We start from the raw sequence: 288,358 nt of genomic DNA on the forward strand, positions 1-288,358 counted from the left end.
TGAGCGTTGGAGAAATGCCGGAGATAAGTAACCAGGATCTGATTGGTACGCTCCACTTGGCCGTTGGACTGTGGATGATAGGCCGAAGAAAAATCAAGCGAAATGTTCAATGACTTACAGAGAGATCTCCAGAAACGAGCAGTGAACTGAACTCCCCGGTCAGAAACAATGTGTTGTGGAAGACCATGAATGCGAAAAATATGTTGAACAAAAATCTTCGCCAGTTCAGGAGCCGAAGGCAGACCAGGAAGAGCAATGAAATGTGCCATTTTAGAAAAACGGTCCACAACCACGAGGATGACGGTACAACCACAGGAACGAGGCAGATCAGTTAAGAAATCCATTGCGATATGTTGCCACAGAGCGGTAGGCACTGGGAGAGGAAGAAGCAGCCCGGAAGGAAGCCGCCTGGGTACTTTGTTCTTGGCACAGGAAGGACAAGAGACCACAAAAGCTTGGACATCCTTCAAAAGAGTCAGCCACCAGTAGTAACGAGATATTAGATCAAGAGTTTTCTTGAAACCGACATGTCCCGCTAGCTTGGAAGCATGTCCCCAGAGTAACACACGTCTCCTGTTCCTCTCAGAAACAAAAGTCTTACCCGGAGGTAAAGAGGTCATAGATACTGGAGCAAGTGTGATGATTTTAGCTGGGTCAATGATGTGCGAGGACTCCTCCTCAGTGTCCACCGACAAGAAGGACCTGGATAGAGCGTCAGCTTTGAAGTTCTTTTCTCCAGGTAGGAAGCGAAGTTCAAAGTCAAATCGGGCAAAGAACAAGGCCCATCTGGCCTGTCGGGGATTCAGTCGGTGCGCTGAACGGATGTATGCCAAATTCTTATGATCCGTAAAGATGACAAAGGGATGTAAGGCTCCTTCCAACAGATATCTCCACTCCTCTAAAGCCAATTTAATGGCCAAAAGTTCTCTGTCGCCAATGGAATAATTTCTTTCAGAAGAAGAGAAAGTCTTGGAGAAGAAACCACAGGGCACAAGACGACCAGTAGAAGACTTCTGAGAAACCACAGCTCCGGCACCGACAGCAGAGGTGTCAACCTCTAGGGAGAAGGGTTTATTAGCTTCAGGGCGATGGAGTAAAGGAGCGGAGGCGAATGCTTCTTTGAGAGAATGAAAAGCCTTTTCAGCCTCTGCTGGCCAAAGACGAGGATTGGCACCCTTCTTTATCAAAGAAGAGATGGAAGCCGACAAGGAGGAGAAATGAGGAATAAATTGCCGATAGTAATTCGCGAATCCTAGAAAACGCTGAATCGCCTTAACCCCAAGCGGACATGGCCAGTTGAGTACGGCAGAAACTTTAGCCGGATCCATACAGACCAGAATCAGAGATGATGAAGTCCAGGAATGGTAGGGACGACTGTTCGAAGGCACACTTCTCAAGTTTAGCATACAGACGATTCTCCCTCAGACGGAGAAGAACTTGCCGCACATGTCTCCTATGAGAAAGCAGATCCGGTGGAAACACAAGGATGTCGTCCAAGTATACCACTACACAGGTGTAAAGTAGGTCCCGAAAAACATCATTCACCAACTCTTGAAAAACTGCAGGAGCATTACATAAGCCGAAAGGCATCACCAAATACTCATAATGACCGTCTCTGGTGTTAAACGCAGTCTTCCATTCATCTCCTGAACGAATTCGGATCAAGTTGTAGGCTCCTCTGAGATCCAGTTTAGTGAAGATTCGTGCTCCACGCAGACGATCAAAAAGTTCTGGGATGAGAGGAAGTGGATACTTGTTTTTAATGGTGATGTTATTGAGGCCACGGTAATCAATGCAGGGACGAAGGGAACCGTCCTTCTTCTTGACGAAGAAAAAACCAGCACCTGCAGGAGAGGAGGACTTCCGTATAAAGCCTCTGGCCAGATTCTCTTGAAGGTATTCAGACATGGCTTGAGTCTCGGAGAGTGACAGAGGATAAATACAACCTCTAGGAGGAGTAGAGCCGGATACAAGATCTATCGGACAGTCGTATGGGCGATGCGGAGGTAAGACCTCTGCTTCCTTTTTGTTGAAAACGTCTGAAAAAGAGTGATAAGCTGCGGGTAGATTCGCTAGTTCCGGAGCCAAGGGAGGGAGACTAGCAGGCTTGACTGGAAGCAGGCATCTGTTTTGACAAAACTGTCCCCAGGATAGGACAACCCCAGTATGCCAATTCAGAGTAGGTTCATGGTTTCTTAGCCAGGGGAGTCCTAAAAGAAATGCATGGGATAAAGACGGTAAAACATAAAATGCCAACTTTTCTCGATGTAAAGCTCTAATTTGAATCTCAATCTCCTCTGTGACAGAAGAAACGACCTCCCGCAAAGGCTGACCGTCGACAGAAGCTATTTGCCTAGGAACCTCCAAGGATCTGACAGGAATCCCAAGCCTCTCGACCAGCTCAAGTTGAACAAAATTCCCAGCCGCACCAGAATCTACATAAGCCTCAAGAGAGAAGCGACTGGAACCATGTGTAAAATGACAGGCAAAATCAAAGGTGGAGAGGAATCATGACTACCTAGGGAGGCCTCTCTTACCTGACCTAGGGGGAGGCGTTTCCCGGCTTCTGGGGACAAGAACGCAGAAGATGAGAAGCGCTGCCACAATAAAAGCATAAGCCCTGTGCAAGTCTCTCCTTCCGGCGTTGTTCGGCAGGCTTGAGGCGATCAACCTGCATAGGCTCAGGGGAAGAAGAGGAAGAAACTGCAGTGGTTTGGGAAAGAGAAGTACCACGTGTAACTGAGGATAAACGAGGAGGTCTCCTCTTTCTGACAACCTCACGAGAACGCTCCTGGAACCGCAAATCAATGCGAGTCGCCAAAGAGATAAGGTCATCTAAAGCAGAAGGAGTATCCCGCCCTGCCAGCTCATCCTTAATGCGGGAAGACAAACCTCGCCAAAATGCTCCCACCAAAGCCTCATTATTCCAACCTAAATCAGAGGACAGCGTCCGGAAACGGATGGCACATTGAGCTACAGAAAGGGTCCCCTGACTAAGGTTGAAAAGGGACTCAGTAGTCGATACCAGACGACCAGGTTCATCAAACACCTTGCGGAAGGTGTCTAAAAAGAGAGTAAGTTGAGAAACCACAGGATCATCTCGCTCCCAAAGAGGGTTCACCCAAGCCAAAGCCTCACCCTCCAAATGGGACACCACAAAAGCCACCTTAGCTCGGTCAGTTGGGTACAGTAGCGGGGATAATTCAAAGTGTAGTTGACACTGGTTAAAAAACCCGCAACATAATTTAGGATCCCCACCATACCAAGGTGGCCTGGCAAGACAGGGTGAGGGCTGTGGAGCGGACGCCTGTACAGGAGCAGAAGCGGCAGTCTTAAGAGAGAGAAGTCGATTATCGACAGAGGCCATAAAATTCAAAATATGGGACTGAGTGTCCCGTTGTTGACTTAACTCTTGCTGAAGAGACGCCAACTGAGTAGCGTTACCAGGGTCGGTAGACTGTAACGTCGCGAGACGAGACTCCATGTTCTTGAGAAAGGACATGATTCTAGTCTGGTTCTCCCGCAAAAAAAGTAACTCCTTTTCAGTGGCAGAGACAACAGCGGGGTCCATGGCCTGGTTATACTGTTGTGCTGTAAGAATCAGGCTGCACTGAGATGTCACCCGAGTGCAGTCCTATTTAAGTGTGACGATTCAAAGAGGGAAAACGGAGAGTGGACCCTCTAGACCGCGACGACGAACCCCTCACGGACGAGCTGACCAGATAGACCACCCCATATACAGGGAGAGTTAGGGGCAGGCCCGTGAGGGACTATCGCCACGGAAGCTGGAGGACCAGGATGGGAGAAGACCAAGAAGAGGACGAGATAGTAGGACCACAGGAAAGGTGAGTACTGCAGAGAAACAGGACTGATGGGTAAAACAGGACTGATGGGTAAACTGCAGCAGTACAGGGACTGGCGGAGGAACTGAGGAAACGCAGAGGCTAGCAGGATACAGGAAAGACAGGATAAACCCAAAGTCAGAGGGAAAACGAACTTCACAGAGACTAAGAGCGGCCAGGAACACCTGAAGGAACAAATGATAACCAGGCACAGAGGGACGGCAGGAAGCAGTTTAAATACCTAAAGGCAGGGTAGCACTTCCGGGTAATAGACCTCCAGAACCATAGAGAGGACAATAAGGAGGATCGACTTCCAGGTACTAGTCCTCCAGAACCATAGAGGAGACAAAGAGGAGCGCCAACAGAAGATCAGAAGTGCACACGCGCAGCACTGAACCTGGTATGCGCGCGCGCACGAGAAGCAGAGGCCGGGAGCGAGCGAGGAGGCGGCAGCAGCGGTATGATAGTAGGCTCCACAATCATGGGGAAGACTTGACAGATGTCCAGAAGGCAGTCATTGACACACTCCACAAGGAAGGTAAGCCACAAAAGGTCTTTGCTAAAGAAGCTGACTGTTCATAGAGTGCTGTATCCAAGCATATTAATGGAAAGTTGAGTGGAAGGAAAAAGTGTGGTAGAAAAAGGTGCACAAGCAACCAGGATAACTGCAGCCTTAAAAGGATTGTTAAGAAAAGGCCATTCAAAAATTTCGGGGAGATTCACAAGAACTGGAATGCTGCTGGAGTCATTGCTTCTAGAGCCAACACACACAGACGTATTCAGAACATGGGCTACAAGTGTCGCATCCCTTGTGTCAAGCCACTCTGACCAATAGACAACACCACAAGTGTTTTACCTGGACCAAAGAGGAAAAGAACTGGACTGTTGCTCAGTGGTCCATGTTGTTGTTTTCAGATGAAAGTAAATATTGCACTTCATTTGGAAATCAAGGTCCCAGAGTCTGCAGGAAGAGTGGAGAGGGACACAATCCAAGCTGTTTGAGGTCTAGTGTGAAGTTTCCACAATCAGTGATGGTTTGGGGAGCCGTGTCATCTGCTGGTGTAGGTCTTCTGTGTTTTATCAAGATCAAAGTCAGTGCTGCCGTCTATAATGAAATTTTAGAGCACTTCATGCTTCCCTCTGCCGACAAGCTTTTTGGAGATGGAAATTTCATTCTCTAGCAGGACTTGGCACCTGTCCACACTGCAATACCTGGTTTAAAAACAACAGTATCACTGTGCTTGTTTGGCCAGCAAACTCAATTGACCTTAACCCCATAGAGAATCTATGGGGTATTGTCAAGAAGAAGATGAGCGACACCAGACCCAACAATACAGATGAGCTGAATCCTGCTAACAAAGCAACCTGGGCTTCCATAACACCTCAGCAGTGCCACAGGCTGATTGCCTCCATACCACGCCGCATTGATGCAGTAATTGATGCAAGAGGACTCCAGACCAAGTATTGAGTGCATTTACTGAACATACATTTCAGTAGGCCAGCATTTTGGATTTTAAAATTATTCATCAAGCTGGTGTTATAAAGTATTCTACTTTACTGAGATAATGACTTTTGGGTTTTCATTGGCTGTAAGCCATAATCATCAACATTAACATAAATAAACACTTGAAATAGATCACTGTTTGTAATGACTCTATCTAATATATGAAATTAACTTTTTGTATTGAAGAACTGAAATTAACTTTTTGATGATATTTTAATTTTGGGAGAAGCAACTGTATGTGTGTAGTGGGACAATGAGTGTGTGAGGGTGGGGATTAGAATGCACTGTGATCTATAGTACTATTTTTGGGTGGGGGCACTATTCTGCGTGTGTGAGGGAGAATCATACTGAGTGTGGGTGTAATGCAATTGGGTTGAATCATGCTGTGCTTGGGTGGGAGCACTAGGGGGCATCATACTTTGTGTGTCGGGGCATCGTACTGTATTTGTGTGGGGCAATGCACTGTGGTAACAAACTGTGATTCGATTGGGTTCACTACGTGTGCATCATTCTGTGTGCGGGGGCACTGTGGAGAGATCATATAGTCTGGGGGGTTACTGTGTGGGGGATCATACTGTGTATAGGTGGGGGTGCTGTGGAGAGGTCATACTCTGTGTGGGGACTCTGTGGGGAGATCATACTGTGTGTGGGGGGGAGTGGCACAGTGGAGGTATTATGCTGTGAGGGTGGGAGCACTGTGGGGGCCATATTGTGCATGTGGGTGGGGTACTATGGAGAGATCTACTGTGTGTGGGGACACGGCGGGGGATCATACTGTTTATGGCGGTCGAGGTACTGTGGAGAGATCATACTGTGTAGGAGGACACTGTAGGGAGGGAGAGCATACTGTGTTTGTGGGTGGGAGAGTGGGGGCACTGTGGGGCTATCATACTATGTGTGGGTGGGAGAGTGGGGGACACTGTTGTGTATCTGGGTCGGCATATTGTGGAGAGATCATACTGTGTAGAACGCCACTGTGGGAGTATGATACTGTGTGTGGGGGTGGGAGGATCATAATGTGTGGGGTGAGAGGGGCACTGTGGGGGTATCATACTGTGCGGGATCATAGTAAGTGGGGACATTTAGGTGGCATCATACTTTGTATGTGGGTGGGAGAGTGGGGGGCACATACGGTGTGTGTGTGTGGGGGGCACTGTGGGGACATACTGTGTGGGTTAGGCCAGGGTCACACTTACGTGTGCAATGCGAGAAACTCGCGCGAATCTCTCTCATCAATATCCGGCACTCGGGACTGAAGCGTTCAGCTGCATGTATTTCTATGCAGCCGCACGCTCCAGTACCGTTTGCCGCCGGCAGTGCCGGGTATTGATGCGAGTTTCTCGCATTGCACATGTAAGTGTGACCCCGGCCTTAGGGTGGGATCACTATAGGAGACATATTGTGAGTGTGTGGGTGGGGGTACTGTGGACAGATCAAATTACAGTGGGGCAAAAAAGTATTTAGTCAGTCAGCAATAGTGCAAGTTCCACCACTTAAAAAGATGAGAGGCGTCTGTAATTTACATCATAGGTAGACCTCAACTATGGGAGACAAACTGAGAAAAAAAAATCCAGAAAATCACATTGTCTGTTTTTTTAATCATTTTATTTGCATATTATGGTGGAAAATAAGTATTTGGTCAGAAACAAAATTTCATCTCAATACTTTGTAATATATCCTTTGTTGGCAATGACAGAGGTCAAACGTTTTCTGTAAGTCTTCACAAGGTTGCCACACACTGTTGTTGGTATGTTGGCCCATTCCTCCATGCAGATCTCCTCTAGAGCAGTGATGTTTTTGGCTTTTCGCTTGGCAACACGGACTTTCAACTCCCTCCAAAGGTTTTCTATAGGGTTGAGATCTGGAGACTGGCTAGGCCACTCCAGGACCTTGAAATGCTTCTTACGAAGCCACTCCTTCGTTGCCCTGGCGGTGTGCTTTGGATCATTGTCATGTTGAAAGACCCAGCCACGTTTCATCTTCAATTCCCTTGCTGATGGAAGGAGGTTTGCACTCAAAATCTCATGATACATGGCCCCATTCATTCTTCCATGTACCAGGATCAGTCGTCCTGGCCCCTTTGCAGAGAAACAGCCCCAAAGCATGATGTTTCCACCACCATGCTTTACAGTAGGTATGGTGTTTGATGGATACAACTCAGTATTCTTTTTCCTCCAAACACGACAAGTTGTGTTTCTACCAAACAGTTCCAGTTTGGTTTCATCAGACCGTAGGACATTCTCCCAAAACTCCTCTGGATCATCCAAATGCTCTCTAGCAAACTTCAGATGGGCCCGGGCATGTACTGGCTTAAGCAGTGGGACACGTCTGGCACTGCAGGATCTGAGTCCATGGTGGCGTAGTGTGTTACTTGTGGTAGGCCTTGTTACATTGGTCCCAGCTCTCTGCAGTTCATTCACTAGGTCCCCCCACGTGGTTCTGGGATTTTTGCTCACCGTTCTTGTGATCATTCTGACCCCACGGGGTGGGATTTTGCGTGGAGCCCCAGATCGAGGGAGATTATCAGTGGTCTTGAATGTCTTCCATTTTCTAATTATTGCTCCCACTGTTGATTTCTTCACTCCAAGTTGGTTGGCTATTGCAGATTCAGTCTTCCCAGCCTGGTGCAGGGCTACAATTTTGTTTCTGGTGTCCTTTGACAGCTCTTTGGTCTTCACCATAGTGGAGTTTGGAGTCAGACTGTTTGAGGGTATGCACAGGTGTCTTTTTATACTGATAACAAGCTTAAACAGGTGCCATTACTACAGGTAATGAGTGGAGGAAAGAGGAGACTCTTAAAGAAGAAGTTACAGGTCTGTGAGAGCCAGAAATCTTGATTGTTTGTTTCTGACCAAATACTTATTTTCCACCATAATATGCAAATAAAATGATAAAAAAAAACAGACAATGTGATTTTCTGGATTTTTTTTTCTCAGTTTGTCTCCCATAGTTGGGGTCTACCGATGATGTAAATTACAGACGCCTCTCATCTTTTTAAGTGGTGGAACTTGCACTATTGCTGACTGACTAAATACTTTTTTGCCCCACTGTATGTAGTGGGATACTGTGTGTGTGTGGGAGAGCACTGTGGGTGATAATATGGTGGGTGTGGGGGGGCAATGTGGGGACATACTGTACGGGTGAGGGTGGGATCACTATGGAGGTCATATTGTGCATGTGGGTGGGGGTACTGTTTACAGATCATACTGTGTAGGGGGATACTGTATGTGTGGGTGAAAGAGTGGTGGACACTGTGGGGGATAATATGGTGGGTGTTTGGGGGCACTGTGGGGACATACTGAATGGGTGAGGGTGGGATCACTATGGAGGACCATTTTGTGTATGTGGGTGGGGGTACTGTGAACAGATCATACTGTATATAGGGACACTGTGTGTGTGTGGGTGGGAGAGCGGGGGGCACTGTGGGAGTATCATACCGTGTGTGGGGTGAGGCGGGCACTGTGGAGGTATCATAATGTGTGGGTGCCAGCACTGTGGGGGATCACATTGTGGGAATACTGGGCAGCTATGCTAGGGGCACTACTTCCCTGTGGGCACACACGGCTAGGTCAGGGGGGCAGCAGCGCATAACAAATTGTCGTGGTGTGATACGAGTCCATGTTCCTGCAGCGCCCCAGAGACCTGGTCGTTGCAGTAATGTCGCTCTGCCACTCAGGGGAGTGATGTTACGTCTGATTGCACAAAAGGAGTTCACCTGACCAGGTATCACAGTCACACACTACATTTCACACTTCAGCCACCAGGGGGAGCAAAAGGTTCTATGCATTAGGCCACTCCTCACACTTGGGTAAAACTGGGGGCTGGATAGGAAGTTAGTCAGAAGCTGACTGGGTTGGATCCAGGCAACATCCTGTGGCAGAGGGTGTTACGGGGGAAGATTCAAGGGGGTCTCTGTCAGGGGTGGGATCCTGACAGTGACCTAGCGAACAGGACAGATTGTTACGGAGCCTCGCCTGCACTCGAATGCGGCGGCATCTTAAGAAAGGAGACGAAGCGAAGTTTATTGTGGAGAAGTGAGAAACGAGATCGCAGCAAAAAGGAGATAAACCAGTAGGAGTCGTGCCCCGAGATCGGCAACATCCTACTGAGGTGCGTAGCCGGTGACCGGAACGCCGAGGAAGTATTGGGCTCCAAGCAGTACTTCAAACAGTGGCAGGACAGTTGATTATAGGTTGGCTGTCTCACCTAAAACACCTAAGCAGACATAGGAGGCAATTATGGGAGAGGGGCGACGCTAGGGTCCCGGAAGAACTCCAGGCCTACCCATCATACGGGTGCGTCCTAGCCATATCATCTGGGGGACGGAGAAAGAACATCAGAACAGATACGAGTTGTGAGAAAGAACATCAGAAACAGACACAACAGTTGTGAGGACTATCCCGTGGTGCTCAGCAGGGAAGGACTACAACACACAGGCGCAAGTAGGAAGGATACTGATTTCCACCTGCAAAGGGAACTCTGGATGTGCCTTCGGACAGGTCCGTCTCAGCCAGCCCTGTTAGCAGTGCTCTGGATTGCAGATCCTGAAGCCTTCAGTAAAGAGGTAAAGAGACTGCAACCCTGTGTCCTTGCAGCGCCCCAGAGTCCTGGTCGTTGCAGTACTGTGGCTCCGCCGCTAAGGGGGGCTATGGTACGTCTGATGGCACTGAAGGAGTTCATCTGACCAGGTATCACATACACCAATACATTTCACAGTCTGGCCTCCAGGGGGAGCTAAGGGTACTATTCATTAGGCCACTCCTCACAGTCTGGTAAAACTGGGGGTTAGGCAGGAAGTTAGAGAGAACGCTGACTGGGTTGGAACCAGGCAACACCTTGTGGCAGAGGGTGTTGTAGGGGAAGATTCGGTAGGGTCCCTGTCAGGGGTGGGATCCTGACAGAGGCCTGGCAAACAGAGAGAAAGCTACGGGACCGCGCCTGCACTTCATAGCGGCGGTGCCCTAAGAAAGGACAAGAAGCGAGATTTATTTTGCTGAGTGAGAAACGAGATCAAGGCAACAGGGAGAAATACCAGTAGGAGTCGTGCTGTTAGACCGAGGCAACATCCTACTGAGGCGTAACTAACCGGTGGCCGGAACGCCAAGGAAGTACAGAGCTCTAAGCATTACTTCAAACCAACGGCAGGACAGAGAGCTATAGGCTGGCTGTCTCACCTACATCACCTACGCAGACATAGGGGGCAACTTGTGGAGAGGGGCGACTCTAGGGTCCCGGAAGATCTCCGAGCCTTCCCGTCATACGGGTGCGTCCTACCATAAGATCTGGGGGACGAGATTAAGAAGAACATCAGAATCGAGTTGTGAGGGAACACGAGAAACAGACACAACAGTTGTGGGGACTATCCCGTAAGCACAGCAGGGGAGGACCACAACACATAAGCGCTAGAAGGAAGGCACAGATTTCCACCTGCGAAGGGAACTTTGGAGGTGCCATCGGACCGGCCGGACTTGCGCAGCCCGGCTAACCGTATTCCGGACTGAGGACCCAGAAGCCTTCAGTAAAGAGGTAAAGAGACTGCAACCTGGTGTCCTCGTTATTTACTGCACCGCACCACCACCACCATCCACACCCTATTATTTGGGCGCCCCTCAGCAGGGTCACGGACCGGGTCTAGCCACCGTGACAACCCCAGAGCAGAGACTCAGAGGCCCGGTACCGGGTACCCCTCGGCCCTGCGGCAGTGGGGGCGCTGCAAACTTGGCGTCACGAACAGGATCTACTTAAGCCTGAAGAATCGGGTCATGTGTGCCTTGGAACTGTGATTTACTGTACTTGGACTGTACTTTATTGCAAAGACTGTGTGCTGCCATTTACCGCCAAAAGTTCCCGCCAAAAGTCGCCGCCATTGCAGCGCCACAGGGAGCGCAGAAGGGCGTGGAGTGGGCGTAGACAAGCTGGAGAGCGCGAAAGACAATGGCCGCCCAGTCTAAATATTTCTGCCCCTTGAGGACGTGTCCGTCAGCAGCCGAGATCTGCCTACTGATCCTCAATGGGGGGCGGAGACAACGAAAACGAAACCGTCCACGAAGGAGAGAGCGGGAAAAGGACGAGGAAGAAGAAGTGAGCCGCGTGGGAGACGCCATGGCCAGCCGCCCGGAGCCGGAGCGTGGGGTCGGAGCAGAGGACTCCCCCAGCTACCCAGAGAGATGCCGCGGCCAGGCATCACCTGTTGGCTCTGACTTCCTGCAGGCCGGAGTGGACGAGCTCACCGACCAACTCCTGCGGACGCAGCTGAGCACTGAGGCCGGGTGGAAGACCTTCATCGGGAGCCTCAGCAGACGCCTGTCGGCGGCCTCGTCTGGTCCGGAGCAAGAGAGAAGTTCCAGCGCTCCGAAGCCAGAAAGCCAGGCCCTGCCGGAAAGCGAGATGCTGCAAGCAGGGATGACAACGTCGCAGCACGAGGCCCTGCAGCCAGCATTCCAGACCCCAGCGGAGGCAGAGCAGACCGGCACCGGAGGGACCGCATCTGAAGCAGGTATGAAGGACGACCCTGCCCTGACGACCAACACCACTCCAGTGACTGCTAGTGCCACAACTGCTGACTCCATTCCAGTGATTGATCTTGCAGCAGCCGCTACCTCTGCTGCAGCAAATGCCCATACTCAAGCTGCGCAGACCTCCATCGCTGCGCATGATTTAACCGTACATGAAAGACGGATTAACGGCGTTTGTCCAGCACTGGGTGTAACCCTGGACCTCACTTTCCCCAGGCCAAGAAGGGTTAAGTGCCAGGTGCAGCCCTGGAAGCCGTCCAACTAAACCTCGGAAACCTGAACATGTAAATAGTTAACTGTTCCTCTGCTGTTTTGCTGCTAAAACCCGTCCAGGGTTAACTCTTAAAGGGATCTCTTTGTTGACCCGGGATCCCTATTGCCTTTTGTTTGGTTTCTATGTTTTGCACAAGTTATCAAAGAACTGCTGAATCATGAACAATGCATGATACAAACTCCTTGTATATAGTTTGCACCTTCTTAAAGGTGCTCTCTACTGGTTTTACATAAAAGACGGACTCTTTGCGAAGATACGGTTCTTGGAACCTGCACTGGAGTCCTTGCTGCATACGGACTTGTGGCTTGAGAAGTTGCACTACCTCATAGAGACTTGGTCCCCTCTTAAAGGGGATGTTCACATCCTGCACTTATGAACAGTGTTGCCTTAAGATGGTTGAATGGCAATAAATAATGTCTTGAAAAGAAAGTATTGATGATGTTGATATGTGAAAGTTAAATGTAACTAACTAGTTGATTGTAAGAAATGTTCAATAATGTTAATAGAAGAATGAGGACAGGAAGTGAACCCGTAGGGGTTAGTGGTGAGTCCTCTTACGAGCCATATAGGGATGGCTCAGTGATCTTAAACTGAAAGAAAAATGATATGTTCTATACTGTGTATAGTAGTGGAAGGACAGTAGGCTCGGGCAGAAAGGAGCGGTCCTGTAACAGAAAGGAGAGGCAGTAGGTCTGGAGCAGTTAGGACAGGCGGTCCTGCAGACTTAAAGTAGGAGAATGCATAAAAGTTAATTAGCCTTATATGTGATATAAGAAGGTCTTTAGTGGATTTAGCGAGTACGTCCTTAAAGGCAAAGTTGGATTGTTGTTCAAAAATTTTGCACTTAGTAGAATACCCGGTTGGGTAAGAAAAGTTATTTAAAAAGTATTTAACCATGTTTGTAACGTTCAAGTGTCCTCACCTCCCATAAAGGGAAGCTCTGTTACAAAGTTGACTTGTACTTGCATTTTCAAAATTGTATGTCTTTTTGCTGACATGTATTGTTTTCTTCCCAGTCCAGGAGTACTGGATTTAACCGGGGGGGGGGGGGGGGAGTGCAGCGCCCCAGAGTCCTGGTCGTTGCAGTACTGTGGCTCCGCCGCTAAGGGGGGCTATGGTACGTCTGATGGCACTGAAGGAGTTCATCTGACCAGGTATCACATACACCAATACATTTCACAGTCTGGCCTCCAGGGGGAGCTAAGGGTACTATTCATTAGGCCACTCCTCACAGTCTGGTAAAACTGGGGGTTAGGCAGGAAGTTAGAGAGAACGCTGACTGGGTTGGAACCAGGCAACACCTTGTGGCAGAGGGTGTTGTAGGGGAAGATTCGGTAGGGTCCCTGTCAGGGGTGGGATCCTGACAGAGGCCTGGCAAACAGAGAGAAAGCTACGGGACCGCGCCTGCACTTCATAGCGGCGGTGCCCTAAGAAAGGACAAGAAGCGAGATTTATTGTGCTGAGTGAGAAACGAGATCAAGGCAACAGGGAGAAATACCAGTAGGAGTCGTGCTGTTAGACCGAGGCAACATCCTACTGAGGCGTAACTAACCAGTGGCCGGAACGCCGAGGAAGTACAGAGCTCTAAGCATTACTTCAAACCAACGGCAGGACAGAGAGCTATAGGCTGGCTGTCTCACCTACATCAACTACGCAGACATAGGGGGCAACTTGTGGAGAGGGGCGACTCTAGGGTCCCGGGAGAGCTCCGAGCCTTCCCGTCATACGGGTGCGTCCTACCATAAGATCTGGGGGACGAGATTAAGAAGAACATCAGAATCGAGTTGTGAGGGAACACGAGAAACAGACACAACAGTTGTGGGGACTATCCCGTAAGCACAGCAGGGGAGGACCACAACACATAAGCGCTAGAAGGAAGGCACAGATTTCCACCTGCGAAGGGAACTCTGGAGGTGCCATCGGACCGGCCGGACTTGCGCAGCCCGGCTAACCGTATTCCGGACTGAGGACCCAGAAGCCTTCAGTAAAGAGGTAAAGAGACTGCAACCTGGTGTCCTCGTTATTTACTGCACCGCACTACCACCACCATCCACACCCTATTACTGTACGCCCCTCAGCAGGGTCACGGACCGGGTCTAGCCACCGTGACAACCCCAGAGCAGAGACTCAGAGGCCCGGTACCGGGTACCCCTCGGCCCTGCGGCAGTGGGGGCGCTGCATCCTCGTTATTCATCGTGACTTACACCACGCACCATCAGCACACCTTTCATTGGACGCCCCTTAGCAGGGTCACGGACCGGGTCTAGCCACCGTGACAACCCCAGGACTGAAACTGAGAGGCCCGGTACCGAGTACCCCGCGGCCCTGCGTCTGGGGGCGCTCCATTCCCGTCTCTCAGAGGTGGCTTATGCCGAGGCTCAGACTGGCCCATGGGGTAACGGGAATCCCCCGGTGGGCCCCTGTGCAAATCTTGGCCCCCAACCCCACTATATGGGCAGTACATGGCATAATTCACTTTATTCACTCTTTACAGAAAACGAAGCATCTCATTCATTATCCAAACTATACAGCTTTGTATTATTATATAGAGAGATAAGTACATTTGTGAATGAGAATAATGTGATATTCTTATGCTTATGCCTCTGAAGATACAGTGGTTGCCGGTGCACTGGGCTCCTACAGCGGGGTCAGCGTTATCCAGCATCTGCTATGAGAAAACCATTCAGTTTGCGGGGATGTCTGTCATCTTCAGCCCCGGCTGTGGAGAGTGAGGGCTGTGAGGGACGATAAACTACAGCGCCGTGATAGGATTCGCAGAATCGCAGGGTAATTCCATCAGTGAGATTAGCCGTCCTCTCAGGCTCAGCCCTGTGTGATTTATGAGAGCTATTAGCATTTGCCTGCAGCATCTATAGCCGCCAAGATGGCGCTGCAGCTCCACTGCCGGAGACAGAGCGGTGCGGGACTGCTCGGCCTCTAGTGGTCGTCACCGCGCACTGCTTATCCCACGCAGGAGCGGCGGCGGCGCTGTTACCAGAGCAGGCGCCTGTGACTGGAGAAGTGCGGGGCTGTGGGAGCGGAACGCTGGGACTGGAGACAATACATCAGCTGGAGGGACGCCGAGCCGCCGTGTCCTGCGGACGGAGATCCGGGGAGGTCGGGACCTGCGCCCCCCGCACTGCAGTCTGGGGATAACTTGGCTGGGTGGTGTCGGGGAGGGGGGGCGAGCAGTGAAGATGAATCGAAGTTTTAGTAAGTCCCAGACTCTGCGCTATGTGGCGAGCAGCGCCGTGGAGGTGAAGAGCAAGGTGAGGCTGCGCCGCTCGTGTACCCGCCCGCTGGCCGGCATTGTCCGGTAATGAATGGAGGGATGGGAGCCGTCCTGTGCCCGCACTCCGACAGCCCTATTGTTTCTGGTCTGGCGGCTCACTGAGGGAATGTGAAGAATTCCTGCTCCAGAGTGCGGGGAACCTCGTGTATGGTCCATATGTGTGATCACTGTGTAACGATCCAGTGTATGGTCCATATGTATGATCTGTATGTAACTATCCAGTGTATGGTCCCTATGTAACTATCCAGTGTATGGTCCCTATGTATGATCTATATGTAACTATCCAGTGTGTGATCCCTATGTATGATCTATATGTAACTATCCAGTGTGTGATCCCTATGTAGCTGTCCAGTGTGTGATCTGTATGTAACTATCCTGTGTATGGTCCATATGTGTAATCTGTATGTAACTATCCTGTGTATTGTCCATATGTATGATCTATATGTAACTATCCAGTGTATGATCCCTATGTATGATCTGTATGTAACTATCCAGTGTGTGATCCCTATGTAACTATCCAGTGTGTGATCCCTATGTAACTATCCAGTGTGTGATCCCTATGTAACTATCCAGTGTGTGATCCCTATGTGTAATCTGTATGTAACTATCCAGTGTATGGTCCCTATGTGTGATGTATATGTAACTATCCAGTGTATGGTCCATATGTATGATCTGTATGTAACCAGTGTATGATCCCTATGTAACTATCCAGTGTGTGATCCCTATGTGTGATCTGTATGTAACTATCCTGTGTATGATCCATATGTGTGATCACTATGTAGCTATCCAGTGTGTGATCCCTATGTGTGATCACTATGTAGCTATCCAGTGTATGGTCCATATGTATGATCTGTATGTAACTATCCAGTGTATGATCCCTATGTGTGATCTGTATGTAACTATCCAGTGTATGATCCCTATGTGTGATCACTATGTAACTATCCAGTGTGTGGTACATATGTAACTATCCAGTGTGTGATTGTCATGTATGATCCCTATGTAACTATCCAGTGTATGATCCCTATGTATAATCCACATGTAATTACCCAGTGTGTGATCCCTATGTGTCATTATCATGTATGATCCTGTTTATCCAGTCCATTGTCTATAACTGTACAATGTACGACCCATGTGTCCATTATATACCTGCTGAGCTCAGGACTTGACTCTTATGTAAATGAGGCGGATTTCCAGATGTGGATGGATTTGCAGCTTTAGTGGTGTTTGGAGTGCTTACGTTGGGTTTGTTTTGCTCTGTGCAGTTTGCTCCCACATATTGGAGATTAGTGATTATTATGTATGGGCTCCTATAGCAGTGTCACTATATGATCTGGGCATGTATCAGACTGTAGAGGAGCTTTGTTACTGCTGGGGTTGATACATTACCTTGATGTGTGTAACCAGAAAGCCTCGCCAGCATTTGGCGGATACATGGCGGGGGCTGCCAATTTTTCTATGGCTACTTTTTGATTTTAACTGTTCTGCAGTCCAAATGAATGCAGCGTTATATACAGGCGTGTGGACCGCAGCTGTCACTACATGGTTAAAATGAATCGGTTGCGCTACAGGAAGTCTCTGTCTTAGAAACCAGCCTTAAAGGCAAATAGAATTTATCGTCCGGTGATATTGATGTGCCTAAATAATGCCCAGCGATGTGCAGGCAATCGCCCCAATTCTGCGCGAGCGATTAGCTTTGGTGTCGCACGGCCATAATTGAGTAATTGGAGTGTATGATTGTGGTTACATTGTGAGCCCTGCCTGTGGACGGTGTGTTTCCTCGGGCTGGAGGGGGCGTTCTTCTGTGGGAATGCCTGGCCTTACAGCACTCACATGTTGGGGTCTGGCAGCGGGGAACTCTGGGCAGGCCGGTGCCTGGGGTAGGCCTCTGTAGCATGCCGGGGCCCCTTACCAGCTCTCCTATGGCTGCTGTGCCAGGAGAGGGAACAGCGTGTTGCCCCCACTCCCACTAGATACATTTTGTGTTTCTTTGTGACTGTAAACCCATTCTTGTGAGCTGGCCTCCGATCATAAAGTGTGATTTTCAGGAGAACGGCCCACACCTCGGTGAGTCAGGAGGTTCAGGGTAGACTCATCACTTAGCTTTCATCTCCGTCCTGTTGGAACTTGCAGCTGGAGCTCTGAGCAGTTTTCTAGGCTCTTGATTTCTTTATTAGTAAGGCAGAGTGATGTTTCCCATCATTAAATCCGTGTGCGTGATGGGACAGGCGTGACATCATGCATAACAAATCGTACTAAGCATGATGTGCTTTCCTGTCATTGATAGATGGAGCCTTCCAGTATAAAACCAGAAGTAACGTCCTCTACGTTTTACCAAAAGGCCTACTGAGTGGTATTGTGCCGCCAACCCCGGCATCCAATGCGCTGGAGGTCCTGCGTTCTTGTAGAAATGCTCTATGGCTCGTGTGTCGCACTAAAGATGGCTGCTGAAAACTTGTGGGGAAAAATAAGGCATTATGTTAATAGGAAGCTTGAGGAGCTTATCCAGGCCCCTGCTTGTGTCAGAACTAGGTCAAACTGTTTCCATAGCTGTTCAGTATATTATATAGCGGCACAATATTCCACCGCAATGTGCCGAGACTGGCGGCAAAGTCTCCGTAACATTCCTGAATATTGCTCCTCCAGATCCCAACTCTGACACGCTCAGATGACTTCCCACCATACAATATTCAGAAGCAGGAGCAAACTTTAGGCCAGGTTCACACCTGAAGGGAATGCTGCAGGATTTCCAGCTGTGCATATGTACAAGTAGAAGTCAGAGGATCCCCCGTAGTAAGCAATTGGATGAGTTCTTACTCACATGCTGCGGAGGTCTTAAGAGTATGTGCACACGTCAAGATTTCTTGCAGAAATTTTCCTGACAAAATCCGGACATTTCTGCCAGAAATCTGCATGCGTTTTTTACGCATTTTTTTTGCTGATTTTTTGCGTTTTATTTCCTGACACGCCAATTTAATGGGAAATCCGCAAAAAATCCGCAAAAATAATGAACATGTTGCTGCTTTTTCCAGAATGCGTTTTTTTTTTTTGTGCAACATGTGTGCAAAAAATGCGGAATGCATTCTAAATGATAGGATGCATAATGTATGCGCGTTTTTTATGCGGTATTATAGCGTTTTTATCGGGGAAATCCGCAAAAATTCCTGAAGAAATCCTGACGTGTGCACATACCCTAAGACGCCATGTTCCAATGTGCCCAGAGCAGGGTTTTGTTATTGTTTTCCTTATTTTCTTCTATTGGTGGAAGAAGTTGATTACAATCTGATACTAGTATTGCAGATTGTGCTGCTGGTCCACAACTAAATCCACCTGTGTCAGATTCACCTTGCATATTCTCCTTAAGGTACCGTCACATTAAGCGACGCTGCAGCGATATAGACAACGATGCCGATCGCTGCAGCGTCGCTGTGTGGTCGCTGGAGAGCTGTCACACAGACAGCTCTCCAGCGACCAACGATGCCGAAGGCCCCGGGTAACCAGGGTAAACATCGGGTTACTAAGCGCAGGGCCGCGCTTAGTAACCCGATGTTTACCCTGGTTACCATTGTAAATGTAAAAAAAAAACCACATACTCACATTCCGGTGCCTGTCGCGTCCCCCGGCGTCCGCTTCCCTGCACTCCTCCTGCATCCTGTGTAAGCACCGCCGGAAAGCAGAGCGGTGACGTCACCGCTGTGCCATGCTTTACGGCCGGCCGGTGCTGACATAGGATGCAGAAGGAGTGCAGGGAAGCGGACGCCGGGGGACGTGACAGGCACCGGAATGTATGTAGTGTTTTTTTTTTTTTTTTACATTTACAATGGTAACCAGGGTAAACATCGGGTTACTAAGCGCGGCCCTGCGCTTAGTAACCCGATGTTTACCCTGGTTACCATTGTAAAACATTGCTGGCATCGTTGCTTTTGCTGTCATACAACGATACACGCCGATCTGACGACCAAATAAAGTTCTGGCCTTCTAGCTCCGACCAGCGATATCACAGCAGGATCCAGATCGCTGCTGCGTGTCAAACACAACGAGATCGCTAACCGGGACGCTGCAACGTCACGGATCGCTATCGTTGTCGTTCTAAAGTCGCTCAGTGTGAAGGTACCTTTAGGTCGTGCGTTTTGTCTGCTGCTTTTTACGCTCATGTTTTCTGCTCCTGTCTTCACCAAAGAACGCAATAACAATCCTCTCTAATTTGCATTTCTGGGGCTTTTTTAATGTGGTGTCCCCCTTTTGTTAGATGCATTTTTGTGCAAATTTGATACATAATTTTTGTGTCTAAAGGGCTTTTATTTTGCATCTAATATATTGAAAAAAAAAAAACACTGGGTTCATCAGCATCTTTAAACACAGTGGCCATGAGTTTTCGTGAATTCACATCCACTTTGTTTGGAAAAGATAAATGCTGCAGGTTTTCTGAACAGCGGAGAAAAAAAAAAATGCAGAATGTACTCTACCGAACGTGTCTTCCTAATCTCCTAGTGCTCATGTGGTGATGCTTGCCTGGTCCTCCGCTGGTACCGTACACTGACTTCCAAGAATGACATGTCATGTCAACATGTGGCCAGTCATCAGAGATATATATATATATATATATATATATATATATATATATATATATATATATATATATATATATATATATATATATATATATATATATATATATATATATATATATATATATATAGTACACACAGTACAAAGTTTGGACACACCTCGTTTAAAGATTTTTCTGTATTTTCATGACTTTGAAAATTGTACATTCACGCTGAAGGCATCAAAACTATGAATTAACACATGTGGAATTATATACTTCATTTCAGTTGTTTCACACTTTTTTGTTATGTCTTATATATTCTAGGTTCTTCAAAGTAGCCACCTTTTGCTATGATGACTGCTTTGCACACTCTTGGCATTCTCTTGGATGAGTTTCAAGAGGTAATCACCGGGAATGGTCTTCCAACAATCTTGAAGGAGTTCCCAGAGATGCTTAGCACTTGTTGTCCCTTTTGCCTTCACTCTGCGGTCCAACTCACCCCAAACCACCTCGATTGGGTTCAGGTCTGGTGAGTGTGGAGGCCAGGTCATCTGGCATAGCACCCCATCACTCTCCTTCTTGGTCAAATAGCCCTTACTCAGCCTGGAGGTGTGTTTGGGGTCATTGTCCTGTTGAAAAATAAATGATGGTCCAACTAAACGCAAACCGGATGGAATAGCCGCTGCAAGATGCTGTGGTAGCCATGCTGGTTCAGTGTGCCTTCAATTTTGAATAAATCCCCAACGGTGTCACCAGCAAAGCACCCCCCACACCATCACACCTCCTCCATGCTTCACGGTGGGAACCAGGCATGTAGAGTCCATCCGTTCACCTTTTCTGCGTTGCACAAAGACACAGTGGTTGGAACCCAAGATCTAAAATTTGGACTCATCAGACCAAAGCACAGATTTCCACTGGTCTAATGTCCATTCCTTGTGTTCTTTAGCCCAAACAAGTCTCTTCCTGCTTGTTGCCTGTCCTTAGCAGTGGTTTCCTAGCAGCCATTTTACCATGAAGGCCTGCTGCACAAAGTCAGTAGTTGTAGAGATGTCTGCTGCTAGAACTCTGTGTGGCATTGACCTGGTCTCTAATCTGAGCTGCTGTTAACCTGTGATTTCTGAGGCTGGTGACTCAGATAAACTTATCCTCAGAAGCAGAGGTGACTCTTGGTCTTCCTTTCCTGGGGCGGTGCTCATGTGAGCCAGTTTCTTTGTAGCGCTTGATGGTTTTTGCCACTGCACTTGAGGACACTTTCAAAGTTTTCCCAATTTTTCGGACTGACTGACCTTCATTTCTTAAAGTAATGATGGCCACTCGTTTTTCTATACTTAGCTGCTTTTTTTCTTGCCATAATACAAATTCTAACAGTCTATTCAGTAGGACTATCAGCTGTGTATCCACCAGACTTCTGCACAACACAACTGATGGTTCCAACCCCATTTCTAAGGCAAGAAATCCCACTTATTAAACCTGACAGGGCACACCTGTGAAGTGAAAACCATCCCCGGTGACTACCTCTTGAAGCTCATCAAGAGAATGCCAAGATTGTGCAAAGCAGTCATCAAAGCAAAAGGTGGCTACTTTGAAGAACCTAGAATATAAGACATAATTTCAGTTGTTTCACACTTTTTTGTTAAGTATATAATTCCACATGTGTTAATTCATAGTTTTGATGCCTTCAGTGTGATTATATATAGTATATATATTTTATTTTTTTCCCTTCAGATGTTTAAGAATCTGCACCCAAATCCCCCTGAGTGTGGAGGATTTATTGTAGTGTATTCTGCAGAAAATCCACCAAGAATTACCTGTGTGAACCTAGCCTTACATTGCTTGCAGATGATTGGAAAATCATAGCTTTTTTTTTTCAGCTCCACAACTGTTCACTGGTTGTGTCTGGTATTGCAACTCAACGTCAGCGAAGTGACTGGAGGTGAGCTGCAGTACTTCTTTATAAAACCGTGGACAAGCATCCACTCTGGTGATCCCAGAGTTTTGGGAGGTTGGGTTTGCAACGCTATAGTTACTTTTTCCAGAATGTCTTGTGTCCTTTGGTCACTTAGTTTCCCAGTTGCTCGTTTATGAATTCTTTGCTGATTTTCCCACCGTTTTGTACACTCTCACGTTCTCATTGTTGTACTTCTTTCATGCTTCCCCTAAATTTAAGCACTGTGGAATATGTTGGCACTATATAAATATTCTTATTATTTTGTTATGTACACAATTAGGTGACATGTCTTTTAACCTCTGTTACAATTACAATATGCATGCAAAACACTTTTAAAGCCCTATTAGTTTCATATAAACTGGGTTTGTTGGATCTGCTGCTGCAGATTCCATAAATAATAATAAAAAACACTAAGGAACTTTGTACACTGAGCCTGCAATGATGTGACCGCTGCTGTCTGTGATTGGCTGCAGCGCTCACATGTGACATATCACTACTGGAAATCTAGATGCAGAGAAGTGTTGCCAAAAGCTACAGGGCACTTCCACATGGGTCTGATCCTCTGCATGTCACAGTAGCAGTAAAAGAAAAAAAGCCATTCTTCAGCATCTCCTCATGCTGGCCAAGTCACATTGAGGCATGTTGACGAATGTTATTTTGCCAGTTTTCTAGCTGAATGTCTTTGATCCTTACAAAGTTTTGGAAAAGGAGACCTGACTGTAGTTTATTGTACCATGTCATACTAACAAAAGTAGTGACAATGAATTATAGGCATGGTCATAGGAAAGGGAAACGTGTGTCTGTTTCAATAGCCGTGCAATCGTCATCATCACAGTGAATACACGTGAGCATGGCAAGTACACTTGTCCAATTGTCTCCTGGATTTGTCAGTCTCATTAATTTGTAGATGTATTGCCTAAACTTCTTCAAGAGCATTTTTGGTCCTAATTAATTTGTGCTTTTTTTTGGTCCCTTTCTTCAAAATGGCACACGTGGGTTGTTGAATTTCACCCAAAATCAAAGATGCAAATTTTTGGGTTCTTTAACATTTTTGTACCTTTTTAGAGAAAAAAAATAAAAATTGATTGCCGACTTTAAAATGTTGCACGTTATTCTTCAACTGTGCAAACAATAAGTTGAACAGATTTTGTACTCCGCTAGGGTCCTGGAGTTACTACTGCCCCGAAAATCTGTGACCTTTAGAAGGGGCATCTGGAAAGCCAAAATCGTGCCCATATTTGTTGGCCAAAGAATAAAAGACCAAAGCAAATAACGGAAAATTGTAAAGGTGCAAATTAAATGATGAATTATTCACATACTTGACTCATTTTCGGTTCAGCAAAATGTGCAAACCCTATGATGAATCAGGGCCTTTAACTTTAACTGATCAACGGTAAAATTGCAACAACATTTTGCTAAAATGTCATCCACTTTGCTGGTAATGTAATATCATGTGGAGTTACCACCTGGGAAATCCGCAGCATACCCACCATCTATGAGCCTGCCCTTATGGTTCCTTCCAAGTTGTATGAAGTCCACAAACGTCTGAGATCCTGTCCTACAGGGCTTGTGCATGTCTCTGATTTCATATGAAAAAAATGGTGTATGATAAACATTTACTCCGCTTCCAGCATGACTTCTGGAGAAAAATACCTTCACGTTATGACTGTATGCTGAATATGACCTCCACTAGAAGCATAGCTTTAAGAGGAAAGTACCTCCACATTGTGGCGCTGTATGATGCCCCGTATCACAGAGTCACCCTCTGTGCCTATGGTTTTGCTGTGATATTATTTTCCAGAAATGTGCCATTCTGCATGGATCGTTCCTTGCTGGATCATTCGCCAATGTTCTGTACGTCTCCTCTGCTCCACACCATTGCTCAAGCACCAGAGCATTTCAGAGGTGCTTTATGAGTAATGTCCTACAAGGTTCACAGTGAAGAAAAACCAGCTGAATGCGTTAATTTTCTCTTAAAGGAACCTTTAAACTATCCCCACATGTGGTATTTTCTTGTAACAATAAGGATTTACTTGAGCTGGCGGAGGAACAGCAGAAAGTCTGGAGGTTGCCCATCCCTAATCTGGAGTATTATGATCTTCTTTATAGTGTAAACATGCTCCATATTGTTCCATTTAAAGATTATCGAGCAGGTTCACATTTATTAACTTGTGCCAAAACTTGTGCATTATTAATGTTACTGTAACAAGTTAGAAAGTATCCTTGTTTGTTGTCCCTAAAACCACTAGATTTTTTTTTATCGCATGCCTGGACCTGTTCTTGTAATATTTGCACATATTGCTGCTTTGAAACTGCACATATTTTTATTTATTTTTATCTACAATCCAACTAAAATCTTCCAGATGTGCAATCCTGAAATCGATTTCCAGATTCACTTTCAGAGACCGGAAAGGTTATACAGCATTTGAAAAAAGTAAAACAAACCGCTCATCCTGATCAGACGTTACTGTGGTCCTCCTGGTGTTCATCCTTTTTTTTTTTCTCCCGGGAAAACGCCTTAGGCTACGTTCACATTTGCGTTGTGCGGTGCAGCGTCGGCGACGCAACGCACAACGCAAATGTAAACGCATGCACAACGCAGCGTTTTGTGACGCATGCGTCCACTTTTGCATGGTTTTTGGCGCAGAAAAAACTGCATCATGCAGCGTCCTCTGAGCCCTGACGCATGCACCACAGTGACGCGTCACAAAACGCAAGTTTTGCGCCCCCCATGTTAAATATAGGGGCGCATAACGCATGCGTCGCCGCGGCTGCGCCTGACGCAACGCTAATGTGAACGTAGCCTTAAAGGGGAATCTGTGATTAGGATCAATCCTCCTAAGCCATCTATATAGGCATGTAGGTCATAGGAAGCTGTATAAAATACCTTGATATCGGATATCTTATTCTAGAGAAATCAACGTTTTTCTTATACAGTCATGGCTGAAAGTATTGGCACCCATGAAATTGTTCCAGGAAATTAAGCATTTCTCCCAGAAAATGATTACACTTATACATGTTTTGTTATACACATGTTTATTTCCTTTGTGTATTGGAACAACACAAAAAAAAGAGAGCAAAAAAGGCAAATTAGACTTTAATTTTACGTACAACCCCAAAAATAGTCCAGACAAAATTGTTGGCACCCTCAACCTAACATTTGATTGCACACCCTTTGTAACAACTGCAATCAATCGCTTCCTATACCCATCAACAAGCTTCTTACAACTCTCAACTGGAATTTTGGACCACTTTTCTTTTGCAAACTGCTCCAGGTCTCTCATATTTGAAGCGTGACTTATCCCAAGAGCAAGTTTAAGATCTCTCCACAGGTGTGCAATGAGTTTTGGATCCGGACTCATTGCTGGCCACTTCATAACTCTCCAGGGCTTTGTTTCTACCTATTTTTGGGTGCTTCTTGAAGTATGTTCGGGTCATTGTCCTGCTGGAGGACCCATGACCTAAGAAGCAAACCCAGTTTTCTGACACTCTGCACTATACTGTGACCCAAAATCCTTTGGTAATTTTCATTTCATTATGCTTTCCAGACAGTCAAGACACCCAGTGCTAGAGACAGCAAAACAACCCCAAAACATCTTTGAACCTCCATCGTATTTGTCGGTACTACCGTATGTTCTTTTGTTTGTAGGCCTCGTTTTGTTTTCATAAGCAGTAGAATGATGTGCTTTACCAAAAAGCTCTGTCTTGGTCTCATCTGTCCACAAGATGTTTTCCAAGAAGGATTTTGGCTTACTCGGGTACATTTTGGCAAACTGCCATCTATCTTTTTTATGTCTGTAAGCAGTGGGGTCCTCCTGGGTTTCTGGTCATAGCAGTTTCATTTCATTCAAATGTTGACTGAGAGTTCGCGCATCCTGAGCCTGCAGGACAGCTTGAATTTCTTTGGAACTTGATTGGGGTGGCCTATACACCATCCAGACTATCCTGCGTTGCAACCTTTCAGCAATTTTTCTCTGCATCCGTGTCCAGGGAGGCTAGCTACAGTGCCATGGGTTGTAAACTTCTTGATTATGTTGCACAACAGGGTCAAAGGAACATCAACATCTCTGGAAATGGACTTATACACTTGGGATTGTTGAACAATTTAGTTCCCCAAGTTCTCAGATCGTTCTCTTCTTTCTCTTCTCCATGCTTAGGCCAGGTTCACATTGCGTTAACAGCAGCCCGTTCAACACATGCGTTAACGGGCTGCTGTTAACGCAAGTGCCGGTATGTCAGCGTGCTAGCGCAGATAGAGCTAGCAGATGCTCTATCTGCGCTAGCAGTGACGGACCCGGAAACTCTGCAGCCCGCGTCCCAGGGTCCGTCACTCAATGACGGCACATCGCTAGCGCACGCCCACAATGGGCGTGCGCTAGCGATGCGTCCGACATTGAACTAAAGGCGGTGTTAACGGACTACGTTACACCGCGTTATGCCGCGGTGTAACGTAGTCCGTCTAACGGATGCCAGAAACGTAATGTGAACCTGGCCTAAGGCTGGCATACACAAAGATTGAGTCAACGTCTCCCCTTCTCATCTGGTTTCAGGTGCGATTTTTCATATTGCCCACACCTACTACTTGCCACAGGTGAGTTTGTTTCAAGCATGTGATGCTCCATCAAAGTTGTTTACCCACAATTTTAGAAAGGAGCCAACAATGTCTGGCCCATTTGGGGGGTTTTGTGTGAAGTTATTTCGAATTTGCCGGGTTTTTTTTGTGGTGTTCCAATACACACAAAGCAAATAATCATGTGCAACTGCAATAATTTTCTGGAATAAACACTGTAGTGTGCCAACACGTTCAGCCATGACCGTATGTAAATGACCTCTTCCAGGCTATGGTGAGGATGCTACCTAGAAGATAACTCTGACTCCAGAGCTAATTTTACATGGAGGGGAGTTATCCGTGTGAGACAAATAACCACAGAACAGGAGAAATTAAATAGCTGGGAGAACCAATCCTTTCTAATATGGAGTGTTTTCTCGGTGGCGTGAATGCTGACAAACACTTTGCAGCCTTTAGGCAGGTAATAAATCTCTGATAGTAATGATATGTCTGAGCTGATTATTTACTGCGGAGCTGAGGAAGGTTAGAATGTGAATGTTTGGCATGACTAGGTGTACGCAGAAAAAAGAATGGTCATAGAAAAAAAGGAATACATCTGCTTATTTTGGATTAGAGGAGATTAAAAAAAAAAAAAAAAGTATATGGGGAGGAGAAAAAATGAACTTATGCTTATTGTCTCTCTCTACTATAGTCTTTTTAGGCCTCATTCAGACTTTTGTGCATCACTGTCTAAGTATGTGTACAGACCTTGGTTCAAGGATATTCTGCAGGTCTCTGACCCGAATTTGATAGCCTGGTGTATGACTCTAAGCCTGATCCTGTCTTATTCGGGTCAGGAGATGTGAGGCCAGTCTATTCACAGCAGCCCATATTCAGACCATGATAGACGTACATCTGAAGGAGTCCTTAGGAAGATGCACAAATGGTAAAAACCTCCTGTAGGTCTCCTTCACACTGGTTTTTTTTTTTTTTGTAAACACTACCATTAAAGGTTTTATCCTAATATATTGCACTCATCATATTACATAGCACTGTGTACTTACAAATGCTTATTTTTATTTTCTACCCAGTAAGTTTAATTTAACTCTATGTAGAAACAGGAAGTCTCTTTTCCCTGCACCAATCATTCCTCTCCAACTTCTGACTCAGCTGGTCCCCTTCCCCCTCCCCTTCCGGCCAGGGACTTTTGCTGGGACTTCAGAGTCATGCAGGGAAAGTCGACCTCCTGTTTCTACATAGGGCTAATTAGGATTCAGCTAGTCTGTTTTTAATCATCTGATGTCATAGAGCTAATGGAAAACTGAAGAATTAACAGGGTAGAAAGACAAAATGAGCAATTGTAAGTACAAAGTGCTATATAATGTGATCGCAGTATATTAAGAGGATAAAAATGTTGATGGGAGGGTTTCTCCTAAATGAAAACCTGTAAATGCAACAGCCGTGAAATCACATTGGAGCCCTGTATGTCTGTACAGGAGTCATGTCAGAGGTGGCTGAAAGGGCAAGTCCAGCCATTTTTAGAAGTCTGGGTGGGTGTGAGAGGCCTGAATATAGGTTAGAAGACCTTTTTCGTGGCATATATGGAGGGTTTTACCCTAATCTAAACTATATGCCTAAGCATCACATCCTTTGTGCTGCTTAAATGCACTTGGGTTTTAAATCAGATATTTATGTGTAGAAATTCCACTCTTCCCCACCTATTAACTGCTTCCATTAATGCAGAAGGTCTTTTGCACTGTATCTTAAACCGTGGCAGCAGGGAATTGCATCCATAATATCCACTAATGAGATGAGCTATTGATGCTGAGGGGTGAGGCCTGGCTCATAGTTCGGGAACCAGTTACTCCCTGGGGTTTTGCCACGAGGGTTTCCAAACTTCTCAAGTTGGTTTCTTAGTTCTTTTGCCAACATTTTTTGTTCTGTTAAGATCTTTCTTGACTGCATCTAATGGTCCTAGATCAAACCAGTCAGCAGCTTGAGACTATTACTCTAGTTTTACCCCATTAAACTTAACAGTTGGCATTGTGCAGTTGCTACAAAGGGTTTCTCCGGTCATGCATTGTACACATTGGTCTGCCAAAAGTTGGAGCGCGATTCCAGAAAATTCCCATATTGACAAAAGTCTAGTGGTTCATTCCTTTTTGACCATTCTAGTCAATAATTTGCTTTTTTTGATGATGTCCTTAGAGTTGTTTATACTCGTATATGTTCTTATTTGGAATAGAAGTCAGTGATGCCTTCAATGGATAGTCCTGCTACAGGAGATTAAGGACTACTTAATATTAATTCTTGGTTGCGGCATTTACTAACTTTTTACTGGCTACAGACATTCTGTGACCTTGAATGGCATACGGCTGAGTTTTTGTTGCTCCGAGACATCGCCACCTCGTAGTTAAAAGCTCTTAAAGTAGAATTAGTTGAGAACAGAAACTTGATTTGTGTGACTTGTTCCTACAGCTTTTTTTATATGGATGATTGTGCAGAAAATGCCTGAGACCTCTAATTAGTAGGGGTGTTTTTCCGACCTGTGGCCATGTTGTGTACAGGTTATAAACTGCTATTAAGGTTTTTGGTCTGAGCTAGGATATCCGAAGTTCCTCTTTAACAACAAGAGCTCGTGAACTAAGGACTACAGCTTTTTCTTCTCAGTAGGCCACAATGTACCGGCTTCAAGAAACTTTTATTTTTTATTTTTTTGCAGTCTATAGCTGAATGTTTGCTTGCACAAAGAAATGTTAAAATCTGAGTTTTTGATCTATTGTCAGAGGTAGACTTGGAGATATTTCAAATGACTTTCAGGCAAATTGTTGTAGCAAAACAGTGGAAAAATCCAGCAGGATATTGGCATATAAATAAAGCGCTATGGGCGTCAGGAAGACCTCATGTAGGCTGCTGAATTAATGTTCTTTGCCTCATAATTTAATAATATAGAGCAGTGCTTCACTCGAAACCCTGATTCAGTCACCTCTAATAGAAATGTAGTGTTTTGGTTTTTTTCTTAGAAAAAGATGATTCAGAATGGTACAGTTTTGAAAATACGTGGAAAACTATATCAACAGCCAATATTTGTGCTGAACATTCAAGCAATTGTAGCGGTACATTCATAATGCATATTTTTGCAGTGGCCAATTTTCGAGCAGAAGATTTTTCACAAAATTTCTTTTCACGAGTTTTGTAAACCTGAAGTGTCTGTCTGATCGTTTTTATTCAGTATTTTCTGGATGTTTTCTAATACATTAAAGCATTAAAGAAAACTTTAATGTTTTTTTTTGCACGTGGAAAAGCCATCTTTAACCTTCCCATTGACTTATATTGTAAACTAGCTGAAGAGCCCGGCGTTGCCTGGGCATAGTAAATATCTGTGGTTAGTTATAGCACCTCACCTCTCTCAATTTCCCATCACGCCTCTCATTTTCCCCCTCACATCTCTCATTTTCCCCCTCACATCTCTCATTTTCCCCCTCACATCTCTCATTTTCCCCCTCACTCCTCTCATTCCCCCCTTACACTTGTCATTTCGACCTCACATCTGTCATTTTCTGATCACTCCACTATTTTCCCTCACTCCTCTCATTTTGCACTCACACCTTTTCATTTTCACCTCACACCTCTCATTTTCTCCTCAGTATATACATATGTCATCTCCCTTATATATAGTATACACCTGTATGTCTCTCCCCTGTATATAGTATATACCTGCTGTATGTCATCTACTTCTGTATATTGTATATACCTATGTGTCATCTCCCCCTGTATATAGTATATACCTGTATGTTATCTCTTCTGTATATAGTATATACCTGTATGTAATCTCCTATATATAGTGTATATACCTGTATGTGATCTCCCCTGTATCTGTATATATATAATTGTCTAAGGGGTACTTCCATCTGTCTGTCTTTCTGTCGGCAACTTCCGTCACGGAAATCCCGCGTCGCTGTTTTGTCTTACCAGCTACCTGTCATGGCTGCCGCGACCAATCAGCGACGGGCACAGTCCGATTAGTCCCTCCCTACTCCCCTGCAGTCAGTGCCCGGCGCCCGCTCCATACTTCCCTTCAGTCACCGCTCATACAGGGTTAACGCCAGCGGTAACGGGCCACGGGTAACGCACTCCGTTAACGCTATTAACCCTGTGTGTCCCCAAGTTTTTACTATTAATGCTGCGTATGCAGCATCAATAGTAAAAAGATCTAAAGTTACAAATAATGATAATAAAAAAAGGTTATTCTCACCCTCCGACGTCACAAGCTGTCCTCGGCAGTGCAAGCGGCAGGTTCCGGTGCCAAGGATGCTATGCGAAAAGGACCTGCCATGACGTCACGGTCATGTGACCGCGACGTCATCACAGGTCCTGCGCTCATACCAACCCTGGGACCGGAAACTGCCGCGTGCACCGCACACAGGCTCCAGGACTTCAAGGGGCCTTTGGAAGGTGAGTATATGTTTATTTTTTTGTCTTTTTTTTAACCACGCAGCGGGCTGTGTAATATACCGCATGGCTGCTATATACTACCTGGCCAATGTTAGATACTATGTGGGCTGTGTTATGTACTGTGTGGGCTGTGCTATATATTACGTGGCCAGTGTTATATACTGCGTGGGCTGTGCTATATATTACGTGGCCAGTGTTATATACTGCGTGGGCTGTGCTATATATTACGTGGCCAGTGTTATATACTGCGTGGGCTGTGCTATATATTACGTGGCCAGTGTTATATACTGCGTGGGCTGTGCTATATATTACGTGGCCAGTGTTCTATACTGCGTGGCCTGTGTTCTATACTGCGTGGCCTGTGTTCTATACTGCGTGGCCTGTGTTCTATACTGCGTGGCCTGTGTTCTATACTGCGTGGCCTGTGTTCTATACTGCGTGGCCTGTGTTCTATACTGCGTGGCCTGTGTTCTATACTGCGTGGCCTGTGTTCTATACTGCGTGGCCTGTGTTCTATACTGCGTGGCCTGTGTTCTATACTGCGTGGCCTGTGTTCTATACTGCGTGGCCTGTGTTCTATACTGCGTGGCCTGTGTTCTATACTGCGTGGCCTGTGTTCTATACTGCGTGGCCTGTGTTCTATACTGCGTGGCCTGTGTTCTATACTGCGTGGCCTGTGTTCTATACTGCGTGGCCTGTGTTCTATACTGCGTGGCCTGTGTTCTATACTGCGTGGCCTGTGTTCTATACTGCGTGGCCTGTATTAACGCATCGAGTATTCTACAATATGTATGTACTGTATGTATGTATATAGCAGCCGCATAGTATATAGCACAGGCCACGTAGTATTTGTCTGCTATATACTACATGGCTCCTATATACTACGTGGCCTGTGCTATGTACTATGTGGCTGCTATATACATACATATTCTAAAATACCCGATGCGTTAGAATCAGGCCACTATCTAGCATAGTATATACCTGTATGTCATCTCCTCCTGTATATAGTATATATCTGTGTCATCTGCTCCTGTATATAGTATATACCTGTGTGTCATCTCCCCTGTATATAGTATGTACCTGTATGTCATCTCCTCCTGTATTAGACCTCGTTCACACGTTATTTGGTCAGTATTTTTACCTCAGTATTTGTAAGCTAAATTGGCAGCCTGATAAATCCCCAGCCAACAGGAAGCCCTCCCCCCTGGCAGTATATATTAGCTCACACATACACATAATAGACAGGTCATGTGACTGACAGCTGCCGTATTTCCTGTATGGTACATTTGTTGCTCTTGTACTTTGTCTGCTTATTAATCAGATTAATAATTAATAATTAATACGAGACTTGTGTGTGTTTTAGGGCGAGTTTCATGTGTCAAGAGTTGTGTGTGTTGAGTTGCGTGTGGCGACATGCGTGTAGCAACTTTTTGTGTGCCGAGTTGCATGTGACAGGTTAGTGTAGCAAGTTGTGTGCAGCAAGTTGTGCGCATGGCGAGTTTTTCGCATGGCGAGTTTTGTGTGGTTCGTTTTGAGTATGTGCAAGTTTTGTGTGAGGCAACTTTTGTGCATGTGGCAATTTTTTTGCATGTGCAAGTTTTGCCTGTGGCGAGTTTTCCATGAGGTGAGTTTTGCACGTGTGGCGAGTTTTGCGTCAGCCTAGTTTTGCATGTGGTGAATTTTGCGCGTGGCGAGTTTTGAGCGGTGACTTTTATGCTTCGACTTTTATGTGGCGAGGTTGGTGTATGTGTGGTGAAATGTGTGCTGAGGGTGGTATATGTGTTCAAGCACGTGGTAGTGTGTGGCGCATTTTGTGTGTGTGTTCATATCCCTGTGTGTGGTGAGTATCCCATGTCGGGGCCCCACCTTAGCAACTGTACGGTATATACTCTTTGGCGCTATTGCTCTCATTCTTTAAGTCCCCCTTGTTCACATCTGGCAGCTGTCAATTTGCCTCCAACACTTTTCCTTTCACATTTTCCCCATTATGTAGATAGGGGCAAAATTGTTTGGTGAAGTGGAAAGCGCAGGGTTAAAATTTCACCTCACAACATAGCCGATGACGCTCTCGGGGTCCAGATATGTGGCTGTAGCTGCCACGGTGCAGATGCCAATCCCAGACGTGGACACACACACACACACACACACACACACACACACACACACACACACACACACACACACACACACACACACACACACACACACACACACACACACACACACACACACACTCTCTCTCACTCACTCAGCTTTATATATTAGATTGAGCTTCTTCCGCTAGAAACATGAATGTCTCGCCTTTTAAATACTTATCGTCTTTGGCAGCCGGAAGCTTTAAAGAGGGGGGGAAAAAGAAAAGAAAAAAACCTGAACATGTGAACAAAAATTCATTTTTACAGAGTAATGAACGGGTCCACTTTTTTTTTCAGTGGAAAAGGATGGTGTGAACATATCAACAGGGTTTGGGTTTGTGTTTTTTTTTTTTTTTTTCCTCCCCACTTTAGAAATCTTTTATTTGTCTGACATTAAAAATGGCCTTGTACATTCAATGTAATAGAGCACTGCCACTATATACATGCGAAAGGCTCTGACATTTTAGATTTTAACATACCGTATCTGACCATTTTGATCCCTCAGGCTTTGGAGCTGAAAGATATCCCCCTCTCCTCCCCTGTCGACACTCGTGTTCCCGGGGCTCACGTCACTGTTGCCACCTTCAGACCTATAAGAAATAGAGAGTAAGTGAGCGGCCAGCCCTGGAGAAGTTTAGGGCTCATGTGAGCACCGGAAACGCATGTAGCGACATCACCGGCATGGCGACTGCTTTGGAGGGGAGTAGAAGTGTTTTTATTTTAACAGGGCTAAACATGGGGAATGAGAAGGGGCTGTCCAAGTAGTGGACATGTTTTTTAATAGACACGCTTTGCCATGATGGGACCCTATCCTGTTTTAGGCACTATGGAGCCCTAAAAGTGGTACATGAATATTGTGTAATATCGTAAAATGGGCTGTACTTTTATTAAATAAAATACAATTAGCTGCTTATTCATTTTAATAAAAAAATTAAGGGGAGTTATCCAGGACTTTTAATAATTTTTTTTTACATATGGTGCAAAGAATTGACAGGCATGTAGACCTTCTTTTCCTCTGCTCTGTCGATGGGGCTTCACTGCAGACGTCTTGCTGATTGACCGCTGGCCAGTTAGGTAACTGGGAGAACAAGGCAAAGAAAAATATCACATCAGCTTACGCTGTCCAGTGTTGTGCAGTCTAATAAGGGGGCGGTGCACGGGCAGAGACCACTGGCCAGCTCAGGAGGGAAAATGATCAGGTGCAAGCAACCCTGCAACTGCCATGGAAAGAACTCTAAAAAGATTATTAGTAACTATTAACCTTTCACAAGGGAAAACAAATTACCGGTAAAAAGAAACATGCTATGCATACGTGTTTCAAGCACTAAGACTCTTAATCATAGGTACTGATAAATAATGTTGTTTTTTTTTTTAGTCCTTTCCATTGCTGTTGCTGGATGTCTCGCGGTAGCTGGGAGTCAGCTGTCAATCAGCATGACATCGGCAGAGACACACTGCCAACAAAGCAGAAGAGCATATGCTGCTCCGTCAATGTGGCCTCAGCGGATGCCGCAGGATCGGTACATGACTACTCTGAGCTGGCAGAACTGGCAGGTAGTCAGCTGCTCCCTGCCCGTAAGTTGTAGTTTTAGAAATGATATTCTCCTCTGCATACGGTGTAGTCATCCTCCTTGCTTTGTGTCGCGGCTCCTGCGCAGGCGTACTGATTTGCCCTGTTGAGGGCAGAGTAAAGTACTGCAGTGCGCGGGCGTTGGGCCTTTCTGAGCTTTCCCTGCGCACTGCAGTACTTTGCTCTGCCCTCAACAGCAAGGAAGAGGACGTCATCGCATGAAGATGGGAAGTGCCGGACCAGGACCTGCAACGCCCACCGGACCGCCCCTGGGGGGGGGGGGGGGAGTATAATCTAACCTCCTTTTCTCATCTTTCAGGATACATTGGGGGCTTATCTATAGCATTACAGAATGCTGTAGATAAGCCACTAATGGCGGTGGCCATAGCTTATATGAGAAAAATGAGGTGACAGATTCCCTTTAGTACCGACTTGGTACAGAAATAATTGGGATGTACTACTAGAGTTCCATTAGGCACTGTTAACTGTTTTCATAACAGGAATAAACCACATTCCATAAAATATTACTTTCGGTTAAAGGGGATGTCTAGTCACATCATGTTGATGACTTAGCCACTGGGTAGGTTTTCTGTGTGTGATTGGTTGGTGTCACATTCGGCACCAGCCCCAATGTCGGTCAGATGTAGTCGCACATAATGGCACTTCAGAATGCAGCTTCGTTCAAGGTGTAGCAGATCAATGGGGTTGTTGGGTGTCCGACCCACACTAATCTCATACTGACAACCTTCCCCTATAGAAGAGTCATTACTCGGTGACCCAACAACCCCTTTAAACATTTAGGGTATGTGCACAAATAAAGTATTTGGCACAGAAATCTCTGCACTATTTCTGCATCTCTTGGCAAGAAAAATGTACATTTTTGCTGCGTTTTTTACTTGCACTTTTGCAGATTTTTTTTGCCCGCTCGTTAATATGTGTGAAATCTGTAGCAAAAATGCTAAAAGAATTGACATGTGGCAGATTTAAATCTGCAAGTCACAAATGAGCAATGTGTGCATGGGACGTCAGGATTCTCATTCACATTGCTGGCATCAGGAGACCATTCAGGATTTATGACAAATCTGCTCTGCAAAAAGTGACCGTGTGCACATAGCCTAATAGTGTAGTAGCTTTTCGTCATAGTCACTGTGAACCAATTGATAATGCTGAGTGTAGGAAATCTGGATGGCATGGTGGATGGCATTACCTGGCTGGATTTACATCCAACTAGGGCAACATCTGCATGGCGTTTGTGTGTTCTCCCCGTGTTTGCTGGGGTTCCCTCCAGGCACTTAGTTTACTTTAAGTCTCTAAATAATTTCCTGATTGTGACTTTGGATTGTGATCCCCATTGGAGACAGTAATGCAGAATTCTGCTGGCGCTATCGATATCAGTGAGCACAATAAATAATGCCGCCGGAATGAAATGCTTTGAAGAGCAGCTGGAGCCGGTCCTCCAAAGTGATATTCTATTTTCTCCTAGCAAATCGAAAGAATTTATGAACTGAAACAGGATTTCCTTCTAATAGTTTGTTCTCAATCCAATCTGTTTAGCAATTAATTTCATGCTTCGTTGAGCGGCCATCCTGCCAGCGAGAAGATGGGGTATACTTTGCATATTGGATACCTATTGACTGCTAATCCATGCAACTCATAAGGCTGCTTTCAGCCAACGTGAAATTTTACTGCAGAACCTGCACCACTATCTAATAGGGTATGTTTCCACAGTCAGGAATGGCAGAGTATTTGCTCAGGATTTGACGCAGGTAAAATCTGCATCTGAGGTCACTGGCAGGTCACCTGCGTTTTTTTATGCGTTTTTTTACATGCGTTTATCACTTGAAATAAAGCTTATTGGCTTCTGGGAAGGGAAAAAAAAGAGACAGTAAACACTGCAGGTTGGATGCTGCGTACATCTGCTGCGTCCATCCCGCAGCGGCCAGAAGTTACAGCATAGTGGATAGCAGAGGTGTATCTAGCGTTTCTGGCACCCGGGGCAAGACTTCATTTTGGCACCCCCCCCCCCAAGGACATATGCCCCCCGTCAGCCCCATCATTGCCCTCCCCTCCCCCCACACACACACCATTCACTTCTCTGCACATTCCCCTGCAGCACGATACACACACACACACACACACACACACACACTCACTCACTCACTCACTCACTCACTCACTCACTCACTCACACGCACACACACACACACGCGCGCGCGCGCGCACACACACACACACACACACGCACACACACACTCTCTCACACACACACACACACACACCTCTCACCTCTCCTCGCGCTCTGCCGCAGCATCTCCATCGCCTTCCTCTCACACAGCCGGCCGCTGAAAGATGACGTCATCCAGCGGCGCGTCTGTGTGAGAGGAAGCAGGAAGACAGATCGCTGGGCAGCGGAGCTGCAGGGATTTCTCCCTGCCCGCCCCAGCCACTCTGCAGGGGCTCCCCTCCCCCTCTGCACACATTGGGAGCCAGCACTCTGCAGCTTCTCTGTGCCGGCTGTCAGCTTGACAGTCGGCTCAGAGAACAGCTGACTCTCAGACCGGGGGTGGCAGAATGCAGCCGCCGGGGGAGACACTGCGGACCGCCGAATTAGGCGGCCCGACTGCGCCCCCCTGCCAGCTGCGCCCGGGGCACATGCCCCGGCTGCCCCCCCCTAGATACGCCACTGGTGGATAGGATTTCATGAAATCCCATCTCCACTATGCGTTCAAAGATGCAGGCGGCAGACCTGTGTATACACACATGCCGCACATGTTTATAGACTACAGCATGTCTATTTACGATGCGGAGACGCTCAGTCCCCCAGCGTAAATTTCCCATAGACTATCATTACATGTGGTAAAAGCGCATCTAATTATTAGTCACATGCGTAATAACTGCAGGACCGCAGCTTACTACGCATGTTTACTAATTTACATATGTTGAATCTTGTTTCACATCCGGAAGTACGTGACGGACCGGTGTCACACTTGGGAGTGTGATGTGAGAAACTTGCACGAATGTCTCGCATCAATACCTGGCGCTGCTGCCAGCACTCGGACCGATGTGTGCGGCTGCATACTAGTACATGCTGCCTCACACTCCGGTGCCGGGTGTTGATGTGAGAGACTCGCATCACACTCGCAAGTGTGATATCGGCCACACAGGAATATGTAATGTCCTTTCCTTTTGTTTTTTTTGTTTAAAAATGGCGTGGGCTCCCATTCAATTTTTTCAAACCAGCAGAGGGAAAGCCAGCAACTGGGGGCCGATGTTTATAGCCTGGGAAGGAGTTAATACCCATGGATCTTCCCAGGCTATGTGTATCAGCCCTCAGCTGTATACTTAGCATTTACTGGCTATTAAAATATGGGGACCCCCCCAAAAAAATGACGTAGGGTCCCCCTATAATTAATAACCAGCAAAGGCTAGGCAGACGGCTGCGGACTGATAGTAATAGCCTAGGAAAGGACCATGGATATTGCCCCCCCGGCTAACAGCAGCTCACAGCCACCCCAGAAATGGTGCATCTCTATGATGCGCCAATTCTGGCACTTAGCCTCGCTCTTCCCACTTGCCCTGTAGTGGTGGCAAGTGGGGTAATAGTTTGGGGGTTATTGTCACCTTTGTATTGTAAGGTGACATCAAGCCCGACTTAGTAATGGACAGGCGTCAATAAGACACCTATGCATTGCTAATCCTATAGTTGTTACTTTATTTTGGCTGTCTTTATTTAACCTGCATTTTAATGAACTAAAACACCACACAGTTTTCCCATCTTTATTGTTCTGCTAATTCCCTGAATCCCTCAATCTCCTGCAAAAAAAATTAAAATAATAAACCAACACAAACACTCCCTGTTCCAACATAGTCTTTAATAATGAGTGTCCCACGACGAGTCCAGCTCTGCTACATCTGGATGCCTGACCTCCAGATGTAGCAGAGCTTGTAGATGACAGCCAGAGATAACTCTCTGGGGGGTCACCTGCACTGCAGTTCTCACAGTCAGCTGATTGTGAGAGCCAGCCTAGTGACCGGAGGGAACCCCGGCGGTCACGTGTACGGCAGTTCTCGTGGTGAGCGCAGTCATTGTGAGAACTGCAGTGGATGCGGACTTCCGGAGGTCACAAGGTAAGGCATTATTTAAATTAGTTTGCATGCGTAGTAAGCTGTGTTTCCGCAGTTATTACGCATGTGACTAATGTTAGTCTATGGGAAATTTACGCTGTGGGGACGGAGTGTCTCTGCATCGTAAATAGACATGCTGCGGTCTGGAAAGATGCACCGCATGTCCGGATACACAGGTATGCCGCCTGTGTCTCTGAACGCATAGTGGAGATGGGATTTCATGAAATTCCCTCCACTATGCTGTAATATCTGGACGTCAAACTCGCAGCGTTTCCTGACCGTACAAACATACCCATAAAGCTCTTAAGTGCTGATTTTGTTAAAGGGGGTCATCCAAGTAAAAAAAACAAAAAAAAAAAAAACCTATTGTCCCTCCAGCTGATCGTTCAGTGGTACTCCATTTTTGTTACATGTGTCGTGCAGGTGATCGCTGTGTTTTATTACTGGCGTCCATGGCTTACTGGCATCCATGGCTCCTCTCTTTGACAGGTAGCACTGATGGAGAATCAATGCTGGATTGTCAGGAGGGGATGGGGGCGTAAGTGAACTTTTTACTTTTATCCGACTTTTGCAGCCTTTTTTTGTGTATTGGTGGTCAATCTCCACGTTTTTAGTATGTATTGCTCTGAATGAATTCTGCTATGAAAATCCACAACTGTGAATGTCACGGTTATTAAAATCCGCCCCGAGCCTTGAATCTGCTGCAGATTTCTTATGCTATGAGCTACTAGTTGTATGTTCACAATGCTATTGACCAAAACTGCTCCCAACCCAGCAAAAAGCTTACCTCTGCCTATATTTTAGGACAATTGAAAAGACAACAGACGTGATATCCTTGTGTGACTTGTTCTGCGAGGTTGTCCGAGTTTTGCAGGTCAAATGAGTTTCATCCAGTGAGCTATGGGTTCGTACAAAGAGAGATTGTTTAGACTAGAAAAAGCGTCCTATAGCATAAGTCATAGAACGTGCCCCTGTTATTTAGATGCCTTTGATTTTTAAACAGTGTTCTCTTAGGCTATGTGCCTTGCAGAAATTTCCTGAGCAAAACCGGACATTTTCTGCAAGAAATCCGCATGCGGTTTTTTTTTTTTTCGCTTTTTTTGCTCTTTTTTTTTTTTTTTTTGCGGATTTTTCCGGAGATTTCCCAATGCAATGATATAGTGGGAAATCTGCAAAAAATCTGCAAAATTAATGAACATGCTGCGTTTTTTACCGTGATGCGTTTTTTTCGCGCATCATGTGCACAAAAATTGCAGAATGCATTCTAAATGATGGGATGCATAATGTATGTGTTTTTTATGCGTTTTTATAGCGAAACATCCGCAACTTGTGCACACAGCCTAAGGCTTCTTTCACACTTCGTCTGCAGTGTCCCATCCTAATGCGTCGATAAAATAGTGATACAACGGAGGGAACGCATCCAGTGTTATGACGGATGCGTCGGCTGAGCTTTTCCGGTGTAGATATGGGACTTGGTATTCAGGGGACACGAGAGATTTTCTCCTGCCTTGAAAAATTCTTCCGGGCATGCTCAGAGGGAAATAACGTGATACGTCACAGGATTCCTGTGTGTGACGGTCAGCGACGGATCCTGCGTCCATAGGCTTCCATTGTAGCCGACAACGGACAGCGCAGGACCTGTCGTTGAGCGATTTTCCGGCGTGCAGAAAAAACTTTCCTCTGAACGTTTTCTCTCCACGACCGACCGCTATTTTCCGACGGATCCAGTGCACGACGGATGAAACAGCCATCCGTCGCTATTACAAGTCTATGGGGAAGATGCAGGATCCTGCAAATTTTTTTGCAGCATCCTGCATTCTCAAAAAACGACGGATTGTGACGGGAGCTGAAAGACGGAAATGTGAAAGAGGCTTAGAGGTCAGGAAGCTTTGGTGTACATCCGAGAGATGGAGCAGGAGCTGCGTACAGGAGAGGCAGGGAGGAATAATAGGACGCCATGATTACTTGAGGTATCTAGACCTCAATATACAGTCGTGACTAATCTACTTGTGGGGAAGTGCATGATCATCGTGTATTCGATGGATAGATTGCAGTGGAAAATGAATGTTTTCTTCTAATATCTATACAGATGATGGTTGTATTGGAATGTGTTCTTTAACACTACTCCAGCATAATTTTTTTTTTTTTTTTTATTGCAGCACTTGAGTAGTGCCAATAACGTAAGTTCTCTGCCCCAACTCTTATACTTGGCAGCTGCCATCTTCATCTATTCTCGGCGCCGCTCTGGTCCTCTTCTGCAGTTTGTGACCTGCCGGATGGCTCCAGTGTTTGTTGGGCGATCCAGAAGTCACTACTCCACGTAAGTCTGAGAGCCAGAACACTCTTCCCATAGGCTTACTTTGAGAGTCTGTGACCATTACCTCTGACTTCCGTTCAAGCAGAAGTTGCGGTCACAATATGGCGCCTCAGGCCTGGAGTGCACCAGGAAGAGCTGTAGACAGTGGCTGGTACATATACTATGGTCAGGGAACCTGGATTAGTAGCACCACTCCAGCGCTAAAATACTAATAAAAAACACTGGAATGGTGCTTTAAAAGGAGTTTGGAATCTTAAAAGTTCATGAAATTGAACATTACTGTGTTACTGTATTTTGTCTTTGTTATTTCGGCTACTAAAGTAATTGTTCTTTTGTACACTAGTATTATTTATACATTACTTACCAGAGATGAGCGAATCATTTTTTAAAGATTTGGATTTGTCAGATTCACCAAATTTTCCCAGGAAATTCAATTTGTGGTGAAGCAAAAGTATTTCCAAGAGTCCAGTTGCTCTGAAAAGCATGTACTGTATGTATGGCGCTATTCCCTTTTCCGCACTCTAAGCTGCACTATTTTAAGGCCAAATTCACATTTTGCAGTTGCTGTCAGTCTATGTGCACACATTCAGGATTTTTTGTGTGTTTGCGTTTTTTCGGCGGTTTTCCGCTGCAAAAACGCTAAAAAAAAAACTTACATTAAGCATCCTATTAGAATGCAATCCGCAACTTTTGTGCACATGTTGCGTTCTTTTCTGCAAAAAAAAAAGCATCACAGAAAAAAATGCAGCATGTTCATTAATTTTGCAGAAAATCTCAGGATTTGCCACTATATAATATAGTAGTGGAAAGCTCTGCAAAAATCCACATAAAAAACGCAAAAAATATGCGGGAAAAAAAGCGATAAAAACGCGAGCGGATTTCTTGCAGAAAGTAAAGTTTTGTTCAGGAAAGTTCTGCAAAGAATCCTGAATGAAAAGAAAATGTTTGACATAATGTGAAATACAAAAAAACACAGCAAAACACAGCATTTTTTAAGGGAAAAAAAAACACAAAGTGGCCACTTGTGAAGGCAGCTTTACATTTTTTGTAGATAGGGTTTTTTTTTTTTTTTTTTGCTTTCTTTCCCTACTTTCATGGATAGCCTGAGCTGTGACATCAACGCACCATCAAGAGTCACTGCTGCGTGTCCTGCTTCTGCTTTGGCTGTGCTATATCATAGCCTGCAGAAATCAGGCGGGACTACCATGGGGATCAAGGTCATGTGATGTTCTTTGGCTGATGGAATATGTAAAATGGCAATTGGGGGATTTGTGCAATGAAAATGGAAAATTGTTTGAATGTACTAAGTTTAGCAAATTCCTACAAATTCAACACAAATTTTGATTTGCCTTGAATCGATTCGCTCTTCTCTACTGCTTGCCCAATTTGTTTTGTTTTGTAACCATTTGATGGAGAGAATAAAGTGGTTTTACACAATCTTGGTATAAAACTATACATGACCATTAAAGCAGTAGTCCCTTCTTAGTCATGCTGCTATATAGCCTACCCTTCTGTATATACCATAAATATGTGATGGATGCGGGCTCCACCTCGGGTATGGCACTTGTCCCCAGAATTGGGTGTCGTGTCTAGTGAGGCCGTGCCTGTCTACTGGATATGTCATAATTGTCGGTGAATACATTTTCAATGGGTCAAGAGGTGTTCTCATTTTAAGACTCCACAGAATATGCCATAAGTGTCTTGATGTAGGTCCCTCACAACTTGGAGCCACATCTGTGTCTAGAGGCCCCAGCCCACCCCGCTTCTCTGGTGCCAAGGGCCGCGGTCAATGGATGCTCTTCCTACTAACTTGCTTGTTAACAAGAACACATTTTACACTACATTAGATAATTGGCAACTAAAGGTTGTGTGCCGTTACTATACCTGAACTCATGGCAGAGGATATTATCATTGGCCAGGATTTATGGAGAGTTCGACCATCAAAACTAACAGAGCGGGACAGAATATTAGTGCCCAGCACTAACACACCTACGCCATTATATTGGCTGTCAGCTCAACAAGCAGATTAATAACCGATGAGATCACACAGGTCTCCTCAGCTGCCAGAAGATCAAATTTTAACTCTCTCCAACTTGATTTTGTCCATTGCTATTCAGCAGTTTGATATTATCGAGAAATTGATTTATTGGTCCTGGGTTCAAATTGCACCAGGGACAATATCTGCAAGGAGTTTGTATGTTCTCCCCATGTTAGCATGGGTTTCCTCCCACACTCCAAAGACATACTGATTGGGGCTCACAATCTAGATCCCCCATGTCTGTAAATCGTTGTGGAATTAATGGCGCTATATAGGTGAGATAAATAAATATATTGTAGGTTAATTACCATATCAAATACACGTTAGAAGACTTAGATTAATTGAAGAATGATGGAAGATAGAAAAGTAAATCCATATTGATGCTCTGTAAAGTGATTTTCCAGTCCACCACCTGACAGCACCATTGGAGGACGTCCTTCTTATCCGCAGTGGGACAGGAACCACAAGTTAAAAGGACCCTCCCCACTCCACCCACCAGTGTTTTTCCTGTCCCACTGCAAGAAGTCCTCCGACGGTGCTGTGCAGATGGTGGGGATCGGGGGGCCCAGCCTTTCCCTTCCCCGCCGCAAGATATCTGCGGCTGATACCTGCCATGGGGGGTCCCTCAGCCTCCCCAGTGTAGCGCTGCTCCTGGGGTCGGGTCCGTTTCCTCCTCGGGGGGCTCTCGGCCCGGGTGCCTGTATGCCGGGAAGTGTGTGCGGCGACCGCTTCCAGCAGCGGCTGGTTCCAGCGTGCGGCCGCGGTTTCCGGGTCCAGCGGCCACGTCACTTACGGTCGTGACGACCGCGTCACTTCCGGTGCGGCCAGCATGGAGGATGACGCCGGCAGCAGCGCCGGCCTCGGTGAGGGGCACAGCGCGGTCACCGCAGCGGCGGTAAGGAGGGCAGGATCAACCAGGTAAAACCTATATAAACTCACCAGGGGGGTCTGTATACCGCCGGCCATCCTGACAAAGGGAGCACTCGGCTATACGTACATACTGTCATCTGCACTAATGGAGGAGACTGCCAGACCTGAGGGGACTGACCAGCTTCAGGGGCACGTGAGTGGGCTATGCAAAGCCATACCACAAAGCTCACCCCTCCCCCTGCTCCCTACTTACAGTGCCCACGTATCTCTATTTTACCCTAGGCTGAGCCTTCCATCCCCACAGCCGAAAGGAAAAAATCGGGGAAAAATAAATGCCCGATATGTTCCACTAAGTTTCCGGAAAACTGGCAGAAACCATTGTGCAAATCGTGCACATCCAAAATTGTGGGTGATGAGCAGACAGCGCTACTATCCAGTATGAGGACCATGATTCGACAGGAGGTTCAGGCTTCTATCTCAAGCTTGAATATTCCCCAGGCTACTCAGTCAGAACCGCAGACTTCACGGAAGAGGCCGAGGGAATCTAGCCCCTCTTCCGAGGGTGAGGTTTCGGAGGATTCTGACCAGGAAGAAAGAGACGGATCTGTGGGCAGAGGGAAGAGATATCTCTTCTCCGCAACAGACACAGATGAGCTTCTTTATGCTGTGCGTAACACCATGCAGCTACAAGATACACCAGAGGAGACCTCGATCCAGGACGAGATGTTTGGCGGATTACATGCCCAGGTGACAAAAGTCTTCCCCGTCAACAACCACATTCGTTCCATGATCCTGGAAGAGTGGCAGGAAGCGGAGAAGAAGCTAGTGATTCCCAGGGACTTTAGACTTCGTCTGCCCTACAACCCTGAAGACATTAAAGTGTGGGATGAAGTTCCCAAGATCGATGTCCCACTAGCAAAGGTGGCGAAGAAGACCTCAATTCCATTTGAGGACTCTTACGCATTAAAAGATCCTATGGATCGTAAAGCAGACGGTTTGCTAAGGAGAACTTGGGAGTCCTCCGCGGCAATAATACGGGCCAATATAGCGGCAACCTCCGTAGCCCGGTCAATGCACTTATGGATTGACGATTTAGAGGATCACCTCAAAGCCAAGACTTCCAGAGAGGTTATCCTTAAGTCATTGCCATTGCTCAAACTCGCAACAGGCTTTATGGCAGATGCTTCTGCCGAATCTGTAAGGTTTGCGGCTAGAAGCGAATCCCTGTCTAATGCGGCCAGAAGAGCCATATGGCTAAAAACCTGGTCGGGGGATCTCCAGTCAAAAAATAAATTGTGTGGAATCCCATTCTCAGGAAATAAAGTATTTGGGCCAATTCTAGACGATATTCTAGAAAAGGCCTCAGATAAAAAGAAGGGTTTCCCTGAGGAGAATACCAAAAAATATCAGCCCTTTCGTAGGTCCCGACCTGGTCAGAGGACAGACTACAAGGGGAAAGGGAAGACTGGGAGGTGGTCTTATCCCAAGGGTGGAAAAGGTAGAGACTCCATCTTCCCTAGTGCAGGTACACCAAAGTCAAATAAATGACATAAAGGTGGGAGGTTGATTACAGAAATTTCTAGGGGGTTGGCAGAAGGTGTCCCAGAATCCTTGGATTCTACAAGTAATTGCACAGGGATACAAATTAGAATTCTCCGGCAGTCCCCCAGAAAGATTTGTAGTAACCCGACCTTGCCCGCTCTCCGACTCCTCCATGTGGACAAACATCCAGGAGCTGTTAGAATTAGAAGCGATTGTGCCAGTTCCCATCTCAGAAAGAGGCGAAGGCCATTATTCCCATTTATTTTCAATAAAGAAACCGTCCGGGGACTCCCGGACGATTATAAATTTAAAACCATTAAACAAATGGGTCCGGTACAAAAGATTCCGGATGGAATCTATAAGATCCACGACGCCTCTAATAGACAAAGACATGGTAATGTGTACCCTAGACCTAAGCAACGCATACTATCATGTCCCGATACACATCTCCTACCAAAAATTCCTGAGGTTTGCCATAATGAACAGTGGGATTGTACATCACTTTCAGTTCAGATGTCTCCCCTTCGGGCTTGCTTCAGCGCCCAGGATCTTTACCAAGCTGATGTCGGAAGTGGTGGCCTATTTGAGGAATCAGAATGTGACCATAGTCCCATACCTGGACGACTTCCTGATAATGGCGAAATCACAGAAACTCCTCAAGATAGACTGCACTTTCACCCTTTCCATCCTACAGGAGCTGGGGTGGATTGTGAACTGGAAAAAGTCCTGCCTGGTCCCAAATTCCAGAATAAAATTTTTGGGGGTGATCTTGGATTCCAATCTAAGAACATCTTTTTTACCAGAAGACAGACAAGAGGCCTTGATCAGGCACATCCATCAATTCAGAAGAAGTACCCCCTCCATAAGAGATGCAATGAGGATACTCTGCTTCATGACAGCATGCATACCCTGTGTGAAATGGAGCCAATTCCACTCGCGGGAGTTGCAAAGAGAAGTCCTAGGATCCTGGAACAGGAAACAGAGTTCCCTAGACAGATGCTTGTGTCTCCGTCGGTGAAGAGATCCCTAACCTGGTGGACCAGACCGAGGAACCTGAGAGAGGGAGTACCGTGGGTACTCGATCCCTGTGTTACGGTTACCACAGACGCCAGTCAATACGGATGGGGCGGTCATATAGGAAGAACATACTACCAGGGAGAATGGACTCCTCAGATTGCGGCAAGATCATCGAATTTCAGAGAGCTGTATGCGATCTGGAAAGTGTTGGGCCAGGTCCAGTCATTGGTCCGAGACAGACACGTGAGAATACTGTCCGACAATGTCACAGCAGTGGCATTTCTGAGACACCAGGGAGGTCCGAGACATCCACCACTGCAACACTTAGCAGACCAGATTTTCAGGTGGGCAGAAAGATCTGTCAAATCCATCTCGGCAGTTCACCTGGAAGGTGCCAAGAATCAACTAGCAGATTTCTTGAGCCGAAAGTCGGTACATCCCGGAGAGTGGGAACTGAACCCGGAAGTATTCAGCGGTCTATGCCAGAAATGGGGCACACCTCAGGTGGACCTCTTTGTCGCCAGGTCAAACGCAAAGGTCACAGCATTTTTTTTTCTCTGAATCCTCTAGATGGAGCCACAGGAGTAGACACCTTGTCTCCGTATTGGGGAGAAGGCCTCCTGTACGCATTTCCGCCTCTTCCTCTGATATCGAAGACACTCAGGAAGATACGAGACGAGAGAGCAACTGTAATCCTGGTGGTTCCTTTTTGGCCGAAAAGAAGCTGGTTTTCTCTACTGTCCAGGATGTCAACAGAAGAACCAGTCTTTCTACCGAACAGGCAGGACCTTCTACTTCAGGGTCCGGTGTTCCACAAGAATCCAGACTCTCTGCACCTATCTGCTTGGATCCTGAACGGCAAACCCTAAGATCCAGAGGCCTGTCAGAAGAGGTCATTACCACACTCCAGGCAAGCAGAAAGCCGGTGACTTCGGCGATTTACAACAAGATCTGGAAGCGGTATTGTTCCTTTCTGGGAAAAGGTCATGTGGATACTTCAAAACCAGATATCCCTAAAATCCTCGATTTCCTGCAACTCGGATTTGACAAGGGCCTTCGGCCTAGTACTCTAAAAGTACAGATTGCAGCACTTAGTGTATTTTTTGATACATCACTAGCCTCCCATCCCTGGATAGCAAGATTTTCCAGGGCCACACAGAGAATGAGGCCACTTGTGAGGAAATCAACTCCTCCTTGGGACCTAAACCTGGTCCTTAACACTTTGTGTAAAACCCCTTACTTACTGTCAGAAGATATGGACATAGCCAATCTCTCCTTTAAAACCGCCTTCCTAATTGCCATCACATCGGCTAAAAGGCTAGGGGAGATGCAGGCTCTTTCTATCCATATCCTACCATAACCTTGACGTTAGGGAGACTGTTCTAAAATACCTGGGGGCGACAGAAAGCTGGAGACGGGACACTAACTTATTTATTCAATACGGTGGTCCAAATAGGGGTTGCAAGGCAGCAAAATCAACCATTGCTAGGTGGGTTAAAAACATGATTAGCCTAGCATATACAAACCAAGGGAAAGATCCCCCGGACACTCTTAGGGCCCACTCAACACGAGCCATTTCTACATCATGGGCAGAGAAGGGGGGTGCCTCAGCTGAGCAAATCTGTAGGGCGGCGACTTGGACTAGTCTTTCTACCTTTGCTAGACACTATAAATTAGATGTCGTATCAGACCAATTAGCCTTTGGTAGAAAAGTCTTACATGCAGTAGTCCCACCCTAGTTAACATCCTTTGGTATTCTCCAATGGTGCTGTCAGGTGGTGGACTGGAAAACAGTAATTAGTTCTTACCGGTAATTGTATTTCCAGGAATCCACCTGACAGCACTACTAGTTCCCTCCCACTGCAAGCTTATACTACTGACTAATGTGATGTAACATTGGTGTGTAATTGTAAATAAACTCTCTTTTTTGCATCCATCCAGATGTGGTACTTAGAAAATCACTGGTGGGTGGAGTGGGGAGGGTCCTTTTAACTTGTGGTTCCTGTCCCACTGCGGATAAGAAGGACGTCCTCCAATGGTGCTGTCAGGTGGATTCCTGGAAATACAATTACCGGTAAGAACTAATTACCGTTTTTTTGTTTCTATCTATAGTGTTCATACATTCCTCCTTCAATGATTTAGATGGGTTGTAGACATCGTCCTGGGGTCGGGTTTGCCTTCATGGCTACTTACTTGAATCTAATTCAAACTTGAAAGGGCAGTAATAGGCTTACACTACAAAACAAATTGATATCCTAGATCCATGCCTGTTATGCATGTAATACAGAAAGCCCTTGCTCTAAGCCTTGCACAATACCATTATGAACAAGCGTGCCTTGAGGCCCCCTCGCCTCCCCACATTTTAGGAGCATGTAGCGCTATTTTTTTTTTGGTAACTTATAACCAGTTTTGCTCAGGTTTCATATACGGTATATGTCAGATTATGTAGGAGAAAAATGCACAAAACTTGTTATAAGCCAACAAAAATGGGGCTACATGCTCTTAAAACGTGTGTGTGTGTGTGTATGTCTATCTATCTCTAGTGGTTAGCACTGCAGCCTTGCAGCGCTGGAGTCCTGGGTCCTAATCCCACCTTGGACAGCATCTGCAAGGAGTTTGTATGTTCTCCCCGTGTTTTCGTGGGTTTCCTCCGGGTACTCCTGTTTCCTCCCACATTCCAAAGACATACTGGTAGGGAATTTAGATTGTGAGCCCCATTGGGGACAGCGATGATAATGTGTGCAAACTGTAAAGCGCTGCGGAATATGTTAGCGATATATAAAAATAAAGATATTATATATAATATTGATGCAGCGGTATGACCATACACAGTGAAACGGCAGGGACCCAAACAAGTTCAAACAAAATGTTCTTTTATTGTGTTACTTCACACAGTCAATATAGTATACGGCTTCTTCATACAGTCCATTAATAATGCATGGCTATATGATGCAGTCAATACACAGGCCGAACTTCCCTTTGTCCAGTTTCCCTGGGTGACCGCACGCCGGTAACAAGTCTCTGTACTCACTCAGCGCACTGCACTCTTTATCCTCTGGAGTGCAGCTGGGTACACATAAGACAGCCCAGGACGCAGGGTGTCAGTCTCTCTGGTTCCATTAGCCTCTGTGATGCTCCACACAGAGAGAGCTCTGCAGACAACTGCCCTGTCTGCTTCCAAGAACACACTGACACACCTCCCCCACTACTACAGGGCTTTTAAATCTTTTAAATCAGTCACTGCTTCACTATACTAATTACAGCCACACCTGTGTCTGTAGTACGGCCTCACTACGCTTCCATGCACATTCTGCAGAGCACATACAGCACCCCATAGCTGTACCAGGGGTCACTGCCTCACTATATATATATATATATATATATATATATATATATATATATATATATATATATATATATATATATATATATATTCGCAGAGGGAGATCACCTTGCCGTGGTTGATGAGCACACATGAATTGGCCAATTTATGCGCTAAGAATCTTCATTTCGTCTATTACTGTAAGTTTTATGGAAAAAAAAAAATTGAAAAAATGTGTGAAAAATATTTGAGAAGTATAATTCATATTGAATATTTGTCTGTGTTTTCACATGGCCTAGATTCATGTACATGTGCTGCCGTTCTTTTTTTATCTATATGATGCAGTTTGCAGCTTGCATGTGTTCACATTAGGAGTGCTGGTTTGTTTGTTTTTTATTTAATTTTTCTCTCTCTCTCTCTCTCTCTCTCTCTCGCGCTCTCTCTCTCTCTCATATAAGGTAAACCTTGCATACTTTTAGATTTGGGTTTTCCCCCTCCCCCATTTGCGGTTATTTAGCATTGAATGAATGTGAGGTCTATTTGATGAACAGTCATCCATCAATTCATAATAGAAGTTGCTAAATGATGAATTTCAGAAGGGATGGGAAGTAGTGATGAGCGACCGGCATGCTCAAACAATGTGTTTGATGACCTGCAGTTGCATGATTCGCGTCTGTTAGACAGCCGCAGGTACGCAAACATATTCGAACACGCCCAATATACTTGAATAACGCATTTTCTGAACATGCTCAGGTGTTATCTGAGCATGTTCGCTCATCAGTATTAGGGATAAAATTGAGAATAATCTTGAGCAGCCATTTTTTTTAAAGGGGTTCCCAGTTTGGCTGTTATCGCGAAGAAAAGTGAAGTATTACACCTACCCAAACCCAGCGCCCTCTCCTCAATGGGAGAGGGACTGTTGCAGCTGCTTTACATTGAGGCTGAGCAAGGAGACCCTCTACCACCCCCCCACCCCGTTGTCCTGAATGTACATATGAAAGGAGATGGTCTTAATTGGATATCTCTTTTATTAAATAAAAAAGCTGAACTTAGGGAAACTTAGTGTCTGACCTAAAAACACTAAACTGATGTCATCCAAATCAACCGATGGAAAAGGCCATTGATCTAATTTGTATGGGGCCTACCACCTTTACCCAACTAGTTGTCAGGGAACCAGTGGCTTTTGGCATCTCTTAATTTTAACTAAACTTTTTAAAGACAACTTGCTGCCAAGGATGACTAGCTGTAGCTTTCTCCACTCTCCCATTTAAAAAAACAAACAAAAAAAAAAACCCACAAGTTCATCGGAGAGCCGACTGTTCATGTTTAAGACCATGTTCACATTATCTGTTTAATTTATCGGACTGGACATGTCTTCCAATTACTACAAGAGCTACCTGCTATTTACATGCTTTAGTCTGGCCTGTAAATCAGACATCGAGGTCCGAGTCAAAAGCAGCCTAGGACATAGGCGAACATTGGGTCTGGACAAAAATAAGTTAGTGTAATTTTACCCTTAAGGGGCATTTACACTGCAACATGATCGTGAACGAGCGTTAAAGCTCATTACAAGATCTTGCCGTCAATGAACAAGTAAAAGCTCATTCATCGGGAAAAAATTACCTTTGTGCTGCATAAAAAAAAAAAATCCCCTTTCTCGGTGTAATGGACTCGCCTTGACGAGAACTATGGCAGCCCATTTGCAGGTCGATCCAGTATAGACTTTTCAGCGTGTATCGTTTGCTTTGGACTACCTGTATAAATAGGCAGCCAAACGATCGCTGTTAAGTTTACTGGTCGGTGGTCTTATCTTTAAAATAGACCTCAAGGGGCATGTAGAAGAGCTACAGTCAGCTGTGTAATGTGCATGGGGTCCTTTAAAACAGGTTCTCAAAGTAATGTATTCCCGCTACACATTAATAGATCTGCCAAGAAGTGCCTAACTTACATATTTTATTTATTATGCTTATATAGTGCCATTAAAGGGAACCTGACAGCTGATACATGCTGTCCAAACTATGGTCAGCATGTATTAGCTCCTGGTTGTGTGATCACAGCCATGTATGTTTTACTCTGAAGTGGTGCTGTTTGAGCGAAACATACTTTTACTCATCGGGGGCCGAGCCGCTCTCTAGTTGTACATGCCGGACCCTGGCAGCTTCTTCCTGCCCACTGACAGTGACTGACAAGCCTATGCCTGCATGCGCGAATACGTAGAGGCCTGCCATTCACTATCAATGGCCGGTGAGAAGCCACCTGGGACCCCCAAGAGCACTGATGCATGCAGCCTGTGGTTTGTGCAGCATGTATCGGCTGACATGTTAACATTAAAAACTGAATCCACCGCACTTTACAGACATTATCGGCACTGTCCCCACTGGGGCTCACAATCTAGATTCCCTATCAGTATGTCTTTGGCGTGTGAGATGAGACCGGAGAACCCGGAGGAAACCCGCACACGGGGATTTGAACCTAGGAACCCCAGCAGTATGGCTACAGTGCTAACAACTGGTGGAGGGGTGCCTATCGACACTTACATAAGGATATTAGCTAAAATAAATAGTTTTTATTTATTTTTTTGTCCCCCATCTACCCCTTTTACCAAGCATGAACCGCTGTGATTTGTTTTAGCTTTCAGCCCTGTGGTGACCTTGTCTTTAGGGACCAGCATTCAATGTAACTTGCAGATGAAGAGATACCGTAAATAATCCAAAGTGAAATTGCATTTTTTTTTTTTTTTTTTTTTGAGGCTCTGAACACACTCTGAGATTTTATTTCTGCAGCTCAGCAAGATTTACCATACATCTCAATTAGTCTGCACTTGATCTTAATGAGCTGTTTTGAAAAAGTTAATTAAATTCACTTTACTGTTTTTAATTGAACAATTTCTTTGCGATATTCTGGTTACTGTGGTGTCCTTTTAAATAACTGTATCAAAGAAACAGCATCTAATGTGTGAAATTGCCTGTATGTGCGAAGGACAATATTAGCAATATATGCCATATGCTTTATTGTAAACTAAGGGGGTGTTCAGGATTGGAGAAGCATGGCTGCTTTCTTCTGCAAGTGTGCCATTCCTATATCCAGGTTCTCTGTGGTATTGCATAGAACTGAAGGAAGCCGTGTGTGCGTGTGTATCAAGCGACTAGAGGATTGTCCCCAGTCCCATTACTGGCAACTCCTTGGATTAGCATATCGGAGCAACTAAAGGTACCGTCACACTAGGCGATATCGCCAGCAATCCGTGACGTTGCAGCGACCTGGATGGCGATATCGCTGTATTTGACACGCAGCAGCGATCTGGATCCCGCTGTGAAATTGCTGGTCGCTGCTAGAAGGTCTGCACATTATTTGGTCGCTAGGTCGCCGTGTATCGCCGTGTTTGACAGCAAAAGCGACGATACCAGCGATATTTTACACTGGTAACCAGGGTAAACATCGGGTTACTAAGCGCAGGGCCGCGCTTAGTAACCCGATGTTTACCCTGGTTACCAGCGTAAAAGTTAAAAAAACAAACAGTACATACTCACCTGCGCGTCCCCCAGCCTCTGCTTCCTGACACTAAAGCGCCGGCCCTAAACTGAAAGTGAAAGCAACAGCGGTGACGTCACCGCTCTGCTGTTAGGGCCGGAGCTCAGTCAGCGTCAGGATGCAGAGGCTGGGGGACGCGCAGGTGAGCATGTACTGTTTGTTTTTTTAACTTTTACGCTGGTAACCAGGGTAAACATCGGGTTACTAAGCGCGGCCCTGCGCTTAGCAACCCGATGTTTACCCTGGTTACCCGGGGACCTCGGCATCGCTGGTCGCTGGAGAGCGGTCTGTGTGACAGCTCTCCAGCGACCACACAGCGACGCTGCAGCGATCGGCATTGCTGTCGCTATCGCTGCAGCGTCGCTTAGTGTGACGGTACCTTAAGACCAACTAGGACTTTCCACTGCAGTAGCTCCTGCAGATGAAATATAGTGTTACATGGTGTCCATTCAGATGAATAGTTGTCCTTCTAATACAAGGACAGCTTGGGTCCACCAAAGCCTATTGCTTGTCTTAATGAGACAACCCTGTTTTAAGTGTTCTTCTTCACTGCTCGTCCGGCTGCTGACCTCATGTGCCAACAACCCACTGATAAATAGACATGCTGCAGTCTGGAAAGATGTGCCGCATGTCCGTCTCCGCAGGGAAGCCGCGGGCATCGGTGAACGCATAGTGGGCATGGGATTTCTTGAAATTCCATTCACAATGCTGTAACATCTGGCCGCTGTGGATGTACGCAGCGTCCAACCCGCAGCGTTTACGGACTGTGGAAACAGACCTAGTCGTAAACTTTAAACTCTTAACTTTTATCATCAATGTTTGTGTCCAAAATTCTGTTTTGAGTAATCTTTATATATCTGAAGGCCGTACAGAGGGAAACATAAGCACCTTGTCCTGCACCTTTTGATTGTGTAGCCAAGAAAGGCATTGTATCACTTCTGATCGTTTATTCCAAATTAGTGAAGAAACCTGAATACAGTTAACCTGATTCTCATAGGATAAGTTCCCATGATGAGTATTTGGTGCTACAGGTTTTCTGCAGCATCAATGCTCCAACTAGCTACTTTAAGCTATTTGTATGTATAAGTAAGGTGTTTATTATAATTAATAATATAGAATACTATTAAAGTTTTAAATAAAACAACTTTGGATATTTGCTGTTTCTTAGCACTGATAAAAGTTTGATAGCCATGTGTAGATTACATGCAATTTTCCTGTGTTTTCACCATAGAAATATATAAGGAGAAAATTGGCAAATTAAAAACACATTTCTTGCAAGAGAGATTGACCTGTGGTGCATTTTCTTTTTCCTTAGTCCATAGCATGTTTATTATGGCAGCGGTAATACAAACAGCACATTGGCCATGAGATGTACAGCGTGCTTTCACACTAGCGTCGGTACGGGGCCGTCGCGCTGCGTCGGCCCGACGTACCGACGCATACTGTGACAAAAATGCCCGACGTGGGCAGCGGAAGCAGTCTTAGGATGCTTCCGCTGCCCCATTGTAAGGTCCGGGGAGGAGGGGGCGGAGTTTTGCCGCGCATGCGCGGTCGAAAATGGCAGTCCCGACGCAGAAAAAAACGTTACATGTAACTTTTTTTGTGGCGGCGGTGCGCCAAAACACGACGCAACCATCGCACGACGGTTGCAACGTGTGGCACTGCATCGCAATGCGTCGGTAATGTTAGTCTATGGGGAAAAAACGCATCCTGCAGACAACTTTGCAGGATGCGGTTTTTCTCCTAAACGACGCATTGCGATGTGCAGCCAAAAACGCTAGTGTGAAAGTAACCTAAGTCCCATCCACTTTGCTGGAACTACAATATACTGAATTTCTTGAACATGAAAATACCCACCAGAAAAATAATGCACCAAATACTCCTTATGGGAACTTGCCCTAAAAGGGTGATTCTCATGACTGCTCTTTAGGAGCATACCGCTACCCACCTTCCTGCTTTTCGGGAGGCATGCTGATCATTCCCAGTTGGAGCCTGCCACCCTAGACTGTGCGCACTCCCATGCTGGAAGCAGGGACAATGTTAACTCTGCACCATCGGGAAAGAACCGGGGCACTGAAGCTGGCCGGATCCCGCCATGTTTTATAGCAACGACATTGTAAGCGTGCGCTCCTAAACCAGCCACCTCTTATTTACTGCTCCTCGCCCTGGTTAGTGCCAGTCCACTAGATATGTTTATGGGAAGAGTATATTTAATAAGGAATAAATTGTGAAGTTAATTGTTTTTTTCAAGCACTTTGTATTTTCTACCTATTTATGTTAATGGGGAAAATGCATTTAAAATCTCATTGTGGCAAAGTGAAATCACTAATCCATATAGGAATGTCTTTTTTTTTTTTTTTGTATGCCCTTTAGATCCTATAATTTAACTCCCATCCCAAGTACCCATATAGAGTATATATAGTCTATCTGCCCTGAACTTGTGATGTTACAAGATGCTAAAATAATGTGCTAAACCATTGGATTCAGCTTGTCAGGATAGTGTCTGTGCTTAGTAATGGGAGCACACAAGGCTCATTGTGCTCTGGAATGGTAACGTTAGTGCAAACTTCCTGTCGAAAGACAACTGTGTATTAGATGATTGTCCATATGAAATATACAGATGTGTCCTTCCCTACCTCTTGGCTAAAGTTATCTCCAGATGAGTGTAGCCAGATGAAGAAGGTTTTCCTTGAACAGGGAAAACCTTTGTTACTCTCGTTACTATGCCTGACAGTTGTACTATTTGTTTTATTGTTTGTTTGTTTGTTTTTTTTTTTTTACCAAAGCTTGAGTTGTACTTTTGCACAAATCTACTTGTACTATATTTTTTACTTCACATGTATTTATTTATTTTTTTTTAATATTTATTCCTTATGTTTTCTTGCTAAAACCTTTTGTGGTTAATGTTTTAAGCAATGAGGGGACAGAGATCAGACAAGGACATCTTAGGGTACCGTCCCACTCTGCAACTTTCCAACGATCACGACCAGCGATACGACCTGGCCGTGATCGTTGGAAAGTCGTTGTGTGGTCGCTGGAGAGCTGTCACACAGACCGCTCTCCAGCGACCAACGATGCCGAGGTCCCCGGGTAACCAGGGTAAACATCAGGTTACTAAGCGCAGGGCCGCGCTTAGTAACCCGATGTTTACCCTGGTTACCATCGTAAATGTAAAAAAACACAAACACATACTCACATTCCGGTGCCCGGCGTCCGCTTCCCTGCACTCCTCCTGCATCCTGTGTAAGCGCGGCCGTAAAGCAGAGCGGTGACGTCACCGCTGTGCTCTGATGTACGGCCGGCCGGGGACGTGACAGGCACCGGAATTTGAGTATGTAGTGTTTTTTTTTTTTTTTTTATACATTTACAATGGTAACCAGGGTAAACATCGGGTTACTAAGCGCGGCCCTGCACTTAGTAACCCGATGTTTACCCTGGTTACCAGTGAAGACATCGCTGCATCGGCGTCACACACGCCGATGCAGCGATGTCAGCGGGAGATCCAGCGACGAAATAAAGTTTCAAACGATCTGCTACGACGTACGATTCTCAGCGGGGTCCCTGATCGCAGTAGCGTGTCAGACACAGCGAGATCGTAACTATATCGCTGGAACGTCACGGATCGTGCCGTCGTAGCAACAAAAGTGCCACTGTGAGACGGTACCCTTAGGGTACCTGCCAGTAGTTTTCTAGTACATTGGGTCTAAGTGGTTGTAACCTTTTTGTTCTTTGTTTGGGTATGCGCATACAGGGTCTTTTAGCTGGCGCACCGTTGGGCTTTTGAGTGAGTTGTTTTTGGAAAACGACGGAGGTCTGTATCCTGAAGCAACTTTGTCTGAATTTTTTCAAAAGTGTCTTTAATCTAGAATATCCAGCATGTATAATGAACAAATAATATATATATATATATATATATATATATATATATATATATATATATATATATATATATATATATATATATATATATATATACCGTATTTTCCGGCGTATAAGACGACTGGGCGTATAAGACGACCCCCCAACTTTACCAGTTAAAATATAAAATCTTCTTAAAAGTCGGGGGTCTTCTTATACACCCTATGTCGTCTTATAGGGCCGGTGAATATGTGCCTTTTGGGGGGGGGGGGGGGGGGAGTGATCCTGATGACGAGGGGGCGTCTCACAGGAAAGTGAGTATCCCCCATTACCTTATCGTAGCGGTGCAGCGTGGGGGTCTCAGTGCTGGGAGTGGCGGCGGCGGCTGCTGTGCTCTGGTGCGGCGGCTGCTGTGCTCTGGTGCGGCGGCTGCTGTGCTCTGGTGCGGCGGCTCCTCTTCTGTGTGGGGCCTCTGTGCTGTGCGGTGGCGGTGGCGGTGGCGGCGGCATATCTTTATCCAGTTGGGGCTCCTCCGGCATCTCCTTAGCCCTGGAGGCCCCGCCGCAACTCCATGAGTGCAATGCAGCGGCCATTTTCCCGGAGGCAGCTCAATAGGTGCGATGCGGTGGCCTCCGGGAAAATGGCCGCTGCTCAGATTCAGATCTCGTCCCGAAATCTCGGGACACGAGATCTGAATCTGAGCAGCGGCCATTTTCCCGGAGGCCACCACATTGCACCGATGGAGTTGCGGCGGGGCCTCCAGGGCTAAGGAGATGCCGGAGGAGCCCCAACTGGATAAAGATACGCCGCTGCCGCCGCCACCTCACAGCACAGAGGCCCCACACAGAAGAGGAGCCGCCGCACCAGAACACAGCAGCCGCCGCCGCTCCCAGCACTGACACCCCCACGCTGCACCGCTAGGATAAGGTAATGGGGATTACTCACTTTCCTGTGAGACGCCCCCTCGTCATCAGGATCACTCCCCCTCCCCACCCACCATATACACCGGCGTACAAGTCGATTCCCGGCGTATAAGACGACCCCCGACTTTTAAGAAGATTTTCGGGGGTTAAAAAGTCGTCTTATACGCCGGAAAATACGGTATATATATACATACATACATACATACATACATACATACATACATACATACACACACACACACACACACACACACACACACACACACACACACACACACACACACACACACACACACACACACTCACCGGCCACTTTATTAGGTACACCTGTCCAACTTCTTGTTAACACTTAATTTCTAATCAGCCAATCACATGGCGGCAACTCAGTGCATTAAGGCATGTAGACATGGTCAAGACAATCTCCTGCAGTTCAAACCGAGCATCAGTATGGGGAAGAAAGGTGATTTGAGTGCCTTTGAACGTGGCATGGTTGTTGGTGCCAGAAGGGCTGGTCTGAGTATTTCAGAAACTGCTGATCTACTGGGATTTTCACGCACAACCATCTCTAGGGTTTACAGAGAATGGTCCGAAAAAGAAAAAAAATCCAGTGAGCGGCAGTTCTGTGGGCGGAAATGCCTTGTTGATGCCAGAGGTCAGAGGAGAATGGGCAGACTGGTTCGAGCTGATAGAAAGGCAACAGTGACTCAAATCGCCACCCGTTACAACCAAGGTAGGCCTAAGAGCATCTCTGAACGCACAGTGCGTCGAACTTTGAGGCAGATGGGCTACAGCAGCAGAAGACCACACCGGGTACCACTCCTTTCAGCTAAGAACAGGAAACTGAGGCTACAATTTGTACAAGCTCATCGAAATTGGACAGTAGAAGATTGGAAAAACGTTGCTTGGTCTGATGAGTCTCGATTTCTGCTGCGACATTCGGATGGTAGGGTCAGAATTTGGCGTAAACAACATGAAAGCATGGATCCATCCTGCCTTGTATGGAGCATCTTTGGGATGTGCAGCCGACAAATCTGCGGCAACTGTGTGATGCCGTCATGTCAATATGGACCAAAATCTCTGAGGAATGCTTCCAGCACCTTGTTGAATCTATGCCACGAAGAATTGAGGCAGTTCTGAAGGCAAAAGGGGGTCCAACCCGTTACTAGCATGGTGTACCTAATAAAGTGGCCGGTGAGTGTACATACACATACACATACACACACACACACACACACACACACACACACACACACACACACACACACACACACACACTGGGGCAAAAAAGTATTTAGTCATTCAGCAATAGTGCAAGTTCCACCACTTAAAAAGATGAGAGGTGTCTGTAATTTACATCATCGGTAGACCTCAACTATGGGAGACAAACTGAGAAAAAAAAATACAGAAAATCACATTGTCTGTTTTTTTTATCATTTTATTTGCATATTCTGGTGGAAAATAAGTATTTGGTCAGAAACAGACAATCAAGATTTCTGGCTCTCACAGACCTGTAACTTCTTCTTTAAGAGTCTCCTCTTTCCTCCACTCATTACCTGTAGTAATGGCACCTGTTTAAACTTATCAGTATAAAAAGACACCTGTGCACACCCTCAAACAGTCTGACTCCAAACTCCACTATGGTGAAGACCAAAGAGCTGTCAAAGGACACCAGAAACAAAATTGTAGCCCTGCACCAGGCTGGGAAGACTGAATCTGCAATAGCCAACCAGCTTGGAGTGAAGAAATCAACAGTGGGAGCAATAATTAGAAAATGGAAGACATTCAAGACCACTGATAATCTCCCTCGATCTGGGGCTCCACGCAAAATCCCACCCCGTGGGGTCAGAATGATCACAAGAACGGTGAGCAAAAATCCCAGAACCACTCGGGGGGACCTAGTGAATGAACTGCAGAGAGCTGGGACCAATGTAACAAGGCCTTCCATAAGTAACACACTACGCCACCATGGACTCAGATCCTGCAGTGCCAGACGTGTCCCACTGCTTAAGCCAGTACATGTCCGGGCCCGTCTGAAGTTTGCTAGAGAGCATTTGGATGATCCAGAGGAGTTTTGGGAGAATGTCCTATGGTCTGATGAAACCAAACTGGAACTGTTTGGTAGAAACACAACTTGTCGTGTTTGGAGGAAAAAGAATACTGAGTTGCATCCATCAAACACCATACCTACTGTAAAGCATGGTGGTGGAAACATCATGCTTTGGGGCTGTTTCTCTGCAAAGGGGCCAGGACGACTGATCCGAGTACATGAAAGAATGAATGGGGCCATGTATCGTGAGATTTTGAGTGCAAACCTCCTTCCATCAGCAAGGGCATTGAAGATGAAACGTGGCTGGGTCTTTCAACATGACAATGATCCAAAGCACACCGCCAGGGCAACAAAGGAGTGGCTTCGTAAGAAGCATTTCAAGGTCCTGGAGTGGCCTTGCCAGTCTCCAGATCTCAACCCTATAGAAAACCTTTGGAGGGAGTTGAAAGTCTGTGTTGCCAAGCGAAAAGCCAAAAACATCACTGCTCTAGAGGAGATCTGCATGGAGGAATGGGCCAACATACCAACAACAGTGTGTGGCAACCTTGTGAAGACTTACAGAAAACGTTTGACCTCTGTCATTGCCAACAAAGGATATATTACAAATAGTGTTGAGCATTCCGATACTGCAAGTATCGGGTATCGGCCGATACTTGCTGTATCGGAATTCCGATACCGAGATCCGATATTTTTGTGATATCGGGTATCGGTATCGAAACAACATTAATGTAAAAATGTGTAAAAGAGAGAATTAAAATAAAAAATATTGCTATACTCACCTCTCCGACGCAGCCTGCACCTTACCGAAGGAAGCGGCAGCGTTCTTTGTTTAAAATTTGCGCTTTTCATTCCTTTACGTGAGTCCCGGCTTGTGATTGGTTGCGTGCCGCCCATGTGACCGGGACGCAACCAATCACAGCAAGCCGTGACGTAATTTCAGGTCCTTCAGGATTTTAAAATTACGTTCCGGCGTTGTGATTGGTTGCGTCGCAGTCACATGGGAGACGCAACCAATCACAGCAAGCCGTGACGTAATTTCAGGTCCTTAAGGATTTTAAAATTACGTCCCGGCTTTGTGATTGGTTGCGTCGCAGTCACATGGGAGACGCAACCAATCACAAGCCGTGACGTCACGGGAGGCTGGACACGCGCGCATTTTAAAATGGGCGCGTGTCCAGCCTCCCGTGACGTCCCGGCTTGTGATTGGTTGCGCCGCGATCAACCAATCACAAGCCGGGAGGCTGGACACGCGCCCATTTTAAAAAGCGCGCGTGTCCAGCCTCCCGTGACGTCACGGCTTGTGATTGGTTAATGGCGGCCATGTTGCCGGGACGCGGACCAATCACAGCAAGCCGTGACGTAATTTCGTCACGGCTTGCTGTGATTGGTCCGCGTCCCGGCAACATGGGCGCCGTGACCAATCATAAGCCGGGACGTCACTGGAGGCTGGACACGCGCGCTTTTTAAAATAGGCGCGTGTCCAGCCTCCCGTGACGTCCCGGCTTGTGATTGGTCCGCGTCCCGGCAACATGGCCGCCATTAACCAATCACAAGCCGTGACGTAATTTCGTCACGGCTTGCTGTGATTGGTCCGCGTCCCGGCAACATGGCCGCCCTGACCAATCACAAGCCGGGACTTCACGTAACCAAGTAAAAGCGCGAATTTTAAACAAACAACGCTGCCGGTTCCCTCGCTGAGGTCCAGGCTGCGTCGGAGAGGTGAGTATAGCGATATTTTTTATTTTAATTCTTTCTTTTACACATTTATATGGATCCCAGGGCCTGAAGGAGAGTTTCCTCTCCTTCAGACCCTGGGAACCATCAGGAATACCGTCCGATACTTGAGTCCCATTGACTTGTATTGGTATCGGGTATTGGTATCGGATTGGATCCGATACTTTGCCGGTATCGGCCGATACTTTCCGATACCGATACTTTCAAGTATCGGACGGTATCGCTCAACACTAATTACAAAGTATTGAGATGAAATTTTGTTTCTGACCAAATACTTATTTTCCACCAGAGTATGCAAATAAAATGATAAAAAAAACAGACAATGTGATTTTCTGTATTTTTTTTTCTCAGTTTGTCTCCCATAGTTGAGGTCTACCTATGATGTAAATTACAGACGCCTCTCATCTTTTTAAGTGGTGGAACTTGCACTATTGCTGACTGACTAAATACTTTTTTGCCCCACTGTGTGTGTATATGTGTGTGTATATGTGTGTGTATGTGTATATATGTGTATATATATATATATATATATATATATATATATATATATATACACATACATACATACATACATACATACATACATACATACATACATACATACATACATACATACATACATACATACATACATACATACATACCGTGTGTATATGTATATGTGTGTATGTGTATATATATATATATATATATATATATATATATATATATATATATATATATATATATATATATATATATATATATATATATATATATATTATATATTTATTTTTTTTTCACTTTTGTTTTTAACCGCTTCAGGGTTTCCGAACTATGAAGAGGTTAAGACTTGACATAAGATACTGCACAGCATTTCGTTCATATATTATGGGATGCTTTTTCCGGTGGATTTCAAGTGGGGGGGCAGTTTTATGTGCTGTGCTTATTCATACAACCTGTCTTGTATAATTTCTATACCAGTATAAATGCAGGTATGAGTTTACCTGCCGTGTTTCTATACTATTGCCTACAGCGCTTCCTATTCTCTCTGCCAATGTGTTTTGCAGACATGTGAGGAGCCTCATTGTGATCGTTTCCATATTTAGGCCATTATATCAGTTCTTTGTACACTCTTTTTTTTTTTTTCCGCTCATACTCATCAGGACAAATACAACACATAGCTTGTGAACGTCTGTTGTGTGCATCTACTAAAATATTTACAGTGGCGTTTTTTCTGTATTTCGTTTAGTTAAAGCTTGGGTCAGTAATGGAGCTTGGCTGCTGACCTTTCTGCAGTGTGTGATTAATCAATATGTCTGGGATAGAGGCCACATGCTGCATGTCCTTCTGGATATTAACCCTTCGTATTTTCATGGAGCAGTGAGATGTAGTATGATTTTGTACCATGGAAATCTACCTGCAAATACAGATCATACCCCAATAACCACTACCTCCATTCGCAGGAAGAGACGAGCCCCCTAATAAAGGTGCCAGCTGAGGCTTTCTTCACATATCCATTGGTAATAGATTAAGTAGTTAAAACCACTGAATCTGCTACAAACTGAGAAAGAATGTGTAGTGGTTAGAAAATAGACCGTTCACTTACGACACAAGAGATGACCATCCTTGATCCGATGATCAGTTCCTCATAGACTTCAGGGTTAAAATAAATATAACTGATCCAGTAGCTGTCCGTTTTTTTGGCCAAACAGTAAGTTGTGTCCTATGTCTTTTGACCCAGCTACAAAACTGATTGCAGTCAATCAACATTAGAAACTATTTCACAAGTTCGTGTTTTCGATTTAGAAGATGCAAAACTGCGATCAGCGTGTTGTAATGGACTTGGTGTTTTTTTTTGCTTTCAGTACGGAGCAGAGTTTAGAAGATTCTCCTTAAATCGATATAAGCCCGGGACGTTTGAGGAATTCTACAACCTTCTCCTTCAGATCCACAACATCTCCAATGTAGATGTTATGCTTGGCTATGCCGACGTCCACGGTGATCTTCTTCCAATTAACAATGATGATAATTTCTGTAAAGCTGTTTCAAGTGCCAACCCGCTGCTCAGGGTATTCATACAGAAGCAAGGTAAGGTGGTCATCCCTATTATTCATGTTGTGGAAGAAAAATATTCCGATTTCTAGGATTTGCTTCCCATTATGGTCAAAGCATTAAAGCTTCATCTTGAGGCACTGTTAAGTGCTAGTGTATAGTGTGCTACTTGTAGATCTGTGTTCAGTGGTGATGTTTTAAAATACTTAAGATTACTCAGAGATACAAACCAAGAGTTTATTTTTATAGCATATACATTAACAGTGAAATTTTAAACTCCCTGGAATCTTACCCGTAAAGTGTATGATCCTAGAAAGTAGTCTTGGTAGCGCAGGGTCTACATCCCAATCCTATGTGCAACATACAGTTGAATATGTTCTCTTAATACCATGGTTTTCATACTTATACATGGCAAAGTATACACTTTTATTTTGATTGAAGAATTGTCTAGTATTAATATCCCTAAATTTGATCATCCTCCACTAGCTACTGTAGAATTAGCTAAACGTTATCAAAAGAAAATACAGAGATCTCTGAAATTGTGATTTATTACTAAAGGGAATCTGTCACAGATCAACCCTCCCAAACTGGCTATAAGGACATGTAGGTCATAGCAAGCTGAATAAAATGATACCGTGATATTTGCGATCTGATGTCTTATTGAAGAGAAATCCAAATTTTTCTTAAATAGTTAAGCTCTATGGGCCGGACATAGCTCGCCCAGAGAGGTCTGCCCCAGAGCCAATTTAAATAAAAGGGCAAGTCACCAGTGTGACATCTTGCTGCAGGACGGTGTATGATTGCTACTAACTGAACTTTGTCTCATTTCAAATACATTTGTCGGTGTTTTCTCATAGTATTCCATCTCAAAGGCAGCCATTGTGGGGGGAGGGTAGTATGGCTGAGCTAACAGCATTGTGACAAGGGATGCAGATGGGCTCCTAATGAGACAAAGTTGGGTTCTGCTGTACTGTTATCATACACTGCTCTGCAGTGAGAATAGGAGAGCAGACTGTCGGTCATTATGTCTCACACTGGTAACGCCCCCTTTCATTTTAAAACAATCTCTGGAGGCAGATTCTTTGGGAGATCTGTGTCCTGCCCATAGATCTTAACAGCTCATTTACATAGAAGAAAAATGTGGATTTGTGGAGATCTCTAGAATAAGACCTCAGATGGCAGATATCAAGGTATCATCTTATTCAGCTTCCTATGACCTACATGCTGGTATGGACGGCTTAGGAGGGTCGATGCTACTGACAGATTCCCTTTTAACATTGTTTTTTTTTTCCAACTTCAGCCCTTCTTACTTTTCATTGATAGGCCAAGCAGACCACAAAAGGGCTCTGTGGGATGGAAAAAATGTTACCCCCTGTTTAAGAGCTGATTTAGGGTATGTGCACACGCTGCGGATTCCATTGCGGAATTTTCCGCAGCGGTTTTGATAAATCCGCAGTGCAAAACTGCTGCGGTTTTTACTGCGGATTTATCGCGGTTTCTATTGCCGTTTCCTCTGCGGGTTTTCACCTGCAGTTTTCTATTGGAGCAGGTGTAAACCCGCAGCGGAATCCGCACAAAGAGTTGACATGCTGCGGAATATAAACCGCTGCGTTTCCGTGCGTTTTTTTCCGCAGCATGTGCACTGCGGATTTTGTTTCCCATAGGTTTACATTGTACTGTAAACTCATGGGAAACCGCTGCGGACCCGCAGCTGCGGAAACGCTGCAATTCCGCAGCAAAATCCGCAGCGTGTGCACATACCCTCACAAAACTGAGGTTGATTCTGAAGGGCTTCTTCAAACCTCGGTATTATTTTCACATGCAAAAAATACTCTGGGTTTTATGAGTTTTTTTTTTTTCTTTATTTGTGTCATGAGTTTTTGATCATCAGTTTGGTCAGTGTGTTTTAGGTTTTGCCATCAGCTGGTCAGAATTTCATCAGGTTTTATCGGAAAAATAAAATAAAACAAACTGCAGGTTTCTCAAGCTTCTGTCAAACAGTCATTGAAAAAATGTGCAGCACACAAATGACATCCAAGTGCTGTCCAATATTGGATATATATATTTTTTTTTTAACGGATCCATAGACTTTATTTTGGCATGCTTGGTCTGACACTCGGATCAATATCAGATAAGTCTCTATTATTTAGGGTGGATCGCTCAGCCTAAGGCAAAAAAATATTTGATGGCAGATTCCTTTTTTTTATGTGGCCCATCAGTTTTTCACGTCCAATTTTTTTCAACTTTATTGGGTGATTGCTGCCAAGCTTACAGAGGACGGTGACTGGTAAAGTGTTCAGCAGATTGTTGGCCAATGGGAAAAATGACAGCGATCAGCTGCTTTTCACGTTTGTTTGTTTTTTTTTTTAATTGTGTTCTATGTATCTCACCCATTGTGTTGGGTAATATTTGCCTGTTTGTTATTACCGTAGTTTATTTTTAGAGGGTCTTGTATGCCGAAATCCAGATTATTCCAAAAGGTGCATTGTTTTTTCCCTATACTTGTACTATAGGACGTAAAAAGCTACTTTTGTGTAGAAATGAAGATTACATTTTATATTCTGCAGCATCCTATACTTAAGTGATTAAGATTAACATCTAGATAACTAGAGGCCATTGCAGGCTTGGCTGACTCACTGACAACTTTGTTTGATTGGACGGGTAAGCCATTAGGTTTTTTTGTTTTTTAAGGAAGCTGAGCAAAAGTCGTTTGAGGATAAGTAATATTGACCTCTGTGATATATTGAAACCGAGCAGCCAACTTTGTAAAGCTCTGGTTCATTGTACTGTGCTCAAAGGTTCACAGATTGACTTTAAGTAGTTTCCAAGACTCTTGTAGTCTTATCACATCTTGTGTGGCAGTTGCACCCATCCCCCAATGTTTCTCTGAGAAGCCCTTTCAGAGTGACCTTCACTGGCCCCTTTACAAGGAACACCAGTAATAAAGTTGACCTATGATGTGCTGTAAAAGCCATGACATGGCATTTAGGTTTACAAGGAATCCAGGAAAATTGGAAGTCTACAGAAGAGTACACCTAGAAATAAGTATGACCTCAAAGGTGATGCTTTTATTTAGGACTTCTTGTAGTAAGGGTGTATTAATGTGTCAGTGGCCATAGCCTTCGGTGCCATTGGACCGATTGTAATTTATAGGGGTAGAGATCTTCATGTCATTAACTGAGGATTATTCTTATTATTCTGTAGAATAAATTAAGCAATGTGTTAACATAACGCTACACTAACCTAAGATGTATGATATGTAGCATCTTTTGTTGTACTTGGGTAAAGATTTTAATTTTTTTTTGCCATTACCCTTTAGGCCCGAATAAATACTCATTGTAGAGAGTGATATGCCAGTGTAAGGAGACTTCTAGGCCACGCAATGCTCCTCTGGGAAATTAAATATGGCAGGGAATTATAGAAAGTTGTCTCTTCAGAGAGGAATAGGGCTTGAACTCGAGTGCCACATAATAAAAGTAGCGATTCTAAAAGTCAAGTCATCATCGACCCTTTAATCAGCCTTCCCATAGGTCGTAGCATAAGTGAAACCAGAATCTCTTTGCAGACACGTGTTCTGGAGTCTTGCCCCTCCTCAGTGCAAAGCATGGGATCTAATTTGGCTAGGTGAGCGACCTCTGACTGTGGTGTAAGGGGCAACGTCTCTCCTTGCGCATTTGTAGCTATTCAAATGTTTTCCCATGTGTAAAAAGAACCTGTCACCAGATCAAAAGTGGCAAGGTTTTGGTTGTCTAGTATTCGCACTGCGTGCCTGAATAAATGTAGTTGTTTTGGGGTTTTGTTTCTTTATTTTTAACATCCGCCATATGGTTCCATAGTTATGGGCCTTTTTATTGCTGCAGTTTTGATAAATTCTGTTTTGTTTTTTTTTCTATTGCATATCTACCAGATCTTTGAATACTGAGCTGTGTATAAACCCACCCACAACATTGATTGACGGCTTTCTGAGTATACTGTGCATAGGCAGAAAGTTGTAAATCAGTGGTGGGGCAGGGTTACACGGAGCTCATGAACGACTACATTGTAGCATGTTCCGTAGATAAAATCACTGTCATCAGTAAGAGATTATCAAAACTATAGTAAGCCGCCCAGTAAGTGACACATCAATGTAGGGGCAGAGATCCGGATTCCATCATGCTTTCAGATTAGGTGGCAACAACCTGGTGACAGATGACAAGAGTAATTTAAATCTAATCCCAGACATTTATGGCATACTGTCAGTATGTGCTGGAACCCCTGAGGTGTTTATTACAGTGAGGATCGACGCGCTCAGTAACCTCCTTAATGAAATACTGCGAGAGGGGGCACAAGACCGCTGCCCCATTCCGCCCAACAGTGTATTATTGCTGAGACATCCCGTCTCACCTACGCGCCACTCCTCTTCTATCTGACATGAAAAATACCTGTCAGTAATCGCACACCGACACGTCTGTGGCCTTAGGTTTAGGGGCCCCAAGAATGGTATTTCATCCCTCCTGTTGCCCCCTGGAGATAGGGTTGTACACCCTTGATCCAAATAGTAGTAATTCTTTTCCTTGACTTTAGTATACTCGGTTTCTAGTAAAGAATCTTGATTCACTGAGCAGACTGACGTTTCCTTAAATCGTTGCCTCTGCGTATATTCAGAGCTGTACTCTTCATAAATGTTATTTAGCATTATTTTTTAATCCATTCTAAATGTGTCATCACTTGTGTCTCCTAAAACGAGACTTGCCCTAGTTCTGTCTCCTCCATGTGAAGTGGAATATGTTTCTGGAAAATAGTTGGCTGAGCGAGGCCGACCGCTTTCCTGCTAAATAAAGCCGCTTTCAGATGCCGCTGTGGCAGGCGGTACCGAAGAATCGAACGTGACCTATGAATCCTGAAGGAACATCTGGAGTAAGTCAGGCACCCGTGTGACAGTATTGTTCCGCACTATGTGAGGTACCGTCTACGTGTGTTACATCACCTCATGTCATAGTCGCCCATGACTTGTGAGAATCTTATAGCACATGCCATATTGTGTCATACCGGACATGGAAAAGAGGTACTGTGCAAAGGGGTAGGGGACCGAAAATCCCACTATGGCAAATTAAAGGGCTCTTATTTTCTGTGGTGGGAAAAATGTTGCCTATGACTTGTTTTTGTACCTGCAAATCATGCCCTTCTTATAGGGTTCCTCTGGTGTTTCGCATTTCCACATAAGCAGGGGAGCAGCACCCATGATGTTATGGCAACAGGTAAATGCAAGAAGGCAGTTCTCCTCCATGCACCAGTCTTAAAATGGGTGAGCAACAGGCGGACATCGGTTCTTGGGGCTCCGGACCAATCCCCTAAAGAGGTTCGTCCATTACTTACATTTATGACCTATCCTGCCAGCACCCATATGTGAACAATGTACAGAGCAGAATTGATCCGCTCTCTAGTACTGCTCCTGATCAGCTATTTATTAACTGACCTGCAGTACCCAGCAGCAACCACTACAATGTTAAACCCTAAGGGTACCGTCACACAGTGCAATTTTGATCGCTACGACGGCACGATTCGTGACGTTCTAGCGATATCGTTACGATCTCGCAGTGTCTGACACGCAGCAGCGATCAGGGACCCTGCTGAGAATCGTACGTCGTAGCAGATCGTTTGAAACTTTCTTTCGTCGCTGGATCTCCCGCTGTCATCGCTGGATCGTTGTGTGTGACAGCGATCCAGCGATGCGTTCGCTGGTAACCAGGGTAAACATCGGGTTACTAAGCGCAGGGCCGCCCTTAGTAACCCGATGTTTACCGTGGTTACCAGCGTAAAAGTAAAAAAAAAAAAAAACGTACATACTCACCATCTGATGTCCGTCAGGTCCCTTGCTGTCCTCTTCCCACTCTGACTGTCTGCCGGCCAGAAAGTGAGAGCAGATCACAGCGGTGACGTCACCGCTGCACTCTGCTCTCACTGTACGGTGGCACTCAGTCAGAGCAGGAAGCAGACGGCAAGGGACCTGACGGACATCAGATGGTGAGTATGTACGGTTTGTTTTTTTTTACTTTTACGCTGGTAACCACGGTAAACATCGGGTTACTAAGCGCGGCCCTGCGCTTAGTAACCCGATGTTTACCCTGGTTACCCAGGGACTTCGGCATCGCTTCAGCGCCGTGATTGCAAAGTGTGACCGCAGTCTACGACGCTGGAGCGATAATCATACGACGCTGCGACGTCACGGATCGTGCCGTCGTAGCGATCAAAATTGCACTGTGTGACGGTACCCTTAGTGGCCGGGCCAAATTTTTAATATCTGACCAGTATCACTTCTTGTGGTAATAACTTTGGAACGCTTCAATATATCTCAGTAATTTTGAGACAATTTTTTCCGTGACACGTTATACTTTATGATAATGGTAAATTTATGTCGATATTTTATAAATAAATGCAGAAAATATCAGAAATGTTATATACACGATGTACAGCTAGGACATATATTATCTCCATAACTCTTTATCGAATTAGGTTTCTAGTATTTACTTAGAAGCTTTGATTCAGCATGACTATATTGTAAGCAAGTCTTTGTCCTGGAGGTTACCTGGCTCAAGGAGTGAATTCTGTCACGAACAGCCTTTTGAGGCTTCACTACCTGCTGAGTCAGGTGCCAGCTTTTTCCTGGAAGCTTTGAGAACGCTGGACAGCCTGCTGTGCCAGGTTTCCTGTCCCTGCTGCACAAAGGAAGGGGGTTTTATAATCCTATGCCAAATAGGATACAAATGCTTGATATGGTATTATCTCCTCAATATTCTTAACACTAAGGTCACAGCAGAAAACCGCCACACAATGTAGGCGATGCGATTGAACACCGACCGGGGACTCCTATGTACAGGCACAGCCATATTTGAGGTGTGTAAGTGCCGTTACACACCAGCAAATGCAAATAGCAGCCCCCAGTGGCTGCAGAAAAATAAACAAACAAAACTATAGTTAAAACAGTTAATTTTGTATTAAAAATTTGTATTAAAAATCATCAATACAGAAATTCCCTTTAAAACCCTTTATAAACATTTATCATTAAACCCAAATCAGATTTCTAATTAGCGTATTATTAAAAGGTAATGTCACCAGTTTTTTGCCATGTAATCTGAGAGAAGGAAGAAGGAAACATCCAGCTCAACGAGATAATGAAAAAACGTGTCGTTCCTTTATTCACTTCAATATATGTGGAGGATAAAACATCAGCAACAACAGAAATAAAAACAGTATCAACGCGTTTCTGGTGACAGAGCACCCTTAGTCATGATATCTGTTATGAGATCCGTCTCATACCTTTATACCAAGATCCGGTGAACACACCGGTGCTGCAGTTGATTAGCAAATTTAACACAGTTGTTAAAAAAGAAAGAGAAACACATGTGCATACAAGGCAAGATATAAGACAGAACAGAAAACACAAAGACAAATAATGTGGCTAGATGGGAATACACAATATTACTTACAAAATTGTAGATTATAAGAGAATAAAAAATTTAATTTTACACAGTTATATGAATATAGTAAATTTTGTCAGAAAAATCTGGCATCAGATATGGGAGCAAGCTTGGTTATAAACAATGTACACATTGTAACCTGGTTGAGCTGGCAAGAGAAAAAAAATAAATAAACGCACCCACAAAAACGCACCCAAAAAAAAAAAAAGGCATCCAAAAAAACACACCAAAAAAAAACGCAGCAATCTGAGAGAAGCATACTATAGGAGCAAAAACCCTGATTCCAGTGATGTCTCACTTACTGGGCTGTGTATTGCGGTGTCAATACGATCAGTCTTTTATCAGCAGATTATCATTAAAGGACAACTTGTTACGTGCTGGGTTGTTCAACCAATCCACAGCACTGATTGTCAGCGCTCTCACTATACAATATACTCTGAAAGCTGTGTAGTGGGCAGGCTTATACACAGGTCAACAATGGAGCTCTGCTGCATATGCAACAAAGGAAATGGGCCATCATAACCACTGCACCCAATAAACTAAGTGATACATTGCTGGAATCAGGGTTTCTGTCCCTACCTCATGGTGCTGTCAGATTGCATAGCAAAAGCTTCTCTACACTTCTCCCTTATTCTATTTCCTATGTGTTTTTCCACTTTACATCCTGTGACGTTTGGTTTGAGAGGAGTCACAGGCAGTTGGGGATGCACTCACTTATTTGCAATGTCCATGATGCCTCTTTAAACAGGACGTCAGGACGATATCCTAGTTCAGTAAAGGTGATCCAGAAGTGATTACATCTTCAAATCGCTCCCGCCGCAGTCAGTCACTGCAGAGGGAGTGACACCAGTGCGGCCTTCTGATGACTTTGTTTGAGGGCAGTGATGAAGGCTGTGAGGTGTTGCTGCTGTCACTCACCCTGCTTCCATCAACGCCTTTAAATGAATAGTCATCAGGAGGCGGCACTGATGTCACTCGCACTGCTTCTATCATCGCCAACTGACTATCGGTTTCAGGGAAAGGGACTGCAGTATTAGAAGCAGCAACTAACGGTCACTTCTTGAGCGCCTATACTAAACCAAGATGTCAGAGGACAGCGGTGACAGTAGCTGTGGTAAAGTGACCACACCAATGATGTCCAGTTTCAGGAGGGATGATAGACACTGCAGAGAAGTGAGTGCAGCCCCAGCCTCCTGTGAATACTCGTTTGAGACTTAAAACTTCATATGAAGTATAAAAAAAAAACCACATAGAAAAATCACAGGTTAGGGAGAAGTGTAGGCAATTTCATAAAAGAATGCCAAATACAAGAGAGGTTAAGGCTTAAAGACCGGTATTTATCAAGGTATTGGATAACCCCTTTAAGGATCTGATTACAACTCATAATTTCAGAACATTTTTTTTTTATTTACTGTATCCTACTTTAGAGGAAATTCAGCATATGGCTGTTTCCTATTATGTAATTATGATTTTTATATATCGTACACTGTGAACACCTTCCTGAGTCTCAATCCGTTCTAGCATTCCAGGGTGGAGAGATATGTAGCATGGTTAGTAGGAGCCAGGTAACAAAGCCATGGTTGGTCTCGATGTGTAGTAGGTGTCTGGCCAAATCTGATATCTCCTCCCTAGGACTGTCCATTAAGGAGTTATGACCCATCTTAGGCTTTGATGTTTTTATCTGCTAGATATAAGTGGAGGGGATTTAGGTCCAGGTGGGTGGCTGGAAGGGACTGACCCATAGCGGTTAAATGCTTGTCTAAAGCGTGGCCTACGACTTTTTTTCTGGGAGGTCACTACATTTCGTGTGGGGAAAGTTAAGGAACAGAGGGGACCACAAGCCTCCCATGTGGCGTCAGTCCTCCCCCACAAGCCAGACCCTTCATCTAACTGGTATTTGACTCTTATATTCTGCATACTTTGTCCTCCCACTATTTGTATTTGCATATCTGACCATTGTATAAGTATAACCATTGTGTATATAGTGTATTGTCTAGTGTGCCCTTAAGGCGATTAAATATATAATTTAACCTTGGGTTTCTGTTTTATCTCGATCCATGAATCCACCCGTCTGTATTCTGTTTAAGTTTCCATGCTACTGAGGTTGGTTTCTGGCCCGGTCCATTAATGGGATCATATCTAACTGGTGGCAGTCCTACTGTGCTGACCAGGTGCTGTTTCACTGGTGCTAGTGAAAGGGGCCCGTGTGGACGGGGTGTCTGTAAAATTGTGCCAAGATGTCCTTGCATGTCCCCAGAGGGTGCGGAGCATCACGTTGGTGCAAGTGAGCGCAGCACGGGATCCTTTGGATGTAATAGTGACATCAGGCGGGGTGGCGAGTTGGGTTTCTGCGTGATCTCCCTGGGAGGAGATTTACACATTAAAAAAAATTATTTATTTTTTTTAAGTGCTCAGCTTTCCGGGCATGCGCGTTGAATCGGGGTGTATGCCCCAGTTTCATATCCTGTGTGCGCATGTTCTGGAGCCGCTGAGCATCAACACTGCTAGCGTGATAGTTGGTGCGCTCACAAACTGTCATGTGGCCACTGACGCCGTTTGGCTCCGGAGCATACGCACATAGGATATGACGCTGGGACATACACTCAGACCCAACGCTCATGCCCGGAAAGCTGAGCATCATTGCCCAAGTGCGGGATCTGCTGGGAGACTACGTGGACGTAGGGAGTAGTGACGGAAGGAATTATAATGCAATGGGCGTGGAAAATTTCAAAATCCATTTTATTAACCGTGACTGAAGTGAGAGCTGCCCACCCCTATGCCTGACACAGAAGCTATGTGGGGCAGTCATCAAGGTATAAAAAAGTGCTTTTCGTGATAAATACCAGGACGTTTTGCTTGAGACAAACATGTTAGTGATGCAATGTGCACCACTAACATGACAATGGGGGAAGTTTAATAGCAATTAGGGTATGTGCACACGTTGCGGATTCTCTGCGGATCCACAGTGTTTTTTGCAGTGCAAGACCTGCAAGTGATTTACAGTACAATGTAAATCAATGAGAAAAAAAAAATGCTATGCACACGTTGCGGAAAATCCGCTGCGGAAACGCTGCTGTTTAAAAGTAGCATGTCACTACTTTTTTGTGAATCTGCAGCGTTTTTGTACCCATTCCATTATAGAAAACCGCAGGGGTAAAAAACGCAGCAAATCTGCAAGAAAACCGCAGCAAAAACGCACAAAAAACGCTGCGGAACCGCACAAAAACCCGCAGGTGCGTTTTCTGCCAGGAGAGGCAGAATCCGCACCAGAAATTCCTAAGCCTAATCCGCAACGTGTGCACATAGCCTTAAGGATGTGACCGGTTCCCTTTTAATGATAGGTGTTTTATAAAGGGCTTTATAGCTATCAGACTACCACTTTAATTGATCCCTTATTAAAATGACCCCAGGCTGCATGACTCCTGATCTATTATTTCTATCTGAGACTGTTTGTTTGGTTCTAGGGACTGATATGTGGAATGGCTATCTCTGTATAGCGATGCTAATGGGACGGGTGATTGAGGTGCCCTGGGCACATGGACCCTGGCTATGCTGTGTGGAGCTTGTGTTGGCAGTGAATAAATGCTAGTGTCGCTTGGTTGTCTTGTGGAAAGAAATCTAATTTTGAGCTTTAGCTGGAACTAGTTCTTGAAACCTTCGTGCTCTTCTTAGTGACTGTTGGTTGCAGTTTTTGGTTTGTGTAACAACTTGTAAGGTTATCCTTCCTTTTATTCAGACATGACTGCAGAAAGCAGGTGGCCAGTAATTGTATCATGCATTGTACAGAAGACGGCATCTTCTAAGTGTCTTTCCTTAGTAAATATTAACATTTTGTGGAATCTGCTGGCCTGCTTGTCTCTGAAAACACACATGCTGTACTGGAAATAGCAGACGCCGACGTCAGCCCGCTACATATGGTCTTTTCATGAGCGCACGCTAGTTCCTGCTGGCTGGGTGTTTCTAAGTATCAGGGTTCTTCCACTCGCACTGGAAATATTGTTTCTTTTCATGTGGACTTCTGTAAAAAACATTGTATGTGCTAATTTATAGTCTGCACCGCATAACGCTATACAATTATATTTGTGCGGGGGGATGGTTGAGATCCTATATAATCTGATACGTTGCTGCTTTATAATACACTAGCTGAAGAGCCCGGCGTTGCCTGGGCATAGTAAATATCTGTGGTTAGTTATAGCACCTCACTTCTCTTATTTTCCCATCACGCCTCTCATTTTCCCCCTCACATCTCTCATTTTCTCCCTCACTCTTCTCATTCCCCCTCACTCCTCTCATTCCCCCCTAACACTTCTCATTTCAACCTCACACCTGTCATTTTCCCTCACTCCTCTCATTTTGCACTCACACCTTTTCATTTTCACCTCACACCCCTCATTTTTACCTCACACCTCTCGTTTTCCCCTCCGTATATACGTTTGTCATCTCCCTTATATATAGTATACACCTGTATGTCATCTCCTGTATATAGTATATACCTGTATGTCATCTCCCATGTATGTATGTATGTATGTATGTGTATGTATGTATATACATACATACATACATACATACATACATACATACATACATACATACATACATACATACATACATACATACACTAGCTGTACTACCCGGCTTCGCCCGGGTTAATGACTGCTGTTAGCAAAATAGAATGTGTTAACAAAAATTTATTCTGCACACAAAAACCACAAAACAAATAGATAGAAATGTAATTATTAAAAGGCAAAAACTAAGCTAATAGAAGAATTTCACAACATATATTAGCTTTGTTATACTGAGAATGTCTTTGGTTAATATAGGCAACAATCAGAGCTCAGATTAATTAACTGTAGCAAAATAGAAGCTGAGCTGTGATTGGTTGCTATTGGCAGCCTGATAAATCCCCAGCCAACAGGAAGCCCTCCCCCCTGGCAGTATATATTAGCTCACACATACACATAATAGACAGGTCATGTGACTGACAGCTGCCGTATTTCCTATATGGTACATTTGTTGCTCTTGTAGTTTGTCTGCTTATTAAACAAATTTTTATTTTTGAAGGACAATACCAGACTTGTGTGTGTTTTAGGGCGAGTTTCGTGTGTCAAGTTGTGTGTGTTGAGTTTTGTGTGGCGACATGCATGTAGCAACATTTTGTGTGTCGAGCTGCATGTGACAGGTTAGTGTAGCAAGTTGTGTGCAGCAAGATTTGTGCATGGCGAGTTTTGCGCGTGGCGAGTTTTATTTGTGGTGCGTTTTGAGTATGTGCAAGTTTTGTGTGAGGCAACTTTTGCATGTGGTGCAACTTTTGTACATGTGGCAATTTTTCTGTGTGTGCAACTTTTGCATGAGGTGAGTTTTCCATGAGGTGAGTTTTGCACGTGTGGCAAGTTTTGCGTGAGCCTAGTTTTGCATATGGCGAGTTTTGCATGTAGCGAGTTTTGCGCGTTTTGAGTGGTGACTTTTGTGTTTCGACTTTTATGTGGCGAGGTTGGTGTGTGTGTGTGGTGAAATGTGTGCTGAGGGTCGTATATGTGTTCAAGCACGTGGTAGTGTGTGGCGCATTTTGTGTTTGTGTTCATATCCCCGTGTGTGGTGAGTATCCCATGTCGGGGCCCCACCTTAGCAACTGTACGGTATATACTCTTTGGCGCCATCGCTCTCATTCTTTAAGTCCTCATTGTTCACATCTGGCAGCAGTCAATTTTCCTCCAACACTTTTCCCTTCACTTTTTCCCCATTATGTAGATAGGGGCAAAATTGTTTGGTGAATTGGAACGCGCGGGGTTAAAATTTCACCTCACAACATAGCCTATGACGCTCTCGGGGTCCAGACGTGTGACTGTGCAAAATTTTGTGGCTGTAGCTGCGACGGTGCAGATGCCAATCCCGGACATACACACATACATACATACACACATTCAGCTTTATATATTAGATATACCTGTATGTAATCTCCTGTATATAGTATATACCTGTGTGTCATCTCACCTATATATAGTATATATCTTTGTGTCATCTCCTCCTGTATATAGTATATACCTGTATGTCATCTCCTCCTATACATGGCATATACCTGTATGTCATCTCCTCCTGTATATACTATTTTCCATGTAGGTAATCTGCACCTGTATATAGTATATACGTGTGTCATCTCCTCCTGTATATAGTATATATCTGTATGTCATCTCCTCCTGTATTAGCCCTCGTTCACACGTTATTTGGTCAGTATTTTTACCTCAGTATTTGTAAGCTAAAATGGCAGCCTGATAAATCCCCAGCCAACAGTAAGCCCACCCCCTGGCAGTATATATTAGCTCACACATACACATAATAGACTGGTCATGTGACTGACTGCTGCCGGATTCCTATATGGTACATTTGTTGCTCTTGTAGTTTGTCTGCTTATTAATCAGATTTTTATTTTTGAAGGATAATACCAGACTTGTGTGTGTTTTAGGGCGAGTTTCGTGTGTCAAGTTGTGTGTGTTGAGTTGCCTGTGGCGACATGCATGTAGCGACTTTTGTGAGATGAGTTTTGTGTGGCGACATGCGTGTAGCAACTTTTTGTGTGTCGAGTTGCATGTGACAGGTTAGTGTAGCAAGTTGTGTGCAGCAAGTTTTGCGCATGGCGAGTTTTGCGCGTGGCGAGTTTTATGTGTGGTGCGTTTTGAGTATGTGCAAGTTTTGTGTGAGGCAACTTTTGTGCATGTGGCAATTTTTCTGTGTGGCAATTTTTCTGCGTGTGCAAGTTTTGCGTGTGGCGAGTTTTCCATGAGGTGAGTTTTGCACATGTGGCGAGTTTTGCATGTGGAGAGTTTTGCGCGTGGCGAGTTTTGAACGGCGACTTTTGTGTTTCTACTTTTATGTGGCGAGGTTGGTGTATGTGTGGTGAAATGTGCGCTGAGGGTGGTATATGTGTTCGAGCACGTGGTAGTGTGTGGCGCATTTTGTGTGTGTGTTCATATCCCCGTGGTGGTGTGGTGATTATCCCATGTTGGGGCCCCACCTTAGCAACTGTACAGTATATACTCTTTGGCGCCATCGCTCTCATTCTTTAAGTCCCCCTTGTTCACATCTGGCAGCTGTTAATTTGCCTCCAACACTTTTCCTTTCATTTTTTCCCCATTATGTAGATGGGGGCAAAATTGTTTGGTGAATTGGAAAGCGCGGGGTTAAAATTTCACCTCACAACATAGCCTATGACGCTCTCGGGGTCCAGACGTGTGACTGTGCAAAATTTTGTGGCTGTAGCTGCGACGGTTCAGATGCCAATCCCGGACATACATACATACACACATACACATATTAAGCTTTATATATTAGATATATATAGATAGATATAGATAGATAGATATATATATTTGTCTAAGGGGTACTTCCGCCTTTCTGTCGGCAACTTCCGTCACGGAAATCCCGCGTCGCTGATTGGTCTCGCCAGCTGCCTGTCATGGCTGCCGCGACCAATCGGCAACGGGCACAGTCCGATTAGTCCCTCCCTACTCCCCTGCAGTCAGTGCCCGGCGCCCACTCCATACTTCCCTCCGGTCACCGCTCACACAGGGTTAATGCCAGCGGTAACGGACCGTATTATGCCGAGGGTAACGCACTCCGTTACCGCTGCTATTAACCCTGTGTCCCCAACTTTTTACTATTGATGCTGCCTATGCAGCATCAATAGTAAAAAGATCTAATGTTAAAAATAATAAAAAAACAAAAAACCTGCTATTCTCACCTTCCGTCGTCCGACGATGCGCTCGCGCCTGCCGCCATCTTCCGTTCCCAGAGATGCATTGCGAAATTACCCAGAAGACTTAGCGGTCTCGCAAGACCGCTAAGTCATCTGGGTAATTTTGCAATGCATCCTGGGAACGGAAGATGGCGGCAGCCGCGCGCGCATCGCCAGAGCTTCGTTGGATCCCGGTGGGTGAGTATATAACTTTTTTATTTTAATTATTTTTTTTTTTTTAACAGGGATATGGTGCCCACACTGCTATATACTGCGTGGGCTGTGTTATATACTGCTTGGGCTGTGTTATATACTGCGTGGGCTGTGTTATATACTGCGTGGGCTGTGTTATATACTGCGTGGGCTGTGTTATATACTGCGTGGGCTGTGTTATATACTGCGTGGGCTGTGTTATATACTGCGTGGGCTGTGTTATATACTGCGTGGGCTGTGTTATATACTGCGTGGGCTGTGTTATATACTGCGTGGGCTGTGTTATATACTGCGTGGGCTGTGTTATATACTGCGTGGGCTGTGTTATATACTGCGTGGGCTGTGTTATATACTGCGTGGGCTGTGTTATATACTGCGTGGGCTGTGTTATATACTGCGTGGGCTGTGTTATATACTGCGTGGCCACTCTTATATTCTGCGTGGCCTGTGTTAACGCATCGGCTATTGTACAATATGTATGTATGTATATAGCAGCCACATAGTATATAGCACAGGCCACGTAGTATTTGTCTGCTATATACTACATGGCTCTTATATACTACGTTGCCTGTGCTATATACTATGTGGCTGCTATATACATACATACATATTCTAGAATACCCGATGCGTTAGAATCGGGCCACCATCTAGTATAGTATATACCTGTATGTCATCTCCCCTGTAAATAGTATATACCTGCTGTATGTCATCTCCTGCTGTATATAGTATATGCCTGTATGTCATCTCTTCTGTATATAGTATATACCTGTGTCATCTCCTCCTATATATAGTATATACCTGTATGTCCTCTCCCCTGTATATAGAAAATACGTGTCATCTGCTCCTGTATATAGTATATACGTGTGTCCTCTCCCCTGTATATAGTATGTACCTGTATGTCATCTCCTCCTGTATTAGACCTCGTTCACACGTTATTTGGTCAGTATTTTTACCTCAGTATTTGTAAGCTAAATTGGCAGCCTGATAAATCCCCAGCCAACAGGAAGCCCTCCCCCCTGGCAGTATATATTAGCTCACACATACACATAATCGACAGGTCATGTGACTGACAGCTGCCGTATTTCCTATATGGTACATTTGTTGCTCTTGTACTTTGTCTGCTTATTAATCAGATTTTTATTTTTGAAGGATACCAGACTTGTGTGTGTTTTAGGGCGAGTTTCATGTGTCAAGTTGTGTGTTGAGTTGCGTGTGGCGACATGCATGTAGCAACTTTGTGTGTCGAGTTGCATGTGACAGGTTAGTGTAGCAAGTTGTGTGCAGCAAGTTTTGCGCATGGCGAGTTTTGTGTGGTGCGTTTTGAGTATGTGCAAGTTTTGTGTGAGGCAACTTTTGCATGTGTTGCAACTTTTGTGCATGTGGCAATTTTTCCACGTGTGCAAGTTTTGCGTGTGGCGAGTTTTGCATGTGGCGAATTTTGCGCGTGGTGAGTTTTGAGCGGTGACTTTTGTGTTTCGACTTTTATCTGGTGAGGTTGGTGTATGTGTGGTGAAATGTGTGCTAAGGGTGGTATATGTGTTCAAGCACATGGTAGTGTGTGGCGCATTTTGTGTGTGTTCATATCCCCGTGTGTGGGGAGTATCCCATGTCGGTGCCCCACCTTAGCAACTGTACAGTATATACTCTTTGGCGCCATCGCTCTCACTCTTTAAGTCCCCCTTGTTCACATCTGGCAGCTGTCAATTTGCCTCCAACACTTTTTCCTTTCACTTTTTCCCCATTAATTGTTTGGTGAATTGGAACGCGCGGGGTTAAAATTTCACCTCACAACATAGCCTATGACGCTCTCGGGGTCCGGACGTGTGACTGTGCAAAATTTTGTGGCAGCTCTTGTTACAAAGTAAGTAGTGTTGTTCATTCTGTACTGGAAAATGTAGTCCTAGGATTTTTTTTTTTACAGTCATAACATAATCTTGTGACCCCATCTAGAGGGGGGGTTGTTGTGTGTTTTTGTTGTTTGTGTTGTGTTTTTTTTTTGTTGTTGTTGTTGTTGTGGTTTGTGTGTGTTTTTTTGTTTTTTTTTTGTCTGTGTATTAAGAGACGGATATGGCACAGGTGCGGTATATCCAATAGATATCTCCATAATGTGGATTCCCCATTGTGGCTGGTGTGCAAACACTGGTGATTGAAGTGTTGCTATAGGTTGCTATGGGGGTTCATATACTTTGGATGGATTTGGAACTTCTGTTTCAATGTATGGACAAGGCTGGTTCATTCTTCGCCTCTTCTCCACTCACTTGTGTTCGTATACAAGTCAGAACACTGGATCACTCTTTCTTGAGGTAGGATCAGGTTATATATCTATGACCTTTTCCCATCAGATGTGTCATATTCTATGATTATGCCATGTTTTTCATGATAACCTGTTAGATTTTTCAAATATTGTTTAAAATCTCTCATGGTAGCAGGTATACAGATGGGTACTTTGGTGCTTACAGAACCCCTGCAGTCGCTCTGTTGAGGCAGTATTTTTCCTACTTGATGGGCCTCTGCTATTGTAAGGCGTGTGCTTGTAGGCCTTTATTAGTGATATTAACTCCCTCCTAAGGCTTGAACTGATGTCTGACCACACCTTGTCTTAAATATAAAAGTTACTGGCTGTGGTTGTCCATCACCTGAACACAGGTGTCATTTTAGTAAAAGAAGTGATGAATACATTTGTGAAGGAGGATTAGCGTTCTATTTCCTTTTAATATCCTGAACCTGTAACGTACAGCCATCAAACTCCTAAGCGTTACTTTATTCATTATTTTAGTAGTGCAGTAATCTTTGAGAGGCCTCATAACCCTTTTTATAATATCTTCTGTGCTGCTCATCCAAGTCATGGACTAATGTAAAAAGTAATGTCATAACTTTTAGTCTTAAAAAAGCAAAAAAAAACCATTTTCTGAGTTAAAGAATATTTGTACTCTGAGGTCATGGATGGGGAGATAACGTTCCCTACGTCTTCTGTCCCAGTTTAAGCAGCAAAACATGAATGTCATTTCTGTAAGTGGAAACTTGCCAGCACCCAATGCTGTGGCCTTTCATATAGTTGAATGGTTTCAGGTGGCGACATCAGAAAAGCTGCAGGAAATGCGATTTTTCTTGCTGCTGTACTTGCCAATTGCCTGCATTCCCTCCTGCTAAGGCCGCACCCTCATATATGAACATGGGATTCAAGGTGGTCATACACACTGGACAAAAGTAGTTTGATAGTTGAGAAACCATTGAATGAATCGTCTGGTTATGACATTCACGTAGCAGTACACATTTTAGTCCATATTGGATATTAGAACGCTGGTGCTTCAGCCAGGCCATACAGGTTCAGTAATACTGGCCAGCAAATGAACAATCTTTTTGGAACTGAAAATTCCCCCCGAAAATGTCAAACATGACTGACTTCACTTTGTGATTACAGTCTGATAAAACAATCGTTCATTGTTAAATTTCATCTGAGTGTTCATAATGGTGGAATCTGGCCACTGAAATCAGCCTGAGTGATCCTTACTTTCCGCTATTCGTAGGTATCTCTCTGATCTTATTTCAAGCATGTAAACTTCTTGCATTTCATTGGTTAGACACCCAACCGCCATCTGTGGGAGCCCTACAACGAAGGGGAAATATAATCTGGTTGGAAAGAGGAGCCTATCACAAACGTAACGCCATTATCAAATTTGAGAAGATATGACGTCCTTGCTTGGATACTCCAGGGTTGCCCGCAAATCTTCTAATTAGAGAGAGATTCCCTTCTACGAATTTTATTTTCCGTTATTCTAGAACTGTTCTGAAAAGTAGTCCTCTGGAACTTTGAGAATAGAAGTTGAGATACTTTATGTATTATTCTATGGAATTTTGTTTTTCCTGTTATTTGAAAGATGGAAAATTTTGAGTTTTTCAATAAAAAAAAAAAAAATCCACCTGGGTATGGACACAGTGGCATCAAACAGAGTGAAATCTTGCCCATTGGCTCCTGATTTTGGCTTTATATTGTGGGCTGTCAGGGCAGTTCTTACACTTTGTCCATGTGCTTTTATCAGTGTGCTTTAGTAGGAATGGGCATGCCTGACAGACTTCAAAATTTTTTTGCGCTTTCTTCATGTCGCTTAGACTTTATTCCGAGTAAACGTGTCTCCTGCCTCCGACGAGTGCTAATGAATGCAGATTTCTTCCTGCGGTACTCTTCCTCTCACTGATGAATTTCCTATACTCTTTACACAGAAGTGGAAATAAAATGTAGAGAGTAAGGCCGGTGTCACACTTGCGAGTGTAATGCGAGAAACTTGCGCATCCAAGTCCTGCGCTGCCGCCGGCACTCGGGACCAGAGTGTTAAGCTGCATAGATATACATGCTGGTCCCAAGTGCAGGCGGTAGTGCCGGGAATTGATGCGAGTTTCTCACATTGCACTTTCAAGTGTGACACCGGCCTAAAGTGTATTCGCACAGAATAGACCTTTTCTCTGCTGTGACACCGGGATGCTGTTAAATTTCCACCGGCTTTTTTTTTTTTTTTTTTGGAATCCCTTCCACAACAATGACGGGTCATTGAACAGCTTTACCTTTTTCCTTCCTCACACAGGAGAAATAAGTTTAGTTTTTATATTACTTGGCAATCATGATCTCTCCTTTTAACATGTGAAAACTAAATCCATTTTTAAGGCCTGTAATGTAGAACTAAAAGACACTAAAGCTTTTATATTCTATTCTATTTTATTTTATTTATTTATTTTTTTTACTTCCTATTAGACCAGTGATGTGAAACTCGAATACATAGAGGGCCAAAATTAAAAGCTTGGACAAAGTCGCTGGTCAACTTTGATATTTATTTTAAAAATGTCTACAATTGAGGAAGATTTTCCTTATCATATATAACTTTGACCTTTTTCATATGGAAGCAAACGTAAATTAGTTGTCCCAAGAACAAAATACATATTAATAGAGCTTAGAATAAAATATTGGAATAATGTGAAAAGCATGTTGTCATGATTCTACCCTTCAATGTGTCAGGGATGCAGTTACTGACAGCTCAGCCGTCCAGTCTGGTGCAGGGGCGTGCTGAAGGTGTCCGTACTTTTGACAGCTTAGTGTCCAGTTTGGTGTAGGGGTGTTCTGAGCGGTCAGTGTTTTGATTGACAGCTCGGCCATCCAATCTGAGACTGGGACATGGTGGCTGTCTCCAGGTGTTCATTGTCTCAGGTGATTGCCAAGCTATTTAGCTGGGCTGTCCGTTTCAGATCTCTGCCAGACATACATTCAGATCTGTGTGGTTTGTCTCTCTGTGCCTTGTTCTGCTTGTGGATGTTTTTGCTGCCTGACCTTGAACCTCTTTCTGACTATCTGTTTTGCCTAGGTCCCTTTTGCTCTAATCAGCTTTCCTCCTGGTATTTTGACCTCGGACCGTTACCGGACTACGCTTTGTCTCTTCCCTCTGTTTGACATACCCTCCTGGCTTTTGACCTCCGACTCCTTGAATTCCCCGATTATGGGTTTGTCCCCGAGAATTGACTGTGTCACACGTGTGGCCCAATGGCCTAATTTTAAATATGTAATAGCAAAGGATGAAAAAACTTAGAATACTAAAGTAGGATGCAAACAAAAGTGCCCCCCAAACACATTATGATATCCCCACAATGAATTCGCCCACAGAACTCTCCACACACACATTATAATGACCCTTACTGTACACCCCCTCCATCAATCCCCCCCCCCACAAAGAATGGTGACCCCCATCACAGTATGATTCTCCAACTGTATTCCCCACACAGCTCTCCATACAGTATAATGGCCACAAAAAGTGCTCCATACAGTATAATGTTCTCACATAGTGCTCCATACAGTATAAAAGGCCCTGCATTAAAAAAAACTCACCCATGCCCAATTCCCTCTTGCTCCTGTCTCTTCATGGTATTTTCAGATCCTGTTCACATGTTGGTATAGCCGGCGCGTTGTAATGGCGTCATCGCGCCAGCTGTGCTGAGACGTCAGACGCAAAGCGTAAATGTTGGAAGAGGGAGCGTCAGCTCACTTTCTCCTACAACATTGCTTTTAACTGTCTCCAGGATGCAGATATAGTTGAAAGTGCTATGCCGGTGTTGCGGACCTAATATATGTGGGGGTGGCTTATCGGGCCAAATATACTCTTCTTGCGGGCCAAAGTTTGATGTGTATTAGACTGTTTGGGTTGCTCATCTATTGAGAAGCATTATGTGCAGAACCTATTTAATTAGAAGACTCCATGTACCATGCACAGCTACACAAATGTGTATGTCACATGAAAAGCAGTGCTAGTACAGTACCCCATGCTGTGCTATTCTTCCCATCAATATTGATGGAAGCACCAACATAAGCCCCATGTAGGCCCTCGACACATACATAAACATTGCAAAAGTGAAAAATTCTTAAATAAGCACTTCCATCAATGTTGTATCATTTGTAATATATTGCAGTCATATTCTATTGCACTGTGTACTTACAATTGCTCATTTTTGCCTTTCTACCCAGTTAAAAGGAATCTATCAGCAGGTTTTTGCTGTGTAAACTGAAAAAAGCCTGAAAGTGGTTAAAACACTGACCTCAAAGAGCTGAGTGGTGTTAATGTGGGCCTTGCTCCCACTTCCATATAAATGGGATGAGTGCAATCGGATAAATTGGCTTACACTTGAACCAATGTTAATCAATGAGGCAGTGCAGATCTGTGTATTTTGTTCTCAGCTGTACTCAGCATGATAAAAAAAATCACAGCATGCTTTCACTACGAAATCAGATGTGTGAGAAAGAACTTGCATGCCATATGGACTATCAGTGGCATTTTACGGGTGCATCATAATTTTGTAGCATAGGAAACAGTAAATGGTCCTGTAAAAAGATTAATGGCTGCAGAGTAGAAAAACGGAATGCATATGGATAGCACACGGATGACAAATGAGAAAAAATCGTCCCACTCTCCTGGATGAGAACGGGACGGATTATTTATTTTACTTAATACACCAGTGGGAGCGAGGCTTTAGACTGAAGCTGCAATCACTTCACTGTCTATATTCTGTGTACATGGAGAGCCTGGTGTGGGCGGGGTTAGCTTACTCAGCTCTGCTGCATTGCTCAATGTAAAAACTCCTGTTGTCAGGATGGCTGCACCCAGTAAATGAAGGGATACATCATTGGATTCAGGGTCTCTGTCTACATCATGCTGATCTCAGATGAGGTAGCAAAAACCTGCTGACAGATTCCCTTTAATTCCTGTTTTTATATAGAGCAAGGAAAAGTGATGAAGTCTCATTTTCCCTGCATATTTTTAATTCCCTTCTTTTCCTCCTGACCCAGCTGCTCCCTCTTCCCTCCTGTCAGGGACTTTTGCAGTGACTTATGACTCACACCTGTTTCTACATGTAGCTTAGAAGGATTCAGCTAGCCAGTTTCTAACCACGTGATGTCATAGACCTAATGGAAGAGAGAATTACCGCTGTAGAAAGGGAAAATGAGAAATTGTGAGTACACAGTGCTATATAATGTGATTGCAATAAATTAAGAGGATAACAAATTTCATGGGAGGATTTCTTCTTTAAATTGTGGCTGCTTTTTTACAGTTTGTCTATACCATTAGGAGAACACTTTTCAGACTAATAGCTCACAAACTAAGGGCTCACTCACACCAGTAATGTTTCTCATACACACAAAAAAAGCAGTAAGAGCTGACTAAAACATTTGTGGGTTTGTTTTTTTTCCACTTTCATTTCTCTGTTGCAGACATGTTAGCTTGCAAAGTTTTTAGGCTATAATTTATCAGACCGACTGGGTGTTACCAAAGACTTTTCTCTAAAGTCATGTACTTTGTCCACTGACTATGACCAGTCAAAAGCAGGAGACGTCATACTGGGTACAAGAAAAAGAATACTCCCTGACCAGATGTTTGCAGCTAATTTGTAGAATAGAGCAGAGCTAAGTGTGATTACAAAAACTTCCAGATTTCCACTCCAGCAGTCGGTGTGTGGGTGATGGCTAATACAGCACAGCTGAGTGTGATTACAAACACGTCCAGATTTCCACTCCAGCAGTCGGTGTGTGGGGGATGGCTAATACAGCACAGCAGAGTGTGATTACGAACACTTCCAGATTTCCACTCCAGCAGTCGGTGTGTGGGAGATGGCTAATACAGCACAGCAGAGTGTGATTACAAACACTTCCAGATTTCCTCTCCAGCAGTCGGTGTGTGGGGGATGGCTAATACAGCACAGCAGAGTGTGATTACAAACACTTCCAGATTTCCTCTCCAGCAGTCGGTGTGTGGGGGATGACTAATACAGCACAGCTGAGTGTGATTACAAGCACTTCCAGATTTCCTCTCCAGCAGTCGGTGTGTGGGGGATGGCTAATACAGCACAGCTGAGTGCGATTACAAACACTTGGATTTTGTCTCCAGCAGTCGGTGTGTGGGGGATGGCTAATACAGCACAGCTGAGTGTGATTACAAACACATCTGCAATCAGGGCTGAGAGGAGGGTGTCTCCTCACCCCTACGATATGATGGTCCCTGCTTATGATTGGTTGAAGTAATGCAGAGGGCAAAGAATTCGCAACACCCCTATAGAAGTATATTTGGTAACCGGGGATGAGCAAAACCCCTGGAGGTTCTGGTTTCAAACTTTTAATGTTTACTGTACCTGAACTTGAACCTCACAGAAATCAATAGGGACCCAAATTTTGGAGCTGGAAAATTTTTTTTTTTTTTCCTCTTTTTCTTTCTTTCCTTTCTCTCTCTCACTCCTGAACTGTAACATGAACTTCCAGGTGAAGTTCGTAGGTCAGCATCGGACTCTAGGTGTCATGAATTTTACAGTTCTGGTTCACTCATCTCTATTGGTAATGCCCATTTGGTCTTATCATAAATGAACAACGCGTGAAAAACTGCTGTCAGTCTGCGTATTAGGGCTCATTCTATCTACTAATTAGATCAATGACTTTATATGCTTGACGATCTATAAACCAAAGAAACTGGTGCTTTATTGCACTACAGTGACAGCAAAGAAGCAAATAGCTTGCGTGCCTAAACCATTCCTAATGAGAATAAAGAAATGGTTAAATTTGTAGGTTGGTTAAAGGAAATACTCTTTAATAAAGGAGATTTAGTAATGCTTTCCAAGTGGCACAATACTAGTCAATTAGTTTCCACATACTCATAATACAAGTGGAAGTAAAACCTCTTTCTGTTGGGGCAGCACCTCTGAACACTGAGCTATTTGCTACATGTGGTATATGTTCACCTCTTTAAAGTTAATGGTGGTGAGAATACATGAGACCTTGCCGAAACCCGGAGGTCAGACACAGACGCTTAGTAATCTTATGTAAAGTCCCTTGCTGATAGCAGGTCACTAGTGAACATGTTTCTGCAGCGGCAGAAAAACACATGGAAGGCTGGTGACCTTTGAAATACAATGCGGACATCATTTTCTTATATTAAAAATAGAATGTGTCACTTTCCTAACATCTTGTGCCCTGGATGTTTCCTTTAGTAGAGTATTACTACGGCTGAGATAATACCAAACGGCCGAGCTTTCTCGAATTCTCATCCTTGCACTGCACGATTTTTTTTTTTTTTCTCCTTCATCCTCTCATCCTCCGCATGCTCCTGTGTTTTGTTTTGTTTTTGGCCCCAATTCTTGATGGGTGTGAGGAGCATCTTTCGTTTGTAAAATCTTCAGCTGAGTTTTAAAGCCTTTGTTTTCCATTAGAGCGATTTCACTTTAGTGAATGATAATACAAATCTAATGGTGTATTACACTGCGGGCCAGCAATGCCGACGGCTTCACCTGTGATGCTGACCACCTCACTGATCACCTCATGATGCTGCTATATGAGGCAGCTTTGGAAGGACAGTCGGACTGAAGCTGTCCGGGATCAGGAGCGAAAGGTGTGCTCCAGCCATGTAGATCAGAACATGCTTTCACTCAGTGGGGTGTTACAAGAAGGGTATGTGTTAAATAATCACTCCCATCAACATTTTTATCCTCCTAATATATTGCACCTTCATATTATATAGCACTTAAAATTGCTCATTTTTTACTTTCTACCCAGCAAATTCTTCTCTTTTCTCTACTTCTATGTGGAAACAGGAAGACTTTTGTCCCTGCATTTATCATCCCCCTCTTCAGCTCCCATCCCAGCTGCTCCCCTTCCGGCCAGGGACTTATGCAGGAAAAGTTGACCTCCTGTTTCTACATAGGGCTAAGAAGGATTCAGCTAGTCTGTTTTTAATCATCTGATGTCATAGACCTAATGGAAAACAGAATAATTAACTGTGTAGAAGGGGAAAATGAGCAATTGTAAGTCCACTGTGCTATATAGTATGATAACTGCAATATGTTAAGAGGATGCAAATTTTGATGGAAGTGCTGCTTATATCTGATATTAAATGACCAGCCCCTAAGCTGTCCATATACATGGAGATTTTTGTTTCCATGATGATGTAACTGTTGGCTTCTTTCCAGTAAAAAAAAAAAGGAAAATTAACCTGACTGTTTGCTCAGAATCCATTCTAAAACAGGTTTGTCAGGCCTACAGTAATAATGAAAGCTGTGATGCTGGTGTGATCAGAATCTTATTTAAATATTGGCTGTATAATGAAATCCAGTTCAGTGCTTAAAGAAAAATTAAAGGGGTAGATGGGAATACCCCTTTAAGCTGAAACCTTTTAAAGTTACATACTGCTGCAAAACTGGCAGCATTCAAGCTGTTTCAGGGTCCCAGGGTGGAGGAAGCTTAGGGTACTGTCACACAGTGCAATTTTGATCGCTACGACGGTACGATTCGTGACGTTCTAGCGATATCGTTACGATATCGCAGTGTCTGACACGCAGCAGCGATCAGGGACCCTGCTGAGAATCGTACGTCGTAGCAGATCGTTTGGAACTTTCTTTCGTCGCTTGATCTCCCGCTGACATCGCTGGATCGTTGTGTGTGACAGCGATCCAGCGATGCGTTCACTTGTAACCAGGGTAAACATCGGGTAACTAAGCGCAGGGCCGCGCTTAGTAACCCGATGTTTACCCTGGTTACCAGCGTAAACGTAAAAAAACCAAACAGTACATACTTACATTCCGGTGTCTGTCCTCCGGCGTCTCAGCTTCTCTGCACTGTGAGCGCCGGCCAGCCAGAAAGCGAGCACAGCGGTGACGTCTGGGTAAACATCGGGTTACTAAGCGCGGCCCTGCGCTTAGTAACCCGATGTTTACCCTGGTTACCCGGGGACTTCGGCATCGCTCCAGCGCCGTGATTGCAACGTGTGACCGCAGTCTACGACGCTGGAGCGATAATCATACGATCGCTGCGACGTCACGGATCGTGCCGTCGTAGCGATCAAAATGGTACTGTGTGACAGTACCCTTAGTCTACCTACTAGGTAAATATTGATATACTTCTTACCATTTCAGGGCTTGATCACACATTGAGTTTTTGCCACGATAAAGCGCAGTGTTCTATAATACCAGCCAAATAAATGAGATTTCTGAAATCTCAGGCGCACACTGCATATTTTTTTCCTTGCAGATTTAAACCTTCAGATATATTTTTCAAACTTGCAGCATGTCAATTCTTTCATCATTTTCCCCATTCAAATGAATGGGAAGAAAACAAGTAATAACTATTCAAAAATTCACTTGAAAAAATTGTATTTTACGCAGTATTTTTCTTGCCAACACTTAGTATTTGCAGCAGATTTTTCTGCTCCAAAAACAGATTGTGTGCACATGGCCTGGCTGTGTCTGGAATGAGGACATTTCAAGTTGTTTGTGGCTTATATCTTTTGCTCCTCCTCCCTTAGAAGCCGTAGTTGTGCAGGTATCGTTAGTGCACACGTGGTAGCACGTGTATTTGTCTAGAGAAATGAAGCCCTTTCTGTCCTATCGCTAGAGAGTGAGATTACTGTACCGTTTTCTTGTTAGGTTGCAGTATTTGCCTTTGTCATAAGTATTTGACTTTTTATGGAAAGGTGTTTTGAGGTCTGTGAGTTTTATGTTCCTGTTCACCCCCCCCAAATGTACAAAGATCTAAAGCAAAACTGAAAGCATGGGCCATTCCGTCACACTGTGGCCATGAACAGACCAATATATCCATGGATGGAACCTAGCCTTCATGACTCGCCTCTATGTGCCCAAAGGCCTCATGTAGTGAGGAAGGGATGGGATCTGGAGTAGGTCTGTTTACTGTGCCCCCAAATACCTATATGACCACTGCAGCCAATCATTGAAATAAGTGATCTTTAACAAGTGAGTCAGTCTTATTTGTTTGCCATTTTTTCACCCTTAGCTTGGACTTTTAATTTTTTTTTGTTTTTAATTTTAATTTTTTTTTTTTTTTTATGAAGCACCAATGAGCGCTTTGGAAATCCTGTATGCCACATCCAGGCTAGATTGCTGTAATGCTGTTTTGGCTGCTGCTATTCCTCTGTTATAAAACTGGTGACTCGAGGCCTAATGCAGAAGCTCCTCGTATGAAGGAGATGAGTGAGTGTTTGAATAGTTTCCAATGGAAGGAGTTTTGGAAAGCGGAGCTGAGCAAAAGTGCTGCTGCAGCAAATATGTCATAAGGAAAAACAATTTGCCATCCAAGAACAACCTTTTCTCCCCATAGAGGAAGTGTTTACTATTTTCAGCTGTAAGATGCTCTGATTTTATTTTATTTTCTCCTTGAATTTTTCATTAAAGGGGCTTTCCAGGCGCATGTATTATTTTTTTTTCTTTTATGCTTTTTCACAGCCTTCGCTATAGCTAAAAATAAGAAAATAAACCATACCTACTTCCTGCATCTCAACTGCTAGCTTCCAGTCTGTGACAAAGCTGCAGTGACGTCACACCTACAGTTCATGGCCGCTGCAGACAATCGCTGAGCTTACTGGTCTTGTGATGTCAACACAATATGTAGACCATGAGACCACATATGACAAACTCTACTTAGATCTTCCCTGGGCGTTATAGAGAGAGGCCTGCATGGAAAGAGAAAGCCAGAACAGGTCCTCTGGGACTAGAGCGTAGAATTGAGGTGGGGTTAAATTGCTCGCTATGAGAAAAACTTTGCTTATGTGTTTTGCCCAGAATGTGCTTCTTCGACACGATGAAAATGAAGGTTTAGAATTCCTTTCACACATGGAGCAAATACAACTTTTAATATAAAACCCTCTGTTGCCAGAGTATCGGTGCTTAAGGAGTTTTCAAGTCTGTAAAATGCGTCCAGTTTCTCCATATGGTAGAAGACGTAGCTCACAGTCGACACCTTGTCTGCATCTCTGGATGTGCGCTGAATATTTAGTGCTGTAACCATGAATTAATTTTTCAGATTCTTCTGTACCTCTGACCGCTGACACTCCAGATGTATCAGAAAGCGAATCGCATACAGTGACGTGCTCTGGGTCTTCCATGTCTCGGTGCTTTCCTTGTCCTACTAGCAGAGCTGAGGACACGTAACGGACCCAGCAGGAGAACAGCTGGAGTGCACATTCTTTGCATACATATTGTATTTGCGGCTGTGTTATATTCTTTGAAGCCAGGCTTTAATATAATGACTGCATAACTTGATAGCAAATGTTGTACACTGTGGTGGAAGCATGAATGAGGGGCTGTTTTCTTGTGTTTCTATCTGTGTAATCTGACCTTTATAGAACAGATGTATTGTTGGTTATGGTACCTGTGAACTTGGAGCTGTTTCGATGATGGTGCTGGTTTTGCTAACCACGGTGGGGTGCTGACGTCTCTCACTTCTGAGTGCTGCTGAGAAACAATGTTCCTGTAGAGACTTATTTATTTATTTTTCTTTACATGTGATATCTGGTAGGGAAGGAGTAAAAAGTGTAGCGTACCTCGGTGTCTTGTCTGGTCCGAATGCAATAATGTGCATGTGAGGCTGCCGGCTTCAGTAATGGATGGCATGAGGTTACATGGTATTCAGGTCACATGAAATTGTTTTCCGGAGTGCAAAGAATTAGTAATTGACAGAACATCAGGACACTACTTGTATTCTGCATGATTTGGGATTGAAACCAACTTTTCAACTGTGGCCTGTTTTCCATATAGTTACAGGAAGTATTGTCGGGATAGAGTTAGAACTTTAAAGCGGTAGTATTAGGAAGACCATCCTTTTTGCTTACTCACTGTCATGACCTCTCGGACCCCTTTTATGAGCATGGATTTATATAGCAGCCATGTATTTAGAGGTCCACTACTATTACATTGATGATCTACCCTAAGGATAGGCCATCAATGTCTGATCAGCCTGGGTCCGACACCCAGCACCCCAGCCGATCAGCTGTTATTGGTGTCTCTTTCCACCGGCTGGAAATACTCGCTTGCAAACAGCTGACCGTTTTCTGATAGCTCCTGCGGCAGGGTACTACACTGACGCCTTCTATTGATTTGAATAGGAGGCGGATGTGCAACACCAAGCCTCAGCCACTGCCAGACGACAAAGCAGCTTGGCAAGTGAGTACTTCAATCTAGCGGCTGCCACTGATAACAGCTGATCAGCGGGGATGCCAGATGTCAGACCCTGGCCAATCAGACATTGATGCACCTGACAACTGACACCTACGAGGGTAAAGTGAAATGGCATATAGGAAATCTAGTAGGATCACACCTAAGCCGTCTATGGGCCTAACAAACAGGCGCTCCATGCATGTGCTGTGACAGGGACACAGCCACGACACATGAAGCTGCACCGCCAGTCAGCCGGCGCGCTCCATGTATCTGGGGTCCCTCTGCAGCTTATTCGGCAAGCGCTATAGCTTGCCGAATAAGCAGGGACCCAAAGAAATTCGCTCAACTCTAGTCTTGATAAACCACAGTGACCATACACCAGCAGATGACATGGCTCCCCAAACCATCACTGATTGTGGAAACTTCACACTAGACCTCAAGCAGCTTGGATTGTGAGCCTCTCCACTCTTCCTCCAGACTCTGGGATCTTGATTTCCAAATGAAATGCAAAATTTACTTTCATCTGATGATAACATCTTGGACCACTGAGCAACAGTCCAGTTCTTTTTCTCCTTGGCCCAGGTAAGAAGCTTCTGGGGTTGTCTATTGGTCATGAGTGGCTTGACACAAGGAATGAGACACTTGTAGCCCATATCCTGGATAAGTCTGTGTGGTGGCTCTTGAGGCAATGACTCCAGCAGCAGTCCACTCCTTGTGAATTTCCTCCAAATTTGTGAATGGCCTTTTCTTAACAATCCTTTCAAGGCTGCGGTTATCCCGGTTGCTTGTGCACCTTTTTCTACCACACTTTATCTTTCCACTCAACTTTCCATTAATATGCTTGGATACAGCACTCTTTGAACAGCCAGCTTCATAAGCAATGACCTTTTGTGGCTTACCCTCCTTGTGGAGTGTGTCAATGACTGCCTTCTGGACATCTGTCAAGTCAGCAGTCTTCCCCATGATTGTGGAGCCTACTGAATCAGACTACGGGACCTTTTTAAATGCATAAGAAGCCTTTGCAGGTGTTTTTTGTTAATTATTCTAATTTATTTAGATGACTTTTGGGTTTTCATTGGCTGTAAGCTATAACCATCAACATTAACAGATATAAACAATTGGAATAGATCACTCTGTAATGACTCTATATAATGAGTTTCACTTTTTGTATTGAAGAACTGAAATTAACTTTGATATTCTAATTTTGTGAAAAATTAGAATAATTTATATAGTAGTCAGATGTGTAGTAGTTTACATAGGTCGGATGTGGTGACAGATTCCCTATAAAGCTAGATACACTCATCTGTGTGAATGTTAAGGCCCCCCATACACATTAGACAAATGTCGGACAAACCTGCAGATGTAGATGGGTTCGGACAACAGCCTAATGTTTATAGTGGGGACTCCGGCAGAACAATTAGTCAAAGCATTGTTCATCCTTCATCCATCTAATGCATCGGAGTCTTAACCATCCAAGAGAGACAGTGTTTTGTTTCTATGGTTTTTTTTTTTTCGTTTTTTTTTTCTCCGCTAACCATGTAGGCTGTCCATCTTTTTTTTTTTTAATCTTTTTCTCTCATCAGTCGACTCTTATCAACATCCGGTAAAAATGTATTGAACAATGAAGTGCAAAGTCATGCTGATAATGGCTGCTACAATGTAGGAACCATAGTAATTAATGCCTCATAATTCAGTTAAATTACACGGCTAAATGCAATGAGAATGTTTGTATCTATAATGTAAAATAGTGAGGTAAAAAAAGTCACGATAAGTCATGTAATTCCTTTAATTTTCTTTTCTGCTTTAGGCTGAATTCAGACAGCTGTCAACACTGTTGGGTTGTTGGAAGTGAGGGGCTCTGTGTGCTTGTCTGTATTTAGGATAGGTTCTGGAGCTAGCGTCTATTGCGTGTACAGTACATATAAAACGAACCAGACTGCATGTTACAAATTGTTTCAGTGGTTCACTCGGAAAATTGCCTGTGTACGCGTGAACAGCAACTTGCACACTAACCTAAAATACGTCCATCTGAGCGAAACCTTCATATAATTCAAGAAAATCTGACTCTGCGCCATGGGCAACTGCTCCTGCCTTTTGTATAAACAGATTGTGTTCCCCATATTTTTTATTTTTTTACATTTTTTTTTTCCTTTGTAGAAGTTGATGTCCCACCTTAAGACCCCATCCTACCCCAAAAATGATGTCCTGGAGCCATCAGTTTGATTGGAGTGCTGGTTGATCATGTGTACCACTCCTCCATTCGTTGTTTATGGACCGCCATAGATGGCTGAATGCTGTACCGACAGTGGGATTCCCCCTCTAAAGGGGAGAACTTGCAATTTTGGTACAGCCCATTTAAAGTGATTGAAAGAATGTGGCTTAGGAGCAGGAAGTATTTAAAAAATTATAATTACCTGTTAAAGTGGATCTGCCATCAGAGCATACAATACAAACTGCACCTGTACTGTGTATGAGGGCACCCAATTCGTCCCCAAGGCAGATAATATACAGTACAGACCAAAAGTTTGGACACAAGATTTTTCTGTATTTTCATGACAATGAAAATTGTAAATTCACACTGAAGGCATCAAAACTATGCATTAACACATGTGGAATTATATACTTAACAAAAAAGTGTGAAACAACTGAAGATATGTCTTATATTCTAGGTTCTTCAAAGTAGCCACCTTTTGCTTTGATGATTGCTTTGCACTCTCTTGGCATTCTCTTGATGAGCTTCAAGAGGTAGTCACCGGGAATGGTCTTCAAACAATCTTGAAGGAGTTCCCAGAGATGCTTAGCACTTGTTGGCCCTTTTGCCTTCACTCTGCAGTCCAGCTTACCCCAAACCATCTCAATTGGGTTCAGGTCTGGTGACTGTGGAGGCCAGGTCATCTGGCGTAGCACCCCATCACTCTCCTTCTTGGTCAAATAGCCCTTACACAGCCTGGAGGTGTGTTTGGGGTCATTGTCCTGTTGAAAAATAAATGATGGTCCAACTAAACGCAAACCGGATGGAATAGCATGCTGCTGCGAGATGCTGTGGTAGCCATGCTGGTTCAATATGCCTTCAATTTTGAATAAATCCCCAACAGTGTCACCAGCAAAGCACCCCCACACCATCACACCTCCTCCTCCATGCTTCACGGTGGGAACCAGGCATGTAGAGTCCATCCGTTCACCTTTTCTGCGTCACACAAAGACACAGTGGTTGGAACCAAAGATCTCAAATTTGGACTCATCAGACCAAAGCACAGATTTCCACTGGTCTAATGTCCATTCCTTGTGTTCTTTAACCCAAACAAGTCTCTTCTGCCTGTTGCTTGTCCTTAGCAGTGGTTTCCTAGCAGCTATTTTACCATGAAGGCCTGCTGCACAAAGTCTCCTCTTAACAGTTGTTGCAGAGATGTGTCTGCTGCTATAACTGTGTGGCATTGACCTGGTCTCTAATCTGAGCTACTGTTAACCTGCGGTTTCTGAGGCTGGTGACTCAGATAAACTTATCCTCAGAAGCAGAGGTGACTCTTGCTCTTCCTTTCCTGGGGAGGTCCTCATGTGAGCCAGTTTTTTTGTAGCGCTTGATGGTTTTTGCAACTGCACTTGGGGACACTTTCAAAGTTTTCCCAATTTTTCAGACTGACTGACTTTCATTTCTTAAAGTAATGATGGCCACTCGTTTTTCTTTACTTAGCTGCTTTTTTCTTGCCATAATACAAATTCTAACAGTCTATTCAGTAGGACTATCAGCTGTGTATCCACCAGACTTCTGTACAACACAACTGATGGTCCCAACCCCATTTATAAGGCAAGAATTCCCTCTTATTAAACCTGACAGGGCACACCTGTGAAGTGAAAACCATTTCCGGTGACTACCTCTTGACGCTCATCAAGAGAATGCCTAGAGTGTGCAAAGCAGTCATCAAAGCAAAAGGTGGCTACTTTGAAGAACCTAGAATATAAGACATATTTTCAGTTGTTTCACACTTAAAGTATATAATTCCACATGTGTTAATTCATAGTTTTGATGCCTTCAGTGTGAATTTACAATTTTCATAGTCATGAAAATACAGACAAATCTTTAAATGAGGTGTGTTCAAACTTTTGGTCTGTACTGTAGGTGGAGGAAGATTGGGCACTTGGATTTCAGCAAGACCAAATCTTACAAAATAAGCTGGGCACAAATATTCCATTCAATGCAATCACAAAAGAACACAGAACTAAATTCAATAAAATATTAATATTTATTTTAATTTGTATTTTTTTACTTTTCTCTGTACTGTAACCTAACACTAGCCACTTCCCTTGATACCCCCACCCCCTTCTATGTGATGCCCTTTCTTCTTGTCTATATTAATACTGATTTTTAACTTATTTTATGTATCCTCTTAAAATGTAGTACCGTAGTTTCATGAATGAACTAGAGCTATAAACCATTTGCTGAATACCAAAAGTGAGACTTGGGCCAGGTTCACATTAGATTTTAGCCTTACTGTAAGTGGCTTTGTAGGGGCTTGCGTCTGGAGCTCTGGAAAACTTGATTCACCTGTATTAACTTGTGGTTGTTGACTGTAATGGTGCACATGGAGTCACTCTATGCTCTGTCGGACAGTCAACCATGTTTTGGTGGCCGTCTCAAATAGACAGTTAGGGTATGTGTCCACGTTCAGGATTGCATCAGGATTTGGTCAGGATTTTTCATCAGTATTTGTAAGCCAAAACCAGGAGTGGGTGATAAATGCAGAAGTGGTGCATATGTTTCTGTTATAGTTTTCCTCTAATTGTTCCACTCCTGGTTTTGGCTTACAAATACTGATGAAAAATCCTGACCAAATCCTGATGCAATCCTGAACGTGGACACATACCCTTACTGCTGAAAATGATGTCCAAAAGAGCACAAAGCCTATTGCCCCATCGTTGTTTACTTCCTGATCCCGTTTCCTGGTCTCCAGATATAAGCCCTGTCAGAGCCTCTAACGATCAACTAAAATGAAGTGTGAATGTAGTCTAATTGCACCTAGTCTATAACAGAATAATTACTTCATTGTGATTATGTACAGACATCCATGTATTCTCTCATCCAAGAGAATCGGGTTGATTGTTAATTACACTGTGACCAAACCCTGATCAGAGTGTGAGTATTCTCTAAAATGAGAAGATGGAGAAAAAAAATGTCTCCATCTTCTCCATTCGGTCAGTCTCCGATTTCATCAGCGTGCAGTCTGATGGTTCCTATAGACTCACTGACTTGCATGGCCAAGTGTGATCCAAATATTGCTTGCAACGTTTTTTTCATCTGGCTGATCCAAGGAAAAAATCTGACATCTGTATGGCCCCACAAAATAATACTGGTCCGATAGCGATCCAATGTTTTGACAGATCGCACTTGGACCGAAAATATAGCTATGTGCATGTGCCCGTAAAGCTATACATTGAAATAAATATGTATGGTTGACCAACAGTCACTCAAACTAGGTCACTTAGATCCTCGAATACTTCCTTAGATTCAAACACAGGGTGGCAAAAGGAGTAAAAAGCCAAATGTTAATCTAGCACAGTGATTGGTGTAGAACAATGGTCCCCACCGATTCTTACCTTTAAAAACCTAATTTAGCTCAGAGATGACTGTGCTACAAATCCATAGAACCCCTTCCTTACACCCATGGTGATGACATGCAGGCTTTCAATACTCCTCCACAATAGTGACACCCCCAGCCCCCCATGACCAGTATGATGACAGACAAATCTTAGCCACAAATCAGAGACCTTTTTTGGCCCCCTCTCTGTAAAGGCAATATACTAACATCTGGCGGTTCTCACCTCGCCTCCCTTCAGTATTCTCTCACCAAGCACTCCCACCACATTATCGCATGCAGCTTCAAGTAAACCTGGCAGTATCCTCCTACCATACCATATATATCTGTCCACCCTCGCAGCCAGTATATGCGCACTTAGATATGATCTTCTGTGCCGGACCACTAACAAGTCACATCTGGCGACCATCCTTTTATGGCGGTTTAGTAGACAGAGGAGCCTCACGCTATAAACCCATGAGCCCGAGTCGCAGGTTGGGGACCTCTGGTGTAGACTGTGCTGATCAGATCTAATGACATGCTGAAAATACCCTCATATTTAGTGAAGTATATTTATTTATGAACTCTTTTCATTTTTCACCTTGTTTTTAAACCTACAGAGAGAGCAAGCCTATACACTGTGACTATACAGATTGCATTGTGGGAAACATTACTTTCCAGGACGTCCCTCCTCACAGCACTATCAGGAGGTTGTCCTTCTTATCCTTGATAGGGACAGGAACACACAAGAGGTTAAGGCCCCTCCTTCCACCACCCTCTGTGTTTTTCTTGTCCCTATCATGGACGGACGCAGAAGAGGATTACCTTCAGCTTCCAGGGATCAGGAGCTCCGGTGCCGGACGCAGGAGGATCGGGCTGGGGTCCTCGTCATCTCTCCCCTTTCTCCTGCTGAAAGTCTGGAGGCCAACACCACGCCGAACAAGGTGTCCTTGAGCCTGGTCCACGGCAGTGGTGGGCACTGGAAAGAGACGCTTCCCCTCCAGAGGGGCTCTCGGCTCGCACGACGCGTCCCGGTGTATTTTCGATGCACACATGAGCAACTTCTGGTTTCAAGAGAGAAACGTGCCCTCTAGCGGCCGGCGTGCATTCCACCGTGGAACACATTTCCAGTCTATTTGAAAAAAAGGGCACCGAATCCTAAAACTAAGCGGGAACCGCCTTTTCTTGATTCAGATGGAAGACAGGTGAGGCAATACTATTTAAGGTATAGCAGGAGGGGAAGCTGATGTTCCAGTCAGCAGGTCAGCCAGCCATGGAAGGACAATCCATTAACCGGTCTAATAGTCCTACTGAAACGCCAGTACAAGTTGAGTTTTTTGGGAGTTTGTGACTCACACTATCAATTATACCCCCATCTAAATAGTGTGGCCATATAACAGAGTGACAGTGTATTCCTTTGTTCCTTTATAGGACAAGGAAACCCCTAGAAGGACTATTGCACCATCTGCACCTAAAAAGAAGGGGAAGAGATGTGCCATGTGTTACACTAAACTACCAGACGCTTATGGGAATCAATTGTGCCCAAAGTGCATCGTTAAAGTGGTCAAAGATGAACACTCCTCTTTTATGACGGATATATAGGAACCATTATAAGGGAGGAGGTTCAGAGTACTGTTTCCGAATTTGTTGCTCCACATCCCTCCCGAGAGGGTCCTAGACCAAAGAGACCACGGTGGGAGATGGAATCCTTCTCTGAAGGAGAGGATTTTTCAAATAACACTAACCCAGAGCAGGAGGAAAGCGAGGGATTTGTGTCAACCCTCCCAGAGGAAAAGAAAAAATACCTTTTCTCTTGGGAAGATACGGACGCTCTATTGTCTGCCGTTAGGAATACTATGGGAGTGGGGGATGACTGTCAACCCCCTTCCTCAGTACAGGATGAAATGTTCGGGTTAAAGGGAACCCGTCACATCCCCCCCACCCCCACCCCAGGCATTTTTAACTAAAAGAGCCACCTTGTGCAGCATTAATGCTGCATTCTGTCAAGGTGGCTCTTTTAGTTCGGGTCCCTGCAAACGCTGAAATAATCGCTTTTATAATTTGTCCCTGATGCCTTGAAATAGACCTGGGGGCATGTCTTTTCCCCCTGGACAGAAACGCCTCCCAGCCGTCACTCAGGGCCTCTGCGCGTTGGGCTCCTCTTCCTTCATTAGCGTCCCCGGCGCCTGCGCTGTAAGGTTTTTTTTCTATTTGGGCATGCACAGTTGCGCTGCCGTTTGAACTTACAGCGCAGGCATCGGGGACGCTAATGAAGGAAGAGGAGGAGGCGCCTGGCGCTGAGGCCCTGAGTGACGGCTGGGAGGCGTTTCTGTCCAGGGGGAAAAGACATGCCCCCAGGTCTAGTTCAAGGTATCGGGGACAAATTATAAAAGTGATTATTGCAGCGTTTGCAGGGACCAGAATTAAAAGAGCCACCTTGACAGAATGCAGCATTAGTGCTGCACAAGGTGGCTCTTTTAGTTACAAACGCCGGTGTGGGGAAGGGGGGGGACAGGTTCCCTTTAAGACGTCTTATGAATAAAGTATTCGCCGTCAATAACCACATTAAAGCTATGATTTCAGAAGAGTGGGAAGGTGTAGAGAAAAACTAACCATCCCAGGAGGTTTTAGATCACGTCTCTCGTTTTGAAAGAGAGGACATTAAACTATGGGAAGAAACCCCGAAAGTAGATATCACAATAGCAAGTGTAGCAAAGAAAACTGCTATCCCTTTTGAAGACTCTTCGTGCATTAAAGGTCCTATGGATAGGAAGGCAGAGGGTCTTCTAAAGAATTCATGGGAGTCCTCTGCTGTAATCAAAACAAATATAGCTTCAACCTTGTTGGCTAGTTCTATGAATATATGGTTGGTGGAGTTGGAGGCCTATTTAAGAAATAAGTCCCCTAGAGAAGTGATCCTGGAATCTATGCCGTTGCTCAGAATGGCGACCGCTTTTATGGCGGATGCCTCAGCGGAATCCATTAGATTCACCACAAGGAACGAAGCTCTGACAAATACAGAAATGCGGGCAATTTGGCTAAAAACCTGGTCAGGGTACTGTAACTCAAAAAATAAATTGTGCTCCATTCCCTTTTCGGGCCTTTGAGTTCTTGGTCCAGTACTGGACAGAGCATCAGATGACAAAAAAGGTTTCCCAAAATAGAAACCTAAAAAGGTTTTGTCCTTTTATAGACCTTATTCCCAGCAGAAACCAGAGTACAGAGGGAAGGGAAAGACCGACAGATGGAGCTACCCGAAAGGCGGTAAGGGAAGAAGTACCCTTTCCGGTTCGACAAGTAGCTCTCGAAGACCATGATGCCAGGATGGTAGGGGGAAGGCTTCGGAATTTTCTTCCAGCTTTGTCAGAAGTGTCCAGAAATCTGTGGATACTGCAGACGGTAGCGGAAGGCTACAGGATCCAATTCATAGAGATATCCCAAGGAAGGTTTCACCTGACAGCTGTCCAGTCTCCCCAGGTTACCAAAAGACTGCGATCAGACGTAGAGAAGTTGATACGTTCAGGTGCAGTGATTCCGGTACCAGAAGCAGAGAGGGGTCTCTGCTACTATTCGGGCCTTTTCTCAATCAAAAAGCCAGGGGGAGATTATAGCACGATAATAAATCTAAAATCTCTAAACAAATGGTTTGCATACAAAAGGTTCAAAATGGAGTCTATAAAATCTACAACCCCATTAATCAAACAAAATATGCGTATTATCATGTACCGATTCATCCCCACAGCCAGCGATATCTGAGATTCGCAGTGATGAAAGGAAGTGTCATTACCTATTCAAATGCCTCCCATTTGGTCTTTCCTCGGCGCCACGCATATTTTCCAAGCTGATGACAGAAGTGATGGCTTTTCTCAGAGAACAGGGAATAGTGATTGTCCAGTATCTGGACGATTTAACTCAAAGCCAGTTTAACCTCAGCCATCTTGTTACTAAACAGCCTAGGTTGGATAATAAACTGAGAAAAGTCAGACTTGGTGCCAAGGAAACAAAAGGTCTTCCTAGGAATTCTCCTGGACTCAGAGAGGCAGTCCTTCCTACTGATGAAAAAGCAGGAGGAACTAAGACAAAGTTTTAACCTTCAAAAGAAGATATCAGGTGTCCATCAGAGAGGCTATGAGAATACTGGGTCTGATGACTGCTTCTATTCCAGGAGTGTATGTAGCATAAATGTTGGTGATCTGTAGGCCATTCTGCACGCTCCTGAGACTGCGAGCAGACCTCAGCCATGTGACTTCTTGAGGTAAGTAGACACTCTTTTGTGATAAGTGGAAAAGTCCCATAATAATAATAAATATTATTATTATTATCTTCTATAGCGCCAACATATTCCGCAGCACTTTACATTTTAGAGGAGACTTGTACAGACAATAGACATTACCGCATAACAATAAACAGATCAAAGCAGATACCAAGAGGAAGCTTAGTCTATGAGGAAAAGGGGAGACACGAGGGGTGGATGGTAACAATGGCTTTCATTGTTCGGACCAGCCATAGTGTAAGAATCGGGTGTTCATGTAATGCTGCATGAACCGGTTATCAGCCTAAGTATGTAACAGTACAGACACAGAGGGCTATTAAATGCATAAAGCATGTGAGAACATGATGCGAGGAACCTGGTTATGTCAAATGTAACAATGAAATTAAACTTCCACAATAAATGGACATACGAAAGGTCTTCAGACTCATGATGTGTGCACACACTGAATAGATGGCCATAAATGTTTGATTTGAGGTAAGATCAAGAGAGAAAGAAACCTGAAAATTTTTTGTGACTACTACGATGGCCACATTGCAGGATGGGAAATGTTGTATATACTTGTTAGCAAGATTGATATAATACAAAATAGATCCAAATGCTTGCCTTTATGTAATGGCGACTGATCGTTATGTCCTATTTTGAAGCATTGGTGGTTCCAGTCGTTGCTTCCTGTAGGTTATAATTGTTTGGCGTGCACAATAACTGCAAGTTTATGTTGTGGAGGGATTATCTATAGCAGACAGCAGTTGGCGCTATGCTGTCAGTGTTTAACTAGTTCAAGACCGGGGCGTCTTACCCCATTCCTGATCAGGCATATTTTCAGGCCTTTTTTGTACAAAGGAATTTTAAGAGCTCTAAAAAAACAAACAACCCTTTACTTATTTGAATAATCTTTGCATTTTTTTAATGGGCACAACGGAGCTCTATAAAATAAATTTTCACATTTTGTTCCCTTTCCGTAACAATAATTTTTCTATTCTATTTTTCTGAGTGCAGTGTGCAGGCGCCAGGAAAGGTCAGAGAGACACGGCGCCTGCGCACTGCAGTACTTTGCTCTGCCCTCAACAGGGCAGACAAAGTACGCCTGTGCCGGAGCCGCAGCGTGAAGACAAGAAGAGGACATCATCGTAAGAAGATGGGAGGCCTCGGACCGGACCGCGAAGCCCATCGGGTCGGACCGCCCGCCCAGGTGAGTATAATATAACCTCTTTCTCATCTTTCAGGATACATCAGGGGCTTATCTACAGCATTCCAGAATGCTGTAGATAAGCCCCTGATGCTGGTGGGCTTAGCTCATTGTCGATTTTGGGGGTGACAGGTTCCCTTTAAGACAAACTAAACCTCATGGCCACACTGGAGAGTTGATCTGGGTCTTTTAGGACCCAGCATCTCATGATTCCTCCTGGCACTCAATGGTGATCGCTGGGTCCGGAGGAGGAAGCACTGTTGGCCCTTTCTATATTGTTTAATATATCTTTTTATTGGAAGTTTATGAAGTATTACAATCAACATACTCAAAAGAAACATTCCGCAGGCAGACTGGGTAGAAAAATTATAATTTCATTAACCAATAATATCCAGTACATTAACATACGGAAGAAGAAATCTAAAATCACATACAAAATAAGAGATCACAAAAAATATTATACAAGATGGGAAGGATCCCACATTTACTAATTTAATCTTCGCCTTCCAATATCCATTTTTTAATACGGAGTTCACCTACTGTAGGTTGTTTTTTAGGTCTTCTAAGCTAGTATGTATACACTGCTTGCTCAGTGCTATGTACACAGCAGTCACAGGCTGATCTGGTAATAAGCCATCTCTGCCTTCTGGGTGGGGAGACTGGCTGTGTATGACAGCTGGCTCTCCGCTCCTGCAGCTGTATGATCCTGTGCAGCTGCTTACTCTAAACTGACATTTTAGAACCTCATCACAGAGTAACAAACGTACCACCCCTATGATTTGACCCTAGTCATTCCGGAAGTAGTTAATACTGTAATGTATGACCACTTTAGAACTTTACTCAGTTCTCTGCCTGTAATCCTCCTTATTGTGATGATGCTGATAACGGTTGCTATATTTTTCCATGATTTTGTTGAAAGCAGAAATTTACAACAATATGGTGTTCAGGAATGTTTCATAAAGAAAGTTGAATTCCATGTAGGATTTTATGGTTTATCATTATGTCTGAGCACTTACTGTTTTCCTACACTGGTTTATTTTGGGATAATTGAAGTCTTACATAAACAGACCATTTTCCTGTGAGAGTAGGGCTGTGGCTACTGAAGTACATCTTGTATGTAATCCTCCACATTCTTGTAAGGGTTTGGGGCCTCAGATCACATTCTTGTTTTCACTTTATTACTTTTTCATCTTGTTTGGCAATAAATACGTGTTTAAATGTGTGTTATTTCAGACTTTAGTCTGATCCCTTGCAGCATTTGGCATTCCAGGGACAGTCATACCTCCTTAGCTTGGGAACACCTGGTCATGAAGAGAGGGTTTGTTGACAAGTGATGCTGCTGAGATATTTTACAGGATAGGACAGTGTTTTCTTGTGGGTTTTTTTTCCCCCTGATCAATGGTGGTTAATAGGAATGCATTTAGGGTTCAAACTTTAGGGCTGTGGAGTCGGTAAGCCAAACCTCCTCCTCCTCAATTTGCCTTTACTCCGACTCCACAGCCCTGGTCACTACTGAGCATGTGCATAAAGTGCAGCACAGATTCATCTCAACTAAAAGCTGAGATCCTTAGATCAGGAACAGAACAGACCTTTATAGGACATTTCATAACTTTCCCAAGTTCTTATGAAAACCTTTACAGCACATCCTGCTGTGAGTTACTGTACCCAATTTATTATATATTTTAGAAGTCGGTCCATTTTATGCCGACTCAGACTCCACCAAAATGGACACCAATTCCCCGACTCTGACTCCAGAGCCCTGCGTTAAAGTATGAATTTTTGGCATATACACCACTTCATGAGTCTAAGCTAGAAAGGCTGGCGGCTCTTCTAATTATTTGGTTTGTTTCCGATACTTTCATTACGAATCGTTGCATAAAAACCGAACATGATACAGGCATCATGGCAAATTTTACTTATAGTTTAAATGTCCTTAAAGGGAGTTTGTCAGCAGGATTTTGCCACCTAATCTGAGAGCAGCATAATGTAGGGGACCTGATTGCAGAGATGTCACTTACTGGGCTATTTGCCATAGATTTTATAATTGACTGCTGATAAAAGTGATTTTATTACTAGAGCTCTGTATAACCTCGACCCCACCACTGATTAGCTTCTTTCTGCCTATGCACAGTGTACAAAGAAAGCTGCCCATCGGTGTTGAGAACGGGGTTATCCAAAGCTCAGTGTTCAGAGAACTGATAGATCTGTAGCAGATAACAGGGTGTTTTTTATCAAAACTACTGCAAGCAGCACAGAAGTGATACTGGAATTGTTGTCGTCTCTGACCCTACATCATCCAGCTCTCAAGGCAGCAAAAACCTGGTGCCATATTCCCTCTGAATGGAAAGTATACTGATGCATGTCTGGCTTCTATGTACCATGAAACCAGAATATGCACTAATTTAACTGCAATCTCTCCAGTTGCCCATTCGGAGTCTGTATCTTGTGTTCTGAGAGGATGTGGGTGAAGGCTAATCTTTTAGGTACGGTTAGCGTCATGTGAAGAGCTTATGTTTGGCATATAAGCCCATAAATACTCATCTGACAGAGGCCCAAAGGACAGTCTTCTGCATTGGGCTGTTGTACAATGTGCTACAGGAATATTACAAGTTTCAGAAGTTCGAGAAGTATAGGACCTGGTCAAGAGATGTCTCTTTTGTGCTTGGCAGTAGTGACCGGAACATGTGCTTCTTGGTTAGTTGTTACATTCAGATGACGCACTCCGATCAGACAATTGATATTGGTATTTAAAATTTCAGAATTTATTTTTGCAGTTAAAGGGGTGATCCACCCTTGACGAAATTTACGGCAAGCCCTGCAGCTGGCCAAATCGTAGGGTCTAATGTACACTGCTTAGAGTTGACTCCACTTTCCAGCGGTCAGAAACGTAACCTCAAGAATGCGATTTTGGATAGTTGCGGTCACATGCAGACTAGAGTCTCAGCCTTTTCTATTATTGAGACGCTGCTGAGACTCTAGTAGGCATGTGATGACCACTGAAACCGGCAAGTGCAGCTGAATTCTAGTCATGTGTGCATTACATATTAAGATGTGGCCAGCTGCAGGTCTGGTTGAAAACTTCCCTTTAACTACAAAAATCAATGAAGTTTTTTTTTTTTTCAATACAAATATCATGTTGTCGGACCTGAATATGATGACTCTTTTTAAACAATGTATAAAAACTGGTTATTTCAGACTTTTTTCTTTACCCTCCACCAGGTATTTTTGCCGTTTTTTTGTATTTGGTATACTTTTAAATTCTGCTTTTCCAGTGTCGATGAATAACTGATGCATCTGTCATCCTTAGCGGTCTGTGTGTTGCTGTTGTGCGTGGTTGTGTTTTTCCCTTTTATTAAGTTGTCCAGAACAAAGTCAGGCTGGTCACTTTGGTCTGTGCTTATCACCAAAGAGCTGCTTGATGTTCTTATCTGTGAGCCAGTGTGGAGATGGCTCCCAGTTATACTGGAGGAATTTACTCATTTTGTTTCTGGGCCTGCTCTGTCTCCGATTTAGTCCATGACACTTTATAGCTTGACATTGTGTTTTTAAAACTGGTTACACACATTACATGTTAATATGCTGAGCTTGCTGATTTTTGGCATGATTATGTGGAATGAGAAGGATCATTCAAGAACAGAACAAAAATAAAACCAACCTGAACTGATTGGGGATTCAGGAGAAGATTGTTTTCTCAGCTACCTAATGTGTAGGGCTAGCTAAAAACTCCAAAAGCTTAAGCCTTGGTCTTCAAAACAGTTCTTACTAATCTTCTAGAGGATGTGCTTTAAGGGCGATATAAACGCTTACCACACCCTGACTCATCCCTCATCTTGGATTTCATTTAGTTGATCCTGTTCTCCAGGTTCTTAAACATTTAACTCCACAGCTGAAATATCTTAAAGAAGGTGGTTGTGTAATTTCAGAAAGACTTGAGTCGTCCTTACATTATTGGCCATTAGACATTCATTTTGCCTGACTGTCCATAATGTGTACTAGTATTCCTCCTTAGGACAAGCCCCTCGGGCATATTTCACTATGTACATTTCCTCCTCTTGATCTGCGACAAGATTGCATGACCCACTGTTTCTTTGTCAAAGGCAGACATTCTGAAAATTAGCTTGCCATAAAGTTTCCCCCTATTGTGACTCTCTGGCTAAGGTTACACAGCGACCTGAAGATCATTGTCGCATTGCAACATTGCATATGATGGTCTGTGCAGTCACTTTGCGACTTGTACCTCAACTCTAACACTACCATAGCAAAAGTTCTAACCCTGTTTGCACTCGACTTTGCCCTCAAACACTTCAATGTAAGTCCTGTTCGCATGATCCTCACTGCTCCAATAGTCGATCAAAAAGGGTTGTTCTAGTAGTGGACAACCCCTTTAATTAATATGTTTGGCTCTGATAACATAATAAAGCCTATACTCGCCTCCTGTGCCAATGCCTTTCCACAATGTCGGCACTCGTTCTCCTCGAGGCTCTCGTGCGGTGTTACGCCGGGCGCCCAATCAGCACTGGCATTATTGTCTCTGCCTTCGGACAAATCAAACATGAGGAGGAAGTCTGGGCTGCAGCTGATCCTTGATTTTTTTTTCATGTTCATTTTGTCCGAAGGCTGCAACAGTAATGCCAGTTCTGATTGGGCATCGGCATCACAACACCGCACTGTAGCCCCAAGGAGAGCGAGTGCTGATACTGCGGGAACGGCACTGGCACGGGAGGCGAGTATAGGCTTTATCAGGGCGAAGCGGGGAGTGTGAGAAGTTGTTTAAGTAGTGGACAACTTCTTTAAGACTAGTGTGCTGCTACTATTAGTGCTGCACTGCTACTATTGTAGTGAATAGAATGGAATGGCCACTAGGCAGTGAATGGAGCTGTGCGGTTTGGCCCCATTCACAGTTTACATCTAGCCGTCACCAAGCTGGTAACCCCTGATAGGTGAGTGTCTAGGGCCTAGCATCCCCAACCGATCTGATATTGATAACCTAAGGATGGTTGGGCAATATTGGAAGCATGAGAACCTCTCTTAAGGATGTTGTTTTTTTTGTTTAGTTTTCTTAAAACCACTTGTAGTTCTTAAATTGAAGCTAAACCAGCAGAATGACAGGTGTCCATCTTGCAGCGCTACATGTTTTGATTACAGCTCAGCCCATCCACATAGCTTTGGTCGTGCACTAAAGCTCATTTCCACAGTATTTGAATGGAAATCTGCATTTTTATGATATTCTAAACCTAATTGAACTTGGTAACAATGTCTACCTCTGGGGCCATGAAGCTTTGTGGTGTTAGTTATGCTGAGCATGCCCTAGATGCATCTCATCTGTAGCCAGGCTGGTTGTGTCTGCAGGGCAGGGCTGTGAGTGCTTTACAGCTGTGTGGGCTGCCTCCGCACTTTTCTCTTCAAGAAGAGCTGCTTCTTGTATAGGCTTGTAGCGGGCTGCCTATGTCCTACAAGTATGTACATCAAGCACTGTGGGATTGAGCTAAATACATTGCAATTAACATGATCCACAGCCAAATCAGAACATTTTTAAAACTCTCTGCTGTAAACATGACAATCCTGTTGGTGACTTCTGAATTATGCAGAGGGCATGAGTTGTTTTGCAAAAATAGAAGTTACAGGCACTAAAGTACCGTAACTGTATGAAAGGCTTTTACATTTCCTTGTATTAAAGGGAACCTGTCACCCCCAAAATGGAAGTTGAGCTAAGCCCACAGGCATCAGGGGCTTATCTACAGCATTCTGGGCACATTTATAAGATTATCTCAGCACAGGAACATTTTATTTAACACATCCAATTGTGAAGCAATTTTGATCTATTAATTAAAAAGTACTTTTTTGTGCGAAAATTCCTTTTTAAGGAAGCGCTCCCTCGAAGTGTGTTATTCAGTAACTGTGTGTATTATATTAACCTACCGCTGCCCTCTCCGGTGTACAGCACCGTTCTTCTCTACTTCTCAGTGATGTCACTGCTATGCAGACTGTCCAGGTCACACAGCGCTCTGTGCGATGCGGAAGTGTCTTTTACAATGTAAGCCTAGGGAGTGTCGGAACGAGGCTCCATAGGCTTGTTGGAACGAGGCTCCATAGGCTTGTCATTGTAAAAGAGACTTCCGGCTCTTACAGTATAGAGCTAGATGCAATTGAAATCACTCCGAAGAGGAGAACAGCACTGGACCCCAGAGAGAGCAGCAGTAGGAGAGTGTACTGTATTAATGCAAGCATTTGATGAGTAAACAAATTAGGAGTGCTTCTTTATTGCTTTTGGATTTCGTCTATTTCCAGAGCATCTTATAGGTGGCATTAGAGGATTTGCATTTTTTTGCAGGAAGGATTTTCTGTCAGTCTATTCGCATTTTTTTTTTTTTTTGACGCAAATCCACACTGAAAAATGGCTGAAAAAGTCTATAGTGTACAGAGTGGTGGGGGATAATGGTAAGGTAATTACACTCTATTAGGATACAGCATTCTCAAAGAGGGTGTAGCAAGTTTGGACTTAACTAGTGATGAGTGAGTGTACTCCTTGCTCGGTTTTTCCAGAGCACGCTCGAGTGACCTCCAAGTGTTTGACTGCTCGGAGATTGTTTTCATCCATCTTGGCAGCTGAATGATTTACAGCCATTAGCCTGCTTGACTACATGTGGGGATTCCCTACCAACCAGGCAACCCCCACATGTACTCAGCCTGGCTAGTAGCTGTAAATCATTCAGCTGCCGCGATGAAAACTAAATCTCCCGAACACTAACAAATACTCGGAGATCACCCGAGCAACGAGCACACTTGCTCATCACTAGACTTAACCCATATCCACGAGATAACAACCCATTTTAAGGGGGATTTCTTATTCTAGCAATATGCCATTCCTCTGCTTTGATATGTGGTCACTTACTGATCGGGAGGGTCCCACTGCCAAGACCACCAAAGGAATATTTCTTTAAAAGGAACATACTTGTATGAACGCAGCAACTGGACTCTGTGATCGCACATGTGTATGTCAGATTCCGAGTATTTACTCTCATTCTGGGGCAAAGTCTGCATGTAAGGTAGTTTTCCTTACTGACGCAAATCATTGCTTCACTGTTTGATCATCCCCCCCCGATACCGTATGGGGAAAATTGTATCCTAAAAGCCCATCGAGACGGGTCATTTTCGTTCCATTAATGAGTGCTCACCGACTATATAGAAGTGGTTGACAAAAACGGTATGGGGGAAGATTTGTGAGTACCATCATTCTGTCCCCAAACATCACATCCACATTCACACTGGGCAATGTACTACCGACAAGGATCCAATCGCCCAGTGAACTCTTGGCGCTGTATTACTAGAATAGCGTTTAGAATCTGATGGTTATTGCCGATGGTCATTAGGAGGTCTCTGGTATTTGTCCTCTCATCCCCTACTTGCAGACTAGGAATAAATAGCTGCTTTTGTGCACAACCGCTAGCAGGTCTCTGATGGGTTCCTCATACTAGTGAGACATTGCTGAGCGCTGGTCACCGAGCTCCTGTGCTGCTGGAGGCTGTGCGGAAAGCCAGCTGGAAACCTGCCTCAGGCCATTCATTGGACTGGGCAGGTGCCGGTGCTGCGGAGTGTGGGAACCCTTCTGCTCTGGCTCACAACATTGTGTCATTTTTCCAAAGCTTTTTCCACTGACTGTTTTTCTAAAAGAGAGAGAGGAGGAAAAAGAAAAGGCAAAACCGGAAATCAGAGCAGCTCCGTTATTCTAGATGGTTCTAAACAGTCTGCACTAAACTGTATTTTGCAAACATAAGTTTAAGATTTTGCACGCACAGCTTTTATGTATATTTTTCAGCATGAAAAAACAGAAAACTGTAGAAATTACACAACTTTCTGGTGTTTTTTTTTTTTTTAACACAGTGCTGATGCATTCTTGTTGCTAAGAATTTGTTTATCTCAATGTGAAAAGAATTGACAAGCTGCATAAAAAGCACTGTAAACTTCAATTTCCGAAATTTCATTCCTTCTGCTGTTACCTTTTTTTTTTTTTTTCCCCGTGCAAAAGTGATCACACATGTTTGCATGTACAATTCAATTACCAGTATTTCATATATGAATCTTGGTCAAATCTGAAAAATCTACAGTTGTAAGAAAATTTGCACTGCATCTTCCAGTACATGAAGGTCCCTTCTTAGGACTTGTTCACAAATAGCATTTTTCTTATGCATTATTTTTTTCATCTGCGTTTTGTTTCCCATTGAGATAAAAATTGTTTAGCACCAATAAAATCATTTAAAAATGCATCAAATACACTCATAATTTCCTCTACAGTTTTCTGGCTATGGCAGAAAAAAATGCATAAAAAATAGTGTGAACATAATCCTTGCCAGGACTTGTCCGTGACCATTTATGTCACAGATAGAAAATCTGTGATATCTTACTACTGTGGGGGGTAGGGCAAACATACTGGTTATATCCAACTGTAAAAAAGGAGTCACAAACTGCACATTGATCAAAAATATCCAAATGTTATCACGCGCAAATCAGAAACAAATTGATTCCCATAGTTTCTTGCATGCATGCTCCTGTGGGAAATTAAATATGCTAATTGCCTCTTCAGAGAGGAAGAGAACTAAAACTCTAGCGCCACCTATTGGAAGTGGTGATCCTAAAAGTCAATATTTGACCATGGGCAGCACGGTGGCTCAGTGGTTAGCACTGCAGCCTTGCAGCACTGGAGTCCTGGGTTCAAATCCCACCAAGGACAACATCTGCAAGGAGTTTGTATGTTCTCCCTGTGTTTGCGTGGGTTTCCTCCGGGTACTCCGGTTTCCTCCAACATTCCAAAGACATATTAATAGGGAATTTAGATTGTGAGCCCCATTTGGGACAGCAAATGATAATGTGTGCAAACCTGTAAAGCGCTGCGGAATATGTTAGCGCTATATAAAAATAGATTTTTTTTTTTTATTATTATTATTTTTTTTATTTTTATTATTATTATTATTATTATTATTATTATTATTATTCACTCTTTAACGAGCCTTGCAATATGATTTGGGATAAAAGCCAAATCAGAATCTCTATTTGCAGACAGTGTTTCGGGGTATTGCCCTTTTTCAGTGCAAAGTATGAGATCTGATTTGTCTATGTGAGAGGCTCTGGACTGGGATCTAAGGGGTAAGGTGTCTCCTTGTGGAGAGTGACGAGTCGGTATTGAATTTTAGGATTGCTACTTCCAATAGGTGGCACTAGAATTCTAGTCTTCTTCCTCTCTGAAAAGACAATTTGCATGTGTAATTTCCGATAGGAGCATTGCATGGCTTGGAAGTCTCCTCACCCTGACATGCCAGGCTTGGCTTGTCACACTCCACAAGGCGAAATGTTACCTCTTAGATCCCAGTCCAAAGCCTCTCACCTAGCCAAATCAGATTTCATGCTCTGCACTGACGAGGGCCAACACTGTTTGCAAATTGATTCATATTGCAAGGCTCGTAAAAGAGTCGATATTGACTTTCCTGATTGCTGCTTCCAATAGGTGGCGCTATAGAGTTCTAGTCCTTGTATGAAGAGGCAATTCGCATAAGACAGTTTCTAGAAATTCCTGCCATTGAGGACCGCTTTCTTCATCTCCTGAATCTCCCAGAATTACAACCCGGTAACTATAGTGCATCCAACAACCAGAGTGGAATACTGTTATAGCAGATGTTCACATCCTCAGTCTAACGCTTCATAGAATCTGCTTACAATAAGCCACGAACATGTTATCATTCCCACACAGTGGAGGTGGGGAGGTAGTAGGTAAAGGCAAAAGTCATGGATGCCAAGGCTGGCATGATGTAAGGAATTGTATTACTCTTGCATCATGTGCTTAGTCAGGGGCATGTACGCTAACTAAAAACATTGCCAAATCCCCTATGTGAATGGAGCAGTATGGAGAATGTACGGCTACATCTGTTTCCTGTCCATAGGAATGGTGGCAAATCCGCTTTACCACTCTATTTACACAGGGGACTTTGGTGCTCCCCTTATTGGGAGAGGTGGGACACCAACAAATGGACGATCCCTGTATGTGTTGCGGCTGTCGAGTAGCCGCGACAAATCGAACATGGTATTAGAGCACACCAAAGATACTCTATTAGGACATGAGCATGCTCAGATAACACCTTATCAGAGCAGGCTTGCTCATCACTACTAGGGACATCTATATTTTCCCATCATATGATTGTAAGAGATTAGTCAGTTTTTCAGGATCCTGTGGTGTAATCTAGAGTCGGCCTTGCTTTTTACTGTATAATAGAAATGTATCGTCCCGGATCTAAATAACGTTTCACAATTGAAGAAGCGATTATAATGGCTTTTGGCTAAATTAGAATGCCCAGCAGATAGAATAATGGACAGATCATTATATTAGTTGCTCAGTCAGCTTTCAGAATTGTAAGCCAATAAATTATTTACCTGAGCTTCTTTAAAATTGCATTATCACTGGGTTGTTAGTTTTTGTAAGGAAATATGAAAGTGTGCGTGGGAGAGAAGCAGCTAATCTGCTTTTATTGTGTAGCTAGGGAAACCAGTAAGGTAGGTATCAGACGGGCATTATTCATGAAGTCTATGTGCTCCAATCTGCTAATGGCACCATGTCCCTCTGATACTGACACACTATAAAGGGGCAGAGAGGTAGAATACTCACCTGCTGCAGCGAAATGATAAACCACGAATGCAAACAAAACTAGAAAATAGCCAGAACTACCAGTAGCAGTAAATGAATAAACAGGCGCAAGTTGTACTTTTTTCTGATTTAAAAAAATGGGGGACAGGGTTCATGGATTTTGGAGGTAAACGCATCCCTAGTGCACAACTCAGTCTAGAAATTGGACAACAGTACTGGTTGGTAGGGGATCAAATACTTATTTCTCACTGCAAAATGCAAAATAAATTTATATAATTTATACAATGTGATTTTCTGGATTTTATTTTTGATATTCTATCTCATGTTAAAATTAACCTACCCTTCAAATTATAGACTGTTCATGTCTTTGTTACAAAATCAGCAAGGGATCAAATACTTATTTTCCCAACTGTCGTTATAATATATTTTTTCTACATTTAAAAAAGAAAAAAAAAAAAGTAAAGTGGACCATTGCAAAAGTTAGGACAGTCTCAGAGATTTGTGTGCTCAGATAACTTTGACCAAAGTTTCAGACCTTAATTTGCCGGTTAGGGTTATCACTTGTTCACCATGATCATTAGGAAAGGCCAGGTGAAAACTCGGCCTTCTCTATCCTTATGAAATAAAACCGTAGCCATGGGTTCTTCTAAGCAACTGTCTAGCATTTTGAAAATGGTGGAGGCCCACAAAGCAGGAGAAGGCTGTAAGAGTATGACAAAGCATTTTCAAGTTACCCTTTAGTTCAAAATGTAATTAAGAAATGGCAGTTAACAGTAACAGTGGAGGTCAAGGTAAGGTCTGGAAGACAAAGCAAAATTTCGGTGAGAGCTGCTTATAGGATAGCTAGAGATGCAAATCAGAACACCCGTTTGACTGCAAAAGATCTTCAAAAATTTAGCAGAGTCTGGACTTGTGGTACATTGTTCTACCGTTCAGTGACACCTGCACAAATATGGTCTTCATGTAAGAGTCATCAGAAGAAAACCTCTCCTGCATCCTGATGATAAAATTCAACATTAGAAGTATGCAAAAGATGACCTAAACAAGCCTGATGCATTTTGGAAACAAGTGCTGTAGAGCAATGAGGTTTAAAATAGAACTCTTTGGCCACAATGATCAAAGGCATGTGTGGAGACAAAAGGGCACAGAATTTCAGGAAAAGAAAATCTCGCCAACCATTAAGCATGGAAAGAAAATCTCGCCAACCATTAAGCATGGAGGTGGATCAATCATGCTTTGGGGTTGTATTGCAGCCAATGGAACGGGAAACATTTCATGGGTAGAGGGAAGAATGGATTCAATGACCTTTCACCAAATTCTTGTTGCGAACATAACAGTCTGTAAAAATCCTGAAGTTAAAAAGAGGATGGCTTCTACAAATAGATAATGGTCCTAAACAAATGTCAAAATCCACAATAGACAACCTCAAACGGCACAAGCTGAAGGTTATACAATGGCCCTCAGTCCCCTCATCTGAACATCATTGAATATCTGTGGCTTGACCTCAAAATAGCAGTGCATGCAGGCTCCTGAGGGGATTTAGCCTCAATTCCCTGACAGCAAGTTGTCTGGCGAAACATATCGGGGAGGCTTAGGATTGCATTTTAATAGCATCAGTGAGATATGTGTATGGTAATACAGCAATATGGGATAGTGTAGGTTGCAGCCACACCAAACTTAATCCTTATACCATAATAATGTGATTGATAAGAATGGGACACTAAATCTAATAGTGACTACAATAATATAAATGAGAGAAGTGTGTATTACACCCAAGTGTCCTGGAACACATACTGATTCATGCAAATTTTTCATTATTCCTTTTAATAGTTAAATAAGTTATATTTTAAATCTTTATATAGGGATTTTTTTTTGCCTTTTGGCGATTTGTGATTGTTATTGACCTACGCTGACTTTGTGGACAGCATTTTTGTGTATAATCCTTTGCATCGGCCCATTTTCTGTTTTGTAATTTTTAAAATGTAAAAGATGGAAAAAATGTTTACAATTTTTGCCTGAAATACAAAGGAAATGTCATCTTTAACTTTAGGCCTTTTAGAGATCATTTCATCTTCAGCTTGCTTAACTGTTCACAATAACAGTCATTTTGACCAGGGCCAAACTTTTGCATGCCACTGTAAATACAGGTGTATCTCACAAAATTAGAATATCATCAAAAAGTTATTTCAGTTATTCAATACAAAAAGTGAAACTCGTATATTATATAGTCATTACAAAGAATGATGTATTTCAAATGTTTATTTCTGTTAGTGTTGATGATTATGGCTTACAGCCAATGAAAACCCAAAAGTCATTATCTCAGTAAATTAGAATACTTTATAACAGCAGCTTGAAAAAATATGATTTTAACATCCGAAATGTATGTTCAGTAAATACACTCCATACTTGGTCAGGGCTCCTTTTGCATTAATTACTGCATGAATGCGGCGTGGCATGGAAACGATCCGTCTGTGGCACTGCTGAGGTGTTATGGAAGCCCAGGTTGCTTTGATAGCAGCCTTCAGCTCGTCTGCATTGTTGGGTCTGTTGTCTCTCATCTTCCTCTTGACAATACCCGATAGATTTTCTATGGGATTAAGGTCAGACGAGTTTGCTGGTCAATCAAGCACAGTGATACTGTTGTTTTTAAACCAGGTGTTGGTACTTTTGGCAGTGTGGACAGGTGCCAAGTCCTGCTGGAGAATTAAATTTCCATCTCCAAAAAGCTTGTCTATAGAGTGAAGCATGAAGTGCCTTAAAATTTCCTGGTAGACGGCTGCACTGACTTTGGTCTTGATAAAACACAGTGGACCTACACCAGCAGATGACATGGCTCCCCAAACCATCACGGATTGTGGAATCTTCACACTAGACCTCAAGCAGCTTGGATTGTGTGCATCTCCACTCTTCCTCCAGACTCTGGGACCTTGATTTCCAAGGTCTAGTGTGAAGTAGCCACAATCAATGATGGTTTCGGAAGCCATCAACATATGCAACTATGTAATATTCATCAGTGCTTTTACAGACATTATCGGCACTGTCCTCATTGAGGCTCACAATCTAAACTTCCCATCAGTATGTCTTTCGAGTGTGGGAGGAAACCGGAGAACCTGGAGGAAACGCATGCAAACACGGGGAGAACACACAAACTCCTTGCAGATGGTGTTCATGGTGGGATTTGACCCCAGCACTGCAAAGCAACAGCGCTAAAAACTGCCACCGTCCTGCCCATTGAGAACCTTGCGTTTTTTTTTTTTGTTTTTTTTTTAAATGTGTGTTCCATATAACACATGTGAACATACGAGGACTGCTCATGCTTTAATCCCTTCCATTCAAGTAGGGGGTATGGGTGTAGTTGGTGGTCTCTGGCTGCTCCTCTCGCTGTTGTTCAACCCCATAAGCTATCAGTTTGTTTGTGAATGTAACAGTTAACCATGCAATCCATGGGCTGTGCCATTTTAATAGCTCATCGGATCCCCATGACGCGATCAGTGTGCTGTTGAGTTGCTGGAGGTCCCCCTATGGCCATGATCTTGGTATTTCGGGGCATCATATGAGATTTTCATTAAATTCCACAATACTGTTGTATTGAACTATATGGAACAAGTTATCAAGCAACTGGTTTTAGTCCCCTTAGGGAGTTAAAAATTTCAAAAAACTTTAAAAAGAAAAATATAAAAGTTAGAACTGGTGCCCCTTCCTCCTGAGCACTCAGTTTGCCAGTTTAAAAATAAAGAAGCAAAATATACACTACTCACAAAAAGTGTGAAATTTCAGGATGAACATAAAATGCACTCTAACCTTCTCTGGTGAACTTAAAGGGAACCTGTCACTCCCAAAATCGAAGGTGAGCTAAGCCAACCAGCATCAGGGGCTTATCTACAGCATTCTGGAATGCTGTAGATTAGCCCCTGATATATCCTGAAAGATGAGAAAAAAGAGGTTAGATTATAATCACCCAGGGGCGGTCCCGCTGCGGTCTGGTCCGATGGGCGTCGCGGTCCGGGGCCTCCCATCTTCTTACGATGACGTCCTCTTCTTTTCTTCACGCTGCTGCTCCGGCACAGGTGTACTTTGTCTGCCCTGTTGAGGGCAGAGCAGAGTACTGCAGTGTGCAGGCGCCAGGTCTCTCTGACCTTTCCTGGTGCCAGCGCACTGCAGTACTTTGCTCTGCCCTCAACAGGGCAGACCAAGTACGCCTGTGCCGGAGCAGAAGACAAAAAGGATGTCATCGTAAGAAGATGGGAGGCCCCGGACCGCGACGCCCATCGTACCGGGACCACCCCTGGGTGAGTATAATCTAACCTCTTTTTCTCATCTTTCAGGATACATCAGGGGGTTATCTACAGCATTCCAGAATGCTGTAGATAAGCCCCTGATGCTGGTGGGCTTAGCTCATCTTCGATTTTGGGGGTGAAAGGTTCCCCTTAATGTGACCTCTTGTAAATTTTTGAATGCACATGTCCAACTGTGCAATGTTTCAGCACCTTTTGCACTACTTGCTGCGCTCTAACGAGCTTAATGGCAAAATTCACAGCAGGTGTTTGATCCATGAATTGCCCAATACATTTTTGGGTTCATTTAAAATTGTTATATAAACTGACCTCCACATCATGCTGTTGATATTTTGACATCATGAGACCAAGACAACACCTAACAAATGATCAACAGTACCTCACCATTGTGAGACTTCAAGCAGGATGTTCTCAGGCAGAAGTGGCCACTGATCTTAGTGTCACAGAGTGTCCTCAGCAGGTTGCAACAGAGACAGGAAGAGTCACAAAAGCAGAGAAGTGGACGACATCCTTTGGCCACATCCCATACCGATGGCTGCTTCATTGTGAACAATGCCCTTTGAAACCATATGTTGGATGCCTCTCACCTCCCTTACTTGTGCCTGGAGTTGTGTGGCTTTCAAGTGTCACGTCAGACCATTCAAAACCTTTTACGTCAGCCTGGTGTGCGTGCTATACGACCTTAGAGGGTATCTGAACACACCAGCAGGCACAGAAGTCATTGCCTTGCAAGGGCTAGTGAGCGCCTATGCTGGACCAGTGGACCCAGTGCTGATCACTGATAAATGTTGATTCACCAACTATGTTGGAGACATCATCGAGGGTCTTATGCTGTCAGCCACTGTTGACACCACACAAGCCTTTTGGTGGTGGTGTAAGCATTGTGGGCTGGTGTGTCTAGTCAATACAGCACTGCCCTACACTTTGAATGGTTCAATGACAAGCCCCTTCTACTTGAATAACATCATTAATCTAGTCATTGTGTCTCTGCATGAACAGAGGCCCAATTTCATCTTCATGAATGACAATGCTCCAACCCAGGTACTGGGGTACCTCTAATGGAGTAGCCTGTACGTTCTCCAGACCTGAGTCCCATGGAAAACATATGGGAGCAGCTGATCCGCTGTCTAGAGGCTCGTAACTCTGTACCCCAGAACTTCAATGATCTGATCGCCGTCCTTCAAGAAGAGTGGGTCGCCATGCCTCAGCAGACAATAACTCCACTTGTGAACAGTATGAAACAATGTTGTCAAGCTGTGTAATTGAGGCTCAAGGCCACATGACAAGTTATTGAGACATTGACATTTTTTTGCTAGGGTATACCCACCACTGCTGTTGGCTTTCGTTTCAATACATTTACAAACTTCAGCTTGTCTTGCAAAAAAATAATCCTGCATATGGCTCTGTTGAAAAAAGGGAAGGAAAAAAACAAAAGCCCTAAAATGAAAAGTTGGTTAGCATTACTGTGGCGGACCATGACTGAGCAAGTATTAACCCCTTCCCGACCTGTGACACAGCGTATCTGTCATGAAAGTCGGTGCCAATCCGACCTGTGATGCATATGGCATATGCTGTGTCACAGAATGATCGTGTCCCTGCAGATCGGGTGAAAGGGATAACTCCAATTTCGCCCGACCTACAGGGACAGGGGGAGTGGTACTTCAGCCCAGGGGGGGTGGCTCCCCCCCCCCCCGTGACTACGATCGCTCTGATTGGCTGTTTCACTTTCAACAGCCAATCAGAGCAATTTGTAATAATTCACCTATGAAAAGTGGTGAAATATTACAATCCAGCCATGGCCGATGCTGCAATATCATCGGCCATGGCTGGAAACCCTGATGTGCCCCCCGCCACCGATCTCCTCCCCAGTCCTCCGTTCTGTCCCGTACTCCCCTCCGTCCTCCTGTCCGCTCCCCCGTCCTCCTGTCCGCTCCCCCGTCCTCCTGTCCGCTCCCCCGTCCTCCTGTCCGCTCCCCCGTCCTCCTGTCCGCTCCCCCGTCCTCCTGTCCGCTCCCCCGTCCTCCTGTCCGCTCCCCCGTCCTCCTGTCCGCCCCCGTGCTCCGATCCCACCCCCTCATACTTGCCGAGCCTCCCGGTGTCCGTCCGTCTTCTCCATGGGCGCCGCCATCTTCCAAAATGGCGGACGCATGCGCAGTGCGCCCGCCGAATCGGCCGGCACATTCGTTCCAGGTACATTTAGGTTTTATCACAGTGATCAAAATTAAAAAAATAGTACCCCCCCTTTATCACCCCTATAGGTAGGGACAATAATAAAATAAAGAATATAGATAGATAATTTTATTTTTTTTCCCCACTAGGGTTAGGGTTAGAATTAGGCTATGTGCACAAGGTGCGGATTTGGCTGCGGATCTGCAGCGGATTGGCCGCTGCGGATTCGTAGCAGTTTTCCATCAGGTTTACAGTACCATGTAAACCTATGGAAAACCAAATCCGCTGTGCTTATGGTGCGGAAAAAAACACGCGGAAACGCTGTGTTGTATTTTCCGCAGCATGTCAATTCTTTGTGCGGATTCCGCAACGTTTTACACCTGTTACTCAATAGGAATCCGCAGGTGAAATCCGCACAAAAAACACTGGAAATCAGCGGTTATTCTGCAGGTAAAACGCAGTGCCTTTTACAAAATGGTGTTGAAAAATCCCACACGAATCCACAATGTGGGCACATAGCCTTAGGGTTAGGGTTGGAATTAGAATTAGGGTTGGAATTAGGGCTAGAGATGGAAATGGGGTTAAGATTAGGGTTATGGTTAGGGGTGTGTTGGGGTTAGGGTTGGGGTTAGGGTTGGGATTAGGGGTGTGTTGGGGTTAGGGTTGTGGTTAGGGGTGTGTTGGGGTTAGGGTTGTGATTAGGCTTATGGCTAGAGTTGGGATTAGGGTTAGGGGTGTGTTGGGGTTAGTGTTGGAGTTAGAATTGATGGGTTTCCACTTTTTAGGCACATCAGGGGTCTCCAAACGCAACATGGTGCCACCATTGATTCCAGCCAATCTTGCGTTCAAAAAGTCAAATGGTGCTCCCTCCCTTCCGAGCCCCGACGTGCGCCCAAACAGTGGTTTACCCCCACATATGGGGTATCAGCATACTCGGGACAAACTGGGCAACAATTATTGGGGTCCAATTTTTCCTGTTACCCTTGCGAAAATGAAAAATTGCCTGCTAAAACATAATTTTTCATTCCTCAAAAATTATTTTTTATTTTCATGGCTCGGCGTTATAAACTTCCTTGGGGGGTCTAGTTAACAAAATGGGGTCACTTGTGGGGGGTTTCTACTGTTTAGGCATATCAGGGGCTCTTCATACGCAACATGACGCCCGCAGACCATTCCATCAAAGTCTGCATTTCAAAAGTCACTACTTCCCTTCCGAGCCCCGACGTGTGCCCAAACAGTGGTTTACCCCCACATATGGGGTATTAGTGTACTCAGGACAAACTGGACAACAACTTTTGGGGTCCAATTTCTCCTGTTACTCTTGTGAAAATAAAAAATTGCGGGCTAAAAAATAATTTGAGGAAAGAAAAATGATTTTTTATTTTCACGGCTCTGCGTTATAAACTTCTGTGAAGCAATTGGTTTAAAGTGGTCACCGCACATCTAGATTAGTTCCATGGGAGGTCTAGTTTCCAAAATAGGGTCACATGTGGGGAGCTCCAATGTTTAGGCACACAGGGGCTCTACAAATGCGACATGGTGTCCGCTAAAGATTGGAGCCAATTTTTCCTTGAAAAAGTCAAATGGCGCTCCTTCCCTTCCGAGCCCTGTCGTGCGCCCAAACAGTGGTCCCCCCCCACATATGGGGGTATCGGCGTACTCAGGACAAATTGTACAATAACTTTTGGGGTCCAGTTTCTCTTTTTACCCTTGGAAAAATAAAAAAAAATTGTTGCTAAAAGATCATTTTTGTGACTAAAAAGTTAAATGTTAATTTTTTCCTTCCATGTTGCTTCTGCTGCTGTGAAGCACCTGAAGGGTTAATAAACTTCTTGAATGTGGTTTTGAGCACCTTGAGGGGTGCAGTTTTTAGAATGGTGTCACTTTTGGATATTTTCAGCCATATAGACCCCTCAAATGACTTCAAATGTGAGGTGGTCCCTAAAAAAATGGTTTTGTAAATTTCGTTGTAAAAATGAGAAATCGCTGGTCAAATTTTAATCCTTATAACTTCCTAGCAAAAAAAAATGTTGTTTCCAAAATTGTGCTGATGTAAAGTAGACATGTGAGTAATGTTATTTATTAACTATTTTGTGTCACCTAACTCTCTCGTTTAACCCCTTTCTGCCATTGGATGTACTATTCCGTCCATGTGGGGTGGGCCCTAATTCCCAAGGACGGAATAGTACGTCCAGCGCGATCGGCCGCGCTCACGGGGAGAGCGCAGCCGATCGCGGCCGGGTATCAGCTGCCTATCGCAGCTGACATCCAGCACTATGTGCCAGGAGCGGTCACGGACCGCCCCCAGCACATTAACCCCCGGCACACCGCGATCAAACATGATCGCGGTGTGTCGGCGGTATAGGGAAGCATCGCGCAGGGAGGGGCTCCCTGCGTGCTTCCCTGAGACCCCCGGAGCAACGCGATGTGATTGCGTTGCTGCGAGGGTCTCTTACCTCCTATCCCTGCAGGCCCCGGATCCAAAATGGCTGCGGGGCTGCATCCGGGTCCTGCAGGGATTACTTCCGGGTGCAGACCAGGCTCTGGTAAGCCTGCAGCACTGGAACTCAGATCGGTGATCTGACAGAGTGCTGTGCAAACTGTCAGATCAGCGATCTGTGATGTCCCCCCCCCCTGGGACAAAGTAAAAAAGTAAAAATAAAAAAAAATCCAAATGTGTAAAAAAATAAAATAAAATAAAAAAAAATAAATTCCTAAATAAAGAAAAAAAAAATACTATTCCCATAAATACATTTCTTTATCTAAATAAAAAAAAATCAAACAATAAAAGTACACATATTTAGTATCGCCGCGTCCATAACGACCCCACCTATTAAACTATATCACTAGTTAACCCCTTCAGTGAACACCGTAAAAAAAAGAGGCAAAAAACGCTTTATTCTCATACCGCCAAACAAAAAGTGGAATAACACGCGATCAAAAAGACCGATATAAATAACCATGGTACCGCTAAAAACGTCATCTTGTCCCGCAAAAAACGAGCCACCATACAGCATCATCAGCGAAAAAATAAAAAAGTTATTGTCCTCAGAAGAAAGCGATGCCAAAATTATTATTTTTTCTATAAAATAGTTTTTATCGTATAAAAGCGCCAAAACATTAAAAAAATGATATAAATGAGGTATCGCTGTAATCGTACTGACCCGAAGAATAAAACTGCTTTATCAATTTTACCAAACGCGGAACGGTATAAACGCCTCCCCCAAAAGAAATTCATGAATAGCTGGTTTTTGGTCATTCTGACTCACAAAAATCGGAATAAAAAGCGATCAAAAAATCTCCCATGCCCGAACATGTTACCAATAAAAACGTCAACTCGTCCCGCAAAAAACAAGACCTCACATGACTCTGTGGACTCAAATATGGAAAAATTATAGCTCTCAAAATGTGGTAACGCAAAGTATATTTTTTGCAATAAAAAGCGTCTTTCAGTGTGTGACGGCTGCCAATCATAAAAATCCGCTAAAAAAACCCGCTATAAAAGTAAATCAAACCCCCCTTCATCACCCGCTTAGTTAGGGAAAAATTAAAAAATTTTAAAAATGTACTTATTTCCATTTTCCCATTAGGGTTAGGGTTGGGGCTAGTGTTAAGGCTACAGTTAGGGTTGGGGCTAAAGTTAGTTTTAGGGTTGGGGCTAAAGTTAGGGTTAGGGTTTGGATTACATTTACGGTTGGGAATAGGGTTAGGGGTATGTCTGGGTTAGAGGTGTGGTTAGGGTTACCGTTGGGATTAGGGTTAGGGGTGTGTTTGGATTAGGGTTTCAGTTATAATTGGGGGGTTTCCACTGTTTAGGCACATCAGGGGCTCTCCAAACGCGACATGGCGTCCGATCTCAATTTCAGCCAATTCTGCGTTGAAAAAGTAAAACCGTGCTCCTTCCCTTCCGAGCTCTCCCGTGCGCCCAAACGGGTTTACCCCAACATATGGGGTATCAGCGTACTCGGAACACATTGGACAACTTTTGGGGTCCAATTTCTCCTGTTACCCTTGGGAAAATACAAAACTGGGGGCTAAAAAATAATTTTTTGGGGAAAATTTTTATTTTTTATTTTTACGGCTCTGCATTATAAACTGTAGTGAAACACTTGGGGGTTCAAAGTTCTCAAAACACAACTAGATAAGTTCCTTGGGGGGTCTAGTTTCCAGTATTGGGTCACTTGTGGGGGGTTTCTACTGTTTAGGTACATTAGGGGCTCTGCAAACGCAATGTGACGCCTGCAGACCAATCCATCTAAGTCTGCATTCCAAATGATGCTCCTTCCCTTCCGAGCTCTGCCATGCGCTCAAACGGTGGTTCCCCCCCACATATCAGGTATCAGCGTACTCAGGACAAATTGGACAACAATATTTAGGGTCCAATTTCTCCTGTTACCCTTGGAAAAATACAAAACTGGGGGCTAAAAAATAATTTTTGTGGAAAAAAAAAATATTTTTTATTTGCACGGCTCTGCGTTATAAACTGTAGTGAAACACTTGGGGGTTCAAAGCTCTCACAACACATCTAGATAAGATCCTTAAGGGGTCTACTTTCCAAAAATGGTGTCACTTGTGGGGGGGTTTCAATGTTTAGGCACATCAGGGGCTCCCCAACGCAACATGGCGTCCCATCTGAATTCCAGCCAATTTTGCATGGAAAAGTCATATGGCGCTCCTTCCCTTCCGAGCTCTGCCATGCGCCCAAACAGTGGTTTACCCCCACATATGGGGTATCGGGGTACTCAGGACAAATTGTACAACAACTTTTGGGGTCCATTTTCTCCTGTTACTCTAAAATAAAACAAATTGGAGCTGAAGTAAATTTTTTGTGAAAAAAAATTAAATGTTCAATTCCAAAAATTCCTGTGAAACACCTGAAGGGTTTAATAAACTTCTTGAATGTGGTTTTGCACACCTTGAGGAGTGCAGTTTTTAGAATGGTGTCACACTTGGTTATTTTCTATTTTTTTCTGTTTAGGTACATTAGGGGCTCTGCAAACGCAATGTGATGCCTGCAGACCATTCCATCTAAGTCTGCATTCCAAATGGCGCTCCATCTCTTCCGAGCCCTCCCATGCACCCAAACGGTGGTTCCCCCCACATATGGGGTATCAGCGTACTCAGGACAAATTGGACAACAACTTTTGGGGTCCAATTTCTCCTGTTACCCTCGGGAAAATACAAAACTGGGGGCGAAAAAATAAATTTTTTTTGTGGGAAAAAATTTTTGTTTTATTTTTAGGGCTCTGCATTATAAACTTCTGTGAAGTACTTGGTGGGTCAAAGTGCTCACCACACCTCTAGATAAGTTCCTTAGGGGGTCTATTTTCCAAAATGATGTCACTTGTGGGGGGTTTCAATGTTTAGGCACATCAGGGGCTCTCCAAACGCAACATGGCGTCCCATCTCAATTCCAGTAAATTTTGCATTGAAAAGTCAAATGGCGCTCCTTCGCTTCCGAGCTCTGTCATGCGCCCAAACAGTGGTTTACCCCCACATATGAGGTATCGGCATACTCAGGACAAATTGTACAACATCTTTTGGGGTCCATTTTCTCCTGTTACCCTTGGTAAAATAAAACAAATTGGAGCTGAAGTAAATTTTGTGTGAAAAAAGTTAAATGTTCATTTTTATTTAAACATTCCAAAAAATCCTGTGAAACACCTGAAGGGTTAATAAACTTCTTGAATGTGGTTTTGAGCACCTCGCACCTTGAGGGGTGCAATTTTTAGAATGGTGTCACACTTGGGTATTTTCTATCATATAGACCCCTCAAAATGACTTCAAATGAGATGTTGTCCCTAAAAAAAAAATGGTGTTGTAAAAATGAGAAATTGCTGGTAAACTTTTAACCCTTATAACTCCCTAACAAAAAAAAATGTTGGTTCCAAAATTGTGCTGATGTAGACATGTGGGAAATGTTACTTATGAAGTATTTTGTGACATATCTCTGTGATTTAATTGCATAAAAATTCAAAGTTGGAAAATTGCGAAATTTTCAAAATTTTCGCCAAATTTCCGTTTTTTTTCACAAATAAATGCAGGTAATATCAAAGAAATTTTACCACTATCATGAAGTACAATATGTCACGAGAAAACAGTGTCAGAATCACCAGGATCCGTTGAAGCGTTCCAGAGTTATAACCTCAAAAAGGGACACTGGTCAGAATTGTAAAAATTGGCATGGTCATTAACGTGCAAACCACCCTTGGGGGTGAAGGGGTTAACAGAATAAAAATTTGAAAATTGCGAAATTTTCAAACTTTTCTCCAAATTTCCATTTTTTTTCACAAATAAACGCAAAAATTATCGACCTAAATTTACCACTAACATGAAGCCCAATATGTCACGAAAAAACAGTCTCAGAACCGCTAGGATCCGTTGAAGCGTTCCGGAATTATTACCTCATAAAGGGGCACTGGTCAGAATTGCAAAAAAACGGCCAGGTCATTAAGGTCAAAATAGACTGGGTCATGAAGGGGTTAATTAAGTGTCTCTTATAGTGCCTCTTAAAATAGCCTATAAAAGTGACATATCCAATATAAAAATAAAAACGACCCCATACTTGTCATTTGGTTGAATCTGGTATTGCAGCTGAACGGATATCTGCATATTTGACTGCAGACTAATGAATCCCTTACAGCGTGTATATGGAACGCTGTAGGGATTCACCCGTGTCGCCGGCCAGAGTAGGTAGGCGCTCCCTTAACCACAAGTACGCAATTTGCATACTCTGGGCACATTCCGACTAGACACTCTCAGACTTGTTCAGTTCACTTGTATTGAACAAGGCCATGTATGTCTAGTCGACACGTGACCGCATGTATTCAAATTGACACTGGAGAATCCTGACTGCTTGTGCACACTGTAAGGAATCAGAAGTCTGGAGTCCCAAAGTGACTGCAGCCTTTCATCAGAAGACAGAAAAACCCCTTTAAATTTGCTGAAAATAAAGAGAATAAACATAAAACGAATGACACCAAATATTGATTTGATTTTCGTTCATTCACTTTGAATTTTGCTAATAGCTGAACACAAACAATTACCACTGCTTTAAAATAGAATTCTTACCTACAGGCATTTTTTCCATACCTGCCTATAATGTTTGCACAGGTAGGTGTGTATAGCTATATCACAAAAATAAGTACACCCATCACATTTTTGTTAATGTTTTTATAGCTATTCATGGCACAACACTCCCTTCCTCAGGGAACTGGCGGCGGCAGAAGTGTGGCGATGCTGAAGCTCAGTGTCGGCGGTGAGCAGTGCGGAGTGCATCATTAGATTCCCTGCGACCATCTTCCTGAAGGCGGTGCGTGCGCGGATTGAGATCTCTTCTGGGCCTCTCGCGCCATTTTCCTGAGGGTGTGGGCTTCAGGAAAATGGCCACCAGAAGTCGTGCTTGCACAGATTGAGATCTCGGCGGCCCTTGACTTCAGGAAAATGGCAGCCGGAGGCCGTGAGTGCGTAGATTGAGATAATTGGTTTCTCGCGGGCCGTTTTCCTGTAGCCGAGGGCCTCCGAGAAACCAATGATGCACTCGGCTTTGCTCACCGTGGACACCGGGCCGCAGCATCGCCACATTTCTGTTTCTGGCATCCTGAGGAAGGGACCCTGCTCCATGCAACGCACTCTGCTCTGCCTCACCGACGGCACTGGATCCGCAGCATCGTACCGCTGGGATACCCCGGGACTGCAGCATTGCCCCACTTCTGCCGCCGCCGGCTTCCTGAGGAAGGGACCATGCCTCCTGTGACCCCGTTCTACCACTGCCGGCCCTCAGGTAAGATACCTTAAATTTGGACGATAAGACAGACACCAATCTTATAAAAAATCTTTTTTTCTCATTTTCCACACCAAAATTTGAGGGGCGTCTTATGGTCCAGTGCATCTTATAGTTCGAAAAATACAGTAGTCAGTGTACAGCTTGTACAACTGTGTAAATTTGGTGTGCCCTCTAAATAACTCAACACACGGCTATTAATGTTTAAACTGCTTGCAACAAAAGTGAGTACACCCTTAATTGAAAATGGCCAAATTTTGCACCTTTAGCTATTTTCCCTCCCTAGTGTCAAGTGAATCAATCTTAGAAGATCTCAGATGTGAATAAGGAGCAGGTATGTTAAATTTGGTGTTATCGCTCTCAGACGCTTTCATACTAGACACTGGCACCTCACAAGAAAGATCTGTCTGAGGATTGTTGCTGTACATAAAGATGGCCTAGGCTATAAGAAGATTGCCAGCACCCTGAAACTGAACTGAAGCTTGGTGGCTAAGATGATATAGCAGGATAAAAAGACAGGTTCCATTCCCAACAGGCCTCGCCATGGTAGACCAAAGAAGTTGAGTGCACATGCTCCGCATCATATTCAGAGTTTATCTTTTCAAAATAGATGCATGAGTGATGCCAGCATTGCTGCAGGGGTTAAAGATGATGCACAAGAAAGCTTGCAAACAGTTTGCTGAAGACAAGCAGACTAAGGACATAAACTATTGGAACCATGCCCTGTGGTCTGATGAGACCAAAATAAACTGATTTGGTTCAGATGGTGTAAAGCGTGTGTGGCAGCAAATAGGTAAGGAGTACAAAGACAAGTGTGTCTTTCCTGCAGTCAAGCATGGTGGTGGGAGTGTCATGGTTTGCGTCTGCATGAGTGCTGCTGGCTGTGGGGAGCTACAGCTCATTGAGGGAACCATGAATACAAACATGTATTGTGACATACTGAAGCAGAGCATGATCCCTCCTCTCTTCGGAATCTGGACCACAGGGCAGTATTCTAACATAACGACCCCAAACACATCCCCAGGACCACCACTGCCTTGCTTTAAAAAAAAAAAAACTGAGGGTGAAGGTGCTGGACTGGCCAAGCATGTCTCCAGACCTAAACCCTATTGAGCATCTGTGGGGCATCTTCAAAGGTAAGATGGAGGAGCAAGCGCAAGGTCTCCAACATCCACCAGCTTTCTGATGTTGTCATGGAGGAGTGGAAGAGGATTCCAGTGGCAAACTGTGAAGCTCCAGTGAACTCCATGCCCAAGAGAGTTAAGGCAGGGCTTAACTCTGGTAGCCACACACAATATTGACACTTTGGGCACAATTTTGCCATTTACACTTAGGGGTGTACTCACTTTTGTTGCCAGCAGTTTAGACATTAATGGCTGTGTTGAGTTATTTAGAGGGCACACCAAATTTTACACTGTTATACAAGCTGTGCACTGACTACCTTACACCTTACATTGTATCAAGGTGTCCTATCATCAGTGTTGTCACCTGAAAAGATATACCGTAATAAAATATTCACAAAAATGTGAGGGGTGTACTCTTATCCTGTTCTGTTTGCTTGACATATACAGTATAAGTCATAAGCTCATAGGTAAATGTAGTATATAATTATGCCTCCCCCGAACTGTAGAAATCGTAAAGATCTGACGCGAAGCTTTAAACATTAGGGCTTGGCTTATAAATTGCTTCTGCTAGACTGTCTGTGTGAGGGCTGATAGTTCCTGATGGTCTAAATAGTACACGGTTTAAAATGACTATGGAGAAGATCTGTCTAATCTTGACACTGCCCAGTCATTTGTTGTTTAAAGGGATGACACATCTGTATTGACCTAACTGCTAAGCTGTCTGCAGAGATTTTCCTTGGATGCAATCATGTCTTTGAAGTGTTTTCCAGAACTGTCAATTAGTGTTTGGTTTCCTAAAGGTACCTTCACATTAAGCGACGCTGCAGCGATAGTGACAACGATGCCGATCGCTGCAGCGTCACTGTTTGATCGCTGGAGAGCTGTCACACAGACCGCTCTCCAGCGACCAACGATGGCGAGGTCCCCGGGTAACCAGGGTAAACATCGGGTTACTAAGCGCAGGGCCGCGCTTAGTAACCCGATGTTTACCCTGGTTACCAGCGTAAAATGTAAAAAAACCAAACAGTACATACTTACATTCGCGTCCCCCGGCGTCCGCTTCCTGCACTGACTGAGCGCCGGCCCTAACAGCAGAGCGGTGACGTCACCGCTGTGCTGTGCTTTCACTTTCACTTTACGGCGCTCAGTCAGTGTGGGAAGCGGACGCCGGGGGACGCGAAGGTGAGTATGTAGTTTTTTTTTTTTTACATTTTACACTGGTAACCAGGGTAGACATCGGGTTACTAAGCGCGGCCCTGCGCTTAGTAACCCGATGTTTACCCTGGTTACCAGTGTAAAACATCGCTGGTATCGTTGCTTTTGGTGTCAAACACGACGATACACGCCGGTCTGACGACCAAATAAAGTTCTGAACTTTAATCAACGACCAGCGATATCACAGCAGGATCCTGATCGCTGCTGCCTGTCAAACACAACGATATCGCTAGCCAGGACGCTGCAACGTCACGGATCGCTAGCGATATCGTTTAGTGTGAAGGTACCTTAAGGAAAGTCTATAAACTAGTGTGTGGTGGTGAACACCTGACCCTCTAAAAACCTGATATTATGTAGAAGAATGTTTATAGAAACGGATCCAGCAAATCATTGGTATTTACTATGTCAGCTTTGCCCTAAAAGAACGTCATAAAAATTGACCCATTGTTTAAATCAGGTTCTTATATTACATGTATGTTTTTAAAATTTTGTGGTTGTTTTTTTTTTTTTTTAATGATTTCTATTAAATCACAAAATTCGTAATCTTGCCATTCTTGGGCTATGTGCCCACGTTGCGGATTCGTGTGCGGATTTTTCCGCACCGTTTTTGCAAAATCCGCAGGTAAAACGCACTGCTTGCCAAATGCTGCGCTCCTGGTACTGACAGCTGGTGTCAGATGTCAGAATCAGCTGACAACCGTTCACAGCCCCCTGTGCGCGGGCGATCGCCATGATATATAATATATATTATATATATCAAGCCACGCCCACTCCACATAGCCACACTCACTCCACACGCAAATCCCCGACCACACGGCCCATGTTGCTGGTGCACACGGGCGGAGACACATTCACCTTGAAAGCCATCCTGCAAAACTCACCGACTGCGACGTCCCAGCCGCTGCGAGCTACAATCAGGGCCGCCGCCATCAGAGTATCAGTGTGCGGCAGACACAGGCCACATCTAGCTCCGTTGTCTAGCATGGAGTTTCTCCTGTCAGGCATGACATCAAGGGAGAGTGAGGAGCCTCATGGATTGCACAGCTGTGCTCATAACAGGAAGTTGCTGTGCACGTGTGAGGGGAAGATGATGAGAGAGAGGAAAAATGGAAATCTGTAGTGTTGAATATATGATGTGAAATGTTTTTCTGTGCAATATAATCATAATTTGGCCAATATAAGAATTGCGGCACTCACCATCCATCTTCAGCTAAAAATTGTCCTTTATTTAGCACTTAAAATCTTCACAGACATATTGCGGCATCGGCAGGAGTACACGAGGGAGCTGGGGAGTGAAAAGGGAGGACGACGGCCGTTTCGCGCTCAAGCGCTTCTACGGGTCCATGTATGTTACAATGGTGATGTCATTTCCTTTTATAGAAACAGACTCACAACATAAATAAAGCAACATTTGTGTCAATTAAAAACAAACCTTAATTACAGACTGCTTTCTATAACGGAGTTAGATAAAGATCGCCATATCTAATTTGTCATTTAATCCTAGGGGACCTTGCACATTCGTTTTTAGGATCCATTTGGCTTCACGCTGCAATAGTAACTTGCCATATTTTTTTGATCCAATTATTTTCCAATCGAGGGAGTCGATTTTTAACTACTAGGTCGCCTATGTTTTTTGAACGCTTATATGCAAATAAAGGGGCAGATGCGGTTAACTTACTGAAATCCGCATCTCTGCAGAACGTGCCAATTTCTTCGTATGGCCGCATGAATTTCCCTATCCATCGGGCTATGTTTAAATGGAAAATAATTGGATCAAAAAAATATCACCACAGGGCAACTTTAAATGTGGGAGCTGTAATTTTTGCCATCTGCATAGTACTGATAACCCCCTTAAACTGGGATCTATAGAGCACTTGGTAAGAGACTTTATAACGTGCAAAAGTAAGTTTATTGTATATGCCATTTTTTGCCCATGTAACCGGTTTTACCGGAAAAATCATAAGACCATTAATGGTCCGGTTCCGAGAACATTTTAATTCAATATCTACCGGGAAGGCGCGAGTGCGTTTTGTAAAGCATATGCAGGAGGCACACTGTGTGGTAATCCTAATCTCTTACGATTTGCCGGTCTTGAGATGGTTAATTTCCCCGAACAAGGGGGTAATCATAGCAAGTTACTATTGCAGCGTGAAGCCAAATGGATCCTAAAAACGAATGCGCAAGGTCCCCTAGGATTAAATGACAAATTAAATATGGCGATCTTTATCTAACTCCGTTATAGAAAGCAGTCTGTAATTAAGGTTTGTTTTTAATTGACACAAATGTTGCTTTATTTATGTTGTGAGTCTGTTTCTATAAAAGGAAATGACATCACCATTGTAACATACATGGACCCGTAGAAGCGCTTGAGCGCGAAACGGCCGTCGTCCTCCCTTTTCACTCCCCAGCTCCCTCGTGTACTCCTGCCGATGCCACAATATGTCTGTGAAGATTTTAAGTGCTAAATAAAGGACAATTTTTAGCTGAAGATGGATGGTGAGTGCTGCAATTCTTTCTTATATTGGCTGAATTTATGATTTCTAAATGTCGCACGCAGAGCACCACCTGATTCTCATTAGAGGCCAATAGCGTCCACTCCAAGCAAGATCACACACTAAATTGTGTCTCAATATACAGCTTTTTCAGTGCCGGTTACACTTCTTCTTCTTTTTCATAATCATAATTTGTTATAACCACAGTTAGTTACTATCCCCGGGCAACGCCGGGCTCTTCAGCTAGTTGTATACTAAAGTTATTAATAAATAGGATCCTAGTGCATAGAACTTGATGCATTAAACCTATGGCAGCGTTTCACACCTGCCAGCATGCTTTCTAATGTCTGCAACTCTGCAGTAGTTACACCAGGAGCAGATGGGAAATTACATCAATCACAATATTTTGTTAATCTTTCTGCCTAGAAAATAATTCCATGAAAAATTGTTTAGAAATTGATTACAAAATGTTTAATGTTGCATAAAATCCCTTAAAGGGATTGTCAGATTGGTCAATAAATGAAAATTAAGCAATTTCACCATTGGACGTATTTTTTTCAGCACTGGAACAATTTTTTTAAAAACGTCTAATGATGCCCTGTATAACCTCCTGTGCACGGTCAGAGAGGCTTAATCTTCTGGTCGGGTTATGCTGTTTGTATTGATCCCACAGAAGTTAGCAAGGAGCGGAAATACTGTACTCTGCTGATGCTGGTGGCAGGGGTTATTCCATGTTTGTGGCTTAAAGGCCCCGTCTCACATAGCGAGATCGCTAGCGAGATCGCTGCTGAGTCACTAGTTTTGTGACGCAACAGCGACCTCAGTAGCGATCTCGCTATGTGTGACACGTACCAGCGACCAGGCCCCTGCTGTGAGATCGCTGGTCGTGTCGGAATGGCCTGGACCTTTTTTTGGTCGTTGAGGTCCCGCTGACATCGCTGAATCGGTGTGTGTGACACCGATCCAGCGATGTCTTCACTGGTAACCAGGGTAAACATCGGGTTACTAAGCGCAGGGCCGCGCTTAGTAACCCGATGTTTACCCTGGTTACCAAAAAAAACAAACATCGGGTTACTAAGCGCGGCCCTGCGCTTAGTAACCCGATGTTTACCCTGGTTACCCGGGTGCTGCAGGGGGACTTCGGCATCGTTGAAGACAGTTTCAACGATGCCGAAGTCGTTCCCCTGATCGTTGGTCGCTGGAGAGAGCTGTCTGTGTGACAGCTCCCCAGCGACCGCACAGCGACTTACCAACGATCACGGCCAGGTCGTATCGCTGGTCGTGATCGTTGGTAAATCGCTATGTGAGACGGGGCCTTTAGTGCTCCCTGCTTATTCCTTTTATTGGAGTAGACCTCCTATGGTTCTTTAGCAAAGGACCTTAGAGCTCATCTCAAGGCTTCATTCCAGAACTGTACAATGAGCTCACTGGCCCAAGCAGGGACGCCACTAGGAATTTAAGGGCCCCATACTGGCGCAATTTTCAGGCCCCCTTGAGACTCCGCCCAGGCTCCACCCCACCTCCGCCTTCACATCTCGAATCTTCCACAGTCCTACTGTCCACTCTTGGAAAAACTCCATCTTTTGCATCATCTCCTCACCAATCTGATATTAACAGTTACCAGCAAACACCAGATCACATACATAGCCAGCAGCTTTTGTTTTGGCCAAAATAATTTTTAAGCCACTACCACGACATGGTAGACTCTTTTGGCCGGGCCCTACTCTACTCTAACCTATTAAACATTTCTTAAAATATCCAATACTCTTTTAAGGTATATCTTTAAGTGAATGAGTCATATATATATATTTTTAGAATGATCATTAATATCACATACAAGGGACAAATACCGTCACACCATGACCAAACCACATATTACCATGGCATAGTGACCGAATACTACCACATGCAGGGAACAAATACCGCCACACCATAACCAGACCACATATTACCATGGCATAGTGATCGAATACTACCACATACTGGGAACAAATACCGCCACACCATGACCAGACCATTACCACCACGTAGTGACCGAATACTACAATACTGATCATTAGAGTCACATAAATAGAGCTAATGGCCTAGGTGTATGACACTTCCATTAAGTCAACATATTTCAAAAAAGAGAGGAAGACGGAAGTAACTGTCATCAGATCTATAAATTTCAAACTTTATTAAGTATTATATAAAAAGACAACAAAACAAAATGAATTCCAAATAATTAAAAAAAAAAAAAAAAAATTTAAAAATGGAGGACACATGCAAAAAACCGCACAAAGACAGCAATGCAGCACATATAAGTATGTGTATACAAAATTCTTCTATATATGCATGGACTGCCTATTACACCAATTAGTTATCCCTGTTGCTGTTAAGGTATATGGTATAGAGATTAGAGGTAGCTTATATATATAGAGCTATCCAAACACTATAGCAGCGCTGCACCACTGTTGTGGAGGTATAATGGTTAAATATAAAGAGATAAAGTGCATAGTGCAATATATCCAGCTATTTGCCACCATATAGCCACCAAGCAGCTGAAAGTGCATCTGCAAAATGAGGGAGCATCCACATAATCAGCAATCCTTAAGCCCCATATACTGATAGTGCATACACAAGAGTTAGACAGATTTTAACATAAAATAAATATAAAGTGACTGTGCTACATAACCTGATTGTGCGGTCCTGAGCCCCAACGCGCGTTTCGCGTTTAGCTTCGTCCGGGGGAATGTATCATTCCCCCGGACGAAGCTAAACGCGAAACGCGCGTTGGGGCTCAGGACCGCACAATCAGGTTATGTAGCACAGTCACTTTATATTTATTTTATGTTAAAATCTGTCTAACTCTTGTGTATGCACTATCAGTATATGGGGCTTAAGGATTGCTGATTATGTGGATGCTCCCTCATTTTGCAGATGCACTTTCAGCTGCTTGGTGGCTATATGGTGGCAAATAGCTGGATATATTGCACTATGCACTTTATCTCTTTATATTTAACCATTATACCTCCACAACAGTGGTGCAGCGCTGCTATAGTGTTTGGATAGCTCTATATATATAAGCTACCTCTAATCTCTATACCATATACCTTAACAGCAACAGGGATAACTAATTAGTGTAATAGGCAGTCCATGCATATATAGAAGAATTTTGTATACACATACTTATATGTGCTGCATTGCTGTCTTTGTGCGGTTTTTTGCATGTGTCCTCCATTTAAATTTTTTTTTTTTTTTTTTTTTTTTTTTTATTATTTGGAATTCATTTTGTTTTGTTGTCTTTTTATATAATACTTAATAAAGTTTGAAATTTATAGATCTGATGACAGTTACTTCCGTCTTCCTCTCTTTTTTGAAATACTGATCATTAATTTAAAAAATATATATATATATATACAATACTAATGTCATTACACACAGGAGCTCTGTATATAGTGTCAGTGTACAGGTAATACAGTGATCACCAGTGACAATATACACAGGAGCTCTGTATATAGTGTCAGTGTACAGGTAACACACTGACTCACCAGTGACATCTCTAGCTGAAGTCCTTTTGGTAAATTCAAAAAAGTTTATTTTTTCTCTCATTAATCTACACTCTGCACTCCATCTTGACTGAAAAAAAAACACAAATATAGTACGGTAATTTTTGCAAATTTATTAAAAAGAAAAACTGAAATATCACATGGTCATAAGTATTCAGACCCTTTGCTCAGTATTGAGTAAAAGCACCCTTTTGAGCTAGTACAGCCATGAGTCTTCTTGGGAATCATGCAATAAGTTTTTCACACCTGGATTTGGAGATCCTCTGCCATTCTTCCTTGCAGATCCTCTCCAGTTCCATCAGGTTGGCTGGTGAACATCCATTTTCAAGTCTCTCCAGAGAGGCTTAATTGGGTTTAGGTCAGGGCTCTGGCTGGGCCAGTCAAGAATTGTCACCGTTGTTCTGAAGCCGCCACTTTGTTATTTTAGTTGTGTTTTTCGGGTAATTGTCTTGTTGTAAGGTGAACCTTCGGCCAAGTTTGAGGTCCAGAGCACTCTGGAAGAGGTATTCATTATTCAGGATATCTCTGTACTTGGGTGCATTCATTTGTCCTTCAATGACAACCAGTCGTCCTGTCCCTGCAGCTGAAAACACCCCCATAGCATAATGCTGCCACCACCATGTTTCGCTGTTAGGATTGTATTGGGCAGGTGATGATCAGTGCCTGGTTTTCTCCACACATACCGCTTAGCATTATCACCAAAAAGGTCTAGCTTCATCTCATCACACCAGAGAATCTTATTTCTCATGGTCTGGGAGTCCTTCATGTGTGTTTTTTTTTTTTTTTCCGCAAATTTTATGCTGGCTTTCATATGTCTTGCACTGAGTAGAGTCTTCCGTCGGGCCACTCTGCCATAAAGGTCCGACTGGTGGAGGGCTGCAGTGATAGTTGACTTTGTGGAACTTTCTCCCATCTCCCTACTGCATCTCTGGAGCTCAGCCACAGTGATCTTGGGGTTCTTCTTTACCTCTCACCAAAGCTCTTCTCCCACGATTGCTCACTTTGGCTGGACTGCCCGGTCTAGGAAGACTTCTGGTGGTCCCAAACTTCTTCCATTTAAGGATTATGGAGGCTACTGTGCTCTTAAGGACCTTGAGTACTGCAGAAAGTCTGTTGTAACCTTGGCCAGATCTGTGCCTTGCCACAATTGTCTCTGAGCTCCTTGGCCAGTTCCTTTGACCCCATGATTCTCTTTTGGTCTGACATGCACTGTGAGCTGTGAGATCTTATATAGACAGGTGTGTGCCTTTCCAAATCAAGTCCTATCAGTTTAATTAAACACAGCTGGACTCCAATGAAGGAGTAGAACCATCTCAAGGATCACAAGGAAATGGACAGCATGTGACTTAAATATATTTGAGTGTCTGAGCAAAGGGTCTGAATACTTATGACCATGTGATATTTCAGTTTTTATTAAATTTGCAAAAAAATCTACATTTCTGTTTTTTGTTTTTTTTGGTTTTTTATCAGTCAAAATGGGGCTCAGAGGGTACATTAATGACAAAACTTTTTTTTTAATTTACCAAATGGCTGCAATGAAACAGTGAAAAATTTAAAGGGGGTATGAATACTTTCCATACCCACTGCTGAATAATGACGTACATCCACCATTAATATATAATTGGTTATTGTGCAATCCACCATTCCAAATAAAATTATAATCCACCACTGTGCCCCCACCAGCTATAAATAGCCATTTTCCCCACCTAATAAATATATACATTAATTAGCCCCTGTACTCTTTCCCCCAATTCATCACCAGTCACTGCATCCTCGGTGCCCCCCACTGCGCCTCCCGCTCCACCGATTCATTATATTTACATGCCCCTTCCGCCCCAATTCATTGTAATGTCTTCTCTCCCATCCCACACTCTATTCATTATCCGCTGCTCTGCCGCCACATTCATTACATCATTTACTCCCACCCTCAAAATTCATCATTTGCTCTCCCACAGGTTCTCATTTGCTCTCCCTATCCTCCACCTTCAATTCAATTGCTGTCCCCCACCCTCAATTCCTCATTTGCAGTCCCCATTCGCCCCTCACTTAATCATTTGCAGTCCCGCGTTCTCCCCCCACTTCATGTGCAGTCTGTCCCCTCCCTCACGTCGTCATTGGCAGCACCCCCTCCATCATTGGCAGCACCCCCTCCATCTTTGGCAGCACCCCATCATCCCCTCCTCACCCATTTAATTCACTTTATTAAAAAAAATAAATAAATAAAAAAAAAAATTTACATACCGTATCTTATAAGCGATTCCCAGCAGGCACAGCTCCTCTTCTGGTCAGTGTCCTCGTGCATGTCGGCGCATACACGCAGATACCTGATCAGAAGTCCGCGGAGGGCAGAGTGTGTCAAGGCTGCATAGCCGTCAAGGTAAGACGGCCGTGCACAGCTCCGAGAAAGCTCCTGGACCCCGACACAGACGTTTCCACCGCAGGCCTGCAGCGGACAGCACATTAGTGCACGATGGGGCCTTGGTGAGCAGAAGCACAAGAGGCAAGGCCTTGCGGGGTCCCCCTGTGTGCCGCTGCTCATCGGGCCCCATACAGCAGTAAGGGCAGTAATGCCCTAAGGGCGTTTTGATGCCATCAGTGTGAATGTACAATTTTCATAGTCATGAAAATACAAAAAAATCTTTAAATGAGGTGTCCAAAGTTTGTCTGCACTGTGTGTATGTGTGTGTGTGTGTGTATATATATATATATATATATATATATATATATATATATATATATATATATATATATATATATATATATATATATATATATATATATATATATATATATATATATATATATATATAATGTTGTTTAGGAATCCCAGTACATACTGGGATATTCTAAGCAAAAGTCATCATGGGCAGAGGCTGCAGTCACTGCAGCATTCCTGCCCCCTCCCTGAAACAAAGCATCATCAATGTCTCTGTTTCAGTGGTGGGGCTAGTGCCAGCACGCAGTGACGGCACACTTTATCTCGGATCCAATCGCCCAACATTGTGCATGGCGATTGTCATTTGCCAGCGAACACCGAGATTGCCAAATTCAATATTAGCGCCCTCTGCTCTTCACGGATGAGAGGCGCTGGGTTCCTTCTGATACATGCCGATGCTAGGCCTTATGTGGCTGAAGTGGCAGCAGTTCCTTCATGATGAAGGCATTGATGCTATTAGCTGGCCTGTCCATTCCCCAGACCTGAATCCAATCGAGCACATCTGGGTCATCATGTCTCGTTCCATCCACCAACACCATGTTGCACCACAGACTGTCCAGAGTTGACTGCTTTAATCCAGGTCTGAAAGGAAATCCCTCAGAACATCTGCCGCCTCATCAAGAGCATGCCCAGGCATTGTAGGGAGGTCATACAGGCACATTGAGGCCACAGACGCTATTGAGCATCATGTCCTTGCCTTGAGGCATTTCTACTGAAGTTGGATCATCCTGTCATTTGATTTTCCACTTTGATTTTTTGTATAATTCCAAATCCAAACCTCCATGGGATATTAATTTTGATTTAAATTGAACTCTTTTAGGTTTTATTGTTCTCAATGCATTCTGCCATGTAGGAAATAAAGATTTGCAACTGGAATATTTCAATCAGTGATATCTAGGATGTGGGATTTTAGTGTTCCCTTTATTTTTTTTTAGCAGTGTAGAAAACTAGTTAGGGAAGGATAGAGAATTTTTAATACAAGTATATTATAAGGGTATGTTTCCACGTTCAGGAAACGCTGCGTTGAGCTGCAGCGTCAAACACGCAGCGTCAAACACGCAGCGTCCAGATGTTACAGCATAGTGGGGGGATTTCATGAAATACCGTCTCCACTATGCATTAAAAGACGCATGCGGCAGACCCGCGAAAACGGACATGCTGCGTGTCTTTCAAGAACGCAGCATGTCCTTACATTGCTGAAAAAACGCAAGGACAATGCAGGTGACCTACCAGTGACCTCAGGTGCAGATTTGGTCAGGATTTTACCTGCATAAAATCCTGACCAAATTCTGATGCAATCCTGAACGTGGACACATACCCTTAAAGTAAGCTCATAGGAGTAAAATTACTTTTGGTCTTTGGACCACCCCTTTAAAATCAGTCAGGGTTAGAAATAGTTGCAATAGGCCTTAAGGTTTATATTTATGGCACTTGCCATGTGAGATAAAATAATGTATAGTTTAAGTCAGACCTGGGCAAAGTGCGGACAGTAGGCCACTTCTGGCCTCAGGCTGTTCCAGTCCGGCCCGTGGACTGAGACAGCCGAGGGGCTGAAAACAGTGGGCCGCAGCGTGCTCAGCCGCCCGCTGTCATTCTCCATCTTCGGCACTTTCCTCCACCAATCTGCATGTGAAACAGCTAACCCGATGACAACATGTCAGCGCTGTACTGCGGTGAGTCAGTGCACTTGAGACCGAAGCAGAGCGCAGTGGGAACGGGGGCAAGGTAAGTATGTGGTGGTTTGTTTGTTTTTTAAATTTGAGTATGGGATATTTGGTTGGACATGTTGAGGCTATTGGGATTTCATCCTGGACATGGGGGAGCCTGTGTGGGGCTCTCATGCTGCACATGGAGGAGCCTGTGTGGAGCTCTCATGCTGGACATAGGGGAGCCTGTGTGGGGCTCACTCTGCACATGGGGGAGCCTGTGTGGGGCTCTCATTCTGCACATGGGGGAGCCTGTGTCGGGCTCTCATGCTGGACATAGGGGAGCCTGTGTCGGGCTCTCATGCTGGACATAGGGGAGCCTGTGTCGGGCTCTCATGCTGGACATAGGGGAGCCTGTGTCGGGCTCTCATGCTGGACATAGGGGAGCCTGTGTCGGGCTCTCATGCTGGACATAGGGGAGCCTGTGTCGGGCTCTCATGCTGGACATAGGGGAGCCTGTGTCGGGCTCTCATGCTGGACATAGGGGAGCCTGTGTCGGGCTCTCATGCTGGACATAGGGGAGCCTGTGTCGGGCTCTCATGCTGGACATAGGGGAGCCTGTGTCGGGCTCTCATGCTGGACATAGGGGAGCCTGTGTCGGGCTCTCATGCTGGACATGGGGGAGCCTGTGTCGGGCTCTCATGCTGGACATAGGGGAGCCTGTGTCGGGCTCTCATGCTGGACATGGGGGAGCCTGTGTCGGGCTCTCATGCTGGACATAGGGGAGCCTGTGTCGGGCTCTCATGCTGGGCATAGGGGAGCCTGTGTCGGGCTCTCATGCTGGACATAGGGGAGCCTGCGTCGGGCTCTCATGCTGGACATAGGGGAGCCTGCGTCGGGCTCTCATGCTGGACATAGGGGAGCCTGTGTCGGGCTCTCATGCTGGACATAGGGGAGCCTGTGTCGGGCTCTCATGCTGGACATAGGGGAGCCTGTGTCGGGCTCTCATGCTGGACATAGGGGAGCCTGTGTCGGGCTCTCATGCTGGACATAGGGGAGCCTGTGTCGGGCTCTCATGCTGGACATAGGGGAGCCTGTGTCGGGCTCTCATGCTGGACATAGGGGAGCCTGTGTCGGGCTCTCATGCTGGACATAGGGGAGCCTGTGTCGGGCTCTCATGCTGGACATAGGGGAGCCTGTGTCGGGCTCTCATGCTGGACATAGGGGAGCCTGTGTCGGGCTCTCATGCTGGACATAGGGGAGCCTGTGTCGGGCTCTCATGCTGGACATAGGGGAGCCTGTGTCGGGCTCTCATGCTGGACATAGGGGAGCCTGTGTCGGGCTCTCATGCTGGACATAGGGGAGCCTGTGTCGGGCTCTCATGCTGGACATAGGGGAGCCTGTGTCGGGCTCTCATGCTGGGCATAGGGGAGCCTGTGTCGGGCTCTCATGCTGGACATAGGGGAGCCTGCGTCGGGCTCTCATGCTGGACATAGGGGAGCCTGTGTCGGGCTCTCATGCTGGACATAGGGGAGCCTGTGTCGGGCTCTCATGCTGGACATAGGGGAGCCTGTGTCGGGCTCTCATGCTGGACATAGGGGAGCCTGTGTCGGGCTCTCATGCTGGACATAGGGGAGCCTGTGTCGGGCTCTCATGCTGGACATAGGGGAGCCTGTGTCGGGCTCTCATGCTGGACATAGGGGAGCCTGTGTCGGGCTCTCATGCTGGACATAGGGGAGCCTGTGTCGGGCTCTCATGCTGGACATAGGGGAGCCTGTGTCGGGCTCTCATGCTGGACATAGGGGAGCCTGTGTCGGGCTCTCATGCTGGACATAGGGGAGCCTGTGTCGGGCTCTCATGCTGGACATGGGGAATTAATGAAAGTTAATATTACTTGTGGACTCTTAGGCTACTTTCACACTAGCGTCGGGCTCGGCCCGTCGCGGTGCGTCGGGCCGAGGTTCCTGACGCTAGCGTTGTCTCTGCCGCACAACGGGGGCAGCGGATGCATTTTTCCAGCGCATCCGCTGCCCCATTGTGAGGTGCGGGTAGGTGGGGGCGGAGTTCTGGCCGTGCATGCGCGGTCGGAAAAAGCGGACCGTCGTGAGCAAAAAACGTTACATGTAGCGTTTTTTGGTCCCGACGGTCCGCCACAATCCGTCGCAATACGTCGCTTAATGTAAGTCTATGGGGAAAAAACGCATCCTGCAAGCACTTTTGCAGGATGCGTTTATTTGCCAAAACGACGCATTGTGGCGGATTGCAATTAACGCTAGTGTGAAAGTAGCCTTACTGTATTTGGTATTGCAGTGTGCACGGCAGTTTTCACTAATAAAATATAACATTTAAACGCCAAAACAACAAAGAAAAATCTAAATAATTGCTCTTTTTATGGTCATTTCGCTTCCCTAGAAAATAAAATTTATAAAAGGTTAGAACGTCATATGGTGATAAACTACAGCTCATAGCAGAAAAAAATATGTTCTGATATAACTATCAACATAAATTAAAGTTTTATAGCTCCTAGATTTAAAAAAAAAAAAATGCGTTTTGTCACCTAGGGGCCGGTATAAACCTGTAACCAGCCCCTATTGGCAGAAGCCTATGAGGGTCGATTTGCCAATAGCAAGCAACATATGGTAATCCTTACAAATTAACTCTGGCGCGACTAAAAAGTGGGGTGCACCTCTGTGCGTCAGACTGGAGTAAGATTTGTAACGTAAGGTATGCCACATCTGGTCACGAATTAGACAATGGGGCGTCACCACACCCTGTCATGCCTCAGTGATTTTTGACATTATCAGTTTTGTTCAGTTCTGGCAAAATGAGAGGAACTAATTTTTGGTGCAACCCTGCAGTGTAAAATTTGCGATTGTTGAAGTTTTTGAAACGTTTCATACTAACATGCAATAGTTGCCTCTTGAGACCCCGGATTGTCATCATGCTTTTTTTTTTTTTTAAATTATCCCTTGTGTCTATGTTTATTAAAGTGATGAATATTGCTAAGGAGCCGATAGAAGTTTGCCTTTCCTTTTATCTGTACAACCCCCTTTTCCAGCTCGCATACAGACTTCATCCCCGTATTAATGTGCTGGCATGGCTGTGTGGATTAGCTAATCCTTGCTGTGGTCTCTTTGTACTAGTGACATGACTGGACCTGACAGATGAACTGATAAAATCTCTGCTAACAATGACATTCTACTCTGTTCTAGTATCCTTTGTAAACTGTACTTTCCCGCCTCTCGTGGCAGGTTTTTCCCAGTTCCTTTGTTTGTTTTTTAGAATTTTACTTTTTTTCATAGTTTATAATATCATTATGTTCTCCTGGCCATGTGTCTACTTACTTTTAAACAGAACCTGTCACTTTTCATAAGTGTGTCACTTTTCCGTGGTGTAAATGTCGCTGTTCTCTTGGTGGTGTTTCCTTATGCCCCTGTGCTGATATGGCCTCTTCTGTCCTGTATATAAATCTAGGCCTCATTTCATCAGTGTTTTTTCCCCAAATACTGGTGTAAAACCCTTTAAGTTGCAGTTTTTTGCAATTCTTGCCATTTTTCTGTCATTTTCGCCTAGCTCTGCCAAAATGGATCAGGGTCTTGTCACAACAGCTTGTCTAATTTCGGAGCAGCCTTGGCACACCTTATACCAGATATCTGATGCCAGTCTATCACTGGAGTAAGATTTGTGGCAAGGTGCACGCCACTTTTCAGATGCGCCAGATTCATTCAGAGCCATTTGTCTTTATTTTGTTTTTTTTTTAACCAACTGGGTGTGTTCTTAAAGAATATTTCCATAGATCAATCAAGGACCATGCCTCGTTGGCTAAAAATACAAAATTTTCATATAGGAAAGAAAGAATGGAGAGCAGCGACCTGTACAGGTAAATATGTTATAGGTAATCACAGGTCCCCTAAGTATTTTCATGATTTTAAATGAAGATGCCTCTCCAGAACCTCACCAATCCGTAAAGGGGGTGTAAAAATAAACACAATGTAATGCTGTCTGCATGGCCCGCCTGGCTTGACCCTTCCTGCGGAGTCAACGTGTTGGTGCAACGATCCGTTGGAAGAGAAGTCTGGCAGGGGAATTGGGCCAGTGTATGGATTGGCAAATCCATACAATTGGGATTAGCAAAAGGGGTACGTGTGGTGTTTTGTTGTTTTTTTTTTTTGTGAAATCCAAACAGGGACGAGGACAATCCCTTTTGAGATTTTCCCACGAGAGGCTTTTAGCAAAGTCTACTTAGGAATAGAAAGCACCCCATGTAGAAACACTTCTCTCCTTTTAGAGAGCAAAATATTCCTACAGTGTGACCTCTCATTACAGCTGGAAATTAGTTTCCCAAAGCTCCCTGCATCTCCCATAACTACAAAGTTGGCAGCGCTTGGGCACACACTGTCCAATGTCGGCAACGTTTTTAAGGTCTCTGCAAGTTACTTGCAATGGGTGAATGCAGTTATTTATGCACTTAAAGCATGGAAACCCTGAGTGTATGGTTGGCCTGCACAGACCAAATAAGAACCTGACGAGCAATGAATTACTAGAGGGAGGTATCCAGTAACACCGAAGGGTAAACTCAGAAGTGGCATGGGTTCATAAGTGGGTGAGAAGTGAAAAATGGTACAGTGGCGTGTAAAAGTTTGGGCACCCCTGGGCAGAATTACTGTTATTGTCAATAGTTAAAGTTTAAGATGAAATGATCTCCAATACGGCTAAGTTAAAGATGACACATATATTTCCTTGGGCTGATGCAAAAGTTTAGGCACCCTGCATGGTTAGTACGTAGTAGCGCCCGCTTTGGAAACTATCGCAGCTTGTAAATGCTTTTTGTAGTCAGCCAAGAGTCTTTCAATTCTTGTTTGAGGGATTTTTATCCATTCTTGGAAAATTCTTCCAGTTCTGTGAGATTCCGGAGTCGTCTTGCATGCACTGCTATTTTGAGGTTTAGCCACAGATTTTCAATGATGTTCAGATGTTTAGCATCTTTATCCATTTGTACAAGCCATCCTTTTTTCAATTTCCGCTTTTTACAGATGGTGTTATGTTTGCATCAAGAATTTGTAAAAATGACATTGAATCCATTCTTCCCTACCTGTGAAATGTTCCCCATGCCATTGGCTGCAACACAAACCCCAAAGCATGATTGAGCCACCCCAATTCTTAACCCCTTCAACCTCCCCAAGACTGTTTGCACCTTCATGAATGACGAGGCCAAATTTTACTATTCTGACCACTGTCACTTTGTGGTTATAACTCTGGAACGCTTCAACGCATCCCACTGATTCTGAGATTGTTGTTTTTTTTCCGAGACATATTGTACTTCATGATAGACGTAAAATGTCCTTGCTATGACTTTAGTTTATTTATGAACAAAAATGAAAATTTGGCGATAATGTTGCAATTTTCCAACTTTTAAGTTTTATGCCCTTAAATCAGTTATTTCATACAAAATAGTAAATAAATAACATTTTACAGATGTCTACTTTAAATTAACACAATTTTTATAAGTTATAAGGGTTAAAAGTTGACCAGCGATTTCTTCTCATTTTCGCAACAAAACTTAAAAAACCTTTTTCTTAGGGACCACATTACATGTGAAGTAACTTTGAGGAGCCTATATGACAGAAAAGACCCAAAAGTGACACCATTCTAAAAACTGCACCCCTCAAGGTGCTCAAAACCACATTCCAGAAGTTTATTGACCTTTCAGGTGCTTCACAGGACTTTTTGGAATTTGGAAGGAAAAAATGAACATTAAGATTTTCTTTTCACAAATTTTACTTTAGACCCAATTTTTATTTTCACAAGGGTAACAGGAGAAATTGAACAACAGATTTTGGGGTCCATTTTTTCCAGAGTATGCTGATATGTGGGAGAAACCACTGTCTGTCTGGGAACATGGCAGGGCTCAGAAGGGAAGAGCGCTATTTAACTTTTTGAATGAAAAATATGCTTGAATAATTAGCAGATGCCATGTCATGTTTGGAGAGCCCCTGATGAGCCTAAACAGTGGAAACCCTCCACAAGTGACACCATTTTGGAAACTAGACCCCTCAGGGAACTGATCTAGATATGTTCTGAGCACCTAAGCTCAGGTGCTTTACAGAAGTATATAACATTGAGCGGCGAAAAATAAATAAAAAATCACATTTTCCACATAAAAACGTTATTTTATGCACAATTTTTTAATTTTTACAAGGATGGCAGGAGAAAATAAACCCCAAGATTTGTGCAGTTTTTTCCTGATTACACCAATATCCCTTATGTGGTCGAAAACTGCTTTCGAGGCACCGTGCTCAGCTCCGAACGGAAGAAGCTCCATATTGGAGTTCACATAGTGCTGGACTGGTTTGAGCACGCCATGTCACATGGGCAGAGCCCCTGAGGTGTGAGAACAGCACAGCAGAACCCCGCCACCCTCATAAGAGACCCCATTTTACAAACTACACCTCTGAATGAATTCACCTAGGGGTGCAGTGATCATATTGACACCAGAGGTGAAGCTTTTATTGGGAACATTTTGCATAACATTTGGGATCACATTTATCTGGCGCTCTACGCTGAGCACTTGCATTGGGGTTTCCCTTTAAATCCGAGTGACGTAATTAAGATGAAATTGCTGAGGGATATATTTACTATAATGAGGCAGCAGAGTTACTATGGACAGTCTGGCCTCTGTTCAGCGATGTCCTTTTTTTCCCCAGAGGTGCACAAAAATGTGGCCGACGGCACTTTTATGCACGCCTAAAAAGACTGACACCGCCAGATCGCAGTTCAGACGGCATCCACAGTGCCTCCATCTGCTTCATTATCGGTAATGTTCCCCCGGGGGTTCCATCTGAATCACATATTTCAGAGATTTACACAGAAATCCCAGTGTACGTGCTCAGTTTAGAGCGCAGGATAAATGATACATTTTTTTTTAATAGTAAAATTTATAAGGCATCTTTTTATTCTTAGGGTCTGTACGTTTAACGGCAACACCACATTTATATTGTTTTTTTGCGCTTTTATACAGTAAAAACATTTTGCAAAATTGTTTTTGCATCACTTTATTTTTTTACGGTGTTCACTAAAGGGATTAACTAGTGGGACAGTTTTATAGCTCAGGTCGTTCCAGATGCGGCAATACCAAGTGTGTACTTTTATTGTTTTTGGGTTTTTTTTCATATTTATGTGTACAATATTTTTTTTTTATTTTGTTTGTTTTTGTTTTTTTGCTTGTTTACTTAGTTCACTTTCTGCAGTCTGATCGCGGTTATAAGGTATATCAATACAGAAGCATACCTTTATAGCCTGTCAGCCCTATAGATACAAGTTAGTTAGATCATGCGCAATGCATGATCTAACTAACTTGCTAGTGCCTGGTGACCCGGATGTACAAGTGTATGGAGCGAGGCCGCGCCCACTGGCCTTGGTTTGTATAACGCATACATATCTTCCTTTCCTGGGTCTGAATATCTTCCATGCGCTGGGGGGGATTCATACGTCTGCAGAGGGACTGCAGACTTGCGGTTTTCACCGGTCTACCCGTTCAACTGTTCACAATAAGTCATTTTGACCAGGGGTGCCCAAACTTTTCCATATCCCTTCATGTATTTGGAATCACCCCCTAATTCTATTCTATCTTGACACCAATAACAGTAAGACCTAATTAGTATTCTGTATTACAAATATGTATTCATTCTATTTTTTCTCCTCTCTTGTAGAAGAAGTTGACTACAACACCTTCGGGTCTGCAACATTGAACAGAAAGAAGAAAAATGCATTGGTGGCATTACGGAATGACAGCCTTCGCCATAAGAAACCACATATCAACATTAGCATGCCTCATGACTTTAGACCAGTCTCCTCCATCATTGATGTGGACATACTCCCTGAGACACATAGACGTGTGAGATTGTACAGGCATGGATGTGAGAAACCTCTGGGATTCTATATTCGTGACGGAACTAGTGTCCGTGTTACCCCTCATGGCTTGGAGAAAGTCCCAGGGATATTCATTTCTAGAATGGTTCCAGGTGGATTGGCGGAGAGCACCGGGCTGCTAGCTGTGAATGATGAGGTTCTAGAAGTCAATGGCATTGAGGTAGCTGGAAAAACTCTTGACCAGGTGACAGATATGATGATTGCCAACAGTCACAATCTAATTATTACTGTTAAACCTGCAAACCAAAGAAACAATGTAATCCGGAGTAGCCGGATGTCTGGCAGCTCTGGGCAATCGACAGACAGCACAGCTAGCCACCACAGCTTGCCATCTGCTCACCTATTACAGAATTTTAACCCTGATGACATGGAGAGTGACGATGATGCTGACATAGTCATTGAAGGTAGCCTTGAGCCACGCAACATTCCCAAATCTCACAGCCTACCTTCCGGCAGCCTTTCTCGAATCAATGGCAGCAGCCTTAGCCACCGACTAGAAAGAGACTTGGCTCTTAACCATTCCGGCCGGGAGAGTAATGGAAGCATCCACAAAATTCTGAGCAGTCTAAAGTCTGACCCGAGGAATAGCTTGGTGATACCTAAGGGTGGTGTCGAGGAGGATGGCACGGTCATTACACTATAAACAATGACTGGTATCAGTCTGTCATGTGATCATTGGCAGCAGGGTACACGTCTTAATGGAGAACTGTCTGGAGCTGACTTTGCCTGTGACTGATGTGGAGCAGTTTGATGGTACATTGCTTCCTAGGTGTCTTTGAGTTTCATGCTAATAATGGAAAGTGATTTGCTTGGATGCTGTTTTGTGCCTGCGTGAAGCCAAATTCTGCCAGCTTCCACTTCTTCACGGGGCACATTACCAAAGCTTCTCTTTTCATAGTGAATCTTCACAAGTAGCAGACAGCTCATTCTATGGTTAATAACTGCAGAGCTTTGTATTGTCAAACAGTAAGTAGAATCAGGTTTTAACAGTCTGAAGCCACTCAGTATTTCTGTGGTACGTTCATCATGTGGTGGTCTGTAACTTTCCTAAAATGCTTGGGTTACAGAACATATAAAATGTAGGTTTCCTTCCAGATCCAGGTTTCTTACATTTTTTTCCACTCTTGGGACAGAAATTAGCACTCCAGCTGTTCGAGAAACTACAACTCCCAGCATTACCTGACATCCACATGTGGTAAGACAGCTGTCGGGGCATGTTGGGATACTAAGTTTCACAGCGTGCCAAAGATTTCAGATCCCTGGTCTAGGAAGTCTTCAATTAGGCAGAAGTGCAAACTGCATCCTTGTTCCTTGGCTCAACGGCTCCACTTGCTGGTCAACTGTGGTAACTCTTAGAAAAAAAAATCATGTTCGAGCTCCATGCACCACATGTGTTCATGCCTTTTTTTTTTTTTTTTCTTTCTGTGAAATATTGTGGTTTGTGAATCATGTTGTGCTGCCCACATCAGATCTTATCTTGTTAACACTATTCCTGAAATGATGGATCGACTCTTGTGCTTCCACTATTTTACAATGTGTTTTCATATACAGTAAATATAAATGCCATATTTGTTACACTGTAAGATTCGGGAAAAGGCCAAAATATGTGTTTTTGAAACAGAGACTGAATTCAAAGATTCCTAGAAATTACACTATTCAACAATGTTACAGTTTTAGTAAAATGATTTCTCAAATTTTTCATTAGAACGGAGAGAAAAAAAACAATGTGTGCGATTCACTTTATAGTAAACAATCCGCAATGGTAACGTCATCTTTTTAATGTTTTTTGTTTTCTTCTTGTTAGGTTTAATTTACCACTAAATATCAAAAAAGTTTCATTTTATTTTTTACTGTCATTACCATAACCCAGAGAATTTGCCTTTAAAATAAATAAATCTGTGGGTAGAAAACAAGGACTAGTCATATACAATACATTCCGGTTTGTTTTGTTTTTGTTTTTCTTTTAATTTAAGGCCTCAAATGTAAATGTATAAATGGATAGCAACCAGTGTTTTTATACATTTGTATTTTAAAAGATGTAAAATAAAGTCAGAACGCTAACTTTTATCAGGCATGATTTGTGTTTATATGTATATAAATCTACATGTGGTGTCTGTTTAAAATAAATGTTAATTACAGAATTGTTGGGTTTCTTAAAAAAAACAACAAAGAAAAACCAATTGCACAGTTTATAATTAGAAATGTCTCCCTCTTCTAGCTTAGGATCTATAAGCTCTTGTAACTACTTACCAAGCGCTGTGCTGGCGAGAATACCTATATGGGCCAGGTTCAGATTATTACGAATGCTAGACGGGACCAGAACTGATGGCTTCATAGGTCCCACCACTATAGAGTGGGGTCAGCCTAGGGACTTGCATTCATAATCTGGTCATAGTTGTGCTAATCAAAAATATCCATATGGGTGCAATTACCCAGGATAATGAGTGATATAGGCCAAAACAATTATATTAAAATTTTATCTTTATTAGAAGAATTATGTATAACAAATATATTTGTTAAACAGGGCTAAAAAGACCACCTTAGAGAGGGAAATGGATGCAGACACAAATAGTACATATGCAAAAAATATATTGTATAGTATAAATGCACTAATTAATGGTGGCAAGGCTATAATGTTAACGAATGATGTACATAAGAATACTGCTGTGATAATACCATTTATATCAAGACAAGAATATCGTCTGCAATATGTATAGGGGTCCAGCAGGATACTAATATACAGTTAGGTCCATATATATTTGGACACAGACAACATTTTTCTAATTTTGGTTATAGACATTACCACAATGAATTTTAAACAAAACTATTCCGATGCAGTTGAAGGTCAGACTTTCAGCTTTCATTTGGGGGTATCCACATTAAAATTGGATGAAGGGTTTAGGAGTTTCAACTCCTTAACATGTGCCACCCTGTTTTTAAAGGGACCAAAAGTAATTGGACAGATTAAATAATTTTAAATAAAATGTTCATTTCTAGTACTTGGTTGAAAACCCTTTGTTGGCAATGACTGCCTGAAGTCTTGAACTCATGGACATCACCAGACGCTGTGTTTCCTCCTTTTTGATGCTCTGCCAGGCCTTCACTGCAGTGGTTTTCAGTTGCTGTTTGTTTGTGGGCCTTTCTGTCTGAAGTTTAGTCTTTAACAAGTGAAATGCATGCTCAATTGGGTTGAGATCAGGTGACTGACTTGGCCATTCAGGAATATTCCACTTCTTTGCTTTAATAAACTCCTGGGTTGCTTTGGCTTTATGTTCTGGGTCATTGTCCATCTGTAGTATGAAACGACGACCAATCAGTTTGGCTGCATTTGGCTGGCTCTGAGCACACAGTATGGCTCTGAATACCTCAGAATTCATTCGGCTGCTTCTGTCCTGTGTCACATCATCAATAAACACTAGTGACCCAGTGCCACTGGCAGCCATGCATGCCCAAGCCATCACACTGACTCCGCCGTGTTTTACAGATGATGTGGTATGCTTTGGATCATGAGCTGCACCAAGCCTTCGCCATACTTTTCTCTTTCCATCATTCTGGTAGAGGTTGATCTTGGTTTCATCTGTCCAAAGAATGTTCTTCCAGAACTGTGCTGGCTTTTTTAGTTGTTTTTTTTAGCAAAGTCCAGTCTATCCTTTTTATTCTTGATGCTTATGAGTGGCTTGCACCGGGCAGTGAACCCTCTGTATTTACTTTCATGCAGTCTTCTCTTTATGGTAGATTTGGATATTGATACGCCGACCTCCTGGAGAGTGCTGTTCACTTGGTTGGCTGTTGTGAAGAGGTTTCTCTTCACCATGGAGATTATTCTGAGATCATCCACCGCTGTTGTCTTACGTGGGCGCTCAGGTCTTTTTGCATTGATGAGTTCACCAGTGCTTTCTTTCTTTCTCAGGATGTACCAAACTGTTGATTTTGCCACTCCTAATATTGTAGCAATTTCTCGGATGTTTTTTTTTCTGTTTTCGCAGCTTAAGGATGGTTTGCTTCACCTGCATGGAGAGCTCCTTTGACCGCATGTTTACTTCACAGCAAAACCTTCCAAATGCAAGCACCACACCTCAAATCAACTCCAGGCCTTTTATCTGCTTAATTTAGAATGACATAACGAAGGGACTGCCCACACCTGTCCATGAAATAGCCTTGGAGTCAATTGTCCAATTACTTTTGGTCCCTTTAAAAACAGGGTGGCACTTGTTAAGGAGCTGAAACTCCTAAACCCTTCATCCAATTTTAATGTGGATACCCTCAAATGAAAGCTGAAAGTCTGAACTTCAACTGCATCTGAATTGTTTTGCTTAAAATTCATTGTGGTAATGTCTATAACCAAAATTAGAAAAATATCGTCTCTGTCCAAATATATATGGACCTAACTGTATGTACAAATATATGCACAAATTATGCACAAATATATTGGCAACAGTAGATGACACACCAAATGTGCGGATAATAATTAATAAATACAAACGGTACCGCACAGTAAGGCAATCCTAAAAAGGGGGAAGCTGAACCTATTCAAGGGGACCAAAAAAACGCTATATATATATATATATATATATATATATATATACACCCCAATGGGCCACATGCACTAAACAGCGGTGTCCCATGAATAGAGTACTAACCAAGGATAAGTCAGCAACCCTGTTGTTGCCTAGAAGTGGAACGTGCTGTCTGTAAAAAGCGCTTCCACTTACCACCAAAAGGTATGTGTCTGGCGTCCTCCCTCCCGCCCAACGGGCACCGTTTCGCTGATCGTAAGACCGGATCCGATTTAAGTATGCCCCAATGTTTCTTTAGAATACCTCTGAGTTCTTCCCACTGATTATTATAATTAGAAATAAATCGCACTGGCTCTCCCCCTTCCATATAGTGTTTCTTAATGGGAGGATGTATCAAATTGGAACGTGTTGTATTGATAGCCCTATTGTAACCTCGCCTAATTGATTTTTTACTGTATCCTCTATTGGAGAATCTCAATGCTAAGTCAACAGCCTGCTTGTCAAAGGCTTCTTCCTGTGAACATATTCTTCGGGCCCGAAGAAATTGGCCAATAGGGATACTTTTGATAGTAGAAGGCGGGTGGGCTGATGAATAATGCAGCAAGGAATTGGTAGACGTGGGTTTCCTGAAAAGATCTGTTGTTAGGGTACCGTCATCAAGAACCCCAATTTGTAAGTCTAAGAAATCTAGATTCCTCCCATGCTTATAAGTTAAATGAATATTCATGGAGTTATCATTCAATTTGTTCATGAGACTATGGAGCTCATCTACTGTCCCCTCCCACAAAAACCATATATCATCGATATAACGCATCCATCCCTGAACCTGATCCATTTCAGGGATGGAGCCGTCCAAGAAAATGTCCCTTTCCCAGGCCCCCATAAACAAGTTGGCATATGAGGGGGCACAAGCAGCCCCCATTGCCGTACCTTGTAATTGTAGATATGTCTGGTTGTTAAACGTAAAGATATTCTCCTCCTGTTTCCAGGTGCGCATGCGTGGGGTCAGATTCCCTATGACTTCCGGGTGTGCCTATATAGTGATCGCGGTGCGCTCCACTGCGTTCCAACTGGCAGTTCCCTGAAGTCACTTTATTAGGAGAACGTAGTCCCGACGCATGCGCCATCAACACTGGAGACACGTCCTATCACATCCCAGCACGGCCTTCTTATACCGCATCGATACCCCTCACCGTACACGCCCCCGGAAGAAGCGATCAGCGAAACGGTGCCCGTTGGGCGGGAGGGAGGACGCCAGACACATACCTTTTGGTGGTAAGTGGAAGCGCTTTTTACAGACAGCACGTTCCACTTCTAGGCAACAACAGGGTTGCTGACTTATCCTTGGTTAGTACTCTATTCATGGGACACCGCTGTTTAGTGCATGTGGCCCATTGGGGTGTATATATATATATATATATATATATATATATATATATATATATATATATATATATATATATATAGCGTTTTTTTGGTCCCCTTGAATAGGTTCAGCTTCCCCCTTTTTAGGATTGCCTTACTGTGCGGTACCGTTTGTATTTATTAATTATTATCCGCACATTTGGTGTGCCATCTACTGTTGCCAATATATTTGTGCATAATTTGTGCATATATTAGTATCCTGCTGGACCCCTATACATATTGCAGACGATATTCTTGTCTTGATATAAGTGGTATTATCACAGCAGTATTCTTATGTACATCATTCGTTAACATTATAGCCTTGCCACCATTAATTAGTGCATTTATACTATACAATATATTTTTTGCATATGTACTATTTGTGTCTGCATCCATTTCCCTCTCTAAGGAGGTCTTTTTAGCCCTGTTTAACAAATATATTTGTTATACATAATTCTTCTAATAAAGATAAAATTTTAATATAATTGTTTTGGCCTATATCACTCATTATCCTGGGTAATTGCACCCATATGGATATTTTTGATTAATCCTATGTTGAGTGTCCTTTTGGGCAATTTATTTTGTGATGGACTATTAGTATTATCATAGTTGTGCTAGTCTGAAAGTGGATCTCATTTCACTGAATTCATGAAATAGATCTTATACCTTATATAATTATATTTCATCCGGATATTAAAATTAGTTTTCTGTGTGTGGTTCTAGTTGGTATTAAGCATACTTCCCTAAAGTTACTTGCTCAATATTCCGGATATTATGATTATTCTTAATCTGCCTGGTGTCTTGGAGTAGCCCTCCAGGATTTGTTTTTAATTCATTCTGTCGCTAGTCTTGCAATGTGTGTAATTCAGCTAATATTTAGGATGGTCCTTTTTCTATATGAAAATTCATGAATTCCTATTCATTTAGGCCACCATGACTTTTTGGGAATGACAAGGCTGTTTCTTTTAAGGAGGGGGAGAACCACCAGAACTAACTGTATGTACTATATTATTGAATTTCTCCACAGTGGGGATGAGGAGGGTCAACATTCTATCACTGTTACAGATGATTATTCTACGACTCACCGTTCAGCATGGAAGTACACTGTATCTAAAGGTACAGAATGTGGGGGAAGCGCTGGTGGGAAAAAAAAATCAAGAAGGTGCCTTTATACATGGGATTTATTGTACTGAATTCATTTATCTCTTGGCAACAAGCACTATACATGTACGGCACTCGTCAAGAGCGAGTGTATGGAGCCGAGCTAGCCCCATTCCTGACAATTGATGGCTGTTATTCAACAATCCTCTGCGGCTAACAGCATTGAGTGCAGCAGAGGATTGTTGAGGAGTGCAGCCCATCCCCCACGTTCCCTCAACACCCTGTGAATTGCTGATGAGTCTATGGGAGCCAGGGGTCTGCTGAAGACTGCCATGCCTGCCGCGACGGTACTCCTATGAATGCCAGCCTGTCTCCCCCCCCCCCCCCCCCCCTTTTTTTTTCAAAGTCATTCTTAAATGTGGCATTACTGCATCTATAAATCTGATTTATCAGATTTTAAGTTAACCTGATTGGTAAACACCATAAAAAGAAACAAATGAAATGCTAGAATTTTTCTGTTGCTGCATCTTCACCCAAAAAAATGCAATAAGAGGCAATGCAAGCTTCGTATTTACTCCAAAGTGGTATACATAAAAACGTCAGATCGGGCCACAAGAAAGACCTCCCAAAGCTCAATCAACCAAGAATGAAAACAGGATCACACAAGCAAAAAATGTTTATTTATTTTATTTTTTTTAAGCTTTGCTATTCCTGTCATTGTACTTACCTGGAGAATCGCATTTATTGGCAGAAAAAATAAGTTATCCCGCCCTTTCTTCAAGAGCCATAAGGACCCCTTTTTGAAAACTTTTCCTGAAAGAACAGTACGTAAGAGTTTAAGAAATCACAATTGGCCAGTCTGAAAATTGTAAGATTAACATTTTTTTCTTTTTAAAAGGAATCTGTCACCACATTTGATCTTTCTACACTATTACGGGAATACAGGTTATAGTATGCTAAAAAGTCCTACCGGTGTGTCCCATATCAGATGTCTTGTGGATAAATCATCTTTGATCACTTTATATAAATGACCTCTTCCAGGTTCTGGGGAGGATGGTGCCTGGAAGATAACGGTCTCCAGAGATGATTATACATGAAGGGGAGTTCCCTGTGGGATGTGTAATGGCCGCGCTCTGCTCTCCTGATATCACTGCTGAGCTGTGTGTGATTATACGGCCGGGGTCAAACTAGCGTATGGCATCGGATGCGATATGCCAATGACCCTCGGCTCGTGCACTGCTGCGAGTGGGAGCCGAGTGTCATGCGTCTGTGCTCCACAGCTGTGGAGGAGGGGAAGAAATGAATGTCACCATCTCCTCCATTGCCGGGGTCAACATATATCACACATTACTCGGATGATATCCGTGTGATGTGCGTTGTCTCACTCGCACCCATAGGCTTATATGGGTGCGAGTGAGGCGAGACTCGGCCGAGTGTCGATGAGAATCCCAGCATGCTGCGATTTCACTCGCACGTTGAAAACGGCTGAGAACAAAAAACGCTGATGTGACCTGCCCCATAAATGAATACTGGTCCGAGTGCTATGCGATGTTTTATCACACAGCACTCGTCCGTATTCATCGCTAGGGTGACCCTGGCCTACCTGACACATCTGCAGGCAGTGTTGGACTGGCCCACCAGAGACCCAGAGAATTCTCCAGTGGGCCCTAGCTGCTTCTTCAGGAGAGTTCATAGTGCAAACCTTGCAGCAGCTATGGGACTCTTGAGTGGGGGAGAGAGGTGGGCCATCAGAATCAAATCCTCTGGTAGGCCTAAGGTTCCTCTCTGCTTCCATCTGAGGCAGGCAAGGTCGTAATATTGTTACAATACTGCAGAGCTCAGACAGCTGCAAAAAAAATGTGATTGCAAGAAGACAAATTTCATTTCTCCTGTTGGGTTAGTTACCGGTACTTGTTTCACACTGGTGACTGCCCCTTCATGGAAAATGACAAAAGACTGACTGGCTCTTCCAAGCTAGTGTGAAATAGATGCTAATCGTCTGTTTTTTTTCCCATTATCCAGAAGCAGTATTGCTAATCATATTTCATATTGACATGATTTAGCACTAGAGTGCAACTTTTTTGTATATGGAGATAGCTGCTCCTAGTATGCACCTGTTCACATTAGCTTGGAAGTGCCAGTCAGTCTTGTCATTGGTATATCAGCTCTCTGACCAAGCAGTCCGCCCTCCAGCATGTGGTGGTTTTTCCTACCTGCCCATAAATTCAGGCATTAAAGAGCGGTATTCACATCTACCCAGAAATTCAGACTTCAGTCTTAGGCTGGAGACACACTAGCGATTTAAAAATCGGTCCGATTTTGATGCAGGAGAGTCGGACGAGTGCAATGCGAGTGTCATGCGTTTTTTTTGTGCGAGTACAATCGAATTCTTCACACCTAGCACCCGATTTACATCCGAATGCAGTGCGATTGCTATCAGACAGCAACACGATTTTAACATGAGCATTTACATAGAGAAATTCTTTGTCATTTACACATCATTTTAAAACAAAATATTCATAAATATATATTAGATTAAAAGCCAGCAAATGGCCACGTACAGTATAGAATAGGTTAGAATATATATATATACACAGAATAGGGGGGTGTATGTACAGTGCATTGCGAAAGTATTCGGCCCCCTGGAACTTTTCATCCTTTTCCCAGTGGCTTATCCAGGGGGCAGCCGGGGCATGTGTCCCGGGCGCAGCCAACAGGGGGGCGCCAGCGGGCCGCCTGATGATGCGGCGGTCCAAGGAGGCTCTTCATCTGCGGCATTCTGCCGCCCCCACACTGGGATAATCACCTACTCCTGCCGGCGCGGTCCCTGCAGGTCTCTGGTTCCCCGGCGCCCCAGCTTCTTCCTGTACTGAGCGGTCACATGGTACCGCTCATTACAGTAATGAATATGCGGCTCCACCTCCCATAGGGGTGGAGCCACATATTCATTACTGTAATGAGCGGTAACGGTGACCTCTCAGTACAGGGAGAAGCTGCAGGACTGCCCCGGGGAAGCAGGGACTGCACCGCGCCAGGAGCAGGTGAGTATAATGGGGAGGGGAGCGCTGCGCGATATACACCTGCTCCTCATTCCGGCATCGCTCCGTCTTCAGCAGTGATGCAGAGGGCTCGGTGACGTGGTTAGTGCGTGCCCTCTGCCTGAACGTCAGTGCTGAAGATGGAGCGGTGCCGGAATGAGGAGCAGGTGAATATTGAAAGTGCCGGGGGCCTGAGCGATGGAGAGGGGAGTATGTTATTTATTTATTTTTTTTAATCGCAGCAATAGCAAATGGGGCAAGTGTCTGTATGGAGCATCTTATGGGGCATAATCAACGTTTCTGCAGCACTATATGGGGCAAATAATATATTTATGGGGCATAATCAACGTTTCTGCAGCACTATATAGGGCAAATATATTTATGGAGTATCTTATGGGGCATAATCAATGTTTCTGCAGCACTATATGGGGCAAATATATTTATGGAGCATCTTATGGGGCCATAATCAACGTTTGTGGAGCACTATATTGGGCAACTGTGTCTATGGAGGATCTTATGGGGCCATTATTAACCTTTATGCAGGATTATATGGGGCTCCTGATTCAATATGGATCTTCAAAAACACTTAACCTTCTGTTGTCTCAATTAATTTTACTTTTATTGGTATCTATTTTATCATAATGGGGATTCAGGAATGTACCTTGGCTTGGTCATACAGTTTCAACAGAGTTAAGGTTCAAATGGGGAGGTTTTGGGGGGGGGGGGGGCGCCAAACTGATCCTTTGCCCCGGGTGCAGGAAAGGCTAGAAACACCTCTGCCTTTTCCCACATATCATGCTTCAAACATAAAGGTACCAAATGTAAATTTTTGGTGAAGAATCAACAAGTGAAACACAATTGTGAAGTTGAACGAAATTTATTGGTTATTTTTACATTTTTGTGCATATTCAAAATCTGAAAAGTGGGGCATGCAATATTATTCGGCCCCTTTACTTTCAGTGTGGCAAACTCACTCCAGAAGTTCATTGAGGATCTCTGAATGATCCAAAGTTGTCCTAAATGCCTAATGATCTAATATATAATTGCCTAGAATACTACTTCCTGCAATTTGTGCCAACTTCCGTGGCTTTGTCCGTAGCTAATGTCCGTAGCTAATGTCCGGAGATAAGTGACGTCACCAGTGTCCTACACCCAGGCAGAGCACAGGGGCCCCAGGCAGAGCACAGGGGCCCCAGGCAGAGCACAGGGGCCCCAGGCAGAGCACAGGGGCCCCAGGCAGAGCACAGGGGCCCCAGGCAGAGCACAGGGGCCCCAGGCAGAACACAGGGGCCCCAGGCAGAACACAGGGGCCCCAGGCAGAACACAGGGGCCCCAGGCAGAACACGGGGCCCCAGGCAGAACATGGGGCCCCAGGCTGAGCACAGGGGCCCCAGGTAGCATATGGGGCCCCAGGCAGAGCACAGTGGCCCCAGGCAGAGCACACACCAAATCGGAGGCCGAGGGGCCCCGCCCACCAAATTGAAGGCCGAGCGGCCCCGCCCACCAAAGCGGAGGCCGAGCGGCCCCGCCCACCAAAGCGGAGGCCGAGGGGCCCGGCCCCACCCACCAAAGCGGAGGCCGAGGGGCCCCGCCCACCACATCGGAGGCCGAGGGGCCCCGCCCACCAAATCGGAGGCCGAGGAGCCCCGCCCACCAAATCGGAGGACGAGGGGCCCCACCAACCAAATCGGAGCCCCGCCCACCAAAAGTAAGTGCGCCCCCGGGTGCAAAAGTAAGTGCGCCCCCGGGTGCAAAAGTAAGTGCGCCCCCGGGTGCAAAAGTAAGCGCGCGCCCCAGTCCCGTGTGTGAAAAGTGCTGCTGTAAAGCTGGTAGCGCTGTTCAAGCACCATGTATTTCCTTCAGGAAATGCCCATCTAATATATAATTGCCTAGAATACTACTTCCTGCAATTTGTGCCAACTTCCGTGGCTATGTCCGGAGCTAATGTCCGGAGCTAATGTCCGGAGCTAATGTCCGGAGCTAATGTCCGGAGATAAGTGACGTCACCAGTGTCCTACACCCAGGCAGAGCACAGGGGCCCCAGGCAGCATATGGGGGCCCCAGGCAGAGCACAGGGGCCCAAGGCAGCATATGGGGCCCCAGGCAGAGCACAGGGGCCCCAGGCAGAACATGGGGCCCCAGGCAGAGCACAGGGGCCCCAGGCAGCATATGGGGCCCCAGGCAGAGCACAGGGGCCCCAGGCAGAGCACAGGGGCCCCAGGCAGCATATGGGGCCCCAGGCAGAGCACAGTGGCCCCAGGCAGAGCACAGGGGCCCCAGGCAGAACATGGGGCCCCAGGCAGAGCACAGGGGCCCCAGGCAGCATATGGGGCCCCAGGCAGAGCACAGGGGCCCCAGGCAGCATATGGGGCCCCAGGCAGAGCACAGTGGCCCCAGGCAGCATATGGGGCCCCAGGCAGAGCACAGGGGCCCCAGGCAGCATATGGGGCCCCAGGCAGAGCACAGTGGTCCCAGGCAGCTTATGGGGCCCCAGGCAGAGCACAGTGGCCCCAGGCAGAACATGGGGCCCCAGGCAGAGCACAGTGGCCCCAGGCAGAACATGGGGCCCCAGGCAGAGCACGGGGCCCCAGGCAGCATATGGGGCCCCAGGCAGAGCACAGGGGCCCCAGGCAGCATATGGGGCCCCAGGCAGAGCACAGGGGCCCCAGGCAGCATATGGGGCCCCAGGCAGAGCACAGTGGTCCCAGGCAGAGCACAGGGGCCCCAGGCAGCCTATGGGGCACCAGGCAGAGCACAGTGGCCCCAGGCAGAACATGGGGCCCCAGGCAGAGCACAGGGGCCCCAGGCAGCATATGGGGCCCCAGGCAGAGCACAGTGGTCCCAGGTAGAGCACAGGGGCCCCAGGCAGCCTATGGGGCCCCAGGCAGAGCACAGTGGCCCCAGGCAGCATATGGGGCCCCAGGCAGAGCACAGGGGCCCCAGGCAGCATATAAGGCCCCAGGCAGAGCACAGTGGTCCCAGGCAGCTTATGGGGCCCCAGGCAGAGCACAGTGGCCCCAGGCAGAACATGGGGCCCCAGGCAGAGCACAGTGGCCCCAGGCAGAACATGGGGCCCCAGGCAGAGCACGGGGCCCCAGGCAGCATATGGGGCCCCAGGCAGAGCACAGGGGCCCCAGGCAGCATATGGGGCCCCAGGCAGAGCACAGTGGTCCCAGGCAGAGCACAGGGGCCCCAGGCAGCCTATGGGGCCCCAGGCAGAGCACAGTGGCCCCAGGCAGAACATGGGGCCCCAGGCAGAGCACAGGGGCCCCAGGCAGCATATGGGGCCCCAGGCAGAGCACAGTGGTCCCAGGTAGAGCACAGGGGCCCCAGGCAGCCTATGGGGCCCCAGGCAGAGCACAGGGGCCCCAGGCAGCATATGGGGCCCCAGGCAGAGCACAGGGGCCCCAGGCAGAGCACAGTGGCCCCAGGCAGAGCACAGGGGCCCCAGGCAGAGCACAGGGGCCCCAGGCAGCATATGGGGCCCTAGGCAGAGCACAGCGATATTTTGGACCACTGTGCGGTGTTTCAGACCCCCTGTGTGATGTCTGGGGCCCTGTTCTTAAGTATATTAAAGATTAAAGTAACGTATATTAAAGTATATTATAGATCAAATTTGACACGTTTATGAGCACCATTGAGTGATAGACTCAAGAATGACATAATTTTTCAACATTTTATGGTTTCAAACTGTAAACACTCACAGTTTTTTTTTACTTCAACCAGAAAACCTTAACGGTTCATAAAAAACTTGACTGTTCAGGATATGATAAAAGTCATAGTATTCTGAATCTTTAACTTATAAAGATACCTTTACATGGGGTGATTATTGGTTCCAGAGAGGCTTTCGGCCGATAATCGTACACATGGCTGGTGACAGGACAATACAATATAAACGTTCAAAGGTAAACACTGATAACATTAAAATCTAATATATAATTGCCTAGAATACTACTTCCGGCAATTTGTGCCAACTTCCGTGGCTTTGTCCGGAGATAATGTCCGGAGATAAGTGACGTCACCAGCGTCCTACACCCGCTCAGGGTGGACAAAGATATATGCCTTCGTGGTGCGCGGCACTTTTCTGATTGGTTGCCGCCTGCCGCGAGCGACCAATCAGAAATGTGCCGTACTGTCAAGAATTGTCAAGAGCTGGTGAGTGCAGCCATTTTTTGTTCTTTCTTACTATTATTTATTAATTGTATTATTCTTACATTTGAATAAATAAAGTATATATGGATTCTAGACTCCCGATTCTTTAGAATCGGGCTGCCATCTAGTGATAAATATAATCCACCTGTGTGTAATTAAGTCTCCGTATAAATGCACGTGCTCTGTGATAGTCTCAGGGTTCTGTTGAAGCACAGAGAGCATCATGAAGACCAAGGAACACAACAGGCAGGTCTGTGATACTGTTGTGGAGAAGTTTAAAGCCGGATTTAGATACAAAATGATTTCCAAAACTTTAAACATCCCAAGGAGCACTGTGCAAGCGATCATATTGAAATGGAAGGAGTATCATACCACTGCAAATCTACCAAGAACCGGCCGTCTCTCAAACTTTCATCTCAAACAAGGAGAAGACTGATCAGAGATGCAGCCAAGAGTCCCATGATCACTCTGGATGAACCGCAGAGATCTACAGCTGAGGTGGGACAGTCTGTCCATAGGACAACAATCAGTTGTACACTGCACAAATCTGGCCTTTATGGTGGCAAGAAGAAAGCCATTTCTCAAAGATATCCATAAAAAGTGTTGTTTAAAGTTTGCAACAAGCCACCTGGGAGACACACCAAACATGTGGAAGAAGGTGCTCTGGTCAGATGAAACCAAAATCGAACTTTTTGGCAACAATGCCAAACGATATGTTTGGTGTAAAGGCAACACAGCTCATCACCCTGAACACACCATCCCCACTGTCAAACGTGGTGGCAACTTCATGGTTTGGGCCTACTTTTCTTCAGCAGGGACAGGGAAGATGGATGGAGCCAAATACAGGACCATTCTTGAAGAAAACCTGTTGGAGTCTGCATAAGACCTGAGACTGGGACGGAGATTTGTCTTCCAACAAGACAATGATCCCAAGCATAAAGCAAAATCTACAATGGAATGGTTCACAGATAAATGTATCCAGGTGATAGAAAGGCCAAGTCAAAGTCCAGACCTCAATCCAATTGAAAATCAGTGGAAAGAGCTGAAAACTGCTGCTCACAAATGATCTCCATCAAACCTCACTGAGCTCGAGCTGTTTGCCAAGGAAGAATGGGCAAGAATTTCAGTCTCTCGATGTACAATGATAGAGACAAACCCCAAGCGACTTGCAGCTGTAATCGCAGCAAAAGGTGGCGCAACAAAGTATTAAGTTAAAGGAGTCGAATAATATTGCACTTCCCATTTTCAGTTTTTGAATTTCCACAAAAATTTAAAATAGCCAATAAATTTCGTTCAACTTCACAATTGTGTTCCACTTGCTGTTGATTCTTCACCAAAAATTTAAATTTGGTATCAGTTTGAAGCATGATATGTGGTAAAAGGTTGAAAAGTTCCAGGGGGCCAAAAACTTTCGCAAGGCACTGTGTGTGTGTGTGTATAGTCCGGCCGCTATTTCCCCTTCCCTACTCCCCTCCAGTCAGTGCCCCCTCCCTACTCCCCAGTCAGTGCCCCCATAGCGGTTTAGCAGTCCGTTGCACGGACTGAGTTACACCGCGGCATAACATGCCGCTGCTATTAACTCTGTGTGACCAACTTTTTACTATTGATGCTGCCTATGCAGCATCAATGGTAAAAAGATCTAATGTTAAAAATAATATAAAAGTAAAAAATCATTATATTCTCACCTTCCGGCGCCTTTCCCGCTCCTCGCGACGCTCCGGTCCCAAGAATCCATTGCGGCAATGATTGGAGATGACGTACTGGTCTAACAAGACCACTACATCATCAAGTGTTATTGCCGCAATGCATTACTGGGAACGGAGCGTTGTGATGAGCATCGCTAAAGGCCTGGGCTGGATCCAGGGGCCGCCGGAAGGTGAGTATGTAACTATTTTTTATTTTAATTCTTTTTTTTTAATGGGGATATGGTGCCCACATAGCATATAACACAGCCCATGTAGTATATAGCAATGTGGGCTGTGTTATATACTACATGGGCGGTGCTATATACTACGTCTCTGCTATATACTACGTGGCCTGTGTTATATACTGCGTGGGCTGTGTTATATACTACGTATGTGCTATATACTACGTGGGCTGGGCAATATACTTCGTGGCTGGGCAATATACTACGTGGCTGTTATATACTGGGCTGTGCTATATACTACTATACTCTTGAATACCCGATGCATTAGAATCGGGCCACCATCTAGTATGTATATGTGTGTGTGTATATATGTATATGCATATATATATATATGTATGTATGTGTATATATATATATATATATATATATGTATGTATGTGTATATATATATATATATATATATATATATATATATATAGAGATATATATAGAGATATATATAGAGATATATATAGAGATAGATAGATAGATAAAAGATTATTTCTCAAACACCAGGCATCTGATATGATATACAGATACGATTTTGTTCAGCAGTCTATAACCTTTATGTCCATAAATACTAGTTTAGATAGGTCAAATATGGTGACAGATTTCCTTTTAAATAAAGACTGTAATATGAAAAAAAAAAAAAGCTTTGCCAGCACAAAACCATCACTTTGCAACTGTTGCGAGAGGGCAAATGTATGCCCATACAGTTTCAAAGCAGTCAAATAATGCTGCTAGAGATTGATAATGCCTTCTAAATGGTTAAATGTCAGTGATTTCCTTCCAAAAAGTTTCATACGTGTCTGCAGCATTATACAGGTGAAAAAAAAAAAAAAAACTGAGCCAGAGTATGACTTGAAAACATGCATGATGTAAATGCAAGGTCACAGGCAAAACCAAAGAAAAAGCAATGTGTGCATATACCCTAATGAAAATAAATAAGTAAAAAAGCAAGTGCATTAAATAATTAACATAGGGCTTTTAGTAAACACTGTTTTTGATTAAAAAAAAAGCATAAAGCTGTCCCACTGCGACAAGGTATACCCAATTGGGACAGTAACTACACTCTAATGTTAAAACCTTCCTAGTGTGAACAGTGGCAGAGAGTTATAGTGTTTACTAAATGCCCTATGTTAATTTAATGCACTTATTTTTTTACTTATTTTCATTTGGGTATATGCACACATTGTTGTCTTTGGTTTTGTTTAGCATTATACAGGTGTATGGTGGCTTTAAGATGTTTTTGGGTTTGTGTAAAAGCTCTATCACGTCCGTACTTTATATTTTAATTCTTCAAGAAGTAAAATATTTGCTAAAGGTGGATGCTGTCTTCTTTACAGTTAGAAGATGGAGATCTGTAGGTGGCTCGTCCTGCATGTTGCCACATTTAGCTTTCAGCAGAACCCTCAGCAGTACATCACCGGCGAGAGACCAGCGTCCAGAAAGAACATCCTGGCACTGGCCCAAGTGAAGACATAATCCAGCATGGTGTATGCTGTGGCATCATTTAGTAAGGAATGCTGCATGCATGCACTCAAGAATTAAAGGGACAGCTGCCCAAGCAGAGCAGCACACTGGTAAGCTGCCTGAGGGCCGGAGCTAGTGCCATCACAGGTTATAAATGGTCCTCAAGTCGGAGGTTCCCCACCACCTGCTTTATTCTGTCCCTCTCCCTAATTATGGGGGTAAAAAGAAAAAAAGTATGTCACTAGTATTTATCAGTTTCGACTGATAGTCCTGGCAGTTAAAGGGAACCTGTCAGCTGTTTTGGCCGCTATAAGATGTAGCCACTGCCTTTCAGGGCTTATCTACAGCATTCTACAGGGTGCGCTATTTATATGGATACACCTAAATAAAATTGGAATGGTTGGAATTATCATCTTCTTGATTGTGGCACATTAGTATATGGGAGGGGAAAAACTTTTCAAGATGGGTGGTGACCATGGTGGCCCTCAACAGGGCAGAGAAGTACGCCTGCGCAGGAGCACCAGTGCCGGGGAGCTATGAATCAAACAGGAGGGCAGCGTCGCAAGAAGATGGGAGGCGCCGGACCCGGACTTGCAACACCCATCAGACCGGACCACCCCCCCAGGTGAGTATAATATAACTTCTTTTTCTGATCTTGAAGGTCATATTGGGGGCTTATCTACAGCATTATAGAATACTAAGAATTAAACAAAAATTAAGGGCGCTGCATAATCAATATATGGAGTAGACCTGCTGCAGCAAATATTAGGACCACCTACCAAATAGTCCAATATTAGGCAAAACGCCAAAGTAAATCCTAACACCTTGGCGTATAGATTATTATAGAATACTGTAGATAAACCCTGAAAGGTGATGGCCATATCTTATAGCGGCCAAAACAGCTGACCGGTTCCCTTTAACCCATTAAGCACTACTTTAAAACATAATCACTGCACCCCAAAATGAAATTAATACAAAATTAACCACTAAAGCCTGCATATCCCTTAAGTGATACTTTATGGATAGGTCATTCAGTAATCATTCAACAGCAATACAAGTAATATCCGAAAAGCCAAGACAAAAAAATGCAGATCTACAAGGAATAAAAATACAAGAAGTAACTCCATAGAGCGAGAGCTTACCACCAAGCCTGTATAGAATAATAAAGTATTTAAGATTGGGATTATATGTGCCGGATATTACACAATCTACAATCCCCCTTGCTAGCTCTCTACCTGCAGAGGTGAAGGGAGGAAAGAAAAAGTGGAAAGAAAGGACAAGTACTCAATTCATGACTCCCATGAGGAATTCCACAAACGTAGGTAATTTCAGTACATAGCGCCTAATTCATCAGCGCTTTCACGGGACAATTCTGACGTAAAATAACCGGTCACCAGACCAAAACTGGTTTCTTGCCCCCCTCAACCATACAGTTCCAGAGATCTGGATGGACCTTTTTCTTTAGTGCCACATTTATGGTCTTTACAAGGCACTGTTACACGTAGGGTAATTATACAGAGCAGCCTAATGACGAGCCACATTGGTAAAAACCATAAAAATTTGCACTAAATAAAAAGGCCAGTATCTCTACAATAATAGGGAGCCACAGGAATCAAATAAGAGTAAAAACTCTAATTTCATGACCACTTTTAATCATGAAATTTAAGAAGAAAAAAAACGTAAGCACTACTGTAGTCGGTGCCCAAGTAAGTTCCCAAACAATAAGTAAAAAAATAAACTTGGCACTCAACTTGATGAAGATATTTTTAACGCAGTCCAAATTTATTTTATTTATTGTTTACTACATTGTTTGGACTGCATTAAAAATATCTTCATCTTTATCAAGTTGAGTGCCAAGTTATCGCTTTAAATCATGGAGATCGGTAATAATGAGTTAACAGATCCATTGTGTGAAAATGAGAAAGGGAATCCTAACAGCGGAATGGTGACTGGATCAGTGATAAGGGGGCCATGGATATGTTAGCTATACATTTACCTCGAACAATGAAACTTTTAACATAACAGGAGAATCACTTGGAGTGAAGCGTGGTATTAGCCCCAAAAATAAAGGGGGTAATTTAGTTAGTTTTGGCAAAGGAATACAGGGAACTTATAGTTACGTTGCTCCCTTCGAGTAGCCAAACTTACCACCTACAAGTGCTTCTCACAAAATTAGAATATAACCTAAAAGATAATTTATTTCAGTTCTTCAATATAAAACTGTGAATATATAGTGAAACTCTGTAATATGAGTCATTAACCCCTTAATCCCATATGACGTACTATCCCGTCAAGGTGACCTGGGACTTAATTCCCAGGGATGGGATAGTATGTCATAGCGATAGGCCGTGCTCACGGGGGGAGCGCGGCCGGGTGTCAGCTGACTATCGTGGACCGCCCCGGCACATTAACCTCCGGCACACTGCGATCAAACATGATCGCAGTGTTCCGGGGTCATAGGGAAGCATCGCGCAGGGAGGGTGCTCCCTGCGTGCTTCCCCGAGACCCTCGGTACAAGGCTATGTGCTCACCTTGTACCGAGTGTCTCCTCCCTGCAGGCCCCGGATCCAAAATGACCGCAGGGCTGCATCCGGGCCCTGCAGAGAGGTGCACGTCAGATAGCTGATCTGACATAGCATTGCAGAGTGTCAGATCAGCGATCTGATCTTATAACATGATGCACAACACCCCCCCGGGGCAATGTTATAAAGTAAAAAAAAAATGTTTAGATGTGTAAAAAAGAATAAAAAATTCCTAATTAAAGAAAAAAAAAAAAAAAAAATATATATATATATATATATATATATATATATATATATATATATATATTGTTCCCATAAATACATTACTTTATCTAAATTAAAAAAAAACAAAGTACACATATTTAGTATCGCCGCGTCCGTAACAACCCGACCTATAAAACTGTTCCACTAGTTCACCCCTTCAGTGAACACCGTAAAAAAAAGAGGCAAAAAACAACGCTTTATCATACCGCCGAACAAAAAGTGGAATAGCACGCAAAATAAACGGATATAAATAACCATGGTACCGCTGAAAACGTCATCTTGTCCCGCAAAAAACGAGGTGCCATAAAGCATCATCAGCGAAAAAATAAAAAAGTTATAGTCCTTGGAATAAAGCTTTGCAAAAATAATTATTTTTTCTATAAAATAGTTTTTATCATATAAAAGCGCCAAAACATAAAAAAATGATATAAGTGAGGTATCGCTATAATCGTACTGACCCGAAGAATAAAACTGCTTTATCCATTTTACCAAAGGCGGAACGGTATAAATGCCCCCCCCCCCCCCAAAAAAAAAAAAGAAATTCATGAATAGCTGGTTTTTGGTCATACTGCCTCACAAAAATCGGAATAAAAAGCGATCAAAAAATGTCACGTGCCCAAAAATGTTACCAATAAAAACATCAACTCGTCCCGCAAAAAACAAGACCTCACATGACTGTGGACCAAAATATGGAAAAATTATAGCTCTCAAATTGTGGTAACGCAAAAAATATTTTTTGCAATAAAAAGCGTCTTTTAGTGTGTGACAGCTGCCAATCATAAAAATCTGCTAAAAAAACCCGCTATACAAGTAAATCACACCCCCTTCATCACCCCCTTAGTTAGGGAAAAATAAAAAAAATTTATTTATTTCCCGTTAGGGATAGGATTACATTTAGGCTATGTGCACACATTCAGGTTTTTTTGCGAATTTTTCACGATAAAAACGCTATAGAAACTCATTAAAAACGCATACATTATGCATCCTATCATTTAGAATGCATTCTGCATGTTTTGTGCACATGATGCGTTTTTTTTCCGCGAATAAAACGTATCGCGGTAAAAAAAAGCAGCATGTTCATTAATTTTGCGGATTTTCTGCTTTTTTTCCCGCAATTCTATGCATTGGGAAAAACTGCAAAAAAAAAGCACAAAAAACGCGTCAAACACGCGAAAAAACCGCATGCGGATTTCTGTCAGAAATGTCAGGGTTTCTTGCAGAAGTTTTCCTGACAAAAACCGGACGTGTGCACATACCCTTACGGTTGGGATTAGGGTTAGGGGTGTGTCAGGGTTAGGGGTGTGGTTAGGGTTAGGGGTGTGGTTAGGGTTATGGTTGGGATTAGGGTTAGGGGTGTGTTGGAGTTAGAGGTGTGGGGTGTGGGGTTAGGGGTGTGGTTGGGATTAGGGGTGTGTTTGGGTTAGGGTTTCAGTTAGAATTGGGGGTTTCCACTGTTTAGGCACATCAGGGCTCTCCAAACGCGACATAGCGTCCCATCTCAATTCCAGCCAATTCTGCGTTGAAAAAGTAAAACAGTGCTCCTTCCCTTCCGAGCTCTCCCCTGTGCCCAAACAGGGGTTTACCCCAACATATGGGGTATCAGCGTACTCAGGACAAATTGGACAGCAACTTCTGCGGTACAATTTCTCTTGTTACCCTTGGGAAAATAAAAATTTGGGGGGCTAAAAAACCATTTTTGGGGGAAAAAAATGATTTTTTATTTTCACGGCTCTGCGTTATAAACTGTTGTGAAACACTTGGGGGTTCAAAGCTCTCACAACGCATCTAGATAAGATCCTTAGGGGGTCTACTTTCCAAAAATGGTGTCACTTGTGGGGGGGTTTCAATGTTTAGGCACATCAGGGGCTCCCCAACGCAACATGGCGTCCCATCTCAATTTCAGCCAATTTTGCATTGAAAAGTCAAACGGCACTCCTTCCCTTCCCAGCTCTGCCATGCACCCAAACAGTGGTTTACCCCCACATATGGGGTATCAGCGTACTCAGGACAAATTGCACAACAACGTTTGGGGTACAATTTCTTCTGGTATCCTTGGGAAAATAAAAAATTGGGGGCAAAAAGTTCATTTTTGTGAAAAAATATTTTTATTTTTACGGCTCTACATTATAAACTTCTGTGAAGCACTTGGTGGGTCAAAATGCTCACCACACATCTAGATAAGTTCCTTAGGGGGTCTACTTTCCAAAATGGTGTCACTTGTGGGGGAATTCAATGTTTAGGCCATAAGTGGCTCTCCAAACGCAGCATGGCGTCCCATCTCAATTCCAGCCAAATTTGCATTGAAAAGTCAAATGGCGCTCCTTCCCTTCCGAGCTCTGCTGGATTACCCCCACATATGGGGTATCGGGGTACTCAGGACAAATTGTACAACAACTTTTGGGGTCCATTTTCTTCTGTTACCCTTGGTAAAATAAAACAAATTGGAGCTGAGGTAAATTTTTTGTGAAAAAAAGTTAAATGTTCATTTTTATTTAAACATTCCAAAAATTCCTGTGAAACACCTGAAGGGTTAATAAACTTCTTGAATGTGGTTTTGAGCACCTTGAGGGGTGCAGTTTTTAGAATGGTGTCACACTTGGTTATTTTCTATCATATAGACCCCTCAAAATGACTTCAAATGTGATGTGGTCCCCCCAAAAAAATGGTGTTGTAAAATGAGAAATTGCTGGTCAACTTTTAACCCTTATAACTCCCTAACAAAAAAATTTGTTTTCCAATATTGTGCTGATGTAAAGTAGACATGTGGGAAATGTTACTTATTAAGTATTTTGTGTGACATATCTCTGTGATTTAAGGGCATCAAAATTCAAAGTTGGAAAATTGCGAAATTTTCGCCAAATTTCCATTTTTTTCACAAATAAACGCAGGTCATATCAAAGAAATTTTACCACTATCATGAAGTACAATATGTCTCGAGAAAACAATGTCAGAATCACCAGGATCCGTTGAAGCATTCAAGAGTTATAACCTCATAAAGGGACAGTGGTCAAAATTGTAAAATTGGCCCAGTCATTAACGTGCAAACCACCCTCAGGGCTTAAGGGGTTAAAAACTGAGTGATCTATTTCAAGTGTTTATTTCTGTTAGGGTATGTGCACACGTCAGGATTTCTTGCAGAAATTTTCCTGACAAAATCCGGACATTTCTGCCAGAAATCCGCATGCGTTTTTTTTTTTAGTTTTTTACGCGTTTTTTGTGTGTGTTTCTTGCAGATTTTATGCAGATTGATTGCGTTTTTTTCCCTGACACTCCAATTTAATGGGAAATCTGCAAAAAATCCGCAAAAATAATGAACATGTTGCTTCTTTTTCCGGAATGCGTTTTTTTTTTGCGGAAAAAAACGCAACATGTGCACAAAAAATGCGGAATGCATTCTAAATGATAGGATGCATAATGTATGCGTTTTTTATGCGGTATTATAGCGTTTTTATCGGGGAAATCCGCAAAAATTCCTGAAGAAATCCTGACGTGTGCACATACCCTTAATGTTGATTATGGTTTACAGCCAATGAAAACCCAAAAGTCATTATCTCAGTAAATTAGAATTAACAAAAAACACCTGCAAAGGCTTCCTAAGTGTTTAAAAAGGTCCTCTAGTCTGATTCAGTAGGCTCCACAATCATGGGGAAGACTGCTGACTTGACAGATGTCTAGAAGGCAGTCATTGACACTCCGCAAGGAGGGTAAGCCACAAAAGGTCATTGTGAACAGCCCGCTTCTTTAGCAGAGTGCTGTATCCAAGCATATTAATGGAGAGTTGAGTGGAAGGAAAAAGTGGTAGAAAAAGGTGCACAAGCAACTGGGATAACCACAGCCTTGAAAGGATTGTTAAAAAAAAGGCCATTCAAAAATTTGGGCGAGATTCACAAGGAGTGGACTGCTGCTGGATTCATTGCTTCAAGGGCCACCACACACAGACGTATCCAGGACATGAGCTACAAGTGTCACATTCTTTATTTCAAGCCACATGACCAATAGACAACGACAGAAGTGTCTTACTTGGGCCAAGGAGAAAAAGAACTGGACTGTTGCTCAATGGTCCAAGGTGTTGTTTTCAGATGAAAGTAAATTTTGCAATTCATTTGGAAATCAAGGTCCCAGAGTCTGGAGAAGTGGATATGGACACGATCCAAGCTACTTGTGGTCTAGTGTGAAGTTTCCACAATCAGTGAAGGTTTGGGGAGCCATGTCATCTGCTGGTGTAGGTCTTCTGTGTTTTATCAAGACCAAAGTCAGCGCAGCTATCTACCAGGAAATTTTAGAGCATTTCATGCTTCCCTCTGGCGACAAGCTTTTTAGAGATGGAAATTTCATTCTCAAACAGGACTTGGCACCTGTCCACACTGCAAAAAGTACCAATACCTGGTTTAGAAACAACAGTATCACTGTGCTTGATTAGCCAGCAAATTCGCCTGACTTTAACCCCATAGAGAATCTATGGGGTATTGTCAAGAGGAAGATGAGACACTAGACCCACCAATGCAGACGAGCTGAAGGCTGCTATCAAAGCAACCTGGGCTTGCATAACACCTCAGCAGTGCCACAAGCTGATCGCCTCCATGCCACGCCGCAGTGATGCAGTAATTGATGCAATAGGAGCCCTGACGAAGTATTGAGTGCATTTACTGAACATACATTTGAAGTTTACATATGGTATATACACACAGAATAGATATATAAATGTCAGTGACATATACAATTAGTACAGTGTGTGCAGCTCACTGTACATATATTTATTAAAAGACTTCTGAAAAAAATGGCGTAGGCTCCCGCGTAATTTTCTTAACAAGCAGAAGGAAAGCAGACGGCTGGGGGCAGATGTTTATAGTCTGGGAAGGTGGTAATACCCCATAGAGCAAACCGCTGCAGGCTGATATTAACCCCTTCATGACCCAGCCTATTTTGACCTTAATGACCTCGCCATTTTTTGCAATTCTGACCAGTGTCCCATTATGAGGTAATAACTCAGGAATGCTTCAACGGACCATAGCGATTCTGAGACTGTTTTTTCCTGACATATTGGGCTTCATATTAGTGGTAAATTTAGGTCGATAATTTCTGCGTTTATTTGTGAAAAAAACGGAAATTTGGCGAACATTTTGAAAATTTTGCAATTTTCACATTTTTAATTTTTATTCTGTTAAACCAGAGAGTTATGTGACACAAAATAGTTAATAAATAACATTTCCCACATGTCTACTTTACATCAGCACAATTTTGGAAACAAAAATTTTTTTTGCTAGGAAGTTTATAAGGGTTCAAATTTAACCAGTGATTTCTCATCTTTACAACAAGATTTACAAAACCATTTTTTTAGGGACCACCTCACATTTGAAGTCAGTTTGAGGGTTCTATATAGCTGAAAATACCCAAAAGTGACACCATTCTAAAAACTGCACCCCTCAAGGTGCTCAAAACCACATTCAAGAAGTTTATTAACCCTTCAGGTGTTTCACAGCAGCAGAAGCAACATGGAAGGAAAAAATGAACATTTAACTTTTTAGTCACAAAAATGATCTTTTAGCAACAATTTTCTTATTTTCCCAAGGGTAAAAGGAGAAACTGGACCACGAAAGTTGTTGTCCAATTTGTTCTGAGTACGCTGATACCTCATATGTGGGGGTAAACCACTGTTTGGGCGCACGGCAGAACTCGGAAGGGAAGGTGTTGTGAACTCTATTTTTGGGCTCCCTCTAGTGGTCACAAGCGGTACTGTGTAGTGTTGTCTTTCTGCAGGTTGGCAGCATCAGCTGGTTCGTTATCCTTGGTTGGTTTCCTATTTAGCTCACCTGGATACTCAGTTCCTTGCCTGCTCTCAATGTATTCAGTGCTCTTCAGATTCCTTGTGACTACCTTGCTCCCAGTCTCTCCAAGACAAGCTAAGTTTTTGTTTGTTTATTTTTTGATTATCAGCATTCATCATGTTTCTTGTCCAGCTTGCTAAAATGTGATTTCCTCGCTTGCTGGTTGCTCTAGGGGACTGAGTTTCTCCCCCCACACCGTTAGTTGGTGCGGGGGTTCTTGAAATCTCAGTGTGGATATTTTGTAAGGGTTTTTTACTGACCGCACAGACCCCTTTTCTATTTTCTGCTATCTAGTATTAGTGGGCCTCATTTGCTGAATCTGCTTTCACCCCTGTGTATGTGCCTTCCTCTTACCTCACCGTTATTATTTGTTGGGGGCTTCTATATCTTTGGGGATTATTTCTCTGGAGGCAAGTGAAGTCTTTTTCTCTCTAGGGGTAGTTAGTTCCTCAGGCTGGCTCGAGACGTCTAGGATTTTAGACACGTTCACCGGCTACCTTTAGTGTGTTGGATAGGTTCAGATTTGCGGTCAGTCCAGTTTGCCACCTCTCTAGAGCTTGTCCTATGTTTTGTTACTTAGCTGGAGTATTTTGTGATCCTCAACCACTAAGGATCATAACAGTAGAGCAGGCCCAAAAGTGTTTAATGCATCGCAGAAGTGGGATAAAAAGAAGACCTGAGTACATTTTTTTTTTTTCCCTCCCGCTTTTCCTTTGCTGCAGTCTGTTTAGCTTCTTTCATCCCCTTGAACTCTGGGTGGTTTTGAGCTCAGCTGCAGACATGAATGTTCAGACTCTGGCTTCTAGTGTGGATCATCTTGCTGCACGGGTGCAAAGTATTCAGGATTTTGTTATTCATAGCCCTATGTCTGAACCAAAAATACCCATCCCTGAGTTGTTTTCTGGAGATAGATCTAGGTTTCTAAATTTTAAGAATAATTGTAAGTTATTTCTATCTCTGAGACCTCATTCCTCTGGTGATTCCGCTCAGCGAGTTAAAATTGTTATCTCCTTGTTACGTGGCGACCCTCAAGATTGGGCTTTCTCTCTGGCGCCAGGAGATCCTGCATTGCTTAATGTAGATGCATTTTTTCTGGCTCTTGGACTGCTTTATGAGGAGCCTAATCTTGAGAATCAGGCAGAAAAAGCATTGCTGGCTATCTCTCAAGGTCAGGATGAAGCAGAGGTGTATTGTCAAAAATTTCGGAAATGGTCGGTGCTTACTCAATGGAATGAGTGTGCCCTGGCTGCAAATTTCAGAGAAGGTCTTTCTGAGGCTGTTAAGAATGTTATGGTGGGGTTTCCCACCCCTACAAGTCAGAGTGATTCTATGGCTTTAGCCATTCAGGTTGATCGGCGTTTGCGGGAGCGCAAATCTGCTCATCCTTTGGCGGTATTTTCTGAACAGAGACCTGAGTCTATGCAATGTGACCGAACTCTGACCAGAATTGAGCGACAAAGTCATAGACGTCAAAATGGGTTGTGCTTTTACTGTGGTGATTCTACTCATGTTATCTCAGCATGCTCTAAACGCTTAAAAAAAATCGCTAAACCTGTCACCATTGGTACTATGCAGCCTAAATTTATTTTGTCTGTTACTTTGATTTGTTCTTTGTCGTCCTACCCGGTTATGGCTTTTGTGGATTCGGGTGCTGCCCTGAATCTGATGGATTTGTCGTTTGCCAGGCGCTGTGGTTTTGTCCTGGAGCCTTTGGAATTTCCCATTCCTCTGAGGGGAATTGATGCTACGCCATTGGCTGAGAATAAGCCTCAGTATTGGACGCAAATGACCATGTGCATGACTCCCGTACATCAGGAGGTGATTCGCTTTCTTGTTCTGCATAATTTGCATGATGTTGTCGTTTTGGGTCTGCCATGGCTGCAGGCTCATAATCCAGTTTTAGATTGGAAAGCTATGTCTGTGTCAAGTTGGGGTTGTCAGGGAATTCATGGCGATGCTCCGTTGGTGTCTATTGCTTCTTCCACTCCTGAGGTCCCTGAGTTTTTGTCTGACTACCAGGATGTATTTGATGAGCCCAGGTCCAGTGCCCTGCCCCCTCATAGGGATTGTGACTGTGCTATAAATTTAATTCCTGGTAGTAAATTCCCTAAGGGACGACTTTTTAATCTGTCTATACCAGAGCATGCCGCGATGCGGAGTTATATAAAGGAGTCTTCAGAAGTTCTTGGGTTTTGCTAATTTTTACCGTCGTTTCATCGCTAATTTTTCTAGCGTGGTTAAACCTTTGACGGATTTGACCAAGAAGGGTTCTGATGTTACTAATTGGCCTCCTGCGGCCGTGGAGGCCTTTCGGGAGCTGAAGCACCGGTTTTCTTCAGCTCCAGTCTTATGTCAGCCAGATGTCTCTCTCCCCTTCCAGGTCGAGGTTGATGCTTCTGAGATTGGAGCAGGGGCTGTTTTGTCGCAGAGAAGCTCTGATGGCTCTGTGATGAAGCCATGTGCTTTCTTTTCAAGAAAGTTTTCACCTGCCGAGCGGAATTATGATGTTGGTAATCGGGAGTTGTTGGCTATGAAGTGGGCATTTGAGGAGTGGCGACATTGGCTCAAAGGAGCTAAACATCGCGTGGTGGTCTTGACTGATCACAAAAATCTGATTTACCTTGAATCTGCCAAGCGCCTGAATCCTAGACAGGCTCGTTGGTCGTTGTTTTTCTCCCGTTTCAACTTCGTGGTCTCATACCTGCCTGGTTCGAAGAACGTGAAAGCTGATGCACTTTCTAGGAGTTTTGTGCCTGACTCTCCGGGAGTTTCTGAGCCGGCTAGTATTCTCAGAGAGGGAGTGATTTTGTCTGCCATTTCCCCAGATTTGCGACGAGTGCTGCAGAAATTTCAGGCGGATAGACCTGATCGTTGTCCACCAGAGAGACTGTTTGTCCCAGAGAGATGGACCAGCAGAGTTATTTCCGAGGTTCATTCTTCGGTGTTGGCGGGTCATCCTGGGATTTTTGGTACCAGAGATTTGGTGGCTAGGTCCTTCTGGTGGCCTTCCTTGTCGCGGGATGTGCGTTCCTTTGTGCAGTCTTGTGGGATTTGTGCTCGGGCTAAGCCTTGCTGTTCTCGTGCCAGCGGTTTGCTTTTGCCTTTGCCTATTCCGAAAAGGCCTTGGACGCACATTTCCATGGATTTTATTTCGGATCTTCCAGTATCTCAGAAAATGTCTGTCATCTGGGTGGTGTGTGATCGTTTTTCCAAGATGGTCCATTTGGTGCCCTTGCCTAAGTTGCCTTCTTCCTCCAATTTGGTTCCTCTATTTTTTCAGAATGTGGTTCGCTTGCACGGCATTCCTGAAAATATTGTGTCTGATAGAGGATCCCAGTTTGTGTCCAGGTTTTGGCGGACTTTTTGTGCTAAGATGGGCATTGATTTGTCTTTTTCGTCGGCCTTCCATCCTCAGACTAATGGCCAAACCGAGCGAACTAATCAGACGTTGGAAACTTATTTGAGATGTTTTGTTTCTGCTGATCAGGATGATTGGGTGACTTTTTTGCCTTTGACCGAGTTTGCCCTTAATAATCGGGCTAGTTCTGCTACTTTGGTTTCACCTTTTTTCTGCAATTCTGGTTTCCATCCTCGTTTTTCCTCGGGTCAGGTTGAGTCTTCTGACTGTCCTGGGGTGGATTCTGTGGTGGATAGGTTGCAGCAGATTTGGAACCATGTGGTGGACAATTTGAGGTTGTCACAGGAGAAGGCTCAGCGCTTTGCCAACCGCCGCCGCGGTGTGGGTCCCCGACTTCGTGTTGGGGATTTGGTGTGGCTGTCTTCTCGGTATGTTCCTATGAAGGTCTCCTCTCCTAAATTCAAGCCTCGCTTCATCGGTCCTTATAAGATCTTGGAAATCCTTAACCCGGTGTCTTTTCGTTTGGATCTCCCAGCATCGTTTGCCATTCATAATGTGTTCCATAGGTCTTTGTTGCGGAGGTATGTGGTACCTGTGGTTCCTTCTGTTGAGCCTCCTGCTCCGGTGCTGGTCGAGGGAGAATTGGAGTACGTGGTGGAGAAGATTTCGATTCTCGTATCTCTAGACGGAGGCTTCAGTATTTGGTGAAGTGGAAGGGCTATGGTCAGGAGGATAATTCCTGGGTTGTCGCCTCTGATGTTCATGCGGCCGATTTGGTTCATGCCTTCCACGCGGCTCATCCTGATCGCCCTGGGGGTCTTGATGAGGGTTCGGTGACCCCTCCTCAAGGGGGGGGTACTGTTGTGAACTCTATTTTTGGGCTCCCTCTAGTGGTCACAAGCGGTACTGTGTAGTGTTGTCTTTCTGCAGGTTGGCAGCATCAGCTGGTTCATTATCCTTGGTTGGTTTCCTATTTAGCTCACCTGGATACTCAGTTCCTTGCCTGCTCTCAATGTATTCACTGCTCTTCAGATTCCTTGTGACTACCTTGCTCCCAGTCTCTCCAAGACAAGCTAAGTTTTTGTTTGTTTATTTTTTGATTATCAGCATTCATCATGTTTCTTGTCCAGCTTGCTAAAATGTGATTTCCTCGCTTGCTGGTTGCTCTAGGGGACTGAGTTTCTCCCCCCACACCGTTAGTTGGTGCGGGGGTTCTTGAAATCTCAGTGTGGATATTTTGTAAGGGTTTTTTACTGACCGCACAGACCCCTTTTCTATTTTCTGCTATCTAGTATTAGTGGGCCTCATTTGCTGAATCTGCTTTCACCCCTGTGTATGTGCCTTCCTCTTACCTCACCATTATTATTTGTTGGGGGCTTCTATATCTTTGGGGATTATTTCTCTGGAGGCAAGTGAGGTCTTTCTTTCTCTCTAGGGGTAGTTAGTTCCTCAGGCTGGCTCGAGACGTCTAGGATTTTAGACACGTTCACCGGCTACCTTTAGTGTGTTGGATAGGTTCAGATTTGCGGTCAGTCCAGTTTGCCACCTCTCTAGAGCTTGTCCTATGTTTTGTTACTTAGCTGGAGTATTTTGTGATCCTCAACCACTAAGGATCATAACAGGAAGGAGAGCCATTTGACTTTTTGAATGAAAAATTGGCTCCAATCTTTAGCGGACGCCATGTCGCGTTTGGAGAGCCCCCGTGTGCCTGAACATTGGAGATCCCCCACAAGTGACCCCATTTTGGAAAATAGACGCCCCAAGGAACTTATCTAGATGCATAGTGAGCACTTTAAACCCCCAGGTGCTTCACAAATTGATCCGTAAAAATGAAAAAGTACTTTTTTTTCACAAAAAATTTCTTTTAGCCTCAATTTTTTAATTTTCACATGGGCAACAGGATAAAATGGATCCTAAAATTTGTTGGGAAATTTCTCCTGAGTACGCGGATACCTCATTTGTGGGGGTAAACCACTGTTTGGGCGCACGGCAAGGCTCGGAAGGGAAGGCGCGCCATTTGACTTTTTGAATGGAAAATTAGCTCCAATCGTTAGCGGACACCATGTCGCGTTTGGAGAGCCCCTGTGTGCCTAAACATTGGAGCTCCCCCACAATTGACTCCATTTTGGAAACTAGACCTCCCAAGGAACTAATCTAGATGCGTAGTGAGCACTTTAAACCAACAAGTGTTTCACAGAAGTTTATAACGCAGAGCCGTGAAAATAAAAAATAATTTTTCTTTCCTCAAAAATGATTTTTAGCCCAGAATTTTTTATTTTCCCAAGGGTAACAGGAGAAATTGGACCCCAAATGTTGTTGTACAGTTTGTCCTGAGTACGCTGATACCCTATATGTGGGGGTAAACCACTGTTTGGGCGCACGGCAGGGCTCGGAAGGGAAGGCACGCCATTTGGCTTTTTGAATGGAAAATTAGCTCCAATCATTAGCGGACACCATGTCGCGTTTGGAGAGCCCCTGTGTGCCTAAACATTGGAGCTCTGTTATGACCCCAATGGCGAGGGTCTCAGAGGAACGTGGAAGTCTGCAGAATACAAAAATCCAGCTCATAGGGCAGTGGTAACTGGGTTGACCATATATCTACTCCTAACGCCAACACTAGAAGTAGCCGGGGATCATTCCTACGTTGATTCTAGATGACACGCGCCAGCCGGAGAATCTAGCTACCCCTAGTAGAGGAAAACAAAGACCTTTCTTGCCTCCAGAGAAGGGGACCCCAAAGCTGGATAGAAGCCCCCCACAAATAATGACGGTTAGGTAAGAGGAAATGACAAACACAGAAATGAACCAGGTTTAGCACAGAGAGGCCCGCTTACTGATAGCAGAATAAAGAAAGGTAACTTATATGGTCAACAAAAACCCTATCAAAATCCACACTGGAAATTCAAGAACCCCCGAACCGTCTAACGGTCCGGGGGGAGAACACCAGCCCCCTAGAGCTTCCAGCAAAGGTCAGGATATAGATTTGGAACAAGCTGGACAAAAATACAAAACCAAAACAAATAGCAAAAAGCAAAGGCAGACTTAGCTGATATAACTGGAACCAGGATCAGTAGACAAGAGCACAGCAGACTAGCTCTGATAACTACGTTGCCAGGCATAGAACTGAAGGTCCAGGGAGCTTATATAGCAACACCCCTAACTAACGACCCAGGTGCGGATAAAAGGAATGACAGAAAAACCAGAGTCAAAAAACTAGTAACCACTAGAGGGAGCAAAAAGCAAATTCACAACAGTACCCCCCCCTTAGTGAGGGGTCACCGAACCCTCACCACGACCACCAGGGCGATCAGGATGAGCGGCATGAAAGGCACGAACTAAATCGGCCGCATGAACATCAGAGGCGACCACCCAGGAATTATCCTCCTGACCATAGCCCTTCCACTTGACCAGGTACTGAAGCCTCCGCCTGGAGAGGCGAGAATCCAAGATCTTCTCCACCACGTACTCCAACTCGCCCTCAACCAACACCGGAGCAGGAGGCTCAGCAGAAGGAACTACAGGCACAATGTACCGCCGCAACAAAGACCTATGAAATACATTGTGAATAGCAAACGACACAGGAAGATCCAGACGAAAAGATACAGGATTAAGGATTTCCAATATCTTGTAAGGCCCAATAAAACGAGGTTTAAATTTGGGAGAGGAGACCTTCATAGGAACAAAGCGGGAAGAAAGCCATACCAAATCCCCAACGCGTAGTCGGGGACCCACACCGCGGCGGCGGTTGGCAAAGCGCTGAGCCTTCTCCTGTGACAACTTCAAGTTGTCCACCACATGATTCCAGATCTGCTGCAACCTATCCACCACAGAATCCACCCCAGGACAGTCAGAAGGCTCCACATGACCCGAAGAAAAGCGAGGATGGAAACCAGAGTTGCAGAAAAAAGGCGAAACCAAGGTGGCGGAACTAGCCCGATTATTAAGGGCAAACTCAGCCAACGGCAAGAATGTCACCCAATCGTCCTGATCAGCAGAGACAAAACACCTCAAATAAGCCTCCAAAGTCTGATTGGTTCGCTCCGTCTGTCCATTAGTCTGAGGATGGAAAGCAGACGAAAACGACAAATCAATGCCCATCCTACTACAAAAGGATCGCCAGAACCTGGAAACGAACTGGGATCCTCTGTCTGACACAATATTCTCAGGGATGCCGTGCAAACGAACCACGTTCTGGAAAAACACAGGAACCAGATCGGAAGCGGAAGGCAGCTTAGGCAAAGGAACCAAATGGACCATCTTGGAGAAGCGATCACATATCACCCAGATAACGGACATGCCCTGAGATAGCGGAAGATCAGAAATGAAATCCATGGAGATATGTGTCCAAGGTCTCTTCGGGACAGGCAAGGGCAAGAGCAAACCGCTGGCACGAGAACAGCAAGGCTTAGCTCGAGCACAAGTCCCACAGGACTGCACAAATGACCGCACATCCCTTGACAAGGAAGGCCACCAAAAGGACCTGGCCACCAGATCTCTGGTGCCAAAAATTCCCGGGTGACCTGCCAACACCGAGGAATGAACCTCGGAAATGACTCTGCTGGTCCACTTATCCGGGACAAACAGTCTGTCAGGTGGACAAGACTCAGGCCTATCAGCCTGAAATCTCTGCAACACACGTCGCAGATCCGGAGAAATAGCTGACAAGATAACTCCATCTTTAAGAATACCAACAGGATCAGCGACTCCAGGAGCATCAGGCACAAAGCTCCTAGAAAGAGCATCGGCCTTCACATTCTTTGAACCTGGTAAATACGAAACAACAAAATCAAAGCGGGAGAAAAACAATGACCAGCGGGCCTGTCTCGGATTAAGGCGTTTAGCAGACTCGAGATACATTAGATTTTTGTGATCAGTCAAGACCACCACACGATGCTTAGCACCCTCGAGCCAATGACGCCACTCCTCAAATGCCCATTTCATGGCCAACAACTCCCGATTGCCCACATCATAATTTCGCTCGGCAGGCGAAAATTTCCTAGAGAAAAAGGCACAAGGTTTCATAACAGAGCAACCAGGGCCTCTCTGCGACAAAACGGCCCCTGCCCCAATCTCCGAAGCATCCACCTCAACCTGAAAGGGAAGTGAGACGTCAGGCTGGCACAAAACAGGCGCCGAAGTAAACCGGCGTTTCAACTCCTGGAAAGCCTCCACGGCAGCAGGAGCCCAGTTAGCTACATCGGAGCCCTTCTTGGTCATATCCGTCAAAGGTTTCACAATGCTAGAAAAATTAGCGATAAAACGACGGTAGAAGTTAGCGAAGCCCAAGAACTTCTGAAGACTCTTAACTGACGAGGGCTGAGTCCAATCAAGAATAGCTCGGACCTTGACTGGGTCCATCTCCACAGCAGAAGGGGAAAAAATGAACCCCAAAAAGGGAACCTTCTGAACACCAAAGAGACACTTTGAGCCCTTGACAAACAAAGAATTTTCACGCAAAATTTTAAAGACCAACCTGACCTGCTCCACATGCGAATCCCAATTATCAGAAAAAACCAAAATATCATCCAGATAAACAATCAAAAATTTATCCAGATACTTCCGGAAAATGTCATGCATAAAGGACTGAAAAACTGAAGGCGCATTGGAGAGCCCAAAAGGCATCACCAAGTACTCAAAATGACCTTCGGGCGTATTGAATGCGGTTTTCCATTCATCACCTTGCTTAATGCGCACAAGGTTGTACGCACCACGAAGGTCTATCTTGGTGAACCACTTGGCACCCTTAATCCGGGCAAACAAGTCAGACAACAGCGGTAAAGGATACTGAAATTTGACAGTGATCTTATTTAAAAGCCGATAATCAATACAAGGTCTCAAAGATCCGTCCTTTTTTGCCACAAAAAAGAATCCCGCACCAAGAGGGGAAGAAGACGGACGAATATGTCCTTTCTCCAGAGACTCCTTGATATATGAACGCATAGCGGTATGTTCAGGTACCGACAGATTAAACAGTCTTCCCTTAGGAAATTTACTGCCTGGGATCAAATCTATAGCACAGTCACAGTCCCTATGAGGAGGCAGTGCACTGGACTCAGACTCACTGAAGACATCCTGATAATCAGACAAATACTCCGGAACTTCCGAAGGCGTAGAAGAAGCAATAGACACAGGCAGGGAATCCCCATGAATACCACGACAGCCCCAACTTGAGACTGACATAGCCTTCCAGTCCAGGACTGGATTATGGGTCTGTAACCATGGCAGCCCTAAAACAACCAAATCATGCATTTTATGTAAAACCAGGAAACGTATCACCTCGCGGTGTTCAGGAGTCATGCACATGGTAACCTGTGTCCAATACTGCGGTTTATTTGCTGCCAATGGTGTAGCATCAATACCCCTAAGAGGAATAGGATTTTCTAATGGTTCAAGAGTAAAACCACAGCGCTTAGCAAATGAAAGATCCATGAGACTCAGGGCAGCACCTGAATCTACAAACGCCATGACAGGATAAGATGACAGTGAGCAAATCAAAGTTACAGACAGAATAAATTTAGGTTGCAAATTACCAACGGTGACAGGACTAACAACCTTAGCTATACGTTTAGAGCATGCTGAGATAACATGTGTAGAATCACCACAGTAGTAGCACAAGCCATTCCGGCGTCTATGAATTTTCCGCTCATTTCTAGTCAGGATTCTATCACATTGCATTAAATCAGGTGTCTGTTCAGACAACACCATGAGGGAATTTCCGGTTTTTCTATCACATTGCACCGAATTAGGTGTCTGTTCAGACAACACCATGAGGGAATTTGCGGTTTTGCGCTCCCGCAACCGCCGGTCAATTTGAATAGCCAGTGCCATAGTATCATTCAGACCTGTGGGAATGGGAAAACCCACCATAACATTCTTAATGGCTTCAGAAAGGCCATTTCTAAAATTAGCGGCCAGTGCACACTCGTTCCAATGTGTCAGCACGGACCATTTCCGAAATTTTTGGCAATACACTTCAGCCTCGTCCTGCCCCTGAGACATAGCCAGCAAGGCCTTTTCTGCCTGAATCTCAAGATTGGGTTCCTCATAAAGTAAACCGAGCGCCAGAAAAAACGCATCAAGATCAGCCAATGCCGGATCTCCTGGCGCCAGCGAAAAAGCCCAATCCTGAGGGTCGCCCCGTAAGAACGAAATAACAATCTTTACTTGCTGAGCAGAATCTCCAGATGAACAGGGTCTCAGGGACAAAAACAATTTACAATTATTCACGAAATTCCTAAACTTAAACCTGTCTCCGGAAAACAGTTCAGGAATCGGTATTTTAGGTTCTGACCTAGGATTTCTGATAACATAGTCTTGTATGCCCTGCACACGAGTAGCCAGCTGGTCCACACTTGTAATCAAGGTCTGGACATTCATGTCTGCAGCAAGCATAGCCACTCTGAGGTAAAGGGGAAAAAGAAAAAAAAAACTCAGAATCTTCTTTCTTATAATCCCTCTTCTGCAATGCATTAAACATTTAATACTGGCCTGGCAAACTGTTATGACCCCAATGGCGAGGGTCTCAGAGGAACGTGGAAGTCTGCAGAATACAAAAATCCAGCTCATAGGGCAGTGGTAACTGGGTTGACCATATATCTACTCCTAACGCCAACACTAGAAGTAGCCGGGGATCATTCCTACGTTGATTCTAGATGACACGCGCCAGCTGGAGAATCTAGCTACCCCTAGTAGAGGAAAACAAAGACCTTTCTTGCCTCCAGAGAAGGGGACCCCAAAGCTGGATAGAAGCCCCCCACAAATAATGACGGTTAGGTAAGAGGAAATGACAAACACAGAAATGAACCAGGTTTAGCACAGAGAGGCCCGCTTACTGATAGCAGAATAAAGAAAGGTAACTTATATGGTCAACAAAAACCCTATCAAAATCCACACTGGAAATTCAAGAACCCCCGAACCGTCTAACGGTCCGGGGGGAGAACACCAGCCCCCTAGAGCTTCCAGCAAAGGTCAGGATATAGATTTGGAACAAGCTGGACAAAAATACAAAACCAAAACAAATAGCAAAAAGCAAAGGCAGACTTAGCTGATATAACTGGAACCAGGATCAGTAGACAAGAGCACAGCAGACTAGCTCTGATAACTACGTTGCCAGGCATAGAACTGAAGGTCCAGGGAGCTTATATAGCAACACCCCTAACTAACGACCCAGGTGCGGATAAAAGGAATGACAGAAAAACCAGAGTCAAAAAACTAGTAACCACTAGAGGGAGCAAAAAGCAAATTCACAACAGAGCTCCCCCTTAAGTGACCCTATTTTGGAAACTAGACCTCCCAAGGAACTAATCTAGATGTGTGGTGAGCACTTTGAACCCCCAAATGCTTCACAGAAGTTTATAACGCAGAGCCATGAAAATAAAAAAAAATTATTTTCTCAAAAATGATTTTTTAGCCCGCAATTTTTTATTTTCCCAAGGGTAACAGGAGAAATTTGACCCCAAAATTTGTTGTCCAGTTTCTCCTGAGTACGCTGATACCCTATATGTGGGGGTAAACCACTGTTTGGGCACACGTCGGGGTTCGGAAGGGAAGTAGTGACGTTTTGAAATGCAGACTTTGATGGAATACTCTGCGGGCGTCACGTTGCGTTTGCAGAACCCCTAATATGCCTAAACAGTAGAAACTCCCCACAAGTGACCCCATTTTGGAAACTAGACCCCCAAAGGAACTTATCTAGATGTGTGGTGAGCACTTTGAACCCCTAAGTGCTTCACAGAAGTTTATAACGCAGAGCCATGAAAATAATAAATACGTTTTCTTTCCTCAAAAATAATTTTTTAGCCCAGAATTTTTTATTTTCCCAAGGGTAACAGGAGAAATTTGACCCCAAGAGTTGTCCAGATTCTTCTGAGTACGCTGATACCCCATATGTGGGGGTAAACCAATGTTTGGGCACATGCCGGGGCTCGGAAGAGAGAGAGCACCATTTGACTTTTTCAACGCAAGATTGGCTGGAATCAATGGTGGCGCCATGTCGCGTTTGGAGACCCCCTGATGTGCCTAAACAGTGGAAACCCCTCAATTCTAACTCCAACACTAACCCCAACACACCCCAAACCCTAATCCCAACCCTAACCACAATCCTAACCCCAACACACCCCTAACCCTAGTCTTAACCCTAATTCCAACCCTAACCCTAAGGCTATGTGCTCACGTTGCGGATTTGTGTGTGGATTTTTCCGCACCGTTTTTGAAAAATCTTGAGGTAAAACGCACTGCGCTTTACCTGCGGATTTACTGCGGATTTCCAGTGTTTTTTGAGTGGATTTCACCTGCGGATTCCTATTATGGAGCAGGTGTAAAACGCTGCGGAATCCGCACAAAGAATTGACATGCTGCGGAAAATACAATACAGCGTTTCCGTGCTGTATTTTCCGCACCATGGGCACAGTGGATTTGGTTTTCGCATAGGTTTACGTGGTACTGTAAACGTGATGGAAAACTGCTACAAATCCACAGCGACCAATCCGCTGCGGATCCGCAGCCAAATCCGCACCATGTGCACATAGCCTAATTCTAACCCTAATTCCAACCCTAGCCCTAAGTGCAACCCTAGCCCTAAGTGCAACCCTAACCCTAAGTGCAACCCTAACCCTAAGTGCAACCCTAACCCTAAGTGCAACACCAAGTGCAACCCTAAGTGCAACCCTATCCCTAAGTGCAACCCTAAGTGCAACCCTAACCCTAAGTGCAACCCTAACCCTAAGTGCAACCCTAACCCTACCCCTACCCCTAATGGAAAAACAAAAATAATTATATTTTCTGTATTTTATTATTGTCCCTACCTATGGGGGTGATAAAGGGGGGGGTTATTTACTTTTTTTTTTTTATTTTGATCGCTGTGATAGGTTCTATCACAGCGACCAAAATGTACAGGGAACGAATCTGCCGGCCAACAGATTCGGCGGGCGCACTACGCATGCGCCTGCCATTTTCCAAGGTGGCGGCACCCATGGAGAAGACGGACGGACACCGGGAGAGACATCGGAGCTCGGTAATTATGGGGGGGTGGGATCGGAACACGGGGGGGGGGGGGTCGGAACACGGGAGGGGGGGATCGGAGCACGGGGGAGCGGACAGGAGGTCGGGGGAGCGGACAGGAGGACGGGGGAGCGGACAGGAGGACGGAGGAGCGGACAGGAGGACGGAGGGGAGTGGACAGGAGGACGGGGCAGAAAGGACGACTGGGGAGGCGATCGGTGGCAGTGGGGGGGAGCAGATCGGGGTCTCCAGCCATGGCAGATGCTATTGCAGCATCGGCCATGGCTGGATTGTAATATTTCACCATTTTTATAGGTGAAATATTACAAATCGCTCTGATTGGCTGTTTCACTTTCAACAGCCAATCAGAGCGATCGTAGCCACGGGGGGGTGAAGCCATCCCCCCTGGGCTGAAGTACCACTCCCCCTGTCCCTGCAGATCGGGTGAAATTGGAGTTAACCCTTTCACCCGATCTGCAGGGACGCGATCATTCCATGACGCCACATAGGTGTCATGGGTCGGATTGGCACCGACTTTCATGACGCCTATGTGGTGTCAAAGTAAATATAGAAAAAATAGAAAAACTGACTGAACAGCCATCTAGTCTGAACTGGTGCATAACCAAAAAGTCTTACATAGCAAATAGATAATGGCTGCACTCAAGTTTATTGTGCTAAAGCAAGGAAATGTGCAATACATGAAATGTGAACAGCATAATGGCTTGTGAAATTTATGAAAAAACACATGAGATTTTTAGCACAAAATTTGGCCAAATGTTGTGAGCCCATTCACCAAACGTCAAGGTAATCTCAGATCGAATGGGTAACTAACCTGTCTGCCTAGTGTGAACACTTACCTATGGCTAATAAAATGGTAACGCCTGTATTTATACCTTGACGTTTGGTGAATGGGCTCACAACATTTGGCCAAATTTTGTGCTAAAAATCTCATGTGTTTTTTCATAAATTTCACAAGCCATTATGCTGTTCACATTTCATGTATTGCACATTTCCTTGCTTTAGCACAATAAACTTGAGTGCAGCCATTATCTATTTGCTATGTAAGACTTTTTGGTTATGCACCAGTTCAGACTACACTCACCGGCCACTTTATTAGGTACACCTGTCCAACTTCTTGTTAACACTTAATTTCTAATCAGCCAATCACATGGCGGCAACTCAGTGCATTTAGGCATGTAGACATGGTCAAGACAATCTCCTGCAGTTCAAACCGAGCATCAGTATGGGGAAGAAAGGTGATTTGAGTGCCTTTGAACGTGGCATGGTTGTTGGTGCCAGAAGGGCTGGTCTGAGTATTTCAGAAACTGCTGATCTACTGGGATTTTCACGCACAACCATCTCTAGGGTTTACAGAGAATGGTCCGAAAAAGAAAAAAAATCCAGTGAGCGGCAGTTCTGTGGGCGGAAATGCCTTGTTGATGCCAGAGGTCAGAGGAGAATGGGCAGACTGGTTCGAGCTGATAGAAAGGCAACAGTGACTCAAATCGCCACCCGTTACAACCAAGGTAGGCCTAAGAGCATCTCTGAACGCACAGTGCGTCGAACTTTGAGGCAGATGGGCTACAGCAGCAGAAGACCACACCGGGTACCACTCCTTTCAGCTAAGAACAGGAAACTGAGGCTACAATTTGTACAAGCTCATCGAAATTGGACAGTAGAAGATTGGAAAAACGTTGCTTGGTCTGATGAGTCTCGATTTCTGCTGCGACATTCGGATGGTAGGGTCAGAATTTGGCGTAAACAACATGAAAGCATGGATCCATCCTGCCTTGTATGGAGCATCTTTGGGATGTGCAGCCGACAAATCTGCGGCAACTGTGTGATGCCATCATGTCAATATGGACCAAAATCTCTGAGGAATGCTTCCAGCACCTTGTTGAATCTATGCCACGAAGAATTGAGGCAGTTCTGAAGGCAAAAGGGGGTCCAACCCGTTACTAGCATGGTGTACCTAATAAAGTGGCCGGTGAGTGTAGATGGCTGTTCAGTCAGTTTTTCTATATTTACTATGTATTGCTTTTTCTGACTTGAACGCCCCGCCCTTCACCATGCTGTGATTTTAACTACATCCAAACACAGTTGGTTCTAACCTCCTCTATAAATACAGGCTTTACCATTTTATTAGCCATAGGTAAGTGTTCACACTAGGCAGACAGGTTAGTTACCCATTCGATCTGAGATTACCTTGACGTTTGGTGAATGGGCTCACAACATTTGGCCAAATTTTGTGCTAAAAATCTCATGTGTTTTTTCATAAATTTCACAAGCCATTATGCTGTTCACATTTCATGTATTGCACATTTCCTTGCTTTAGCACAATAAACTTGAGTGCAGCCATTATCTATTTGCTATGTGGTGTCAAAGGTCGGGAAGGGGCCATGGATGTTGCCCCCTCCAGGCTAAAGACATCAGCTCTCAGCCGCACCAGAAAAGGCACAACTATAAGATGTGCCAATTCTAGAATTCAGACTCATTTAATAAATCTTAATTAAACCACAGTCAATGAACTCACTTCACCTGATGTCAGAGCAAGTTCTGTGGGAACATTTCTAACGGCACTAGGGTGGACATTAGGTGAAGTGAATTCATTTGCTGTGAACTCCCAGGACCTTTCTGACAGGACTGTGAGAAAAACTTTCTCACGCTCATAGTGCCGTCAGACAGGTTATAGGAGTTCACCGAGAGCCACTGAGCAGCGGTAGCAGATGCTGCTCAGTGTCTCTGCTGGATGCAGGCTGTATGGTCACATCATGCAGCCTGCCATCTAGATGTAGCAGAGCTAGTCCTGTCATGGGACAAATGGATTATCTTCTTCTCAGCGGGCAGGTGAGGAATATTGTTTTAATTCTCTTGCAGGAGACAATGGCATCACTGGAGTGTGCAATGCTGTACGTATGGTTTAATTGGGATTTATTAAAGGAGTCTGTGTCATTCTTTCAATTGTAAGATTTTATTCTGTATGTGTTTTTATACAATATACACATGTAGTCAAAATTGTTGGTTCCCCTCATTTAATGACAGTAAAACCCTCAATGGTCACACAAATAACTTGAATCTGACAAAAGTAATAATTAATAAACGATCTATGAAAATGAAGAAATGAAAGTCAGACATTGCTTTTCAACCATTTAAAAAAATAAATAAATAAAACTCATGAAATAGGCTTGGATAGAAATGATGGTACCCCTGAAAATAATATGACAAAAGAAACATGTTAAATCAAGGTGTGTCCACTAACTAGCATCACAGGTGTCTCCAATCTGTGAATCAGTGAGTGGGCCTGTATATAGGGCTACAGATACTCACTGTGCTGTTTGGTGGCATGATGTGTATCATACTCAACATGGACCAAAAAGAGAAAAGGAAAGAGTTGTCTCAGGAGATTAGAAAGAAAATTATAGACAAACATGTTAAAGGTAAAACTTATAAGACTATCTCCAAGCAGCTTGCTGTTTCTGTGACTACAGTTGCACATATTATTCAGAAATGTAAGATCAATGGGACTGTGGCCAACCTCCCTGAACGTGGCCGCACAAGGAAAATTGATGACAAATCAAAGAGACGGATAATGTGAATGGTAACAAAAGAGCCCAGAAAAACTTCAAAACTGATTAAAGGTGAACGTCAAGCTCAAGGAACATCAGTGTCAGAACGCACCATCTATCGTTGTACGAGCCAAAGTGGACTTCATGGGAGATGACCAAGGAGGACACCATTGTTGGAAAAAAATCATAAAAAAGCCAGACTGGAATTTGCCAAACTACATGTTGACAAGCCACAAAGCTTCTGGGAGAATGTCCTTCTATCCTGTCGGCTCCTGCAGTGATTTTATTGTGTGAGGCTGCTGAATTGTTTGAGTGTGTTTTGATAAATATTTCCTTTGAAAACCATGTGTAGATGACAGAGAATTACTCTATGTAAAAGCTCATGTTAAAATTGCATTGCAATCTGATAGCAATCACACTGCACTCGGATGTCCTGGTCGTCACAGTAGCATTGCTTTCCTCACGGGGAGAGTGATGTTACGTTTGGAAGCGATGAAGGATATCTTTTATCAGGTAACCACAATGCATACAACATGTTCACACTCCAGGCCAGAAGGGGTGAACTCTCCTAGAAAAACATTCTGATCTGGAGGGAAGGGAGTTCAGTTCAGAAAGTGACAGACTGAGGAGAGAGCAGACCAACATAGAGTGTCAGAAGGGGCCATGTAGTCTGAAGTACCCCAGCTCCTGGAAAGAGACATACAGAAAGCCGAACATTGTTCAGTGAGCGTGAAGGAGAGCGAAGCACAGGAGAGTAACATCATGGGAGACCAGCTAAGAACAGGGTGCCTCCCTCTGAGGCGCAGATAACCGGTAGCCGGACCACCGAGGTTGTAAGGGAGTCTACGACTTACAGCAGAAATCGTCAGGACAGCTGAACTGCAAGTTACCTGTCCGTCTTAATACTCAGGAGGCACGGTGACACACATAGAGCCCGGGGCGTGCTAGAGTCCCTGTAAAAAAGGCTTGAGTTACCTGTCATGCAGGTATTGTCCTATCCTTTAAGGGGGACAGAGAGAAGAACTGTGAGGACCTTATCTGAAGCCATAGGCAGTAAGGGAGTGCAATACCACCGCGTTAGACGAAGGCTTTTAACTCCACCTGGTAAAGGGGACTCTGGATTCACTTCCAAACTGACCGGACCCTGCCTGCCCTGTGATCTGGTACCCTGGGCTGTGGCTGCCTGAAGTCTTCAGTAAACCAGGTAAAGAGGCTGCAAACCTGTGTCCTCGTTCTTTACTGCGCCATTCACCATCTTCCATCTACACACCGGGAGCCCTGGGGATACACTTCACCTTTTGGAAGTTATACCATCTAGCTGCCATAACATCACCCCAGAGGACCCCTTAAAGCAGCGTCGGTCCCCACTGACCGAATACCACAGATGGCGTCACGAACATAAACTTTATTCATTAAATCCCTTTAAAGACTTTCCCCTTTTACATGGGCGCCCAGTGCCACGGACTGGGTCGCCACCATGACATCCCCCTGTGAACACCGGACCCAGTATCGGGTACCCCACGGCCCTGGTGGGCGACTCATCTTGGCGTCACGCACAGGATAGCATAAGGGACTATGCCCTTAATCTCCAGGAGGCACTGCGGGCCGTCAGACAGGTTGACCCTAACAGCGTGCAGGATGGAGACAAACTCTTAAAGGAACAGTTCATTGGGGGTCTCCTGTCCAGCAACCACAGGACACAGCTGCGCATCCTGGCCTTGCAAAACCCTGACCTGGACTTTGCACAATTGAAGGACAGAGCCATCCGGGTGCTGCATGAACCTCAGCCCAGCCGCACAGTGCCCCATAGGTGTCCAGCTCTCACGTACCACCAGGAGGTGGCATCATATCATTAGGTCCCAGTTGAGGCCGACGCGCATATCCTGGATGACTCTTCCACAAGACTACGCCTCCAGGTCCAGGAACTGACAAAGTGTAGCTGCACTAGCCAAAACCGTGCAGTCCCTGCATGAGTCGCTGAAAGAAAAGATCAAGCTGGCTTCCAGACCGGAGGACGTCCCATGGCGACGACAGAAGAGGATCCCGCCGACCAGAGGTGACAACTATGCCTTACATTCTATATAAACGGTACTGGGCTGACAGACATTAATCGTGGCCCAGATGATGATTTGACAATAGTAGCCAGTAATGGTCAGCCGTTGCCACAGGTGGGGTTACAAAGAAGTCACCATTAAGGTGGGGGGGTAGAATTGAAGGCCCAAGGAATGGTGATTGTTCATATTGACCAACGTGAACGTAACCCCATGATGACCATTGTACTAATGTCCTAGAAAATTGTCTTGCAGAGGTTATTGTCTTACTACAACAGGTGGCCGAAACTGCTGGTTCCAGTGAAGAACGTGCCCTGCAGAAAGAAATCAGAGCTCTTGTGCAGAGACAGCAGGTAGAACTATCTGGTGGAGAAATTGGCCGTGCCACAGTGAGTGATTCAGTCCCCATCGCAATACCCCCCAGGAGTGAAATGTTAATATGGTGTCGGGCAGCAATAGGCCTCAGAGGTAAAGACTACCAGGCCCTAGTAGAACCTGTGTATTCAGATAGTAGGCCCACCATCCTGACAGCCAGAGGAGTGGTTGAAGTCCGCAAGGGGAGGGTACCAATACGTGTCCTTAACTGTGGAGAGAAGGAGGTCCACATAACCAAATATATCACAATTGCCAAACTGTTTACTGTTGATAATGTAATACAGGCAACAGAACCCTTGGTCCTGTCCGGATTGGTGTCAGAAATTACACGTGAGCACTGACTCTATACCATCAAACCAAAAACAAGGGGCTTACCGGGTGGTTCATGAGTATGAGCGAGTATTCAGCAAACACCCACTAGATTTTGGGCAGGTAAAAGGGATTTAACATAATTTCCCCACGGGAGATCATCCGCCCATTAAGGAGAGATACTGGCCTGTACCTCCAGCTCATTATCAGTGTGCCAAAGACATGCTACGAGAGATGAAAGAGGCTGGGGTAATCAGAGATAGTTGTAGCCCCTGGGCAGCTCCGTTAGTCCTCGTTAGGAAAAAGGACGGCACCATGAGAACGTGTGTAGATTATAGACAGATAAACCGCATTACACACAAAGATGCATACCCATTGCCTAGAATAGAGTCATTAGCGGTTTTAAAATCTGCTAACTACTTTTTCATCTTGGATCTCACCAGTGGGTACTGGCAGGTTCCCGTAGCAGAAGCGGATAAGGAAAAGACGGCCTTCACCACACCGATGGGTCTCTGTGAATTCAACTACATGCCGTTCGGACTGTGCAATGCCCCAGGAACGTTTCAGAGGATGATGGAGTGCTGTCTTGGGCACAAGAATTTCGAAACTGTCTTGCTGTACCTGGACGATGTCATCATCTTCCTCAAGACTTATGAGGACCATCTGAAGCACCTGGCCGAGGTGTTTGAAGCTCTGTCCAACTTTGGCCTAAAGGTAAAACCATCCAAATGCCATCTGTTAAAGCCCAAAATGCAGTACCTGGGCCATGTGGTCAGCTCCGAAGGAGTGGCACCAGACCCTGACAAGGTCACCGTGATCAGAGACTGGCCGAAGCCCAGCAACCTCCATGAAGTCCGGCAGTTCCTCGGGTTGGTAGGCTACTACAGAAGATTTATCAAAAGACTTCACCAAGATAGCTGCACCACTACAAGACCTGTTAGTGGGCCAATCCAAGAAGACCAATGGTAAGGATACCCCATTTGACTGGGACGATGGGCTGGAGAGATCTTTCACTCGATTGAAGTTGGCTCTCACAGGAGATGAAGTACTGGCTTACCCTGAATATGACCAACTGTTTGTGCTCTACACGGACGCCAGCAACATGGGACTGGGAGTCGTGTTGTCCCAGGTACAGAAAGGAAAAGAAAGGGTAATCGCCTACGCCAGCAGGAAACTTCGCCCCACCGAAAGGAACCCCGAGAACTACAGTTCCTTTAAGCTGGAGTTCCTCGCTATCATCTGGGTGGTGACAGAGAGGTTCAAGCTCTACCTGGCCTCGGCAAGGTTCACCGTCTTCACGGTCAACAATCCGTTGACACACCTGGAGACAGCAAAACTAGGTGCTTTGGAGCAGTGATGGATGGCTCGGTTGTCCAATTACGAGTTCACCATCAAGTATTGTGCGGGGCACAAGAATGCGAATGCCGATGCCTTTTCCAGGATGCCCAACTTGCCGGAGGTGGGAGAAGATCCAGAAACACTCGAAGAAATTGAGTTGCCAGCTTTCCATCACCCTAAGGCGACTCGGTATTCCCATCATGTGAGGAACAGACACCGAAACAAGCAAGACGCCACGCTGAACCCATTGCCCCACCATGGGTGGGCAGAGACACAGGACAGTGACCCCACAGTCTGCTTGGTCAAAGATTCCTCTTGATAAAGCGGTGCTTCTGTCACGCGAAATGCGCGTCGAGGGTCTACCTACACCTGCGCCCAGGGTCCCCCAGCTCTGCCCTTGGTACGCTCTGCCTCTTTGCTGATCTCTCTTTGATGGTATTACTAATAAAAAGACGTATCTGTAACGGCGATCTTACCAAGATAATGCAATCCTATGCACTGACACTTTACTTACTGATCTCTGTATTTATCTATATGGGCATGTGCAATGGTGGATTTTCTCTGGGCATCTCTGCTTCTACCCTGAATTTGTATTTTATCTAATATCTTGGTGTCACTTTTTTTGGTTTATATATTTTGGTACTATCTTTAATAATAATAAAAAAATAATTTTATACCTAGTTGCTCCGGTGTCTCCTTCTTTTTTGGTCAAAGAGCTGCTGACACAAGCCAATTCGCACACTGGTCCAGATGCTCGACAAGAGATTCAACAGCTGTGGAAAGAAAAAGGCAAACTGTTTATGTACAATGATAAGCTGTGTTGGAGGAGTATAGACCCACGTACTCACGAGCTGGTCTGGCAGCTAGTTATCCCAAGACAAGATGCGCCAATGGTTCTGGAAGCGTACCACGATGGAGCAGGACACTTCGGATGGAAGAAGTTAGAGACCCTACTTCGTGGAAGGTTCTACTGGATTGGCATGAGGAAACCATCGAAAAGTGGTGCCAAGAGTGTGGCCAATGTAGCTTGCACAGAAAGGACCGTGACAGCCAGAGTGCTCCCCTACAACCCATAGTCACTAAACAGTCACTTGAACTGGTGGCCTTAGACCATGTGAAGCTAACTCCAAGCAGGTCAGGCTATGTCTACGCTTTGACTATTGTGGATCACTTCTCCAGAATCCTGGTAGTTGTACCTGTCAAGGATCAGACAGCAAAGACGGCAGCCAGAGTCTTCCAACAACACTGCAGTAGACCACATGGATATCCTGAGAAGGTACTTACTGATCAAGGACCAGCCTTCGAAACGGAAGTGTTTCAAGAGTTTTACAACATTTACGGATGTAAAAAGACCAGAACCACACCGTACCACCCACAAACCAACGGTATGTGTGAAAAGATTAACCAAGTAGTGATTGACTTACTGAAGACCTTGCCTTTACATGAAAGAAACTTATGGCCAGAAAAGTTACCAGACTTAGCAGACTTGTACAACCACATTCCAGTGAATTCCACCAACTGTACTCCAGCATACCTGATGAGAGGAAGATCCAGCAAGCTACCTGTTGATCTAGACATGGGAGTCCTAACCCCAGAAAATACCTCATCTGATGCAGGTTAGGATACCGACAGACAACAAAGGTACCGCCAAGTACAAGAGTGCGTTGAAAGAAGTCTATCACAGGCGAGACAGAAACAAGAGACTATAACCAACGTGCCCCTGCAATTCCCTTGTCACCAGGTGAACAAAAGCTAAAACGTAAAAGAAGATTGCACAAACTTGTTGACCAGTGGGAAGCAGAACCGTATACTATCCTACCTTCAAACTTCGACAACACGAAAGTCTACCTTATCAGTAAAGATGGAGAAGAAACTTCAACTGCAGTATCCTGAGACCATCTCAAAGTATGCCCTGATAAATTGAGGAACAGAGAAACAGACCCAGGAACATCTCCACCCATGGAAGAATGGAAGAAGAGAAGAAAATTCACACTGTCCTTGGAGATTTTCCCCAGTCTTGGACTCAAGTGTATCAGGCCATAGTGATACCTGTCTTGACTTTTCCCCAGCTGGAAATACCAGAACAAAATGTGATTCCAGACCATCCTGAACCAGAAGAGACTTTACACCAGCAGGTTCAAGCAGCAAACGTTACTCCAGCAGTGGAACCAGAGAATCCACCCTCTGCTATTGGTGAATCTGTCAGACCTATGGTGAATCTAAGAATATGCAGACGCTTGCCCAGTTTGCCAATACAATGCAGACCTATATGTAGTACACACACTAGTGGGTCCACTACAGTAACAGCAGGCATGTTAGATCAGGGACTACGCAGGTCTACTCGCAGTACCAAAGGTCAAATCCCAGCTCGTTGCAGGGATTAAAAATGTCAATAATTGCTGTTACCTGTATAAATTGCTTGCTTACATTTGTTACAGGTTTAAAATGGACAATAGAGTAATGGACAGTGAATTACCCAAAAACTGTATTTGTACATAGTTGGCACCCTCAAGGTGCACCCTGGTTCTACCCACTTGCCGACGTGGGTAGGGCCTTGTTTGCTTGTTTCTTCACAGACCCGAAGCATAACCGTCTGGCAAGGCGAACCCTGGGTCTGTATATGCCTTGTATCTCGCCCAAGACCTACGTTGGGGGTTATGATGGGTCCCTCGCATCGGTACTTTCATTTATAAACAAAGACACCCTGGTATAAGACCAGCTGTATTTTCATAAACTTATTTTTGCAACGTTTAAGCCAAATATACCTCCCATAAAGGGAAGCCAAAGTTTATAATTGTTCAAATGTGTTTTTCAAAATGTTTGCATTATTTAACCTGTAACTGTTGTTTTCTTTTCCCAGTCTGGGAGTACTGGATCTAACGGGGGGGAGTGTGGCGCCCCAGGGTCCTGGTCGTCACAGTAGCATTGCTTTCCTCACGGGGAGAGTGATGTTACGTTTGGAAGCGATGAAGGATATCTTTTATCAGGTAACCACAATGCATACAACATGTTCACACTCCAGGCCAGAAGGGGGAGCTCTCTAAGCCTAGTTTAGGGTGAACTCCCCTATAAATACATTCTGATCTGGAGGGAAGGAAGTTCAGTTCAGAAAGTGGCAGACAGAGGAGAGAGCAGACTAACATAGAGTGTCAGAAGGTCTGAAGGGGCCGTGTAGTCTGACGTACTACAGCTCCTGGAAAGAGACATACAGAAAGCCAAACATTGTTCAGTGAGCGTGAAGCACAGGAGAGTAACATCAGGGGAGACCAGCTAAGAGCAGGGTGCCTCCCTCTGAGGTGCAGATAACCGGTAGCCAGACCACCGAGGTTGTAAGGGACTCTACGACTTACAGCAGAAACCGGCAGGACAGCTGAACTGCAAGTTACCTGTCCGCCTTAATACCCAGGAGGCACGGTGACACACATAGAGCCCGGGGCATGCTAGAGTCCCTGTAAAAAAGGCTTGAGTTACCTGTCATGCAGGTATTGTCCTATCCTTTAAGGGGGACAGAGAGAACTGTGAGGACCTTATCTGAAGCCATAGGCAGTAAGGGACTACTACAACACCACCGCGCTAGACGAAGGCTTTTAAGTCCACCTGGTAAAGGGGACTCGGGATTCGCTTCCAAGCTGGCCGGACCCTGCCTGCCCTGTGATCCGGTACCCTGGACTGTGGCTGCCTGAAGTCTTCAGTAAACCAGGTAAAGAGACTGCAAACCTGTGTCCTCGTTCTTTACTGCGCCATTCACCATCTTCCATCTACACACCAGGAGCCCTGGGGATACACTTCACCTGTGGGAAGTTATACCATCTAGCTGCCATAACATCACCCCAGAGGACCCCTTAAAGCGTCGGTCCCCACTGACCGAATATCACAGGTGGCGTCACGAACACAAACTTTATTCATTAAATCCCTTTAAAGACTTTCCCCTTTTACATGGGCGCCCAGGGCCACGGACTGGGTCGCCACCATGACATCCCACTGTGAACACCGGGCCCAGTATCGGGTACCCCAAGGCCCTGGCGGGCGACTCAGATGCTAGGTGTGAAAAAACGCATTGTACACATGACACTCGTCCATTCTTCTGCTCCTGATAGCGGAACGGTTTTTTTTTTCACAGGTATAGGTATGAGTCTCTGGACAGTTTTCTGCACTGTCCGCCTCGCTCCTTCAGGGGGAGACCGTGAGGAGCGGTCTTATTTCTGGCCCAGACCTTTCTTCACGGTCTGTATGTCCTGTATGTAGCTATTGTAGCAAGCTGCGGTCACGTCACAGTACGGTTGGTCACCGGGACAATGGTCACATGATCAACTCTAGCTCTACGCTATCAGATAAACGCTTCCCGCATAAGATTGGCCTGACTCGGCGCCTGTACGGGATGATTGCAGTGTCACGTGTCAGGCTTCCAGCTTTGTAGTGAGGTCGCATGGAGTTGGCGGCTGCTGTGGGACAGTGGGAGCCGTTAGAAGAGCCGGGAGGCGGCACTTCCCGAGGGAGTCCCGGGGACAGCGGTCACGTGTCCCAGAGTCAGAGCGTCTGCAGCGGCGTCTCCGTGGGGCTCCTGAACGATGAGGAACTGGTCGCTACAGAGTCATGTGACGACGTCCTCCCCGCCACAGCGGCTCAGCTGTCCCGTCACCTCCTGCCTGCGCTGCACAGCTTCGAGGTGAGGGCGGGGCCGGAGCGGTCACGTGATGGGAGGCTTCTGCTCTTCCTGCAGCTAGTGCAGCTGTTATCGCTCCTGTCCCTTCACAGCCTGGGCCTCATTATTCACCTGTACAGGTGTCTAGCGTGCGCTAGCGATGCGTCTGTCACAGGAATTAATGGCGGCGTTAACGGACTACGTTACGCCGCGGTGTAACGTAGTCCGTCTAACGGACGCCAATAACGCAGTGTGAACCTGGCCTTAAAGGGAACCTACCACCCCGTTTTTTAAAGATTAGATAAAAATAGTGTGAAATAGGGGCAGAGCTGGGCTTTACATTAGGGCCTTTTTGGTGCCTTTACACCCCCGTTAGGCTGCCCAAATACCTTTGTGAAGTGTCTGTTTTGTCCTGTCACTCAAGCTGGTCAGGTCGGATGGGCGTGGTCACAGCGCTGTTTGTCCCCCAGGATCCTGCTCATCATTACGTTGGTGGCGTAGTGGTGTGCGCATGTCCAGCAGATGAATCCACTGCCCAGGAGATGAATAACGGCGCGGTCTTCGCTATTCAGCCGTTTACCGGTGGGCGCGGCCATCTTTCCTGTGGCCGCGCCTGCGCAGATGGAGCGCTCTGCTGTCCGGGCTTCAGGAAAATGGTCGCCGCGATCTCCATCTGCGCACGCGCGGAATCCCGCGGCCATTTTCCTGAAGCCCCGGGCAGCAGAGCGCTCCATCTGCGCAGGCGCGGCCACAGGAAAGATGGCCACGCCCACCGGTAAACGGCTGAATAGCGAAGACCGCGCCGTTATTCATCTCCTGGGCAGTGGATTCATCTGCTGGACATGCGCACACCACTACGCCACCAACGTAATGATGAGCAGGATCCTGGGGGACAAACAGCGCTGTGACCACGCCCATCCGACCTGACCAGCTTGAGTGACAGGACAAAACGGACACTTCACTAAGGTATTTGGGCAGCCTAACGGGGGTGTAAAGGCACCAAAAAGGCACTAATGTAAAGCCCAGCTCTGCCCCTATTTCACACTATTTTTATCTAATCTTTAAAAAACGGGGTGATAGGTTCCCTTTAAGCTCTTTACCGCTCATGCAGCGGAGTTGGGGAGAATGACGCCTGCAGCGAGGGGCTCTGGACCCAGTGAGTGACAGGACACCGCTCGCTAAGGTCCGGGGCCGCTCTCTGCAGGCGTCATGCTCCCCGACTCCGCTGCATGATTGGCCGCATGGATTACAGTGGGGACATCTAAAAAAGGTGAGTATAAGACTATGTTTCCACGGGGCGTAATCTCTACACTTTGGACGCAACGGACACCCCAGTCCGCCCAAAGCGCCGCCCCCTGTAGTACGCGTTATGATTCCGCATGTGTTCATTGAATACATCCAGAATCACCGCATCCTATACATAGGACGGGTTATTTATCTTGTGGAAACGGAGCGTCTCCGCAAGATAGACATGCTGCGGTCGGTAAAGACACGCCGCATGTGCGTATACGCAGGGAAGCCGGATGCGGCCCACTATGCTGCAACATCTGGCCGCTGCGTCCAATCCGCAGCAAATCCTAACGTGGAAATATAGCCTAAGGGGTGGGGCTCTCGGCTCCAGCGGCTGTACATTTGTAAATGGTAAGAGGGTCTTTTAGGTTTTTCTGATCTTCAGTACCTTCCAGCTCCTGCTACAAATTGAACAAAGGTGTACTGTTCTGCTCTATTTTGTGTTTTGGACTGGCTGCTCCAAACAATAGCAGCAGATCAGTGGAGGGGTCAGGAGCAGATATTGATGACCTGTGCATAAGCACAAGAAATATCCTATAAATTAATAGAGGTAGCAGCAAGGATGAATATTGGTAGGATAATAAAATCTAACTTATTGATATCATTAAAATATGGTGAACATAAAACAATCCACAAGATGCTCAATAAAACCAGTGCTCGTCACCAAATGGTTTGGTCTCACCCTTTTTGATGTCCGGGATGAGCCTTCCAATTTCTTAGGGGAGGGGAGGGTTAGTAGATATGACTAAGCTACCCTGTCGTTCCCTGTATATGTCTCCCATCCTGACAAGGACAGTCCCCAAGTGTGGTCCTGTCCTCCCTAATGTCCCGTAATAGCCTCCCGACGTGTTTTGTCCACCCATTAATGTGGACTCATCAAGTTAGATTTTAGTAGGTCTTGGAAATTATTTCAAGGTTCTAAAGGCCCCGTCACATGTAGCGACGCTGCAGTGATACAGACAACGATGCCGATCGCTGCAGCGTCGCTGTGTGGTCGCTGGGGAGCTGTCACACAGACCGCTCTCCAGCGACCAACGATGCTGAGGTCCCCGGGTAACCAGGGTAAACATCGGGTTGCTAAGCGCAGGGCCGCGCTTAGTAACCCGATGTTTACCCTGGTTACCAGTGTAAAATGTAAAATAACAAACACTACATACTCACCTTCGCGTCCCCCGGCGTCCGCTTCCTGCACTGACTGAGCGCCGGCCCTAACAGCAGAGCGGTGAAGTCACCGCTGTGCTGTACTTTCACTTTACGGCCGGCAGTCAGTCAGTGCGGGAAGCAGATGGCAAGGGACCTGACGGACACCGGAATGTGAGTATGTACTGTTTTGTTTTGTTTTTTTACATTTACGATGGTAACCAGGGTAAACATCGGGTTACTAAGCGCGGCCCTGCGCTTAGTAACCCGATGTTTACCCTGGTTACCAGTGAAGACATCGCTGAATCCGTGTCACACACACCGATTCAGCGATGTCAGCAGGACCTCAACGACCAAAAAAAGGTCCAGGCCATTCCGACACGACCAGCGATCTCACAGCAGGGGCCTGGTCGCTGGTACGTGTCAAACATAGCGAGATCGCTACTGAGGTCGCTCTTGCGTCAGAAAACTTGTGACTCAGCAGCGATCTCGCTATGTGAGACGGGGCCTTAAGTTTGGAACCATGATGGAGATAAGGGTACAGGCGCTAAACAGAATGATGAATAAAGGCCCCGTCTCACATAGCGAGATCGCTGCTGAGTCACAAGTTTTGTGACGCAACAGCGACCTCAGTAGCGATCTCGCTATGTTTGACACGTACCAGCGACCAGGCCCCTGCTGTGAGATCGCTGGTCGTGTCGGAATGGCCTGGACCTTTTTTTGGTCGTTGAGGTCCCGCTGACATCGCTGAATCGGTGTGTGTGACACGGATTCAGCGATGTCTTCACTGGTAACCAGGGTAAACATCGGGTTACTAAGCGCAGGGCCGCGCTTAGTAACCCGATGTTTACCCTGGTTACCATCGTAAATGTAAAAAAAAAAAAAACAGTACATACTCACATTCCGGTGTCCGTCAGGTCCCTTGCCGTCCGCTTCCCGCACTGACTGAGCGCTGGCCGTAAAATGAAAGCAGAGCACAGCGGTGACGTCACCGCTCTGCTGTTAGGGCCGGCGCTCAGTCAGTGCAGGAAGTGGACGCCGGGGGACGCGAAGGTGAGTATGTAGTGTTTGTTATTTTACATTTTACACTGGTAACCAGGGTAAACATCGGGTTACTAAGCGCGGCCCTGCGCTTAGCAACCCGATGTTTACCCTGGTTACCCGGGGACCTCGGCATCGTTGGTCGCTGGAGAGCGGTCTGTGTGACAGCTCCCCAGCGACCACACAGCGACTAAACAGCGACGCTGCAGCGATCGGCATCGTTGTCTGTATCGCTGCAGCGTCGCTAAGTGTGACGGGGCCTTAACTCCTCATTCTGTTTACTTTGCAGAGGACAAGACCACACTTGGGGACGGCCCTTGTCAGGATGGGAGACCTACACAGGGCAGGACATGGAAGCTTAGACATAGCTAACCCCTTCCCCTCTCCTAAAAATTGGATGGCTCATCCTGGACATCAAAAGGGTCCGACCAAACCAATTTTTAATGAGCACCTTGTGGATTGTTTTGATTATGCTCCCCATATTTTAATTACCGTATATCAATTAAAGGTTAGATTTTGTTATCCTCCCATTATTCATCCTTGCTGCTACCTCGATATTGATGACATGTCCTAAGGATCGGAACAATATCATATGACCAGATAATCCGCTTTAAAGAAAATTTAACTTCAACTGAAACTTTGTTGTGTGTGTTTTTTTTTTCTTTTTTTTTTTTTAAGATTGAGAATTTGGAAAAAAGCTTGGAAGATTTACTTGTAAGAGTTGATGAGTTTGTTGGGATGTTGGATATGGTAAGTCCAGATCATAGAACATTTCTATAGTGTTAGATGTACTTGATATGGTATGTAAAGATTGCTGTAGTGCTTTAACACCTTCCCACCTGGTATTGACTATTTATGGTGCAAACAGAAATGCCTAACATGGGTTGTCCTCAATTATTGCTCCAAGGGTCATACAGAGAAATAAATACAAATTGAGCTGTTCCTCACCCTGACCCCCTGTGCTGCCTCCTGCTCTGGTGACTGTGTACAGGCTGCAGCCCTTGCAGGAGTCAGTGTCTTGTGCCGATTTTATCGGGAAGACCAATGAGACCACGGCCTACAGCATTATCGATGTAATGTTATAGCGGCGCACAATTGTGTATGTAGACAATCACTGGAGCAGTAGCAAGAAAGTGTTAGACCCCAGAAGGCAGGGTGAGTAACTGCTGAATTTTTTTGTTGTTGTTTTTCTGTTGCCTGCCTGAGCCGCTGGAGCGATAATCTTTGAAAGGGGACAATCCCTTTTAATAGTGAAATAAATATGCGTACATTTACAGCAGCTGTGCACATGTAATCCATCCAGGGAGAATGGGGACAGCAGGGATTACCAGCTCACACTGCTGTTATAGATGGACTGACACTGCATTTTTCCTTCCATTAAACACATACTCTGCTAAAGCTCCTGACACTCACATAACAGAAGGCTGTTTATCATCCCAGCTTCCTCAGTGTATACAACAAACAGGAATAGAAAGACACAGGCATCAATTCATCATTCTTTTTTCTGACTTGTTGGGCATATAAATTAGGACCGTCAGCATTTTTATGTTTGTGCCAGATTCATTATGGCTTTTGCACCATTTTCACATTAATTTTTTTCAGTCCTTGTATTTTTGTGGGTTTCTTTGACACCGTGTGCATGGTTTTAGTTGTCCAAATAAATATTTTTTGGCTAATTCTAATTTTTTTACTTTTTGTACTTACAAACCATTTTTGCACAATTGTCCTCTGTATCCTTAGTGGGGATTTGTTTTCTTGACTTCTTTTACACTTTAAAGCTAATTAATGGTTTGTGATATTTTACCCAATAGTACAAACAAAGCAAAAGCGAAAAAGCCAAAAAAAAGGTCAAAGAATGATGTAAAAAATGCAAAGAATGAATTGGCGCCATAGTATGAATAGACCCTGGGGTTCACACCACCTGACTTGTGGGATTATTAAATGCCCCTCGATCGGCTACTTTTTTTGTGGTCATTTAATAACCTATTTAGGCTGGTTTCACACTTGCGTTTTGATCTGCAGCGTTTTTACCGAAAAAAAACGCATGCGTTTTTTTTCCTATGTTTAACATTAAAAACGCATGCGTTTTTTTTGTACGCATTTGGCCGCGTTTTACGACGCATGCGTTTTTTTGCTGCATGCGTTCTTTTGCAGAAATGCAACATGTAGTAATTTTCAGAGGCGTTTTTTTGCCGCAAAAAACGCATGCGTTCATTTGCGTTTGATTTGCGTAAAAAAATACATTGATGTCTATGGAAACGCACGCGTTTTTGCGTACATGCGTTTGCTTGCGTTTTAAACGCATGCGTTTTTATAGAAAAAAACAAGAATACACCCTGATAAGCCACCCCCCACCATCAGGGTGATAAAGGGATCCTAACCCTACCCCTAACCCTAACCCTAGGGATCCAAACCCTAACCCTAACAATATGACAGTGAATACTCTCCGAGTTTATATTTTTAGTACTCTATAGCAATACCGTATATCTTGGGGTGTCCACATTGAACAAAGCTTTTTATTAGAAGAATGTCCTGGTCTCCAGGTCAACATAATAGCAATCCCTAGGATCCCTTGGGTTAGGGTTAGGGTTTGGATCCCTAGGGTTAGGGGTAGGGTTAGGGTTTGGATCCCTAGGGTTAGGGTTAGGGTTTGGATCCCTAGGGTTATGGTTAGGGGTAGGGTTAGGGTTTGGATCCCTTTATCACCTTGATGGTGGGGGGTGGCTTATCAGTGACCTGGTGACCAGGACATTCTTCTAATAAAAAGCTACCTCTAACCCTAACCCTAGGGATCCTAACCCTAGCTAATTCTATTAATAGTGGGTTTTCTAGTTGATTTTGATGATTGGCAGCTGTCACACACTTCTCAGAATGCGTTTCAAAAACGTAAACGCAGGAAAAAACGCATGTAAACGCGTCAAAACGCCGCATTTTTTTTCTGCATGCAAAAACGCATGCGTCTAAAAAACGCAGCGTTTACATGCGTTTTTTCACCACCTGCGTTTTTTTTTTTACAAACGCTGCAGATCAAAACGCAAGTGTGAAACCAGCCTTATTTAGTCAGGCCGACCGATATAATATGCACACAGAATTATGTGTAATAGATTGTTCATTGAACATAGGCTGCTATTGTTCTCGTCAGCACAGGTCTTGTTCACACAAGACGTTGTGCTGCCGAGAACAATGATCTTTTAAGCAAGCCAAAGGATTATTTCACATGAAAAACGAGGGTTCTGCTCATTGGTAGGGTCATTGGCACTCTGTTTACATTACATGGTGGTAGGGACACATCAACTGTGAGAGACCGAATCTAAAAATAAAAACCAGAAAATCACATTTGTATGATTTTTACATTTGCATAATCTGCATTTTATTGGGTGAATTAAGTATTTTATACAATTTAAAAACAGAACTTAATATTTGGTACAGAAACCTTTGTTTACAATTACAGAGCTCAGACGTTTCCTGTAGTTCTTGACCAAGTTTGCACACACTGCAGCAGGGATTTTGGCCCACTCCTCCATACAGATCTTCTCCAGATCTTTCAGGCTTCATGGTTGTCTCTTGGCAACATTGAGTTTCAGCTTCCTCCAAAGATTTTCTATTGGGATCAGGTCTGGAGACTGGCTAGGTCACTCCAGGTCCATGAAATGCTTCTTGGGGCTCATACTCATTTCCGAGAAACTTGGATGAGTTTCGCACGGCAATACCCGGCACTGCACCCGACACTCAGGAGCGGAGCGTGCGGCCGCATAGCAATACCTGTAGCCGCATGCTCCGCTCCTGAGTGCCAGGTGCAGTGCCCGGTATTGCCATGCGAGACTCATCCGAGTTTCTCGCTAGTGAGTATGAGCCCTTACAGAGCCACTTCTTAGTTTCCCTGACTGTGTTTCTGGTCATTGTCATGCTGCAAGACCCAGCCAGGACCCATCTTCAATGCTCTTACTGAGAGAAAGGTTGTTGGCCAATATCTCGTAATACATGACCCCATCATCCTCCCTTCAATACAGTGCAGTGGTCCTGTCCCCTTTGCAGAAAAGCACCCCCAAAGTTTTATGTTTCCCCCACCATTAACCATGGTTAGGACGGTGTTCTTGCGGTTGTACTCATCCCTCAAGTGAAGTTGATACCAAATAGCTCTATTTTGGTCTTATCTGACCACATAACCTTCTCCCATGCCTCCTTTGGATCATCCAGATGTCTTTGGCGAACTTGGGCCTGGACATGTGCTGGCGTGAGCCGGGGAACCTTGCATGCCCTACAGGATTTTAATCCATGATGACAGTGTGTTACTAATAGTAATGTTTGAGACTGTAGTCCCAGCTCTCTTCAGGTGATTGACCAGGTCCCCCGTGTAGTTCTGGGCTGATTTCTGACCTTTCTCAGAAACATCCTTACCCCACAAGGTAACATCTTGCATGGAGCCCCAGACCAAGGCAGATTGACAGTCATCTTGTGTTTCTTCCATTTTCTAATAATTGAGCCAACAGTTGTTGCCTTCTCACCAAGCTGCTTGCCTATTGTCCTGTAGCCCATCCCAGCCTTTTGCAGGTCTACAGTTTTGTCCCTGTGTCCTTAGACATCTTTTTGGTCTTGGCCGTGGTGGAGAGGATAGAGTGAGATTGATAGAGTGGGTGGACAGGTGTCTTTTATACAGGTAATGAGTTTAGACAGATCTAATTAGTACAATAATGAGTGCAGAGTAGGTTGGTAGGTAATCAAATACTTATTTCATGAAATACAATGCAATTTAATAATTTAAAAATCATACAATATGATTTGAAGTGTACCTACGATAAAAATTACAGTCCTCTCCATTCTTTGTAGGTGGGAAAAATCGTCCTTGTATCAAATACTTATTTTCCCCACTGCATGTTGGCTGTAGTTGCCTTTTAATTCTCTTCACCATTTAGATTTTCAAAAATTAGTAGTTATCTGATGAGAGAAAAGACCAAGCCAGTGATGCAGATGCTCACGACATACAGTGCTGCATGCTGCCAGATAACGGAAAGTTAGCCTTGCGTGCCTTTTAACTTTTTAGAAATCACTCTAACCTGCATGTGTTTTTTTTTTCCATAGATTAGAAATGATACTTCACAAGTTGTTAATGAAAAAGTGCCTCAGATTTACACCAAAGCTGCAGAAATGCGAAAACTGTACCAGAAAATTGACTTGCTTGAGGTATGGACTTAGATGCTACTCTTCATGCGAAGTGCTGAGTGAGTATGTTACTTAGGTCGGGGTCACACTTGTGTGTGTGTGTAATGCGAGAAACTCGCATCAATACCCAGCACTGCCGTCGGCACTCGGGACCGGAGTGTTCAGCTACATAGAAATACATGCAGCCGCACACTCCGGTTCCAAGTACCGGCGGCAGTGCCGGGTATTGATGCGAGTTTCTCAAATTACACACGCAAGTGTGACACCGGCCTTAGACAGATTTTTTTACCCATTTTCTTATAACTGACCGGGGGGAATAGAATGCTGTAAAATAAAAAAACCTTTATTTACCACTCAGATGTCTAAACCTCAATCTTCCCCTCTCCTCGTGAATCCATTCTCTCCACTCAGTCACATGATTGCTGAAGCCATTGATTGGCAGCAGGGAGAGGTGACTGATTTATGGGACGTCTTCAGTTCTGGCAACATCAATTGGTTTCAAAAAGTTACATTCATCTCGCTAATCCTTCTGTGTTTCTGTTGCATAGTAATCTGCCGGTCTCTGTAACTCGTGCTCCTTCAATGATGTGCAGCATGGACATCATTACATGTCTAAGTCACATGCCTCTGGATAGTTCATAAATACAATTACACTAAAACTGACCAGCACCTCCTAACAGAATGATGCAAGTGTGAACATTTGCAAGCTATTATAACTGCGTTACTTACAGAAAGGAATACAGCAGCACACTCTATGCTAACATGCAGGTAAACCTTGAATATGTGAAACTTAACCTACATTACTATTACATAGAATATACTTAGAAAATGAAGGTAATTAGCACATAAATTGGCCAATTTAAGTGTGCACACCAGTCACGGGAATGCGCCTGCTATCTGATAAGACTCTTATGTATTTGGTCAGTATTTTGCATTTTGCAAGTGAAGTCTTTTTTTTCCCCACTGAATCACTGACTTACAGTGATCCGAATATCGGATATAAATTGATTATCCAAATATCGGATGCTGCAATTTTTTTTTTATTTTTTACCTCTGACAGACTCTTTTCCAGGAAAAACTTGGACATGTGCACATCCATATACAATTACATTGGTTCGAGTGCAATCCGATGTTTTGTCTGGTTGCACTCGGACTGAAAATCTGATCTTCTGCACGAGCCCTTAGTAGTTGCTGCTCAGTTTTTTTGTTTTGTTTTTAGTATAAATTTGGAGGTGGTGACTTCCTCCTTAATTGGCTGAACACTCCTCCCATCAGTCTAAGGGCTTGCTCGCACGAGCGAATAAATTGGACAAGTGCAATCAGTGCTGTGGAGTCGGTAAGCCAAACCTCCGACTCCTCAATTTCCCTGACTCCTCCTCCACAACACTGCCTCACTACTGAGCATGCTCATAAAGTGCAGCACAGATTCCTCTCAACTAAAAGCCGAGATCATTAGATCAGGAACAGACATTTATAGGACATTTCATAACTTTCCTAAATTCTTATGAAAATTACAGCACATCCTGCATTCTACTACTGTACCCAATTATTTATTTTAGGAGTCAGTCAGTCCATTTTATACCGACTCCACCAAAATGGACTCTGGCGCCGACTCCACAGCCCTAAGTGCAATCTGATGTATAAAATCGGCTTGCACTCGCACCAGTGTTACTCTATGGGGCAGTGCACATCTGCGATTATTTTCTCATGCCGATCCGGTGGAGACCATGACTGTTGTGGAGATCCAAAACCAATGGGCCGAACTTAATTCTGAATATTATTATTCTGGTAATGCCTGTTACGGTGTGGCTTATTGTAACATGTATTCTTGCCTGTAGCGGCTAATCAAATTAATCTACTTTTACTACTTTTTATGAACTTGAAAAAAGTAGTGGTAATACTGCTGCTGTTATTCAACCTAGAATTTAGGTGATAAGCATAGATATACTTTGGATTGATAAGAATAGTTAAGGGGCTGAATGTAGACCGCAAGATGCAGTTTGTCCAGGTTGGAGCTAGATCATTTAAAGTGCCCCTGTCTTATGGTAACAGAGATAAATCTGTCTGCTGTAAGCCAGCAGTTCTCTTTAGTTTTGACCTCTTCCTGTCGTAGACCCTGAATCCAGTGATGTGTTACTTACTGGGCTGTGTTTTGTTTTTTCAATACAGTGTTTTATCAGCCTCAGCTTATCACTTAAAGACAAGCTGCCTCATGCCTTGGAGTCCAACCAGGCCCCCAGGACTGCTCATCTGCTCTCTGTCACTATACAATGTATAGAGAAAGCAGTGGTGTGGTCGGGGTTATACATAGATCAACAACTGAGCTCTGCTAGTTCTGCAGCAGAGAAAACTGTGACTATCATAACCTTCATACAGTAAACTAAGTGAAGCATCCCTGCAATCACGCTCTCTGGCCCTACCTAATGCTGCTCAGGTTACATAGAAATAACCTGCTGACAGATTCCCTTTAAAGGTAGGTATCATTTTATTCAGTTGGTGACCTACATGCCTATATAGACGGCTTAGGAGTGTTGATCCTACTTCCCTTTAACCCCTTTCCGACATATGACGTACAGTTACATCATATGCCAGGTCCCTGACGTGGAACGTATTGTGGAAGCCTCTATATTTCCGTTACCAGATGATGGACCTGAGTGGGGTCTTGCTTTTTTTTGTGGATTGAGTTGACGCTTTTATTGGGAACATTTTACATAACGTTTGGGATCACATTTATCCGGCGCTCTACGCTGACCACTTACTTTGGGGTTTCCATCTAAATCTCTGAGTGATGTGACAGGGGATCCATTCACTATAGTGAGACAGCAGAGTTACTCTGGACTCCGCCTGGCCTCTGTTCAGTGATGTCCTTCATTTCAGAGGTGCACACAACTGTGGCCCACTGCACTTTTATGCACGCTTAACCCCTTCATGCCGCACCCAATTTCTGTTTTTGCGTTTCCGTTTTTTTCTCCACTTCTTCCCAGAGCCATAACTCTTATTTTTCTGTCCACATATGAGGGCTTGTGTTTTGCTGGACAAGCTGTACTTTTGAATGACACCATTAATTTTACCACATAGTGTACTGGAAAAATGGGAAAAAATTCCAAATGCGGTGAAATTGTGGAGGGAAAAAAAAAGCATCACACAATTGACATTTTTTTGGGGGGGGGGGGAATTGTTTTTACTGTGTACATTTTGTGGTAAAAATTACTTCGCAATATGATTCTGCTTATCAATACAATTACGGCAATTCCAAACCTGTCCGCTTTTTTTTTTTTTTTTTTTAATTATTATTATTTTAGTGGTGGGAAAAAAAATCAGACGTTTGCGAAAACAAATCGTAGGGGGAAGGGGGTTTGTATTGCCATTTTCCGAGACCCTTAACATTTTTATTTTTCGTCCAGAGGAGCTGTGAAGCTTATTTTTTGCAGGATGAGACAAAGTTTTTATTAGTACCATTTTGGGATAGATGTGACTTTTTGACACGCGTCGGGCGTTCTGTGCCCTGGTCGGCCCCCTCCTCCCTTGCTTATTTTGCACCGCACTGTTGCTCCCCACAGGGATATGAGTTGGGACAGTCTTTTCAGGTTGTATAGTTCATTCTATTATTCAGTGCCATCTATTTAAATTGTTCAGGGCCATTCAGGTCTTTGTTTGCATAGGTCCTATATGTGGTTTTGTATTTTCTGGTAAGCCCCTATCTACAGGCCTTTACTAAGTTTTGGCCGCTTCAGTTTAATGTCTTGTTATCTACCAAGCTGTGATCTACCTCAATGTTCTATGAAGATAACACTACGATACCCTCTGTGATTTAGGTGCCAGTGGTTTACTAAGATTTTTTGGTGGTGTGGGGCTTAACTAGGACATGACCTTATTATAGGTCAATGTACATTCTTTTGTTTGTATTTTAAATGTTTTTAAACTTTTTTGCAGTGTTTTGTGCTTTGTTTAAATAAAAATTCATTGATATTTGAAGTATTTGATGTGTGGTGATCCCCGTTTTTTGCATGCCTTCTTTTTTCTTGTTTTGGTTATTGGATTTGCGTATGGCATGTGATGGGAGATCCCCAGTAGTGGTGCCTGCCTACATGTGTTGAATACTTTTTGATCGCTTGTTACAGCCGTTTTTGTGGAATTGCGGCGACCATAAAACATAATCTTGGTGTTCTTGAATTTTTTCCCTTTCCAGTGTTTACCGATCAGGTTAATTGTTTTTATATTTTGATCGAACTTTTCTGAAACCGGCAATACCACATGTGCATTTTTTGTTATATCTTTATCTTCAATGGGGGAAAAGGGGGGTGATTTAAAGTTTCAGATTGTTTTTTATTTTTTTTTTTTACTGTCTTTGTTAGCTCTCTTAGAATGATCGCATTTTCAAGTCCCCTATCTCTTGTGCTATATGCAGCGATGCAACAACATTGCTGCATATAGCCGAAATCTCAATCTCTTTTGAAGACTAGCCACAGGCAGGGTTTCAAAGGACCTTTGTAATGACTAGCATGGCGGTCATCAGCTGACCCCTGGCTGTCATGTCATGACAACCCATCGGCGAGCAGCAAACACGTCACGGGCGCTCCGATGGGTTGAGATAATGATGTGCACGCAGGTTAGGGGCAGATTCTGGCTGTAACACACAGCCATCACCTGCCTAATGTAGCGAGCCTGCTTCATATACCCGTTTCCGACATGCACCGTACATTTACGGCAGATGACGTGAAGTGGTTAAAAAGGCAGACACTACTGGATCACAGGACAGTCAAAATCTGCTTCATTATAGCGAATCTTCGGCCAGGGGTTCCATCTGAATCAAGAGAGTTAGGGCTTATTACCACTTGCGATGCAATTGGACGCATGCAATCGAATAAAACATTGGATTGCACTCACCCCAATGTTTCAGCTCACATCTGCGATTTTGTCATGCCGATTTGGCATGCCAAATCGATCGCAGCATGCTCTGATTTCACTTGAGAATTGGATCGCACAAACCCATATAAGTCTATGGGTGCGTGCGAAACATCGCACTGCACTCTGATATCACCCAAGTGCAGTGTGATTCCTACCGACGCCAGCAGCAGAGGAGATGGAGAAATTATTTTCCCCGTCTCCTCCTCAGCTGTGCTGCGATCTTCTCATGCGAGAGGCTCAAAGCACTGACACTCGGCTCCCACTCGCAGCAGAGCAGGAGCCAAGGGTAACTAGTAGTGATGAGCGACTGTATTTGTTGCTTGGGTTTTCTTGAGCACGCTCGGGTGACCTCCAAGTATTTGTTAGTGTTCGGAGATTTCGTTTTCGTCACCTCAGCTGAATGATTTACAGCTAATAGCCAGCCTAAGTACATGTGGGGGTTGCCTGGTTGCTAGGGAATCCCCACATGTATTCAAGCTGGCTAATAGCTGTAAATCATTCAGCTGAGGTGACGAAAACTAAATCTCCGAACACTAACAAATACTCGAAGATCACCCGAGTGTGCTCAGGAAAACCCGAGCAGCGAGTAGACTCGCTCATCACTAGTAACTAGCATATCTCATCCGATGCTCTCACATGAGAGAATCATCAGATGCCATACGCTAATGGGACCCTGGCCTTACATGGAATCCCATGTGTAAGCGCTCAGCTCAGAGCGCAGAATAAATATGCGCCGAGGCTTACTGCGATCTTTGGGAAGCAGAATGAACAAATCAATGGAAGGTGAAGATTTGGTTTCATTCATTTTTTACGCTGTTCCTCATGCGGCATAAGTAATTATTGTTCTTTGGGTCTGTGCGATTGCAGCGATACCAAATTTATATTGTTTTATTTTTATGTTTGGCTGCTGCGCACACAAAAAAATGCTTTTTGCTGTGCGTCGCCATATTTTCAAAGCTATCATTTTTCTGTATTTCTGCCGACAGTCATGTGAGGACTTGTTTATTTTGGGACGAGTTGATGTTTTTATTTGCACCATTTTAGAGCACAACGTTTTTTGATCACTTTCTATTCAAATTTTTTGTGAGGCAGATTGAACAAAAACCATCAATTCAGGCATTGTGGGTTTTTTTTCCTGTATTTTGAAGGTTTTATTTTGTAAAAGCTATTTTATAGAAAAAAGAATTTGTTTTTGCATCGCTTTATTCTGAGAGCTATAGCTGTTTTTTTTTGTTTGTTTTTTTTCTTTTTTTTTTTCTCCGCTGATGGAGCTGAATGGCGGCTTTTATTTTTTCCATTTGACTTTTTAATCATGTTTTATTCCACTTTTTGTTCGACAATATAATGAAAAACCATAATTTTTTTTGCCATGTTTTTTTTATATATATTTTTACAGTATTGACTGAAAGGGATAACTAGATTGACACTTTTTTTTTTTTTTTTTTTTAATAGGTCGTGTCATTCTGAACACGGTGATACCAAATATGTGTACTTTTTTGTTTTGTTTTGTTTTTACATAAATTCTACCCATATAATATTATTTATTTTATTTTTTTGTATATATTTTATAAAGATTTACAAAAATTTTTTTACTTAATCCCCCTATGAGACTTTGACTTTCATTACTCTAATTGCTGGTATAATGCATTGCAATGCACTAGCATTTCAATGCTTTGTACCAATCAGTATTACATTGACAGAAGCCTTTAAAAGACTTCACGTTGGAATGGCAATGATTGGGACCTTGCAATGACTTCGTGGGTGGCGTCGATTGGAAGTAAGAGGGAGCCCCTCCCTCTCCTAGCCTCCCAAATGCTGTGATCAATACCAATCGCAGCATTGAGGAGGCTAAACAGACAGAGGTGGTGCGGGCACAGCTCCTGGCTGTCTGAACTGTGTCTTTGCTATTATGTAAGCTGAGCTTGTGGCGGTGATTGCGCAGGCACAGCTCCTGTTCCCCACAAGATCACCATGATGTACCTATACGTCAAAGGTCGTGGACCCTTATGCGATCGGGATGTGTGGGTATGTCAAAGGTTGTGACGGGGTTAAAAATATGGAGAGACAAAAAACATAAATCCAAATCTGGTTTTGGCTTACAAGTACTGTATTTTTCAGACTATAAGACGCACTTTTTCCCCCAAAAAAATTGGGAGGAAGATGGGGGATGCGTCTTATAGTGCAAACGCAGGCTTACCGGGGGGTTGCGGCAGTGGTGTAGCAGCAGGACCAGCGGCGGCAGAGGTGTGGCGATGCTGTGACGGTGGGTGGTGCAGAGTGCACCTGAGCAAGGTCCCTTCCTCAGGATGCCGGCAGCAGAAATGTTGCGACTCCGCAGCCTGGTGTCCATGGTGAGCAGAGCCCAGTGTATCACCGGTTTCCCTGTGGCCATCTTCCTGAAGCCATGGGTCGCGGAGGCTTCAGGAAAATGGCCGCCGAGATCTCAAACTACGTACGTGCGACCTCCAGTGACCATTTTCCTGAAGCTTCTGGCGGCCCACGGCTTCAGGAAGATGGCCGTAGGGAAACCAGTGATGCACTCGGCTCTGCTCACCGTGGACATCGAGCTGCGGCGTCGCCACATTTCTGACACCAGTTTCCTGAGGAAGGGACCCTGCTCCATGCTCTGCCTCGCCACCGACACCGGACCTGCAGCATCGCACCCTGGGACTGCAGCATTGTCCCGCTTCTGACGCCACCGGCTTCCTGAGGTAGGGACCATGCTTTCTGTGACCCTGCTGTACCACCACCAGCCCTCAGGTAAGATACCTTTAATTCGGACAATAAGACTGACCCCCATTTTATAGAAAATATTTTTTCAGCTATTTTCCACCCCAATATTTGGGGTGCGTCTTATAGTCCGAAAAATACGGTAGTCTCCCAAGTCAAACTCAAAATCTTTTTTTTTTTTTTGTGATCTATACAATTGTTGCGATTCTTAATGGTGGACAACTCTTTTAAGGTTATGTGAATATTGTACTATTAAATTAATTTCTTAACAGGCCTTTGTGAAAAGGGTTGGAAGCAACGTTGCTCAGATGGATGATCAGGTTACACAGGCTGAAACTAACCTTGGGACATTTCCTAATCCACTCAAGAAAATCTTCCAGAATCTCAGTTCTTCACCCCTCTTTTCTCCTTCTGTGAGTACCTGAAGAAATGATTATTACTTGCGTTGGATATTGTTATCAGTGCAATAGTAGATGTGTATATATAGGCGTCAAAATACACAGAGAGCTGTGAATAAGCATTTTAACAAAACTTTGTACAGTAGCGTTTAAAATAACAGTCCAATATTGACCAGATTAATCACTGTTTTTGGTACAAATTATATTACCACATGTCAAACAATTTACCAGTTGGTGCAGTCATGATTTGTATGTTTTTGACTCTGTGTATTAGGATAATTACTTGATAGGGAGTGTGTTCAAAATAATAGCAGTGTGGGGATCAATTAGTGAGGTCAATCATTCTGTGAAGAAACAGGTGTGAATTAGCTGGCCCTTATTTAATGGTGAAGCCAGGACATGTTGTACATGCATTTCTCCTTGAAAGCCTGAGAAATATGGGTCGTTCGAGACATTGTTGAGAAGAACAATGTACTTTGATTAAAAAGTTGATTGGAGAGGGTAACCTTATGAAGAAGTGCAGACAATGATAGGCTGTTCAGCTAAAATGATCTCCAATGCTTTAAAATGGAAAGTCAAACCAGAGAGATGTGGAAGAAAATGAAAGACTACCATTCAAATGGATGGAAGAATAGCCAGAATGTCAAAGGCTCAGTCAGTGATCAGCTCCAGGATCAACAAAGACAGTCTCAGGATACCTGTGAGTACTGTGACGTTAGAAGACGCCTGTGTGAAGCCAATCTCTTTCTTAGCAAGAAGTCCCCAAAAAGTCTCACTGTTAAAGAACTGTCATGAAGCAGCTACAGTTTGCCAAAGAACACATCAACTGGACTAAAGAGAAACGGAGAAACATTTTGTGGATTGATGAAAGTAAAATTGTTCTTTTTGGGTCTAAGGCCAGCCTCACACTAGCGAGTTTTACGGACGTATGAGCGCATAAACTACGTCCGTAAAACTCGCAAAATAAACGGCACAATTATTCTCAATGGGGCTGCTCCTATTAGCCGTATATTACGGTTCAGTATTATACGGCTTTCTACGGCCGTACAAAATCGCAGCATGCTGCGTTTGTCACCGTATTGCGCAAAAAAATCGCCAATGAAAGTCTATGGGGGCGAGAAAAATACGGATTCCACACTGACCAGCAGTGTGACTTGCGAGAAATACGCAGCGGTGTTAGTGAAAAGTCGGTAATTCAATTGCCGGCTTTTCATTTCTCCTGCACAAACCCGACAGGATATGAGACATGGTTTACATACAGTAAACCATCTCATATCCCCTTTTTTTTTGCATATTCCACACTACTAATGTTAGTAGTGTGTATGTGCAAAATGTGGGCGCTGTAGCTGCTGAAATAAAGGGTTAAATGGCGGAAAAAATTGGCGTGGGCTCCCGCGCAATTTTCTCCGCCAGAATGGTAAAGCCAGTGACTGAGGGCAGATATTAATAGCCAGGAGAGGGTCCATGGTTATTGGCCCCCCCGTGGCTAAAAACATCTGCCCCCAGCCACCCCAGAAAAGGCACATCTGGAAGATGCGCCTATTCTGGCACTTGGCCACTCTCTTCCCACTCCCTGTAGCGGTGGGATATGGGGTAATGAAGGGTTAATGCCACCTTGCTATTGGAAGGTGACATTAAGCCAGATTAATAATGGAGAGGCGTCAATTATGACACCTATCCATTATTAATCCAATAGTACGAAAGGGTTAAAAAACACACACACATGATTTAAAAGTATTTTAATGAAATAAACACAGCGGTTGTTGTAATAATTTATTGTTCTCTCAATCCATCAGGAACACCCTCGCTTGGAAAAATAATAAACGCACAAGATACATACCTTCTGGTGAACCGTCTCGTCCCACGAGGTAATCCATCTGAAGGGGTTAACTAATATTACAGGCAGGAGCCCTGCTAAATGCAGCTGTGCTCCGTGCCTGTAATCCCCGGGTGCTGAAAGGAAAGCAGTGATCTGTACTTACATTGAGTCGCGGTGATGCGCCCCTGCTGGATGTTCTCATGAACAGCAGCCTGGGAACTTTTTCCCACGCTCCAGGTCATATGAGGACATCCACCAGGGGGCGCATCACCGCGACTGAAGGAAATGTAGGTTAATGACCTACATTTCATTCATTCGCTGGGGAATTACAAGCACGGAGCACCGCTGCATTTAGCAGGGCTCCTGCCTGTAATATTAGTTAACCCCTTCAGATGGATTACTTCGTGGGACGAGACGGTTCACCAGAAGGTATGTATCTTGTGCGTTTATTATTTTTCCAAGCGAGGGTGTTCCTGATGGATTGAGAGAACAATAAATTATTACAACAACCGCTGTGTTTATTTCATTAAAATACTTTTAAATCATGTGTGTGTGTGTGTTTTTTAACCCTTTCGTACTATTGGATTAATAATGGATAGGTGACATAATTGACGCCTCTCCATTATTAATCTGGCTTAATGTCACCTTCCAATAGCAAGGTGGCATTAACCCTTCATTACCCCATATCCCACCGCTACAGGGAGTGGGAAGAGAGTGGCCAAGTGCCAGAATAGGCGCATCTTCCAGATGTGCCTTTTCTGGGGTGGCTGGGGGCAGATGTTTTTAGCCACGGGGGGGCCAATAACCATGGACCCTCTCCTGGCTATTAAAGGGAACCTATCACCCCGTTTTTTTCGGTATGAGATAAAAATACTGTTAAATAGGGCCTGAGCTGTGCATTACAATAGTGTAGTTTGTGGACCCCGATTCCCCACCTATGCTGCCGAAATACGTTACCAAAGTAGTCATTTTCGCCTGTCAATCAGGCTGGTCAGGTCGGATGGGCGTGGCTTCTTCCCCCAGATATTGCGTAGTTTTCCGTTGGTGGCGTAGTGGTGTGCGCATGTCCAACGTCCCCAATCCTGCACGGGGGGGTGAAAATAGCAGCGATGTCCGTTATTCCATTGGTGGTCGGTGGGCGCGGCCATCTTCCTTTGGCCGCGCGTGCGCAGAAGCGGCGCTCTGCTGGCCGCGGCTTCAGGAAAATGGCCGCGGGATGCCGCGCGTGCGCAGATGGAGATCGCGGCGGCCATTTTCCTGAAGCCGCGGCCAGCAGAGCGCCGCTTCTGCGCACGCGCGGCCAAAGGAAGATGGCCGCGCCCACCGACCACCAATGGAATAACGGACATCGCTGCTATTTTCACCCCCCCGTGCAGGATTGGGGACCTTGGACATGCGCACACCACTACGCCACCAACGGAAAACTACGCAATATCTGGGGGAAGAAGCCACGCCCATCCGACCTGACCAGCCTGATTGACAGGCGAAAATGACTACTTTGGTAACGTATTTCGGCAGCATAGGTGGGGAATCGGGGTCCACAAACTACACTATTGTAATGCACAGCTCAGGCCCTATTTAACAGTATTTTTATCTCATACCGAAAAAAACGGGGTGATAGGTTCCCTTTAATATCTGCCCTCGGTCACTGGCTTTACCATTCTGGCGGAGAAAATTGCGCTGGAGCCCACGCCAATTTTTTCCGCCATTTAACCCTTTATTTCAGCAGCTACAGCGCTGAAATTTTGCACATACACACTACTAACATTAGTAGTGTGGAATATGCAAAAAAAAAGGGGATATGAGATGGTTTACTGTATGTAAACCATGTCTCATATCCTGTCGGATTTGTGCAGGAGAAATGAGAAGCCGGCAATTGAATTACCGGCTTTTAACACATATCGCGCTGAATGAAATCTAAATACAGAATATATATATATGTGTCTCAATGACATATATATATATATATATATATATATATATATATATATATATATATATATATATATATATATATATATATATATATATATATATATATATATATATATATATATATATATATATATATATATATATATATACTGTATATATGTTTTCCCTAACATTTGAGCACATAAATCCATTAGATGTCGGTTTTGCAAGCCTGCGCGAAAATCTCGCAGTACGGATGCCATACGGATTACATACGGAGGATGCCATGTGCAAAATACGCTGACACACCCTGACTACGGATCAATATTTTGGGAACATTTCTCCGTATTACGGCCGTAGTACGGACGTATAATACGTGGCGTATTGTCTTAACGCCCAGTGTGAGGCCGGCCTAAGAGCCGCAGACAGTTTCGTCAGACGACTCCCAAACTCTGCATTCAAGCCACAGTACACTCTGAAGACAGTGAGGCTGCCGTCACACTAGTATGTGGTCAGTATTTTATATCAGTATTTGTGAGCCAAAACCAGGAGTGGGTGATAAATGCAGAAGTGGTGCAGAGGTTTCTGTTATACTTTTCCTCTATTTGTTCCACTCCTGGTTTTGGCTTACAAATACTGTTGTAAAATACTGCTAGTGTGACGGCCGCCGAATAGCGAGCAATCATAGCAGTGAAGCCTATGTGCACATGTGGGTGCTCATGAACTGTCTGTAATATGAGCTTACAGGAGTATGCCGTTCATACGGCGCGCTCTCTTTAGGCCATCGAGCATTGTCGGACAAGATACACAGATGCTAATTCAAGAGGCAGAACCGTGCACTCCTTTTAATAACACATTTTTTTGTTAGATTTTTTTTAAGAATCTTATTTATAGGATTGTTACAGATTTTATGTTTGTGTTTTAATAGAAAGCAGCATCTTCTCCGAGAAGTCAGCAAGCAAGATATGAGCCTCCCACAGTGTTCAGTACTGATGACTACTTCCCAAGCAGCAGCTGAGCAGAAGAACTATGTTGGCTCAGATTCAGGGTATTGCCCCAGACAATACAGCATTGCACTTTATACATCGCAGACTGATCACTGCTACACTAGTCTTCCAGATTGAAAAGAAAAATCTTAATTTTGTATATACTGTAATACCGAAGTCTTCCATTAAAAATCAGTATTAGTAAGTCGTGGTTCAATTTCAATATATTAAAACGGATTTATTCTTAAACTAGGTGTCTGACACTGGGAGTATTTTTAAAACTTCATAGATTGTGGAATTAAATATTCTTTAGTAAAATGTATTTTATACTGCATACTTAACTATAACAAAGTGATAATTTACAACAACACTGTGTGTGTGTGTGTGTATATGTATATATGTATATATGTGTGTGTGTGTGTGTGTGTGTGTATATATATATATATATATATATATATATATATAATTTTTTTTTTTTTTTATTCGTACAGACCATAAGTTTGGACATACCTTCTCATTTTAAATTTTTTTCTGTATTTTCATGGGTTTGAAAATTGCAAATTCACACTGAAGGCATCAAAACGATGAATTAACACATGTGGAATTATATACCGTATATACTCGAGTATAAGCCGACCCCCTCCCCCCCCCTAATTTTGCCACAAAAAACTGGGAAAACTTAATGACTCGAGTATAAGCCTTGGGGTGGGAAATGCAGCAGCTACCGGTAAATGTCAAAAGTAAAAATAGATACCAATAAAAGTAAAATTGAGACATCAGTAGGGTAAGTGTTTTTGAATATCCATATTGAATCAGGAGCCCCATATAATGCTCCATACAGTTCATGATGGGCCCCATAAGATGCTCCATATAAAAAAAAAAAAAAAAAGGCCCCATATAACCCTGCATAAAGGTTAATAATGGCCCCATAAGATGCCCCCTAGGCACATTTGCCGAATATAATGCTGCACAAATGTTGATTATGGCCCCATAAGATGCTCCATAAAGATATTTTCCCCATATAATGCTGCACAAACGTTATGGCCCCATAAGATACTCCCAGGGGTGGGATTCAGCCGGAACGACCCGGTACGGGGCAGCCGTTTACTAAAATTTCTAGCTGCCAGCGTTCCGGTAATCAGGGCCGTATTTCCCACGTGCCTAGGGGCGGGAGGATGCGGGGGGGCGGCGCCTGAGCAAGGTGTGTTTTTTTTTTTTTTTTTTTTTTTTAATAATGCGGGGTAGCGCCCTCCCTATCTCCCTCTTCCCCATCTCCCTCTTCTGGCTCCTGTACTGCGCTATCACGTATGCTGCAGTGGACGGAGGCCGGGAGCTGGAAGGGGAACACGTCACACTGCAGGCCCCGCCCCCTCCTCGCTGTGGCGCCAAGTTCAGTTTCTGTCTGAGCAGCTGCGGGGCGGGGATGGTGTGAGGTGTGTTGTGTCCCGGTCAGTTGTGCGGTGCTTGGGGTGTAACTGCTGGTCCCAGCATATCCGGCAGCTTCAGAGCTAGCAGGAGAGGCCGGCCCGCTCAGCTACACACTACACAAGATTATGCTGACTGGGGCCCTGTCCTCACCTGGTAGTGTTAATGCTGCGGTCTGCGGGGACTGGGAGGGAAGGGGCATCACACGGAGCCTCACGCTGTGATTCCCTCTGCTGCTGCCTGTGCCCTGCTGCTGACATGAGGCTGTGAACAGAGGGGGAGGTGCTGAGAGGAACATCACAGTGATCAGGACATGGTTAATGTCCTGCTTCAATTAGGGGGCCTCTGCAGTATGTGGCCGCCCTGCCCCATGTACACCTTCCAGCAAGGCTTGTTTTTATTATTCTGGAGCAGCTGTAGAACCATAAATTCCAGCATTCCCAGCCTTTGTGTAAGGGGGACTTGTACCTTCACGCCCTGACTTTTTTATTCTGTAGCTGCAGAATAACTACAGGTTTAGGTTACATGTCCTGTCGTTCTAATTATGGAGATGTAGGACTGCAAATCCCAGCATGCCCTGTGGTTGGTACTGTAGGGACTGCAAATCCCAGCATGCCCTGTGGTTGGTACTGTAGAAACTGCAAATCCCCAGCATGCCCTGTGGTTGGTACTGTAGGGACTGCAAATCCCAGCATGCCCTGTGGTTGATTCACTAGGGACAGGTAGTGATGGCTACTAGCCAACATGTGCGGCACTTGCGGTGAGACAAAAAAACACTGCTAGCAGTGTTTTTTTTCCGTTGCTGCAAGTGCCGCACATGTCCGCAAGTCCCATAGGGAATGAATGAGGCCGTGTGATCTTACTGTACACCAGACATGAATTACCGGCTTTTCAAAGGACGCCGGTGCATAAAAATCGGACAGCACTCGCATGGTGCGAGTGCTGTAGGATTTTTTTTCTTTGCACCCATTGACTTGCATTGGCGATTCTCAGCTGATATACGAGTGAATTGTCCTGTGCAGTACATTTGCTTTAGTCGTTTGTTTCTTTGAATGACTTTAATACCGTATGTCACAACGTATTCTTGTCATTAAGGGAGACAAACTGCTTCAAAAAATATGAATCGTGCCACTGGGCATGGCTTATTAGTATGGGCGGGGTTATTGAAAATGGGCGTGGCCAAAATTCCGGCCGCCGCGACTTAGAGGACCTGTTGTTAAAAATTTGAATCCCACCCCTGGATACTCCATACAGACATTTGCCCCATATAATGCTGCACAAATGTTAAGGCCCCATAAGATACTCCATACAGACACTTGCCCCATATAGTGCGGCACAAACGTTGATTATGGCTCCATACAGACACTTGCCCCATTTGCTGTTGCTGCGATATAAAAAAAAAAAAAATCACATACTCACCTCTCCGTTGCTCAGGCCCCCTGACTTCGTTCCGCTGCCGCTCCATCTTCAGCGTCTTCTGCACTGACGTTGAGGCAGAGGGCGCGCACTAACCACGTCAAAGCGCCCTCTGACCTGAGCGTCACTGCAGAAGACGCTAAAGACGGAGCGGCGCCGGAATGAGGAGCAGGATTTATTCAAAATTGAAGGCATACTGAACTAGCATGGCTACCACAGCATCTTGCAGCGGCATGCTATTCTATCTGGCTTTCGTTTAGTTGGACCATCATTTATTTTTCAACAGGACAATGACCGCAAACACACCTCCAGGCGGTGTAAGGGCTATTTGACCAAGAAGGAGAGTGATGGGGTGCTACGCCAGATGACCTGGCCTCCACAGTCACCAGACCTGGACCCACTCGAGATGGTTTGGGGTGAGCTGGACCGCAGAGTGAAGGCAAAAGGGCCAACAAGTGCTAAGCATCTCTGGGAACTCCTTCAAGATTGTTGGAAGACCATTCCCGCTGACTACCTCTTGAAGCTCATCAAGAGAATGCCAAGAGTGTGCAAAGCTGTCATCAAAGCAAAAGGTGGCTACTTTGAAGAACCTAGAATATAAGACATAATTTCAGTTGTTTCACACTTCTTTAAGTATATAATTCCACATGTTAATTCATATTATTTATGCCTTCAGTGTGAATTTACAATTTTCATAGTCCTGAAAATACAGAAAAATCTTAAAATGAGGTGTGTCCAAACCTTTGGTCTGTACTGTGTGTGTGTGTGTATGTATGTGTGTGTGTGTATGAATGTGTGTGTATATATGTATATGTATATATATATATATATATATATATATATATATATATATATATATATATATATATATATATATATATATATATATATATATATATATACACTCACCGGCCACTTTATTAGGTACACCATGCTAGTAACGGGTTGGACCCCCTTTTGCCTTCAGAACTGCCTCAATTCTTCGTGGCATAGATTCAACAAGGTGCTGGAAGCATTCCTCAGAGATTTTGGTCCATATTGACATGATGGCATCACACAGTTGCCGCAGATTTGTCGGCTGCACATCCCAAAGATGCTCCATACAAGGCAGGATGGATCCATGCTTTCATGTTGTTTACGCCAAATTCTGACCCTACCATCCGAATGTCGCAGCAGAAATCGAGACTCATCAGACCAAGCAACGTTTTTCCAATCTTCTACTGTCCAATTTCGATGAGCTTGTACAAATTGTAGCCTCAGTTTCCTGTTCTTAGCTGAAAGGAGTGGTACCCGGTGTGGTCTTCTGCTGCTGTAGCCCATCTGCCTCAAAGTTCGACGCACTGTGCGTTCAGAGATGCTCTTAGGCCTACCTTGGTTGTAACGGGTGGCGATTTGAGTCACTGTTGCCTTTCTATCAGCTCGAACCAGTCTGCCCATTCTCCTCTGACCTCTGGCATCAACAAGGCATTTCCGCCCACAGAACTGCCGCTCACTGGATTTTTTTTCTTTTTCGGACCATTCTCTGTAAACCCTAGAGATGGTTGTGCGTGAAAATCCCAGTAGATCAGCAGTTTCTGAAATACTCAGACCAGCCCTTCTGGCACCAACAACCATGCCACGTTCAAAGGCACTCAAATCACCTTTCTTCCCCATACTGATGCTCGGTTTGAACTGCAGGAGATTGTCTTGACCATGTCTACATGCCTAAATGCACTGAGTTGCCGCCATGTGATTGGCTGATTAGAAATTAAGTGTTAACAAGAAGTTGGACAGGTGTACCTAATAAAGTGGCCAGTGAGTGTGTATATATATATATATATATATATATATATATATATATATATATATATATATATATATATATATATATATAATGTGTGTGTGTGTATATATGTATATATGTGTATATATATATATATATATATATATATATATATATATATATATATATATATATATATTTTAGCTGAAGAGCCCGGCGTCGCCTGGGGCATAGTAAATATCTGTGGTTAGTTATAGCACCTCACTTCTCCTATTTTCCCATCACACCTCTAATTTTCTCCCTTACACCTCTCATTTTCCCCCTCACTCCTCTTATTTTCCCCCTCACACTTGTCATTTCGACCTCACATCTGTCATTTTCTGATCACTCCACTATTTTCCCTCACACCTTTTCATTTTCACCTCTCACCCCTCATTTTCACCTCACACCTCTCATTTTCCCCTCAGTATATACATGTTTGTCATCTCCCTTATATAATATAGTATACACCTGTATGTCGTCATCTGTATATAGTATATACCTGTACGTAATCTCCTATATATAGTATATACCTGTATGTCATCTCCTCCTGTATATAGTATATATGTGTGTGTGTGTGTGTGTCATCTCCCCTGTATATAGTATATACCTGTCATCCCCTCCTGTATATAGTATATATCTGTGTGTCATCTCCTCCTGTATTAGACCTCGTTCACACGTTATTTGCTCAGTATTTTTACCTCAGTATTTTTACCTCAGTATTTGTAAGCTAAATTAGCAGCCTGATAAATGCCCAGCCAACAGGAAGCCCTCCCCCCCTGGCAGTATATATTAGGTCACAGATACACATAATAGACAGGTCATGTGACTGACAGCTGCCGTATTTCCTATATGGTACAGTTGTTGCTCTTGTAGTTTGTCTGCTTATTAATCAGATTTTTATTTTTGAAGGATAATACCAGACTTGTGTGTGTTTTAGGGCGAGTTTCATGTGTCAAGTTGTGTGTGTTGAGTTGCGTGTGGTGACATGCATGTAGCGACTTTTGTGAGATGAGTTTTGTGTCGCGACATGCGTGTCACAACTTTGTGTGTCGAGTTGCATGTGACAGGTTAGTGTAGCAAGTTGTGTGCAGTAAGTTTTGCGCGTGGCGAGTTTTATGTGTGGTGCGTTTTGAGTATGTGCAAGCTTTGTGTGAGGCAACTTTTGCATGTGTTGCAACTTTTGTGCATGTAGCAATTTTTCCGCGTGTGCAAGTTTTGCGCGTGGCGAGTTTTGAGCGGTGACTTTTGTGTTTCGACTTTTATGTGGTGAGGTTGGTGTATGTGTGGTGAAATGTGTGCTGAGGGTGATATGTGTTCAAGCACGTGGTAGTGTGTGGCGCATTTTGTTAGTGTTCATATCCCCGTGTGTGGTGAGTATCCCATGTCGGGGCCCCACCTTCGCAACTGTACGGTATATACTCTTTGGCGCCATCGCTCTCATTCTTTAAGTCCCCTTTGTTCACATCTGGTAGCTGTCAATTTGCCTCCAACACTTTTCCTTTCACTTTTTCCCCATTATGTAGATAGGGGCAAAACTGTTTGGTGAATTGGAGCGCGCGGGGTTAAAATTTCGCCTCACAATATAGCCTATGACGCTCTCAGGGTCCAGACGTGTGACTGTGCAAAATTTTGTCGCTGTAGCTGCGACGGTGCTGATGCCAATCCCGGACACACACACACACACACACACACACACACACACACACACACACACACACACACACACACACACACACACACACCTTTATATATTAGATAGTTTATTTATATAAATAATCTAACTGGTTTGAATCACTGACTGGTAACCAACTTACGATTTTACTTAAAAAATGCTTTGTCCCAATTAATTTGCACAGTACGTACGTACATACATCCATACCATATATATTTGTGTATAAACAGAGTTTTCAGCATATTTTTTGGGCTGAAAATGCCCCCCCTAGGCTTATACACGATTCATTGTCCCAGAAAGACGGCAGGGGAGAGGGAGCAGCAGGTCACAGATGCCAGGAGCCAGTGGCTGTGGCAAAAGCCTGTGCCCGCTGTTAAAGAGAAATTAATATTCACTGCGCTGGCAGTGAATATTCATTTCTCTTATAGCACTCACAGTTACAGCCGCAGCTGCCGGCTTCCAGCAAAACACCCTACTTACCTTCCCTGCGCGCACCTCTCTCCATTTCCATAGGTGTGGATTGAATATTCATTACCTTAATGAGCGAGGGACACTTGATCGCTCGGCCGGAAGAGCTGCTGGCACGGAACAAGATGTTGCGAGGGCGTGCAGGGAAGTTAAGTAGGATGTTTTTGTTTGTGTTTTTTTGTTATAGGAATCATGCATACAAGGATAGGGATGAGGGGACAATGCATACCCTGCTTATACTCAAGCCAATAATTTATCCCAGTTTTTTGTGGCAAAATTAGGTGCTTCGGTTTATACGTGGGTCGACTAATACACGGGTATATACGATATATATAATATAAACGCCGGGAGCGTCACTCTCTCACTCCCCTTTATAGACTGCGCAAACTGGACCCCACAGAGTGACGCAGCCCAGGAGATCCCAGTATGCGTAAGCACTGATCAGAAACCGCAATCTCCAATGGAGAAGCAGGGACGTGCCAGGAGGGTGAGTATGCGATATTCACCTGCCCCCGTTCCACCGCTGTGCGCTGCTCTGTCTTCCGTGTCCTCTACCTGTGACTTTCAGGTCAGAGGGCGCGATGACGTGGTTAGTGCGCGCCCTCTAACTGAATAGTCACTACCAGAGGGCCTGGAAGATGGAGTGGCGTGCAGCGGTGGAACGGAGACATATGTGAATATAGCAATTGCCGGGGTCCCCGCCTGCTCAGGCCCCCGGCACTTGGTGCCCAGCGACGATAGGTATGTCTTCATTTGGGGCATAATTATACTATGGAGCATCTAATGGGGCCATCAACCTTTATGGAGCAGCGTACCGGTCATATGGATGGGAGCAGCACATGACAGAACAGGGGCGCAAGATGGGAGCACCACATGACAGGATTGGGGTTCAGGATTGGTGCAGCACATGACTGGATGGGGGCGCAGGATGGGAGCAGCACATGACAGCATAGGGGGCGCAGGATGGGAGCACCACAGAACAGGATGGAGGCGCAGGATGGGAGCAGCACATGACAGCATGGGGGTGCAGGATGGGAGCACCACATGACAGGATTGGGGCGCAAGATGGGTGCACATAACAGTATAAGGGCTCAGGAAGAGAGTAGCACATGACAGCATGGGGGCGCAGGATGGGAGCAGCACATGACAGCATGGGGGTGCAGGATGGGAGCACCACATGACAGGATTGGGGTGCAGGATGGGAGCAAATGACAGGATGAGGGCTCAGGAAGGGAGTAGAACACGACAAGATGGAAGCCACAAAACAGGATGCGGGCTGCACATGACAGGATGGGGGCGCAAGATGGTAGCAGCACATAAGATTAGGGTGCAGGATGGAAGCAGCACATACCAGGATGAAGACCATATATATATATATATATATATATATATATATATATATATTTACAGTCATGCTGAAAGTGTTCCAGAAAATGAAGCATTTCTACCAGAAAATTATAGCAGTTACACATGTTTTGTTACATACAAAGGAAATAAACGTGTATATTGGAACAAGACAGAAAAACTGAAGGGGAAAAAATAGGCAAATTAGACATCATTTCACACACAATCCTAGAAATGGGCTGGACAAAATTGTTGGCACCCTTAACTTAATATTTGGTTGCACACCCTTTGGAATAAATAATTGCAATCAATCACTTCCTGTAACAATCAACGAGCTTCTAAGGGTGTGTGTCCACGTTCAGGATTGCTTCAGGCTTTGGTCAGGATTTTATGCAGGTAAAATCCTGACCAAAACTGCACCTGAGGTCACTGGCAGGTCACCTGCGGTGTGCCTGCGTGTTTTGCTCATTGTAGCAACATGCTGCGTTTTGAAAAAACGCACCGCATGTGCATTTTCGCGGCAAAAACGCATGCGTTTTTTAACGCATAGTGGAGTCGGGATTTCATGAAATCCCCTCCACTATGCTGTAACATCTGGACGCTGCGTTTTTGACGCTGCGGAAAAACGCAGCGTCAAAAACATACCCTTACACTTCTCAAGTTGAATTTTGGCCCAGTCTTTTGCAAACTGCTCCAGGTCTCTCATATTTCAAAGGCGTCTTCTCCCAACAGCAATTTTAAAGTCTCTCCACAGGTGTCCAATGGGATTTAGATCTGGACTCATTGCTGGCCACTTCAGAACTCTTCAGCTCTTTGTTTCCATGCATTTCTGGGTGCTTCTTGAAGTATGTTTTGGGGTCCTGCTGGAAGACTCATAACCTAGGAAGCAAACCCAGCTTTCTGACACTGGGCACTACATTGCGACCCAAAATCCTTTGGTAATCTTCAAATTTCATGATGCCTTGCACACATTCAAGACACCGAGTGCCAGAGGCAATAAAACATCTTTGAACCTCCACCACATTTAACTGTAGATTCTGTGTTCTTTTCTTTCCAGGCCTCATTCCATTTTCAGTAAACATTAGAATGACCTGCTTTACCAAAAAGCTCTACCTTGGTCTACAAAATGCTTTCCCAGAATGATTTTGGCTTGCTTATGTTCATTTTGGCAAACTGCAGTCTAGCTTTTTTATGTCTCTGTGTTAGCATTGGGGTCCTCCTGGGTTTTCTGCCATAGCCTTTCATTTCATTCATTGCACTGACACCGATGCACACTGAGCCTGCAGGACAGCTTGAATTTCTTTGGAACTTGATTGGATGGTGGATAAGCAGCCTCAGACTATACTGCATTGCAACCTTTTAGCAATTTTTCTCTGTCATCAATACCCAGGGAGATTGCCTAAAGTGCCATGTGTTGTCAACTCCTTGATTGTGTTGTGAACCGTGGACAAAGGAACATTAAAGATCTCTGGAGATGGACTTGAGAACCAAAATAGTTGAAAAATAACAACAATCTCAAGGTTACAAGTCCTCAGACAATTCTCTTCTCATCTTTCTGTTCTCCATGCTTAGTGTGGCACACACAATGCAAAGATTGAGCCTATTTCTCCCCTTTATATCTGGTTTCACGTGTGATATTCATATTGCCCATACCTGTTCCTTGCCACAGGTGAGTTGAAACAAAGTTGTTTATTCACAATTTTGGAAAGGTGCCAACAATTTTGCGATGCCCATTTTTGGAGTTTTGTGTGAAATTCTGTCCAACTTGCCTTTTTTTTTTCTTCGTTTTTTGTGTTGATCCAATTCTGTCCAACTTGCCTTTTTTTTCTTCGTTTTTTTTGTGTTGTTCCAATACACGTTTTATTATACAGATGTTTAATTGCAATAATTTTCTGGGAGAAATGCTTAATTTTCTTGAACAATATCAAGGGAGGGTGCCAACACTTTCAGCTATGACTACAGTTGTGCTAAAAAGTTTACATAACCTAGCAGAATTTTTGCTTTCTTGGCCTTTTTTCAGAGAATATGAATGATAACACCAAAACTTTTTCTCCACTCATGGTTAGTGGTTGGGTGAAGCCATTTATTGTCAAACTACTGTGTTTTGTCTTTTTAAATCAGAATGACAAACCAAAACGTCCAAATGACCCTCATCAAAAGTTTGCATACCCCATTTCTTAATACCTTGTATTGCCCCCTCTAGCATCAATGACAGCTTGAAGTCTTTTGTGGTAGTTGTGGATGAGGTTCTTTATTTTCACATATGGTAAAGCTGTCCACTCTTCTTGGCAAAAAGCCTCCAGTTCCTGTAAATTCCTGGGCTGTCTAGCATGAACTGTGCGCTTGAGATCTCCCCAGAGTGGCTCAATGATATGGAGGGCAGGAGATTGAGATGGCCACTCCAGAACCTTCACTTTGTTCTGCTGTAACCAATGACAGGTCGACTTGGCCTTGTGTTTTGGATCGTTGTCATGTTGGAATGTCAAAGTACGTCCCATGTACAGTTTCCGGACTGATGAGTGCAAATTTGCCTTCTGTATTTGCTGATAATGTGCTGCATTCATCTTTCCTTCAACTTTGACCAAGTTTCCTGTGCCTTTGTAGCTCACTCACACGTCCCCAAAACATCAGCGATCCACCTCCGTCCCTCCGTGATTTACAGTAGGAATTGTGTTCCTTTCATCATAGGCCTTGTTGACCTCTCTCCAAATGTAACGTTTATGCTTGTTGCCAAATAGTTCAATTTTGGTCTCATCTCTCCAAATTACATTGTTCCAGAAGTTTTAAGGCTTGTCTCTGTGCTGTTTTGCGTATTGTAGGCGAGATACTTTGTGGCATTTGCGCAGTAATGGCTTTCTTCTGGCGACTCGACCATGCAGCCCATTTTTCTTCAAGTGCTTCAGCTGATGTTATTTGTGGGGTTTTCTTTGCATCCCGAACAATTCTCCTGATTTTCCATTTGTTAATAACAGTTTGAACACTGCTGACTGGCATTATCAATTCCTTGGATATCTTTTTGTATCCCTTTCCTGTTTTATACAGTTCAACTACCTTTTCCCGTAGATCCGTTGACAATTCTTTTGCTTTCCCCATGACTCACAATCCAGAAAAGTCTTTGGCAGCATGAAAGATTCAAGAGTCTCTCTGGATCCCAGAAACTCACTCAGCTTTTATGCACACACACTGATTACAAGCAAACAGGTCATAGGTGAGGATGTTACCTTTAGTAGCCATTCAAACCCATTTCTGTTAACTTCTGTGCATGTTATCAGACCAAAATCACCAAGGTATGAGAACTTTTGATCAGGGTCATTTGGATTTTTTGGGTTGTCATTCTGATTTAAAAAGAGAAAACACAGTAGTTTGACAATAAATGGCTTCACCCAACCACTAACCACGAGTGGAGAAAAAGTTTTGGTGTTCTTGTTCGTATTCTGAGAAAAGGCCAAGAAAGCAAAAAAAAATTCTGCCGGTGTATGTTAACTTTTGAGCACAACTGTGTATATATATATGTGTATATATATGTGTATATATATATATGTATATATATATGTATATATATATATATGTATATATATGTATATATATATATATATATATATATATATATATATATATATATATATATATATACATTTTTTATTTTTTTTTCTAAAATTTTAAGTTATGCATCACATTTTTTAACTGCATTGTACCATGTTAGTCAGTTCATTGGGTAATATCATACGATATGGGTGATTTTTAGTCATGAATCTCCGGTGTTAAATTTCTTAATCTCTCCCTTAGGCCGGCCTCATACTAGCGAGTTTTACGGACGTAAGAGCGCAGAAATTACGTCCGTAAAACTCGCAAAATAAACGGCACAATTATTCTCAATGGGGCTGCTCCTATTAGCCGTATATTACGGTTCAGTATTATACGGCTTTCTACGGCCGTACAAAATCGCAGCATGCTGCGTTTGTCAGCGTATTGCGCAAAAAAATCGCTAATGAAAGTCTATGGGGGCGAGAAAAATACGGATTCCACACGGACCAGCAGTGTGACTTGCGAGAAATACGCAGCGCTGTTAGTGAAAAGTCGGTAATTCAATTGCCGGCTTTTCATTTCTCCTGCACAAACCCGACAGGATATGAGACATGGTTTACATACAGTAAATCATCTCATATCCCCTTTTTTTTTGCATATTCCACACTACTGATGTTAGTAGTGTGTATGTGCAAAATTTCAGCGCTGTAGCTGCTGAAATAAAGGGTTAAATTGCGGAAAAAATTGGCGTGGGCTCCCGCGCAATTTTCTCCGCCAGAACGGTAAAGCCAGTGACTGAGGGCAGATATTAATAGCCTGGAGAGGGTCCACGGTTATTGCCCCCCCCCCCCCCCCTGGCTACAAACATCTGCCCCCAGCCACCCCAGAAAAGGCACATCTGGAAGATGCGCCTATTCTGGCACTTGGCCACTCTCTTCCCACTCCCTGTAGCGGTGGGATATGGGGTAATGAAGGGTTAATGCCACCTTGCTATTGGAAGGTGACATTAAGCCAGATTAATAATGGAGAGGCGTCAATTATGACACCTATCCATTATTAATCCAATTGTTGGAAAGGGTTAAAAAACACACACACATGATTTAAAAGTAGTTTAATGAAATAAACACAGCGGTTGTTGTAATAATTTATTGTTCTCTCAATCCATCAGGAACACCCTCGCTTGGAAAAATAATAAACGCACAAGATACATACCTTCTGGTGAACCGTCTCGTCCCACGAAGTAATCAATTTACAATCAACCTACATTTCATTCATTCGCCGGGGATTACAGGCACGGAGCACAGCTGCATTTAGCAGGGCTCCTGCCTGTAATATTAGTTAACCCCTTCAGATGGATTACTTCGTGGGACGTGACGGTTCAGCTGAGGGTATGTATCTTGTGCGTTTATTATTTTTCCAAGCGAGGGTGTTCCTGATGGATTGAGAGAACAATAAATTATTACAACAACCGCTGTGTTTATTTCATTAAACTACTTTTAAATCATGTGTGTGTGTGTTTTTTAACCCTTTCAAACAATTGGATTAATAATGGATAGGTGACATAATTGACGCCTCTCCATTATTAATCTGGCTTAATGTCACCTTACAATAGCAAGGTGGCATTAACCCTTCATTACCCCATATCCCACCGCTACACGGGAGTGGGAAGAGAGTGGCCAAGTGCCAGAATAGGCGCATCTTCCAGATGTGCCTTTTCTGGGGTGGCTGGGGGCAGATGTTTTTAGCCACGGGGGGGCCAATAACCATGGACCCTCTCCTGGCTATTAATATCTGCCCTCAGTCACTGGCTTTACCACTCTGGCGGAGAAAATTGCGCGGGAGCCCACGCCAATTTTTTCCGCAATTTAACCCTTTATTTCAGCAGCTACAGCGCTGAAATTTTGCACATACACACTACTAACATTAGTAGTGTGGAATATGCAAAAAAAAAGGGGATATGAGATGGTTTACTGTATGTAAATCATGTCTCATATCCTGTCGGGTTTGTGCAGGAGAAATGAAAAGCCGGCAATTGAATTACCGGCTGTTCACAGATATCGCGCTGAATGAAATCTAAATACAGAATATATATATATGTGTCTCAATGACATATATATATATATATATATATATATATATATATATATATATATATATATATATATATATATATATATACTGTATATATGTTTTCCCGAACATTTGAGCACATAAATCCATTAGATGTCGGTTTTGCAAGCCTGCGCGAAAACCTCGCAGTACGGATGCCATACGGATTACATACGGAGGATGCCATGCGCAAAATACGCTGACACACCCTGACTACGGATCAATATTTTGGGAACATTTCTCCGTATTACGGCCGTAGTACGGACGTATAATACGTGGCGTATTGTCTTACGCCAAGTGTGAGGCCGGCCTTATTGTTTTAAGACTTCACTGTGAATGAGGCATCATTACAAAAAAACAAATGCATAAACCACACAGATAAAATGCTTTTCGTTTCTAATTCTTCAGAAAATGCATAGTGCACAGATGAAAATTGAGACTATTTATGATAGTATTCCCCCCCTTTTTTTTTTTTTTTAGTAAATACAGTATGTATATATATATATATATATATATATATATATATATATATATATATATATATATATATAATTATTTTAATTCCTTTACATGGTTTCTTTTTTTTTTTTTTTCTGGGCCCAAGGAGGGTGAGTAAAGAACAGTTTTATTTAAAGAAAAAAAGCAAAAACACATTGGATGGCTTTTCTTAAACCAGAGAACCTCTTTAGGCCCCCTTCACACGTCCCTATAATACTGGTAAAACTTCTTTACTTTGCAATGTTAAACACATACAGTACACAGGCCCATAGACTTGTATTGTCCCTGGTCATCAGTTCTGCTAATTAAAAAAAAAAAAAAAATTGAGATGTTTGTGGTTTGTACGGACACAGTCATGTGTGCAGGACCATATACAGGTCCTTCTCAAAAAATTAGCATATAGTGTTAAATTTCATTATTTACCATAATGTAATGATTACAATTAAACTTTCATATATTATAGATTCATTATCCACCAACTGAAATTTGTCAGGTCTTTTATTGTTTTAATACTGATGATTTTGGCATACAACTCCTGATAACCCAAAAAACCTATCTCAATAAATTAGCATATCAAGAAAAGGTTCTCTAAACGACCTATTACCCTAATCTTCTGAATCAACTAATTAACTCTAAACACATGCAAAAGATACCTGAGGCTTTTAAAAACTCCCTGCCTGGTTCATTACTCAAAACCCCCATCATGGGTAAGACTAGCGACCTGACAGATGTCAAGAAGGCCATCATTGACACCCTCAAGCAAGAGGGTAAGACCCAGAAAGAAATTTCTCAACAAATAGGCTGTTCCCAGAGTGCTGTATCAAGGCACCTCAATGGTAAGTCTGTTGGAAGGAAACAATGTGGCAGAAAACGCTGTACAACGAGAAGAGGTGACCGGACCCTGAGGAAGATTGTGGAGAAGGACCGATTCCAGACCTTGGGGAACCTGAGGAAGCAGTGGACTGAGTCTGGTGTGGAAACATCCAGAGCCACCGTGCACAGGCGTGTGCAGGAAATGGGCTACAGGTGCCGCATTCCCCAGGTAAAGCCACTTTTGAACCATAAACAGCGGCAGAAGCGCCTGACCTGGGCTACAGAGAAGCAGCACTGGACTGTTGCTAAGTGGTCCCAAGTACTTTTTTCTGATGAAAGCAAATTTTGCATGTCATTCGGAAATCAAGGTGCCAGAGTCTGGAGGAAGACTGGGGAGAAGGAAATGCCAAAATGCCTGAAGTCCAGTGTCAAGTACCCACAGTCAGTGATGGTGTGGGGTGCCATGTCAGCTGCTGGTGTTGGTCCACTGTGTTTCATCAAGGGCAGGGTCAATGCAGCTAGCTATCAGGAGATTTTGGAGCACTTCATGCTTCCATCGGCTGAAATGCTTTATGGAGATGAAGATTTCATTTTTCAGCACGACCTGGCACCTGCTCACAGTGCCAAAACCACTGGTAAATGGTTTACTGACCATGGTATTACTGTGCTCAATTGGCCTGCCAACTCTCCTGACCTGAACCCCATAGAGAATCTGTGGGATATTGTGAAGAGAAAGTTGAGAGACGCAAGACCCAACACTCTGGATGAGCTTAAGGCCGCTATTGAAGCATCCTGGGCCTCCATAACATCTCAGCAGTGTCACAGGCTGATTGCCTCCATGCCACGCCGCATTGAAGCAGTCATTTCTGCCAAAGGATTCCCGACCAAGTATTGAGTGCATAACTGAACATTATTATTTGATGGTTTTTTTGTTTGTTATTAAAAAACACTTTTATTTGATTGGACGGGTGAAATATGCTAATTTATTGAGACAGGTTTTTTGGGTTATCAGGAGTTGTATGCCAAAATCATCAGTATTAACCCCTTAAGCCCCGAGGGTGGTTTGCACGTTAATGACCGGGCCAATTTTTACAATTCTGACCACTGTCCCTTTATGAGGCTATAACTCTGGAACGCTTTGACGGATCTTGGTGATTCTGACATTGTTTTCTCATGACATATTGTACTTCATGTTAGTGGTAAAATTTATTCGATATAACTTGCGTTTATTTTTGAAAAAAATGGAAATTTGGCGAAAATTTTGAAAATTTCGCAATTTTCCAACTTTGAATTTTTATGCCCTTAAATCACAGACCTATGTCACGCAAAATACTTAATAAGTAACATTTCTCACATGTCTACTTTACATCAGCACAATTTTGGAACCAAAATTTTTTTTTTGACGGAGTTATAAGGGTTAAAAGTTGACCAGCAATTTCTCATTTTTACAACACCATTTTTTTTTAGGGACCACATCTCATTTGAAGTCATTTTGAGGGGTCTATATGATAGAAAATACCCAAGTGTGACACCATTCTAAAAACTGCACCCCTCAAGGTGCTCAAAACCACATTCAAGAAGTTTATTAACCCTTCAAGTGTTTCACAGGAATTTTTGGAATGTTTAAATAAAAATGAACATTTAACTTTTTTTCACACAAAATTTATTTCAGCTCCAATTTGTTTTATTTTACCAAGGGTAACAGGAGAAAATGGACCCCCAAAGTTGTTGTACAATTTGTCCTGAGTACGCTGATACCCCATATGTGGGGGTAAACCACTGTTTGGGCGCATGGCAGAGCTCGGAAGGAAAGGAGCGCCATTTGACTTTTCAATGCAAAATTGACTGGAATTGAGATGGGACGCCATGTTGCGTTTGGAGAGCCCCTGATGTGCCTAAACATTGAAACCCCCTACAAGTGACACCATTTTGGAAAGTAGACCCCCTAAGGAACTTATCTAGATGTGTGGTGAGCACTTTGACCCACCAAGTGCTTCACAGAAGTTTATAATGCAGAGCCGTAAAAATAAAAAATCATATTTTATCACAAAAATTATCTTTTCGCCCCCAATTTTTTATTTTCCCAAGGGTAAGAGAAGAAATTGGACCCCAAAAAATGTTGTGCAATTTGTCCTGAGTACGCTGATACCCCATATGTGGGTGTAAACCATTGTTTGGGCGCATGGCAGAGCTTGGAAGGGAAGGAGCGCCATTTGACTTTTCAATGCAAAATTGACTGGAATTGAGATGGGACGCCATGTTGCGTTTGGAGAGCCCCTGATGTGCCTAAACATTGAAACCCCCAACAAGTGACACCATTTTGGAAAGTAGACCCCCTAAGGAACTTATCTAGATGTGTTTTGAGAGCTTTGAACCCCCAAATGTTTCACTACAGATTATAACGCAGAGCCGTGAAAATATATATATATATATTTTTTCACAAAAATTATTTTTTAGCCCCCAGCTTTGTATTTTTACAAGGGTAACAGAATAAATTGGACCCCAAAATTTGTTGTCCAATTTGTCCTGAGTACGCTGATACCCCATATGTGGGGGGGAACCACTGTTTGGGCGCATGACAGAGCTCGGAAGGGAAGGAGCGCCATTTGGAATGCAGACTTAAATGGATTGGTCTGCAGCCGTCACGTTGCATTTGCAGAGCCCCTGATGTACCCAAACAGTACAAACCCCCACAAGTGACCCCATATTGGAAACTAGTCCTCCCAAGGAACTTATCTAGATGTTTTGTGAGAACTTTGAACCCCCAAGTGTTTCACTACACTTTATAACGCAAAGCCGTGAAAATAAAAATTCTTTTTTTTTTCACAAAAATGATTTTTTAGCCCCCAGTTTTGTATTTTCACAAGGGTAACAGGATAAATTAGACCCCAAAAGTTGTTGTCCAATTTGTCCTGAGTACGCTGATACCCCATATGTGGGGGGGAACCACTGTTTGGGCGCATGACAGAGCTCGGAAGGGAAGGAGCGCCATTTGGAATGCAGACTTAAATGGATTGGTCTGCAGGCGTCACGTTGCATTTGCAGAGCCCCTGATGTACCCAAACAGTACAAACCCCCACAAGTGACCCCATATTGGAAACTAGACCTCCCAAGGAACTTATCTAGATGTGTTGTGAGAACTTTGAACCCCCAAGTGTTTCACTACAGTTTATAACGCAGAGCCGTGAAAATAAAACATCTTTTTTTTTCTCACAAAAACGATTTTTAGCCCCCAAAATTTTTAATTTTCCCAAGGATAACAAGAGAACTTGGACCCCAGAAGTTGTTGTTCAATTTGTCCCGAGTACGCTGATAACCCATATGTTGGGGTAAACCCCTTTTTGGGCGCACGGGAGAGCTCGGAAGGGAAGGAGCACTGTTTTACTTTTTCAACGCAGAATTGGCTGGAATTGAGATTGGACGCCATGTCGCGTTTGGAGAGCCCCTGATGTGCCTGGACAGTGGAAACTCCCCAATTCTACCTGAAACCCTAACCCAAACACACCCCTAACCCTAATCCCAACGGTAACCCTAACCACACCCCTAGCCCTGACACACCCATAATTCTAATCCCAACCCTAATCCAAACCGTAAATGTAATTCAAACCCTAACCCTAACTTTAGCCCCAACCCTAACCCTAACTTTAGCCCCAACCCTAACCCTAACTTTACCTCCAACCCTAGCCCTAACCCTAACCCTAGCCCTAACCCTAACTTTAGCCCGAACCCTAGCCCTAACCCTAACTCTAGCCCTAACCCTAACCCTAGCCCTAATGGGAAAATGGAAATAAATACATTTTTTAAATTTTATTATTTTTCCCTAACTAAGGGGGTGATGAAGGAGGGTTTGATTTACTTTTATAGCGTTTTTTATATCGGATTTTTATGATTGGCAGCTGTCACACACTAAAAGACGCTTTTTATAGCAAAAAAGTTTTTGCGTCTCCACATTTTGAGACCTATAATTTTTCCACATTTTGCTCCACAGAGTCATGTGAGGTCTTGTTTTTTGCGGGACGAGTTGACGTTTTTATTGGTACCATTTTCGGACACGTGACCGTTTTTGATCACTTTTTATTCCGATTTTTGTGAGGCAGAATGACCAAAAACCTGCTATTCATGAATTTCTTTTGGGAGAGGCGTTTATACCGTTCCGTGTTTGGTAAAATTGATAAAGCAGTTTTATTCGTCGGGTCAGTACGATTACAGCGATACCTCATTTATATCATTTTTTTATGTTTTGGCGCTTTTATACGATAAAAACTATTTTATAGAAAAAATAATTATTTTAGTATCGCTTTATTCTCAGGACTATAACTTTTTTATTTTTTTGCTGATGATGCTGTATGGCGGCTTGTTTTTTGCGGGACAAGATGACATTTTCAGCGGTACCATGATTATTTATATCAGTCTTTTTGATCGCGTGTTATTCCACTTTTTGTTCGGCGGTATGGTAACAAAGCGTTGTTTTTTGCCTCGTTTTTTTTTTTTTTTTTTCTTACAGTGTTTACTGAAGGGGTTAACTAGTGGGGCAGTTTTGTAGGTTGGGTCGTTACGGACGCGGCGATACTAAATATGTGTACTTTTATTGTTTTGTTTATTTTATTTAGATAAAGAAATGTATTTATGGGAATAATATATATATTTTTTTTATTATTTATTTAGGAATTATTTTTTTTTTTTTTACACATGTGGAAATTTTTTTTTTTTACTTTGTCCCAGGGGGGGACATCACAGATCGATGATCTGATAGTGTGCACAGCACTCTGTGAGATCACCGATCTCACTTACATCGGTGCAGGCTTACCAGCGTCTGCTCTGAGCAGGCACTCTGTAAGCCACCTCCTTCCCTGCAGGACCCGGATGCCGCGGCCATCTTGGATCCGGGACCTGCAGGGAGGAAGGAGGTAGGAGACCCTCGGAGCAACGCGATCACATCGCGTTGCTCCGGGGGTCTCAGGGAAGCCCGCAGGGAGCCCCCTCCCTGCGCGATGCTTCCCTATACCGCCGGTACACTGCGATCATGTTTGATCGCGGTGTGCCGGGGGTTAATGTGCCGGGGGCGGTCCGTGACCGCTCCTGGCACATAGTGCCGGATGTCAGCTGCGATAGGCAGCTGACACCCGGCCGCGATCTGCCGCGCTCCCCCCGTGAGCGCGGCCGATCGCGTATGACGTACTATCCCGTCACCCGGAATTAAGTCCCAGGTCACCTTGACGGGATAGTACGTCATACGGGATTAAGGGGTTAAAACAATAAAAGACCTGACAAATTTCAGTTGGTGGATAATGAATCTATAATATATGAAAGTTTAATTGTAATCATTACATTATGGTAAATAATGAAATTTAACACTATATGCTAATTTTTTGAGAAGGACCTGTATTATAAAAGTTTTTTTGTGTGGAAAAAAAAATGGATGCCACATGTACCTGAAACACGGACATCTGAATGGGTCCTTAGGCTGTTTTCAACAGTGAGTTTATGAAGCTGCATATTTCCACATATTTATAGAAATTTCATGCCCACTGCATTTTTGTTTTGTTTTTTACTCCGAATAAACTGACCTGCGGTGCTCGTTTTCAATATGCTGAGTATAATGTGCAGTTTTTTTTCCCATAAACTTGCATTAAATGTGGGAAATCGGCTGGTAAAGACGCACATGAGTTTAGTGTGTTTTTGCAATGGAAACGCATTAAAAATGCATGTAATCCACATGTGTCTATCAAAGTTATATCGAAGCCAAATACTAGGAAGTATAAGAAACAAAGCAGCTTTGTTTCAAACATCCCAAAAATAAAAGCAGAGATATAAACATGTAAAAAAAAAAAAAGCACAACTAACCTAATTTACATAATGATTGCAGAAAATTGGGCCTTTTTGGAGTTAAGTTAGAATTGGGGGGTTTCCACTGTTCAGGTGCATCAGGGGGTCTCCAAACGCAATGTGGCGCCTGCCATTGATTCCAGCCAATTTTGCGTTAAAAAAAATCAAACGGTGCTCCCTCCCTCCCTTCTGAGCCCTGCCATGTGCCCAAACAGTGCCTTCCCCCCACATACTTACCACTAAGGCCGGCCTCACACTAGCGAGTTTTACGGACGTATGAGCGCATAAACTACGCCCATAACATACGCATTACACACGGCCCAATGATTCTCTATGGCCCAGCTCCTATCTGCCGTATATTACGCATCCGTAATATACGGTCTTGTACGGCCGTAGAAAATCGCAGCATGCTGCGTTTGTCACCGTATTGCGCAAAAAAAATCGCCAATGAAAGTCTATAGGGGCGAGAAAAATACGGATTCCAAACGGACCAGCAGTGTGACTTGCGAGAAATACGCAGCGGTGTTAGTGAAAAGCCGATAATTCAATTGCCGGCTTTTCATTTCTCCTTCACAAACCCGACAGGATATGAGACATGGTTTACATACAGTAAACCATCTCATATCCCTTTTTTTTTTGCATATTCCACACTACTAATGTTAGTAGTGTGTATGTGCAAAATTTGGGCGCTGTAGCTGCTAAAATAAAGGGTTAAATGGCGGAAAAAATTGGCGTGGGCTCCCGCACAATTTTCTCCGCCAGAGTGGTAAAGCCAGTGACTGAGGGCAGATATTAATAGCCTAGAGAGGGTCCATGGTTATTGGCCCCCCCCCCCCCTGGCTACAAACATCTGCCCCCAGCCACCCCAGAAAAGGCACATCTGGAAGATGCGCCTATTCTGGCACTTGGCCACTCTCTTCCCACTCCTGTGTAGCGGTGGGATATGGGGTAATGAAGGGTTAATGTCACCTTGCTATTGTAAGGTGACATTAAGCCAGATTAATAATGGAGAGGCGTCAATTATGACACCTATCCATTATTAATCCAGTTGTATGAAAGGGTTAAAAAAACACATTATTAACCCCTTCATGACCGTGGGATTTTTCGTTTTTCCGTTTTCGTTTTTCACTCCCCTCCTTCCCAGAGCCATAACTTTTTTATTTTTCCGTCAATTTGGCCATGTGAGGGCTTATTTTTTGCGGGACGATTTGTACTTTTGAATGACACCATTGGTTTTACCATGGCGTGTACTAGAAAACGGGAAAAAAATTCCAAGTGCGGTGAAATTGCAAAAAAAGTGCAATCCCACACTTGTTTTTTTTTTTTTTTTTTTGCTAGGTTCACTAAATGATAAAACTGACCTGCCATTATGATTCTCCAGGTCAGTACGAGTTCATAGACACCAAACATGTCTAGGTTATTTTTCACCTAAGTGGTGAAAAAAAATTCCAAACTTTGCAAAAAATAAATAAATAAAATTGCGCCATTTTCCGATACCCATAGCGTCTCCACTTTTCGTGATCTGGGGTCGAGTGAGGGCTTATTTTTTGCGTGCCGAGCTGGCGTTTTTAATAATAGCATTTCGGTGCAGATACGTTCTTTTGATCGCCCGTTATTGCATTTTAATGCAATGTTGCGGCGACCAAAAAAACCGTAATTCTGGCGTTTCGATTTTTTTTCTCGTTACGCCCTTTTGCGATCAGGTTAATGCTTTTTTTTTATTGATAGATCGGGCGATTCTGAACGCGGAGATACCAAATATGTGTAGATTTGATTTTTTTTTATTGATTTATTTTGATTGGGGCGAAAGGGGGGTGATTTAAACTTTTATATTTTTTTTATTTTTTTCACATTTTTTTTTACTTTTTTTTTAACTTTTGCCATGCTTCTATAGCCTCCATGGGAGGCTAGAAGCAGGCACAGCCCGATCTGCTCTGCTACATAACAGCGATCATCAGATCGCTGTTATGTAGCAGAAATACAGGTGTGCTGTGAGCGCCGACCACAGGGGGGCGCTCACAGCCACCGGCGATCAGTAACCATAGAGGTCTCAAGGACCTCTATGGTTACAATACTGAAGCATCGCCGACCCCCGATCATGTGACGGGGGTCGGCGATGCGCTCATTTCCAGCCGCCCGGCCGGATGCGGTAGTTAGATGCCGCTGTCTGCGTTTGACAGCGGCATTTAACTAGTTAATAGCGGCGGGTGATCGCGATTTCACCCGCCGCTATTGCGCGCACATGTCAGCTGTAAACAGCTGACATGTCGCGACTTTGATGTGCGCCGGAGCGCACATCAAAGCAGGGGACCCGACATCGGACGGTATAGTACGTCCGATGTCGGGAAGGGGTTAAAAGGTATTTTAATGAAATAAAGACACAGGTTGTTTTAATATTTTATTGCTCTCTCAATCCACCTGAAGACCCTCCCTCTGAAAAATAATAAACCAACAATATACATACCTTCAGATGTTCTGTCACGTCTCACGAAGTAAATCCATTTGAAGGGGTTAAATCATTTTACAGCCATGAGCTGTGCTAATGCACTCGCTCGTGCCTGTAAACCCCCGGGTATTGAAAGGAAAGCAGGATGATCTGTACTTACCTTGAGATGTGGTGAGGCGCCCTCTGCTGGATGTCCTCATATGAACTCGAGCGTGGGAACTTTTCCAAGGCTCCCTAAGATGACCCCAACTTTGACCATCTTTTCAAAGTTTGGCTGGTCATTGAGCACTTCAGTAACAATTTTGCTTGCGCTATGTCCTGGAAGTATTTAGCTGTGTTCCGGGACCTAGTGGCCAGCGCATGCGCACTAATGCTTTTTGGCTTTGCCCGCAGTTGGGCAAAGCATACTGCGCGTGCACAAGGCAAGATTGCCTTGCGCAGGCAAGTACTACGGAGGACAGAGAATGAAGTTCAAGCCAATTTTGCGGCCAGCATGCAGCCCGCGGGAAAGGAAAGGGTGAATCAAACACCCGAAAACACCGCCCATCGGACCGAAAACCGGTCCCGCCAAATTCAGGTGACAGGTTCCCTTTAAGGGGAGGCTCAAATTCCATCAATACATGCCCAGTAAGAAGGCCAGGTATGGAATGAAACTACAAGCTTTGCGAGAGTACCTCAGAGTACACCCACAGGTTTAGAGGCATTTATGAAGGGAAACACACATGGATTCATCCCCTTGAATGCCCCCCTGTCCTGGGAGTGAGTGGGAAAATTGTGTGGGATTTGGTGCACCCACTGCTGGATCAAGGTTATCACCTCTGCACAGATAACTTTTATACCAGCATGCCAGTCTTCAAGTTCCTCTCTCAGCAAACTACTGCAACCTGCATTACTATCCTAAAAAAATCTAAGACGCTAATTGGGCAGCAGAACAGAAAGGATGAGAGAAGAGCCCAATGTAGCTACAACATGCTGCTGGTCATGTACAAGTACAAAAGGGATGTCCTTTTCTTGACCACCACACATGGTGTTGGCAGCAGCCCCACCCGTGTACCAGGTACCTCTATACAGGTCCACAAACCAAACTACTGGAGTACAAGAACATGAGGGAGTTGATCTCTCTGATCAAGTCCTTCAGCCATACAGTGCCATGAGAAAAGCCAAGATGTAGAAATAGCTGGCTATGCACATTGTACACATGGCAATGTACAACTCTTATTTGCTATCATGATGTGCAGGCCAGAGTGATACATACCTTCAGTTCCAGGAGGTAGTGCTCAAGACCCTAAGATTTGGCAATCAGGAAGGAGTTCAACATTTCGCCTGTGCAGTCGCTCAAACCTCAAAGAAAGGAAGGTCACTAAAAAGTTGTGAAGGGTGTCACAAAAGGAGGATACGCAAGGACATCATTTGACAGTGTGACACCTGCCTCGACAAACCAGGCCTGTGTATAAAAGAATGCTTCAAACTGTACCACACATGCATGGACACTAAATTTATTTCTGACTACCAGAACTCTCATATGCCAACCTGACACATTACATAACACATGTATGCCAACCTATGCACTCTACGCAATTTATGTTATGCCGCCAGATTATAACATTAACATACCAGGAAAACACAGTTCCAATATAGGATTACTTGCTTGGGATTTCCACTGTTTAGGCACATCAGGGGCTCTCCAAAAGTGACATGACGCCAGTAGATCATTCCACGAAAGTCTGTATTCCAAAACCTCACTCCATCACTTCTGTGCCCTGTTCTGCACCCAAACAGTAGTTTTCCCCCACATATGGGGTATCAGCATACTCAGGAAAAATTGATAGATTCTGGTGTCCATTTTCTCCTGTTACCCTTGTGAAAATAAAGAAATGGGGGCTAAAATAACATTTTTGTGGATTTTTTTTTTATCACAACTGAACGTTATAATTTTCTGTGAACACCTTGGGGTTCAAGGTGCTACATATCTCGATAAATTTCTTGAGGGATAATAACCACAAAAGGAGGAAAAAGAGGAAAAAACCTCCATTATTCTAGAAAAAACACCAAAAAAACATGCAAAGGTGCTTACCTGCCTAGGCCTTGAATCAAATGCACTATCATGGTGCAGTTGGGCCCAGATGGCTTTGTAGACTGTGGCCTCTGTTCACACAGGACGCATTACAGTTCGCACTGGGCAGCCCATCACAGGGCGTTACTAATAGGCTATGATCTAGATCTTTGCTTTCTGTGTGTGAACACTGCTGCAGATTATTTGTTTGCACTGGTGTGGCAAACGGCCAATCCCTGATTGTAGGCTGGCTGTCTCATTGGTATTATCGCACCTGTGTAGTTGCCATCTTTACTTGGGCCCGCTGCACTATGATAGTGCATTTGATTCAAGGCCTAGACAGGTAAGCACCTTTGCCTGTTTCTTTGATGTTTTTCCTTGAGGGATCTACAGTAGTTTTCAAAATGGGTCAATTGTGTTTTTTTTTCCACTGTTTAGGCATATCAGGGGCTTTGTAAACCCACATGGTGTCCCCTCTCCATTACAGCCAATTTCCGAGCCTTGCCGTGCTCCCAAACAGTGGTTTACCCCAAATTTGGGGTACTGGCATTCTCAGGAGAAATGCACAACAATCCTTCACTTCTGTGCCCTGTTGTGCACCCAAACAGTAATTTTCCTCCACATGTGGGGTATCAGCGTACTCAGGAAAAATTGATAGATTCTGATGTCCATTGTCTCCTGTTACTCTTGTGATATTAAAAAAAAATGGATCTAAATTAAAATGTTTGAAAAAAGTTAAATGTTCACTTTTTTTACACATTGCTTCAGTTCCTGTGAAGCACCTGAAGGGCTAATACATTTCTTGAATGTGGTTTTCAGCACCTTAGGCTGGTTTCACACTTGCGTTTTTTGCCGCTGCGTTTTAGCGCTAAAAAACGCATGCGTTTTTTTTCTATATTTAACATTAAAACGCATGCGTTTTTTAGCATGCGTTTTGATGCGTTTTCGGCAACGCATGCGTTTTTTGACGCGTGCGTTTAGTTGCAGAAATGCAACCTGTAGTAATTTCTAGCGGCGTTTTTTTGCCGGAAAAAAACGCATGCGTTTATTCGTGGCAAAAAAATGCATTGCTGTCTATGTAAACGCATGCGTTTTTAAGCACATGCGTTTGCATGCATTTTTAAACGCATGCGTTTCTATAGAAAAACACAAGAAAACACAAAAAAAACAAGAAAACCCTAACCCTAACCCTTGGGTTACTAGGGATCCTAACCCTAACCCTAAGGTTAGGATCCCTAGTAACCCTAGGGATCCTAACCCTAACCCTAGGGATCCTAACCGTTAGGGTTAGGATCCTAACCCTTAGGGTTAGTGTTAGGGTTAGGATCCCTAGGGTAACGGTTAGGGTTAGGGTTAGGATCCCTAGTAACCCTAGGAATCCTAACCCTAACCCTAGGGATCCTAACCCTAACTCTTAGGGTTAGGATCCTAACCCTTAGGGTTAGGATCCCTAGGGGTAGGGGTAGGGGTAGGGTTAGGGTTAGGATCCCAAGGGTTAGGGTTAGGGTTAGGATCCCTTGTAACCCTAGGAATCCTAACCCTAACCCTAGGGATCCTAACCCTTAGGGTTAGGATCCTAACCCTTAGGGTTAGGGTTAGGATCCCTAGAGTTAGGGGTAGGGGTAGGGTTAGGATCCCAAGGGTTAGGGGTAGGGTTAGGGTTAGAGTTTGGATCCCTATGGTTAGGGTTAGGGTTTGGATCCCTTTATCACCTTGATGGTGGGGGGTGGCTTATCAGTGACCTGGTGACCAGGACATTCTTCTAATAAAAAGCTACCCCTAACCCTAGAGATCCTAACCCTAGCTAATTCTATTAATAGTGGGTTTTCTAGTTGATTTTGATGATTGGCAGCTGTCACACACTTCTCAGCATGCGTTTGAAAAACGCAAACGCAGGAAAAAACGCCTGTAAACGCGTCAAAACGCCACATTTTTTTTTCTGCATGCAAAAACGTTTGCATGCGTTTACATGCATTTTTTCACCACCTGCGTTTTTTTTAAAAACGCTGCAGATCAAAACGCAAGTGTGAAACCAGCCTTAGAGGTGCAGTTTTTAGAATGGTGTCACTTTTGGGTAATTTTGTCATATGGGCCCCTTATAGTCACTTTAAATGTGATATGGTCTCTAAAAATTAGTTTTGTAAATTTTGCTGAAAAAATGAAAAAAATCGCTGGTCAACTTTTAACCCGTATAACTACCCAACAAAAGAAAAATTTGTTTAAAAAATTGTATTGATGTAAGGTAGACTTGTGGGAAATGTTATTAATTAACTATTTTGTGTGCCATAACTCTCTGATTTAACCCCTTAGTGACCGAGCCAATTTTTACAATTCTGACCACTGTCACTTTATGAGGTTATGGCTCTGGAATGCTTTAACGTATCCCACTGATTCTGAGATTGTTTTTTTCGCGACATATTGTACTTCATGTTAGTGGTAAAATTTCTTCGATATGACTTGCATTTATTTATGAAAACGGAAATTAGGCAAAAAATGTGAAAATTTTGCTATTTTCAAACTTTTAATTTTTGTGCTCTTAAATCAGAGTCGTGTCACACAAAATAGCTAATAAATTACATTTCCCACATGTCAACTTTACATCAGAACAATTTTGGAAACAATTTTTTTTCTGTTAGGAAGTTATAAAGTTGAGCTCTGTTTTCTCATTGTTGTTCTCATGAACATTATCCTATGGATTCTGTATGGTATTTTCAGGGGTCATTCCATGTCAAGTGATCCAAATCTGAATTTTTTTTTACCTGATGTCTTTGGATTTTTTTTTGTTCCACTGTAGTGAATTACAAAAAAATAAAGTTTAGCATTTTTATCTTCATCAGTTAATTTTTTTTTTTTTTAGAGATTTACAAAGTTTTGAAAGTCTGAATTTTGGGCTTCTATGAGGTTACATTTTTTTTTATCATATATTGGGTTAGAAATAAGATGAAGATATGGGAGAGGCACCATTGTTTTAGAACGGTACAGACTTTAACCCCTTAATGACCGCCGATACGCCTTTTAACGGCGGCAGTTAAGGGTACTTAAACCACAGTGCTGCTTTTTAATGGCGCTGAGGTTTAGGTGTATAGCGCCCCCCCCCCACCGGGGTAGCTGAGATCCAAGAGAACATGTTTCTGGACGGTTTTACCAACCCCGGTGTTGCGATCGCCATTATTAACGGTATAACGGTGATCGCAAAAAAAGTCAGATTTTCCATTTAATTTCTCCTCTGATGTGATCGCACATCAGAGGGGAGAGAAATAGGGTCCCCCGATCACCTCCCCCCAGGTACCTCTGGTGTCCATGCATCCCCCCCATGAAGTTCCCCGGGCCACTGGCATCTTCCAGATGGAAATTGTGGGCACATGCGCAGTGCGCCCGCCAAGATCTGCCGGCCGGTACCTGGCAACAATAGGAAATTTTCCCTATTTGTTCATTTAGATCACTGTGATAGGGTCTATCACAGTGATCAAAATAAAAAAAAAGTAAATAAAACCCCCATTATCACCTCCTTAGTTAGGGAAAAATAACAAAATAAAAAATATATATTTATTTCCATTTTTCCATTAGGGTTAGAGTTGGGCTACAGTGACTTGGGCTAAAGTGACTTGGGCTAGGACTATGGTTAGGGTTAGGGGTGTGCTGGGGTTAGGTTTCTGGTTAGGGTTATTGTTACAGAACCCCCCAGCACCCAGAATATGTTATGCAGTTATTTGTATGTATAATAGGTTCCATGTGAAATGCCTCAGCCCACATGCTGCGCTCCTGGGCAGAGGGGACAAGATATCTCCCTTCTGACCTCCCCCACCTTTGTAATTCCCACAGTAAATATCAGCAGGCTCCGGCCACCTGCGGCTATTGTAATGTATGTCTGGCCTACCCTCTGTATCTGTGTTATATATTCTGTGTCCTGTGAATAAAGTGTTGTTAGACTGGAAATACGTGGAGAAGCAGTGAGATTTTATATGCACCCATGTAACCAAGGAATTCCAGGCAGCGTCCTTCATTCAGAATCCAGCCAAAGCACAGTGGACCTCCTGAAACACGGGGTGTTACTGAAAGAGGTACTACAGCACAGTAGACCCCCTTACACTCGTGGCAGACAGCGGGATGTGATACCCCTTCTACAGGAGGAAAGGAATGAATGGAAAACAACTACCAGAAGTTAAAGAGGACTACATTAAAAGACCTGGTGGAAACTCGAGGGTTAATTGCCAGCAACAAAATAGAAGTGGATTTGATAGCAGCCATCATGGAACACGACAGTGCAGCGCCCCCCAATGTGAACGTGGAGGAGACTGAATTCCAGAGGGAGGTAAAGAACAGACTGGCGTTCTATGGCCCAAACCCTGCAGTAGAGATCATACGAGAGGTGATGGCTGATGTGCGTACGGATCTGAAGGAAAAGATGGCAGAGCAGACCAGGATAGAGCTAGCCAAGATGAAGATGGCAGAGCGGACCAAAATAGAGCTGGCCAAGGTGGAGATGGCAGAGCGGAGAGAGGAGAGTCAGCGAGCAGGGGGAGCTCTGGCCTCTGCCCAGGTACCTTCAACAGTAAGCCACAATAAGATCCAGTATAATGCCTTCCGACAGTTGGGGGAGGCAGAGGAAGACATTGATGGCTTTCTGCAGGACTTTGAGCGGCAGTGTGCCCTGCATCAAGTGAAGCTGGAGGAACAGGTTCAGATTCTGGCCAGTAAGCTGACAGGCCGGGCAGCGGACGCCTATCACACGGTACCTGATGAGGACTGTATGAACTATGAGCGGATCAAAGAAGTGATCTTGGCCCGGTATGCGCTGGCACCAGAGGCATGCCGCCAAAAGTTCCGCGGACTTATAAAACGGGTAACCGATACCCACGCTGAATGGGCCTGTAAATTACGGCGGTCACTGCTACAGTGGGTACAAAGGAGCCAAGCAACCACTAAGGAGGACGTCCTCCAGCTCTTCTTGTTAGAGCGATTCTTTTAATGGACTAACCCCCAACACACAGGAATAGCTTCGGGACAGACGACCAATGACTCTTGAGGAGGCCGCTCGTCTGGCCGACGAACATCATGATGCCCAGAGGTCTCAGTTGGCCAGATCAAAGATGGTCACTAGGGGTCCTCCCATGGGCCTGGAAGCCCCCAAACCACAGAAAATTGTCAAGGGACCAGCTCAAAACCCGACCTACCACAGTCCCCCTGGGGCGCGCTGCCACACCTGCCATCAGCTGGGCCACCTGCAAAGACTATGTCCCAACCGGACTCAGCGTACCCAGTGGCCAAAGGCGGGAACAGCTACCTTTAGCCGGGCCGCTGTACACTGCTACCAAGGCGAAGCTGATCCGGCATTGAGGGCTACGACTAACCAAGGGGTGGAAGAGATGGAGGAAGTGCTGCATGAAGTGGATCCCATGCAGGCAGCCCAGGCAGATAACCGACAACAGCATCGACAGGTCGTGTGGGTTAATGGGAAACATATGCAGGGACTAAGAGATTCAGGGGCAACTTTGTCCCTTGTGAAGCCTCATCTCGTCCAGGACCAAGAGAAGACGGACCGGACAGTGGCAGTCCGTGTAGCAGGGGGAGCCATACATCAATTGCCCACTGCCAGGATTCACCTGAACTGGGGAGTCGGGGATGGCCTGGTTGAGGTCGGCTTGATGGAGGAATTGCCTGCAGATGTCTTGCTGGGAAATTACTTGGGGCCTATGTTGTCTGCCTTCTCGGTCGGCCCTCTGGCTGAGACCTATCCTGTGACCACCCAGAGACAAGCTCGAGCTGCGGAGGTGGAATCACACTCAGAGGAGGCCCAGGTAAGACACCCCAACCCTACACGTATTCCCATAGCCAGACACAATTCTTGGGCCACCCCAGCTGAATTTAAGAAGGAGTTACTTGAGGATCCTTCATTAGAGGGATATCGTGGGAAGGCACAGGAGGGAAGAGGAGTACTGGAAGGGGAGCAGTTTGTATGGAAACAGGGACTCCTCTACCGGATCACAGAGCAGCACCACACAGGGACGAGCCCCACTATAAAACGACAGCTGGTAGTTCCCAAGAAGTATAGGCAGGAGTTACTGCGAATCTCTCATGACATACCCTTGGCCGGGCACTTCGGCGTCAGTCGCACCAGGCATCGTCTGACACAAAACTTCTTTTGGCCGGGGGTAACCTATGATGTTCGTCAGTACTGCCAGACCTGTGACAGTTGCCAGCGCATTGGCAAGAGGGGAGATCGATGCAAGGCCAAATTACGCCCCCTCCCCATTGTGGAGGAACCATTTAGCCGAGTAGCGGTCGATCTGATAGGGCCGTTAGCCAAACCCAGTCCGTCAGGGAAAAGGTATATATTGACAGTGGTAGATTATGCCACACGGTATCCAGAGGCGGTTGTGTTACCTAACATACTGGCAGAGACGGTGGCGGCTGCCCTGCTCCAGGTTTTCTCACGGGTTGGATTTCCCCGGGAGATTATCTCGGACCAGGGTACCCAGTTTACAGCAGAGGTGACCAACCAACTGTGGAAGCTGTGTGGCGTAAAGTCCATTAGAAGCGCCCCGTACTACCCGCAAACCAATGGGTTGTGTGAATGCTTTAACGGGACGTTAAAACAACTCATTGGGACTTTTACCAAGACCTACAGGGACTGGGAGAAATTCTTGCCTCACCTCCTGTTTGCCTATCAGGAGGTGCCCCAAGAATCCACAGGGTTCTCCCCGTTTGAACTGGTATACAGGAGATGGGTAAGCGGACCCCTAGACTTAGTGCTAGAACACTGGGAAGGGGAGGGCATCATAGAAGGGGTACCTATTGTACCCTATGCACTGGAATTCCGGGACCACCTACAGGAGCTGACCCAGGCTGTACGTGGGAACATGCAGGTGGCTCAGTGGCGCCAGCGTGTATGGTACGATCGGAGGGCCAGAGAGCGCACCTTGGAAATAGAACAGAAGGTCCTGGTGTTAGAACCCACTAGGCAGAACAAGTTCCAAGGTGCATGGCAGGGGGCCTACCAGGTAGTGGGGAAAATAGCCGACACCACCTATAATGTTGCCGATTGTGACGACCCCAGGGTTATCCTCATGTTCCACGTGAATATGCTGAAGCCCTACCGAGAGCGCCCTGAAGAGGTAGTGGCCATCTGTGCACCTGAAGCAGAGGATTTAGCCGGACTTCCCTTACCTGAAGTTTTAGGGGAAAGGACTCAGTCTAAAACATGGGACCAGGTACACTTGGGTGAAGACCTAGGCCCCTGGGAGAGACAGCAGGCGGAGGCGTTGTTGAGGCAGCGACAGAGGATGTTTTCGGGGAAACACGGGTACACTCACCTGGCACAACACAAGGTTGAGACCCAGGATCAGACCCCCCTGTGACAACCGCCCTTTTGCGTCCCTGAGACTGTACGAGAAGGGATGCGACAAGAGATACGAGATGTTGCATTTAGGGGTCATTGAAGAGTCAGATAGTCCCTGGGCATCCCCCGTAGTGTTAGTGCCCAAGAAGGATGGGACTACACGGTTTTGTGTAGACTATCGTAAGCTCAATGAGAAAACAGTGACGGATGTGTATCCCATGCTGCGTGGGAATGAGGTGTTAGACTGACTGGCAGGGGCAAAGTATTTGACCACCATCGATCTATGCAAAGGCTACTGGCAGATTCCCCTTAGTCCTGACGCTATTCCCAAGTCGGCATTTGTCACCCCCTTTGGCTTATTCCAGTTTCGAGTTATGCCATTCGGGATGAAGACTGCCCCGGCGACCTTCCAGAGGCTGGCTGACCGGCTTCTGGATGGTCTCCAGGACTATGCGTGTGCCTACCTGGATGACATTGCCATCTACAGCGCGACATGGGAAGAGCATCTAAATCACCTAGAGACAGTATTAGATAGGATCCACAAGGCCGGAATCACCCTGAACCCAAACAAGTGTCACGTGGGCAAAGCGAAGGTTCAGTATTTAGGACATTGGGTAGGAAGTGGGAAACAGTGACTAGAACCAGCCAAGATTGAGGCCATAGCCAAATGGCCCACCCCACGCACAAAAACCCAGGTCATGACGTTTCTAGGGACAGCAGGGTATTACAGGAAATTCGTCCCCAATTACAGCAGCGTAGCCAAGCCCCTCACTGATCTGACCCGTAAGAACCAACCCCGCCAGGTAACCTGGACCCCAGAGTGTGAGGAAGCCTTCCGCCAGCTAAAGGACGCCCTCACCAATACCCCTGTATTGGCCGCACCCGATCCAACTAAACGTTTCCTGGTTCACACAGATGCTTCTATGTTTGGATTGGGGGCAATACTGAGCCAAGTCGGGCCGGACGGCCAAGAACACCCAGTAGCTTACCTGAGTCGGAAACTACTGCCCCATGAAGTAAGCTATGCGGCCATCGAGAAGGAGTGCCTGACAGTAGTATGGGCACTCAAAAAGTTACAACCATATTTGTATGGACGACAGTTTTCCCTCCTAACAGACCATAATCCCTTAGTGTGGCTTAATCGGATCTCCGGAGACGCCAGATTACTGCGGTGGAGTTTAGCCCTACAACCTCTGGACTTCACCATCCACTACAGACCCGGCAAACAAAACGGTAACGCCGATGGACTAAGTCGACAAACGAAACTTGTACCAACCCCATAAACTTCGATCATCCCCAAACCGATCCGTTAAGGATCAGACTGTGTATGCCGATCGCGTCGCTGAAAGGGGGAGCCATGTTACAGAACCCCCCCAGCACCCAGAATATGTTATGCAGTTATTTGTATGTATAATAGGTTCCATGTGAAATGCATCAGCCCACAGGCTGCGCCCCTGGGCAGAGGGGACAAGATATCTCCCTTCTGACCTCCTCCACCTTTGTAATTCCCACAGTAAATATCAGCAGGCTCCGGCCACCTGCGGCTATTGTAATGTATGTCTGGCCTGCCCTCTGTATCTGTGTTATATATTCTGTGTCCTGTGAATAAAGTATTGTTAGACTGGAAATACGTGGAGAAGCAGTGAGATTTTATATGCATCCATGTAACCAAGGAATTCCAGCCAGAGTCCTTCATTCAGAATCCAGCCAAAGCAGAGTGGACCTCCTGAAACACGGGGTGGTACTGAAAGAGGTACTACAGCACAGTAGACCCCGTTACAGTTATGTTTGGGATTAGGGGTGTGTTGGGGTTAGGGTTGGAGTTAGAATGGGGGGGTTTCCACTGTTTAGGTACATCAGGGGGTCTCCAAACGTGACATGGCGCCACCATTGATTCCAGACAATTTTGCATTCAAAAGTCAAATGGTGCTCCTTCCCTTCTGAGCCCTGCCATACACCCAAACAGTGGTTTAACCCCCATATATGGGGCATCAGCATACTCAGGACAAATTGCACAACAACTTTTGGGGTCTAATTTCTCCTGTTACCATTGGGAAAGAAAAAATTTTAGGGCAAAAATATCATTTTTGTGGAAAAAATATGATTTTATTTTCACGGTTCTACGTTCTAAACGTCTGTGAAGCACTTGGGGGTTCAAAGTGCTCACCACACATTTAGATACAGTGGGTACGGAAGGTATTCATACCCGTTTAAATTTTCACTCTTTGTTTCATTGCAGCCATTTGGTAAATTCAAAAAAGTTCATTTTTTCTCATTAATGTACACTCTGCATCCCATCTTGACTGAAAAAAACAGAGATGTAGTCATTTTTGCACATTTATTAAGAAAGAAAAACTGAATTATCACATGGTCATAAGTATTCAGACCCTTTGCTCAGTATTGGGTAGAAGCACCCTTTTGAGCTACTACAGCCATGAATCTTCTTGGGAATGATGCAACAAATTTTTCACACCTGGATTTGGGGATCTTCTGCCATTTTTCCTTGCAGATCCTCTCCAGTTCCGTCAGGTTGGATGGTGAGCGTTGGTCGACAGACATTTTCAGGTCTCTCCAGAGATGCTCAATTGGGTTTAGGTCAGGTGTTATGACCTGGTGGTTAAGGAGCAACATGGCACAAGCTCTGAGGAGGTGGTATCTGTACTGACCGCAGTTCCTGATCCTAACACCAACACTAGAAATAGCCGTGGGATGTTCCTGTCACTCCCTAGACACCTCGTCACAGCCTGAGAACTAACTACCCCTAAAGATGGAAACAGAAAGCTATCTTGCCTCAGAGAAAATCCCCAAAGGAAAGATAGCCCCCCACAAATATTGACTGTGAGTGGAGAGGGAAATGACATACACAGAATGAAAACAGGATTTAGCAAAGGAGGCCAATTCTAACTAGATAGACAGAACAGAAAAGGATACTGTGCGGTCAGTATTAAAAGCTAAAAATCCACACAGAGTTTACAAAAATAATCTCCACACCGACTCACGGTGTGGAGGGCAAATCTGCTTCCCCAGAGCTTCCAGCTAAGCTGAATATATCATACTGAAAAGCTGGACAAGAAAAAACATAACATGAGCTGAGCGATTAAGTCCACAGCAGGTGGACAACAAAAGAACAACCAATGACTTATCTTTGCTGAAATGGACAGGCTATCAGAGAAATCCAAGGAGAGATCTGAATCCAACTAAGAAACATTGACAGCTGGCACTGGCTGAAGACCAGAGCCAGGCTAAATAGCAGAGCCAGGAGAGACGATCAGTGGAAGCAGCTGCTAATGCTAAACCCAAGGAGCAGCAGTTCCACTTAAAACCACCAGAGGGAGCCCAAGGGCAGAACTCACAAAAGTGCCATTCACAACCACCGGAGGGAGCCCAAGAACGGAATTCACAACAGTACCCCCCCTTGAGGAGGGGTCACCGAACCCTCACCAGAGCCCCCAGGCCGATCAGGACGAGCCAAGTGAAAAGCACGAACCAAATCGGCAGCATGGACATCGGAGGCAACAACCCAAGAATTATCCTCCTGGCCATAGCCCTTCCACTTGACCAGATACTGAAGCTTCCGCCTCGAAAAACGAGAATCCAAAATCTTCTCGACCACATATTCCAACTCCCCCTCAACCAACACCGGAGCAGGAGGATCAACAGAGGGAACCATGGGCACCACATATCTCCACAACAAAGATCTATGGAAAACATTATGGATGGAAAAAGAAGCTGGAAGGGCCAAACGAAAAGATACCGGATTGATAATTTCAGAAATCTTATAAGGACCAATAAAGCGAGGCTTGAACTTAGGGGAAGAAACCTTCATAGGAACATGACGAGAAGATAACCAGACTAAATCCCCAACACGAAGCCGGGGACCAACACACCGACGACGGTTAGCAAAACGTTGAGCCTTTTCCTGAGACAACGTTAAATTGTCCACCACATGAGTCCAAATCTGCTGTAACCTGCCCACCACAGAGTCCACACCAGGACAGTCAGAAGGCTCAACCTGCCCTGAAGAGAAACGAGGATGAAAACCAAAATTACAAAAAAAAGGCGAAACCAAGGTAGCCGAACTAGCCCGATTATTAAGGGCAAACTCGGCCAACGGCAAGAAGGTCACCCAATCATCCTGATCAGCAGACACAAAGCATCTCAAATAGGTTTTCAAGGTCTGATTGGTTCGCTCAGTTTGGCCATTTGTCTGAGGATGAAATGCTGAAGAAAAAGACAAATCAATGCCCATTCTAGCACAAAAGGACCGCCAAAACCTAGAAACAAACTGGGAACCTCTGTCAGACACAATATTCTCCGGAATGCCATGCAAACGAACCACATGCTGAAAAAACAATGGAACCAAATCAGAGGAGGAAGGCAACTTAGGCAAAGGTACCAAATGGACCATCTTAGAAAACCGGTCACAAACCACCCAGATAACAGACATCTTTCTGGGAAACAGGAAGATCCGAAATAAAATCCATAGAAATATGCGTCCAGGGCCTCTCAGGGACCGGCAAAGGCAAAAGCAACCCACTAGCACGGGAACAGCAAGGCTTGGCCCGGGCACAAATCCCACAGGACTGCACAAAAGAACGCACATCCCGCGAAAAGGAAGGCCACCAAAAGGACCTAGCAACCAAATCTCTGGTACCAAAAATCCCAGGATGACCAGCCAACACCGAACAATGAACCTCAGAAATTACCTTACTAGTCCATCTATCAGGAACAAACAGTTTCCCCACTGGACAGCGGTCAGGTTTATCAGCCTGAAACTCCCGATGCACCCGCCGTAAATCAGGGGAAATGGCAGAAAGAATCACCCCCTCCATGAGAATACCAACCGGCTCAAGGACTCCCGGAGAATAAGGCAAAAAACTCCTAGAGAGGGCATCAGCCTTCACATTCTTAGATCCCGGAAGATGCGAGACCACAAAATCAAAATGGGAGAAAAACAGGGACCATCGAGCTTGTCTAGGATTCAACCGCTTGGCAGACTCGAGGTAAATCAGATTCTTATGATCGGTCAAGACCACAATGCGATGCTTGGCTCCCTCAAACCAATGTCGCTACTCCTCGAATGCCCACTTCATAGCCAACTCCCGATTGCCAACATCATAATTAAAAAAGACCAAAAGCAAGTACCAACGGAATCCTAGACTACAAAACCAAACCAAAACACAAGGATTCCTAAAATGTGACTTTTAATGTATAAAGTTAAAACCACACAGTTCTAAAATTGAGGACAACACAATGAAAAATAAATAACCAACAGGGGGACTAACTGACCCCTATCAAATACCCTACTCCTGTCCACTACCTATTTGCGGAGGTTGGCACCCTAAGTTTCTGCGGTTGGCGCCCCCGCTCCACGAAGACTGGCCCTGATGGCCCTACAAATTCCATATAGTCCCTAATAGGTAGTGTCACAGATACCAATAGACCCAAAAACCAAAAATAATATAAAAAATTAGCAAAACAGTTTGTATAACAAATAGAAGAAATTAGAAAAAACAAACTGAACAAAAAAACTCAAAAGTAGTTATATAGCCAACAGGCTGAAAACCCTTAATAGGGTACTCATATACAGTGTACCATTTTTGGGGGTATAAAAAGGGGAAAATATTAATATCCCAATTATACAAAACAACTCCATTATGGAGAACCACTCAGATAACAACAATACTGACATAGACTTATCCCACAATAGTGAAGTCAGCCATAAAATCATAGAGTGGAAACCCCAGTGCCACATATGATAGTTTCAGTGGCATACCAATTTACCCAAAAAAAATAAAAATAATAAAAAATTAGCAAAAAGATTCTATGAAAAACATAATAGAAAAAATCAGAAAAAACAAACTAAGCAAAAAAAAACAAAACTAAAAAATAGTTTAATAACCAACAGCCTGGAAACCCTTAGGGTACTCAAACAAAATGTGCCTTTTTGGGTAGACAGAGAGGGAAAATAATAATGTCCCATTTATGCAAAAGACTCAGTTATGGGGAACCACTCAAATGACAGTAGTACCAATATAGAATTATCACACAATGGTGAAGTCAGCCAAAGCTAGATACAAAAAGCCCACCTTAAATCACTGGCTAATTCCTATTTACGATAAGATCATTTCATGGAGTGGAAACCCCAGAGTATAATGCAAAAAAACTTATCCCAGAGAGATATATATATAATGCATCAAATAGTCATTTAGATGGCCATATCCTCTGCAGCTAAAGCAGTCACTGAGCCACATCAAGCGCTTTACTCATCTGATTCATAGAAGTCCTTCAGTAGCGCTGCGGATATCAGTCCAGCCACCGACAAGCATCTCCATACAGGATAACATCCCTTATAGTACCCAACGCGTTCCCCCCCCCCCCCCCGTGGGAAAACCGGGGGTTCATCAGGGGGTATTGACCGTTCAAATGATGCAAGGATGGTCCTTGCATCATTTGGACGGTCAATACCCCCTGATGAACCCCCGGTTTTCCCACGGGGGGGAAACGCGTTGGGTACTATAAGGGATGTTATCCTGTATGGAGATGCTTGTCGGTGGCTGGACTGATATCCGCAGCGCTACTGAAGGACTTCTATGAATCAGATGAGTAAGGCGCTTGATGTGGCTCAGTGACTGCTTTAGCTGCATAGGATATGGCCATCTAAATGACTATTTGATGCATTATATATATATCTCTCTGGGATAAGTTTTTTTGCATTATACTCTGGGGTTTCCACTCCATGAAATGATCTTATCGTAAATAGGAATTAGCCAGTGTATTAAGGTGGGCTTTTTGTATCTAGCTTTGGCTGACTTCACCATTGTGTGATAATTCTATATTGGTACTACTGTCATTTGAGTGGTTCCCCATAACTGAGTCTTTTGCATAAATGGGACATTATTATTTTCCCTCTCTGTCTACCCAAAAAGGCACATTTTGTTTGAGTACCCTACTAAGGGTTTCCAGGCTGTTGGTTATTAAACTATTTTTTAGTTTGTTTTTTTTTTTTTTGCTTAGTTTGTTTTTTTCTGATTTTTTCTATTATGTTTTTCATATAATCTTTTTGCTAATTTTTTATTATTTTTTGTTTTTTGGGTAAATTGGTATGCCACTGAAACTATCATATGTGGCACTGGGGTTTCCACTCTATGATTTTATGTCTGACTTCACTATTGTGGGATAAGTCTATGTCAGTATTGTTGTTATCTGAGTGGTTCTCCATAATTGAGTTGTTTTGTATAATTGGGATATTAATATTTTCCCCTTTTTATACCCAAAAAAATGGTACACTATATATGAGTACCCTATTAAGGGTTTTCAGCCTGTTGGCTATATAACTACTTTTGAGTTTTTTTGTTCAGTTTGTTTTTTCTAATTTCTTCTATTTGTTATACAAACTGTTTTGCTAATTTTTTATATTATTTTTTTTTTTTGGGTCTATTGGTATCTGTGACACTGCCTATTAGGGACTATAGGGAATTTGTAGGGCCATCAGGGCCAGTCTTCGTGGAGCGGGGGCGCCAACCGCAGAAACTTAGGGTGCCAACCTCCGCAAATAGGTAGTGGACAGGAGTAGGGTGTTTGATAGGGGTCAGTTAGTCCCCCTGTTGGTTACTTATTTTTCATTGTGTTGTCCTCAATTTTAGAACTGTGTGGTTTTAACTTTATACATTAAAAGTCACATTTTAGGAATCCTTGTGTTTTGGTTTGGTTTCAACATCATAATTACGCTCCGCAGGCGAAAACTTTCTGGAGAAGAAGGCACACGGTTTCATCAAAGAACCATCAGAACTTCTCTGAGACAAAACGGCCCCTGCCCCTGCCCCAATCTCAGAAGCGTCAACCTCGACCTGAAAAGGAAGAGAAACATCTGGCTGACGCAACACAGGGGCAGAAGTAAATCGACGTTTAAGCTCCTGAAAGGCCTCAACAGCCGCAGAGGACCAATTCATCACATCAGTGCCTTTCTTCGTCAAATCGGTCAGGGGCTTAACCACACTGGAAAAGTTAGCAATGAAATGGCGATAAAAATTAGCAAAGCCCAAAAATTTCTGAAGGCTCTTCACAGATGTGGGTTGAATCCAATCATGAATGGCCTGGACCTTAACAGGATCCATTTCTATAGCCGAGGGAGAAAAAATGAAACCCAAAAAAGAAACCTTCTGAACTCCAAAAAGGCACTTAGACCCCTTCACAAACAAAGCATTAGCACGAAGGATCTGAAATACCATCCTGACCTGTTTCACATGAGACTCCCAATCATCGGAAAAAAACAAAATATCATCCAAATATACAATCATGAATTTATCAAGATAATTCCGGAAGATATCATGCATAAAGGACTGAAACACAGATGGAGCATTAGAGAGCCCGAATGGCATCACAAGGTATTCAAAATGGCCTTCGGGCGTATTAAATGCTGTTTTCCATTCGTCACTCTGTTTAATACGAACAAGATTATACGCCCCTCGAAGGTCAATCTTAGTAAACCAACTAGCCCCCTTAATCCGAGCAAACAAATCAGAAAGCAAAGGTAAAGGGTATTGGAATTTGACTGTGATCTTATTGAGAAGGCGATAATCTATACAGGGTCTCAAGGAGCCATCCTTCTTGGCAACAAAAAAGAATCCCGCTCCCAACGGTGACGAAGACGGGCGAATATGCCCCTTCTCCAAAGACTCCTTAACATAACGCCGCATGGCGGCATGCTCTGGCACAGACAGATTGAAAAGTCGGCCCTTAGGGAACTTACAGCCAGGAATCAAGTTAATAGCACAATCACAGTCCCTATGAGGAGGAAGGGAACTGGACCTGGGCTCATCAAATACATCCTGGAAATCTGACAAAAACTCAGGAACTTCGGAAGAGGAAATTGACATTAAAGGAACATCACTATGTATCCCTTGACAACCCCAACTAGTCACAGACATAGATTTCCAATCCAGCACTGGATTATGTACCTGTAACCATGGAAAACCCAGCACAACAACATCATGCAAATTATGCAACACCAGAAAACGACAATCTTCCTGATGTGCTGGAGCCATATACATGGTCAACTGTGTCCAGTACTGAGGTTTATTCTTGGCCAATGGTGTAGCATCAATCCCCCTTAAGGGAATAGGGCTCTGCAAAGGCTGCAAGGAAAAAACACAGCGTCTGGCGAACTCTAAGTCCATTAAGTTCAGGGCAGCGCCTGAATCCACAAATGCCAAAACAGAAAAGGACGATAATGAGCAAATCAGGGTAACAGACAAGAGAAATTTAGGCTGTACAGTACTAATGGTAACAGACCTAGCGACCCTCTTAGTACGCTTAGGGCAATCAGAAATAGCATGAGCAGAATCACCACAGTAAAAACACAGCCTATTCTGACGTCTGAATTCCTGACGTTCTGCTCTAGTCAAAATCCTATCACATTGCATAGGCTCAGGACTCTGCTCAGAGGACACTGCCATATGGTGCACCACCTTGCGCTCGCGCAGACGCCTATCAATCTGAATGGCTAGAGACATTGATTCGTTCAAACCAGCAGGCGTGGGGAACCCCACCATAACATCTTTAAGGGCTTCAGAAAGACCCTTTCTGAAAATAGCTGCCAGGGCATACTCATTCCATTTAGTGAGCACAGACCACTTTCTAAATTTCTGGCAGTATACTTCTGCCGCTTCCTGACCCTGACACAGAGCCAGCAAGGTTTTTTCTGCCTGATCCACAGAATTAGGTTCGTCATACAGCAATCCGAGTGCTTGAAAAAATGCATCTACATCAAGCAATGCAGGATCCCCTGACTCAAGGGAGAATGCCCAGTCCTGAGGGTCTCCACGCAGCAGAGAAATGACAATCTTCACCTGCTGAATGGGGTCACCAGAGGAACGGGGTCTCAAAGCAAAAAACAATCTGCAGTTATTTTTAAAGTTAAAAAAATTGGATCTATCCCCAAAAAACAAATCAGGAGTTGGAATTCTAGGCTCTAAAGCCGGAGTCTGAACAACATAATCTTGGATATTCTGTACCCTTGCAGCGAGTTGATCCACACGAGAGAACAGACCCTGAACATCCATGTCAGCGCCAAAATCCTGAACCACCCAGAGATTAAGGGGGAAAAAAAAGACAAAACAGGCTGCAGAGAAAAAAAAATGGCTCAGAACTTTTTTTTTCCCTCTTTTGAGATGCATTCAACACATTGCGGGCCAGCTGTACTGTTATGACCTGGTGGTTAAGGAGCAACATGGGACAAGCTCTGAGGAGGTGGTATCTGTACTGACCGCAGTTCCTGATCCTAACACCAACACTAGAAATAGCCGTGGGATGTTCCTGTCACTCCCTAGACACCTCGTCACAGCCTGAGAACTAACTACCCCTAAAGATGGAAACAGAAAGCTATCTTGCCTCAGAGAAAATCCCCAAAGGAAAGATAGCCCCCCACAAATATTGACTGTGAGTGGAGAGGGAAATGACATACACAGAATGAAAACAGGATTTAGCAAAGGAGGCCAATTCTAACTAGATAGACAGAACAGAAAAGGATACTGTGCGGTCAGTATTAAAAGCTAAAAATCCACACAGAGTTTACAAAAATAATCTCCACACCGACTCACGGTGTGGAGGGCAAATCTGCTTCCCCAGAGCTTCCAGCTAAGCTGAGTATATCATACTGAAAAGCTGGACAAGAAAAAACATAACATGAGCTGAGCTATTAAGTCCACAGCAGGTGGACAACAAAAGAACAACCAATGACTTATCTTTGCTGAAATGGACAGGCTATCAGAGAAATCCAAGGAGAGATCTGAATCCAACCAAGAAACATTGACAGCTGGCACTGGCTGAAGACCAGAGCCAGGCTAAATAGCAGAGCCAGGAGAGACGATCAGTGGAAGCAGTTGCTAATGCTAAATCCAAGGAGCAGCAGTTCCACTTAAAACCACCAGAGGGAGCCCAAGGGCAGAACTCACAAAAGTGCCATTCACAACCACCGGAGGGAGCCCAAGAACGGAATTCACAACAGTCAGGGCACTGGCTGGGCCAGTCAAGAATGGTCACAGAGTTGTTCTGAAGCCACTCCTTTGTTATTTTAGCTGTGTGCTTAGGGTCATTGACTTGTTGGTAGGTGAACCTTCAGCCAAGTCTGAGGTCCAGAGCACTCTGGAAGAGGTTTTAATCCAGGATATCTCTGTACTTGGCTGCATTGATGTTTCCTTCAACCAGTCGTCCTGTCGCTGCAGCTGAAAAACACCCCCATAACATGATGCTGCCATCACCATGTTTCACTGTTGGGATTGTATTGAGCAGGTGATGAGCAGTGCCTGGTTTCCTCCATACATACCGCTTAGAATCATTACCAAAAAGGACTGTCTTCGTCTCATCAGACCAGAGAATCTTATTTCTCATAGTCTGGGAGTCCTCCATGTGTTTTTTAGCAAATTATATGCAGTCTTTCATATGTCTTGCATTGAGGAGAGGCTTCCGTCAGGCCACTCTGCCATAAAGGCCTGACTGGTGGAGGGCTGCAGTGATAGTTGACTTTGTGGAACTTTCTCCAATCTCCCTACTTCATCTCTGGAGCTCAGCCACAGTGATCTTGGGGTTCTTCTTTACCTCTCTTACCAAGGCTCTTCTCCCACGATTGCTCAGTTTGGCAGGACGGCCAGGTCTAGGAAGACTTCTAGTGGTCCCAAACTTCTTTCATTTAAGGATTATGGAGGCCACTGTGCTCTTAGGAACCTTGAATACTGCAGAAATTTTGTTGTAACCTTGGCCAGATCTGTGCCTTGCCACAATTCTATCTCTGAGCTCCTTAGCCAGTTCCTTTGACCTCATGATTCTCATTTGGTCTGCCATGTACTGTGAAGTCTTATATAGACAGGTGTGTGACTTTCCAAATCAAGTCCTATCAGTCTAAATAAACACAGCTGGACTCCAGTGAAGGAGTAAAACCATTTCAAGGAGGATCACAGGGAAATGGACAGCATGGGACTTAAATATGAGTGACTGAGCAAAGGGTCTGAATACTTATGACCATGTGATATTTCAGCTTTTACTTTTTATCAAATTTTAAAAAATTTCTACATTTCTGTTTTTCTTCAGTCAAGATGAGGTGCAGAGTGTTCATTAATGTGAAAAAAATGAACTTTTTTGATTTTACCAAATGGCTGCAATGAAACAAAGAGTGAAAAATTTAAAGGGATCTGAATACTTTCTGTACCCACTTTAAGTTCCTTTGGGAGTCTAGATTCAAAAATGGTGTCACTTGTGGGTTTCTTTCACGGTTTATGCACATCAGGGACTCTCCAAACGGGACATGGCATCCAATCTCAATTCCAGCCAATTCTGCGCTGAAGAAGTCAAACGGCGCTCCTTTTCTTCCGAACTCTGCTGTGCGCTCAATCAGTGGTTTACTCCCACATATGGGGTATCAGCGTATTCAGGAGAAATTGCACAATAACTTTTGTGGTTAATTTTCTCTTTTTACACTTGTGAAAATAAAAAACAAAATGGTTCTGAAGTAAAATGTTTGTGAAAAAAAATATGTTAATTTTTTCCTTCCACGTTGCTTCAGTTCCTGCGAAGCACGTAAAGGGTTAATAAACTTTTTGAATGTGGTGGGGTGCAGTTTTTAGAATGGTGTCACTTTTGGACATTTTCTGTCATGTACATCCCTCAAAGAGACTTCAATGCAAGATGGTCCCTAAAAACATGGTTTTGTAAATTTTATTGTAAAAATTAGAAAACACTGGTCAACTTTTAACACTTATAACTTCCTAACAAAAAAAATTGTTTCCAAAAGTGTGCTGATGTAAATTAGACATGTGGGAAATGTTATTTATTAACTATTTTGTGTGACATACCTTTCTGATTTAAGGGCATACAAATTAAAAGTTTGAAAATTGCAAAATTTGCCATATCTCCATTTTTTTCATAAACAAATGCAAGTCATATTGAAGAAATTTTTCCACTAACATGAGGTACAATAAAGCACGAAAAAACAGTCTCAGAATCAGTGGGATCCGTTGAAGCGTTCCAGAGATATAACCACATAAAGTGATAGTGGTCAGAGTTGTAAAAATTGGCTTAGTCATTAAGCGGCAAATTGGCTGTCACTAAAGGGTTAATTTGATATGTCACATGATTAGGTTTGTTGATATTTTGTTTTTGAGGAGTCAAATTTAAATTTTGATATGCAATTTTGAAAAAAACAATATGTGATAAAATAAAAAAACGCAAATGTGTTATTGGTTACATTTGCACAAAGGATTCAAGATTTGTTAAAGGGAACGTATCACCCCATTTTTTAAAGATTAGATAAAAATAGTGTGAAATAGGGGCAGAGCTGGGCTTTACATTAGTGCCTTTTTGTTGCCTTTATTCCCCCGTTAGGCAGCCGAAATACCTTTGTGAAGTGGCCGTTTTGTCCTGTCACTCAAGTTGGTCAGGTCGGATGGGCGTGGTTAAATAGCGGTTCCTCCCCCACCTCTTGCGTTTCTCTGCGAAGTTTAGTACCGCCGTTGGCGTTGTGTTTAGCGCCTGCGTAGTTACGTCTAATTTGGCGCCTGCGTATTATGCTTTGCCCAACTGTGGGCATAGCATAATTTACATCACTGCGCATGCGCGGGTCGTAACTTTAGCCTTGGTGCCCCGGAAGTGATCATATGGGCATAGTGTTTATCTGGATGCCGGTAAATTTTTCTCAGCCCGAACTGCGAGCGTAAGTTTGGTGCCAAAATCGCTCGCCTGCCTATCGTTCTATCTATCGTTCTTTCTATCAAACTATCTATCGTTCAATCTATCTATCGATCTTTCTATCTATCGTTCTTTCTATCTATTCTCTATCTATCTATTATCTATGTATCGTTCTTTCTATCAATTATCTATCTTATCTATTATCTATCGTTCTTTTTATGTATCTATCTACAGGTCCTTCTCAAAAAAATAGCATATAGTGTTAAATTTCATTATTTACCATAATGTAATGATTACAATTAAACTTTCATATACTATAGATTCATTATCCACCAACTGAAATTTGTCAGGTCTTTTATTGTTTTAATACTGATGATTTTGGCATACAACTCCTGATAACCCAAAAAACCTGTCTCAATAAATTAGCATATCAAGAAAAGGTTCTCTAAATGACCTATTACCCTAATCTTCTGAATCAACTAATTAACTCTAAACACATGCAAAAGATACCTGAGGCTTTTAAAAACTCCCTGCCTGGTTCATTACTCAAAACCCCCATCATGGGTAAGACTAGCGACCTGACAGATGTCAAGAAGGCCATCATTGACACCCTCAAGCAAGAGGGTAAGACCCAGAAAGAAATTTCTCAACAAATAGGCTGTTCCCAGAGTGCTGTATCAAGGCACCTCAATGGTAAGTCTGTTGGAAGGAAACAATGTGGCAGAAAACGCTGTACAACGAGAAGAGGTGACCGGACCCTGAGGAAGATTGTGGAGAAGGACCGATTCCAGACCTTGGGGAACCTGAGGAAGCAGTGGACTGAGTCTGGTGTGGAAACATCCAGAGCCACCGTGCACAGGCGTGTGCAGGAAATGGGCTACAGGTGCCGCATTCCCCAGGTAAAGCCACTTTTGAACCATAAACAGCGGCAGAAGCGCCTGACCTGGGCTACAGAGAAGCAGCACTGGACTGTTGCTAAGTGGTCCCAAGTACTTTTTTCTGATGAAAGCAAATTTTGCATGTCATTCGGAAATCAAGGTGCCAGAGTCTGGAGGAAGACTGGGGAGAAGGAAATGCCAAAATGCCTGAAGTCCAGTGTCAAGTACCCACAGTCAGTGATGGTGTGGGGTGCCATGTCAGCTGCTGGTGTTGGTCCACTGTGTTTCATCAAGGGCAGGGTCAATGCAGCTAGCTATCAGGAGATTTTGGAGCACTTCATGTTTCCATCGGCTGAAATGCTTTATGGAGATGAAGATTTCATTTTTCAGCACGACCTGGCACCTGCTCACAGTGCCAAAACCACTGGTAAATGGTTTACTGACCATGGTATTACTGTGCTCAATTGGCCTGCCAACTCTCCTGACCTGAACCCCATAGAGAATCTGTGGGATATTGTGAAGAGAAAGTTGAGAGACGCAAGACCCAACACTCTGGATGAGCTTAAGGCCGCTATTGAAGCATCCTGGGCCTCCATAACATCTCAGCAGTGTCACAGGCTGATTGCCTCCATGCCACGCCGCATTGAAGCAGTCATTTCTGCCAAAGGATTCCCGACCAAGTATTGAGTGCATAACTGAACATTATTATTTGATGGTTTTTTTGTTTGGTATTAAAAAACACTTTTATTTGATTGGTCGGGTGAAATATGCTAATTTATTGAGACAGGTTTTTTGGGTTATCAGGAGTTGTATGCCAAAATCATCAGTATTAAAACAATAAAAGACCTGACAAATTTCAGTTGGTGGATAATGAATCTATAGTATATGAAAGTTTAATTGTAATCATTACATTATGGTAAATAATGAAATTTAACACTATATGCTAATTTTTTGAGAAGGACCTGTATTAGCTTTTTTTCTATATATCCTTCTTTCTATCTATCTATCTATCTATCTATCTATCTATCTATCTATTATCTATCTTTCTTTCTCTCTATCTATTATCTATATATCGTTCTTTCTATCTATCTATTGATCTTTCTATCTATTATCTGTCGTTCTTTCTATCTATCTATTATATAACTATCGTTCTTTATATCTATCTATTGATCTTTCTATCTATCTATTTTCTATCTATCGTTCTTTTTATCTATCTATCTATCTATTGTTATTTCTATCTATCGTTCTTTCTATCTATTAGCTATCGTTCTTTCCATCTACCTATCTATTAGCTATTGTTCTTTCTATCTATCGATCGATCGATCTTTCTATCTATCTATCTATCGATCTTTCTATCTATATATTATCTATCGTTCTTTCTCTCTATCTATTTATCTATCAATCGTTCTTTCTATCTATCTATTTATAGATCTTTCTATCTATCTATTATCTATCGTTATTTTTATCTATATATTATCTTTCTTTCCTTCTTTCTATCTTTCTATCTATTATCTATCTATCATCTATCTATCTATCATTATTTCTATCTATCGATCTTTCTATCTATTGTTCTATCTATCTATCTATCTATCTATCTATCTATCTATCGTTATTTCTATCTATCTATTATTTATCTATCTATTGCCTATCTATTTATTAGCTATCTATCGTTCTTTCTAACTATCTATCGATCTTTCTATCTATTATCTATTGTGTTATCTATCTATTTTTTATCTATCGTTCTTTCTATCTATCTATCTATCTCTATCTATTATCTATCTATCGTTCTTTATATCTATTATCTATCGTTCTTTTTATCTATCTATCAATCATCTATCTATCGTTCTTTCTATCTATATATCAATCATCTATCTATCTATCGTTATTTCTATCTATGGTTCTATCTATCTATTTATCTATCTATCTATTATCTATCTATCTATCGTTAGTTATATCTATCTATATTGACCTTTCTATCTATTATCTATTTTTCTATCGTTCTATCTATCTATCTTTCTGTCTATTATCTATCTATCTATTGATCTTTCTATCTATTATCTATCGATCGTTCTATCTATCTCTTATCTATCTATCATTCTTTCTATCTATATATCTATATATCTATCTATTATCTATATATCTATCTATTGATCTTTCTATCTATCTATTATCTATCTATCGTTCTATGAATCTATCTATATATCTATCTATTATCTATCAATATATAGATAAAAAGAACTATAGATAGATAGATAATAGATAGATATATAGATAGATTCATAGAACGATAGATAGATAATATATAGATAAAAAGAACTATAGATAATCTATCGTTCTGTCTATCTATCTATCTATCTATCTATCTATCTATCTATCTCTTTTCAGCTACCTATCCCATTCTATCGAACCCTTCTAACTTTCTTATTCCTTCTTTCTATCTATTTATCTAACTCATCTATCTAAGAGCAGATTACATACAACATACAACCGGCAACATAATCACTGTGACATACACCCAGCGATATACAACTTGTAACCTATCACATTTGACATGCAACATACGACTTTGAACATACTATGTGCGACATGCAACGTGCGACGACAACATGCGACATACGATAACATGCGACACACAACATGCGACTACATGTCACATGACACAACATGCGACATGCAAGATGCGACTACATGCGAAATGCTGCAACATGCGAGTACATGCGACTACATGCGTATTGCAACAACATGCGACTACATGTCGCATGCAACTACATGCGGCAACATGCAAGTACATGCAACAACATGCGACTACATGTCACATGAGGCAACATGCAACAACATGCGACATGCAACAACATGCAGGTACATGCGACATGCAACATGAGAATACATGTGACATGCAACAACATGCGGAAACATGCAACGTGCCCCTACATGCAATCACATGCTCCGTGCAACAACATGTGACCACATGAGACTACATGTGAAAATCTACATGTGAATAAATGAGACATACGACAGCATGTGACGTGCAAATACATCACACTAACTACATGCGACATGCAACCACATGCTACATGCTAAACCATCCGTCAGCATGCAAAATTCATAACCATGCGCCATGCGATAGCATGCTCGTTGCGACATGCGGCGACATGCAGCATGTAACATACACCATACACAACATACAGTGGGGCAAAAAAGTATTTAGTCAGTCAGCAATAGTGCAAGTTCCACCACTTAAAAAGATGAGGGGCGTCTGTAATTTACATCATAGGTAGACCTCAACTATGGGAGACAAACTGAGAAAAAAAATCCAGAAAATCACATTGTCTGTTTTTTTAACATTTTATTTGCATATTATGGTGGAAAATAAGTATTTGGTCAGAAACAAACAATCAAGATTTCTGGCTCTCACAGACCTGTAACTTCTTCTTTAAGAGTCTCCTCTTTCCTCCACTCATTACCTGTAGTAATGGCACCTGTTTAAACTTGTTATCAGTATAAAAAGACACCTGTGCACACCCTCAAACAGTCTGACTCCAAACTCCACTATGGTGAAGACCAAAGAGCTGTCAAAGGACACCAGAAACAAAATTGTAGCCCTGCACCAGGCTGGGAAGACTGAATCTGCAATAGCCAACCAGCTTGGAGTGAAGAAATCAACAGTGGGAGCAATAATTAGAAAATGGAAGACATTCAAGACCACTGATAATCTCCCTCGATCTGGGGCTCCACGCAAAATCCCACCCCGTGGGGTCAGAATGATCACAAGAACGGTGAGCAAAAATCCCAGAACCACGCAGGGGGACCTAGTGAATGAACTGCAGAGAGCTGGGACCAATGTAACAAGGCCTACCATAAGTAACACACTACGCCACCATGGACTCAGATCCTGCAGTGCCAGACGTATCCCACTGCTTAAGCCAGTACATGTCCGGGCCCGTCTGAAGTTTGCTAGAGAGCATTTGGATGATCCAGAGGAGTTTTGGGAGAATGTCCTATGGTCTGATGAAACCAAACTGGAACTGTTTGGTAGAAACACAACTTGTCGTGTTTGGAGGAAAAAGAATACTGAGTTGCATCCATCAAACACCATACCTACTGTAAAGCATGGTGGTGGAAACATCATGCTTTGGGGCTGTTTCTCTGCAAAGGGGCCAGGACAACTGATCCGGGTACATGAAAGAATGAATGGGGCCATGTATCGTGAGATTTTGAGTGCAAACCTCCTTCCATCAGCAAGGGTATTGAAGATGAAACGTGGCTGGGTCTTTCAACATGACAATGATCCAAAGCACACCGCCAGGGCAATGAAGGAGTGGCTTCGTAAGAAGCATTTCAAGGTCCTGGAGTGGCCTAGCCAGTCTCCAGATCTCAACCCTATAGAAAACCTTTGGAGGGAGTTGAAAGTCCGTGTTGCCAAGCGAAAAGCCAAAAACATCACTGCTCTAGAGGAGATCTGCATGGAGGAATGGGCCAACATACCAACAACAGTGTGTTGCAACCTTGTGAAGACTTACAGAAAACATTTGACCTCTGTCATTGCCAACAAAGGATATATTACAAAGTATTGAGATGAAATTTTGTTTCTGACCAAATACTTATTTTCCACCATAATATGCAAATAAAATGTTAAAAAAACAGACAATGTGATTTTCTGGATTTTTTTTTCTCAGTTTGTCTCCCATAGTTGAGGTCTACCTATGATGTAAATTACAGACGCCTCTCATCTTTTTAAGTGGTGGAACTTGCACTATTGCTGACTGACTAAATACTTTTTTGCCCCACTGTACATACAATACATACATACAGACATATAGTACATACAACATAGATTACATACTCACCATCACTTGTCACTTTGATCCCCGAAGCCAGTGTCATGTATAAAAAAAATTAAAATAAAAAAAAATCCCTGTCCGCAGAAATCCTATATAAACGAGTGTCCCACGACGATCTCCCGTGGAGAGCAGGAACATCTGCAGATGTGACTGCTCGCCAGGGGCTCTGTTATGATCCCTAGTGGCTGAGGATCACAAATAGATCAGCAAGTGATTAAACTAAGGACGAGCTCTAGGGAGATGGTAACTGGACTGATCACAAATCTGAACCTATCCAAAACAACTAGAGGTAGCCGGTGAACGTGCCTAAAAAATTCCTAGACGTCTCGAGCCAGCCTGAGGAACTAGCTACCCCTAAAGAGAAAGAAAGACCTTGCTTGCCTCCAGAGAAATAATCCCCAAAGATATAGAAGACCCCAACAAATATTAACGGTGAAGTAAGAAGAAGGCACATACATAGGGATGAAATCAGATTCAGCAAAAGAGGCCCACTAGTACTAGAAAGCAGAAAATAGAGCAGGGGTCTATGCGATCAATAAAAAACCCTTACAAAATATCCATCCTGAGAATTCAAGAACCCACACACCAACTAACGGTGTGTGGGGAGAAACTCAGCCCACTAGAGCAACCAGCAAGCGAGGGAATTACATTTTAGCAAGCTGGAACAGAAAACATGATAAACACTGCTGATCAAAAAATGAGCAAACAAAACTTAGCTTATCCTGGATGGACTGGGAGCAAGGTAGTCAGAAGGAATCTGAGTAGCACTGATTACATCGACAGCCGGCAACAAGTGGAAGTAAAACAGAGCTATATAGGAACCTCCCAGAGGATAACGAACCAGCTGATAGCCAGAGACCAGCAGGATAACAGGCAAAGCCACCAGGGGGAGCCCAAAGCAAAAGTCACACCATACCACCAGTGACCACGAGAGGGAGCCTGAACACAGAGTTCACAACAGTACCCCCCCCTTGAGGAGGGGTCACCGGACCCTCATGAAAACCACCAGGGCGATCAGGATGAGCCACATGGAAGGCACGAACCAAATCGGCTGCATGAACATCAGAGGCGACAACCCAAGAATTATCCTCCTGACCATAGCCCTTCCATTTAACCAAATACTGGAGCCTCCGTCTAGAAATACAAGAATCCAAGATCTTCTCCACCACGTATTCCAATTGTCCCTCAACCAGCACCGGGGCAGGAGGCTCAACCGGAGGAACCACAGGCACCACATACCTCCGCAACAACGAGCGATGGAACACATTATGAATAGCAAATGATGCTGGGAGGTCCAGACGAAATGACACAGGGCCAAGGACTTCCAGAATCTTATAAGGACCGATAAACCGAGGCTTGAACTTAGGAGAGGAGACCTTCATAGGAACGAAGCGAGAAGACAACCACACCAAGTCCCCAACGCAAAGTCGGGGACCCACACAGCGACGGCGGTTGGCAAAGAGCTGAGCCTTCTCTTGAGACAGCTTCAAATTGTCCACCACATGATTCCAAATCTGATACAACCTATCAACCACAACATCCACTCCAGGACAGTCAGAAGGCTCCACCTGACCCGAGGAAAAACGAGGATGAAATCCCGAATGACAAAAGAAAGGAGAAACCAAAGTAGCAGAACTAGCCCGATTATTAAGGGCAAACTCGGCCAACGGCAAAAAAGTAACCCAGTCGTCCTGATCAGCAGAAACAAAACATCTTAAATAAGTCTCCAAGGTCTGATTAGTTCGCTCGGTTTGGCCATTCGTCTGAGGATGGAAGGCCGACGAAAAAGACAAATCAATGCCCAATTTAGCACAAAAGGTCCGCCAAAATCTAGACACAAACTGGAATACTCTGTCAGAAACAATGTTGTCAGGAATCCCGTGCAAACGAACCACATTTTGAAAAAACAGTGGAACCAACTCGGAGGAGGAAGGCAACTTAGGCAAGGGCACCAAATGGACCATCTTAGAAAAACGATCACACACCACCCAGATGACAGACATTCTCTGAGAGACAGGGAGATCTGAAATAAAATCCATGGAAATGTGCGTCCAAGGCCTCTTCGGGACAGGCAAAGGTAACAGCAAACCACTGGCTCGAGAACAGCAAGGCTTAGCCCGAGCACAAATTCCACAAGACTGCACAAAGGAACGCACATCCCGCGACAAGGAAGGCCACCAAAAAGACCTGGCCACCAAGTCTCTGGTACCAAATATTCCAGGATGGCCCGCCAACACCGAAGAATGAACCTCGGAGATGACTCTGTTGGTCCATCTATCCGGGACAAACAGTCTCTCCGGTGGACAGCGATCAGGTCTATCCGCCTGAAACTCTTGCAGCACACGTCGCAAATCTGGGGAGATGGCAGACAAAATCACCCCTTCTTTAAGAATACCAGCCGGCTCTGAATCTCCAGGAGAGTCAGGCACAAAACTCCTAGAAAGAGCATCAGCCTTCACATTCTTCGAACCAGGCAGGTACGAAACCACAAAATCAAAACGAGAGAAAAACAACGACCAACGAGCCTGTCTGGGATTCAGCCGCTTGGCCGACTCGAGATAAATCAAATTCTTGTGATCAGTCAAGACCACCACACGATGCTTAGCTCCCTCGAGCCAATGTCGCCACTCCTCAAATGCCCACTTCATAGCCAACAACTCCCGATTACTGACATCATAATTCCGCTCGGCAGGCGAAAACTTTCTTGAAAAGAAAGCACATGGCTTCATCACAGAGTCATCGGAGCTTCTCTGCGACAAAACAGCCCCCGCTCCAATCTCGGAAGCATCAACCTCCACCTGGAAGGGAAGTGAGACATCTGGCTGACATAAGACCGGAGCCGAAGAAAACCGGTGCTTCAGCTCCCGAAAGGCCTCCACAGCCGCAGAGGACCAATTAGTCACATCAGAACCTTTCTTGGTCAAATCCGTGAAAGGCTTAACAACACCAGAAAAATTAGCTATGAAGCGACGGTAAAAATTAGCAAAACCCAAGAACTTCTGAAGACTCTTAACCGATGTAGGCTGCGTCCAGTCATGAATAGCCTGAACCTTGACTGGGTCCATCTCAATAGTAGAAGGAGAAAAAATGAAACCCAAAAAAGAAATCTTCTGGACTCCAAAAAGACATTTTGAGCCCTTCACAAATAAAGCATTGTCACGCAGGACCTGAAAGACCATCCTGACCTGCTTAACATGAGACTCCCAATCATCCGAAAAAAACAGAATATCATCCAGATACACAATCATAAACTTATCCAGATATTCACGGAAGATATCGTGCATAAAGGACTGAAAGACTGAAGGAGCATTAGAAAGTCCAAAAGGCATCACCAGGTACTCAAAATGGCCTTCAGGCGTATTAAATGCAGTTTTCCATTCATCACCCTGTTTTATACGCACAAGGTTATACGCACCACGAAGATCTATCTTGGTGAACCAACTAGACTCCCTAATGCGAGCAAACAAATCAGTTAACAATGGCAAAGGATACTGAAATTTGACCGTGATTTTATTCAAAAGGCGATAATCAATACAAGGTCTCAGGGAACCATCCTTCTTAGCCACAAAAAAGAATCCCGCACCAAGAGGGGAAGAGGACGGGCGAATATGTCCCTTCTCCAAAGACTCCTTTATATAACTCCGCATGGCAGCATGCTCCGGCACAGATAAATTGAAAAGTCGTCCCTTAGGAAACTTACTACCAGGAATCAAATTTATAGCACAATCACAGTCCCTATGAGGAGGTAGAGAATTGAGTTTGGGCTCCTCAAATACATCCTGGTAGTCTGACAAAAACGTAGGGACTTCAGAAGGAGTGGACGAAGCAATTGACACCACAGGAGCGTCACCATGAATTCCCTGACAACCCCAACTTGACACAGACACAGCTTTCCAATCCAGGACTGGATTATGAGTCTGCAGCCATGGTAGACCCAACACGACAACATCATGCAAATTATGCAATACAAGAAAGCGAATCACCTCCTGATGAACAGGAGTCATGCACATGGTCACTTGTGTCCAGTACTGAGGTCTATTCGTAGCCAATGGCGTAGAGTCAATTCCCCTTAGTGGAATAGGGAATTTTAAAGGCTCCAAATCAAAACCACAGCACCTGGCAAATGACCAATCCATCAGACTCAGGGCAGCACCTGAATCTACAAAGGCATTAACCGGGTAAGATGACAGGGAACAAATCAGGGTAACAGACAAAATGAACTTAGGCTGTAAAGTACCAATGGTGACAGATTTATCAACCTTTTTTTTGCGCTTAGAGCATGCTGAGATAACATGAGCTGAGTCACCACAGTAAAAGCACAACCCATTTTGCCGTTCACTTCTGGTCAGAATTCTGTCACATTGCATAGATTCAGGTGTCTGTTCAGAAGACACCGCCAAATGGTGCACAGGTTTGCGCTCCCGCAACCGCCGATCAATCTGAATGGCCAGAGTCATTGACTCATTCAGACCTGCAGGCGTAGGGAACCCCACCATGACATTCTTAATGGCTTCAGAAAGACCTTCTCTGAAATTTGCAGCCAGGGCACACTCATTCCACTGAGTAAGTGCAGCGCCCCAGAGTCCTGGTCGTTGCAGTACTGTGGCTCCGCCACTATGGGGAGCTATGGTGCGTCTGATGGCACTGAAGGAGTTCGTCGGATCAGGTATCACAGACACCAATACATTTCACAGTCGGGCCTCCGGGAGGAGCTAAGGGTTCTATTCACTAGGCCACTCCCCACCATAGTGGGTAAACTGGGGGTCAGGCAGGAAGTTAGATGAGAAAGCTGACTGGGTTGGAACCAGGCAACACCTTGTGGCAGAGGGTGTTGTGGGGGAAGATACAGTAGGGTCTCTGTCAGGGGTGGGATCCTGACAGAGGCTTGGCAACTTGAACGAACGTAACGGGACCGTGCCTGCTCAGGATAGCGGCGGTGCCCAAGGAAGGACCAGAAGCGAGATAGATTGTGCTGAGTGAGAAACGAGATCAAAGCAATAGGAGAAATACCAGTAGGAGTCGTGCTGTAAGACCGAGGCAACATCCTACTGAGGCGCACTACCGGTGGCCGGAACGCCGAGGGAGTATTACAACATCCAGCTTCAAGCCATACTCTAAACAGCGGCAGGACAGTCAGTCTAAGGCGGGCTGTCTAACTTAAATCACCTATGCAGTCTTGGGGGGCAACTTGTGGAGAGGGGCGACTCTAGGGTCCCGGAAGAGCTCCGAGCCTACCCGTCAAACGGGTGCCGTCCCAACCATAACACCAGGGAGGGACGGAGGATTAGCAGAACATCATCTAATCGAGTTGTGAGGGAACTTAAGAAACAGACACAACAGTTGTGGGGACTTTCTGTAAGCACAGCAGGGAAGGACCGCAACACATAGCGCTAGAAGGAAGGCACAGATTTCCACCTGCTAAGAGAACTCTGGAGGTGCCATTGGACCGGCCGGACTTGCGCAGCCTGGTTATCCGGATTCCGGACTGAGGACCCAGAGATCTTCAGTAAAGAGGTAAAGAGACTGCAACCTGGTGTCCTCGTTATTTACTGCACTGCACCACTAACATCATCGATCCACATCTCTTCACTGTGCGCCCCTCGGCAGGGTCACGGACCGGGGTCTAGCCACCGTGACGACCCCAGAGCAGAGACTCAGAGGCCCGGTACCGGGTACCCCTCGGCCCTGCGGCGGTGGGGGCGCTACAACTTGGCGTCACGAACAGGATCTACTTAAGCCTGAAGAATCAGGTCATGTGTGCCTTGGGACTGTGATTAATTGTGCTTAGAACTGTACTTTATTGCAAAGACTGTGCTGTGCCACTTGCCGCCAAAATCCGCCGCCATTATAGCGCTGAGGAGAGCGCAGGAGAAGAAGAGGGGCGTGGAGTGGGCGTAGGCAAGCTGGAGAGCGCGAACAACAATGGCCGCCCAGTCTAAATATTTCTGCACTGTGAGGACGTGTCCGTCAGCAGCGGAGATCCGCCTCCTGATCCTCAATGGAGGGCGGAGATCGAGAAAACGACACCGCCCACGAAGGAGAGAGCGGGAAAAAGACCAGGAAGTGACCCACGTGGAGGACGCCATGGCCAGCAGCTCCGAACCCGACAGTGGGGTTGAAGTGGAAGTTTCCCCAGCTACCCGGATGAGCACAGCAGCCCGTTCTCCGTGGACAGCACCGAACTCCTGCGAGTCGAGATGGAGAGCTTGCTCGACCAGCTCCTTCAGCTGAACATGAAGGCCCAGGCTCCGCACCAGGCAGCGCCGGAAGAAGGTCCTCAGGCGCCGGATCCTGCACCGTTACTGGAGCAGCCGCTGAGATCCTCGCTGACACCGCCGGAGGAACCCGCCGCGGAGGAGGAACCTGCATTGGCTGGTGAGTCCGCCGACCCCGTCCCGCTGGCCGAGGGTTTGCTGGTGGGTCCAGTAGCAGCACCACCTCTCCCGGGAACCTATAAACTCCAACGCCTGCTACCATGGGAGGAAGCCACGGGCATGGAACACCGTATGCGAGCCCCAATCACCCCCACTCCCCTGCTGTGTGAGGTCCACGCGGAGCGCACAGTGTGCCGCTGGGTGAACCCCGGATCCAATCTTATGGGGTTCCCCGGGGTGGAGACCCAGGAGGGAGAGATGGTGCAGGCCCTAAGCTGGGAAGAATATCAGGTCCAGCTAGAGCAGCAGTGGAAGGAAAAAGAAAAAAAGTACCAGGCCGGGCTGGAGGCCTACCATCGAAAAGACTTGGCGGTCAAGGACCGGGCCCGTAAAGACCCTACTGCTCACCAGGCCCTGCGCAGGCAGGGCATCATCACCACCTTCAAGCTCCGTGGGGGCTGGGGCTTTATCAAAGAACCGGGTCTGTATGCGGAGGTGCTTGTGAACCGGAGGGATGTTGAGTCGCACCTCAGGGAGGGCCACCCAGGCCGGGATCTCTATCCGGGGGATGAAGTCTCATACACCAGGCACTTTGGGGAAAAAGGGTGGTTTGCCCTGAATGTCCACAAGGAGCCAACCCCTGCGATGCCTCCGATTAGGGTGCCAGTGAAGCTGACCCCTGTAGCAAAGGTGTCCCCTTGCGGTCAGCCCGTGGTCGTGGCCAGGACCACCGAAGACACCCCCACGTGCACTATGGTCAAGACCACGACATGCAGCATTGTCACCTCCACCACCCTCGTGGCCAAGGAGGCACCTCTCTCGGTGGGTGGTGCCCGTGCTGCTGCGGAGCTGAAGACTGTGGGTACACAGACCCCCAGATGGGACGACAGACCCCCTTATGCAGTACCAGGCGGCTCGCAATACCCAAAAGGGTTGCCTCCTGCCGGTGCTGCCTCCCGGTTGGTTTGAGTAAATGTCTCAGTATTCTGCACATGTAAATAGTTCTTTAACTGTTTGTTCGTTCCTGTTTTGCTAGACCCGTCCAGGGTTAACTCTTAAAGGGATCCCTTTGTTGACCCGGGATCCCTATTGTATTTTTGTTTTTCTAAGTTTTGCACAAGTTTCCAGAACTGCCGCAATCATGAACAGTGCATGATACAAACTTTTTGTAAATAGTTTGCACCTTATTAAAGGTGCTCCCTACTGGTTTTACTTAAAGAAGGACTCTTTGTGAAGATACCACACTGGAACCTTTGCTGAGTATGGACTGGTAGCTTGAGAAGATACGCTACCTCATAGAGACTTGGTCCCCTCTTAAAGGGGATGTTCATTTGTTGCACTTAAATGGTGATATTGCTTTAAGACAGGTAGCAATAATGTTTTGACGAAAGAAAGTGATGATAATGTTTACATGAGAAAGTTATATGTATCCAACTAGTTAATTGAAAAGAAAATGTTTGATAATGTTGATAGACAACGAGGATAGAAGGTGAACCCTGAGTCCTCCTAGGAGCCATATAGAAATGGCTCAGTGCTCTTAAACTGAAAGTAATGTTATGCTCTATACTGTGTATAGTAGTTGAAAAGGCAGTAGGCCCGGGCTGAACGGGGCGGTCCTGTAACAGAAAGGAGAGGCAGAAGGTCTGGTGCCGTTAGGACAGACGGTCCTGCAGATTTAAAGTAGGAGAATGAAAAAGTTAAATTGCCTTATAATGTGATTATAAGAAGGTCTTTAGTGGATTCAGAGTGTATGTCCTTAAAGGCAATGTTAAATTATTGTTCAACAATTTTGCACTTAGTAGAATACCCGGTTGGGTAAAAGCAAGTTATTTATGGCATGTTGCTATGACATTTAACCATGTTTGTAACGTTCAAGCGTCCTCACCTCCCATAAAGGGAAGCTCTGTTTAAATATGCTTATTGTTATTGCACTCAACAAAACTGTATGTCTTTTTGCTAACTTGTATTGTTGTTTTCTTCTCAGTCCCGGAGTACTGTGTTTAACCAGGGGGGAGTGCAGCGCCCCAGAGTCCTGGTCATTGCAGTACTGTGGCTCCGCCACTATGGGGAGCTATGGTGCGTCTGATGGCACTGAAGGAGTTCGTCGGATCAGGTATCACAGACACCAATACATTTCACAGTCGGGCCTCCGGGGGGAGCTAAGGGTTCTATTCACTAGGCCACTCCCCACCATAGTGGGTAAACTGGGGGTCAGGCAGGAAGTTAGATGAGAAAGCTGACTGGGTTGGAACCAGGCAACACCTTGTGGCAGAGGGTGTTGTGGGGGAAGATACAGTAGGGTCTCTGTCAGGGGTGGGATCCTGACAGAGGCTTGGCAACTTGAACGAACGTAACGGGACCGTGCCTGCTCAGGATAGCGGCGGTGCCCAAGGAAGGACCAGAAGCGAGATAGATTGTGCTGAGTGAGAAACGAGATCAAAGCAATAGGAGAAATACCAGTAGGAGTCGTGCTGTAAGACCGAGGCAACATCCTACTGAGGCGCACTACCGGTGGCCGGAACGCCGAGGGAGTATTACAACATCCAGCTTCAAGCCATACTCTAAACAGCGGCAGGACAGTCAGTCTAAGGCGGGCTGTCTAACTTAAATCACCTATGCAGTCTTGGGGGGCAACTTGTGGAGAGGGGCGACTCTAGGGTCCCGGAAGAGCTCCGAGCCTACCCGTCAAACGGGTGCCGTCCCAACCATAACACTAGGGAGGGACGGAGGATTAGCAGAACATCATCTAATCGAGTTGTGAGGGAACTTAAGAAACAGACACAACAGTTGTGGGGACTTTCTGTAAGCACAGCAGGGAAGGACCGCAACACATAGTGCTAGAAGGAAGGCACAGATTTCCACCTGCTAAGAGAACTCTGGAGGTGCCATTGGACCGGCCGGACTTGTGCAGCCTGGTTATCCGGATTCCGGACTGAGGACCCAGAGATCTTCAGTAAAGAGGTAAAGAGACTGCAACCTGGTGTCCTCGTTATTTACTGCACTGCACCACTAACATCATCGATCTACATCTCTTCACTGTGCGCCCCTCGGCAGGGTCACGGACCGGGGCCTAGCCACCGTGACGACCCCAGAGCAGAGACTCAGAGGCCCGGTACCGGGTACCCCTCGGCCCTGCGGCGGTGGGGGCGCTACATAAGCACCGACCATTTCCGAAATTTCTGGCAGTACACCTCTGCTTCATCTTGCCCCTGCGAGAGGGCCAATAACGCTTTTTCAGCCTGGTTCTCAAGATTAGGTTCCTCATAGAGCAATCCAAGGGCCAGAAAAAACGCATCCACACTGAGCAATGCAGGATCCCCTGGCGCCAATGCGAAGGCCCAATCTTGAGGGTCACCACGCAAAAAGGAAATAATAATCCTAACTTGCTGAACGGCATCACCACAGGAACGAGGTTTCAAAGAAAGAAACAACTTACAATTGTTCTTAAAATTTAGGAACCTAGATTTATCTCCAGAAAACAACTCCGGAATAGGTATCCTAGGCTCAGACATAGGACTGTGAACAACAAAATCCTGAATACTCTGAACTCTAGCAGCAAGATGATCCAGACTGGAAGCCAAGCTCTGGACATCCATGTCAGCAGCGGAACTCAGAGCCACACCAAGATTAAGAGGAGGAGAGAAGCTAGCACAGCAGCTAGACACACGGCAACGACAAGAAAAAAAAAAAATTCTCAAGGCTTCTTTTCTCCTGCTTCTGCCATGCAATTAACACTTTGCGGGCCGGCTGTACTGTTATGATCCCTAGTGGCTGAGGATCATAAATAGATCAGCAAGTGATTAAACTAAGGACGAGCTCTAGGGAGATGGTAACTGGACTGATCGCAAATCTGAACCTATCCAAAACAACTAGAGGTAGCCGGTGAACGTGCCTAAAAAATTCCTAGACGTCTCGAGCCAGCCTGAGGAACTAGCTACCCCTAAAGAGAAAGAAAGACCTCGCTTGCCTCCAGAGAAATAATCCCCAAAGATATAGAAGCCCCCAACAAATATTAACGGTGAAGTAAGAAGAAGGCACATACATAGGGATGAAATCAGATTCAGCAAAAGAGGCCCACTAGTACTAGAAAGCAGAAAATAGAGCAGGAGTCTATGTGATCAGTAAAAAACCCTTACAAAATATCCATCCTGAGAATTCAAGAACCCACACACCAACTAACGGTGTGTGGGGAGAAACTCAGCCCACTAGAGCAACCAGCAAGCGAGGGAATTACATTTTAGCAAGCTGGAACAGAAAACATGATAAACACTGCTGATCAAAAAATGAGCAAACAAAACTTAGCTTATCCTGGATGGACTGGGAGCAAGGTAGTCAGAAGGAATCTGAGTAGCACTGATTACATCGACAGCCGGCAACAAGTGGAAGTAAAACAGAGCTATATAGGAACCTCCCAGAGGATAACAAACCAGCTGATAGCCAGAGACCAGCAGGATAACAGGCAAAGCCACCAGGGGGAGCCCAAAGCAAAAGTCACACCATACCACCAGTGACCACAAGAGGGAGCCTGAACACAGAGTTCACAACAGGGCTCCAGGAACACAATGAAGGTAGGAAAGTATCCTTCCACATTGTGTTACTCACAATGTATTCTGTTGTGAATTTGCTTTTTGCTCCCTCTAGTGGTTACTAGTTTTTTGACTCTGGTTTTTCTGTCATTCCTTTTATCCGCACCTGGGTCGTTAGTTAGGGGTGTTGCTATATAAGCTCCCTGGACCTTCAGTTCAATGCCTGGCAACGTAGTTATCAGAGCTAGTCTGCTGTGCTCTTGTCTACTGATCCTGGTTCCAGTTATATCAGCTAAGTCTGCCTTTTGCTTTTTGCTATTTGTTTTGGTTTTGTATTTTTGTCCAGCTTGTTCTAAATCTATATCCTGACCTTTGCTGGAAGCTCTAGGGGGCTGGTGTTCTCCCCCCGGACCGTTAGACGGTTCGGGGGTTCTTGAATTTCCAGTGTGGATTTTGATAGGGTTTTTGTTGACCATATAAGTTACCTTTCTTTATTCTGCTATCAGTAAGCGGGCCTCTCTGTGCTAAACCTGGTTCATTTCTGTGTTTGTCATTTCCTCTTACCTCACCGTTATTATTTGTGGGGGGCTTCTATCCAGCTTTGGGGTCCCCTTCTCTGGAGGCAAGAAAGGTCTTTTGTTTTCCTCTACTAGGGGTAGCTAGATTCTCCGGCTGGAGCGTGTCATCTAGAATCAACGTAGGAATGATCCCCGGCTACTTCTAGTGTTGGCGTTAGGAGTAGATATATGGTCAACCCAGCTACCACTGCCCTATGAGCTGGATTTTTGTATTCTGCAGACTTCCACGTACCTCTGAGACCCTCGCCATTGGGGTCATAACAGTTTGCCAGGCCTTGATTAAATGTTTAATGCATTGCAGAAGAGGGATTATAAGAAAGAAGATTCTGAGTTTTTTTTTTTTTTTTTTCTCTTCTTCCCCTTTACCTCAGAGTGGCTATGCTTGCTGCAGACATGAATGTCCAGACCTTGATTACAAGTGTGGACCAGCTGGCTACTCGTGTGCAGGGCATACAAGACTATGTTATCAGAAATCCTAGGTCAGAACCTAAAATACCGATTCCTGATCTGTTTTCCGGTGACAGGTTTAAGTTTAGGAATTTCATGAATAATTGTAAATTGTTTTTGTCCCTGAGACCCTGTTCATCTGGAGACTCTGCTCAGCAAGTAAAAATTGTTATTTCGTTCTTACGGGGCGACCCTCAGGATTGGGCTTTTTCGCTGGCGCCAGGAGATCCGGCATTGGCTGATATTAATGCGTTTTTTCTGGCGCTCGGTTTACTTTATGAGGAACCCAATCTTGAGATTCAGGCAGAAAAGGCCTTGCTGGCTATGTCTCAGGGGCAGGACGAGGCTGAAGTGTATTGCCAAAAATTTCGGAAATGGTCCGTGCTGACACATTGGAACGAGTGTGCACTGGCCGCTAATTTTAGAAATGGCCTTTCTGAAGCCATTAAGAATGTTATGGTGGGTTTTCCCATTCCCACAGGTCTGAATGATACTATGGCACTGGCTATTCAAATTGACCGGCGGTTGCGGGAGCGCAAAACCGCAAATTCCCTCATGTTGTTGTCTGAACAGACACCTAATTCGGTGCAATGTGATAGAAAAACCGCAAATTCCCTCATGGTGTTGTCTGAACAGACACCTGATTTAAT

At 44.4% G+C, this 288,358-nt stretch overlaps 2 protein-coding genes and 1 long non-coding RNA gene across 4 annotated transcripts; 2 read left to right on the top strand and 1 right to left on the bottom strand.

Annotated features, from left to right (window-relative positions):
* Positions 1–14,999: 14,999 nt before the first annotated feature.
* Positions 15,000–152,487, top strand: PARD6G (par-6 family cell polarity regulator gamma). Its single transcript, XM_077270008.1, has 3 exons — positions 15,000–15,404; positions 63,802–64,024; positions 150,201–152,487. Exons 1-3 carry the CDS (start codon positions 15,333–15,335, stop codon positions 151,061–151,063), a joined length of 1,158 nt encoding a protein of 385 aa, XP_077126123.1. The 5' UTR covers positions 15,000–15,332; the 3' UTR covers positions 151,064–152,487.
* On the bottom strand, positions 111,813–199,135 carry LOC143782510 (uncharacterized). Its single transcript, XR_013216978.1, has 3 exons — positions 198,467–199,135; positions 198,296–198,391; positions 111,813–112,537 (listed from the first exon to the last, which is right to left on the bottom strand). It is a non-coding gene; the product is annotated as an uncharacterized LOC143782510 (long non-coding RNA).
* Positions 199,136–201,980: 2,845 nt separating this feature from the next.
* BLOC1S4 (biogenesis of lysosomal organelles complex 1 subunit 4) lies at positions 201,981–227,100 on the top strand. 2 transcript variants are annotated; one of them, XM_077270006.1, is made up of 6 exons: positions 202,021–202,284; positions 206,410–206,481; positions 210,811–210,912; positions 218,802–218,942; positions 223,589–223,708; positions 226,774–227,100. In XM_077270006.1, the coding sequence occupies exons 1-5, from the start codon at positions 202,045–202,047 to the stop codon at positions 223,676–223,678; spliced, it is 645 nt and encodes a 214-aa protein (XP_077126121.1). In that variant the 5' UTR covers positions 202,021–202,044; the 3' UTR covers positions 223,679–223,708; positions 226,774–227,100. The 2 variants fall into 2 exon arrangements, with proteins under 2 accessions (XP_077126120.1, XP_077126121.1); XM_077270005.1 differs by lacking the exon at positions 226,774–227,100 and having other exon boundaries at positions 201,981–202,284; positions 223,589–223,906.
* The last annotated feature ends 61,258 nt before the right edge of the window (positions 227,101–288,358 follow it).

The sequence above is a fragment of the Ranitomeya variabilis genome, chromosome 6, assembly GCF_051348905.1.
Source record: "Ranitomeya variabilis isolate aRanVar5 chromosome 6, aRanVar5.hap1, whole genome shotgun sequence".
Taxonomy (NCBI): domain Eukaryota; kingdom Metazoa; phylum Chordata; class Amphibia; order Anura; family Dendrobatidae; genus Ranitomeya; species Ranitomeya variabilis.

Coding starts and splice junctions, on each gene's coding strand:
- BLOC1S4 (XM_077270005.1), top strand. CDS start 202,045: ATGGAGTTGGCGGCTGCTGTGGGACAGTGGGAGCCGTTAGAAGAGCCG. Junction 210,913..218,801: donor AGAAAATTGACTTGCTTGAG/GTATGGACTTAG, acceptor ATTTCTTAACAG/GCCTTTGTGAAAAGGGTTGG. Junction 218,943..223,588: donor CACCCCTCTTTTCTCCTTCT/GTGAGTACCTGA, acceptor GTGTTTTAATAG/AAAGCAGCATCTTCTCCGAG.
- PARD6G (XM_077270008.1), top strand. CDS start 15,333: ATGAATCGAAGTTTTAGTAAGTCCCAGACTCTGCGCTATGTGGCGAGC. Junction 15,405..63,801: donor CCGTGGAGGTGAAGAGCAAG/GTGAGGCTGCGC, acceptor TTTTGCTTTCAG/TACGGAGCAGAGTTTAGAAG. Junction 64,025..150,200: donor GGTATTCATACAGAAGCAAG/GTAAGGTGGTCA, acceptor CCTCTCTTGTAG/AAGAAGTTGACTACAACACC.